Here is a 221,204-nt window from a genome sequence, read left to right as displayed (position 1 = left end):
GACCTTTCAAGGTCCCTTCCAGTTCTAGGAGATTGGTATATCTCCAATTATATTATATATTATATTATATTAGTGTTGGGGAGGATGGAGGAGTGTGAATGGACGAGGGAGGGGGTCTGGTGCTGCTGGACAGGCAGTAGGGGAGGGGTTCTGGAGCAGGGGGACAGGAGGGAGTATTGGGGAGGGGAATGGAGTCTGGACCAGGGAAGGAATGGGGTCAGCAGTGGGAAGGGGAAGGAGTGAAGGAGAGATGGGGAGGAGAGGGGAGGGGGCTCTAGAATGGGGGCAGTGCTTCCCAGCCTCAGGTGGAGAAGTTGCAGGGGATGGGGGGGAAACCAGGGAAGTGTCGCTGTTTGCAAAAGACTAAATCAATCCTGGTCTGTTTATGCTGACATTGTAGTTGATATCAATGGTTGATGTCAGTGTGAAGGTCTCCAGAAGTTCTGAACAGTACCAGAAGTTCTGGGTGTGAGAGGGAACCACACTGCATGAGTTAGCTCAGTGGCTGTGAAGCTATTTCCCAGCGAGTCCTTCATCTGTCAGAGGAACTGAACCAGGAGGGGAGAGTTAAGGGTTAGGGTTGGGCAATGGATGGCAGTTCCCATCTCAGGGGTGAGGGGAGGGAAGCACAGTCTTCAGCTGAGCAGCCAGGGGGAGGCATGCAGTTTGGGTGCATTAAATGGTGACTTTTCAGCCTGCGATTCTCACTCCCACTCTGGCAGTGGAGTAGAGGGGAGTTGAACAGTTCAAAGAAAGACTGAGAAACAAGACCAGGTGGTTTTTATAGTCTCATGTTTTTTGATCTGTGGCCCTTGAGCAATACTGCTCTCCATCGGAGCTTCTTCTTCCCACCTGCCCCAGCCAGAGAGGTGCCATCCCTGTGTGGGCCCTGCAGTTTCAGGCCAAGAGAATCTCATGGGGATTCAGATAAATCGACTGGTCACAGGATTGAGCTAAACCGCAATGGCCTCTCTTGGACTGAAATCGGTGCAACCACACAGACACTAGCGCCACAGGCCCCAAACCTCAGAAAAGGAAAGTGGGTACCTACACATTTCTCTCTTCCACTGGTCTCCATAGGAGCTGGAACTAGGGGTGCTGGGGTTTCCATCATATACAGGGTTTACAGTTTGGCTAAATGCTCTCAGCACCCCCACTATACAAATTGTTCCAGCCATCCCCCGCTGGACTCTTCCCGCCCACCTCCCCGGAGCTCTTCCTCCCTTCTCTTTACTCCTTTCTACCTGGCCTCTCTGCCCTGCATGTACAGGCTGCTCCTTCCCCAGATGAGCAGCCGACTCTGCCCCCACTCCCTGCCATTGGCTTTTTCCCCAGTAGCTCTGAGTTCCACCCCCTGCCCCCAGTTGTCTCTAGAGTGTTTGCATCCCTGGAGGTTGTGGAGAGGCAAAGCTGGCTAAGGAGAGGTCACTGGGATATTGGCTGGGAGAACTGGTCCCCAGGACAGGGTGTGAAGAGCCAGGACTGTCCCTGTGATTGGGAGCAAGTATGGGCATCATTATAAAGCCCATGAGTTACGGCTACATGCCGAGTGCCACTGTGACTCCTGGAACAGACTGAATGAGCCAGGGCACCATGTTTATGAAGCCTTCATGGAGCTTAGAGAACAGTGCAGTTCACACCAGTATGTGCCAGACCATCCTGCTCCTTCAATGCCAAGCAAATACAAAACACTTCTTTTCTTGCAATCCACAGGGAAGGTTATTCAGGTGCCGCTCTGTTCAATCCAATCCCAAAGGAAACCCCTTGGGCCTGGTCTGGACTAGGAAAAAGGGGCTTTTTTTCAATTGAGTAAATTCAGTGACGTTCACTTGTAGCAGGACCAAAGGCTGTAACACTGCTCTAGCTAAGTGCACACACAGTTCTGTTTCCCTGCACACAGTAGAAACTAACAACAGCCAGCAGTTTCCTTGCTCAGAAATCCCCAGCCTGCCCCTCCAGTGAGCTCCAACTGGCTTTGTTTTTTTGCTTCCTTCCTTCCAGGATCCCAGTCACAGCTCCTTCTACTGGCTTCTCCCTCCAACCAACATAGTTTGATGCCAGTATCCTGGCCCCTGCATTGGCAACAAGGGAAACCCCAGCTTAACTCTACCCTGACCATGTGCCCAGTGCCTCTTTCAGTAGCCCTCACTGTCTGTAGCTGTTTTAACTACATAAAGGATCTTTATTGCTCCATCTGTTGAGCCTAAAAGAGAGTGCTTTGCCCAGCCATTGGCTTTTATGAGGTCGGTGATTGTCTTTGGATTGAAGACTCTCTGATGGCAGCCATCAGTCCCCCTCTGGATAACCAGGGCCGGATTTCCAGTTAGGCACAGTAGGCACGTGTCTAGGGGCACTGGCGTTGTAGTGGTACCGAAGATTGCCAAGTATGTGATTTTCTAGCTGTCAGTTGCCAGGTTTTTTTAGCAGTTGCAATTTGTGGTATTTTGGGCTATTTTATTGTCCTACTGCTGCTGCCCACACTGCTCAGGAGTTCTTGAGAGGGAAGGAGCCTCCTGATCTGCCCCGCTCCCTGCCAAGATGCCCCACAAGCCCCTTGTCTCACACCGTGCCCCATCCTCTTAGATGACATTTGCAGTGTGTGCAGAATTCTTGTCTGAGGGAAGCAGAATTTTTTTTCTGCAGAAAATGTGCTGCAGTTCTACCTTTTTCCCCACCTGAGGCCACTGTGGCACCAGAACAGTGTGAGCTGGCTGAGGCTGACTGGTCCATTGGGCAGCAGCAAACACCTAGCAGGCGGGAGGTGGGTGCATTTTTTCCTCAAGTGAAAAGTCACAGCAGCCTTCTTGGAGCTCAGTTAGGAGGCAGAGTGGGCCACACAGGTCTGCTGGGGGTCACAGGGCCACATGGGGATACTGGAGGGGGGCTCCAGGCAGGGCCACATGGGGAGGGGAGGGGACACTGAAGATAATGTGCCTAGGGGTGCGTAAGATTTAAATCCAGCCCTGAGGATAAAAATCACATTTTCATACTGAACCTATCTTATATTCCCACTAATTCTGTGGCCCCACTTGGAATAATGACCCAAACGCAGCACTCTGAACCCTGAGGAAGTTCAGATCTGGGGCTCAGAGTGAAACTCGCAGCTTTGGTCTGTCCCTGATATTTTATCACTTGTTTGCCTGGACCCCACATAATTGTACAAATTTGTTTTTCCGCACAATTTAAATAGGCCAATAATTGTGAAATATGATCTTCTGGCAAAGACGGACCTGGCCTCTACACGGGGCTCAGGGAGGAGAACTCGGGCACTGAGGGAAAGGAAAAAGCAGCTACATGGTGATACCCCTATATTGTATATTCCCCAGTATCACTCTGTCTGCATCATGAGAAACATACTCAAATTTCCCATAGAAAATAAAAACTTTCTAGAGGATGATGCACATCAGTCCAACAAAAATACACTGAGCTGAACATGTGCTTGGCATCATTATAGGACCCGCTCCACAAATAACTGCGTAGTCATTTATCCCTCACCAGGTGTCACTATAGAATTCTCTGCTTTTTGGTCATGTACAGTGAAGGGTTAAAATCCATGTGCATTTTATATAACAACCTGGCATATGGATTGTGCCAGCCCTTTTCCAGACCAAAAGTCCAGAGTTTGGTCAAGAGACTAGAGGCCTAGCAAATAGAGATTAGCTAAGAGAAGCAGAATAAACAAAAGATAACCTTGCTTTGCCAAAATAAGCCTAGTCAGCAAATTGCCAGGTGTTGGAGCTGAGAACTAAATAATTGTGTCTTATTCAGAGTTGTAAATTGAACAAAGAAGCCCTGTTTCTGTCGTTAGTTTCTTTTGTAGGGAGATGTTGTTCCCACATATCCAACCTTGAGTTTCTGAAAGGTTGGCACATGTCAGTATAAGATATGGCCTCCTCCCACCTCCCTTTCCCAGGGACCAATGCCTGTCTTAAAACACAAACGAGACAAGCTTTATTGCCATATATTTTCACTGATTCTTTGCTTTAATCCCTAGGGCTGTACCTGTTGGACAATGAAAGGAGTTGCTTCATTCCTATGGACCCCAAATTGAATTCAATTTATATATATATATATTATACTAATACATTTTAGCAAAGTATTAATTAAATGTTAACTTGCTAACTTGAGACAATGGGCGGAGACATTATGTAACCTGTTAAGCATTGGCTAATGTGCTATCTTGTCTTGCTGCAAAACCTATCTGGGGGTGTGGAACTGCCTACCCCATCACTTTCCCCCACCCATGGAAAATCTATATATTCTATTGTAATCAATTGATTGACAGTGTCTCTGAGCCTAATAAGCAAGGTGACACTCCGCCAGCGCTGTGCGCGTTTGATCTCTACACGGTGTGAATTTATTTTCCTTCATACAGCTCTGTCATGGGCTCTAACCCCAGCACATTATATATGAACTTCTTGGAATCTGAAATATAAACTCCAAGGAACCTGATGGACAGTCAGTTTGCTCAGGATTTTCTGGGTTCCAGCCCCCTAATCACTGCACCGTTACTGAGCTGTCTGTGAAATATACATTAGGGCAGGTTTTTCTCTAAGACAATAATTTTGACTGACATTTCTGATTATCAGCTTCAGAGTCAGTTTCTCAGGCTGGTGCAGCAGCACATCGCGTCCCATGAACCAGCTACTGCAGAGCAGTTCTCTGCCCTGCCAGTCACATGAATCATTTTCATCCTGTTAACCCCAGCCCAACAGCTTCCAATCGTGGTATCATTTGAACTGTATCAGGGCCCACCTTAGATTGGAACCTTATTTTTAATCAGTTTTGGAGTCTTTGGGCCAGATCCACTCCTTGAATTGCACCAGCACATGCTGCCGTAACCCATAGTCTGCCCCCGCCCCCCAATGGTGTTAAGTCTGTCTGGAACTGGGACCCAGCTTGGCAAAAAGCCTGCAACATCCTCTGCACTGGAGGAATGAGAGCAGCCCTGAAACGAGGCAGGGGCAGCCTTGAGGGAATTAAACCAATGTGGCTGTGCGATGCACTGATATAGCACCTCTGCCATGCAGCTTGTGCTGGTCGAACTTCTCTAGACTCCAGCTAGGATTCAAAGCTTCTCTGATCCAGCAGAAACCCTGGGGGAGGGAGGCAGGACTCCTGCAGGATAAATCTTCCTTCTGACAGAGCTTCCAGTACCCCTGTGGGCACAGGGCATTGCACACTGCACCCCAACACACACACACACACACACACACACACACACACACACACACACCTGTGTGGGAGGAATCAACTCTGGGTTTATTTGGCTAAAGCCTGCTCACCTCAAACTTGCAGCACTTCTACTGGCTTCAGTGAGTGAATGGGGGAGTGAGGAGCCAGGACTTGGCCCTTTGAAGCTGTTGGATTCTGGACCAAACAGACATTTCTGTTAGATCCCAAATGATTGATGTATTTGTTTGGATTTAAAATACTAAGGCTCTAGGCACACTGATAACAAACTCAAATCGCAGCAACATTAAGTGACCATTTCAACAGGAACTCAGCCAGCCAGACACCTACAGAAACTACTTCCCAGCCATTTCTCATTATGCGTCTCATGGCGTCAGTCCTTCCCACCCTCTCCCCAAACAAATGTATTTTGCAGTGTGCCCAGAAGGTCACCTAATTTTGCCTAATTTGACCCAAAGGGGTGAGCAAGTTCCAGCATCCTGGAGCCCTCACAAAGAGCATGCTGCCAGCTACTCCTCTCCTTTATAAAAGGGGAAGCCAGCTCGGGCACCACTTCTGATGACATCTGTGGTAGTACAGCACGGGGAGAGAGGTGATCCCTTAAGGAGGCTGGTCCCAGGCCACTTAGGTCTTTATAAATCATCACCAACACCTTAACCTCCACCCAGAGCTGGGCAGCCAGTGCAGACTCTGCAACACGGCTGTAACATGCTCCCAGCGAGATGCCCTGCTCAGTGAGTGCGTTGCTGCCATTTGTACCAGCTTCGTTTTCTGAAAGGTTTTAAGATGCAGCCGCACATACAGGTCACTGAAATAGTCCAATCTCAAGGTAACAAAAGCCTCGGTAACAGTGGTAAGGACCAATCCTGAAAGGAAAAGTCACAACCTCCAAGCCAGACATGGATTACTAAAAGCTGACTGTAAAAGTTACCTTCCTAGTTCCAGTTAACCCAGCTCCCCTGGTGAAACACAGAGGAGACTTACCTGCTACATCCTCAACTGTGAAGAGAAGAAGCCACAGCACCGGAGTAGAGAGATGTCCCTTCATTGCCAGCCTGACTCGCTGTTTCCTCCTCTCACTGCACTGGCTACACCTAAGCACCTGCCAGGGCTCCTCTGTGTCTGACAAGTGACAACAAAGCAGTGGAAGGGAAATATATAGATTCAGAGGCTGGCATCAGCTGCGCGAAGGAACCAATAGCAAACCCACCTGCCTTTTTAGTTATTATCAGAGGTTTTATCTGTGACTTTATGCAGCTAAAACATCCAATAAAACTCAAAAGCAACAAACATCACCATATATGTGTTATATCTTTGGGGGCAGCCCGTTTAGGAAGAAATCACTTGAGGCCAGACAGCTAACAAAACTACCATTTATTTACAGACACAGAGCTCACCTAACCGGCCAAAGCTGTCTGAGCTATCCCCTAATAATCTAACTCAGTTACCATAGGAACAAAAACCTTGACAACCAAATACACAACATATTCCTCCCCCCATAATAAGAACATCCCCTAACTAAAACACACATTAGACTAGAGAAGGAGGGTAGACTGCCTCCATTCCCGGCTAAACCCTGGGGATTATTTTGCCCCATAACTGTGGGTTCGCCCTAGCTAAAGATCCAGCCGATGAGGAGGCCTTCTGTCTCTAGGTGGATTATGGCGAACTTCTGGTGTTGTTGCACCCGAAAGTACCATGGGCTCAGGGTCCGCAGTACGAACAGGTGAGGAGGTGGTATCAGCTCGTGCTGGGCAAAGGGGTATCTCAGTCACCAGCAGTAATGGAGGAGAACAGCCAGGAACAGGTGATTCGTGATTCGGTGTCTCACCAGAAGAGGTGAAGTCAGGCCACTCAACTGCAGATGTGTCCTGAGGACTGGCATGACCTGGCAACAGTTGATCTACATGTCACCATCAGGTAAGATTCTCTGCAGTCCAGACTGTGTAGGAAACAGGTCCTGTTTGTGGATGATTGTGGCAGGGACCAATTTAGCTCCGGAAGTATAATTCCGATCCAAAACTGGCTGTCCCGAGCTAAAGGTTTGGTCTTTTGCTCTGGGGCCTCATCTGATGACTTGATATTGCTGCTGACGTTGCACAATTTGTCGGGGTTCAGAACGTTTCAGCAGATCAAAGCAAGTGTGCAACTATTGTCCCATCATTAGAAAGGCAGGGGATGCCTGGGTCGTAGCATGAGGTGTGTTTCTGTAGGAAAGTAAGAAGGTATCCAGACGCTTTTGAATGGAGTGTTGTCCCCTTGCTGATTTCAAAGCGTGTTTCATTGTCTGAACAAATCTTTCAGCTAATCCATTGGTGGATGGATGATATGGTGCTGACGTTATGTGGTGTATCCCATTTGCCTTCATAACATTTTGAAACTCCTGAGAGATGAACTGCAGTCCGTTGTCGCTCACAAGTTGTTCTGGCAGACCGAAACGACTAAAGAGTCCTCCTAGTTTTGGATAGTACTCTCTGCAGTAGTGGACTGCATTATAGAGACTTCTGGCCATTTAGAATGGGCATCTACTGCCACCAAAAACATACTTCCTTGAAGGGGGCCAGCGAAGTCAATGTGAATACGTTGCCACGGGTTTTCAGGCCAGTCCCATGGGTGCAGGGGTGCCCACTGGGGTGCATTCTTCACACCCTGACATGACATACAAGCTTTTGCCTTCTCTTCAATAGCACTGTCCAATCCAGGCCACCAAAAATAGCTTCGTGCAATTTCCTTCATGCGCACTATTCCACAGTGACCGGAATGTAGCAGTTCTAACGTCTGTGATCTCAGTGGTGGTGGAATAATGACACGTCTCCCCCACAACAAACAACCAGATTGGACCGATAACTCCGTCCTCCTGGACATGTAGGTAACAAGGTCGGGTGAGACCGGAGAGGTTTGTCGAGATTTTCCATGCATTGTCCATAACTTGGGACAATACTGGCTCACCGCGAGTTGCCTTCTTTATCTGAGTAGCAGTGATGGGTGTATTCTCTACCTGTTCAAAGTAGAAGATTTCCTTTTGGGCACTATCCTGATGTTTGACCGGCAAAGGCAACCTTGCGAGGCCATCTGCATTGCCGTGCAGAGTGGATTTCCGATATTTTATGTCATATGTGTGTGCTGAAAGTAACAATGCCCAACGTTGCATACGACTAGCAGCTAATGGGGGAATGCCTGTGTAGGGTCCAAAAATTGACGTCAGAAGTCGATGGTCTGTGAGAAGAGTAAACTTCCGCCCAAACAGGTACTGATGAAACTTCTGAATTCCAAAAACAATGCCTAATGCCTCACGTTCGATTTGGGAGTAGTTTCTGCTTTGCTTAGAGTGCGTGAAGCAAAGGCAATAGGTCACTTTTCTCCCGAAGGCATAATGTGTGACACAACTGCTCCTACTCCATAAGGGGAGGCATCACAGGCCAATTGTAGGGGTAAGGATGGATCAAAGTGCGTTAGAACTTCAGAATTTAGCAATGCATCCTTAGCTTTGTTAAATGTAACATCATAGGCTTCAGTCCACTTCCAGGCCTTGTTCTGCCCAAGGAGCTCATGTAGTGGTTTTAGCAGTGTGGCTAACTGTGAGATGAATTTTCCATAATAGTTCAGTAGTCCTAGAAACGAGCGCAGCTGGCTTACATTTCGAGGTGAGGGAGCCTCCACAATAGCTTTAACTTTTGCAGGGGCCTTATGAAGACCCGAAGCATCAATGATGTGTCCCAAATATTCAACAGAGGGCTGGAAGAATTCACACTTGTCTTTGCGAACTCGTAGGCCATACTCTTCCAGTCTTTGTAGGGTAGCCTCTATATTCTTTAAGTGATCCTCTTCATTCCTTTCAGTGACCAGGATATCATCCAGATAGCACTGAACTCCTGACAAGCCACACAAGATCTGGTCCATAGCCCTCTGGAACAGGGTGGGAGCAGACGTTATTCCGAAGGGTAGGCGACAGTATCGATAAAGCCCCTTATAAGTCACAATAGTCAACAGGTCTTCGGACTTTTCATCGACGTGCATCTGTAAATATGCTTGACTCAGATCAATCTTACTGAACTTTTGTCCCCCAGCCAGGCCTGCAAAGAGGTCATTGATGCGGGGAAGCGGGTATTGCTCTGCACACAACACTGGGTTGACAGTGACTTTAAAATCACCACAAATCTGGAGAGAGCCATCTTTCTTCACTATTGGAACGATAGGAATGGCCCATGGGCCATGGGTAACTGGTATTAGGACTCCATTGGTGAGCAGGTGCTCCAGATCTGCTTCAACTTTTGGCCTGATGGCATATGGCACAGTTCGGGCTTTCAGATATTTTGGTGGACTGTCAGGTTTAATGTTCAATGTCACAGTGATTCCCTTCATACTTTCCAGATCCTTTCCAAAAACAGCAGCATGTTTCCTTAGTATAGGGGTTAGACTGGTTTCTTCTTTAGTCATCTGATGCACTTCTGCCCAGTTCAGCTGAATCTTCCCAAGCCAAGACCTACCCATTAAGGCTGGGTAATTACCTCTCACCACAAACAGTGGCAGTTTAGCAGCCTGTCCATTGAGCTCCACCTTAACATCAATAGTGTCCAACATGGGCACAGCTTCTCCCGTATACGTCTTCAGAACAGTTTTTGTTGCCTTAAGCGGAAGATGCTGTAGCTTTTCTTTATGCACAGTCTCGGAGACCAGCGAGACGGCTGCACCAGTGTCCAGTACCATGCCTATAGGATTGCCATCCAACAACGGGGTTACCCAGTATTCATGTGAGCCCACTGCCAAAGACAAAACATTCAGTGGCACTTCCTCTTGCGATGAGGTGTCACCTTGATCATCCTGGGTCTGCTCTAGGGTATGCAAGGTTCCTCTTTTTGTCAGCAAGACCACAGGTCTCTTTTTCTTTTGTTTACAGGCACACTCAATGTGTCCCTTTTTGCCACAGTGTCGACACACCAGGTCCTTACACCAGCATTCTGATGCCTGGTGACCCGGCTTACCACAGCGGTAACATTCTTGACTCTGCACAGTTTTGTGCGTCGGTTCTTGTGACACTTTTTGCACCCTAGGGATGCACCGATGTATTGCGCCACCCTGTAGCCAGTTCCATGGAGACAGCAATATCAACAGCCTTCTGTAATGTAAGCTGAGCCTCTGTCAGTAGGCACTTCCATATAGCTTCACTGTACAGGCCATACACTAACCTGTCACACAGGGCATCATTTAACATCTCCTTAAATTCACAGTGTTCTGCTAGCTTTTTTAAAATTGCTACAAATTGTACAACTGTTTCATCTTCTTTTTGGTCTCTTTTGTGGAACCTATATCTTTCAGCAATTACCAGTGGTTTTGGAGAAAAATGAGACTCCAGGATTTCCACAATGTCACTGTAAGATTTAGTCTGAGGCTTAACAGGGTGTAGTAAGCTGCATAGCAGGGAGTAGGTTTTAGCCCCTACAACACTTAAGAATATTGGCACCTTCTTCTCTTCTGTAATGTCATTTGCAATAACAAAAAGCTCAAAACGCTCAGTATACACAAGCCATTGCACTATATTCTCATCAAAAAGTTCCAGTGGCCCGGTCAGAGTAGCCATGATTTCAGTTTCATTTTCACAGTCAGTGCAAACAAGCAGTTTTTTTGTTTGTTTGTTCTTTACCTTGAGTTCTACTTCCTTCTGTTACTGGAGCAGCACCGGAATCCCATCTTCCGTCTCCACTTGTTATATCCTTGGGGGCAGCCGGTTTAGGAAGAAATCACTTAAGGCCAGAGAGCAGACAGCTAACAAAACTACCATTTATTTACAGACACAGAGCTCACCTAACCGGCCAAAGCTGGCTGGGCTATCCCCTAATAATCTAACTCAGTTGCCATAGGAACAAAAACCATGACAACCAAATACACAACAGTATCAGTGATGAGCCCCCTCCTGAGGTCAGGTTTACCACAGCCTCAGATCATCGGGTAACCCCCATCTCTGGTGTGGGAAGAAAAACTGCTGTACAAACTGTATGTATCCATGCTGTTCCTCACTCTCATAGATTCTATATTGTATTAAATATGAATTGGGAGACATAAAAGGCTGGTTATTTTATAAACTAGGAAAGAAATCCCTTGTGCCCGAGGTGATCCTTACAAGTCAAACTCCCAGTATAGGACATACCCAATTGTAGACAAGGACAAGTTACTAGAACCAGGTTGTTTCACTCAGATGAGCTGCTGTACAAGAGGAATTACCCAGCACCACCTGTAATACTGATAGTTCTAGTAATAGACCTTGGGATTTCCTGCCTAGACCATGATCCTTAGTGGCAGAGGCAGCTCTTAGGGCTTCCTGAGTAGGCCATGACCCTCTCTTGCAGTAGCAAGATGCCCTGCACACATCATGCCCATCAGTGCTGTCAGTAGGGGGAGGGCTCCTTGGAAACAAATTTACTTGATTTATGGGACAGAGACAATTAAAGGAACAGGCACAAGGCAAGGGGCATATAGCACAGAACAATGACTGGCTGACACCACACCTACCCTAAAGAGAACTGTTACAAATACTTGGGTTACGGGAAATGTCTTTAACTCTTTAACTCTGCATTTTATCTTTGCATTTTCTCCCATGCTGTGCTTTCTGTATGGAGAAAACTCCCTGAGAAACTCCGTGCAGCCAACATCTGATCCTCCTTCGAATCCCTCCTTGAGACTCCACTTTGAAGTGATTCCAGAAAAACACTTGACAGCGACTAGCTTGGCAGATGAGGAGGTGTGGCTGTGCCTCTTCCCCTTCCTTCCCTCTCCTTATTTTTAACCAACCTCCCTGCCCCAATCCCGCCATTCTCCCTCTTTCGTCTCTTCTGCTACTTAAACAAACAGTAATGACAAAACAGGAAATTGCACCAATCATCATCAAATCAATTTGCTTCTATGTTATTTCTCCTATATCCAATCCCACATCTGTTCTTGAGCTTCTTCAGCTTTATGGAGCTGGGAGTGTGTCTGTATCTGTGACCTGAATGGGCCTTTGTGTGCTACACTAATATAAATGTAATAACAATTTGATTATTAATAATAATAATTAATCCATCTCCTGCTTCTTTAGCAGGGAGTTTAAAGAAGAAAGAAGCAGGCTGCACTAGTTAAAAAAACACCATCCTTGCTTAGAGGGGAAGTGAAGGCTGCTATACAAATTAATATATATGTCATAGGTTTCACCCCCGCTCTGAACTTTAGGGTACAGATGTGGGGACCTGCATGAGAATCCCTAAGCTTAATTACCAGTTTAGATCAGGATGCTGCCACCACCAAATCATTTAAACAACCATTTATGAGTCATTTGGGAACTCTGTTTTCCCCAGAAAATCTCTCCCTCCCAAGTACTATAACCCTTTCCTGGGTAGCCTTGAGAGACTTCTCTACCAATTTCCTGGTGAACACCGATCCAAACCCCTTTGATCTTAAAACAAGGAAAAATCAATCAGGTTTTAAAGAAAAGACTTTTAATTAAAGAAAAAGAAAGATGAAATGAAAACCTCTGGGAGATTAGCATGCAAGATATTCTCAAAGACAACAGATTTAAAAAAAAAACAGATTTCTCTCTGGGCATAAAAACTTAAAAGTAAACAAAAGAAAAAGCCCTTTTATGCAACATGAAGTCACAAAAGGAAATAAACATAAGCTAATTTATTCCTTTTCTAATACTCACTACCCTGGTTGATTCCTGCAGGGGCGGCTCGAGACATTTCGCCGCCCCAAGCACGGCAGCACGCTGCGGGGGGTGCTCTGCCGGTCGTCGGTCCCGTGGCTCCGGTGGACTTCCCGCAGGCATGCCTGCGGAGGGTCCGCTGGTCCCGCGGCTTCGATGGACCTCCCGCAGGCGTGCCTGCGGAGGGTCCGCTGGTTCCGCGGCTTCAGTGGAGCCGTGGGACCAGCGGACCCTCCGCAGGCACACCTGCGGGAGGTCCACCGGAGCCCTGCCTGCCGCCCTCCCAGCAACCGGCAGAGCGCCCCCCGCGGCATGTCGCCCCTAGCACGCACTTGGTGTGCTGGGGCCTGAAGCCGCCCCTGGATTCCTGGATCTTTTCACTCCAGCACAGAACTTAATGAATAGAACAAAGGAAAAACTTCCCTCCTTCCTCTTGAAAAATCTTGTCCCCACCATTGGTTCCTCTGGTCAGGTGTCAGCTAGGCTAGGTGAACTTCTTAACCCTTTACTGTCTGTTTATGACAATATATATAGTGGAAAACTGGTTATGTGAGGAGCATGAACAGTCAGGAATTGTAGAAAATTGGTAAGGGAAGCAAAGGCTTACAAGGAGAACTCCATAGCCAGCAGAATTAAGGACAATTAGATGGAATATGTAAAGTACACTAGTAACAAAAATAATCATAAAAATGGTATCAGTCCATTACTATATGGAAATGCTATACTTATCAGTAGCAATGCAGAGAAAACAGAAGTGTTCATAATATATTTTTATTCTATATTTGGGACAAAGTCAGATGATGTAGTCATATCACATGAGGATAAGGATGATGAAGAAACCCAAGAGAATGTTAAACAGCAGCTACTGTTAGACATTTTAAAATCAGCAGGTCTGGATATTAGTTTTCAGTAACTATGGGAATACGGGGGAAGCCCAAAAGACTTGAAGAAAGCTAATGTGTTGTCAATACATAAAAAGGGTTAAACAGCATGACCTAGGTAATTATAGGCCTGTGAGACTGACATTGATTCCAGGCAAAATAATATAACTTCTGATATGGGACTCATTTAATACAGAATTAAATGAGTGTAATATAATTAATTCCAATCAATGTGGGTTTATGGAAAATGCCCATTCCACCCCCATTCCACCTCTCCCCCACCCCACCCCCAGCAACCCCATACGACATTTGCTCCTTTCTCTCCCCTCCGCCTCCTGCGGCTCCAAGACCGGAGAAACTCTGCCTTGAGGACACAGAAAGGACTGAGAGCTCCCCCAGCCCTGAGGCAGTGGCAGGAAGCTAGAGCTCTTTTTGTGTCATTCTTTTCCAATGGTCTTAATACATAAATGTGGTTTCTCTATGTTACAAATCCCCACAAATCCCCTAGAAACACATTGTTTCCAGCTTTTGTGGTGTTCTCGTATAGCCCAAACTACATAGAATATCAGGGTTGGAAGGGACCTCAGGAGGTCATCTAGTCCAACCCCCTGCTCAAAGCAGGACTAATTCCCAACTAAATCATCCCAGCCTGACCTTAAAAACCTCTAAGGAAGGAGATTCCACCACCTCCCTAGGAAACCCATTCCAGTGCTTCACCACCCTCCTACTGAAAAAGTTTTTTCTAATATCCAACCTAAACCTCCCACACTGGAACTTGAGACCATTGCTCCTTGTTCTATCATCTGCTAACACAGATCAAATGTATATTTCCTTTGGTACCTGATTGCTGATGCAATGGTACTTTAAATTGCATATTACAAACTATTGTTAAACCCTATAACCTTTCATTAAGCTGTCATGCAAACTCCTTTCGTGCATAGGCTATCATAGCTACTAACACACCAACTAGGCCTCAATTTATTGTCAAGCCTTCATTAGTCGTTACACAGATTCTTATGTAAACCTACTTGCATTACAGCTCTAATAGCCTTTATTTTACTATCTTAAAGCATTTTAATATGCCTTAATATGTGATATATTAAATAATCTTGCACATTCAGATTAGGTTGGGGTAACAGGTCAATAGACGTCTCAAAATGTAACTGAAAACTGGGATTTATCATAGAGTGGGTGTGTTTCCAGTGGGGTCCCTCAGGGATCAGTTCTTGGCTTAAGTTATTTAGCCTTTTTTATCAATGACCTGGGAAAATACAAAGTCATCACTGATAAAGTTTGAGGATGGCAAAAGACTGTGGGAGTAGTAAACAATGAAAAGTAGGAGTAATTGATACAGAATGATCTGGATCACTTGGTAAGCTGTACACAAAAAAGAATGTGTGTTTTATTATTGCCAAATCTAGGAACAAAGAATATAAATCACATTTATAGGCTGGGGGAACTTATCCTGGGCAGCAGTGACTCTGAGAAAGATTTGGGGCTCATGGTGGATAATCAGCGGAACATGATCGCCCAGTGTGATGCGGTAGCCAAAAGAATTAGTGCAATCCTTGGATGTATAAAGAGGAGAATATTTAGTAAGAGCAGGGTGGTTATATTACTTCTGTAGTTGGCACTGGTTCTACCGGTACTGAAGAAACTGCATCTAATTCTGATGCCCAATTTTGAAAAAGGATTATTGAAGTGAAGGTTGGGAGATGACTTGATCACAATCTATGAGACCCTACATGAAGAATAAAACTCTGATAAGGGGCTCTTAAATTTTGCAGAGAAAGGTAAAAAAGGATCCAGTGGCTGGAAATTGAAGGTAGGTAAATTCAGTCTAGGAAAAAGGCACTATTTTTAATAGTGAGGATAATTAACTATTGGAGCAACCTTCAAAGGTCTGTGATGAATTCTCCATCATAAGCCATTTTAAAATCAAGATTGGATGTTTTTCTAAACATTATTCTCTATTCGAACAGAAATTACTTCAGGGGAGAACTGCGGCCTGTGTTAGATTAGTGAGGATAGATAATCATAATGGTCCTTTCTGGCCTTACAATCTATGAATCTATGTGCTGTGGGTCAGCCATCATCCCACATTATTACTGGAGTCACACACAGAGCCATCCTGAGCCATGAAAGTGTGCCCAGAAGCAGTGACCCTGTTTACAGGGACACAGGAAACAAGCAAATCTAAATAGTAGAGCTGGGGGACAGGTGGTTTTCCCATCCTGCAAATTTTCAAAATATCAAATGTAGATCCCATCCAAATTTGGGACTGTAGACAGGCACTGTCCCAGGGCAACTCTTCATGGTCTGCAGTGGCCCTTCAGTTTCCCATTAGGTTCCCAAAAATCATCCACTCACAGCAAGAAGTCTTCAAAGCAATAGTCCTTCTCTCTTGGGGTCTCATATATTCAACCTAATTCAGCTTCCCCAAAGTGAGGCCCTCATGTCAGGGTTTCCACAGTCTGCTTTCTGGGACTGAGTGGTTTATATCCTCTCCGGCCTGTAATTTTACCCCTTTAGATCAGGGTTTCATGGCCCTCCTTCTAGGGGCTGTGAGCTAGCTGAGTTATTTTGCTTTCGGCTCCCAAAAGCTCCTCCTTGTCTGAGCTTGGAGCTTCCAGTTGATTCACCTGCCCAGTCTACTAGCAATCAGCCTGAACCCTTATCATCACTGGGGCTTTATCCAGGCAAGCAAAAGAAAGGAGGGGTGCCTTGTGTCTCCATGTCCTAGCAATGCCAGGTGACAGGGATGAGGAGATGTGATGCTGGGAGAGGGGCCTGTAGTGCAGTGATGGGGCACGTGCTGGGGGAACATGATGCAGTAAGGTTAGTAGTATATACCCCAATAGCATTCATCACCATGCATTTTTAACAGGTTTCCCTGCCCATTTAGGGCTTATGTCCCACCCTCTATTCCTGTTTCCGTTGGTGTCTAGGTTTGGTGCCATTGGCCATTTTGAAAACAAAATTTGATTATTTTTTATGTTTGAATAGGGGAAGTGTTGCATGCTTGTGCTTTGATACATCTGGTTTTTTGTTTAGAGAAAAATGTTGAAAAAATAGAGTGAGAGCTTAAAGATTTAAAAAGAAAGCTTTGGTAAGGTTTAGAGGAAAAAAGGAAAGAAAGGTTATTAAAGAGAAGAAAAATTGTTTGGTTAGGTTTAGTAAGGAGAGATGATTTTAAAGGCCTAATTTGGCATGTTATTAAAGAATAAAATTTGTTTGATACATGTAAAAGGCATATTAAATATAAGGGTAGGTTAAGAAAAGAGCATTTAAAAACATTTAATAATATTGAAAAATAGGTTTAAAAGAATACACATGGCAAAAAAGGGAATTTACTAAAGCAGAGCCTGTTTAGTAAGCACATGATAAAAATATAAGGGTTGGTTAATAAAAAATAACCTTTAAAATATTAAATATAAGGGTAGGTTAAGAAAAGAGCATTTAAAAAGAGTTAAATAAAAGAGAAACATATAAAGATAGGTTAAAAGAGAGAACAGAGCAAAAAAAGAGAAAAGAGAACCCCATTGCAAAAGGCAAAGATAGACAATACATGGTTGAGTTAGAGAGAGAGATTTTACCCTTGCGGCTGCTCTTGGGGAAAGAGGCAGCTTCCCAGGTTCACAACGCCTCAGGCTAGTTATCACTGGACCAATCTTCGGGAGGAAGAGCAACGTCAGCCCTAAACTATTGGCTAAGAATATTGTGTGGCCTGGTTAAAGTAAGGAGGAGCTTCTACATAAATGGGTCTGATGATTAAAGATGGTTGCACCTAGAAGGCCCTGGGCAACACTGGCAGTCAAGACTCTCATGAAGAGACATTATACGTTCGCTGCTATGGGTCCTGAAGAAACAAACACACTGTTGGGGCAAACAATATTTGAGACGGGTCATGGGAGATGGGAAACAGGGATAGCAAATGATGCTTGTACCCGCAGGAACAACGAGATGGAGAAACATGAGGCCAGACTGCTGGGCCAAGATTTGTTTGAGACTCCGGACCCCAGCAGGGAGAACCCAAATGATTCAAACAAAGGGCTGTATGGAGATGAGGCAAAGGTACATTTTATGTAAGAATGTTCAAGGGATGGTTTTGCAGGGACCCAGTCACCGGTACTCGGTTGGCTAGAGCCTTTTGGATCAAGCCTGCACAGAGACATATTTCATTTGTTGTTGTCTGTTTTTAAAAGCTTCATGCAGAAGGGATCTTTTGACACACAGTGTAAAAGGTTTTAAAATCATGTTATGAAAAAGTATAAAGATGCCTTACATGTGTGTATTTCTTACTGTAAATTTTTCAGCAGATGAGCGATGGCTCTTCAGAGGACTTGGAGGTTCTCAGGGTTCCTTCCCCACTGTGAACTCTGGGGTACAGATGTGGTGACCCACATGAAAGACCCCTACGCTTATTTTTACCAGCTTAGGTTAAAACTTCCCCAAGGCACAAATTCCTTCCTTGCCTTAGTATCGCTGCCACCACCAAGTGATTTAAACAAACATTCAAGAAGGGCCACTTGGAGCCCTACCTTCCCCACATATCCCCCCATACCCCTACACCCCCTTTCTGGGGAGGCTTGAGAATTATATCCTCACCAATTGGTACAGGTGAACACAGACCCAAACCCTTGGATCTTAAGAACAATGAAAAATCAATTGGGTTCTTAAAAAAAGAATTTTAATTAAAGAAAAGGTAAAAGAATCACCTCTGTAAAATCAGGATGGTATGTAGTTTACAGAATAACAAAAGACTCAAAAACACAGAAAGAACAGGAACACTAACATTCCACACAAAGATGGACTACAAGCCATCAGGAACAGTATCTCCAATAATATCCTGGCTAACCTGGTGGCTGAACTTTGTGATTTTGTCTTCACCCACAACTATTTCACATTTGGGGACAATATATATCTTCAAGTCAGTGGCACTGCTATGGGTACCCGCATGGCCCCTCAGTATGCCAACATCTTTATGGCTGACTTAGAACAACACTTCCTTAACTCTCGTTCCCTAACGCCCCTACTCTACTTGCACTACATTGATGACATCTTCATCATCTGGACTCATGGAAAAGAAGCCCTCGAGGAATTCCACCGTGATTTTAACAATTTCCATCCCACCATCAACCTTAGCCTAGACCAATCCACACAAGCGGTCCATTTCCTAGACACTACTGTGCTAATAAACGATGGTCACATAAATACCACCCTATACCGGAAACCCACTGACCACTATACTTACATGCCTCCAGCTTCCATCCCGGACACACCACACGATCCATTGTCTACAGCCAAGCTCTAAGATACAACCGTATTTGCTCCAATCCCTAAGACAGAGATAAACACCTACAAGATCTCTATCAAGCATTCTTAAACCTACAATACCCACCTGCTAAAGTGGAAAAACAGATTGACAGAGCCAGAAGAGTACCCAGAAACCACCTACTACAGGACAGGCCTGAAAAAGAAAATAACAGAACACCACTAGCCATCACCTACAGCCCCCAACTAAAACCTCTCCAGCGCATCATCAAAGATTTACAACCTATCCTTAAAGATGATCCCTCACTCTCACAGATCTTGGGAGACAGGCCAGTCCTCGCTTATAGACAGCCTCCCAACCTGAAGCAAATACTCACCAGCAACCGCACACCATACAACATAAACACTAACCCAGGAACCTATCCTTGCAACAAAGCCGGATGCCAGCTCTGTCCACATATCCATTCAAGTGACACCATCATAGGACCTAATCACATCAGACACGCCATCAGGGACTCGTACACATGCACATCTACCAATGTGATATATGCCATCATGTGCCAGCAATGCCCCTCTGCCGTGTACATTGGCCAAACCGGACAGTCTCTACGCAAAAGAATAAATGGACACAAATCTGACATCAGGAATCATAACATTCAAAAACCAGTGGGAGAACACTTCAACCTCTCTAACCACTCAGTGACAGACTTGAAGGTGGCAATTTTGCAACAAAAAAACTTCAAAAACAGACTCCAAAGAGAAACTGCTGAACTTGAATTAATATGCAAACTAGATACTATTAACTGTGGCCTAAACAAAGACTGGGAATGGTTGGGTCATTACACCAATCGAATCTATTTCCCTATGTTAAGTTCTCCTCACACCTTCTATGGGCCATCTTAATTATCACTTCAAAAAGTTTGTTTTCCTCCTGCTGAAGATAGCTCATCGCAATTGATTAGACTCTGCCTGTTGGTATGCATACTTCCACCTTTTCATGTTCTCTGTATGTATAAATATCCCCTGTCTGTGTGTTCCATTCTATGCATCCGAAGAAGTGAGCTGCAGCTCACGAAAGCTCATGCTAAAATAAATTTGTTAGTCTTTAAGGTGCCACAAGTACTCCTGTTCTTTTTGCGGATACAGACTAACACGGCTGCTACTCTGAAACCTGTCAAAAACACAGAAGATTTCACTTGTAGGCAAAACTTTAAAGTTACAAAAACAGGGATAAACCTCCCTCTTAGCACAGGGAAAATTCACCAGCTAAAACAAAAGATAATCTAACACATTTCTTTTCTGCTATGACTTACTATTTCTGCAAGATTAGACCTAGCTATAGCTTAGGGAGATGTATTTTCCCCTGCCCTGTTTCCAGGTTAGTTCTGATAGACCCAGACAAAAAACCTTCCCCCACAGATTTGAAAGTATCTTCTCCCCTTATTGGTTCTTTTGGTCAGGTGCCACCCAGGTTATCTGAGTTTATTAACACTTTAAAGGTAAAAGAAGGATTAACCTTTTACAGGGTAAATAGGGATTTTATGCTACCATTAGCTGTATATTTATGGCAGAGGTTCTGGGCACTGAGAGCTCCAAAGGGCTGAGTGGATTGGGCCCGATCTGTTTTTGCCTAGTCCCAAAACCAGATGCTCAACAGAATGTCGAAACAGAGGGGGATGCTTATTCTATAGGCTTTTACTATCTAAAGTTGAGGGAGAAATTCAGTATTAAGTCTGTGCGAGTTTTAACCGTAAAACCATGATGCGTGCAATTGTGCGAGCGGTTGTGCACGGAATCATCAAGCACTGCCTGAGAGAGAAACAAAATGAGTATTGAACTGGATGTATTATAGACGTCCCCGGTCAGAGGCATCACGACTGTGTGTACTGGTCTTTAGATGATGTGAACTGTAAAATTAAAGAAATTAGAGGTAGTTTGTGTATGGAGAGTGTGTTAAATATCATCATCACGTTGGGATACGCGCTGCAGTTCCTCTGTTTAACCCAGGAACATTTAGCTCTAGGGACAGAATTGGTGGACAAAGTGACAGAGATTGAGGACCCAATTAGCTTTTTAGATGAAAACACCAAACCAACAGATAAATGTTTAATGCGAAATGATGAACGTCTTCTTCATTCAGCAAATTACAAAATCTTGCTAAGAAAAAACATTAAAAGTTAGAGCGTGTTTTGGGAACAAAACAGGGTGTGACGGTGCTGCCCGTGGGAGCCAGCTGAGGTCACTCAATCAGGGTGAACTGCAAACCAAACGGGGCAGACAAACCCCAAATGCTGGTGGTTATTCCAATACTTAGATTTACCAACCAGCACAAAACAGCTTCTACAGTACCTCACTGGTCACTTAGAAGTCCAAACCCCGCAGTTCCCTTAAAGTGCCCAGCCTCAGGCCTCCGGCCAGACACACCTGTCAGATATGATGATGATTCCTGAGAATCTTACTTCATCATATAAAAGAAAAGGTTCTTCCAATCCCAAAGGATCAGCCACATACCCAGGTTCAATTATAACTTAGATCTTACCCAAAATACACGCTATAGCCAATTCTTATTAACTAAGCTAAAATTTATTAACAAAGAAAAGAGCGAGAGTGTTGGTTAAAAGATTAATCTACAGACAGACTTGAATTCAAGTCTAGAGGTTCAGATACACAGCTGAGATGAGCTTGTAGTTGCCAAAAGTCCTTTTAGAAATAGCCCATAGGTTATAGTCCAATTTCCATATTCAGGGTGGCTCCAGTCAATGACTGGGGATCTCAATCCTTATGGCTTAAGGTTTCCCCCTCTTGAAACCCAAAGCAGATCTGAGATGAAGAAGGAATCATGTCCCAGGGTTCTTATACATTTCCAGCAGCCTTTCGGCCTGAGAAAACAATAGGTTTAACTCCTTCTCCCAAATATCCTGGCAATTAGCACAGAGTAATTTATCCATTAAACAGTTCAGATACAGGTTAGCATAACCTTCAAAGAGACACATAGACAATAATACTATTTCACTCAAGTATCATCATAAATGTTAATATTCCTTTTTTTTTTATCTTTGAATTAAAACTATAGCAACAGACAAGACTTGGTTGCTGACATCACAAGACCTGAGCAAACATCTCCCCTTCTACCTCTAACAATGCAGACTTGCATTTCAAAGCTCTAGTCATTTACATAACTTCCTAACCCATCCTCAAGGTTCACCCATGGGTCAGGTCAGTCTATGAGTTAATTAACTCTTTCTGGCCCTTTCACCTTTCAGTGAGATATTATATCACAGTCATAACGTCACACCCCCAACACAAAATTGATGCAGGAAGGGATGACACAGACATCACTGAGTGCATCCTAATGAGTCCCCATTCGGGACAATGCATCAGCTACAATATTTTCCTTCCCTCTTATGTGGATTATATCCATTTCATATTCTTGAAGGGCTAAACTCCAGCGCAGCAACCTGGAGTTGGTACCTTTGGCCTTGTGCAGCCAGACCAAAGGGGCATGATCACTCAACACAGTGAATTTTTGGTTGTACAAATAGGGCTTAAGCTGCTTGACAGCCCAGACAATGGCATAACATTCCTTCTCAATGGTAGTGTAATTTTGCTCAGTGGGGGACAATTTTTTACTTAAGTACGCCACGGGATGTCTTTTACCCTCCGCCCCCTCTTGCATTAGCACTGCCCCCAGCCCAATATTGGAAGCATCTGTACATAGCAAAAAAGGCTTTTTGAAATCTGGGCTGACTAAAACAGGCTCTTTGGCCAAAGCACTTTTTATGCTTTGAAATCCCTGCTCACAGGCCTCCGTCCACTGCACCCGGTCTGGTTTGTCCTTTTTCGTCAGGTCTGTGATGGGAGCTACAATGTCACCGAATCCCTGAACAAACCTCCTGTAATAGTTGGCCAGACCAATGAACGATTGGACCTGTTTCTTAGTTCTAGGGACAGGCCAGTTCTTAATGGCCTCCACCTTCAAAGGCTCAGGGCGCAGTCACCCATTGCCCACCCTGTGCCCCAGGTAGGTCACCTCAGCAGCTCCCATTCTGCATTTAGACACCTTAACAGTTAGATTGGCCTCCCTGAGCCGGTGCAGCACAACCCCTATGTGGTTAAGGTGATCTTGCCATGAACTGCTGAATATGGCCAGGTCGTCTATATAGGCCTTGGCAAAAGACTCTAATCCCCGTAGGACCTCATTTATAAGTCTCATGAAAGTAGACCCTGAATTACGCATCCCAAAGGGCAACACTTTGAACTCATACAGGCCAGATTCCACTATGAAAGCGGATTTTTCTTGTGCATCAGCATCTAGGGGAATTTGCCAGTACCCCCTAGTCAGATCCAGGGTGCTTATAAACTTGCCCCCCCCCCAGTGTATCTAACAGATCCTCTATTCTGGGTGTGGGGTAAGGGTCAGGCTGAGTGATAGCATTTAGCTTCCGGTAATCCACACAAAATCTCATGGTTTTATCCTTTTTTGGCACCATCACAATGGGAGAGGCCCAGGGACTCATGGATTGGGTAATTACCCCCATTGTCAGCATGCTTTTTACCTCTTCCTGGATCTGCCTTTGCATCTCTCCCTTGGCCCTGTAAGCTCTGCTGGGAGCTGGGCGGGGACCCACCGTCTGAATGGAGTGTGTCATCCTATCAGTGAGCCCTGGCCTGTTGGAGAATGTTCGCTTGTGGTGTTTTAACAACATTAGCAGCTCCTTCCTTCGAGGGTGGGATTAACCCTCCCCCATCTCAATGCTCTCGAGAGGCGTCTCCTCCTGGCTTTCAGCAACCATGTCGATCAAAGGGACAGACACTGCCTCTTCCTCAGGACAACAGAACATGTTCACATTTACCTCCCTTGTATGGTAAGCCTTCATTCTGTTCACGTGCACTGTTTGCATATTTCCCCGGCCATGGGGTTTGTTCACATCATAGGTAACCTCATTAATCCTTTCCACTACCTCCATGGGTCCGGTCCAAACATCCTTCATTTTGTTCCTCCGGACAGGATCTAGCACCAACACCATGTCCCCTATTTCAAACGCTCTCGCCTGAGCATCTCTGTCATACCAGACTTTCTGAGTATCCTGGCTCTCTTTCAGATTCTGCTTAACCAACTTCATCACCTCTTGCAAACTCTCCTTGAACTGAGCCACATATTCAGCCACTGGCTGCTCTGTCTCCTCCACATTACCTTCCCATGAGTCACGGACCAAATCTAGGGGTCCCCGGACCTGCCTCCCATAGAGCAATTCAAAGGGAGCAAACCCTGTAGACTCTTGGGGCACACTCCTGCATGCATACAATAGATACGGCAGCAGAACATCCCAGTTATTCTGGCGTCTATCCATGTACATTTTCAACATAGACTTCAGGGTTCCATTGAACCTTTCCACTAGGCCATTAGTCTGGGGGTGGTAGGGAGCAGCTTTCAGGTGCTTTACCCCACATAACTCCCACAACTGCCTGAAAACCACAGACATGAAGTTAGACCCCCGGTCAGACAGTATTTCCTTGGGAAAACCCACTCTGCTAAAAATAGAGAACAAAGCCACTGCCACTGTCTCAGCCTCAATATTAGCCAAGGCTACAGCCTCAGGATATCTGGTAGCAAAATCTACCAACACCAGGATGTATTTCTTCCCATTTCTGGAAGGTTTGGGGAATGGCCCCACAATATCCACAGCCACCCTGGCAAAGCCTCCCCAATAATGGGCAGAGGCTGGAGGGGCACCTTGCTAGGCCCCCTTAACCCCTTACGCTTCTGGCACAGTTCACAGCTCCTGCAGTAATCTCTCACCGACCCAAAAAGGTGAGGCCAGTAGAAATTTTGCTCTAGTCTGTTACACGTTTTGCCTACACCCAGATGTCCTGCAAAAGGACCATCATGAGCCAACTTCAACAAATCATTGCGGTAACTCTCAGGTAACACAAGCTGTTTGCGAACTGCTGCTTGGGAATTCTTCCTTCCCCTAGGAGGTTCCCTATACAACAGCCCATCCTGCATAAAAAACCTGCCTCTCTCTTTACTAACTGGGATCTGACTCTGAGCATCATTCCTGGCTTTCTCTAATGACACATCACTCTGTTGAGCCACAATGAATTTACTCTGGGTTTCGTTTAAATTCAGGACCATCTCTGATATTTCAGACAAACCCTCGCCTGATCCATCTTGAGAGACACTCTCTGTCTGTTCGCCATCCCCCTCACTGCAGTCAGTCAGGGTATCTGCCACAGACCCACAGTTTCTCTGTGACCTGGTCACCACATTAACTTGGCCAGGCACCCCCAGTATGTTATTTCCTACCAAAACATCAGCTGGAATCAAATCCCGGACAGCAGCCTTCACATCCCCTTTAAAGCCATCCCACTCAAGGTGGATTCTAGCCATTGGCAGGTCCACGGAGTACTCAGATAGGGCCACTATCGTCACATACTCCCCTGGCAACATGTCCTCTGGCTTCACCAGATGTCCCTTGACTATAGTTACATCCGAGCCAGTGTCTCGCCACCCCATGCATTCAGCACCATTGACCTTTGCCTCCTTAATAAATCTCTCACTTCCTTGCCAAGCCTCAGTCCTGACATAACTGGTGAGCTCATCACCTCCTCCCAGACCACTGGAGATGATGGGGTTGGCATTAGCCACTGCTCTGCTTGCACCTGGACTTAAGGTGGAGCTGTTGGGACTTGGTTCAGCCTGGGAGCTCAGGGTAATGGAGTTGGCATTTACTGTGGCTTTTGGGGTTGCTGGCTTTGGGCTGCTCTTTAGGGTCGGGCAATCTGGTCTTATGTGGCCAAGCATACCACAGTGATAGCATTTAACCGGTTTATTCTTGGGGTGAGAGTTCCCACCCTCTGGGCCCCTGTGAGCAACCTTATAAGAGTCAGGGCCCGGTTTACCTTTAAATCCTTCCCTCCTCTTGAACTGGGGAGAATGGTGATTAGTTTTCCCCGGGGGTTTACACCCTTCTCGAGCCCTGTTTTGGGTATGGGCATCCGCAATCTCTGCCACCCGTAGGACTGACTCAGGGTCCCTATCACACACAGCTGCTCTCACATAGTCAGGCACAATGTCTAAGAACTGTTCCAAAGTTACTAAATCCAGCAGCTTTTCAAAACTCCCATGTGCCTTTGCTCCCATAACCCATTTTTTAACAAAACCCATCAGCTTATGAGCACATTCCACAAAAGTACAATCATTAGACATCTTAAACTTTCTAAACTTAACTCTGTAAGAATCAGGAGTCATCTTGAACCGCCTTAACACAGAATCTTTAAACCGCCCATAATCCAAGGCTTCTTGTTCCCCCAATTCATTAAATACCTCCCTGGCTTTTCCAGTCAGTCTGGTCAGCAGGACAGGCATTCGCTGATCATCGGGGATCTGGTACAGATTGCAGAGGCGTTCAAAGGTACCCAGAAACTCCTCTATATCCTCAGTATCGTTGTAGATGGGACACATCCTTTCCCAGCTTTTCTCCCGGTGGTGGGTAAGTGGAGTACCCGGGGGTGATGACTTTTTCTGATCTTCCATTACTTGGAGCCGGCGTTTAACTGTCTCCTGTTCCATCTTGTGCGTCTCCTGTTCCATTTTGTGAGTCTCCTGTTGCCTCTGTCGAGCTTTCTCCTCAGCAGCCAGCAGCTCCAGCCGCCCCTTACTTTCTTCTCTCTCAGCAGGCTCTCTTTCTAATTCAGCTATTTGTTGTCTTTCCAGCAATCGAAGATCTGCTAGTTTCTGTTCATGCTCCAGTTGCAGTTCATTTGCTGCTTTATTCATTCTAATTGTTTCTGCAGTTTCTGTAGCCTCAGGTAAGGGCCGTGCTCCTGCCTCCTGATCACTGGCCATTAACAGATCTCTCAGTTCTTGATTTGTAGCTTTCTTTCTAAAGCTTATCCCCTTTCCTGAACACAAATCTTCCAGGGCTTTTTTGTCAAGACCCTCATATGCTCTTTGCTCATCCATTGCAACTGCTCTTTAACCAACCAAACTCTCAATACCACAATTCCAATTTGGATAGCGTGGGGTACTGACCCAAAGCTTAATTGACCTGGTTCTGTGGATCCTTGCACGACTACGCCACTGTGACGGTGCTGCCCGTGGGAGCCAGCTGAGGTCACTCAATCAGGGTGAACTGCAAACCAAACGGGGCAGACAAACCCCAAATGCTGGTGGTTATTCCAATACTTAGATTTACCAACCAGCACAAAACAGCTTCTACAGTACCTCACTGGTCACTTAGAAGTCCAAACCCCGCAGTTCCCTTAAAGTGCTCAGCCTCAGGCCTCCGGCCAGACACACCTGTCAGATATGATGATGATTCCTGAGAATCTTACTTCATCATATAAAAGAAAAGGTTCTTCCAATCCCAAAGGATCAGCCACATACCCAGGTTCAATTATAACTTAGATCTTACCCAAAATACACGCTATAGCCAATTCTTATTAACTAAGCTAAAATTTATTAACAAAGAAAAGAGCGAGAGTGTTGGTTAAAAGATTAATCTACAGACAGACTTGAATTCAAGTCTAGAGGTTCAGATACACAGCTGAGATGAGCTTGTAGTTGCCAAAAGTCCTTTTAGAAATAGTCCATAGGACTTGTTGTAAAATAAAATGTCAGTTGAAAATAACAGTGTGAACGGGGTTTTTATGAAATTCAAGGGGCATGGGGTTTGTCAAAAGGGAAGTTACCCAGAGGTGGCCTTCCCTTCTCTCTTGGTTTGTTTAATTTCAGCCTCTCCCTGTGGTGAGCCCTGGAAACTGCACAATTCATCTGGAAAGAAAAACTTTCACTCAGGGGAAGACTTTCAGAAACAATTTAATATGAAAAAGGCACTCAGACAAGCTGATGAAACTATAGGCATAAACAAGCAGGACACTTCCATCCCCTCCAAACAATGGAAACTTATACAAAGAAAGCTTATGAACCTTTTCCCGCTCACTCTTGTATTTCCTGAAACTTCACACAAATCCTGTAAAAACACCTGTTTTCTCTGTCAACCAGGAAGGGACTTTCTCTGGGCATCATTTCTGAGAGAAAGAGGCAAAGTGTTTACATCATCACAGGGTTATTTTGTTCAATCAAATTGTTATGACATTGATCTCCCAGAGTCACCATGTCCCACATCATCATAACCTGTGTCTCCAGGAGGCAGGGACGGGGTTTCCTTCTCCACCCCAAAGACAACTTCACTCCTTAGCGAGTGCCGACTCCAACTTGAAAACACCAAGGGAGACACATACAGTCAGTGGATCCATTCTATGGTTATGTGCGGCCGCAGAGCAAGGTGGAGTGCACTTTACAGCAGTGGTTCTCAAACTTATTTGATTGTTGCCTCTTTCTTTGTATCCATAGAAATTGATACCTCCCCTCCCTGCCACACAAGTACATGTACCGATTTAAAAAAAATCAACATCCAACTCTCACTAAATAGGAAAAGCAGTAGGACATTGAATCAAAAGGAGCCATTTAAGTATATAGCTCTCCAGCCACCCAGCTCAAAGGCAGCACTGCCACCAGCAGCAACAGAGAAATGAGAGTGGCAACACCAGACCATGACTCATGTACTTCTGCGCTGCTGCCGGTGGCAGTGCTGCCTTCAAAACTGGGCACCCGGACAGAGCCACCACTCTCTGCTCTGGCTTCTCACGCTGCCCCAGACTAGATTCTGTGCTGCCCAGTTTGAGAACCTCTGCTCCACAGTACGGACTGGGAATCATTCCCCCTTCAGTCTTGGGTTTATGACAAGTTTTAATCCATCATTAAATTAAATATACATAGTCTGGAAATTAAAATCTTTGGTTTCCAGGCCAGGTAAAGTTGACAAGTGCCAGCTGTAGCTACCTGTCACTTCATGTACAAAACCCAAGCACTTACTAGCCAGGAGCACTTAGTTAAGAACATTATAACTTTCACTCTGCCTAGCAGTGAACATTAGCATGTTATTCTTATCAAGTACTAATCAATGCACATTTCATCACCACTGCACCTCCTCTGGGGTGGCTGATGGTGTCTCTGCTCATGACACAAGGCGAAAAGAGGGGAGATATTGGCCAAGGACAATGGGCAAAGCCCATCCCAGATTTTACAGGATGTGTCGTGGGCTCTTTAAACCTAGTGCAGCAGTAACAGGACTTGGGTGTATAGGATTCTGACCAAAAGATACACACACAGTGAACTGGTGAGAATTGAGCACATCCAGGGCGTGGCAGCCACACAAGGATTGGAACCTAGAGGCAGAAAGATCCCAGGTATCTTCCTGGTTTGACCACAAAGTACCACCCAGCAGGGACCCTGCTGTTCCTCTCCCCATGGCAGGTACTGAAGCCTCTGCTTTGAGGGAATGGAGAGATGAGAGAAAGAGAGCTTGTCTCACAGGTGCTGGGTTGGCCAGGGCTGTTCCCTTGCTGCGTACCCCACATTTTCAGCTATCCCACTCTGCAGAGACACTGTGAAGCGCAAACAGATCTCTACTCACCTGTCTGTGAATCCTTGTCACTCGCCCCAGTGCCTTCCTCATCATTCTGCCCCAAACCAGGGTCACCTTCAGGGTCAGACACTTCTCTGGCATCATCATAACCATCCCCTTTGACATCTCCAGGCAGGGCAGGGGCATCTGATGTGAAGATGTGAAGTAATTAAGAGAATATTCACAGTGAAGACAGAATTAAACTACAAACTGCAGATGCACCAGCCTCACTGGTCCCTGGGGATCTCTCAGCACTTCCACCCTCAGGGAGCCCCCCTATGGAACCCTCAGATTGAGGGGTTTCACATATCACATTGATCTGATACATTTCAGTAGCTGGTTGAGAGGATCCTAGAGCTCCCAGATGATGAGGGGAAGGGGGAGCTGTAGAAAGAGTCTAGTCCAGAGAGATTGCTCCACAAGGCATTTAGTTACAATAATTACAAATGTAAATGACTTGGAATTGTCCAGAGTATGTCTCTGGCTTCCTAAACTTGACATTATTTTTAAAATGTCTTTTCAATGCTTTCTCCTCATAAAGTTTACCCCATAAACAGCCATCAGTCTCCGATGTACTGATGCCAGCAGGAGCTGAGCCAGCTAATAAGGGTGGGACATGGGCCCTTGGGTGTAAAATCTCTATGTCCCGCCCATCCCCCTGTCACAGAGTGTCTGACACAGATGTATATAAGCTGCAATAGCCGCATGCCAGGAAAGGCTGGCAGGGAACATTGCTGCTATGTAAAGGTCTCTGCTTCGATGCGTTGTCTTTACAGATAGTGAGTAACCCTAGTGCTCATGGCAGTGAGGGTCATAGGTCAGTGACCTGAGCCAAGTACTGTGTGGGCAGCTCCTGAGCAAACTGCTCCTTCAGTCCCTGCAATGTTCCTCTGTCATGACCTAGGATCTCACACACTTCCCTACCCCGGACCTCCACACAGCTCTTGTAATGCACCTGCTCAGCGCCCCCAGCATTACGCCAATAGACAATACTGGTGGATATTGATTTTCTTAACAAACCACTATTGTTCCTACTGGGAAATACAATTAGTTTTTCATCTGGGTGATGTTGCTTCCAGAAGGCGGATTCACTGCTCACCTCGGCCGTCTGGAATCTGGGGGACGTCGTTCAAGGCAGGCTCCTCCACGTCATCGTAATCCAGCTGAGACGCCCCTGGAGACGCTCTCTCTGGAACAGTAAACACCACACTCAGCCCCTGGCACCAGCAGCTTCTCTTCAGCGCAGGTGGCCCTTACAACTAGAGCTGTTTATCATGGCATGTGAAGGGGAAGTCGCAGGGGGCCCATGGTCGTCAGAAGGGCACAAGTCAGAGAACTACAGTGAAACAGGAGTCCCAGAAATAATTAGGAGCCAATCATGTCCCTGCAGAATCCAACAGCAGCTCTTGTATGTGTTTCAGTGGGAGCAGGATCTGGGCTTGTGCTGAGATAAAAGGTTGGGACACAGGCGCTGCCAGGTCAGAGCCAGCCTGTGTGAATCCAGCTGATCTCTGCAGACAGGTTTGAATTTTCCTGTTACCCTGGGGAGGGGGAACCTCCCCTCTGCAGGAATTAAAGCTCCTTCTGGGAGTCACTGTTCTGATCCTTTGTGAGCTCCTGCTCTCCACTAGCCTCTCAGGCAGCCCAGGGCTCAGCTTGGCAGCGCTTCAGCTTCTCAGCAGAACTGGCTCATCTGCTCAGTGTCTCCTCCCTCAGCCACAGCCTAAACTCCCAAAGAGCCCACATTCATGGACTTCCTTGAGAGCAGCTGGGGTAGAAATGCCACCCCATTTATAATTAGAGATGGGGTTAGGCCAGGAAGTTCAGATCCAGGATTTTGCTTAAGCCTGTTATAGTGCCAGCCCCAAAACCGAGATCCAGAGCTGGGGTCACAATCTGCAAATCTCCTCTCCCACAAAGTTCTGCTGGGTTTGGATCAATGAGTTGGGCTTAGCCCACCTGTAATTATAACACAGGACAATCTTCCTCTCTCTTTCGGGGGTGACAGACGAGTCCTGCTGGGCACTGACGCCTTCAACCCAAAGAGACTGACCTCATCTGGGGAGGTCACTGGGAGCCACTCACAGGGATCTGTGCTCAGCAAATGGACACACATTTCTATCCTGAGATTCTGACAGAAATCCTGTTCAATGGGATAGACCCGACTGTGTAAAATGGGAACTGTGTGAGGGGAAATGGCTGCGATTGCAGAAAGTGTCATAGAAATTCTGTTCTCTGCCCAGATTTGGGTCTCTCGGCCTGAGTCTGCCCCTCCCCCGTTACCTTGTTCTGATCCAAGATCATTTTCCCCCTCATCGTTTTCCCCCTCGCTGTCCCCGGTGTAATACTGCAGCTTCGTCACTGAGTCATCTGAATAGGAGACTGGAGAGACAAGAACCAGAAACTAATCACAGGAGAACAGCAGAACTGTGGGACTGGGAACACCTCTGCAGCCTGATGCAGGATTTCCAGTTTCAATCTATTCCTCCTTCCAGAGAAGATGCTGGATCACAGTGACACTTGAGTGGTGAGAGGCTGACACAAACTTCCCAAGAGAAATCTCCATGTTACTGCGGTAAATGTGACTGAGAGGATGATACAGTCTGACCTGAAATATACTGGGGTGAATGAAGGGCACGTTTCTGGCTGCTGGTCCAGGGAAGTTCCACAATGGTTCTGGCCTCCTCAGCCACAGAGGGGACTCCTCCTTCTTAAGATTAAATACCCACCTCCCCCATGAATCAGTCGATCAGCTCTCCATGGTGTTTCCAGATTAAGACAAGAAAGACCCAGAGCAGAGTCTGTGATTCACTGTAACCATCTTGGCAGTGGTGCTGGGAGATGCCTTGAGCATGTTCCCAAAGCCCCACCACAGCACAGCCCTTGGGCAGGATGTTCCTATCAGACATTGAGACAAAATGGCACAAAGGATAACAGGGCCGGGACTCAAAGCCATGAGGCTCTCCTGGGTTGATCTCTCTGCTCTGGGGCAGGAGGGAGCTGATTCAGCAGACCAGTGGCTGTGGTGGGAGGGGCGCACAGACCATCCCCTGCTCCAATGCTCCAGGGCAGTTTTCAAATGATAGTTTAGCCTGGCCCCAGAGAGTTGCTTTCCTGACCCCTCTCTGGTTACACTCCAAGGCTACAGGATGGGCAGAGTGACATTAACTGTCCCTAGAATTGGGACACTCAGTGTATGGTGGGAAGGAAGCCCATCTACCTCAGTCTACCTGAGTAACTGCTGGTCTCACCACAGACCCAGCTCCCACAGCTAAGGCTTGGCAAAAATGCACAGATAGTTTGGTTCTCTGGCCATTGGGGAAAAAAAGAAAAAAAAATGAGTTGAGCCAAAAATGACTTTTTTTTGGACATTTTTGGCAAATGGAAAAGTAAAAAAAAAGTTTAATGTTGAATGAAACCATTTGGTGTTTTTTTAGACTTTAGTTACTTTTTTTTGTTTGTCTTTATAGATAAAATTAAAGGAAATTTTTAATGGAAAAGTAATATCAACTTGAAAAAACGAAATGTTTTCTTTCGAAAGTGTTGAAATGAAATTAATTGTTCTGTGTGTATTTGGAGCAATTGGTGAAATTGACATGAATCTGTGAAATTTTTCAGTGTCTCTGAATCTGCATTTTTCACCCAAACATTTTGTAATGAAGACTTGTGCCCAGCGCCAATGACAAGCTCACAGGGCTGAAGCTGCTGTGATTTAAGTCTGGGTCAGGGCCTCAGATGGAAAGGGCATTAGATAGCTGCTCCCTGTTAAGAGTGAGACCCACAGACCTGAGCGACTGAACTTCTCCTGCTTCTCTCTCATCAGGTTATAATCGATCTCCTCATACACGGCCTCTGAGATGGGATACATGGGTCTTCTGGAGCCTGAAAACAAAGGGCAGGGTTTGCTCAGGGTCATTGAAACCAGAGAAGGGAAACACTATGGGATCATCCAGTCCCTCCTCCTGCGTCCAGTGCGAGGCTGAACCCTACAGCACATTCCCAGTGCTGGAATTGAAATGAGCCAGGGGACAGGGTTTCTTTCCACAACAGCCCTTTGATGATGGTTCCCAGGGCTAGTTCGCTGTCAGGAAGCTTCCTCACATTCATCTTAAATGTTCCCTTTTTAATCTCATCCCATTATTCCGGGCTATTCCCCTTTGGAGCAGCTTAAACAATTCTTCCCCCACAGTGGTGGTTATCTGCAAAATGATAACACTTTTTTCCCCATAGAGTTTAAGGCCAGAAGGGACCATTAGAACATCACATCTGACCTCCTGTGTAACACGGGCCACTGCATTTCACCCAGATACCCCCAGGTTTGAGCCCAAAGATGCACTTAGACTAAAGCATTTCAGTCCTCAACAGAATAAACTATTGTGTCCAACAGACGGAAAGAAGGAGCGACTAAGGTACCACCAATGTCCCAGGCCCCTGCAATGGCAGGGAACTGACTAGGTCAGAGATGCCTAGATAATCCTGGCAGGTGATTCATGCTCCATGGTTCAGAGGAAGATGAAAATCATTCAGGTTCCCTTTTTGCCAATCTGACCTGGGGGAAAATTCCTTCCTGACCCCAATTCTGACAATTGGTTTGACCCTGAGCATGTGGAAAAGCCAAACCAGCCAGATATCTTAGGGAGAGGTTTCTCTGTACCACCTCAGAGGACTGGTCCAGCCCATCCAGTGTCATATCTCCATCTGTAGCTAATGTCTAATGCTTCAGAAGAGGGCAAGAAATGAAACAAGGCAAAACAAAACACAAATATGGGGGCTTCTCAGAATTTCTTCCTGCCCCTGCGGGCAACTGGCTGAAGCCCTGAACTATGAGATCTGATTATAGTCATTGTCTTACTACAAAGTTGTGAATGTTACCCATATGTTGATGGCAATCCTGTTCTCCATCTTCTTTTCAAGGAGCTGGTAGCTAATGTTTGTACAGTGTTTTATAGAAGTAAAATCCTCTACAAGTGCCAGCTTTCAGTACAATATAGTATAATGCTCCTTTCCCGCACTTCTCCTTCCTAAGATTGTCTTTTCTACTGGACCACTCTCTTCACAACTATATACCACAGCTCTATTTTTATAAACCTTTTTTCCCCTGACAATATTTCCAATTTCTCTAGGTCCCTTTTCCATGATGTCTCTCTTCGTGATATTCAGAACCCATCCCTGTGACAGATACTGCAACCCCAGGCAGTATCATTGGGAATCACTGTAATAAATCTGTGAATGGTTTATGTTATACTGCATGTGGGAGGGTTACCACAGCTCCTTCAGGAAGAAAAAACTGTGTGAGTGTGTGTGTGTGTGTGTGGGGGGGGTGATTAAGGTGAAACACTGAGATTGTAAACAACTCCAGAAAGGTAACAGCCTTCAGGGTGGTTTACACAGACTGGTTCAAACTGGGTTACCAGAGACCAAGAGAGAAAGAAAGATTTCTGATATGAAAGGCTGAGTTTAAACAGACTCAGGGCCTTCATTTTGATTCAGAAAATGGGCAGGACCTTCTGTCCACGGGGATCCCAACACTGAACAGTTGTAGGGACGTTGGTCTACCAGGCTGCCCATGAGGAAGACAGGTGAATTCTGACATGTTGAACAAGTGTGGAGGAATTTTTATTGTTTTTAATGTTTTCTCTTTGATGCTTTTATCCTACTAACAAGGTGCAGTCTGCTGAGAGAGAGCTGGGTGGTGACTTGTAACTGCTGGCAATGCACTGCTCATAGCCCTTGGAGAGAACGCACAGAATGGGGGCTGGCCTGTGGGCAGACTGGTTTGCTGCGGGTATCACAGTGGAAGGCTGTGGGCTGTGCAACATTAAAAATCCCTGGCCACAAGGAGGTGGGACAGGGGGTTCCTACCCAGAGACAGGTGACAGCTAGAGGCCTAAGTAAGTGTAACAGGATCAAACCTGGGACCTCTGGAGCTTAGTGCATGAGCCTCTACGGCATGAGATAAAAGCCAACTGGCTATTAGCTAAGGCTGTAGAGCAAACTCAATTAACTCTCTCTAAGTGGTCTCGGTTCTACTAGATGGGACAGAACACCACACCCAGGATGTGTGTGGGTTACATAGGCACTCCTGTAGTGGATCACCGGAGGAGGGGATACAGATGCAGCTTATCTGAAACTGTAAAGTTCCCTAGCTAGTATCATCTCTAGATTCCATGGCTGGGCTGTTCCACTGCCGGATAGTTAAGAAATATTAAACGAGAGAGTAGTTACCAGGCACCCTTGGCCACCCCACCCAGCCCAGTATCATCCCTCACCCTGACACCCTGCAGCCCACTGCTATTGCAGAAGCATTTCACACAGTGACACCAATCAGCACCCACCTCTGCGCTGTGCCCTGGCACTTTGTACCTGAGCCCCCAGGATGATTAAGACCAGGCAGAGCAGGGCCCCCAGGATAATGCAGACGACCATGGGCACCGTGACTCTCCCACTGTCGGTCGGAGGGCGTTGCGTGGGAGCTGGATGTAAATGAACATGCAACAGGGAGAGATTATCCTGTGAGAGTCGGGGGAGCCCTGGGGAGCTCCCCAGTCACTCATTGCACGGCCCAGGACAGCAGAGTAATGGGCTGGGACACAGTCTGTGTGCCACGGGGGCAGGTCACTGGCGGCTGTTTAAATCAGCTGCCCTGTCAGTTGGAGCCAGAAGACAAGAATTGTGTTGCTCAGTACAGCCTGCAGCTCCCACCCAGGTGTCATTCGCCCCTAGATGTCACAGGCCATGGAAAGGAGCTCCTTCCCTCAGGCTGCAGCTTGCAGCTCCTCCTCTGTGACCAAGCACCAGGGAAATTTAACCCTTGATGGGAGGAGAGGGATGCTTTACCTGAAGTATTCAGAGAATCTGTCCTCTCTGCCAGTCCTGCAAAGGGAAAGGGAGGAGAGTTGGAGCCTGGGGCAAGGGGGAGGTGATATGTTTGTTCCCAGGGGGAACCTCACCACTGAGAGTCCCTGATTGTCTCCAGCTGTCACCTCCACAAATTTCCTCACAGCAGCACAGGGCCTGTTTGTTAGTGATTTAGGGCCCAAGTCCCGTCTGCTCTGTGCAGCAATCATAGAATCATAGAATCTCAGGGTTGGAAGGGACCTCAGGAGGTCATCTAGTCCAACCCCCTGCTCAAAGCAGGACCAAACCCAACTAAATCAACCCAGCCAGGGCTTTGTCAAGCCTGACCTTAAAAACCTCTAAGGAAGGAGATTCCACCACCTCCCTAGGTAACCCATTCCAGTGCTTCACCACCCTACTAGTGAAAAATTTTTTCCTAATGTCCAACCTAAGAACATGAGGACTCTAGTAACAAACCAGCACACTGGGGCCTCTGAGGGATGCAGGGGTTATGTGGGCTGATGCCTGAGCCAATCTGTCCCCACAAATGTCCCACCCAACAGCATCCATGATGCTACTTTACACAGGAGATGGGAGGGCCTGGTCTGTGACCAAATGGGGGTGGGCATTCAGCAAACAGGGTCTGAGGTGGTTTTACTTTTTTTCCTATACAGAGACAATGTTGAGGTGAATGCACTGCATTTGTGTGCGATGTGGGAGTAGAACTTATCTGTATCTTGACCCAGACTTGTGGGGGATTCTAGTCTTGACCCAAACTGCACAGCCTGGGCCCATCTCTGATTGTTCATTCCAAAAAGGTTAATAACCACAGAGCTGCCTAATGACGGTCTCTAGGGAGAGGCTTTTCTTCGCTCTCACACTAACTTAGCTCACTGTGTAACACTGATCTCTTTTATAATTAATTGATTAACTTGCATATTTACTGTTAATCAGACAAATGCTTATACCTATAAAACAGCATGAAAATACCTTTGTATCTTGTGTTGAGAATTTACACCTGCCTACACTGAGATGTGAACAACAACAAGTTCTGTCTTAACCCTTCAATTAATTGAACACATCAAATACATGTGTGTGTGCACGCGCACATGTAGATAATTTCGGAATTACCAGTGCAAGAAATATGGGTCTCTTCTGCTCGGATATCACATGAGTTTGGATCCCAGGGCTTTGACAGGCACTGCCAGAGGGAGCTGTGCTGTTCACTGCATGCAACGTGGTCCAGCCACGTGGGACCAGAACCTGCTCCATATTCAAAGTCTCTTGCAATCTGCCCTCCATCCCCACAGTTCAGCTGTTTGCAGACAATTGCTGCAGTGACTCCAGGCATCTGATTGGAGCAAACACTGCCCCACGTCCCATTGTAGAAAACCTCCAGCCGCCCAGCACAGTCACTGTCGCTCACCAGCCTCAGATCTGTGAATTCTAGAAGGAAAGGCACAAAAAGGGAATTTAAATAGTCTGATTCTGAAATAAACTGGGGTGTGAAGAGTGAAATCCCAGCGACTGATAACGATCCTGTGCATCATTCTGCTAGAGGAACTGCTGGAGAACCACTCCAAGAATGAGAGACTCTTTTAGACACCACAGGCCCCTTAGAAATACAGTGGACATCTCTGGAAGGCCACCATTTACAAGCAACTACCTACAGATTGCAATAGAATAAGACTGGAAAGGATTGTGACATTAGCAGGCCATATGCCAGCTCTTGCCCAGGCTGCAGGCATTAGCTAAGAACTGAGGATCTCATAGCTGGAGACCGGGTCAGGTCACCTGTGTGTTAGTTTTGCTCAGAACAGGTATTAGTCCTGTAAAAATGTATTTAATGTTTAGACTCTATGAAATGGTTGTTAGTTGCTGCAGGCATTAATCTCACTTGTAATGTCTGTGGTCCATGCTACCAGAAAATATGTAAATTTTGTTTTGTAACTGAAAATGTTTGCTCTGAACTTGTGAACTCAGGCACAGGAATCATCCCTCATCTCCATTCCCAAGAACTATCAAAATCAGATAGGCCATCAAGGATCATCACAATATACAGGATTGGTTAATGGCCTTATCACACCCATGGAGCAGCACATGCAGAAGGCCTCGTCCGATCGCTTTGAAGGCTGGAGGAGGGAAATAAAAATCGTAGATGTGAAGATTTTTCATCTTTTTGGCTGTTTGAACTACGACAGGACTAGAGACACCAAACTGAAGCCAGAGACTCCAAGGGGTTACCCCTAAGTCAGCGCTGAAGGATATTCGGAATTGACAGATCACTACAACTCTGTCCCTCCTAGGATGTAAATGGTAACTCATTTATGTGTAGATGATTGCTTGCTTTAACCTGTAAAATAACCCTTTTATTTCTTTTTCCTAGTTAATAAACCCGTGTATAGTTTACTCCATCTCTCTGCCTTAGCCCTGAGCCCCCTCCTATACCCTGAGCCCCTCATCTCTGGCCCCACCCCAGAGCCTGCACCCCCAGCCAGAGCCCTCTCCCCGCGCACTGCCACCCTCTGCCCCAGCCCTGAGCTGCCTCCCACACTCCGAACCCCTCAGTCCCAACCCCACCACACATCACCTCTATACTGATGCACATAACAAAATTTATTCCGCACATGGATGTAAAAAATTAGAGAGAACATTGGTCCGGGAGTTCATATCTGTTACTGTCTTGGTGAAATCTACTTGTAGAACACACCACCAGTTTAGGGTACTGCCTTGTTTCTCCTCATTCGCCTGGAGGTGGGCACTCAGAGCTGTGAGCCACTCCAAGCAGTGTGACAGGGATCATGAGATCAAATAATTTGATCTTCTGTAAAATAGCTGCATAGAGTCTAATAACTTGAGTTTGATTTAAGCAGAGCTTCCAGAAAGGCATCCGGTCTAGACAGAAAGACTTCAAGAGATGCAAAATGCACCATTTCCCTAGTAGTTTGTTCTGATAGTTAATCACCCTCCCTGTTAAAAACCTGGGCCTTATTTCTGATGTTGATTTGTCTGCTTTCAGACATTGTCTCTTGTTCTGCCTTTCTGCATTAGATTAAAGAGCCCTTTTGTAAGTGTTATGTTTTCCTTGTGATGGAATTTATGCACTGTAATCTTACCTCTTGATCATTTTGATAAGCTAAACAGATTCAGTATCTTAAATCTGTCACCGTAAGGCTTTTATTCATGCTCTCAGATCACATTTGTGGCTCTTCTCTGCTCCCTCTCCAATTTTTCTGGACATCAGAACTGAACAAAGTATTCCAGTATTTGTCTCACCAGGGCCATATACAACAGTAAAATTTAGTCCCCACTCCTACTCACTACTCTACTCTTTATATTTCCAAGGTTCGCATTAGCCCGTTTTGCCACAACATGGCACTGGGAGCTCATGTCCAGTTATTTCTCCACTGGGACCCTACATCTTTTTCAGTCACTGGTTTCCATGGTACTGTCTCCTTCAGATACCTGAGATGCAGCATTCTAACATTAGGGAAATCTTGCAATATCTCCAGTATCTCTGGGTGGGAGCTGAGGACTTTCTAATGGTGACCCTGGTAGGTAGTTACACAAGGGAAACGGGGGGCAGAGATAGTCAGGAAAAGTATCATTCTCAGCAAACTCCTTAAACATCTGCCCTCTCCATTAAATCCCCTGGTAACCAGGCTCACAAAAGTATTCCCAGAACAGACCTGAGCAGAGAACTCCCGCGTCCTCTTTGTGTCTGCAGTTGTGCTGGCCCCAGCCCCTGGAAGGACACGACCAGAGATCGGATTCATTCCCAGAGCAGTTCACGTCATCCAGCCAGATCTGCCCGGATCCTTCCCCATAATGAGCAGAGACAGTTGCATTGATGGCGTGTCCACATCCCAGTTGTTTGCAAATGACACTGGAGTCTGACAGATCCCAGGAATCATCACAGACTGTCCCCCAGCTGCCATGGTAATAAATCTCCACTCTCCCGGCGCAGCGACCTGTCCCATTCACCAGTCTGATCCGCCTGCTCCCTGCAGGGATAGATCCCAACTGTTAACATGTATTTTCCTACTGAACAGAAAATGTTTGTGAGATTTGGAAATGAATCACCTGAGCAAATGACACCGACGTCTTCAGCAATTCCTGCCTGGGCTATCTCAGACGTGGAGTTGTCACAAAGAATCAGATGAGTCTCATTTCCTGCACACTGGACACTTCTCAGCCCCACAGGGCCTAATTGTTGCTCAGACTTAGGAGGGTTATAAGGTTTCTCAGCGACTCCACACTGGAGCTCCCTGCACACCACGCTGGCATCGTTCATGTCCCACCGGTCATCCAGCACTCTGCTCCACACACCATAGAGGGAAATCTCAACTCTCCCGTCGCACCGGCTCTCTCCATTCAGCAGTCTGAGTGATTCAGAACGACCTGGGCTCAGGAGAGATGGGAAATAGACTGAATAACACTCCCTGTTATACGCTAGAAATAATACAGAGTGTGCATGAAATTATGGACTGTTTCTCAATAAGAAGGTATAAGCCAGTGATCAGAGTGTGACACAGTGTTAAAGGGAACAACCTCTGTCAGAGGACACTTATTCTTTTGAATCTATAAGTGGAAAGTGCTTTAAGGATTGTAACACTCTGAGATTGACAGAAGGGCTTGCTAGCAGCCCCTGTAAATGAGTGAGTGAGGGAATTCCTGCAGGTTACAGATTGGGAAAATAGTGTCTGTCTGTGGTGGTGGAATGGCTGCTGAGGTTCGTAGTCACTTTATCCAGGCTTAAATGCCTGGAAGCCAATGAATGGTGTCTGCATAAGCACTTAGCAGGTGGGTCATGAATGATATAGGCAAGTTTGCCTTGAGAGAGTTTGGCCAATGGAAGAGCAGTGTTCATGGTGGGTAGGAACAGATTATTGTTGGTAAATTCCCTTAGTTCCCTCTGATCTTTGCTCAGTCGGTGGCAACTTTCTTGACTCACATTGCTCCAGTGCAGGAGCTCCTAGTGTGAGATAGTTCCCGGCACTGGTGGTTCTGACTGGAGCTGTCCCCTGAAGTGCGGTGTCATCTCTGAGCCCAACGTGAGATTCCAGCTGCTGAGTTCACACCACACTAAGCAGGTTGTGTGTGGAGCAGGTAAGGGGACGTGCTCTGTTGGTGAATATTGTGACTTCCTTGGGATGTGAATCTCAGTCTTTGCGTGTGTCTCAGAATTAGTGAGTCCGACAGCAAAGTGGTAAGTTAGGAATTACTCACTGAGTTCAGACACAGGTGGAGCCAGAAGAGACTGACAGTGTTAAAAGACAACAGCAGAGTCAGTGCAGGGTGCACCCACGGGCTGTGTCAGGTACAGCATGTGCTAGTATTGCAACCTGACGGGTGCAGTGTGTGTGCACTGGATCCAAACAGTAGTAGCCAAAAAACATTTCAAGGCTAAGAGTGAAATCCTGGCCCCACTGAAGGCGATGGTAAAACCTCCATTGACTTCAACAGATCCAGGAGTTCGCCCTAAGACTGGAACAGGAGAATGCCTGCGTGCAGCTAGTGTAGTGCAGGGGTATAGCCACAGGTGGGCCGTGGCCCACCCAGTTAGCATCCACGGCCACCCATATCAGGGCCAAAGCCTTCCAAATCCACAGGCTGGGATTCCCAACCCCGGCTTGGTGTCCGTCAGCCTGGCCACATCTCTCTCCTCCCAGCACCATGCGCTGCTTCCCTGGTCTCTGACCCCAGCGCTAGCCCCGCGGGGGGTGTGCCTTGTGGGAGCAGGGTTGGTTGAAATCCAAGGCTAGTACTGGGGCTGGAGACCAGGGCAGCAGCTCCTGCCGTATGCAAGAAAGGGACGTGGCTGGGCTGACAGACACCGAGCCAGGGTCAGGAAGAATGGGTGGAGCTCGAGTCCCAGCAGGACCCCCCTTCTCCAAAAGGATGCACTTAGGGTGACCAGATGTCCTGCTCTTATAGGGATAGTCCTGATACTTGGGGTTTTTTCTTATATAGGTGCCTATTACCTCCCACAACCTGTCCAATTTTTTACATTTGCTATCTGGTTACCCTAGGCACGTCCCGCAGCCTGTGTATCCTGGGCAGCTTCAGCTTTGGGTGCCCGGTGTGTGGTAAGAGCTGGCTGGAAGGAGTGGAGGGAGGCAATCCCCCCTCCCTCTTGCCTCCTCCCCAAGGCACTGGATCCCTCCTGCATCCCGCCCTCTGCCGTTCCCATCACTACCCACCTTCCGAAAGCTGAGGCCCACCCAGGTTTCCTGTCCTAGCTGTGCCACTAGTGTAGTGTGAGGGTAGAGAGTAGATTTGGAGCTTTCCGAGAAGACTCAAGGATATAACTGGGTACCACAGCCCCTCAGGAGGGTCAGATGGGATCACAGCAGATGGAGCTCGTACGGAAGGGACCAGGAGTTTTTCCTTAGAAGGGATTCTCTTTCCAGCAAGTGTAGGGAGAAATCAGCATCTTCATGTGCTGAGGAGTTCCCTCCGAGAACCAGGGCATGGGCTGGGTAGGTAATTAGGAGAGGCAGGGCAGGGCTGCAGGGAATTCAGTTAGGAATGCAGGGAGCAGCCTCTGTGAGAAGCAGGAGAACTGCGAGGTGAATTGCCCCCAAGGTACAAAGGTATCAGCTGTAAAGAGCAGAGTAGACGTCTGTTGAGAGTGCTGGGCAGGGCCTTATAGGCTTAGTCATGGTGTGTAACGGCACCAGTGACTCTGGGCTCTGTGGGAGACAGTCCTGGAAGCTACGTGTCCATTATTAGGAAGAAGGTTCAAACCCAGGGCTTCTGCAGTAGGTTTCTCTGTAAGGACCCCAGCTCCAGCCAGTGAAGAAGCCCTGTGGAGACCTAGTACATGGATGAGAAGATGGGGCAGAGAGGGGAGCTGAAACTTTATTCAGCAGGAGGGGTTCCCTTTGGTGAGGGGAGAAGCAGATGATCCCAATGGCCTCTTTGAGTCTTAAAAGAATGTAGAGTCCCCTGTAGAGAATGAGCAGGGCTGTGCAGGAAGAACTAGGATGATCTTGTTAAGAGCAGTGACCGTCATTCAGTAGAGCTCAGTTCTGTTCCTGCCTCTGCCACAGACTTTACAGGTGGTGCTGAACAGGTCTCTGAAGCCAATTTTTATGGGGTCTGATTAGCAGAAGTACTGAGCACTCACAACTGTCGCTAGGGTGAAGACAAGATGTGGCTGCTCAGCTCCTCTGCAGTCAGGCAGTTTGGTCGGGTGGAACCAGCACAGGGCTGCAAGTGAAAACACTTTGTTTTATCCTGTCTCTGCTGCTGACTCACTGGGTGGCCTTGGGCAATTCACTTTGCTTTTCTCTCTCAGTTTCACCATTTGTAAAATGGAGCTAATAATAATACATGTAATGTACTTACCCACCTCCTTCCCTGGAGTTTGGTGAGGGTTTATTAATGTCTGGACAGTACTTTGAACACATAAAACTGCAGAAATGGTGAGTACTATGAAGAATCAAGCCCTGAGGGTCTCAGGTTGCTGCCCACTCACCCCAAGTTTAGAATTTTGTCTTTAATCATTGTATGTAAAATTTTCAAAAGCAGCTAAATGATGTAGGAGCCTAAGTGCCATTTTCAGAAGTGACTCAGGCAGCAAGAGGGAGAAGTCTGCATGGTTCTTGGGCTCCTACGTTACTGGAGAAAATGGGATTTAAATCTATAAATCACTTCAGCATTTTTTAAAATGTTATTCTTGTGCTTCTAAGTGCCTAAGAGTCACTTTTGAAATGGGCATCATAACAGTCTGCTATCTCTTGGGGTGTAATGAAGACAAATTCATTAATGTTGTGATGATTCTCATACTATGGTGATGAGCACTATAGAAAAGCCCATGAAGAAATTAATAATTCTGTATTTAGGGCAGTGTTTGTATGGTATGTAGAATGAATAAGGCCCTGGATCACATGTTGAATGATGAGGATAAAAAGATATATTCAACAGCTCCTCCATCCCCTGAGCATCATCCTCCCAGAGCACTGAAGGAAGCAGGAGCTGGGGGTAGGTGAGAATAATAATATGTGTGTATGCAATTAGAGTGTATCATAATGTATATGCAGAAGGGAGGGTGGGGGGCTGAATTAACATTACATAGGTAACCTTAGCTCTGGTATTTTCTAATTCTTGTACCTTTGGCTTTGACTAAATAAACTAAATAATGTGGTTTAATATTTTATTTTTTTAAATAAAATGTAAATATTAGAGCGGGTCAAGAACACAATTTTTTTCCTGTAATGTATATCGAATGCAGTATTTCATTTTTTAAACACATCTGTGATTCTGGAATGTGGAAATAGAGTCTAAACAAAAATTTTCATTCCAACTAAAATGTTGATTCATTTCAACTTTTGGAAAATTAAACATTCATTTCCCTTTCCAGTTTTTGGATTTACAGGTTTGCCACTTCCTCCCCACTTCTATTTTTTCATCTTTTCTTCCATTGTAAAAAGATTTAAAAAAAGTAAAAAAGTAAGAACGCAGGGGGGAAAAGTCTTTTGAGTTTTTTCAATTGGAAAGGTGTGGAAAAAGTAAAAAAAAAAAAAAAAAGCTTAGTGAGTGAAAGCACTACTTTCTCTGTGGTGTGCTACCAAAAATACCTGCAGGAACTCATATGAGAAAAGGGAAATGGTGATTTTCAGCAGTTTATAATCAGCCACACCTGGAAGGAATCTCACTGCACTAAAAGAGGGCATCTCCCTGGCCCCAGCACTGACCCCTTCCCAAATTGCAAAGGCTGCAGCAATCAAAGAAGGTGCTGGAGCTTCTCAAGAAGGTGCAGAGAATATTTTATAATAGAAAGTGTGAAGCAACCTTCATACTGTGAGTCACTACCAGCTCCCCCTCTAATTACTATTGGAGAAGGCTGAGGACAATCAGTTGGTGACATTTATGTAACCCACAGGACAAAGTGCTGCCCATGCTCCTCCACTGACCTCTGTAAGGACAGAGTTGTTGATGTTTTTAGTGGAGAATCCAGGGCTTTCCCAGGTCACAACTATCCTTTTGTCATGATATTATTTACTTTAATTTTATCTTTAATACATTTACTATTACTAGACGTGCTTTAGGATCTAGCACCTCCTCCCCTTGCTGTGCCCTGAGGTTCCCCTGCTCTGGGGGCAGTGTCACACACACTGAGGGGCAGGTGTCCTTAATCCAGCATCTCTTCTGCACTTACCTGAGCAAATCACACTGGCATCATTGTCGTGTGAGCACTGAGAGGCCCCCAAGGCAGTAACAGGGCAATGGCCCAAATGGGTTTCAGTCCCTTTACAGTGAAATCTGTCTGTCCAGGCAGAGCCAGTTCCCTTCCCAAAAAACCCTCCACCTGGAGTCGATACAGCGAACCCACAGTCGAGCTGATGACAGAGAACGTTGGCGTCTGGTAAATCCCAGCGTGAGTCACAGAGGGTTCCCCAGGCACCAAGAACCTGGATCTCTACCCTCCCTGAGCACGCTGTGCTGCCGTTCACAAGCTGGAAACCTGTGAGTCCTGGGGAGAAGGAAGAAGCGGTTTAGAGAGGGAGCATTTAAGATATTTTATATTAAATAATAAAGAAAAGGAAAGTCAGGGGGGGATTGAACCATTCCCACTATATTGGATTGTTTAGGTTTTACAAGAAGCTGGTAGCAGCTCTATTATACCAGCTCCTTACAGAGTGAGATCATTTATTGCTGCACACTGCTCTAGAATACACAACACTGGGATTTTAGATACATTGTGCCAAATTCTTACGTGAGCATATGACATTTGTATGTGAGCATGTCTGATTCTCGTGTGATACCCTGGGACAGTACACGTGGTGTGACTCATTCCCTACACACTGGAATTCCTCAGTCCAGATTGGTCCATGTCCTTTTCCAAAGGGAGCTCCTCCTGGGATAGATAGAGCTGTTCCACACTGTAGTCCATTACAGATAACACTGGCAGCTTTGAGATCAAAGTGTGCATCACAGATTGTAGCCCAGTTGTCTCCATGTCTTACTTCCACACGTCCTGAGCAGGCACTATCCCCCCCAACCAGCTGGAGCTCAACGTGTCCTAGAAAGCCAATGAAGGATGAAAATGACAAAGGAGCCTTAGGGAGTTAGGTGTTCCACTGCCCTGTAACTTTGGCCAAAAGCCCGTCCTGCTGCAGTGGGGCAGTGCAGGCAGCAAATAGAAATTAAAAAAAAAAGTACAAAAAATGGAAAGAGGGGAATTCAATGGTAATCAATATACATTAGAAGTTGTGAAATTGATAAGGGACGCTAAAGCTATCAGGGAAAAAATCCATGTTTGGCAGGGCTATGAACAATAATGAGAATTTTAAAAAATATATTAGGAGCAAAAACAAACAAACAAATCCTAACAAAGGTGTAGGCCCATTACAAATGGAAATGGTAAAATAGTTTATAATGATGCAAATATAGCAGAGGTGTTCAATAAACATTTCTGGTTTGGATAGAAGCAGGATGTGTATTCATACTATGTGAAGAGGGTGAACCACTCTGCAGTCCATTGGTAACTAAGGAGGATGTTAAACAGTATCTACTGGGGATAAACTTTTTTAAAAATCAGCAGGCCTGAATAGCTTGTCAAATCTTGGAATAAATAGAAATGTAGGACTGGAAGGAACCTCACAAAGTCAGCTAGTCCATCCCCCCACACCAGGGACAGCTCCAGGCACCAGCGCAGCAAGCACATGCTGGGGGCAGCAAGTCACGGGGGCAGGCTGCCAGTCGCTGTGAGGGCAGCAGTCAGTCCGCCTTCGGCAGCATGCCTGCGGGAGGTTCCGCCGGTATTTCGGCGGCGGGTACACTGAAGGCGCGGGACTGGTGGACCTCCCGCAGAAACGACGCCAAATCCATGTGACCGAGGAAACATGTCTGACTGCTGTGCTTGGGACAGCAAAAAACAGAGCTCCACACCACGACAGGTTTAAGTATACCTAGTCCATCCCTGATAGATGTTAGTCTAACTTGTTCTTAAAAGTCACCAATGTTGGGGATTCTACTTCATTATCCTTATAGTTAGAAGGTTTTTCCTAATATCTGACCTGATTCTCCCTTGCTACAATCGAAGTGGATTACTTCTTGTCCTACCCATCATAGACAGAGAGCCCAAATAGGACTCAGTGCTCCAGCTGAGATCTCACCAGTGCTGAGTACAGCAGGACAATTGCCTCCTCTGTCTTACATAGGACAATTCTGTTAATAAAAACCAGAATGACATTTCCTGTTTTCAAAACAGCATCACCCATTTCAGTCTCTGATCCAATATAACCCCAGAACATTTTCTGCAGAACTGCTGCCTAGTCAGTTATTCCCCATTTTGGATTTTTTGCATTTGATTTTTCCTTCCTAAATCTAGTACTTTGTACTTGTCTTTACTGAATTTTAATTTACTGATTTCAAATCAATTCTCCAATGTATCAAGGTCATTATGAATTCTAAAACTCTCACCCAAAGAGCTTGTGACCCCTCCCAGGTCTGTATCATCCACACATCTTATAAGTTTATTCTCTACTTCATCATCCAAACCATTAATAAAAATATTGAATAGTACCAGACCCAGGAGAGTGATATTATTTATGTATCCATAGGAACACAGTGACAGGATGGTTTAATGGGTGAGCCCCAGCTGCTGCTGTCTGCTGCAGTGACCAGAGCTTGGGAGCTGCGGCCACTCTGGCACTGGCTGTTGCAGAGATGTTACTGCTCTGGTGCCTCCGGGGGATGTTGTTGCCGCCTCCCTGTTGGGGCTGCTGCTGCCAAGGGGACACCACATGCTGGGCTCCCGCATCCTCCTCCTATTCCTGTATCTCCTTCCCTTCCCCATCCCATCCCCCTGTCCCCTGCCCCATCCCCCTCTCCCAGTGTCCTCTGCCCCCCCTGCAGGCACTCACCCTTCTACAGGAAATGGGCAGGCACTAGGACCCAGGAAGCAGTGTCCAGCTGCAGAGGTAGCAACCCAGAGCAGCTACTCTCTGCCTTAGGAGAAGTGACTCCATCCCGCCCGCTCTGCTCCCTGCACCGACCCCGCATCCCCCTCCCATGCCTTGCCTCTGCCAATGTCCCCCTGCACCTTCCCAAACCATGCCCATGCTGTCTATCCTGTGCACTGAATGAGGCAGGGGTCTCATGGAGTCCCAGTTTCCCCCCTGTTCTCTGTGCTGTCCCACTCCTCCGGGACGCTCATCTATTCTGTTTCTCACTCTTACTCTTGCCTTGAGTTGTCCTGTTTGCCCCCAGCCCCAGTTTCCCTCCCTGGATGTCTCATACAGTCTCAGGGTTTTTCTCTACACACACTTAGTTTGTGGCAAACAGGTGTAAGTTTACCTCACACGAGCCTGCTGCACACTGAGTGTCTGTGTGGAGCCTGCTGCTGTGCACTAACATTTCCCTAGTGCTTGGAAATGGGATAGATCAAAGCACACAAGTTACATTGCTCGGGATGAGGTGGGGGGGTGTTTTCACTCCCTGAGCGATGTAACTTACATCAACTTAAGAAGTAGTGTAGACAATGCCTCAGTGAGCAGCCACACCATCCTCGTGGACATTTGGTGCATGGCAGGACAGTGCTTATTCCAGTTTCTTTGCCCAGTTAGTCTTAGACTCACCCAACACCCTGGTTCCTGATCTGATCTGTTTTTCCTCACCCACCTCCAGTTCCTCCCCACTGGTTCCCAGTCTCACACTCCTCACTCAGTCAGTCCCAGTTTCCCCAGCTCCCAATCTCCTTGTTCAGCAAGTCACAGTCTCTCCCCACCCACTCCCTCTCCTAATCGCCCTGCCTAGCCAGTCTGAGCCTCTTTCCCCCTCCTCCCAGTCCCAGTCTCCTTGCCCAGCCAGTCCCCATCTCCCGCTTTCTCTCCCGGTCCCAGTTTCTCTCCATCCACCAGACTCCAGGCTCAGAATATTCCCCCTGCATCCTTATCCTCATCTACTTTCCCCTCTCGCTCTGGTCTGTGTTCAATTCCGGTAGCTTCCTCCCCACACTGCCTCAGCCCAATAGGTGGAAACAGTCTCCCTCATCTCAGTTCTAGTGCCTCGTGCCTCGCTGGCCCATAGCAGCCAGGAGCATAATTTCAGCATAATTGTATTTGTTACACATCTTGCCACTGCTGCAACCCAGGGACCGTCACCTTGTTGCAGTGAAGGGGCTTGTGTGCTCCAATGATTCTCAGAGCTATGCTGTCAGGAGCTTCATATTTCTTCACATTTGGTATAATGAGAAGATTCCAGAAGACTTGAGAAATGCCAACATTGTTATCATCTTTAAAAAAGGAGATAAGTTGGAGTGTGGAAATTATTGTGGCATTGCCTTGCTATCTACAGCAGGGGAAACTCTCGCCCTTATTCTCTTAAATCGATTACTTCCCCTTGCTGAGGAAATATTGCCAGACTCTCAGTGTGGTTTTAGACCATCTTCATTGCCAACCAGTATGATCTTCATTGCCCACCAAATCCAGGAAAAGTCTTGGGAGCAAAATCAGGACCTGTACATGGCCTTCATCGATTTGACAAAGACCTTTCACTTTGTCAATCGTGAAGCCCTGTGGATGGTGCTGGCCATAATTGGCTGCCTTCCAAAGTTTATTAACGGAGTTCACATTCAATACAGAAAGGATGAGCGGCTTATTAATCTTTGATATTTCCGCTTTAAGTCTAAGGTCCTCAGGGCGTCCACTACTGACCTTCATATGACATTACATATGGATCCTGAGACGACTCAGGAATCCGATCTTGGAACCACAGATCTGCCCGCAGTAGGCACAGACCTGATGACTGTGTCATCATCACACACACTGAGAATGCCCTTCAGTCCACACTGCATTTTTTTGCACAAGCTTACCGACGCCTATGACTCTCACTCAATATCAAGAAAACTAAACTAAAGTGCTCCATCAGCCTGCTTCAGGCCTTGCACATGACCCACCAGAAATCACCATCAAGGGACAGACCTTGGAGAGAGTTGAGGACTTCTGTTACCTCAGTAGCCAACTTTCTCAAAATACAAAAATTCACAGTGAGATCCAGCACAGGATCCATTGCGCAAGTGCTTCCTTTGGGAAACTGCTCTGTCACATTTTCACTGTGACATACGGAAGGACACTAAGATACAAATCTATGAGACAATTGTTATTTCTACACTTCTTTACAGATGCAAAACCTGGGTGACCTATCAACAGCACCTCAAGAGTCTGGAGAATACCACCAATGATGCCTCCAGAAGATCCTTTGCAGCAAGTAGGAAGATGGCTGCACTAACACCAGCATACTCATTGAAGCTAATGTCACCAACATTGAAGCAATGATCCACACTCATCAAATCCGCTGGCCTGGACATTGTGTGTGGATGCCAGACTCTCACCTCCCAAAAGAAGCCTTCTACCCTTAGCTCAACCATGGTCAGAGATCCCGTAGTAGTCAGAGGAAATCCTACAAAGACGCATTGAAAGTGTATCTCAAGAAAAATCATGTGGACATCACAAGCTGGGAGGAGCAAGGAACCAACTGATCTCAATGATGCCACATTCTCCAACAGGCAGTGGCCTACTTTGTGGAGAAGTGCCTTGCCCTTGAAGTTGAAAAGAGAGAGAGAAGGAAGAAAAGAAAAAGAACTTTCTCCCAGCAGGCAGCTGACCCATCAGGAAACGTCTGTACCTACTGCGGGCAGATCTGTGGTTCCAAGATCGGATTCCTGAGTCGTCTCAGGATCCATATGTAAATCTGTGGTAGAGATCATCCTCGAATGGAGGGATTGCCGATGATGGTGATGCTGCTGCTGCAACCAATGAGGCTGGGGCCTTCAGACAAACGCCTCTTTCACTGTGCATCCCTGATTTACTCCCTGGGCACCTTCCAGCCTGTGCAATGACTGAGTTGGAACCTTGGCGGAGGAGAAAGTTTTGATGAAGTTTGGTATGAATCCAACCAGAAATGAAAAGTGAAAGCTGGATGAGAAGGGGTTGAGAGAGACAAGGTGGGTGAGGTAATATCTTTTATTGGACCAACTCCTGTTGGTGAAAGAGACAAGTTTCTGAGCTTGCACACAGCTCTTCTCTGTCAGATCAAAAGTTTGTTCCTCTCCAGCAGAAATGGGTCCAATAGAAGATATTACCTCACCCACCCTGTCTCTCTCATATCCTGGGACTAACACAGCTACAACAACACTGCAGATAAGAAGGTGACTGTCACTTTTTATAAAGTTTTCTAGTATTCTGTCAGGACAGCATCTCTCAAAAATTGCTTGGTGCAGAAACCTCACAGCTCCCGTATGGGTTTGTTCTCAGTGATACCTAGTTCACAGGGCAGTTTGTAGATGACTGGCTGTTTATTTATGGAATAATTCTGAATGGGCCCAATCCTGAGTCCTTTATCCTGCTTCTACTCAGTCTGTACAAACCAAACTCACATGACAGTCAATAGCTGCCTGCCTGAGTAAGGAACCCTGGGTTTGGCCTTAGGAGCTGGCCCTGAACCTCTATCCAGGGAAGACGGGGATTAGTGACAAGAATGAACATAACTATAAGGGCCATGAAAAGACTCATCCTCCTCTCCAACCATGTGGAACTACCCTGCCAGCACGGCAGGGGTTAAAGGGAGCCTTTGGGCCCAGCTAGCCCCACCCCGCTCCTTGCAGCCAATGCCAGGCCTGGGGGTGAGAAAAGGAGAGAGCCTGGCTCAGTTCAGGGCTGACTGGGGAAGAGGCAGGAGTAACTGCCTCCCTACCTGAGGGGAAGGGTCACTAGCCTGCCAGCTGAGGCAGCCACCAGGGAGTAAGCGCTGTCTCCCCAGCCAAGAGGGACTGTGGAGGAGACTAGGAGCCTCCGGCAACTGAGGTAACTGAGTCCCTAAAGCCCAGAGACATTGTGGGGTTCAGTCTCTCCAAACTTACAGCTGCCCCATGTGAAGGAGCCTGGGATGAGAGGGCATCCAAGATCCATGATAGGGCACTATGGGGTACAAGCCACCCAGCGAACGGTACTAGAGGGGCCATGCCCCAAACAAAAGTGACAGTGGTAGGAAGTAGCCTGGAGAAGTGGATTTAGATCCCTGCTGGAGGCCTCCCCTATTCAGGGGTAGATGCATGCAGGACCCTGTGCTGGGACCTGGTAGAGAGCAAGGGCCTGGGTTTCCCTACCCCACTGCCTAAAAGACTGAGGCAAATTGACCTTGAAAACAAGAGGCTGGAGGTCAGGGGAACCAAACACTAGGCAGCCCAGCCCTTCAAGCGCCCTATTAAAAATGCAAACTTTATTCCCACTGCAAACGTGCAGCTCCAGCTGAGATGCAGCAGCAGTTTTACAGAAAGGTGCACAGAAGGGACTTTTGCTCTGATACCCCTTGGTTCTTGTGCAGCTCCCTCCTGGTGAGGCTCAGAGGAGAGGGACTCCCTGCTGTGCACGTGCTAGATGTGCAGCACAAGGAATTGCAGTTGTTATTACCAGGTTAGGGAATTTACATCGGTGAAGGTCAATCTGTTTTCCTGAGTGTTTCAAAGTCCTGACAATGAATTTATGTAAAGTTCCCGCCCAACCCAGCTTTTTTATTTTTTAAAAATACAAAGAAATTGCATACAAACCCTCCCCCCATGTGAAGAGCATATCCATGTTTGTCATTGAAACACTCAAAATCCAGGAAAGGACTAAGATTAAACACTACAAAAACTACCCTTAGATCCCATTGCCAGGGGAGCTGCTAAAAAACTTTTGGAACTATACAAAAATATTCAATCAACCTCATGAAGAAACTTGCACAAATACAGACAGATATCATCTTCCTTTCCAAATGCAAACGGATGGACATCATACCTAATGGACTAAAGGTAAAAAATCCACTGCTATCTACATACTACACAGACCACAGTGAGAGATTATGCCATACTCTATCAAAGAAACTGAGGAATCACCTGATCAGCATCCTATACAGCAAACAGGAAAACATCAAAAAAGAGCTCTCCAACCTGGAGACTCTTATCTATAACCAAACTTCCATACAAATGGACTTCACTAAAATAAGACAGGAGATCTACATTACTCACTTCACCTCTCTACAAAGGAAAAAGGACTGTAAGCTGTCTAAACTCCTACCTGCCACATGGGGCCACAACCGTGGTACTCCTAACCCACCCAGCAATATCGTCAATCTATCCAACCACACACTCAGCCCAGAAGAACAGTCTGTCCTATCTCGGGGACTCTCCTTCTGCCCTGCCACCCCCACCAACATGATACAGTTCTGCGGCGATCTGGAAGCCTACTTTCGCCGACTCCGACTCAAAGAATACTTTCAGGACAACACTGAACAGCGCACTGATACAAAGTTACCCTCCCACCAACAGCACAAAAAGAAGAACTCCACATGGACTCCTCCTGAGGGTCGAAATGACAGTCTGGACCTATACATTGATTGCTTCCGCCGACGTGCACAGGCAGAGATTGTGGAAAAACAACATTGCTTGCCTCACAACCTAAGTCGTGCAGAACGCAATGCCATCCACAGCCTCAGAAACCATCCTGACATTATAATCAAAGAGGCTGATAAAGGAGGTGCTGTTGTCATCATGAACAGGTCTGACTACCAAAAGGAGGCCACCAGACAACTCTCCAATACCAAATTTTACAGGCTACTTCCCTCAGATCCCACTGAGGAATACACTAAGAAACTGCACCATCCACTCAGGACACTCCCTACACTAACACCAGAACAAATCAACATACCCTTAGAGCCCCGGCCAGGGTTATTCTATCTACTACCCAAGATCCACAAACCCGGAAATCCTGGACGCCCCATCATCTCGGGCATTGGAACTCTCACTGAAGGACTGTCTGGATATGTAAACTCTCTGCTCAGACCCTATGCTACCAGCACTCCCAGCTATCTCTGTGACACTACTGATTTCCTGAGGAAACTACAATGCATTGGTGACCTTCCAGAAAACACCATCCTAGCCACCATGGATGTAGAGGCTCTCTACACAAACATCCCACACACTGATGGAATACAAGCTGTCAGGAACAGTATCCCTGATGATGCCACAGCACAACTGGTTGCTGAGCTCTGTGCCTTTATCCTCACACACAACTATTTCAAATTTGATGATAATATATATCTCCAGATCAGTGGCACCGCTATGGGCACCCACATGGCCCCAGAATATGCCAATATTTTTATGGCCGACCTGGAACAACGCTTCCTCAGCTCCCGTCCACTCACACCCCTTCTCTACCTACGCTACATTGATGACATCTTCATCATCTGGACCCATGGGAAGGAGACTCTGGAAAAATTCCACCACGATTTCAACAGCTTCCACCCTTCCCTCAACCTCAGCCTGGACCAATCTAAACGGGAGGTCCACTTCCTAGACACCACGGTGCAAATAAGTGGTGGTCACATTAACACCACCCTATACTGAAAACCTACCGACCGCTATGCCTACCTTCATGCCTCCAGCTTCCATCCCGGGCACACCACAAGATCCATTGTCTACAGCCAAGCACTGAGGTACAACCGTATCTGCTCTAACCCCGCAGACAGAGACCAACACCTAGAAAATCTCCACCAAGCATTCTCAAAACTACAGTACCCGCACGAGGAAATAAGGAAACAGATCAACAGAGCCAGACGTGTACCCAGAAGCCTCCTACTGCAAGACAAACCCAAGAAAGAAACCAACAGGACTCCACTGGCCATCACATACAGTCCCCAGCTAAAGCCCCTCCAACGCATCATCAGGGATCTACAACTCATCCTGGACAATGATCCCACACTTTCACAGGCCTTGGGTGGCAGGCCAGTCCTCGCCCACAGACAACCTGCCAACCTGAAGCATATTCTCACCAGTAACGGCACACTGCACCATAGTAACTCTAGCTCAGGAACCAATCCATGCAACAAACCTCGATGCCAACTCTGCCCACATATCTACACCAGCAACACCATCACAGGACCTAACCAGATCAGCCACACCATCACCGGTTCATTCACCTGCACATCCACCAATGTAATATATGCCATCATATGCCAGCAATGGCCTTCTGCTATGTACATCGGCCAAACTGGACAGTCTCTAAGGAAAAGGATAAATGGACACAAATCAGATATTAGGAATGGCAATATACAAAAACCCTGTAGGAGAACACTTCAACCTCCCTGGCCACACAATAGCAGATCTTAAGATGGCCATCCTCCAGCAAAAAAACTTTAGGACCAGAGTTCTAAGAGAAACTGCTGAGCTTCAGTTCATTTGCAAATTTGACACCATCAGTTTAGGATTAAACAAAGACTGTGAATGACTTGCCAACTACAGAACCAGTTTCTCCTCCCTTGGTTTTCACACCTCAGCTGCTAGAACAGGGCCTCATCCTCCCTGATTGATCTAACCTCGTTATCTCTAGCTTGCTTCTTGCTTGCTTATATTTACCTGCTCCTGGAAATTTCCACTCTTGCATCCGATGAAGTGGGTATTCACCCACGAAAGCTAATGCTGCAAAACGTCTGTTAGTCTATAAGGTGCCACAGGATTCTTTGCTGCTTTTAAAAATATTCTACTCTTCCTTGTGCTATATTCAGAGGAAGATATTATTCCTACTAAATGTTAACATGAGAGGGGTTAAAAATAAACCTTATCGTGGGTCTATAGCTCTAATGTTAACTATTGAGTGACAATAAATGCCTCCATAATATGATATGCCTGTGCTGTGTAGTGTTAAGGTATATTTTTGGTGGAGATCTTTATGCTACGTTAGATCTACAGGTTAGCAGAAATTGTGAAATTTTCTATTACTGGTTGGTCCAAAATGTGAGAAGTAACAGAGCAGACCAGGGAGTGCTTGCAGCTAAATCTAATTCTGGCCAAGCTCGGAGAATCCGCCCATTCCTTGGTACCTATGAGGCTACATAAATGCCCCACCCTCTGTGCCTCTGCGGTTGGCTGTCTGGGTCTGGATTTTGGCATGAGTGTAACATTTTCAAAAGTGCCTCAGCGACTTAGGCGCTTAAGTGATTGTAACGTTCAGACTCACCCCTGCGGCGCCTCCTGCTGGTGACTCCGGGGAATTAGCTTGGTTTCTAGCACGGAGCACCCTCTGCAGGCCAGTGATCCGCCTGTTCTCTGGCCCCGTGTCCCTTCCTGGACCCCAGTGCCCTTTTACATGGGGTGCTGTCCCCCCAGCAGTAACCTCTTTCTCTCAGGGTCTCCCCTCCCCAGGGAACCCCCACCCTCTATCCCCACCTTGCCTCAGTATATGGCTACTGCCAGTCATTGTCTAGCCCCACGTCCTGGGGCAGACTGCAGTATCATCCTACTCATCACTGGTAAGGAGGGTTTGGACCTGCTGCTTTGGCCTACCCCTGGGCTGCCTCTGCAACCCCCAGTACCTATTAGCCTTCTGCTGGGCAACAGCCTGGGGCTTTCCAGGCTGGAGCTCCCCAGCTCCTCTGCCTTTCCCCAGCCCTGCTCCACTCAGGCACCCGGTCTAGCTCCCTGCAGCCAGGCCCATCTCCCTCTATAGCTAGAGAGAGACTGTCTCGGCTTCTGGCTTCCCTGGCCTTCTTATAAGGCCCTGTGGCTCAAGTTGGGGCATGGCCCCAGCTGCCGCCACTTCCCCAATCAGCCCAGCCTAAAGGCTGCTTTCTCCAGCCACAGCCCCTTCCCAGGGCTGTTTTTAACCCCTTCAGGGCAGGAGCAGGGGTCCACCCTGCTACACAGACATTTTCCTTTTCCATTTTCTCTCCTATCTGCATTTTTAGAGGAAAGGAAGGACGTGGCACTGAAAACAACTGGAGATGAGATAATGAAAACTCTTCACAGTCACACAGGGGGCTCCTCAGTGGCCAGTGGCATGAACAGTAATAACTACAGCTCAGTAATAACAATAATGACAGGACTTGCTCTGGCTTTTGTTCATTTCTCATTAGGGTCATAGGTACATAACACCCGGTGGGTACAAGCCCTTTTGTCTCAGGGAATTTGCCTTTCAGGAAAGAGGTGATGGATTCTTACCTGAACAGGTCACTCCAGCATCCCAGGCATGATAACAGTTATGCGCACCCCATCCCCTGTTTCCACAGTGCCAGAGGGCAGACTCGGTACCATCACAGGCAACTCTATCCAGCCAAATTTTTCCAGATCCTGCTCCAAAATGAGCATTATGATGGACACTGACAGCAGCTCCACATCTCAACTGCTTACAGACATCCCCAGCATCTGCCATGTCCCAGTGATAACTACACACTGTCCCCCACTGATCCTGGTGTTTAACATCCACTCTCCCGGCACAGGGGCTGCCTCCATTCACCAGCCTCAGCTCATCAGCACCTGCAAAGAGAGACACAGAGCAGGGTCAGAGCGAGCAGGGAGCCCCCTCCCCAGCGTTATCACAGCAGAGTCCGCGGCCGGCAGCAGGGGATCCGTGCCCAGAACCAGGAGAATGGGACATACCCAGAGCTGCCTCATGGCGCCACCTTCTCGCATCTCAGGGCCTCACACTCAGGGCTGTCAATGCTGAAGCTCTCGCCATTTTATCCCCACTCTGGCAATTTGGGGTGTTTTTACCTGTCTCGTGAGAACATGATGAAAGGCGCCAACTCACGGAGTTTCCCTTATACCAAATGTCGCCATCTCCTGTCACTGACACTGGGGCTGAATCCAGCGAGATGTCACCATCTCCCTACAGTCTGTCGGCATGTGGGAGTGAGACCACCCTGAATAAAGTTGGCTGCCACCTCCCACTGTTTTCAATGAGACTGAAGCCCACAGGGAACGTGGCTTCCCCTGAATGGCTGAGGGGACTGGACAGGACCCAGGGACTATGATGGGCAGCAGAGACCCTGTGCAAGGAGGAGGAGGAGAGTGAAGGGAGAAGGGAGAAGCCAGCAAGATGTCGAGGAGAGAGTCTGTAGTGGGGTTACAGAGAGGTGGGGAGAGAATGAGAAGAGAGGGGAAGGAAGAGAGCAGGGATCTGAAATTTGGGCAGGAAGGAGGAGTGGAGATAGAGCACAGAGTGGTCTGAAGGGAGAGCAGGGATCATGAGGCTGGAGGGGGTTATTGAGCAGGGGGCAGGAGGAGAAGAATGGGGTTTAGAGAAGGGGCTCTGCGTGGAGAGAGGAGGGGGTCTGGAGTGGGGTAAAGTCAGAAGTGAGGAGGGGGTGAGGAATTGGGCAGGAGGGAGAGAGGGGAAGGGAGAGAGCAGAGATGGGGCAGAAGGAGACATGAGGAGAAGAGGGGGCTCTAAAAAGGGCAGGAGGAGGTAGGGTTGGGGAAAGGTGATCTTGTGTAGGGGCAGGAGGGAGGGGTCTGAAGCAGGGCAGCAAGAGGGTGAGGAGGGGTGTGGAGCAGAGGATGGGAGGGAAGGGAGGTAGCCTGGAGCAGGAGGAGATAAGGGAGGATTTGGGAGGATGGAGGAATCGGGATGGAGTGGGGGTGGGTCTGGTGCTGGTGGACAGGAGGTAGGGGAGGGGGTTCTGGAGCAGGGAGACATGAGTATTGGGGAGGAGGAGGGGGTCAGGAGTGGGGGGGCAGGAGGAAAGGAGAGATGGGGAGGAAGGTGAAGGGGATTCTAGAAAAGTTTCATGGGGGGTGTGGGGTGGAGAAAGCCAAGGAAGTGTTGCTGTTTGCAAAAGGCTAAACCAAACCTGTCATGTTACAGTGATATAATTTCTGTGAATGGTTAATGTCAGGTCAGAGTGAAGGTCTCCAGTGTCTCTATCTGTAACTCACCCTGAACAGTAACAGAAGTTCTGTGTCTGAGTGGGAACCACGCTGCATGAATTAGCTCAGTGCCTGTCAAGCTATTTCCCAGTCACCCCTTCATCTGTCAGAGGAACTGAACCAGGAAGGGAGAGCGAATTCAGTGCTGGGCAATAGACGGCAGTTCCTGTCTCAGGGGTGAGGGGAGGGTAAGCGCAGTCTCCAGCTGAGCAGCCAGGGGAGTCATGCAGTTTGGGTGCATTAAATGGTGACTTTTCAGCCTGCGATTCTCACCTCCACCCTGGCAGAGTAGAGGGGACTTCTACAGTCCATAGACAGACTGAGTAACTCGTAATTTTTGTTCTGTGGAATTTGGCATTACAGCCTTGTGCTCCCTACCAGAGCATCATCTCCCCACTTGCCCCACACATTTCCCTCTTCCACTGGTTTCTTCCCGCCCTCCTCCCCTGGGCTCTTCACCCTCCTCTTCTCCCCTTTCTACCTGGCCTCTCTGCCCTGCATGTACAGGCTGCTCCTTCCCCAGATGAAAAGCAGACTCTGCCCCCACTCACTGCCATTGGCTTTTCTCCCAGTAGCTCTGAGTTCCACCCCCTGCCCCCAGTTGTCTCTAGAGTTTTTGTATCTCTGGGGGTTGTGGTGAGGCAAAGCTGGATGCTTGAAGAAAGGCAGTTCACAGGGAATGTGAGGAGGGGCCACTACCTGTCACACAGTCCTGGGATATTGGCTGGGAGAACTGGCCCCCAGGACAGTCTGTGAAGAGCCAGGACTGTCCCTGTCACTGGGAGCAAGAACGGGCATCATTACAATGCCCATGAGTTCCGGTTCCATAGAGAGTTCCACTGTAGGGTGATCAGATAGCAACTATGAAAAATTGGGACAAGGGGTGGGGGGTAATATGAGCCCATATAAAATAAAGCCCCAAATATCGGGACTTTCCCTATAAAATCAGGACATCTGTTCACTCTATTCCACTGTGACCCCTGGAACAGGCTGGCTGAAGCAGTGGATGGCTGAGCCAGGGACAGCTGTTTATGGAACCTCCATGGAGCTCAGAGAACAGAGCAGTTCACACCCGTACGTGCCCAGACCATGCTGCTCCTTTAATGCCGAGCAAATACAAAACGCTACTTTGCTGCAATCCACAAGGGCATTTATTCAGGTACGGCTCACTTCAGTGCTGTCCCACAGGCAACCCATGGGGCCTAGTCTGCACTAAGAAAAAAGGGGCTTTTTTTCAGTGGGGTTAACTCAGTGATGTTCTTGCGTGGCAGGACCCAAGGCTGTAACGCTGCTCTAGCTAAGTGCTCACACAATTCTGTTTCCTGGCACACAGTAGAAACTAACAACAGCCGGCAGTTTCCTTGCTCAGAAATCACCCAGCCTGCCCCTCCAGAGAGCTCCAACTGGCTTTGTTTCTTTTCTACTTCCAAGATCCCAGTCACAACTCCTTCTACTGGCTTCTCCCTCCAACAGACACAGTCTGATGCCAGTATCCTGGCCTCTGCATTGGCAACAAGGGAAACCCCTGGCTTAGCTCTACCCTGCCCATGTGCCTTTGACAGTAGCCCCCACTATCTGCAGCTGTTTTTATTACATAAAGGATCTTGATTGCACCATCTCTTGAGCCTAAAAGAGAGGTCTTGTCCCAGCCATTGGCTTTCATGAGGTCTGTGACTGTCTTAGGATCAAAGACCCCCCCCATGGCAGCCATCAGCACCTTTCAGGATAACAATCATATTTATATTGTACCTATCACATCCTGGCTCCCCTTCTGTGGCCCAGCTTGGAATAATGACCCCACCCAGCACTCTGAATGTTGGGGAAGTTCAGATCTGGGTCTAGGAGTGAAACCTGCGGCTTTGGTCCATCCTTGATATTTTCTCATTTGTTTGCCTGGACCCCACATCATTTTACAAATTTGTTTTCCTGCACAATGTAAAGAGGTTAATAATTATGATGCCATCCCTCAAATAACTGGAAAGTATTTTATGCTCCCCACGTCACTGTGTCTGCATCATGTGAAGCAGTCAAATTTTCCATAGAAAATAAGAAATATTCAGGGGATGATAAACATTTGCTCATAAATCCAACAAAAATACACTGAGCCGAACATGTGCTTGGCATCGCTATGTGACACCATCCCAGAATTGTGCAGTAATTTATCCCTCACGTGGTAATAATTGTCCATCCACTGTAATGTCAGTCTGATCACTAGAAGTGACCACAGAATTATCTGCTTTTCGGTCATGAACAGCTGTGACATGGGCTCTAACCCCAGCACATTATATTTGAACTTGTTGGGCATTTGAAATATAAACTCCAAGTAAACAGATAGTCACAACCTCCTAGCCAGGGACCGATGATAAAAAGCTGACTGTAAAAGTTACCACTCTAGTTCCAGTTAACCAAACTCCCCCGGTGAAACACAGAGGAGACTTACCTGCAATGTCCTGAATTGTAAGGAGAAGCAGCCACAATACCGAAGTGGAGAGATGTCCCTTCATTGCCAGATTGATTTGCCGTCCCTTCCTCACACTGCACTGACTGCACCTAAGCACCTGCCAGGGCTCCTCTGTGTCTGACAAGTGATAACAAAGCAGTGGAAGGGAAATATATAGATTCAGAGGCTGGCATCAGCTACAGGAAGGAACCAATAGCAAACCCATCTGACTTTTTAGTTATTATCAGTGGTTTTATCTGTGACTTTATGTAGCTAAAACGTCCAATAAAACTTGAAAGCAGCAAACATCGCCATATATGAGTGATGAGCCCCTTCCTGACGTCAGGTTTACCACATCCTCAGATTATCAGGTAATCCCCAATCTCCGGAGCTGGAAGGAAAAGTTCTGTACAAACTATCCGTACTGTTTCTCGCCCAGATAGATTCTATATCTTATTAAACATAAATTGGGAGACATTAGAGGCTGTTTTTTTTATAAACTAGGAAAGAAATCCCCTGTGCCAAAGGTGATCATTACAAGACCAATTCCCAGAATAGGACATGTCCAATTGTAGACAAGGACAACTCACTAGAACCAGGTTGTGTCACTCAGATCAGCTTTATAGTAGAATTACTCAGCAGCATCTGAAATATTGAAAGTTCTTGTACTAATAGATCTTGGGGCAGAGGTGAAAGTGGGCCGGTATGACGTACTGGTAAAAAATGGCTGCCAGTACCAGCCCGTATGCATCCAACATTACCACCCTACTCCCCTGCCCCCAGGCTGCCGACATGGGGTGCAAAAGGGGCAGGTGCACTGGGGCCAGTGATTTAATTTTAAATCACCACAGGAGCCCTGGGCGGCACAGATCAGGGAGTGCAGATAGACTGGCTGGGGGAGGCTGACCCCAGCCCTGCCCCTTCCATCCAAGGCCCTGCCCCTTCCAGAGGCCCGGAACTGGGCCCCTGTACTGTTAAGTACTTAATGTTACTTTCACCCTGGCCTTGGGGTTTCCTTAGACCATGATTCTTAGTGGTAGAGGCAGAGCTTATGGCTTCCTGAGTAGGCCATGACCCTCTCTTGCAGTAGCAGGATGTCCTGCACACACCATGCCCATCAGTGCTGTCAGCAGGAGGAGGGCTCCTTGGAAACAAGTTTACTTGATTCATGTGACAGAGATAATTCAAGGAACAGGCACAAGGCATGGGGCATATAGCACAGAACAATGACTGGCTGGCACCACACCTAGCTCCTGCTCTTCCTCAAGAGAACTGTTACAAGTACTTGGATTAAGGGAAACAACTTTAACTCTTCACCTTTGCATTTTCTCCCATGCTGCCCTTTCTGCATGGAGAAAACTCCCTGAGAAAATCTGTGCAACCAACACCTGATCCTCCTTCGAATCTCTCCTTGAGACTCTGTTCTGTTGTGATTCCGGAAAAACACTTGACAGTGAGTGACTAGCTTTGCAGGGGAGGAGGTGCGGCTGTGCCTCTTCCCTTTCCTTGCCTCTCCTTATTTTTACCAAACTCCCCACCCCAATCCTGCCATTCCCTCTCACTCTCCCCTCCCACTACTTAAACAAACAGTAATGACAAAACAGGAAATTGCACCAAAATAGTGTAAGGGCTCTACTGTCAATCAAACATTAGCTCTGCCCCTTGGCCCCTGCCCACCTGTCAAGTGAAGTCCCACCCCTAGGGATATTACTTCCAGGGTTAAGCCGGACACATGACCAGAAGCAAGGTGTGTCATGTGATCCCTCTAAGAACTCCTCCCACCGACCTATACCAATCTGTATGGGTTTTGCCCCCTTAGGACCACCCTGAGAGGCAGTTTGACCAATAGGGGGGAGCTCCAGGGCGGGGTGACCCATTCGGATGTGGATCATGTGACTCCTCTTAGAACTCCTCCCACCACCCTCTACCAATCAGGAGGGGTTTCAGCTGCTGGGGACCACTCCCGAGAGGATATTTGACCAATCAGGGGAGTTCTGGGGTGGGGTGACCCATCCGGAAGTGGTTCGTGTGACCCCTCTAAGAACTCCCCCCAATTACCTCTACCAACTGGGATGGGCTTCGGCCACAGAGGACTGCCCCGAGAAGATATTTGACCAAAATAGGGCAGGTTCTCAGGTGGGATGAACCTCCCAAAGAGGGTCATGTGACCCCTCTAAGAACTCCTCCCACCACTCTCTGCCAATTAGAGCACAGCACCACTACCCCATAAGTCCTAGCTCCGTGCAGAAGAGGCCATCTCTTACCAAGAATGCATGTTTTAGAACTCGTGGAAATGCTGAGAGGAAACATAGACTCCTTCATCCCCCCGTGAAAACTTCAGACTTTGTTTCAGCCCCAAGGGCCTTCAACCATCCCCAGAGAAAGCTCTACATCAATGACAGTTCCGAGGAGCTGTTAATGCATACATCGGAACCCGACCCTGAAACCCAGCTGTTCATGAGACACCCCAATGAGTGTGCTGGCCTCTCGTCATCCACCCCTGTGGAGGAGGAAGGAGAATGCAGTGCGGGGGAGTCACCGGCAGACAAAGTGAACAGAAAAGAAGTCGCTCAGGTAAATGAACAATTTAGAAGTAACATTAGATATGTAGAAGCAGCAAAGAATCCTGTGGCACCTTATAGACTAACAGACGTTTTGCAGCATGAGCTTTCGTGGGTGAATACCCACTTCTTTGGATGCAACCGAAGATATGTGTGTGTGTGTGTGTGTGTGTGTGTGTAATGGGGTTAGGAAACCCGGTTGTGTAAATCTAAAAACAAGCAATTGGAACTTATGCTTGTTTCTTTTCTGAAAATCTCTCAACAGCTCGATGATGCCTTTCTAGAGGACCTGGAGGCCCTGGACATTATTTCATCAAACAGCGAAGATGAACCGGGCCTGCCTTGTTTTTGCTCAATGCTGATACAAATTGTTGAAGAGGACTCCAGGGATTATGGGATGAGGAGTTTAGGAGGAGTTTTGGCATGGAACTAACTGAGCCAGTGCCGCATCGTGAGCATAAAAAAGTTATGTAGATGATTGTACGTGTTGCTGTTCATGCTGTCCTTAAACACTGTCCTAGGGAAAAGCTTTTTGAAGATTGTGAAGGCTGTGTCATAGATGCGCCAGGCCAGTGGCACCATGACTGTGTGACTTGGACTTCAATGGAACATCGGGTTTTGTTTTCAAGGAGCTGTATTTCTTTTAAATAAAAAAAAAACTGGTTTGTGAGAATCTCGCTCTTGTGTCTTTGTGTAAAAGAGACCCATTCGCAGCAAAAAGCTGAAATGTATCTTGTAGAATCTTGAGTGGGGGGGAAACCCTAAAAATGTGTTTACAATTAAAAAAATAACACAGATGGTTCAAACATGTGTTTGAGTACAATAGAACTGACCAACCATGTTGAACTGAATGGTTTTAACCACACCCCCACTGAATAGCCAGGGTGACTGACATTACCCACTCTTGTTGCCATCAGGGTTAATCATATTCGTGATTAGTAATTAAATTTGACAGGTGTACATCCACAGTAAGAGAGGTGGGTGGGTGAGGATGGTGAGCTCTGATTAAAATGAAATGACATAAAACCTCAGGAGGTCACAGACGCTATTGGACAGTTTAAATATAACCCAGGAGTTGGTTGAACGCTATGGGTCACTCTTTCTAGCAACTCAAAGTCATTAAAATAATATAGTTACAAAAATAAACAAGGGTCTAACCCAAAACTGAAATGTTTCAAGGGTTCACAAACTTCCACCATATTTTAGAACAAGCTTTTGACTCTGGCTGGACTCTTGACTCTGGTCTCTGGCTATGACTTTGGTGTGACTCTTCTTGGCTCCAGATTTTGGTTATGAACCCCGGCTCAGTATTCTCCTTGCCTTTCTCTAGCCTCGCTCCAGGCCCTCCACCCACCCGCTCCACATCATTGCCTCCTCCTCCTCCTGATCTTCCCCAAACCCTCCGATTTCGACTACATGGATTCAACCTTTGCGTGTATATGGACTTTGGCTCGTACTTCTGACCACCTGGTTTCGACCTCTGGCCTGGACATGGACACTGGCTCCAGTTCTGCCTGGACATACTCAACAGCTGGCAGTAGTAGAAAGGCCCCACCATTAATCAAACCCTAACCCCGCCCCATGACCCCTTAGTCCCTCCCACCTGTCACTGGAAGTCCCGCCCCATGGGGATATTACATTGTGGTCAAAGTAGCCACATGACTGGAAGCAAGGTGTGTCATGTGACCCCTCTAAGAACTCCTCCCACCACCCTCTACCAATCAGGATGGGTTTTGTCCCAAAAGGACCACCCCAAGAGGATATTTGACCAATCAGGGCAAGTTCTGGAGTGGGAGGGTGACCCGTCCCGACGTGGGTCTTGTGACCCCTCTAAGAACTCCTCTCACTGCCCTCGACCAATTAGGATCAGTTTTGTCCTGACAGGACCACTCCAAGAGGAGATTCTGACTAATCAGGGTGAGTTATGGGGCAGGGTGACCCGTCTGGGAGTGGGCCATATCACCCCACTAAGAACTCCTCCTAGGGCCCTCTGCCAATCAGAGTGCAGCACCATCACCTCATAAGTCCCAGTCCTGGACAGACGAGGCCATCTCTTACCAAGGACACATGTTTTAGAAATCATGGGAAGGCTGCTGAGAGGAAACCTGGACTCCTTCACCACCCCCATGAGAACTTTGGACTCTGTCTTCGCCCTGACGGTCTTTGACCATCCGTGGAGAAAGCGCTACATCAGCGACAGTCCCGAGGAGGAGGAGGGAGCAACCGAGGGGAGCCCTTTGGCCCAGCCATTGATGGATATGCCGGAACCCGAACCCAAAACCCAACTGCTTGTGAGACACCCCAATGAGCATGGCGGTCTCTCTTTGTCCACCCCCTTAGAAGTGGAATGTGATTGCGGCTCGGGGGAGTCACCGGCGCACAAGGTGAACACAGGTAATGGAATGGTTAAGTCAGGGGTGAAAGTAACTTACAGGACTTACCAGTCCTGCCGGAGTCCTGAGGGGTCATGGCCTCAACTGGAAGAGGAGGGGCCTCTCAAGATTTAAAGGTCCTGGAGCATCAGCTGTGGCTGGGAGCCCCAGGGCTTTTAAATCAAGCCGGGGCTCAGAGGCAAATTAAAGGACCGGCCGCCAGAGCTGCAGGGGGGATTTAAAGGACTCAGGGCTCCCTGCAGCCGCCAGAGTTCTGAGCCCTTTAATTTCCGGTCCCAACCCGGCTGCCGGAGCTGCAGTGGGGGGGAGGGCAGATTTAAAGGGCTCTGGGCTCCACGTAGCCGTGGGAGCTCCGGGCCCTTTAAATCCATGCCTGAACCCAGCTGCCAGAGCTCTGGGGGGAATTTAAAGGGTTCAGGGCTCCGTGGTGGCCAGACCCCCTGGTCCTTTAATTTGCCTCTGAGCCCCGGCTTGATTTAAAAGCCCTGGGGCTCCCAGCCACAGCTGATGCTCCAGGACCTTTAAATCTTGAGAGGCCCCTCCTCTTCCAGTTGAGGCCATGACCCCTCAGGACTCCGGCAGGACTGGTAAGTCCTGTAAGTTACTTTCACCCCTGACTTAACCATTCCATTACCTGTGTTCACCTTGTGCGCCGGTGACTCCCCCGAGCCTCAATCGCACTCCACCTCTAAGGGGGTGGACAAAAAGAGGCCACCATGCTCATTGGAGTGTCTCACAAGCAGTTGGGTTTTGGCTTCATTAGTGGCTGGGCTGAAGGGCTCCCCTCGGTCGCTCCCTCCTCCTCCTTGGGACTGTCGCTGATGTAGCACTTTCTCCGCGGATGGTCAAAGATCCCCGGGGCTAAAACAAAGTGCAAAATTCTCACAAGGGTGGTGAAGGAGTCCATGTTTCCTCTCAGCAACCTTTCCACAATTTCTAAAACATGTGTCCTTGGTAAGAGATGGCCTCGTCTGTCTGGTGCTGGGACTTATGGGGTAATGGTGCTGCACTCTGATTGGCAGAGGGCCTTGGGAGAAGTTCTTAGTGGGGTCATACAGCCCACTTCGGGACGGGTCACTCTGCCTCAGAATTCTCCCTGATTGGTCAAAATCTCCTCTTAGGGCAGTCCTATCGGGTCAAAACCCATCCTAATTGGTAGATGATGGTGGGTGGAGTTCTTAGAGGGGTCACACGACCCACTTCTGGACGGGTCACCCCACCTCGGAACTCACCCTGAATGGTCAAATCTCCTCTCAGGGTGGTCCTTCTGGGATGAAACCCATCCTGATTGGTAGAGAGTTGTGGGAGGAGTTATTAGAGGGGTACACGACCCACTTCCGAACCTGTCACCCCCACACCGGAAGTCAAATCTCCTCTCGAGATAGTCCTTTCGGGACAAAACGCATCCTGATTCATAGACAGTGGTGGGAGGAGTTCTTAGAGGGGTCACATGACACACCTTGCTTCCAGTCATGTGGCCGCCTTGACCCCGGAATTAAAACCCTCCATGGGGCAGGACTTCCAGTGACAGGTGGGAGGGACTGAGGTTCTATGATTCTATGACTAAGGGGGTCAACGGGTAGGGCTTGAGAGGGTCAAGAGCAGGGGTTAGGGTTTGATTGATGGTGGCGTTTCTGATAAATACCAAGATTACATGGATACCTTAGAAAGAAATGTGGACTCGTTACCTCTGGACCGGACTATGACTGCCCTATTGATCTACCACCTTGGTTGAAAGTTGCTTTCCCCTGTATTTACGCATTGTTGGGACCAGAATTAGTAGCTCTCCCTGCGTACAGTCATGAAAACCGGTACTAAGAGCAGGCCCTTTTTGGGAAGAAGAAATGTGGGACTCTGCTACGCCTCTCTTTAGACAATCAGCTCCTGAACAAAGTGATCATTTGAAACCATTACCCTCTGCTGTGAATCCCACAATTGTCAGTTCACAGGAAATCTGCAAAGGTTTTCATCAAACTTCATCTGCAAGGATTTCCAATCTAACACTCGTTTGGGCAAGGGACAAATGGAAGACAGATATCAAAACACACTATGGACATTTTAACAGTCTGATATGCTATTTGAGCTAACTAACGGTCCCCTGACCTTGCAACACTTCATCAATGATGTATTTGGGGACCGTGTCATCTATTCGGGTGACATAGGTCTCTTTTTGGAGAACCCAGAGCTGCACGCGCAGCACATCCGAACCTGGAGAGGTTTCGGCAGCATGGTCTCAACAGAGAATTGAAAAAGCGGAACCTCCAGCCAATTCTCACAGAGTTTTTGGGGTACATCCTCTCCCCAGAAGATGTTATGATTGATCCAAATAAGGTGGAAGCCATTCATAAATGGGGCGAAGTTGGAAGTCCTCAAGAAGTGCAGCACTTCCTAGACTTCACTCATCCTGCGAAATCGAGATGTGATGGCTCTCAGTGATGCTTAGATGGAAAACCACACACCCCACACAGAGGTTGGAACCACCCACTCCCAGGTTGTCCTGAGGAGCCATGATTTCTCCAGGAGCTGGGTAAAGGGCACCGGGATCAGTCTGTCAAAGGTAGGGGAGGATCGTGTGAGGAGAGGGTCTAAGAGAGGAGGACCGTGGGCTAGGCCGTGTATTTGGGCTTGGCAGGGATCAAGAGAAGGGACTGGGCTATTAGAGGGCAATGCGAGGTGCGAGGGGGGTCGGAGATGGGGGCAAGGCCTGAAAAGTTCATTTGCTTTAGACCAACTGTGCCAGAGAATCACTGGTTGAAATGACTGAAAGCTCTGACCTGGGGCTGGCCAAAATCCTCCTCCTCAGATGGGAACATCCCAAAAGTCTGCAGAAGCTCAGCCTCTGAGGTGAACGTTGTGGCCCTAACCTCTCTCTGGTCTGTACCTCACAGGATTCCAGCCGGCTGTTCCAATCCAGGAGGAAAACTGAGCCACCGAAGTCTCCCAGCACCTGGGCAGTGAAGTGCCACTTAAACCCGCTGTGATGCACAGACCTTGCCCTGGCTGTCTGCACAGGGCTGAATTTCACCCCTTCAGAGTGTAAGGAAATAATTGGCTGAAGGCCTTTTTCTTTTTGGACGTCTGTCTAGTGGGAAAGAACCATGGGGATTTGTAACCTGTTTCGCTCCCATGCCTGGTGCTTCAATGACGCAGAGAAGTGCTGAATCCTTGGTTGATTTCCCCACCTTTTAATCTACTCTCTTCTTCTCTTTTAACAGGTATTCTAAGGACACCCATGCATTATATGGGCATTCTTGGGGGTGCAGATTGCATCAGACCTGCACCTGAATAAATATTAGGGAATGAAAGTTCTGCAGCCAAATTCTCAGAAACCTTCCTCTTCCATGTAGGATAAGGATTTTGTTTTGAATTTATTTTTTTAAAAAGTGCTGAGCAGATGCTACCCTGTAAGAAGAGGAAACAGAAGCAAAAACTGAAAAACTGTTACTAAAACCAATGAACAGCTGCAGAGAGTGGAGACCCGGCAAAGCAAACAAATGAATACTGTGAGTAAATAACCTGAAAGCAAATGGGGAAGAAAACCTCATCTGGATAATTGTGGCTCTTGGGGCAAAAATTGGGTTCCTGGTACTTAGCCTGGCTGAGATCATCCCTTTTCCCTGGATCCCAGACCTGGGATTCAAATGTCATTCTCTGTGTGGTTTCCTTATTTTATTCCTAGGAAAAGGATCCCTAAAGGAGGTGTAAGGATCCTGGACTCTATTGTCTGCCAGAAGCTTCAGCCACCTTCACAGGTAGAAGTCACTGTCTTTCCTACAATGCCGCTAGTGCTCTTTCTGCTGTCCAGGTCTCCTCCCTCCAGCAAGACAGAGACACCCCTTAACTCCCTGATTTCCTGCCATTCAAGTGGCTGAGGGTTTGCATTGCCCCGACCCCCACCATCAGAGACTTTTCCTATGGGAGTCTCCCTAGAGCAGGGGAGAAATCTGTTCTTCCATTAGAACCAGTCTGCTCAGTAAATCCACCCACACTGACCTCATCTCAGCTGCCTTGTTTATCTGAGATTAGTGATATCTTTGGAAAACCTTTAGCGTGTCAGGGTGTCAGGTGGAGCAGGGGATACAGGAGCACCAGCAGATTCCCCTGAAGACCACCACCCTGTCTTTCTCTGGTCAGATTAGAGCTTGCCGTCCATTGCGGAGGTGAAGACCGGATGGGAGCTGCTGGATTGACCTTGATGTGCCATGTCCTTGTGTGGATGAAGGACCTACATCTCAGGGATGGCCAGCAGCAGATGTAACACATGTGTCCAGGAATGGGCTAAATAACTTACATTGAGAGGTAAGTAAAATCGTGGCCACATATAGACATCACAGGAATTGACCCAGGGTCCTTCAGCACAAGCCCCTCTCACTCACTGTCAACAAATCCAGCTCAACCCACTAGACCACACCACATTCCAGAGTCACAGAACCCAGGAGCCCTGATTCTCAGACCCAGACCTCACATCACAAAGCCAAACCTCCTCCTATTATGGGTTCTGTAGAAGGGACCATTGGCAAAAACCCCTCTACATTCCCCTTGTCAGAGACTGCAGCAAGGGTGACAAGTGAATGAGATGAGATCTCCCCTGTGGGAATCCGAGGGGCTGCACATTTGGGGTTTCACAGGGACGACCTCTGGCAGCCATTGACAAAGTGTTCCTGGGAGGAGATTTTCCATCTTTAACAAAGGGTTTCTGTTCCCCCAGATCTCAGCCGCTCAGCAGAATGCAGGAGAGCCGAGTGCTGATGGGCTAGAGGAGTCCCAGGAGTCGCTGTGCAGCAGGGGCAGGGTCTGCAGTCACCATGGGCCACACCCTGTGCTCCGGACAACCCAGGCTGTTTCCCTGGATTGCAAAGGGGACTTTAGCTTGGGGAATCGGTGCAGGTGCCTGTGTCCACTGCTGGGATGTTTTTCTGAGGCTCCTCAATGGTCCATGAAGCACCATGCAAGCAAGGGGAGAATGGACATTAGAGAGCGAGGCTGGGACCTCTGCATAGCTGCTGCAGTCAAACATCCACAGCCAGAAGAGAGACGATGGGAAACGCACTTCAATGGCTGGCCACAGCCACAGCAGCTGTCTCAGAAAGCTCTGCTCATGCTCTAGCCAACAGAGGCAGGACAAAGAGCCACACAGTGAGAGCCTGGGTTGCAATTAGCAAATCGTGTTTTTTTCAGTGGATTATGCTGCCCTGACCATCTGTTTCCTGCAATGTGCACATCCAGCCTCCCTGGATGACATCAAGAGGAGTTAGGTTCTCTGTGTCCATAGGACAGAGCTGGCCTTACCATGAGGCGAACTGAGGCGGCTGCCTCAGGTGCCAGACAGTGGGAGGATGCAGCTAGGACCCAAAGTGTAGAAAATTGTGTTTGGTGCTAATGCATATGTATTCTCTCTTCTCTAGATGCAGAGAGATGGTGGAGTGCTGTGCTGGAGGAAGGAGGGCACAAGAGACATAACAGGCAGGCAGGAGAAAAGGGGAGAGAGAATAACAGAAAGCAGTAGGAGCTGCAGGGAGAGAGAGGAGGAGGAGCCTCTTATGTACCTCTCAAGCACCCCCAGGAGCCTGGACTGATTAACACCAGCTCGTCATGGAGCTTCCTGTTTCCTGCTGCTTCCCTGAACCCGCTTGAGGAGAACAGGCAGTCAACTGAAGTAGTAGGAGCCGAGTAGGCCCTTAAGACGCTGATATCTTCCCTCACTCAGGCCCTGCTACCAGCCTGCTTATTTGTCCCCTTCAATTGAGTATTGAGAGCCACTCTAGCTGGCACAGAACAGCAGTCATGAGTGAAAGAAGAAAACACCCCTCTGGGGCAGCATTTAGAAAAAGCAAGCAAGCAAAGGAAGCTTTTCTGTCTAAGCAGGAAGGAGCTCTCCTGAGATACAGAGACACAAATGTTCACGGTGAGCCTTCCAGCCCCAGTGAGGATGAGAGTGGTGAGGAGATGCCTGATCTTCCAGTTAGTCAGAGTGCAGGTGACCTGGCAGCTACTGCAGCATCCTTATCTCCATCTCAAATAGATGTAACCATGCACATTCCTGAAGAAAAGTGTAGCTCAGAGAAGAGTTTGGTGGAGGTGCAACAAATAGCTGCTGCTGAGTTTAGTTCCTTAAATCTAGATGATCCAGGACTGTGGACGCACTTGAGCAGTAGTCTGAGGGACTTCCTTGTATTGCCTGGGCCACAGCAAGTGAAAAACTTCATGTTCCCCAAAGACAATGAAAATAGAAGTTTCCATCCAACATATTCCTGGTGTGAAATCCTCAATGGTGACAAAGTGGAGAGGCCATGGCTTAGATACTCAAAAACCCAGAATGCTGCATACTGTTTTTGTTGCAAACTCTTCCAGTCTAATGTTCCAGCCACATTGCGTTCTACAGGAACAACGGACTGGAAAAATCTGGCTAGAAATGGGGCATGCCATGAGAAGGCAGCAAATCACCAGAGAGCATTCTATAGGTGAAAAGAGCTTGAGATGAGACTAAGGTTAAAGTCCACCATAGATGATGAGCATCAAGAGAAGATTGCATCAGAGTTCTGAAAAGGCTCTTTGCCATTGTGAGAGGGCTTGCTACCCAAAACCTAGCACTGCGTGGCACTTCAGATCAGCTGCATGTGCCAAACAATGGAAACTTCTGCATAGAACATCCTCACCACACAAGTTCCCCAACCCACCACCCTTTCTTTAATCATAATAATCATTCATAATAAATAAATGACTATTCATCAAAAGAAAGAAAGAACGTCCTAGTTCTTACATCTTCTGCTTTCTTTGTACGTGTCAGTCTTCCTTAGATCATAGGTGCTTTGTATCAGGGAGTGTCCTTACTTTCTCTGTCTTGTGAAGTGCACACTAGTGACACTGACCGGATAAATAATGGAGACATCACACACACACACACAAATAACCAAGCCCTTTGTCATGAAGACTGTTCTCCTCAGTAAAGCAAGCTATACATATTAGGAAATACACAGAGGACTAAAAGGCTGCAAAGTGAAGCACTCTCAAGTTAGGAAATACCAGAATGAGCATTGTCTGTGCAACGTTAACTCTGCAAGAAATGAGGCAGGGATCCTACAGGCAACAGATTCCTTCAATACACAGCCCCAGAGCAGAAAACCCTGTGTGCCGAATAAGGAAGGGGTCCTGTGGAAAAAAAATACTATGGGATCATGTCATTAAAGTCTGCATCATCCTGCAAATGCACAAGAGGACTTAATTGAGGGTGCCAAGGCAACACTTCTTTGGACATTTGCTAACCTGAGAATGCTTCACTTCGTAACCTTTTCATCCTGTTTAAAAACCTTGACTTTGTATTTCCTAATGATTTTATTGATGAAAGCAAATGAGAGTAACGTTAAATGAAGGTTTTTTTGTTTGTTAATTTCCTTTGTTTTTTTAATAGAAATAAAATCTTTTATCTCTGTGCTGTGTAACGGGGTGACCCCTCGCTCCAGCCTGGAAGTTGTTGGAAAAGCCCTGCAGAAGGCTGGGGCTGGGCAAGGTAAAACCCTGGCTGACTGGGGGAAGTGGCTGCAGCTGGGGCCACGCCCCAAACTGAGCAACAGGGCCTTATATGAAGGCCAGGGAAGCCAGAAGGATCAGTCTCTCTCTGCTTGTAGAGGGAGAAGGGCCTGGCTGCAGGGAGCTAGAGACAGGGTACCTGAGTGGAGCAGGGCTGGGGACAGGCGGAGGAGCTGGGGAGCTCCAGCCTGGAAAGCCCTAGGCTGCGGCCTAGCACAAGGCCAAAGGGTCCTGGGGGTTGCAGAGGGCAGCCCAGGGTAGGCCAAGGCAGCAGGTCCAAATCCTCCTTGCCAGTGCTGAGTGACTGGTACTGCAGTCTGCCCCATGGCGTGGGGGCTAGGCGATGACTGGCAGTAGCCTGATACTGAGACGAGGTGGGAATAGTGGGTGGGGGTTCATCGGGGAGGGGAGACCTTGAGACTGAGAGGTTACTGCCAGGGGCAGCACCCCTGCTAAAGGGGCACCGGGTCCAGGGAGGGGCACGGGGGCCAGAGGACAGGTGGATCACTGGCCTTCAGAGGGCGTGCCAGAGCTGGAATGAGCTAATTCCCAGAAGTCACCAGCAGGAGGCGCCGCGGGGGTGAGTCCGCACCTCTACAAGCTGTTTAAACAATGAAGCTCTTACTCGTGCGTTGGTTCAGTCTATATTTTATTGCCATTGTTATCTTGGTGAAAATCCCCATTTCACCACTCAGTGCTGTGCTGATCAGAGTATTGAAAGTCATTAAATTAAACTGCATTAAAACAAAACTCATTTTATGCAACTTCAGGGTCAGTGAAAGTTCTCAGCTATAACCCTGAATGTGCAAGAAGCAGATAAACAATATCCAAGAAAAAGAGCTGGAATTTTGCATCTTGTTTTCACCTAGGCTTTACTGAGGACAGTAGCAAACACCTGCCCTTTGCGAAGGAACACAGCACCATACCGCAGCACAAACCCCACTGAGCACAGCAGGGGCTGTCCTGGTTATCCAGCTCTGGCCCTGTTTCATTACAAACTTCCTGTCTGTGATGATGTTCTGGTAACAAGGGGGCAACCAGTTGTCAAAGGTAGCTGTTGCCAGGGCAGCCAGGGTGCTAGTCATTCTTCCCACGTATGAAAATGAACCGGAGGGAGGGAGTGTTGAGTGGTGGGTTATCTCTGATATCACAATGCTACTGCTCAGGCAGCACCAGTGGGCAGCAAATGTGTGGTGTGTACGTGTGTTTTTTGGGGGGGGACAGGCTTTCCCACTGCTCCTGTTTTCACACATTTCCTACAGAAGCCAACAACATAACTATCCAGAATACACATTAATGATGATTCCACCCGCATGGTAATTAGTCACTGAAATTTGATTCAAATCCCACATGGCATGTTTAGAAACAAGGGTTCCAAAAAAGGAGAGGCCTTGTAAAACAGAAAATTTTGATGCTCTGGTGTATTTGTGGCTGTGTTAAAATTGAATACTGTGACTTTAAATTTTGGGCAGGTTTCCTGGGCGTGCTTGCATGCTCGGGAGCTCAGTAGGGCAGCACACAATCGGGACGTAGCAGCAGCCAGTCAGCAGGTACCCAGTGAGTTGTGCCTCTCTGTTATAGGCAGTAGCCTATGTTCTCTCCCTCTGATTTTTGGGTTCTTACGTGTTATTGTTCTGGCTCCTAAGAAACAAATTAGTGAGACATTGCGAACGTCTAGCAAGAGTATTTTGTTTTCTCTAACTTGTCTGCTTGTATGCCACAAAACATGAAAGGCACAATCTCATCAAAAATAAAATAAACTTATGAAGCCAAATGTCCTTTTGAAACAAAAAAATGGAATCATTTCATTCTGGTAACGTTGATCTTACTGAAGCACTTCACTTTTCCTTTCCCTTTCACGGGGAGGAGCCTAAATTAAGTTTCCCTACAACCATGATTGTAATAGTGACGCAAAGCGTCACTAGAAGCCAAGCAGCTTGGAAAGAATGGGATGATCACAATTCAGTAGAACCTTGTTTATCTGACCCTCCATTATCCGGTTCTCCGTATTAACCCAACAACCAGCGCACACAGGTCCAGAAGTGGGCAATCTCTCCTATGGTCCCTAGATGGTGCTACAGCCTGGCACGTTCCCATTCATCTGATTATCTGACGTTTTGGTTAACCAATCTGGTCCTGGTCCCAATTCGATGGGATAAAGGGGGTTCTGCTCTCCTTTTGAGTGATCACTTGATGCAGGGGATCTGCTGCTGGTGTTATTCCTCATGGAAAAGTACAAATTGCAAAACTGATTGGAGGGCCTTCTGAGATGGTAGGGAGGGGTCATGCTGTTACCTGCAATGTACACAGGCCGCGCAGCAGGGACGCACCTCGGACTGTGCATATAAACAGATTAAAAGTGCATCACAACAGTGAAGCCGTTGTCAAGATGATATTCTGTGCAGAGGATTGTAAGACAGCCCCTGTTCCTGATCTGAGGCCTGAATGGCATAGGGATATCCCACTCGAGAGCATTGAGGTGTGTGAAGAGGTACGATAAGTGAAAAGACAGTGGTCATGGCTGTGCTGCAAAGTCACTGGCAGGTATTATCAAACAGGCCAGGCCAGGCTCACAAAAGTTGCCTAAGATGAACACTGTGGGATCACAACCTGCACCCAGCAAAGCATCCCACAGAACTAGTACATTTGGCAGCAAATTGTGACAAAGTTCCTCCTATACTCTGGTGGGTCCTGCACTTATTGGCAGATTTTGCTCACCTCAGTGTGATCTTCCCCACAGTCTGGCTCAACTCCTCCTGTGTCTGATCAGGAGTTGGGAGGTTTGGGGGGAACCTGGGCCTGCCCTCTACTCTGGGTTCCAGCCCAGGGCCCTGTGGATTGCAGCTGTCTATAGTGCCTCTTGTAACAGCTGCATGACAGCTACAACTCCCTGGGCTACTTCCCCATGGCCTCCTCCAACATCTTCTTTATCCTCACCACAGGACCTTCCTCTTGGTGTCTGATCACGCTTGTACTCCTTAGTCCTCCAGCAGCACACCCTCTCACTCTATAATAATAATAATTGGAGATATACCAATCTCCTAGAGCTGGAAGGGACTGTCATTGAGTCCAGCCCCCTACCTTCACTAGGCAGGACCAATTTTTGCCCCAGATCCCTAAGTGGCCCCCTCAAGGATTGAACTCATAATCCTGGGTTTAGCAGGCCAATGGTCAAACCACTGAGCTATACCTCCCCCCTCAACTCTTGATGCCTCAGGCTCCCTGCTCCTCACGTGCACTTCCTCTCCTCTGGCTCCCCCTTCCTGACTGGAGTGAGCTCCTTTTTAAATCCAGGAGCCCTGATTAGCCTGCCTTGATTGGCTGCAGGTATTCTAATCAGCCTGTCTGCCTTAATTGGTTCTAGCAGGTTCCTGATTACTCTAGTGCAGCCCCTGCTCTGGTCACTCAGGGAACAGAAAACTACTCATCCAGTGACCAGTATATTTGCCGTCTACCAGACTCCTGGACCCCACTGGCCTGGGTCTGTCACATATCCCTCCCCCCTGCTCAACACTAAGGGGTTGGGCAGCTTAGGATACCAGACAGTGCACACGTAACAAGCCATCAGCATTGCTGAGACGGCTCTCTGCTCTGTTTTGCACACGGAACTGGAAAGGTTGGAGGGATAAGAACCACCAGGTCACCCTTCTGTTCTTCTCCTTGTTCCGCTGCATCCATTGAAGAGGGTCATGGTCAGTCACGAGGACAAATCTGCGCCCGAGCAAGTGGTAGCGCAATGCTTCCATGGCCCATTTTACGGTGAGGCACTCTCTCTCCACCACTGCATATTTTTGTTCCCTCGGAAGGAGTTTCCTACTGAGGTAGAGAATTGGGTGTTCCTCCTCCCTGACCATCTGTGATAGAACGGCCCCCAACCCTACTTCCGATGCATCTGTCTGCAGGATAAATTCCTCGGTGAAATCAGGGGCTATCAGTATGGGGTTACTGCAGAGGACAGTCCTTAGGTCTGTGAATGCTTCCTCTGATGCGTCAGACCATCTCACCAGATCAGGTCCATGGGCTTTCACTAGGTCTGTCAGGGGGCTTGCCCTTGTGGCAAAGTGGGGGATAAATCATCGGTAATACCCCACTACACCTAGGAATGCCTGGACTTGTTTCTTGCAACGTGGTTGGGGCCAATTTTGGATGGCCTCCAACTTGTTCACTTGGGTTTTACCAGACCTTTTCCCACAATGTAGCCAAGATATTTGGCCTCTGTAAACCCTACAGCGCACTTGGCAGGGTTTGCCGTAAGGCCAGCTCGCCTGAAGGTATCTAGGACTGCCTCCACCTTCTCTAGGTGGGTTTTCCAGTCTGGGGTATGAATGACCACATCGCATCGTCCAAGTAGGCAGCAGCATAACTGTTATGCGGGCATAATAGCTTGTCCATGAGGTGCTGGAAAGTAGCTGGGGCCCCATGTAGTCCAAAAGGGAGGACAATATATTGAAAAAGACCCTCTGGTGTAGAGAACTCAGTCTTTTCCTTTGCGTCTTCTGCAAGGGGAATCTGCCAGTACCCCTTTGTCAAGTATAGAGTAGTCAAGTACCGGGCATTACCCAGACGGTCCACTAGCTCATCTATGCAAGGTATGGGGTACGTGTCAAACTGGGATACTTCGTTTAGTCGCCGGAAGTCATTGCAAAACATTGTCGTGCCATCAGGTTTAGGCACCAGCGTGATTGGGCTGGACCACTGACTGTGGGATTCTTCGATGATCCCCAACTCCAGCATTTTTTTTTACTTCTGCTTTTATTTCCTTCCTTTTGGCCGCTGGCACCCGATAGGGCCTCAGTGTTATTCTGGCCCCAGGCTTCATGATGATGTGGTGATATGTCTTGGTTGTTCGACCCGGTTTTGTCGAGAACACATCTTGTTTCCAGAAGATCATCTCAGACACCTCATTCTTCTGGCCTGGTGTTAAATCGGGAGACACTTTCACCTGTTTGGAAGGTTTGTTTTCCTGGGTTAGGTCTTTTTTGAGAGGGTTATGCACGCCTCTTGTGCATGCCAGGGTTTCAGAAGGTTGATGTGATAAATCTGTTCTTGTTTTCGGCGTCCTGGCTGCTGCACCTTGTAGGTTACTTCCCTGATGGGTTCAACCACCTCATAGGGCCCCTGCCATTGGACCAGCAGCTTGCTTTCTGCCGTGGGTACCAACACCATCACCCGATCCCCTGGTTGGAACTGTCGGATTTTTGCCTGGTAATTGTAATAGGTTCTCTGGGCCTCCTGTGCCTTTTCCAAATGTTCCTGTACAATAGAGGTGGCCCGGACTATCTGTTCTTGCATCTGTATTACATGTTCTATTATGTTTCTCCCCTCATTGGGTTCCTCTTCCCAAATCTCTTTGGCGGTATCTAGTATGCCACGGGGGGTGACACCCGTATAATAACTCAAAGGGGGAAAACCCAGTTGAGGCCTGAGGTACCTCCCGGATAGCAAACATAAGGTAGGGCAGTAGGGTGTCCCAATCCTTCCCATCCTGACTTACCACCTTCCTTATCATAGCCTTGAGGGTTCAGTTAAACCTTTCTACCAACCCATCAGTCTGCGGATGGTAGACTGAAGTTCTCAGGGTATGTATATGGAGCAGCGTGCAGAGGTCCTTCATTAGCTTTGACATAAATGGGGTTCCTTGGTCTGTTAATATCTCCTATGGTAGCCCCACTCGGGCAAAGATCCCCACCAGCTCTTTGGCTATTGTTTTAGAGGCTGTGTTCCACAGGGGGACAGCTTCTGGGTAGCGAGTAGCATAGTCCAAAACAACAAGTATATATTGGTGGCCCCGAGCCATCTTCTCCAGGGGTCCCACTAGGTCCATGGCTATTCGCTCAAAGGGGACTGCTATTATGGTAAGGGGTACTAAAGGTGCCCTCAGGTGGGGATGGGGACTGTACATCAGAAGCAGGAAGCCTGCTAAACAACCAGTGGGGCCCCTTGATGATCAAAATATAAAAGGAGCGCTTAAAGACGATAAAGTCATTGCGGAGAAACGAAGTGGATTCTTTGCTTCAGTCTTCACGGCTGAGGATGTTAGGGAGATTCCCAAACCTGAGCTGGCTTTTGTAGGTGACAAATCTGAGGAACTGTCACAGATTGAAGTGTCACTAGAGGAGGTTTTGGAATTAATTGATAAACTCAACATTAACAAGTCACCGGGATCAGATGGCATTCACGCAAGAGTTCTGAAAGAACTCAAATGTGAAGTTGCGGAACTATTAACTAAGGTTTGTAACCTGTCCTTTAAATCGGCTTCGGTACCCAATGACTGGAAGTTAGCTAAGGTAACGCCAATATTTAAAAAGGGCTCTAGGGGTGATCCTGGCAATTACAAACCGGTAAGTCTAATGTAGGTACCGGGCAAATTAGTTGAAACAATAGTAAAGAATAAAATTGTCAGACACATAGATAAACATAAACTCTTGAGCAATAGTCAACATGGTTTCTGTAAAGGGAAATCGTGTCTTACTGATCTATTAGAATTCTTTGAAGGGGTCAACAAACATGTGGACAAGGGAGATCCGGTGGACATAGTGTACTTAGATTTCCAGAAAGCCTTTGACAAGGTCCCTCACCAAAGGCTCTTACGTAAATTAAGCTGTCATGGGATAAAAGGGAAGGTCCTTTCATGGATTGAGAACTGGTTAAAGGACAGGGAACAAAGGGTAGGAATTAATGATAAATTCTCAGAATGGAGAAGTGTAACTAGTGGTGTTCCCCAAGGGTCAGTCCTCGGACCAATCCTATTCAATTTATTCATAAATGATCTGGAGAAAGGGGTAAACAGTGAGGTGGCCAAGTTTGCAGATGATACTAAACTTCTCAAGATAGTTAAGACCAAAGCAGATTGTGAAGAACTTCAAAAAGATCTCACAAAACTAAGTGATTGGGCAACAAAATGGCAAATGAAATTTAATGTGGATAAATGTAAAGTAATGCACATTGGAAAAAATAACCCCAACTATACATACAACATGATGGGGGCTAACTTAGCTACAACGAGTCAGGAAAAAGATCTTGGCGTCATCGTGGATAGTTCTCTGAAGATGTCCACGCAGTGTGCAGAGGCGGTCAAAAAAGCAAATAGGATGTTAGGAATCATTAAAAAGGGGATAGAGAATAAGACTGAGAATATATTATTGCCCTTATATAAATCCATGGTACGCCCACATCTCGAATACTGTGTACAGATGTGGTCTCCTCACCTCAAAAAAGATATTCTAGCACTAGAAAAGGTTCAGAAAAGGGCAACTAAAATGATTAGGGGTTTAGAGAGGGTTCCATACGAGGAAAGATTAAAGAGGCTAGGACTCTTCAGCTTGGAAAAGAGAAGACTAAGGGGGGACATGATAGAGGTATATAAAATCATGAGTGATGTTGAGAAAGTGGATAAGGAAAAGTTATTTACTTATTCCCATAATACAAGAACTAGGGGTCACCAAATGAAATTAATAGGCAGCAGGTTTAAAACAAATAAAAGGAAGTTCTTCTTCACGCAGCGCACTGTCAACTTGTGGAACTCCTTACCTGAGGAGGTTGTGAAGGCTAGGACTATAACAATGTTTAAAAGGGGACTGGATAAATTCATGGTGGCTAAGTCCATAAATGGCTATTAGCCAGAATGGGTAAGAATGGTGTCCCTAGCCTCTGTTTGTCAGAGGATGGAGATGGATGGCAGGAGAGAGATCACTTGATCATTGCCTGTTAGATTCACTCCCTCTGGGGCACCTGGCATTGGCCACTGTCGGTAGACAGATACTGGGCTAGATGGACCTTTGGTCTGACCTGGTACGGCCTCTCTTATGTTCTTATGTTCTTACTGTGCAGCTGACACTCTGGGCAGGATGCACAGTACCTCCGCACTTCTTCATGTACTCCAGGCCAAAAGAACCATCCTAGGACTCGTGCCAGGGTCTTCTCTACCCCCAAGTGCCCCCCAAAAAGATGACTATAAGCAAGACTTAATACAGCATTCTGGTGTTTTTGAGGTACTAGGATCCGCTGTACCTCCTGCCCCTGTACTGGTGCAACCCAGTATAAGAGATTCTTCTTCATTATGAAGTAGGTTCCTGGTCCCTGGGTTTTCCCTTCAACAGGGACCCCATCTATTTCAGTCACCTCCTTTCTAATGTTGTCGTACCTTGGGTCTTCAGCCTGGGCCCGTCCAAAATTTCCTCTTCCAGGGCTAATCTGCCCAAGATCTAGGGGCCCAGTCTCTTTTGCCTCTACTGGTTCAGAAGCGTTAGTGTGGGGGTCAGATTCGGGTGCTTCTCTCTCCTGGGTGGCCTCCTTTTCAGCTGCTCGGGTCCGCCTACCTATGAGAGCGACCCTCTGGCTTTGAGTCAGTATTCGGGTTCCCAAGGCCTTAGCTGCCCTCCTTTCCCTTTTCAACTTACTACCCTGTCTGGGAATGGAAAATAAATCTGGGGATATTTCAGAAAAGACTGGGGTTGACAGTCTACTGTGGATGCCTGACTAACTTCAGGGTTCCCCTCTTTCTCCAATCCTCCTACTGAGAGTAAGTTTCAAAACCCTGGGAAGTCCCTGACTATGAGCACCGGGTATGGGAGTTTAGGGACTACACCTGCAGCTACCTCAGTAGTGTTCCCCTGAATCTCGATTTTTACTGGGAATAGTGGGGTAATAACCAACTGTCCCATGGACGCATGTTATCCCCGTACGCTTAGCCCGCAGCAGCTGACTACGCTTCACGAGCTTCCCCGAGACAAGTGTGATAGCACTCCCCAAATCAACCAGTGCTGTGGTCTCTACCCCATTTAGCTTTACTGGTCTGGTATACATATGTGGGGTTAGTGAGACCCCCACAAGGTGGATTAGGGAGCATGGGTCTGCCCAGTTCCCCAGGTTACACTGCATCAGCTCCTCAGCATTGGGACACTGTGCAGCTATATGTCCCCACTCCCCGCAGGCAAAACATCTGTATGGGGCCCTAGGCATTCCCCAGTCTCTTGGTTTGGGCTGTCTAACATCACGATCCTCTTCTCCCTCAGTGCTCCCACTCTTTGTGGCTTCTGGTGGGCCTTCAGCCCCTCTCTTTTTCCACCTGGGCCCTCCTGGTGGCCCAGTCACCCAAGCTATAGGGCTTGGTGCTGCTAGTTTAACCCAGGGTGCCTCTTCCTTAACTGGTCGGGTCATCTCCCTCGCCGTCCTTCACCTCTCTACCAGTGCAACAACCTCATCATAGGTGGAGGGTTCGTTCTGGCTTACCCAGGCACGAAGGTCTGGCGGCAGTCCCCTCATGTATTGGTCAATGACCAGAACCTCTAGTATCTCTTCCAGACACCGGGATTCCGTTCGCAACCACTTTCATGCGAGATGGATGAGGTCATACAATTGGGACCGCGGGGTTTTGTTTTCCTGGTACCTCCACTCGTGATACCACTGGGTCCGCACTGCAGTTGTTACCCCAGATCTGGCCAGGATCTCTGCTTTCAGCTGGGGGTAGTCTGCTGCAGCCTCTTCAGGCAGATCATAGTAGGCCTTCAGGGCCTCCCCATACAGGAATGGGGCAAGGATGCCAGACCACTGATCTTGAGGCCAGGCCTCCCGTAGTGCTGCCCTCTCAAAGGCCAGAAGGTATGCCTCTACATCATCCTCCCACGTCATTTTCTGCAGCCAATGGCTGGCCCGTATGATCTGCGTCCCAGTATGGCCACAGTTCAGCTCTGTAAGGGTCTTTACCTGGTTTACCAGTACCCGCAATATAGCTCGGTCTTGAGAAGCCTGGTCCATTAGCAGGCGATTAGTCTCTTGCTGCAGCCGCACTGCCTCCTGTGGGGCAGCTGCCTGGACATGGGTAGCCTCCTGCTGGGCCGTCGTAGCTTGTATCAATGCCTGCACTAAGTCATCCATTGTGGTGAAAAAAATAGACCCTCTCCTTTTTTTTTTATCACCCTCCTTCTTCTGCCGCGCTTTGCACACCAAATCCCACACCAGACACCAGTTGTGACAAAGTTCCTTCTCTACTCTGGTGGGTCCTGCACTTATTGGCAGATTTTGCTCACCTCAGTGTGATCTTCCCCACAGTCTGGCTCAACTCCTCCTGTGTCTGATCAGGAGTTGGGAGGTTTGGGGGGACCCTGGGCCCACCCTCTACTCTGGGTTCCAGCCCAGGGCCCTGTGGATTGCAGCTGTCTGTAGTCCCTCCTGTACCACCTGCATGACAGCTACAACTCCCTGGGCTACTTCCCCATGGCCTCCTCCAAACACCTTCTTTATCCTCACCACAGGACCTTCCTCCTGGTGTCTGATAACGCTTGTACTCCTTAGTCTTCCAGCAGCACACCTTCTCACTCTCAGCTCCTTGCGCCTCTTGCTCCCAGCTCCTCACGCGCACTTCCTCTCCTCTGGCTCCCCCTCCCTGACTGGAGTGAGCTCCTTTTAAAATCCAGGTGTCCTGATTAGCTTGCCTTGATTGGCTGCAGGTGTTCTAATCAGCCTGTCTGCCTTAATTGGTTCTAGCAGGTTCCTGATTACTTTAGTGCAGCCCCTGCTCTGGTCACTCAGGGAAGAGAAAACTACTCATCACGTGACCAGTATATTTGCCCTCTACCAGACTCCTGTAGCCCACTGGCCTGGGTCTGTCACAAAGTTCATAATGAGATGACAAGCCTGCTGTACAGGGAATAATTAAAGAGTCAAACAGTCCCTGGGTTGAGGAGGTCGTTTTCCTGATGTTTACAGACAGCTCCTCCTGAGTGTGGAGGGCAGAATGGGAGGAAGCACGAAGGGGCTTGTTTAAAGATTTAACAAGGTAGTGATGTAACTGCGAACACTGTTTGCCCTTAGCCCAGGGGTGGGCAAACTGCCCCGTCTGCAGGCACCGCCCTTGGAGCTCCCATTGGCTGTGGTTCCCAGCCAATGGGAGTTGCAGGGGCGGTGCTTGGGACACGGGCAGCGTGTGGGGCCTCCTGGATTTCCCTATGCATAGAAGCTGGATTGGGGATGTGCTGCTGCTTCTGCAAGCCACAGGGAGACATGGCACTCGCGTTTTTGTCGCTCTTATCTGGACTCTCTGCAATTGGTCCACATCTTTCCTGAAAAGTGGTGCCCAGAACTGGACAGAAGACTCCAGTTGAGGCCTAATCAGCACGGAGTAGAGCAGAAGAATCATTTCTTGTGTCTTGCTTACAACACTCCTTCTCTTACCTCCATATTACAAGTGACAAACAGAGGCAAAGGAACTAAACCCAGGTGTTTTAAAGATATTTAGGCCACATAAATCCCATTGATTTCAATGGGAATTAGGAACTGAAATCCCTTTAAAAAATCGGGCCCAAAGTGATTTGCTCAAGATCACAAAGGAAGTCTGCAGTGGGGGAGGAATTTAAACTCAGACCCTTTAAGTCTTAGGCAAGTGCAATAAGCTCTGGCATCCTTCCTTTCTCATGTGTGTGTCTAATGACGTTTTTCTGTCTATCTAACCCCAGACATAACCATGCCTCTGTCTATCTATCTCCATAGCAAAACATCCATCTGTCTAGTGTCTACCTCTCTGTCCCTGAACAGAACCATCTGTCTGACTATCTATCTATAAAAAACACCTCTCCATGTGCACCTCCCTTTATTTAATTGTACAGTGATTTGGGGGGGAGGGGGCTGTGGGAACTGAGATAATAGCAGTGACAAATGGAAATAATTATAGTCTGAGCATCTCCTCTTTATATCATCTGCTAAGCTAACCAGTGTAGTTCAAAAGGTAGTGGAACAAGCAGGGGGAGATGTCTATATTGGAGAAATCACATATCAGTGCATAAAGGAGAAGCTGTAACACAGTTACTGGACACTGTTTTTCAAGGGAAATGGTGCCTTCCTTCATTATCGGGCTCAAGTTCCATTTCCATATTGTTTTCTCCTGTAAATCACATGATGATGGAAATTTCTGCACAATGACTTAATGAGCGAGAACTAGCTCATATCTGCACTCCAGTACTGATCAGAAAAACCAATCCCCATATTTACATACAGCGAGGAATAATTTTCTGGTGTATTGTCCTCCTCAGAACGTCCTTCACCTCCTTGTTCCTCAAACTGTAGATCAGGGGGTTCATCATGGGGATCACAAAGGTATAGGACATGGCCACCATTTTCTCCCAGTCCACTCAGTTGCCAGATGAGGGTCATAAATATGTAAAGATCAGGGTCCCATATAAGAAGGAAATGACAGTCAGGTGGGAGGCACAAGTGGAGAAGGCTTTGTGCCTTCCTGCCGTGGAGTGGATCCTCAGGATGGCAAAGATGATGTAAATGAAGGAGATGAGGATGGTGAAAACGGTGCCTATTGTTTCTATGGCTGAAAAGAGGAAATGCACTCACTTATTGATGCAAAAGTCAGAGCAGGAGATTTCTTGGAGTGGGTGAATATCGCAGAAGAAATGATTGAGGACAGTGAAGTGGCCGAAGGACAGACTGAATACAGTTCACGTATGCACAGTGGCATTGACACAGGCGCATAGGGAAGAGCCAGCCACCAGCTGGAAGCAGACTCTCTTGGACAGGATGACATAATAAAGCAATGGGTTGCAAATGGCCACAAAGCGATCGTAGGCCTTCACAGCCAGGAGGCAAAGTTCATTGTTGGCACAGAAGGAGAAGAGGAAAACTGAACCACACACCCAGGGAAAGAAATGTCTTTACTCGTCACTAGGAAACTGAGCATCGCCTTGGGAGCAATCACAGAGGAGGAGACAACGTCTAAGAGTGACAAGTTGCTGAGGAAAAAGTACATGGAGCTGTGGAGTTGGGAGTCAACGCTAATCAGCACAATCACCCAGACATTCCCCAGCAGCGTGCAGAAATAAATGGCAAAGAAGAACACAAAGAGGATGTTTTGCAGCTTTAGACTGTCAGTTATTCCCTAGAATATGAAGCCAGTCACGCTGGTGCAGTTCCCTGGAGCCATTTCTCCTGTCACTGTGCTCTGTGGCAAAGAAGAGGCAGAGGAGGGGATAGAAGCAATGGGTACCACAACAATAAATCTGATGTACAATGGAGACTCGTGTTATCTCTTAAGAGATGCTGAAACAATGCAAATTCAATTTAGTCAAAAATTCCAAAGCCCAAAGGAACCATTCTGATTATCTAGACCAGTGGATTTTTTTCTCATTTGTGAATGAATCCAAAATTTTGAATGGAGGTGGAAATTGTAGACATAATCTGTGGACCCCTAGGAATCCATGGACCGCAGGTTGAAAAGCAGTGTTCTATGATAACAACAACCTTTGGAGGACACCTTAGATATAGTCTGTGGATCCCAAGGTGTTCGCAGACGATAAATTCAACACCCCCAATCTAGTCTAATTGCTTGTATAACACAGGTCATAATATTTTCCCACTATTTTTCCTTGTAAATTAGAGCATATCTTTTAAAAAATCATCCAATCTTGAATTAAAAATTGTCCGTAAACTGAGCATCCAGCACGACCCTAGGTAAATCATCACCCCCTGTTAATAGAGGCTTTTTATGTTGAGCTGGTCAAAATTACCACCTATCCCCTTGGAAATTTTTGAGGTTTTATGGATAAAACCCCAAATCCAAACAATTTTGGTGCTGGTCTATTTTGGCTGAAATCTGAAGTATTTTGGTTTTGAAATGGAGCAACTGGGAGATGTAGTCGAACCAACAAGACTGGCCTATAAAGGAGAATGGAAGCCTGAGGAACTTCAGCTAGACAGATCAACATGTGGACTGCTCAGTGTTGAAGGTGTTTGAGAGCAGGTCAGAGAAACATCCATCGGGATGTTTACTTGGTGTTACTTGGTCTTGCCCCAGCATGGGGAGCCTGACTTGACTCCATGAGATCCCTTCCACCCTACATTGCTAGGACTCCCAAATAAAAATATTTGTATTGATTATTATTATTTTATTTAATTTGTTGTAAAAATGCTGACATTTCCATGGAAAAGTTCAATGCAAAAGCGATTTGTTTGTTTTTGTGGGAGGAGGGCAATTTTCATCTATTTCCTAGGAATGTAGTGTTTCCACTTACTGTAGGGAGTCTGATCCAAAATAGATTGACACCAAGTGGAGTTTTTCCATTGATTTCAGTGCACTTTGGGTCAGGCTGTTTGTTAATATCAGATTTAATCATCTTTCCAGCTAGCAGAGTGAGTAGCAAGGCAAGGTAACACTCAGTGTATTTGAACCTTCTGCACTCCCCAAAGGAGGAGATCTTCAAGGCAAAGAGATTAGTAAAGTTCCTAACTAATTATATATTTATATGAACTCAAAGAGGAGAAAACACTTCCTCTTTTACTGAACTATTCAGTAGGAGATTTTGAATGCACTGAAATCGGGAAATTGAAAGCAGGGTCTAAAATCCTAAGATGTTTGTGACAGCTTAACCTGCCTTTAACTGATGAGTAGAAACAACATCTCTAACAAAATGGCATGACCAGTCCACTGGCCAGCTCAGTCAATGCAAAATACAGCCAGACCCACCCAACCATCTCTCTACGTGGGCTCCTACCCGAAATCTCTTTAAAGGTAAAGTTATGGAGCCAGATCCTGAGCTGGTATAAACTGGAATAGCTGGTGGACTTTTCATTCGAACACTTTAATACTTTGAGATCATTTTGGGTTAAAGTCTTGCAACTAAAAACTAAAAACACGGTAAACAATATATTTGCATGAATATTCAGTCATTTCCCTGAGATATGCATCTTCTGCACAAACTGGTCTTCTTTGGCTGCTTTTTATTACAGTTCCAAGTTTTTTTCAGATTTGCCCATCTATGGTTATGAACAAGGTCACCAGTAACAAAGTTCTTGCATTTCTCCATGAGACTAAGAAACACCAAAGATAGGAATTAAAATTTCCACATGGAAATGGAAGCATAAAGTCGCACTCATCTGGAAGCCCCATTTTCTAGTAATGTGGCTATTTTGGTACTAGATTTCTACAATTCTTTACCTTATCAATGTGAAAAATTAAAATGCATGTGCACGCGCACGCACACACAGACGTTTCAATTGTCCTGTTTGGACTAATCAAGTTTCACCATAATAGGAAACCACCAGAAAACATCAAGGAGAAAAAAAACATTATATTAAACAGACTATTGAAAAATAAAGGATTTTTTCCACAAAATGGAATATTAATATATTATTATATCCGTTATCATTTACAGGTTTCAGAACTGATCCTAAAACATCATCAACTCTTACCTTGTTGTAACAACACAATATCCAGAACACTTTCAAATGCCGTGTTCCCTCCTAACTGTGATGTAATGTGGGATAGAAAATAAATTAATTCAAGAATCATTTTCAGGTAGAAAGAGCCAAAATTGCTAGTAAAGTGAAAACATCTCATCTCTAAGTGAATCCCACTTACACTGTAGCTATTTCGAGAAAGTGAACTGAATGAAAATGGCAGAGAAAAAGAATTACTTTAAAAAGAAGGAGGTGAGTGTTTTGGAATTTCCAAAGGCTGCTTGCTTCAAAGCAATTGACAATTGCAAATGTGTGTGTTTTTTCCCCAAATCAGCATTTTAGAAATGCCAACCACAAACAATGCAAAGTCAGCAATTGCAAATATAACTTACTTCTTATGAAACTAAAAGGCCAGGTGTCACCACAGCCACCTGATCTATGGCGGGGGGGTGCTTAGAGTGGTAGATTTAAGCCTCATATTAGTACTCTAGCACCTTTCCATAACTAAACCAGGAGCTATGCTATTTATAATGTCAATTAAACCACAAACTAGGAATAAACTCTGATTATGTTCAATAACCAACATTCTTGTTGAAATCAGTAAGATTATGTTAACAATGTTTCACTTTATATTAACTGATGTGGAGGCCAAGAATTAATTAATATAGGTTTGAAGGGATCTTAATGTATGTTAGAAGTTAATGTGACCCTGCACATCTCTCTATGTGGTACAGAGAGAATTGTGTGAAAAGTCATTACGACCTTGTGAATTGCAGTCTTGTTTTCTGTTCTAGTATTGCAAACAAATAAAATAGCGAATAGGCTTATGTATAAACAAATGCAAATGTTTATCTTCAACGTCTCCAAGTATGCTAATCATTGTCTGCTAAAAAGGTATAAAAATTGTTATGATTGTTTACTAATTGAGAGAGATCTGTCCAGAACAAGGGGCAACCCAGTTCCTGACACTCTCTCCTTCTTGTGTTCACTAGAGTATTATAATAAAGTATTTGTTTTTGCTGCACCTAAACATAAAAGCAAGAACTAAGTTTTTCTTCGACAATTTGGGGACTCGTCCGGGATGGCAACGCCCACGGACACACAAACGGCTGCTACGAATCGTTCCCCTTCGAACCCCATGGCGCCACAATAAAGGTAAAAAACCTTTTAAAATCTCGTTTGGGGTATCAAAAAAGAACTGTCTGTAAAAAACGTCTGTCTCTGCTGGGCTCACGCCATCTAAACTTATTAACTGTGCAGCAAAATCAAATGCAAAGTAATATTAAAAAAAGGCCCCAATAAGGTTAGTTTATAGCAGTACTAAAAACTGCTAAGTTGGCCAACAAGTACATGCATAAGGTAATGCATAAGGTAATGCATGAGGTAATGCATAGGTAAATGCATTAAAATGCACCAGTGCTAAGGGGTTTTGTTTTACCGCCTCAAAAAAGGTTGTCATACCGCCTCATAGTATTGGTCCAGACCAAATAACAATGCATCTTAGTTAAAAAAATAAAAAAAAATTAAAAAAAATAAAAAAGTTAAAAAAAAGTTAAAAAAAAAAATAAAAGGCCTTGGTATGTGTATGTGTGTATACCTGTATGAGTGTTTGTTGCTGGAAGATGCCCAGATTGCCCTGTGAAGCGATTGCTAATAATCAGGAGTAGTCTAACGCAAGCCCAGTAACTAGTGGATCTTTAGGAGATCCGACCCACGGTGGGCTGACTCAGCTTGGCATAGTCCGGCGAGGAAGCTGCCTGGGTCTAGGAGTGTGTGAACCCATCTTCCCTCCCCTTTCCCTTCTGTGTGGGCTACTGACAATCTGATGGTCTCCCTGTAAGCAATTGTTTTTAAAAAAAAACACGATTGTTTTTTAAAAAAAAAAATACATTCGTTCTGCAAATACCTCCAAAGTCCAAAAATTCCTAACTAAAAAAAACATTATAAACTAGCCCTAGTAAAAAAAACGCAGCATCATTTATTGGCAAAAAAAAAAAACTGTAAAAAGCGTGCTTGGGCATGTGGGGTTAAATGGTAGCTTAGCTTTCTTCCAAGGGCAGGGCTCTGTGCTTATAAACAAGTACCCTAAAAATGTACTGCCCTCCCTAATTGGCTTTCAAATAATAACTACCAAAAGCATCTTGCTACCACAAAGGTTACCCCCACTAGCCCCTCAACCCTGGCCATCACTTCTGTAATTTATCCAAATATAAACAAAATTGTATATTCTAATAAAATTCGTTGGCCCAGACCTTCCCATCTTAGTAATTTATTAGAATATTACTCAAAAAGCCTATTTTTTAAAGTTCACCAAACTTCATATAAAAAAACCTTTAAATAAAAAACAAATAAATCAATAAAAATAAAAATCCATAATATTACTGCACATCAGCCCCAAAATTTTATAAATAAAATTAATAAATTCCATAATAAAATAAATATAATAGTTATTCCTAAAATTTGTGCTATGTTCCCTAAAAAAGGCCCTTATTGTTATTTAATTACTCAATTAGTAAATAATCAAACAACTACCCAAAAAGTTTGTTCTGCTACTAAAAATTTTACCTGTATTAAAACCATTCCAATAACTAATAATATAACCTGTACTTTATTGCAATACACTCCCTCTTATGCTATTAATATTAATACCTCTCAAAAATATTTAAAGGTCTACAACCAGCAAATATAGTATAAACCTACGCTAAAAAAAATGTGCCAAAATATCAGTGGACTATACTTAACACTACACTAAAAACTGTAAAGTTTACATTGCCTTTATCTAGTTTTCAAATCACCTCTACATATCCAAATTGTTCACAAAAGGCTGCCATTAAATTAGCACAACAAAAGGCCTGAGTTATTTCCTCTAAAAAAAAAAAAAAATCTAGCCGGATCCTTGTGAAATAAGGCCAATTCTGCGGCTGCTGTTTAAAATATTTTTAAAACCCAAAAACATAATAAAAAATTAGGCCAATTAAAAAAGGCCACCGGCCTAATTTCTAAAGCACAGCTAACACAAGTACAAACTAAAATAAGTAAATTACATGTCATTTCCGCCCTTAGTTCTCTAACCCAAAATTTATTAAAAAAAATAATACTAAATATCAGTAAAGCTAAAAAGGCATTGCAATAAAATCCAGCATGTTCGGAAATTCAGAATTTCCTAAATAACCAGCTAATGGCCATTCAAAATAATCTAATGCACCAAGCTTGGCCCACTGCCCTTACAAACACGTCAAAAATACCATCTAATCTATAGCCATAAAAACATACTTAAAAACTTTCTAAATAAAAGTGTAAACATTCACAGTGCTCCTTCCAAGCATATAAACCGGTTAAGGGGGTGTGGGCTCCCACATACCGAATCCTGCCGGGTCCATAAAAAAAATGCATGTAGAATTAAGTAATTCACCGAAATATCTAGGAAGTAAGGCCACCTAATTCTCCTAATCGCTTTTTAGTTAGTGCTCCTAAGCTTACAACTAATATTTAAATAAAATTAAAAAATTTATAAACATTTTAGCCGTTAAAACCACCACAGCTTCTGTATATACAAAAACTAAAGCCAAAAAAAGTTATCACTGTTTATAACCATATTTGCTAAAAAAGTAGTAGTCAAAAAACTACCCTTACAAAACACCCACTTTTTCAGGCTAATAATAGCTGTGTATACGTTAATACCACCACGTTACACAATATACATATTAATCTTACCACTGCTGCAGGCAATCATATCATTTACTGGCCTGCAAATAAAATATTACATATAGCTCTTAAATTTCAAGTATATTTTAATTAAACTAAAGTAGTACCTAATCAGTTTCAAAATTTGCTTTCCTTGTTGCCAAAAGTTCGCAAAATTTCTGCATTGCAAAAACAAATTCACATGCTTCAAAATATATATCATGCTAAACAAAATGCCTTTCATACAGCTTATAAAGTATCTACTTTATGTACTAAGTTTAATATATTATGCTTTATTACCAAAACTGTACAACAACCCCATTATTTTATTCCTATAAAAATGTTATTGTTTGTAGTGTTGTTAATTAATATAAAATTATGTTATTGTTATTGTTGTTATAATAAACGTAATAATAATAATAATACTTTTCATGTTCATACTAATCATTCATTGTCATTACATCCCATAAAAACCCCTAATGTTGCCATGTCTCCTGTAAACTCTAAAATCCATAATTTAATGCAAATTAAAATTTAAAGTATTTGTTGTACTAAAAGTACAAAAGGGGGGAGTGTGGAGGCCAAGAATTAATTAATATAGGTTTAAAGGGATCTTAATGTATGTTAAAAGTTAATGTGACCCTGCATGCTATGTAGTACAAAGAGAATTGTGTGAAGAGTCATTACGACCTTGTAAATTGCAGTCTTGTTTTCTGTTCTAGTATTGCAAACAAATAAAATAGCGAATAGGCTTATGTATAAACAAATGCAAATGTTTATCTTCAACGTCTCCAAGTATGCTAATCACTGTCTGCTAGAAAGGTATAAAAATTGTTATGATTGTTTACTAATTGAGAGAGATCCGTTCAGGACAAAGGGCAACCCAGTTCCTGACACTCTCTCCCTCTTGTGTTCACTAGAGTATTATAATAAAGTATTTGTTTTTGCTGCACCTAAACATAAAAGTAAGAACTGAGTTTTTCTTCGACACTGAGGAGATATGAATGAAGAGCAATGTTAAGCAGCAAGAGCTGAATTAAAACGATGGGTGAGACCCTCATGCCTGCTCTGGCTTCTTGCACAGCCGAAAACTGGAGTTCTGCAGTGCGGAAGCAGAGGCAGCAAGTGAGTTTGGAAAAGCTTCCTCCTCCAAAGGAAAGGACCCTAATGAATACTAAGTAAAATATCTCTCTCTCTCCCATGCTCACATGCAATATCTTATCATCCTGTATAACCTACGGCTACAAATCTCTATAATTTACCATGAGTGAGTGGAGACAGTGGCAGGACCAGCCTGTCCTTCTCAGAAGATAGTTCTTTAGCAGAGTCATAAAGCAGCTTCCTAGAGAATACCCACTGATCTCCACCTAAAGGGCCACAATGAATTGCAGGTCAAACAGCATCAAGAAAGATGGTTCCCTTGGAAGCTAGGTGGGTCCAGATGTTCCTGTTCCTTTTCCCACTTCAAACTAAGAAGAAAACTCAACTATGCAAGAGAGATTTCATTCCATTATCGGTGTGTATCCATCCCGAACCCATGAGACCTTCCATGGGAGCAGAGAATGGTGCACTGGGGAAGCCCATTCCATACTGTACTGTCTTTTTTCACAATCTTCTCTCTCCAGGGCTGTCGACTGGGAATATTTCATCAGCACAAAATCCACTCTGGGAAATTTTAAATGAAAATGTTTGATATGCAAATAAATGAAGCACATTTTTAGAAAAAAAAAGCCCTCCATTAAACAAGATTCTTTGAAACCAAGGGGTCTTGCCCCAGCATGAGGAGCCTGACTTGACTACATGAGGTCCCTTCCACCCTACATTTTCATCTTCATATGCACAGCGTGTGAAATCTTTTAACTCAGTACAGCACAATGGACCAAACACTCAGTTGGTATCAATCACCGTAGCTCTGCTGATGCTGATGGATCTGTGACAACTTATGCCAGGTGATGCGCTATCCTGATAGTCCCAAACTCTGACATGCAGCATTCAGGATAGTTTAGGATAGTTTAGGCAGTTGGTCCTATTTCACTGCAAGTTATTTTGTGAGAGAAAATGAAGACAACATTTTGGGATCAAAAGCATCAGCACTTTGAGAACAGAAAAACAATCTTTTCTGTTGGTTGACAGAATGGATTTTGGAGATCTCCTTCAGTATTAGAACTGAAAGAAAAATAGACCACTCACCTTAGTCTTTGCCCCATAATGTTAAAACTTGTTGCAAGAGAGAGATCTCTCTTTCTTGAACTCAAATGGATTGTGTAAGGGGTAATTGGAGGTGGGGTTTATTTGTTCTGCCAACACGAGAGGACAGAATTCATAGAATAGCAGGGTTGGAAGGGACCTCAGGAGGTATCTAGGCCAACCCCCTGCTCAAAGAAGGACCCATCCCCAGACAGAATTTTACTTCCATTCCCTAGATGGCCTCCTCAAAGATTGAACTCACAAAACTAGGTTAAGCAGGCTAATGCTCAAACCACTAAGCTATCCCTCCTGAATTCTAGGTCAGGCACAAGCGGGGTGAGTGTGTCGTTAAAATACCAGTTGCCTCTCCCGGCAGCAGGAGGTAGTTAGACACCAATATATGGTCTTCAAATATTGTTCAAGTTCTTAGACATGTTGATGCTTCTCTTTGTCTTTCCCTCTGTTTCATGCAGTTCATGTGTCTGAAAATCCCCTCTAGCAAGAAGCATGTCCAATCACAAATACACTTAGAGGAGCACGGTAAGATTTTAATCAATATCTGCCAGGATTAGAGCTGTGAAGTCGGTTTCTTTCAGAGCAGCAGGACTAGACGTCTATGTCACACAGCCAAAGGGCAGGGAGCATTCTGCTGCTCAGCGCTGAGCGAAAAGGAACATTTGCAGCAGCAGCATGAGAGGGTCCAGGAATCCAGTAAAAAGTCAGGAAATGCACCTGCACATGCCCGTCCGATTCAGATCTTAATTGGGCATTGTCAAGGGCCCTCAGCAAAGAGCCTGTCATGACACATGCCATTTTGCTGAGCCCTGGCGGGATCCTTATCAGGCAGGATAACAAGGGTGATGCTGCAGCTGGGAACAGGGAAGATCCTACCAATGTCCCTAAAGGCCAGGATGTGACCTCACATTAGATCAGGAGGACCAGTTTGGAGATGATAGCAGTGAAAACTCTGCAGAGGGGGATGTGCCTGGCCAGAGACCGGAAGTCCAGGTGGTTACTGCAACTCTCTAACCCCTCCCTCCCATTGTTTTCTAGAGAAATTGGACTTTCAACACTGAGGATTTGGTAGGTTATGGCCAAATAATTTACTGCCATGGATATTACACCCTGCATTGATGAGTGTGTGTCTGTGGGGTAGTGCAGATGCCACAACATTTGCATGGCCTCATCTCCCTTCCCCTTCCCTCCACCAGCCTCTGCTGGGCACAATGCAAAGTGGATGCAGAGCACTGGGGGAAAAGGTTTCAGAAAAGCCAGCTTTGCTGTTCATCCAAGAGTTCAGAGTATGGGCTTTACGGCTTGTGCTGAAGCCCACAGTCTGTAGCAAGTTCACAACTAGAAATCAGTGCCCCTCTGTCCGTTTCACTGCAGGCAGGCAGGTGGGGGTGGAGGGGTTCAAACACGGCTTGGATCAATGCTGCTAACAGGGGAGTTTGAGTGGGAGTTGTTTACAGGGGGAGGCGGAAGGGGGCGGCGCCGTGCTTCCCGTGTTCCCCAGGTAAGAATGCAGAGCGAGGCCGAGACAGCAGCAGCCATGAGCCAAGCAGCAGAGGATACACCGAGGATGATAGCATGCAGCAGCTGTGGTATGTACCTGGTCCTAGTGGGGGAGCCAGAACAGTACTATGTATGCATGAAGTGCCGCTGGAGGAAAAGATCCAGGGTCTAGAGTTGCAGGTAGAAACCCTGGTAGAGCATAGAAGGGGGTTTGAGCAGCTGATGGAGCAATGGCAAGCAGTGACTGAAGGGGAATGCCCAGAGGTACAGGAGGAAGCAGGGGCTAAGGCCAGTGAGGGGGGACTGCCAGACGAGGAATATGGGCGGTGGAAGCATGTGACCATGAGAAGCAGGCAGGGGAAAAGGAGAGCCAGTGAAGGAGAAATAGAGCTAAGGAACAGGTTTCAAGGTTTGGAGAATGAGGAAGGGGTACAGCAGGTGGAAGCTGACGGTGGGAGGGCAAGGAAAAAGAGAAGAGCGGCTAGTCCGATAGAAAGAGGGGAGGAGTCCATGGAGGCAGCACCAAGTTTGGGCCCAGGGAGGATACAGGATGGCTTAAGGGGAACCACAAGGGATGATAGGAATGGAAGGAGCTTGCAACCAGGGGGGACGGAGGATAGGTTAGAGGACCGCACTGTCCCCAGGCAAAGGCAGGTCTATCTGATTGGGGATTCCATACTGAGAAGGTTGGACAGGCCTGTGACCAGGGCCGATCCGGAGAACAGAAGGGTGTGCTGTCTACCGGGCGCTAAAATACGGGATGTGGACCTGTAGTTGAAAAGGATCCTGAGAGGAGCAGGTAAGAACCCTTTGATCATCCTTCATGTAGGAACGAATGACACGGCTAGATTCTCACTAGAGAGAATCAAGGGAGACTATGCCAGGTTGGGTAAGACGCTCAAGGAAATTGAGGCTCAGGTGATCTTCAGTGGGATTCTACCTGTCCCTAGGGAAGGGCGCCAAAGGGGTGACAGGATCATGGCGATAAATAGTTGGCTGAGGGAGTGGCATTACAAGGAGGGCTTTGGGATGTATGGGCACTGGGAGGCTTTCGGGGACAGAGAACTGTTCTCACGGGATGGGCTCCACCTAAGTAGGCAAGGAAGTAGAATTCTAGGAGGGAGTCTGGTTCATCTGATTAAAAGAGCTTTAAACTAGACATTGGGGGGAGACGGTTGGGAGAGGTCAAGGTACTCTCCATGCCAAATTTATATGTTGAGAGTGAGAACAACAGTATAACAACAGATATAGCCAGAGGGGGATGGTTGGGTATAAGGAAGAGGGGGCGGGGACGGATACTAGACCGACAGGTCATACTGGTAGTACTGTGTCCCTACCAAGTTGGGTGAAAAGGGTGAGAGGAGCCAAACAGCAAAAATTAGGATGTTTGTTCACCAATGTGAGAAGCTTAGGTAACAAAATGGAGGAACTAGAGCCCCTGGTCCGAGAATTGAAACCGGATATCGTAGGAATAACCGAAACATGGTGGAACGGTAGCCATGACTGGAGTACAGGTATGGAAGGGTATGTGCTGTTTAGGAAAGACCGATACAAAGGTAAAGGTGGGGGAGTAGCATTGTATGTCAATAATGAGGTGAAAAGTAACGAAATAACTAGCAATGCAATTGATAATACGGAGTCTGTTTGGGCAATGGTCACATTGGGGAAGAAAACTACTAGAGTGTCCCCTGGGATAGTGATTGAGGTGTGCTATAGACCGCCGGGATCTAGCCTGGATATGGATAGAGAGCTCTTTAATGTTTTTAAGGAGGTAAATACTAATAGGAACTGTATGATCATGGGAGATTTTAACTTCCCGGATATAGATTGGGAAACAAATGCTAGTAATAATAATAGGGCTCAGCTTTTCCTAGACGTGATAGCTGATGAATTCCTTCATCAAGTAGTTGCTGAACCGACGAGGGGGAATGCCATTTTAGATCTGATTTTGGTAAGTAACGAGGACCTTGTTGAGGAAATAGTTGTAGGGGACAACCTTGGCTCGAGTGATCATGAGCTAATTCGTTTCAAAATAAATGGAAGGATAAACAAAATTGCATCTGAGACTAAGGTTTACGATTTCAAAAGGGCTAACTTTACTAAATTGAGGCGACTAGTTAGGGAAGTGGATTGGACTAACATATTTAGGGATCTAAAGGCGGATGATGCCTGGGGTTATTTCAGGTTGAAGTTGCAGGAGCTGTCAGAGGCATGTATCCCGAGAAAGGGAAAACGGTTCGTAGGTAGCAGTTTTAGACCGAGCTGGATGAGCAAGCGTCTTAGAGGAGTGATTAAGAAAAAACAGAAAGCGTACAAGGAGTGGAAAATGGGAGGGATCAGCAAAGAAATCTACCTTATTGAGGTCAGAGGGTGTAGGGAAGCAGTGAGAAAGGCAAAGAGCCGGGTGGAGATGGACCTAGCAATAGCAAAAGGTTTTTTAGCCATATAAATAGGAAGAAAACCAAGAAGGAAGAAGTGGGACTGCTTAAAACTTTAAACGGACTGGAGATTAGGGATAATCTTGGCATGGCACAATATCTGAACGAATATTTTGCCTCGGTCTTTAATGAGGCTAATGAAGGGCTAAGGAATAGTGATAGAGGGACTGATGGGAATGAAGATATGGGGGTAGACATTATGGTATCTGAGGTGGAAGCCAAACTTGAACAGCTTAACAGAAGTAAATCGGGGGGCCCGGATAATCTTCATCCTAGAATATTAAGGGAATTGGCGAGTGAAATTGCAAGCCTGTTAGCGATGATTTTCAATAAATCTCTAAACTTGGGGGTTGTGCCGTTTGACTGGAGATTAGCTAATATAGTTCCTATATACAAGAAGGGGAAAAAAAGTGACCCGGGTAACTACAGGCCTGTTAGTTTAACATCTGTAGTATGTAAAGTCATGGAAAAAATATTAAAGGAGAGAGTAGTTACGGACCTTGAGGCTGATGGCAACTGGGACAAATTACAGCATGGTTTTACGAAAGATAGATCGTGCCAAACCAACCTGATCTCCTTCTTTGAGAAAGTAACAGATTTTTTTAGACAAGGGAAATGCGGTGGATCTAATATATCTTGATTTCAGTAAGGTGTTTGATACGGTACCGCATGAGGAATTACTGGTTAAATTGGAAAAGATGGGGATCGAAATGAAAATCCAGAGGTGGATAAGGAGCTGGTTTAAGGGGAGACTGCAGAGGGTCGTATTGAAGGGTGATCTGTCGGGTTGGAGGGGGGTTACCAGTGGAGTTCCTCAAGGTTCGGTTTTGGGTCCGATTTTATTCAATCTATTTATCGCTGACCTCGGAACCAAAAGTAGGAGTGGGCTGATAAAGTTTGCGGATGACACAAAGTTGTGAGGTATTGCCAATTCGGAAAAGGATCGGGATATCCTCCAGGGAGATTTGGATGACCTTGTAAACTGGAGTATTAGTAACAGGATGAAATACAATAGAGAGAAGTGTAAGGTTATGCATTTAGGGATGACTAACAAGAATTTTAGTTATAAGCTGGGGACGCACCAGTTGGAAGTAACGGAGGAGGAGAAGGTCCTAGGAGTCCTGGTTGATTGTAGGATGACTATGAGTAGGCAATGTGATGTGGCTGCTAAAAAAGCTAATGCGGTCTTGGGATGCATTAGGCGAGATATTTCTAGTAGAGATAAGGAGGTGCTAGTCCCATTATATAAGGCGTTGGTGAGACCTCATTTGGAGTATTGTGTGCAGTTTTGGTCTCCCATGTTTAAGAAGGATGAATTCAAACTGGAACGGGTACAAAGAAGGGCCACTAGAATGATCCGAGGAATGGAAAGCCTGTCGTATGAAAGGAGACTTGAGGAGCTCGGTTTGTTTTCCTTAACCAAAAGAAGGATAAGAGGAGATATGATTGCACTCTTTAAATATATCAGAGGGATAAATACCAGGGAAGGAGAGGAATTATTTCAGCTCAGTGCTAATGTGGACACGAGGACAAACGGATATAAATTGTCAGTCAGGAAATTTAGGCTTGAAATTAGACGAAGGTTTCTAACCATCAGAGGAGTGCAATTCTGGAACAGCCTACCGAGGGAAACAGTGGGGGCGAAGGACCTCCATGACTTTAAGATTAAGCTAGATAAGTTTATGGAGGGGATGGTATGATAGGATAATGGGTTTAGTCAATAGGTCAATAACGTGCCACAATGGTAATTAGTACAAAGGGTCAATGATAGGATATTGTTAGCCTTTTTCCAGAGGGTCTGGCTGGAGAGTCTTGCCCGCATGCTCGGGGTTCAGCTGATCGCCATATTTGGGGTCGGGAAGGAATTTTCCTCCAGGGTAGATTGGCAGTGGCCCTGGAGGTTTTTCGCTTTCCTCCGAAGCATGGGGCAGGGGTCGCTTGCTGGTGGATTATCTGCTACTAGAAGTCTTTAAATCATGATTTGGAGCATTCAGCAGCAGAGTCAAGGGAGAGAATTATTTCAGGAGTGGGTGGATCGGCTTATGTGGCCTGCATCTTGCAGGAGGTCAGACTAGATGATCATAATGGTCCCTTCTGATCTTGAATTCTATGATTCTATGATTCTCTCCATCCTAGCTCAGGCTTTGGTTGGTTTCCTTCATTTCCCCCCAGTCCTGGTAGCTTATTCTGGGAAGTTTCTCAGGCAGCAGGAATTCTCCATGGCCTTTCAGGAGAACGGGGAGTGCAAACCTGCGCGGGCCTCCATAACAGCCAGGTCCCTAACAAATTCAGGGCTCACTTTGACTAGTTTACAAACCCTCTGGGCTTGAAATTGACCAACATCACCATTTCGATGTTTCCACCTGACATTTCATGGTATTGTAACCATGGGGGTCCTGACCAAACTGGGAGAATGGGGGAGTTCAGAGGTTGTTGGGGGGGGGGTCACAGCATTGTCACCCTCACTTGTGTGCTGCCTTCAGACCTGGGCTCCAAGGGCAGCAGCCAGCAACCTTTCTGAAGCTAGAGGAGGTTCCCAGATGTGCAGGTGGGTCCCTGCTGTTGGCAGCACCTCAGCTCCTATCTACTACTTGGGAGCACCTCAGCTCCTACCATTTTCGGGGCATCCAGAGAAATGGACCCCTGAGCCCCAGAAGGAACTGCAAGGGAAGCCCCGAGCCCCCGCTGCAGAGGCCGGGCAGAAGCCCTGAGCCCAGGCACCCAGAGGGCTGGCAGGAGTGGGGAGGGGCATGAAAGTCCTGAGCCCAGTGCCCCAGCACTGGCTGACCCCATGGGGGGCCAGAAGCTCTGAGTCCGGGCACCCAGAGACGTGACTGGAGCAGAAGCTGCCAAGACCAAAGCCCTGAGCCCAACACTGGGCCGATGCAGCGCACTCACTTCTGCATTGCCTCTGCAGGTGCATCTGATGTCCCCACAGAGAGGAAGTCCTGTCCCCAGCCAGGCAGAGAAACAGCTAGGAGGCCCCTACTGGGTTCTCCTGGCTGGGGGGGCTCCCAGCAGGATGGGGAGAGGTGGAGTCTTGGTTTCCTGGTGTCTTCACATCCCAACTGCCTGTCATTCTGGAAGGTGCCTTTTAGAGAAATACAAGTAATTGGGCTTCATATGGTGCAAAGTGTGTGAAATTTCATAGCCTGTGAAATAGAGGCCAGATTAGGAGATCAAATTGTTTCATAACCTCTATGAAAAGTTCACTGTGGGGTGAGGAACAGACTCTGCTGTTTTACTGGGTATCCTGCTTGCTCCCCAGAATCAATAATGAGCAAGTGGGGAGATCTGGGGTGCAGCTCAAACATCCAGCTGGGCTGGGCAGGGGCAGACATCAGGCCTGCCAGGGAAAGGTGGGTGTGGCAGTGACTTCACAAAGGCCTTTGGCAGGAACTCAGCCTATTGGGCAAAGATGATGAGGTGTCTGTGACCTCACAGAGCTCCCTTGACAACAGCCAGGCAGGACAGGGATGCGGGGCAGGGGGAACCTCGGAGAGCCCTGTAGCCTTGCTGCAGCAAGCCTCCATCTCGCGGTCTCTCACTGAGGACCAAGAGACATTGGTGTGCAGGAGATTCAGTGTGTGTGTTTGTCATTCCCGTTTGGATTTTTTTCAAAGACATTGTCATCTGTGTAGAAGGTAAGAAAAATATAGGCTCTAGATATAGATAGAAGATAGGGGACTCTATCCTAGCAGATTCAAAGGCATCACCACCCTCCTAGTGAAAAAGTTTTTCCTAATATCCAAGCCTTCCACACTGCAACTTGAGAGCATTGCTCCTTGTTCTGTCATCCGCCAGCTCTAAGATTTCATGAGAATCAATCTTTCATTCGGAAAATAATTCAAAAATGCAAATACAAAAATCTTGGATGAAATCAACCCATCCTGATCTTTAGTGTCTGGGAGTGTAGGCCTTGGGGGCCAGACTGAGACCCTCATGGGCTAGTAACACCCAGGAAGCCAGTAAAATAATTCCAATTCTCTTAGCATCCAAGCCTCCCTAATCCAAGGAACACCTGAGGGCTGCGGGAGACAGAGGGGTGCTGAGAAGGTCTAACTCATGACTGAAAATACAGAGATGTATTATTGGCTTTGGATGGGGGACAAGGAGCAAATCCGTCAGTCACTACAACAGATCACACTCGGAAACAGGGAGACTGGGAATCGAGTCCTGCTGGCACTTCCCAGCTCTGGCTTTCTGGAGGAGGAGGAAGACACCAACTCCCCTAGCTGACCCTGAGGCACCTTCTGGGCCCAAATGGAGGTGGCCCCGGTACAGCTATGGAGTGTCCCAGGAGTGTTCCGCTAGTGGCATTGTATTGTTTTCACAGCCAGTTTCGATCTCTGGTTTTTACCCCTTGCCCTGCTGGTAGGGCATTGTGCAGCACCCGTTGCAGGCCACCTGGGTGCAGGAGATCGAGGAGGGTGAAGGGAGGAGCAACCCTGAGCATCTGCCATCCAGCTCCATCCGATCTAGAGCAAGTAAGTGGAGTTCTCCAGAGCCATCCCCAGTGTGGTGGGAATATCCCACCACTAGGACTCCCAGCCCATCCCTTGTCAGGGTTTGTTCCCCAGGTTGAGGGTTCCTGTGCCCTGGGGTGGGATGTGTCGGGAGGAGAAATTGCCTCAGCAGAACGGAGGTGGGAGGGGAATAGGCAGGCTCGTTAATGAGAGGCTGCTTTGAAGGCAGACTCATGGCTGCTCCCCACTCAGTTCCAGGATGGAGCGAATAAGGCGGATGCTCAGAAGGAAGGCCGGGCAGGTGGCTCCAGAGCCAGCAGTAAACATCAGCGAGCCTTCCCAGGAGGAGAGCGGCCCCTCTGTCCCTGCGGGTGGGGAAGAGGCTTGTGGCCAGGGGAAAGAGAGGAGCTGCGTCGCATGCTGGAGGAGGAGGAAGACACCAGCTCCCCTAGCTGACCCTGAGGCACCTTCTGGGCCAAAATGGAAGTGGCCCCGGGTTCAGCTATGGAGGAGAGAGCCAGGAGAGGGCAGGAGCCGGGGAAGGCAGCTCTGGGGCTTCCTTCGCAGGAAGCCAAGGAGCCAGGAGCTGTGCCCCAGGGCCCAGCAGGAGCTGTCCACCACCATGGCAACTGAAGAGCCCTGCGCCAGCCCGACCCTGGCCCCTGACGAGCCTCCCGCCAGTACCACCCTGGCCACCAAGAAGCCTCCCGCCAGCCCCACCCTGGCCCCCGAGGAGCCTCCTGCCAGCCCCACCCTGGCTACTGCGGAGCCTCCCGCCAGCCCCACCCTGGCCATTGAGGAGCCTCCTGCCAGCCCAGAGCAGGAGTTGAGTGACTGCGCGACAAACACCAGCAGCTCTGCATACTCCTGCGGGGCCAGCAGCTCCTCCGTGGGGTCTGGCAACCCTGAGTTTAAAGGCTCCCTCTTTGGAGGTCAGGGGAGACCCAGGGGAAAGGGAGGAGGACTGGGGCGGTGGGGGACTGGCAACACCCTGTGCCCATCGGCTCGGCAAGGCGTCAGGACTGACCCATGTGAGCCCCCTAAAACCAGTGGGGGTGGCACAGCCACGCCCCATGGCCGGGGATGCTGGGCGGAGTCGGGGAGCTCCAGCCTCCCCTGATCATGTTGAGGGCAGGGGTTGACTGCCATGGGGCCCTGAGGCTGATGGGGCTGCGGGCGTCTCTGGGAGGAGCAGGGTGGGGCACTCAATGCCATGGGGCTCCTTGTATGTATGTATGTTCGTCCATCGTTTTCGAAGAAGACCTTGACATCTAGCAGGTTGTGAGCTGTCCACAGTGCGTCCGCAGGTGGCTGATAAGGCCAATACGGGCACGAAATGTTCTACCACATGTCGGGCAGACATGTGTGGGCACCACTGTTACAACATTTACAGCTCTGGCTTTACGGAGCGCTCGCTTCTCTTGTGCTATAGTTATCCTTCTGGCTTCAGTTGTCTGGCAGCCTTGATGGATCAGCGTACGCCATGTCGATCGGTCTTGTGCCAGAGTTTCCCAGGAGGTGATGTCAATATCCAGGGACTTAAGAGAAGCTTTCAGCGTGTCTTTGTATCGCTTCTTTTGTCCCCCGTGCGATCGCTTTCCTTGAGACAGCTCACCATAAAAGAGCTGTTTGGGGATGCGGTGGTCTGGCATCCTTACAACATGGCCTGCCCAGCGTGTCTGGGCTTTCATAAGCAGAGTGTAAACTGATGGCAGGCCTGCTCTGGAGAGGACTTCTGTATTTGGCACCTTATCCTGCCACCGGATCCTCAGAAGTCTGCGGAGGCAAGTCATGTGGAAGTGGTTCAGTTGCCTAGCGTGCCTCCTGTATACAGTCCAAGTCTCACTGGCATACATCAGGGTAATTAGCACTACTGCTCAGTAGACTTTAAGCTTTGTAGCAAGGCTTATTCCACAGCGGTCCCACACGTTGGTCAACAGTCTGCCAAATGCAGAACTTGCCTTAGCGATTCTGCAGTTGACCTCGATGTCAATTGTCACTGCGTGAGAAAGGGTGCTGCCAAGGTAGGTAAATTGGTCCACTGCTTGCAGCTTTTGTCCCTTCACTATGATGGTGGGCTCTTGGTGTTGGACTTTCGGAGCTGGCTGGTGCATCACTTCGGTTTTCTTTATGTTGATGAGGAGGCCGAAGTTATCGCATGCTGCTGCGAATTTATCCATGCTAGCTTGCATTTCCTGCTCTGATCCAGCATTCAGGGCACAATCGTCAGCAAAAAGAAGGTCTCTTAGCACAGTCTCCTCTATTTTGGTGACAGCCTGGAGTCTTCGCAGGTTGAACAGTTTCCCATCAGTCCTGTATCTCAGGCTGATTCCCAAGGAACTGTTCTGAAAGGCATCTGACAGCATAGCTGAAAACATTATGCTGAACAGGGTCGGTGCCAAAACACACCCCTGCTTGACGCCGTTTGTGACGGGAAAGGCCTCTGAAGCTTTTCCGTCGTCCAGAACACGAGCCGTCATGCCGTCGTGGAACTGACGTACCATCAGGATGAATCTGTCAGGGCACCCAAACTTCGACATGATGCGCCACAGACCTTCGCGACTGACAGTGTCAAAAGCCTTGGTAAGATCCACGAAGATGGTATACAGTTCACGATTCTGCTCTTGACACTTCTCTTGGAGCTGTCGAACTGCGAAGATCATGTCCACAGTGCCCCGCTCTTTGCGGAAGCCGCACTGTGTCTCGGGTAGTAAACCCTGTTCCAGGTGGTCAATCAGGCGATTCAGCAACACTCGTGCAAGGATCTTACCTGCGCTAGAAAGCAGTGATATTCCTCTATGATTATCACAGACTTTTCGATTTCCTTTTCTCTTGTAGAGATGTACGATGGACGCATCTTTCAATTCCTGAGGAATGGACCCTTGATTCCAGAAGGACTGGAACAGCTGAGTGAGTTTGTCAACAAGCATTGCACCACCATCCTTATAGATTTCCGCTGGAATCGCATCAGATCCTGAGGCCTTGCCACTAGACGGCTGACTGATGGCCTGTAGGGTTTCAGTCTCTGATGGTGGAACGTCCGGGCTGTAATTAATATCCGCCTGGGGCATTCTGTCAATCACCTCATTATTGATGGAAGATGGGCGGTTCAGTACGGATTGGAAATGCTCAGCCCAACGCTGTAGAATCAGAGTCTTCTCAGTAATGAGAGTTACACCATCTAAGTCCAGTAGAGGGGAACTGCCTGAAGGCCGAGGTCCGTACAAGGATCTAAGGGCTTCGTAGAACCATTTGGCATCGTTTCTATCAGCAAACTTCTGGATTTCATCTGCTTTGGCACTCAACCAGGAGCCCTGCATCTTACGAAGCTTGCTCTGTACGGTCCTGCGAATGTTGTTGAAGGCATTTTTCTTAGCTGTTGACGACGGGTCATTCTGATGAGCATGGTGAAGGCGGTGCTTTTCAGCAAGTAAAGCCTTGATCTCTTCGTCATTTTCATCAAACCAGTCCTGCTGTTTCCTGTGTGAGGGTCCAAGAACCTTTAGTGCAGAAAAGTGCACAATATTTCGGAAGCGTTCCCAGTTCCTCTCAACGTTTTCCTCTAATTGCAGCTCTGAGAGTTGGTTGTCGAGATCTTCTACTAGTGAAGCTGCTGTTCTGGGGTTCCTCAGTTTACTAACGTTGATCTTTTTCATCACAGCTTTATTTCCCTGCGGACGTCTCTTTGGCTTGATGTGAAGGCTTAATTTAGAGATGATAAGTCTATGATCAGTCCAACAGTCAGCACTCGGCATTGCCTTAGTCACCCTTACATCCTGTCTATCTTTCCTCCGCACGATGACATAATCAATGAGATGCCAGTGCTTGGAACGTGGGTGCATCCAGGACGTCTTTTTGCGAGTGGGCAGGCGGAAGATGGTATTGGTGATGATCAGATCATGAGCCGCACATGTCTTCAATAGTAGTAGGCCATTGCTGTTGCATTTGCCGATTCCATTTTTTCCAATGACACCATCCCAGGCAGAGTGATCAGATCCTACTCTCGCGTTAAAATCGCCAAGTAGAATCAGCCTGTCGGTGCGCTTCACGGATGAAAGTAGGGCATCGAGATCTTCATAAAACTTGTCCTTTACTTCATCCGGATTCGTCATTGTGGGTGCGAAAGCGCTGATTAGTATAACTCACTTTCCTCTTGGTAGTGGAAGATGCAGTGTCATGAGTCGATCGTTCACGCCCTTGGGAAGACTGGCAAGTTTGCGGACAAGATGATTCTTAACCGCAAAGCCAACTCCAGAGTCACGACGTTTGTCACTGCTATGTCCACACCAGAAGAATGTGTAACCACCTCCTGTTTCTGTGAGCTGACCTTCGTTGGCTAGACGAGTTTCACACAGGGCCGCAATATCGATGTTAAATCTTGCGAGCTCTCTGGCGACCAGAGCTGTTCTTCTTTCTGGTCGATCTGCTGAGGGGTTGTCTTGAAGCATGCGTACATTCCATGTACCAATAATGAGTGGTGTCACCTTGCATTTTGTTGTTTGAAATTTTGTTATTCGACCGCATAAGATGGGATCCCCTCCAGCCGCGGTAAGCTGGTCAGGGTTCTATGAAGCAAACAATGTTTAGGGCACCTTTTCTAGCCCCTTCCTCTTACTACGGAGGTGAGCAGTGCAGTCCTAAAGAGGGATGCTCAGTCACTCAGGTAGACGCCGAATCTAGCTGTTGCTTCGGTCAGCAAGAAGACGACCATTAGACCTGAGCCGCCTGTGTGCAGGTCCGTGGCTACAGCTCCCAGTGTATCCACACCTGCTGCTTCGTCGCTTGCCCATCGCCACAGGACTTTAAAGTTTATGGGAATTGGAGGGATGTCAAGACTTGCGCGTGAATTGGATTAAAGTGAGGGAGAGGTGCACATAGTCAGCCTCACTCTCTCTTCCCAGATTCCCATCTTGCTCCAATGGCAGGACAAAAGTCGAGACGGTTGGAGATGGGCTGGGTGCAGTGGTTGACCAGGGCGTCTTTCGCGTCTTGCCGTGCTCTTAGCGCACCACGTCGCTTGCAGAAACCGCCTTCATGACCATTGGTCCTATTCCAAAAGGTCTCATCCGCTCAATCCGCCGGAGTCTGTCTTCACATGCTCGGGATAGACAAGGCCCTATCTCACCAAAGGTCTATGCCCAACGGCTACCCTCAACCTGGTTTAGCCAGCCTGTCAAAGCTGTTGCCCGGGGTGTGGCCGCTGCGCATGCTACAGCTACTAGGAGCGACAGATGAGAGCTGAGTGACAGGTGGGGACCAAAGGTGGACGAGCTGCCCTGAAAGGACACGACATGCCCCTACACCAGAGGTGCTACCCCTCCCTGGACACCCCATACACCCCATGGGGCTCCTTACAGAGAAAGGGGAAACATGGAACCTTCTCTGTCCACTGCATCCCCCCAGCAGCAGAAGGGATAAAACTTTCTCCTTCCCTCCCTGGTGCAGAGACCCCCAGTGCCCAGGTGTCGTGGGCTGAGGAGGAGGAAGAGGAGGACTGCGTTGAGGAGGAGGAGGAGGAGCAGGATTTGTCCCCTGAGGAAGATACCATCATGGTGATCCAGCAGCAACTCCAGGGCAGCGCTGAGGTACAAAAATCCCCCAGCTGCGCTGCCACCAAGTCTGTCCTGCTCCTTGTTCCATCCCCACCCAGGCAGGGGGTCTTGTACCAGAGAATCCCTCACCCCCAATGGGGGGACACATCTCCTCTGTTATCTGGCACCCCAAAGTGGGGACATTTGTCTCACACAGGCCAAGGTCCCCGCAAACACTGTCCAAGTTACAACACCAGTCTGTGCAGGGCGACACTGGTTTCGGGAAGCGGGCGGCTTTCCCTGTCCAACCCCATGGAGGTCCTGAGCCCTAGAGCTCGTTGGGTCTGGGGTCCAGGGCATGTGCCTTGATCCTGATGTGCTGTTCATGGATCAGGGGTTCAGAGGGGATTGCGTTACCCCTCCGTGGCTGATCCCAGCCTTCCCTCCTCTCCTCATTCTCTGATCTCCTGCCTGGACTCTCCCGGGGATCCTACCTCCCACCCATTGCAGTTCGGCTGGTCCATACTCTGCTGGGTACCAGGCCCTGCACAGACAACTGCTAAGTGCAAGGATTGATGAGGCAGCAGGCATCTGGCCATGAACTCTTGCTAAGTGTCCCTGGAGTGATGTGAATGGGAGAGGCCAGGATGTGCCTTTTGAGTCTTGCCAGGGCTCCTGGAGAATCCCCCTAATTGTCCCCTGACTGGTGTAGCCCCATGTCCCATAACTGACAGGTGATCCCTCTTCTGGCAGGCTCTGCACAACCGCTATTCGTGGAGCCTGGACACCATCCTCAGGGGCCGGCTGACAGAGACCCCCACCATGGAGAAGCTGCAGCACCTCCTGGAGGTGAGTGGAATGGGACGGTCTGGGGTGGAATTGCCCCTGAACCCTGTGGGAGGGCAGCAAAGGAGAGACTAGAAGAGCCACGGTTCCATTGTGTCCTCCCTGCTTGGACCCAGCCGGCCACACGTTCCCAGAGCTGCCAGTGCAGGGGGAAGGAGCTGGGACTGTCAGCCAGAGCTCTGCACGGTTGCATTGAGCACTAACAGTGAGCACTAGGCCTGGCGGGGGCCTGTGAGACTGAAACCTCTGTGAGATACAGGACATGAGCCTCAGAGAAAAGTCACTGGCTCCTCTCTAGGGAGACCCTGAGATACAGGAGGAGCCTCAGGGAATCAGCTCTTCTGTCCTAGGGACACTGCAGTTCCTGGAGGGATTGTCCTCACGGCCGTTCCATCCATCCTACCAAGGCCTTTGCAGCTGGGGTCTGGGGTCCAGGGCATGTGCCTTGATCCTGACGTGCTGTTCATGGATCAGGAGTTCAGAGCAAATACACCAGCCCCACGACTGACCATTGTCCCAGCCTGGAGAGACAAGGAGCTTGTGCGCAGCAGCGACCAGTGCTTGGCTACTCCACCCTGAGCACAAAGTCTCAGCCCCTTGGGGAGGGGGAGAAGCTCGTTTGTAGAGCATGTACGCCTGCCCGCTGACCCTCCCCTGCCTCCTTCTCCCGCAGCACATCCATCTCTCTCTCCAGTCAAAAAACACCCAGGAGAGAGCCAGGGCTGTATAGACCAGCACAGCCCTGCTCCTGTTTGCCACCTCCCTGCCTGGATTTGACGTAAGTGACCTCTGACCCCAGCATCCTGCAGATTCAAGTTCCTCATCCCCTGGCTAATTGGTCCCCCCTGGGTCTGTAAGGGACTGCGTTCCATAGGCCGCTGGCTGGCAGGGTCGTGCCTGGCCTCAGGGCCCTTGTTATTCTGGAGCAGCGAGGCAGCAAGTGCTCAGCGAGGGCCCTTGCCCTGCTCCCTTTGCTCCGAGCTCCCTTGGGGGCAGAGAGGAAGAGGGCTCTCGCTCCTCTCCCCCAGCGCCTCCTACAAGGGGTGGGAGCAGAGCTCTGGCCCAGGGGAGCTGGGGAGCTGAAGGGAGAATGTTGATGGATTCCCCTCTCCTCCTCCTTCCACCAGAGCTCCTCCGACTTCCCCACGGCAGGCGACTTTGTGCTGCAGCTGGGTCTCTATGTATGTCACCCGCCAACGACATCAGCTGGCAAGCCAGGGGTGGGATATATTAGCTGCAGAGGCTCCTGCTCCAAAAGAGGGATAAGAAACCCAGCTGGGCAATGGGACCCCATGGAAACGAGTCTCTCGGAGACTAGCTCCAGCTGGCCATTGGGACGCCTATAGAACTAAGGCCTCTGTATTTAGACCCACTGTAGCGGGGAAGAGGAACCCCAATAGAAACAAGGCAAACAAGGCCCTTCCTTTGAGACTCCCTCTGCTGGGCAATGGGACCCTACAGAAAGAAGCCCCCTTCTCTGACACCGATCCCCCCTTAGATGATGACTCTTTCTCTTCCCCTCTCTCCGAATTAGGGAGATGAGTGTGAATGTGCCAGGGAAATTGGCTGCTTTATCTCAGAGCCCGGCTCTGTCCCCCAGCCCAGGGAAATCAGCCCACCCATGGGGCAGCCAGCTTGTGACAGGACAAGAACGGAGCTTTTGAGACACGTGGAGGGAAAAAGCCCATCATGAGGGCAGGGGAGGAGCAGGGACCACAGGGGATAAACACAAAGCTTGTAGGTAGAATGTCACCAGTCGGGTAGCCAGGGCCAGATCCTGACTTCAGTGGGTGTGGGGGGTTCTCAGTATTAGACACCACCATTAACAGGCACCAACTCCCAAAGCACAATGACTGTAAGGGTCACATTATTACTGTGATGGCTGAAACAAATCTCCCTTCTGGTACTAAACTGCCTGGTATGGACCCTGCGATTCCATATGGCCGTGGATGCCATGAGGAGCCTGGCCAGTGTGCACCCAGAAGGAAACAGACACTGAAAGCGGAAGGCCAAACCTCCCCAACGGGTGTGTCTTTCTCCCCCAGGGCTCAACACCAGAGAGGCACCAGACCTGTGGTGCCAGGACGGGCTCCAGGACCCTGAGCGCCTGGGGTATAGAAACCTGGCCAGGGTGGGATAGGTAAGGACTCTCTGCTGGTGCATTGCAGCAGCTCAGGTGTGGAGCTGTCTCCCCCTGCAGTGAGTGTGTCCTGGACACAGGGCAAGAGCCTGCTATTTATTTCCAGCAGAGTATGTGAGGCTCATGGAAATGTCAATGGGGTGAGGAGTGGGAATTAACCAGATCTAAAAGATCCCTAACCTCTAGCAGGTGAGCTGCAGGAGCTATCGCTGCTGGGAGCAGTAGAGTGTCCTTTGTTGTCTGTGTGAGATGGGTTTCAGAGTACGGAGATACATTTCCAGCATCTCATGACACCTGCGTCCTGCTCCAGAAGGAGCTATTTGAGGCCTCAGTGCCTGTAGCCTCTCACTGAAGGGGGTTCTTGGTCCATGGGACCCCAAAGGTTGGCTGCCCCAGGACTCTTATCCACCTTGTGAGACACTAGACGGATTTGTAGTCTGGTTCTGGACAATTGCAAGGGCTCTAGTGCTGTTGGCTTTAGGTCTTTGGAAAGACCTTCACAGAAGACCAAAGAAAAACTTTCCTCCAGGCGGCGCTTCTGGCCATACACGACCCTCAGCTCTGTGTCAGCCAAGCTGGGCTGGTGCTCACATATTCCATCCTAGGTGAAGCCGGCCAGCTGATAGGGGACAAGGTAACCAAAGAGGGATGAACTGGGGAGGGACCCTCAGGGCCTTTCACCTCCAGGCCATTGAAAATCACTCCCATCCCATCCCCATGCGCTGACCAGGGAGCAAGGAGAGGATGAACCCAGGCAGGTGCCATTGGTAGGTGCCAGCTTGTCCCCTGAGCAGCTCAAAGCAGGGCAGACCCAGCTCCCAGCAAGGCTATTTCCTAACAGGTGTCACATCAACACGACACACTGCCATTGCTCATGCTAGGGGCTGCCAACTCCCCTAGCCACCTCTGTGAGCCTTTTCTACCCCTCAGGGCCTCAGGCCAGTTCCTAGTGCTCTGGGAGAACTGGAGAAGTCAGTCAGCAGAGGCTGCTTAAGTGCCCCATTCACCAGAGCTACTGTCCATGGCATCATGTTAAGGACTGGGGGATCCCTTGGGGAAAGGTGTCCACTTCCTTTCATCCCACGGCACTACTGCCCAAAGCCTCCCAACCATTCAGCTGGAGGGGGCGAGGGTGGCTGAGGGGATTCTGGGGAGTGGAGCTGGATTCCCGCTGGGTTGGGAGGTAGAACAGCTCTCACATGGGAGGACTGAGAGGACTGAGGCCAGGAGTTCATTTCACAATGGTGGGAAAGGGGTTGGAAGTCAGAAGAGAAGAGACAAGATTTTGTCTCGGAGGTTGGGTGGGGGAATCCGTCCCTCAGACATGGGGAGGGTTGGGGAGAAAATTTTTCTGGCTCCCAGTGCCATTAATACCCTTCATTCTCGTGGGTGTCCGAGTCTCTGATTGATCCTTGTTCCCTTGCAGCGGGAGGACATTACATCGAAGGTCATGGCCCAGCTATTTAACATCAGGCGCTTGCGCCAGGTGCCCAAAGCACTGCAGGGGCTGTGCTCCGTGGGACAGCCTTGAAGGGGCCCCCCTTTGCATGACCAGAAGCTCCCACTCCCTGCCACAGGTACTACTCTGTCTCACTTTGCCTGGGGAGAAGGGCTAGGGTAAGTGGCCATAGAGCCCACAGCACTGAGAGAAACAAAGGCCGAGCACCTCACTCTCATCACCATGCCCCACCCTGACCCCTGGAGCTGGGGCCAGGCCAGATACTGGTTCAGAAGAATCAGGCTGTCCAGGCTGTGGGGCTGGCCCAGAAATGAGAGCATCCACAGAACCAGGGATTATGCTCAATAGCATTGCAGTCTGGGAGGGGTGGCCTGACATGGAGCCCCTCACCTGTCGTCACTGCTCAGACTTTTCCATGGCCCGTGTCACCCTGATGCAGCAAATGTCTGACCACCCCCTACCTGGGGCACAGTCCACCCACCTGGTATCTGAGTTTCATTCCTTCCCAGCCAGGAATGAAATTCCCCCTTAACACTCTGGGTCAGGGAAGGATCCTCCCCATCTGGCAGGTGGGAACTGAGATGTAGAGGAAGGGCTGTGGTCCTTGTCACACAATCCTGGGTGTAGATCTGGGAAGTGGACTGGGTCCCAGCCTAGAGCCTTTCCCCCAGGGGCACCTTCACTTTCTGCCCTTTATTCTCCCCTCCGGCTAGAGGGTCGGTGAGTGTGAAATGAACAGGGAGGGTGATGGCATCCTGGCACATAGCCTGGATGGGAGCTCCCCTTGGCTTGGACCCCAGGATCAGAGACATCTTTGTCATCCTGCTGTCCTTCTGTTATTGCTAGGAAGGGAGTCCCCCGGTGAGGGGTCTCTAGGACTCAAGTAAGTCATCCTCGTTCCTGTCTGCATGTACCCCCTGCCCTGCCCTCCAGTTTCTTCATCCTCCACCCACCCTCTCCAGCATTGCCTCCTCCTTCTGATCTTCTCCAACCCCTCGGATTTTGATTATCCTGATTTGACCTTCGACCTGTATCTGGACTTCACTTGGCATGGACTTGGCTGATCTTTGGTCTGACCATGGGGCTTTGACCTCTGACTTGGACTTGGACCTTGGTTCTGGTTCTGCCTGGACATACTCAACCATTCTTGACTCGGCCACTTGGCAGTAGTATAAGGACCCTACCATCAATCAAATGCTAACCCCGTCCCATGACCGCTTAGTCCTTCTTACCTGTCACCAGAAGTCCCGCCCCATTGGAGTATTATTTCCAGGGTCAAGTTGGCCGCATGACCGGAAGCAAAGTGTGTCCTGTGACCCCTCTAAGAACTCCCCCCACTACCCTCTACCAATTAGGATGGGTTTTGCCCTGGTAGGACCACCCCAAGAGGAGATTTTGACCAATCAGGGTGAGTTCCGGGTGACCCGTCCAGAAGTGGGCCGTATGACTCCACTAAGAACTCCTCCCAAAACCCTCTGCAGCAGCATTACCCCATAAGTCCCAGTGCCACACAGAGGAGGCCATCTCTTACCAAGGACATGTGTTTTAGAAATTGTGGAAAGGCTGCTGAGAGGAAACATGGACTCCTTCACCACCCCCGTGAGAACTTCAGAGTTTGTCTTAGTACCCAAGGGTCTTTGATAAACACATCTCATTCTTTAGGTACATGTCTGCTAGGAACAGAGCGTGTCTGGGTGATGGCCCTGACTAAGTCGAGCATGTTAGAACCATTAACCACAGAGTCTTTGTTCACAAAAGCCCCTTTATCATTCCATGAAGAGATATTTTTATCCTGGCCCAGCTTATTTAGCAATACTAATGCATTTTTCTTATAACGCTTATTCACATTATCCAACACCTCCTGAGCAACAGAGTCTGAGGTCTTTGGTGTTTCTGGGGGTTTAGCAGTTACATTCTGTTCCTGTTCTGGTAGAAACAGACTGATTTTCACTTTATCCGCATCGCTCTGCTTCATGTACATTAGGTACCTTTGAAGCATGACACTGTAAAGTTTAGCCTTTTAGTATTTGGCTAAGTCAGTTCTTTGAAGAACAGACTCATTTCAGCATCCAGTAAGCGTGTTGCGGTCATTTGTTAGGCCCCTTGAGGATACAGAGTTCACCAGTGTTCTGAACAAAGTGTCATATTTTTCCCAATTCTTTTCAGAATGCCATTCTTTTAGCCCCCCCGAGGATAAGCATCCATCAGTTTTCTGAATGAAGCATCAAACTCTTCCCAAACACTAGAATATAGAATAGAGGGGAGCTGTGATGAGCTTATGGTTTTGGGAGACTGGTTTGTCAGTCTGTAGATGAGTGGACCCACCCCTGCGGCACCTCGTGTTGGTGACTTCTGGGAAATAGCTCATTCCAGCTCCAGAGCGCCCTCTGAAGGTGGGTGATCTGTCTGTCCTCTGGCCCCCGTGTCCCTCCCTGGACCCCGGTGCCCTTTTACCTGGGATGCTGCCCCCTGGCAGTAACCCCTCAGTCCTAGGGTCTCCTCTCCCTGGAGAACCCCCACCCATTATTCTCACCTCACCTCAGTATCAGGCTACTGCCAGTCATCATCTAGCCCCCATGCCCTGGGGCAGACTGCAGTATCAGCCTACTCATCACTGGCAAGGAGGGTTTGGACCTGCTGTCTTGGCCTACCCCTGGGCTGCCCTTTGCAACCTCCGGTACCCCTTGGCCTTCTGCTAGGCCACAGCCTGGGGCTTTCCAGGCTGGAGCGCCCCAGCTCCTCAGCCCGTCCCCAGCCCTACTCCACTCATGTACTCTGTCTCTAGCTCTCTACCACCAGGCCCTTCTCTCTCTGAATGAAGAGAGAGTTCTTCTGGGCCTCTGGCTCACAGCCTTTTATAGGGACCAGCTGGGCCTGATTGGGGTGTGGCCCAGCTGCAGCCACTTCCCAATCAGCCCAGCTTAGCAGCAACCAGCCACAACCTTCCCCCAGGGCTGTTTTAAGCATGCTTTGGGTTTGTGAATGTGTGTGGTTCTGCACATGTTCAGAGCCCCTAGAGCACATGCTCCGGGTTTGTGAATGTGTGTGTTTTTGTGCATGTTCAGAAGACCTAGCGTCCGTGCTCTGGGTTTGTGAAGGTGGGCGTTTTCGCTCACAGTTTTCTCAGGGTTTGGTGTGGCAGTGGCCGCTGAGGAACTGGAGTTGTGGTTGTTTTTTACCAGAGTCTTGTCTTGCCCTTGGGTTTGACGTATATGAGGTTTGAACTGCCCGGATGCTTCATCTGCATTCTTGTGCTGTTTTGCCTTGTTAAAAGTCTCAAAGCAGAGACGGCCCTGGTTCGTTGGCAGTTCTGGAGGAGGTGTCCTTGTAGCTCTGACTACAGCATTGTCAGAAAACTGCCTATGGGGGGGAGGGGGAACCATTTTACAAAACTGAACTTTATCATCTTTCTCACCCACACCTATGTATTTACTTAAAATACAAAACCTCATAGAGCAACCAAACCAATAAGCAAAATATATTTACTGGGCTTCATCCATCCATGAGTCACTGATGCTGGTGAATTTTCTTTTGCAGCTGTCTCTTTCCTTTTTCTTTGGAGCTTGTTTGCCCTCTGGTCTAAGGATCTCTCATGTTTTGACCATACTGTGGAGCAAACAACATTATTATAAAACACAGGACACTGTCTTGTAAACTTAAAAACTAAATATTCATTAGGGTGTTTTTCTATTTAAAAAGTCATAGCTTTAAAACAAATAATTCATTTCAGGCTGTACAACACACGTTTTGAGTTTATTTCTACCACTTAAAACAAAAAACAACAAACAAACAAACAAAAAACTCACAAACATTTATTTAAAATACATCTCATTTTGTAGAATAAAAAAACAAACTGCTTTTAAAATCCATTTTAAACCACTTTTGCACAGTAATAAACCCTGTTGCTTTAAAACAAACCAAGTACTTAAAAAAACCCTACACCTGTGCCTTGCACAGACCTCTCTCACACACAAACCAGCAGCTTTATAAACACAGCAAACCAAGTTTGCCTCCATATACCTTTCAATAACCCTCCCATACATTTAAAAGCCAGTTGCAAAAAAGTTCCCTTTCACTTTGGGATAAAGCACGGGTCTCAAACTCAAATGACCACGAGGGCCACATGAGGACTAGTACATTGGCCCGAGGGCTGCATTACTGACACCTTCCCCCCACCGTCCTTGGCCCTGTCCCCACTCCACCACTTCCATGAGGCCTCGCCTCTGCCCTGCCTCTTCCCACCCCTTCCCTGCCCCCATTCCAACCCCTTCCCCAAAATCTCCACCCCAACCCCACCCCCTCCGTGCCCGCAGGGGGTGCAGGGTGTGTGTGGGGTGCAGCAGGGGGCTCAGGGCAGGGGGTCAGGGTGCAGGGTATGGCAGGAGGCTCAGGGAAAGGGGTTGGGGTGCAGGAGAGGTGTGGGGTGCAGCAGGGGTCTCAGGGCAGGAGGTCAGGTGCAAGGTACGGCACGAGGCTCAGGGAAGGGGGTTGGGGTGCAGGAGGGGTGCAGCAGGGAGCTCAGGGCAGGGGGTTGGTTGCAGGGTACGGCAGGCAGCTCAGGGAAGGTGGTTGGGGTGCAGGAGGGGTGCAGCAGGGGGCTCAGGACGGGGTCAGGGTGCAGGATACGGCAGGGTGTCAGGGTGCGGCAGGGGACTCAGGGCAGTGGGTTGGGGTGCATGAGGGGTGTGGCAGGGAGTAGGGGTGCAGGGGTGGCAAGGGGCTCAGGGCGGGGGGGTTCAACTGCAGGAGGGGCTCGGGGGGCGGGCTCTGGCCCGGCACACACTGGGGGGCAGGGCAGGCTCCTTGCCTGCCTGCCCTGCCCTGCCCTGCCCCCGTGCCGCTCCGGGAAGCAGCTGGAATGTGGGGGAGGAGAGGAGCAGGCACTGCCCCCAGCATTTCCCATTGGCAGGGAACTGAGACTTCTGGGGGCGGGGGGGGGGGGACCTGCCAATGGGAGCTGCTGGGGGTGGTGCCTGAAGCAAGATCAACACACACCCCTGCGCCTCTCCTACCCCAGGTTCTTTCCTCTTCCCGCAGCGCCTGCCCTGCCCCCGGTGCACGCTGGGCCAGAGCCGCTCTAGGTAAATGCTGGGGGAGGGCAGGGGGGCTTTGAGGAGCTTGCGGGCAGCAGAAAATAACCCGCATTATTTGAGACCCCTGCACTAGAGCATGTGCAATCTCTGCACTGATTTGATATCATCAGCTGTTGCCCTGAATTGATCAATTAATAGAAAAATAAAACTCAGGTCTTGGCGGGTAAACATTACTTCACCTCTAAGAGGGAGCAACGTCTAGTGGTTAAAGCACCTGACTTTGAGTTAGGGAATGTTGGTTCGAGTCTTGGCACTGCCATTCACTTGCTGTGTGACTGTGCAGGTCACTTAGCATGTGTGTCTCAGATGACCATGCTTTTAAAGGGAAAAAACTGGCACATGTTCATGGGGACATCTTTTAGCGCTGCAAAGAGTCAGGCAAAAGGAAACTTTTATTTTTAAGTGTGCTGGTGTCACCACTGTCAGCTTCTGACCCAGGGAGACCTGCATATTTTGGAGTGGAGGATTTTTTCCAATACTTTAGTGTTCTGCATTGATTGTGAAACATTGAACAAGTGTCATCAACAGTCGCTCAGAGCAAAGGAACAGCTTTGATAGCGTTTACTTTCATTCAAGTTCTCTTCATTCCAGACATTGTTCATTACCCTGAAAGGTCATTCCACGGGCTGTTTGTTCTCAATAAACAGTGCAAATGCTACTCAGCCAGCAATACATCTTGAACAAGCATCGTGTAGCTATAAAAAAACAAATATTTTGGCTAATGAAATGAAAAAACAAAAACAAACCAGGATATTTCAGTTACCCTGGGGCATCATAAGAAAAACCAAGACTATCGTGATTGAAATAGGTTGTATGGTCACTTTATAGTTACCTCACATGTAAACGGAGGATATTTACCTCCACTTTATAGAGCTGTTGTGAGCAGGGGCGGCTCTAGACACCAGCGCGCCAAGCAGGCGCTTGGGGCGGCCATTTCCCGGGGGGCGGCATTTGGCTCCGGTGGAGCTCCCGCCGGCATGCCTGCGGCAGGTCCACGGGCCGGGAACAGCGGACCTGCCGCAGGCATGACTGCGGCGGGTCCCGTCTTCCGCGGCTCGGTTGAGCTCCCGCAGGCATGACTGCAGCAGGTCCGCTCGTCCCGGGCTCCGGTGGACCTGCCGCAGGCATGCCGGCAGGAGCTCAACCGGAGCCGCGGGAAGAGGGAACCCGCCGCGGGACCGGGGAAGGGCGGCGCAGCGCTCCGCGCTGCTTGGGGCAGCCCGATTTCTAGAACCGCCCCTGGTTGTGAGGCTATGCTCATTAATATCTGAATTGCTTTGATAGCCTCAGATGAAAGGCTCTCTGAAGTATTGTTTTAAAGTGGTTATTTTGACAGTAGCTTGGTAATCTGAAATGAGCCTCCTGAACTAGTGCTGCTAATTCTCCCTCCACTTTCTAAAACTCACGGAGGTACAGTGAGACAAAGATGTTCCTTCTTGTTTCCCATATTTCCAGAACTGTGCTCCATTGCAGGAGAAAATGACCTAAAATGCTTCTGAAATTATATTTTCTATGTGATTTCCCAGCCCAGCAGAGTGGAAAGCATAGAATAAGTGGAAACAGAAAACTGGTCACTTATCTGAAACAGAAGCTAATCACTTATTTACTGCAAGTGAGGACCGACTAAAAACTGAGATCTCTGAAATGTGTTGCTGGATTGTTGGCTGTTTTTTCAGTATGAACCCAGTTCTAGTGGTATGACCACTGTATTTCAGTCAGACTGGAACTGCTACAGAACTGAAATCCATGTGCTGTTTACATGGTGCAAGGAAAATCTTTGACAAAAATATGTATTTCTGTTCTTGCAACAATGCTGATTCTTATAAAGCGCACACACTAAATCCTCTCTCCTAATCATGCCATTTGAAAAACCTGCATTTTCTCTTTGCTTACAGGCAGCTGTGGTCATGGTGGAATTGTGAATATCAGCCAGCCCTATGTTGTACAGCTGAACTGGAGAGGATTTTCCTTCACATATGGTTCCTGGGTAGGGATTACTCTCTTCGGACTCTGCAGAAGGACCTATACTGGGCTGCACCTTTGAACACGGATGGGAGACTCTTAGAATATTACAGACTTCATAATTCCTATGATGATTTGCTGCTATTAAAAATGCTAGAGAGTTAAAAATTCAATATGGGGAAGGCAGTGGCACCACCGTTGACAATAACTTCATGTATTAGAATGTATCTAAATCAAGAGATATGGGCAAGCTCGATTAAAACACAAACACATTGGCTGTGAGGAAAACTCTGCCGAATGCTACTTATGGTAACCGTTTCTCTTATGCTGGTGTTGAGTGGCAAGATATGGACTTTGCTGTGGATGAAAGTGGATTGTGGGTATTTATTCAACTGAGGACAACACAGGGAACATTATGATTAGCAAACTCAATGAGACCACATTTGATGTGCTCCATACTTGGAATACAAGGCAGTACAAGCCGTCCATTTCCAGCGCTTTCATCATATGTGGTATTCTATATGCCACAAGACCTGTCCACACTCAGAAAGAGGAAATATTTTACACATACGACACAAACACTGAACAGGAAGGTAAAATTAGCATAATTATGGATAAAATGTTAGAAACAATTCAAAGTATCAACTATAACCCCTCAGACCGAGTCCTGTACGTTTACAATGATGGCTACCTTGTTAAATACAATCTTATTTTTCAACCTGTGTTACACTGATATGAATATACACAACAACTAGAGATCACAGAAAGTCCGATTTTTATATCCCTCTGGACAATGTGGATGTTAAATGAGGGCCTATTCCTACCAAGAGTAGCTCCTGGAGATAAGGCTTCTTACCATGAGCTGTCCCACTGAAGGATAATAAGCTCTATGCCTGGTAACAATTGGGTGCAAGATTAGGTTCATAGCTTTTTAACTGGTGTTTAGCTACAATGGCAACAGGAGCACTAGAAATGCCTCTGCTATAAACATAGATTAAATAGATGACTTAGTGACGGACAGAACATGTATCATGATAGATTGCTCACATACTGATGTGCATTTGGAGGAAAGTCTATATTTGGATAACACATGAAAACTGAACTGTTTTGTTGTCATTGCTCAAAGTATGCAAGGCCATAAATATCATATTAAGCATTGGCCTCAAATAATTACTAAAAGATTAAAATTAGAGGAGAATTAGGACTTGATCTTTAAAGAGCAGCCATTGGTTAAGATGAACTGTGGAAACAGTTGCCTTGGCTCCTTCTTGCAACCCATCAATGTATTTTAGATGGCAGGGCTCCAATGCATTACTTTCCTAAAGCTGCACTTCATGAAAAAAACATATTAACTATTTTTTGACGGTTTCATTTTCTTAGCACTGTGTCCTGGGGGCCTGACCCAAAGCCCAATGAAAGCAGTCCCTTGGTATATGGCATATGCTGCAGTAGAACATAAGCTATGCCATCCTACATGCTCCATTTAGTCCTGGAGTCCATTTAGTCTGCAATTTACTGTGATCTCCATTAGCACCTTTCAAAAACCCTCTGAAAACAAGGAGCCAAATTAATTGCCAGTATAATTCCATTGGCATCAATTACCTTACATCGGGGGTGAATCTGGCACGTGATCTATCAGTTACAGAATACTGAAGTTGGGACAAAGTCATATGCTCTTTATTTTTAAAATGCCACTTACAAGATTTTTATCAATATCTGTACTGTAATCATGTCACAAATGAGATGTACAGTTATGAAAATGCAGTAAATGTTTGCTGGTTTTCTTTTATCAATGCTATCTTTGTCTTCTTATAATCTGGATCAGTAGAAGTGAATGATTAATTGTTGTTTAATAAAGTGTTATAAAAATCCAAACCCTATAGTTGTTTGTCATTGCACAACAGCTGGGAAACGTTGGGATGCAGCAAGAAGCCAGCTTGAGCAAATGATATTGGAAACAGAAATCATATTCCTTTGGGCTTAGAGTGTTTAAGAGTTCCTGGAACAACACAAAGGTGTGAATCAGTATGTCAGTAACTAGAGGAGGGACTTTATTTCCACTCATTGAAATATGTTCCCCAGTTAGATTAACATTTTCCACCAAGATGAGATGTTACTTGAGAAGTCTGAGGCTGATGACACATTTTTAAGTCAGATGCTGCCACTTACCAGGTATCTGCATCTGTTTCCTGAAAGTGTGTGAACTGAATGTGAAAGCCAGCCATCACTGGTGCAGTAATCTGATCCATGAGCATGGGCCTTTAAAGAATTCACAATAGTTCAGCTGAGGGTTTGTTTAACTATAAAAAGCTAAAAGACAGCAGAGCATTTCTTGCTTCACATATTTTGGGGTGGCATCCCATTAATTCCCAAGGGTTGCCCTATTCACAGGCATAAAAGGCCACTCTATATGGCATCACAGTTTAAGGAGCAAAATCCACTGTGGCGCTAGATCCACAAAGAGGACTTCGGTTCAGTGTTGCAACACCTAACTTTAGGTATTTAGTGGAATCTTCAGCCCTGACTCAGGTACACAAGCTCCCTATAAATGGATGTCGAGCGTTGAGCACCTAAGAATGGGCTTCACAGAAGCTGAGTGGGAGGCTGCTGAAGCTAGCCAGTAGCAAATGTTGAGTAGAGAGTTGGGCTTCAGTCCACTTAATGCTACTTGGGAGTCACAGCTGTGAACCCTCCCCTGGAATTAGGTGTTTAACCCAGGTCAGCCCTGTCTGAAGGGGGGAAAAGATAAGGCAACTTGGAGGTTGTGATACCCTTTTATACACAGTATTTAAAGCATTCAGCCTGGCTGTGGGAGACCAGGATTCAAATCCCACCTCTTCTTGTCTCAGAGCAAACATTTGAACCCAGGTTTTTCACTGCTCAAGTGACAATGCTAAGCACTGAGCTACAGGGAGAGTTGGAGGAGGGGCTTTCTTAATCTCATCTGATGAAACTGCTTCACTTTGTATGAAATACTTAAATAGTCAGTGGGCCAAAAAGCCGTCAGAATGACTCTATAGCAGAGGGATCACAGTATCTAGTTTACAGACCCCAGTTCTAGTCCTCCACCAAGGACTGTTTAAACCTGGACCACTACACAATTCTAAGCTGTTACTGCATCATATTAGTGTCACTGTGAGAAATCTTGTGATTAGCAACAAACTTGCTAGTATCAGGCAGGGCCAAACCAGTTGACTTTGTTTTGTGGGAGGTTCCTATTTACCAAACAGGCTGTGCAATGTCAGCTCATTCTGTATCTAATATCAGAAAGACTAAAGCAAAGGGCAAGTCTAGCCGATTTTGTGCATTTCCCACTTGCAATTTTTGAGTGTCACATCAGCTGGACAGCTCCATGCCTTTCTGTACTCCCCAAAGAGAGAGTGCCTCTTCACAGTCATGGAAGTGCCTAATTTGGGGTAGGTCCCAAATGGCCTCATACTGTAAATGAGTTTCTGATATGGTACTCGCCAATTTACAAAGAGGAGCACAGTGTCCCCAGTCCCTGCACAGGCTTGCCAAATTGAACAGCAAAGCAATGGGAAAGCAAGAGCCTTCCATTGAAGCAAATGAAAAAACTTTCTTTTTCTTCAATGGAAGTGAGACTGCAATGAACCGACACCTGGACACAAATTCAGTTGTTTGGAAATCCATTCCTGACCTGATTCCTCTCCACAGTCTTGCATTTTGGCCTGTCTCTCTATCATCTCCTTGTGGATAGTTTACTGTTTATTTCATTGTAACTTGGTTAAAATTGAGCTCCTTTCATTCCTCTGGAGATTCCACTGCATTCTCAGTCACCATTGACAGTGCTACCATCCTTCCTGTCACTCAGACTCATCATGAGTCTTCTCTGACTCTTCACCGTCTCTACAGCCATGCAGCCAAGCTGTATCAAAGCCTTGCCACTTCCTCCTCCCTCATATTTCCATTATCAGGCCTATTCCCTCAGTCTACATGACTAAAATTCTCTCCGGTGCTTATCTGCGTCCTCTCGGACCTTCCTGACACCCACCTCACTCTCCTGTCCAGTCAAAATGATGTTGCAAAGTCACCTTTTTGACCTGTCACAGTGACAATGTCAGTCCCCTTCTCGAGTCCCATAGAATACATCATATACAAGTTTTTTGTTCCTCATTTATGGGCCTTTCACAATCTAAACCTTCCCCACTTGTCTACTCTTGTATCCAACCCTGCCTCTTCTGCTCTGCCAATGCTGTCAGCCCCTATCATCCATTAGTTCACCTGTCACACAAGCACCTTCCCATTTTCTTCCATTCTGACTCTTATGCAGGGTCACTCCCTCTAAACTAATCCATAAATCCATTACACTGTGCTCCTCCAAATAGCTTCTTAAGACCAACTTCTTCCAGACGCCTGTGGTAAGTAGCAAACTGATTACAGCTAAGCAGATGTCTCCAGCAGGAACTTCTGATATTTATCTTACTTAATTATATTAAAGACATGAACCAACTCAAAACTGTCCATCCGTGCACATAGTTGGCCACTGTAAACTCGTAATCTTGTTACTTTTACCCTCATTATTTATCCCTCATTCTTTTCAATTGTTGTTACAATTACTTGTTGCGTCTTAGCTTCAATTTTGATGTATGTTCTTCTAGGGAGGAACTGCCTTTTCGCTCTGCATTAGAACAGCATCAAGCACCAATTGTGGCCTCTAGGTACTTCTGGGATACAAACAGTAAATAATAGCCTGCCTGAAATTTTTTTGTGCATCTGTATTTTTGTCTGAAATTTCATGTGTGCAGCTATATAGATTGAATAGAAATTGGCTTTGAAAAGTAGGCAAACAATATGCTTCCAGACAACTATGTAAACATTCTGTTGGAAACAGTGTTTCAACAGGTATGTGCACATAATGATATTAAATTTCATGAATTCATCCCTAAATGTATAAGGTGTAAGAGATGGGGATCTCTTTCTCCTGTAGATATTACATTGTTTTTGTGATTGAATATTAGTGCTCCTGAAAGTTAGAGACTAACAACACTAGTCTGAGGCAATCACAGAGCACAAAGCCATTGGGCAGTCTTGTGCACTATTGGTGGGACTCAGTCATAAAAACAACATATAACGTATCTCTTGAGAATACACTGAAAATCATGAATTGCAGTGTCTGCTGAATATTCTTTAGGAATTCTGTTCCTATTTGTTCTTAGTCTGTTTTCAAACTCTAACAAATACAGTAGTTCTAGTGTTAATTACTTAACATTCTTTAGTTAATTATTTGCCAGTGTAATGCCCTTGGAGTTCAGAGAGCATGGCCCCTGTCATAAACACACAGCTAAGGGTAGCATAAAATCCCTCTTTACCTGTAAAGGGTGAAGAAGCTCAAATAATCTGGCTGGCACCTGACCAAAAGGACCAATGTGGGGAGAAGATACTTTCAAATCTGTGGGGAAGATTTTTAGTTTTTGTTATTTTTGTGTGTTCTCTCTGGGTCAGCAAGGAACCAGGACAGGGGAAATACATCTCCTAAAGCCATATCTGAACTAAACATCTAAGATTACAAATTATAAGTAACTGGAAGGAAATGCATTGGATTATCTTTTGTTTTAGCTTGTGAATTTTCCCTAGGTTAAGAGGGAGGTTTACTCCTGATTTTTATTTATTTATTTATTTTACAGCTTTAAAGTTTTGCCTAGAGGGGAATCCTCTGTGTTTTGAATCTGATTACCCTGTAAAATTACCTTCCATCCTGATTTTACAGAGGTGCTTCTTTTACTTTTTCTTTATAATAAAATTCATCTTTTAAGAACCTGATTGGTTTTTAGTGTCCTAAAAACCCAAGGGCTGGTCTGTGCCCACTTTGTTAACCTATTTGGTTGGTATATTATTCTCAAGCCTCCCCAGGAAAGGGGGTGAAGGGGCTTGGGGGGATTTGGGGGGAACAGGAACTCCAAGTGGTTCTTTTCCTTGAATCTTTGTCTAACTCACTTGGTGTTGGCAGCGCTACTGTTCCAAGGACAAGGAAGAATTTGTGCCTTGGGGGAGTTTTTAACCTAAGCTGGTAGAGATAAGCTTAGGGGATCTTTCATGCAGGTCCCCACATCTGTACCCTATAGTTCAGAGTGGGGAGGGAACCCTGATAGCCCCTTTAAAACCTTGTTCTGAAGCAGAAGTGCATGTTGCTTCAGGGGCTTGGGGAGTGGGAGAGCGACAGGGCGGGTATGTCTGTAGCTCCAGACAAGACGGCTACACCGAGCAGGCCCTTGTGTAAAGCAGCAGCAGAGAACTAGCCTGGAGCCTCGGAGGGACAAAGCGGCTGACTGGGGCCACCCAAGGACTGGAGCCAGGAGGAGCACTGTGTCGGGCAGGAGTCACCTGAGAAGGACAAACCAGAGCCTGACCCAGAGCTGTATGGGGCTGTGAGTACTGGGGCTTGTGACTTTGCATTGGGAATAAAGAGGGAGGCTGTAGCTAGTTAACTGAGGAGGTTGTTGCTCTGTGAGGACATCGTGGGGGTTTGCTGGGGAAACTTTACTGGCACCGAAGACTCACTGCCAGACTGGAACCTTGCCCAGGACTCCTTGCTCAGTGTCTGCCCCTTTCAGACTGTGGTACCACTGGGGCCTTGTGCTGGATGTAACCCTGTTTTACTGCTCCTCCTATCTTCCCCCCTGTTGTTTTTCTCCATTCATCCCTCTGTGGTGAAGTATTTCCCTTTCCTATATTCCTTGTACTATTCTGGTGTGTGTGTGTTTACTCCAGGGGATGTGGGACAGGTATCCCTGGGTTGGAAGGGACACATCTGTAGATGCTTGTATGCCATACATTTCATGAGCACAGGCATATACCTGCACGGTTCACCCCTGTCACTGATGCCTGCCCTTTTTGCAGTATGAGGAAAACCCTGGTGCATGTTTTTTGGAGTGTGCCAGGTTGCAGCCCCTTTTCCAGAACTTTCTCCTAAGGTTCTGACCACACTTCCTCCCCCCACACTTTTTGATTTATGCACACCCAGTCCATATCCTCATGAAATCACTAGACCTCCTCGTGAACCATCTCCTGGCACTGGCCAAGGTGGCCATCTATAATGCCAGGAAGAGCATGCTGGATGAGGGGGTGCTCTGTGACTGTGGGGGCTACTTCCATTCCTCCCTCAGTTCACCTGTCCAGGCAGAGTTCCTCCAGGTGGTGTCCCCTGGCTGCCTAGATACCTTCGAGGAGCAGTATCACTGTCTGAGTTTCCCTGCTTGGTGTCCCCTTCCAGATCCCTGATTTTGTACCTGTGACCCTCACTCCTGACCCTGTTATTCATTAGTTGTCCTCTGTAATTATTTGAAACCTGGGTCCAGTAGCTCGTCCCCTTAGGCTGGGGGATGGGCCTTCAGACATGGGCAGGCTTGCACCTGCCTGCCTCCTGAATTTCAGTAGGTGCAGGCCTTCTTGGAGTCCTCATCATTGTGCCAGAGGCTGTTCCTGGCAGGAACCACCAGGATTGGAGACCTTCTGGACTACAACCAGGGGGACTGGGTGGATTCCTGGGTGCTAGATCAGTGCATGGGGCTCTCCACCCCTCATACCCCTTGACACGTACTCTCAGAGGAGAAGACAGCCTTACCAGCCATCTCTTGGGCTTTCCCAGATTGGGTCCTGCAGGAAGGTGCTCCCCGCCCACCCCTTGCCCCTGGCCTTCCAGACCTTTACATCGGGCCCCTGCCAAGCGAGTCCCACCCCCCCGCCCTGGCTGCCTCACCCCTGCAATCTGAGCCAGCTGCATGATCTGCAGCCAGTTCATTTCTGAGCAACGCCAAGCAACTAGATGACCTCCTGAGGTCCCTTCCAACCCTGAGATTCTATGATTCTATGAAACATCTGTACACACTTGTGCTCCACACATTTCATTTCCTCACCCTTGTGTCCTGCCCCTGTACTAAGTGGCGGGCCCTTCTGCCATCTCTTGCGGGTGAGGAACCCCATTGGGCCAGCCTGTATTCCACCTTGGTCCCATGACCACCAGGGATATCAGCTGGTGGCTCCTTCATGGAGACATGAACATGGGCATGTACTTGGCACGGTTCACCCCCATCCCCAACACCTGCCCCTTCTGCGACATGAGGGAGACCCTGGCACACATTTATTTTGAGTGTGCCATATTGCAGCACCTCAGCTGGCTCCTAAAGAACCTTCTCCTAAGGCTCTGCCTCCACTTTTCCATGCACCTCCTGATTTATGCACAGCCTGTCCATGGCCCCATGAAGTCATGAGATTCCCCTGGTCTACCTCCTCCTGGCATTGACCAAAATGTCCATCTATAAAACCAGGAGGAGCATGCTGGATGGGAAGGGGCTCCGTGACTGTGGGACCTATTTCTGTTCCTCCCTCTGATCACGTGTCTAGGCAGCTGTCCTCTGAGCCACATCAGGCTCAGGCTCCCAGATACCTTGGAGGAGCAGTGGGTGCTATCTGGGGTTCTTGCTTTGTGTCCACCTCTAGCTCCCGGTTTATGACCCTATGATCTCACTCCGGACTCTGTTTTCTTATTAGGTTGTCCCTGAAATCACTTGGGCCCCGGGTTAAGTCGCTCATCCCCTTAGGGTGGGGAATGGGCCTTCAGATGTCAGATGTGGGTGGGCTTGTGCCTGCTCTTCTCCCAGAACTGGCGAGGTGCAGGCCTTTGTTTGAGTTCCCATCAGTGTGCTGGAGGTTGGTCCTGGCAGGTATCACCAGAATCAGAGATCTCCTGGAATATGACCAGAGGGACTGGGTGGATCCCCTGGCATTCGGCCAGCACATGGGGCTTTCCGCCTCTCAAACCCCATGGCACGTACTCCAGAAGGTGAGGGCTGCCTTACTGCCCACCTCTCGGGTCTTCCTTGAGCAAGTCTTGTGGGAGGGTGCTCCCAGCCTGCTTCTCACCCCTTACTTTCTAGACCTTTTCATTGGTCCCCTGCCCCTCGAGGCCCCCTGCCCCCCCAGCCTCCCTCTGCATAACCCGAATAGGCTGTGTGACTTGCAGCAGGTTCATTTTTTAACCTTGCCTAGGGAACAGCTGTACATGCTTGTGCTCCATATTTTCATTTCCGCACCCTCGTGTCTCTCCCTGGATGGGGAGGTGCTCTGAGACTGTGGGCCTATTTCCACTCCTCCCTTCAATTACATATCCAGGCAGAGTTTCTCTGGGCCATGTTTGCTGGCTCCCTAGACACCTTCGAGGAGCAATGGGTGCTGTCTGGGGTTCTCTGCTCAGTGTCCCCTTCTGGATCCCTGCTTTTGAAACTGTAACCTGTTTTCCCTGTTTTCTCATTACTTCTCCTCTGTATTTGCTTGAGCCTGTGATCAGTAGCTCATCCCCTTAGACTGGGAGAGGGGTCTTCAGCTGTGGGCAGGGATGCACCCGCCCACCCCGGGATTCCCAATAGTTCTAGGCCTTTGTTTCTGACTGTGGGGAGCATAACATGAAGAACATGAACAAGTGACCTCGTTTTCAGACTTGCTCCTTTTGCTTCTGTAAGTGCCTAGATTTCAAAAAATTCAGCCTAAGTGTCTTGGCCAAGGTCAGCTGCATGGTTTGTGGCAGTCAGGGGCAGAGCCCACATCTCATGACACTTTTAGTTACAAGACCATTCTTCTCATTGGTACATTCCAATTAAATCCACGTTCTCTGGAATGCTGACTGCTTTGGTGGAAGAGGTCACCCTGTCTCTGGCTGTTGCTAAACTTGTCTTACCAAAGATGACTTTCCCTTGAGGCTCAGAAATACTACTGAAGAGCATGTTTTTACCTTTGGAATAAGCCACATTCCACTACGGTGTCAGCCATTTCCAAATATACATTTCAGGGTCGGGGGGCAGGAGACCTGAAAGCTCATCGTACCTTCAGCCTCGCCAAGCTTGATCTTGATTACACCAGTTTTTCACAAAGGTAAAACTCAATTTATTTCAGCAGAGTTAGTCCAATTTTACACCTCCATAGGTGACAGAAGAATCAGGCCCAGTACATTTGCTGCCCACTCATCCTGCTTTTGTCCATGGCTGCGGTTATAAAGAAAGCAGTTTTGTTCAAAAATGGAAAAAAATGGATAGATTTTTCTCCCCACCCTGCAAGTTTCTTTGGTTCATGCAACCTCCAGGACCTGAAGTTTATCACAGACCAAGGGGAAAAAATTGTGATTCTCTTTTAAAGTATGAGGCGCTCATCCCCCTATGAGAGCACTTTTACTTACAGTGAAACTACCTGGGGAGCATTTATACATTGTATATATATACTGTGATGGGGCAAGGCCAGATGGCTACAGTAAAGTACTGAGGAACAGGTATGTTAGCCCCAGGCTAAACAAATCCCTAGCACTGTGGTAACCAAATGACAGTTGCTCCAGGTTAATCAAGGCACCTGGGGCCAAGTAAGATCTTTCTAGAAGGCAGTGGAGATAGCTACATTGATTAGAACACCTGCAGCCAATCATGGCAGGCTAATCAGGGCACCTGGTTTAAAAAGGGAGCTCACTCCAGTCAGGGGAGGAGGAGCCAGAGGAAAGAAGTGTGTGTGAGGAGCTGGGAGCAAGAGGCACAAGGAGCTGAGACTGAGACTGAGAGGGTGTGCTGCTGGAGGACTGAGGAATCAATCAAGCATTATCAGACACCAGCAGGAAGGTCCAGTGGTGAGGATAAAAAGGTGTTTGGAGGAGGCCATGGGGAAGTAGCCCAGGGAGTTGTAGCTGTCATGCAGCTGTTACAAGAGGCACTATAGACAGCTGCAATCCACAGGGCCCTGGGCTGGAACCCGGAGTAGAGGGTGGGCCCGGGTTCCCCCCAAACCTCACTATTCCTGATCAGACACAGGAGGAGTTGACCCAGACTGGGGGTTCCACCAGAGGGGAAGATCACTGAGGTGAGCAAATCTGCCAAGAAGCGCAGGACCCACCAAGGTAGAAGAGGAACTTTGTCACAATACACACACACACATATATATAAGAATATGTGATTTTACATGTATATAATGCTACAATTGACAGGTATGAGCCCGATATAGACAGACTTAGGCCTGGTCTACACTATGCGTTTAAACCGATTTTAGGAGCGTTATACCGATTTAACGCCGCACCCGTCCACACTATGAGGCCCTTTATATCGATATAAAGGGCTCTTTAAATCGGTTTCTGTACTCCTCCCCAACGAGAGGAGTAGCGCTAATATCGGTATTATCATATCGGATTAGGGTTACTGTGGCCACAAATCGACAGTATTAGCCTCCAGGCGGTATCCCACAGTGCACCACTGTGACTGCTCTGGACAGCAATCTGAACTCGGATGCAGTGGCCAGGTAGACAGGAAAAGTCCCACGAACTTTTGAATATCATTTCCTGTTTGCCCAGCGTGGAGCTCCGATCAGCATGGGTGGCGATGCAGTCCCAAATCCAAAAAGAGCTCCAGCATGGACCGTACGGGAGATACTGGATATGATTGCTGTATGGGGAGACAAATCTGTTCTATCAGAGCTCCGTTACAGAAGACGAAATGTCAAAACATTTGAAAAAAATCTCCAGGCTATGATACAGAGTCCACAGCACAGTGCTGCTTGACAAGCGTAACAGAAAGCCAAAGAATCAAATGGACGGTCATGGAGGGAGGGAGGAGGTACTGAGGACTCCAGCTATCCCACAGTCCACAGAAGTCTCTGAAAAGCATTTACATTCTTGGCTGAGCTCCCAATGCCTCTAGGGTCAAACTCATTGTCCAGGGTGATGCTGGGTATAGCTCGTCAATGTAACCCCCCCTTCCCCCCCGTGAAACAAAAGGGAAAAAAATAGTTTCTCGCCTTTTTTCAAGGTCACTCTATGTCTACTGCATGCTGCTGGTAGATGGGGTACTGGAGAGCTAAACAGCAGCATCCTCTTCTCTCCCTGGTGGCAGATGGTACTGTACAAAAGGACTGGTATCCGTTCTTGTCATCAGCCCGTGAGTGCTCCTGGCTGGCCTCGGTGAGGTTGGCCGGAGGCGCCTGGGTAAAAATAGGAATGACTCATAGTCATTCCCAGCAGATGGTACAGAACGGCTGGTAACCGTCTTCATCATAGCAACTGGGGGCTGAGCTCCATCAGCCCCCGTCCTTCATGTGTAAACAAAAGATTCTGTACTGCCTGGACTATCATAGCAGCTGGAGGCTGTCTCACCCTCATTTTATCTCAGTAACAAGTCACTGTTTCTTATTCCTGAATTCTTTATTACTTCATCACACAAATGGGGGGACACTGCAACGGTAGCCCTGGAAGGTTGGGGGAGGAGGGAAGCAACAGGTGGGGTTGTTGCAGGGGCACCCCCTATGAATGGCATGCAGCTCATCATTTTTGCGGGATCTGACATGGAGCGGCTGTGCTCTCTTATTCTCTGATATACTGGTTCTCTAGAATCAGAGAGGTAGCCGTGTTAGTCTGGTTCTGTAAAAGCAGCAAAGAATCCTGTGGCACCTTATAGACTAACAGACGTTTTACAAGTCTTGCATCCGACGAAGTGGGCATTCACCCACGAAAGGTCATGCTGCAAAACGTCTGTTAGTCTATAAGGTGCCACAGGATTCTTTGCTGCTTTTACTGGGTCTCTAGTACACTTGCCCCATATTCTAGGCAGGACTGATTCTATTTTTAGATACCATAAAGGAGGGATTGACTTGGGGAGTCATTCCCATTTTTGTCTTTGTGCCCCCGGCCAACCTCAGCCAGAGGCACCCATGACAGCAGCAGACAGTACAGAACGACAGATAACCATCATCTCATTGCCAATTTACAATGGCAGCAGACAGTACAGAATGACTGATAACCGTCTCTGCTATCATGCAAAAGCAAATGAATGCTGCTGTGTAGTGCTGCAGTATTGCCTCTGTCAGCGGCATCCAGTACACATACAGTGACAGTGTCTTAAAGCAAAACAGGCTCCATGGTTGCCATGCTATGGCATCTGCCAGGGCAATCCAGGGAAAAAGGGCGCAAAATGATTGTCTGCCGTTGCTTTCCCGGAGGAAGGAATGACTGACGACATTTACCCAGAACCACCCACGACAATGATTTTTGCCCCATCAGGCACTGGGATCTCAACCCAGAATTCTAAGGGGCGGGGGAGACTGCGGGAACTATGGGATAGCTACGGAATAGCTACCCACAGTGCAACACTCCAGAAATCGATGCTGGCCTCGGACCATGGACACACACCGCCGAATTAATGTGCTTAATGTAGCTGTGTGCACTCGACTTTATACAATCTGTTTTACAAAACCGGTTTATGTAAAATCGGAATAATCCCGTAGTGTAGATGTACCCTTAAACAGCAATAGCTATTGCACCAGCTGTATTTAAATTACAGGTTGGTGAAGTTGCAGATTTGCTTCAACCAAAAAATGTAGCAATTTGTTGCCAAACAGCAAATTGTGTTGATTTCAGCAAATTGTTCAGTCACCTACAAATAAACTGGCAATGATCAAATGCTTTGTTTGTCTAATGTCAAAGTGAAACATTTTGATTTTGGGTGATAAGTTCACCAGAGAATTTAGGCAAAATTCACAAAACCCCAGAGGTTGGGGTTGCCCTCCATACACCCATAACCCACTGATTAGGATACTCACTTAGTAGTAGTGACACCTGGGATCAACTCTCTGCTCCCAGAGCAGGGATTTGAATGTGGGTCTCCTATATTCCAGGTGAGGGCCCCAAACCCCAGACTATTAGCTAGGCAGGGATAGTGCTCTGTCAGTCTCACCTCTAGAAGCTGATCCACTGTGTATAAACATGTCTATATTCCTTGGGCCAGAGATATAGAGTAAAAAAAGAAAAAAAGACTGGACTTTGTAAGCAGATGGTAGGGCACTCACTTAGGAGGAGGGATCCTGAGTTCCAGTCCTTATGCCAATGAATACGTAACTATTCATTTGCCAACAGTTCCTAACAAAAAAACCCAGCAAGCATTATTTTTGGTCCAACTTCAACTGAATTTTTGTTTATTTTCAGGAAGGGCCAGCAAACCAGAAAAAACAGTTATTCACCCAGTTTTAATTTAAATCTATACAGAAACCTGTATACATCACCACTTGGTTACAGGAAAATAATGGGTTATGTAGTCTGAGGGCCTTGTTCTCCTCTCACACAGATGAGAATCAGGAGTAATTTCACTGAAGTCAATAGAAAGAGCCTGGTGTTGTAAATTGGGGGTGCTCCATTGACTTCCATGCAGTTACTCCTGATTTACACCTGTGTACATGAAAGGAGAATCGGGCTCACAATGCAGATGACTAGAGCTGTGCAGAAAAAGGTCATTCCATTTCCCAGAAGATTTTGATATTTTGTGGTTTGGTTTCTATACGATTTGGAATGAAAACCCAATGTTTTGAAATTCTCTATGAAAGGGAAAGCCCCTGGATCCTTGACTCAGGGACAGTCTGCCTGATTGGCAGTCCCAAAGCTGCAGACCTGGAAGCTGCAGGGTCCCCGGTTCAGGGGTAGTCTGTATGGGTGGCTGCCACAGAGCTGCAGATCCTGGAACCCCTGGAAGCTCAGGCTACAATGAGCCATGAGACTGGGAACTTGGTAGATGGTGTTTCTGGAACTTCCATGGTCCCAGCTCCCTGTCAGCCCACCAGGTGAGCTGCTGGGGAGCCAGACGGGTGAGCTGGCAGGAACCGTCTCTGCAGAATGTTTCAGTTTTGACAAAGCAGCCTGGCTAAATGGAAAAGCCTTCCACCAGGGAATTTCTGATCAGCTCTGTGTGAGACCCTGTGATGGGGTTCTGACAGGTTCCCCCGGGGTGCCACCTGGAACTGGGGTACCACCGAGCCCCCTGACGCACCAGCCTGGACTCCCTCTCACACTGTGCTGCTGTGACAACGTGCAAAGTCCTCCAGCCTGCACTTTCACCAGCATTAATACAGGTAGGAGCACACAGGCAGGCTCTCTAACCCCCAGCTTCCCAGCCTAGGACCCCAGAGCAGTACCCTCCTGCCCTGATCAAATCTGGCCAGTGTATGGGTTTAATACCCTGGTCCGCCTCTCCCTCAATGTGAAGAGGACTATGCAGACTTGTGGTAACCAAGCTGAAATTCTCCCCAGACACCTTAGTTAAACGCACACTGGTTTGGATTAAAACATAAAATAAGTTTAAGAACTACAAAAAGATACATTTACAGTGACTATAAGTGATAGCAAACAGATCAAAGCAGATTACCCGGTAAATAAACAGAAATGCAAACTAAGCTTTACATATTAGCTAGGTAGGATCAGGGCCGTCTTTTGCTATTCTAGGGCCGTATGCAGCACCCCCCCCCATGGGGGGTATTGCATGGGACCTCAACTCTCTGCAGGGGTTGGGGGCCTGGCTTAGGAGGTATGGGGGAAACACCCCCCAGCACTCATTGGCAGCGCGGCTGGGGCTGGGTTGTTGCACTTCCTGCTGCTGGTGAGTGTAGGTGTGGCCCTGCTGCAGTCCTCAGGGAAGTGGGGGCGGAGCAGGGGCGGGAAGAGGTGGGGACTGAGGCTTTGGGGAAGGGGACAGTGGGGGTGGGGCTGGGGTGGAGAAGGGGCAGGAAGAGGTGGGACAGGGGCTGAAGCAGCATGTGGTGCCCCAAATTTCCTGGTGCCCTATGCAGCTGTATACTTTGCGTATGGGTAGGGACTGCCCTGGGTAGGATATGAATTAGCAAATTCTCACCCTGAGTGATAAACAGGCTGGCAGATTCTTAGGGCACAAGCTGCCTTTGCTTTGCAGATGGGTTTCTCAGATTTTCATACACAGGCTAGAAATCTCTTTAGCCTGGGACCATCACTTCTCCCAGTTCAGTCTTTGTTCCTTAGATGCTTCCAGGTGTCTTGTTGTAGGGAGAGTGAGGTCCCATCATAATTTCATTTCCCCCTTTTATATCTTCTTCCCACTTGCTGGAAAGCTCTTTTGCTGTGACCTGGGTCAAACAGTTCCCATTGTGTACTGCTATCACTGAGAGTTTTCTATTGTACACAGTTCCTGGGGTAACCCTTGTGCTTGTGTGCATTTCCTCAATAAGCCATTAACATTGTTTGGCCTTGTTACTGTTGTACCTGAAAGGCTGCTTGTGGGTTTTTTCAACCTCACAACATGTTTCAGTAACACATTCGTAGCTGAAGTTCATATACATTGATAGCACATACAATTCAATGAGATATTAATGACTCGCAGGTCAAGACTTTTAGAATGATACCTCACAAAGCATACTTTGTGCAAAACATATCCTAATTATATGACATTGCTGAATAATAGGGTTCCAAGGTGTCACACCTCCCTCCTTAGTTTACTGCAGGAGTGTTAGTCACTGACTAATGTGAGGGCTGTGCGCCCAGTGCTCTCTTTAGGTTTTGGCCATACAACTTCTAAGCAGTACCAACATTGTAGTGTCACTCACAGGTGTTCTTGAAAAGTTCTGTGTTCCTTTTTTTTTTTTTTGGTTCCCTGAAAACATTTTTGTGTGGAGTGTTGTTAACATAATGCAGATATCATTATCTTTTAGAATGCAGGGGTCTTGGCATTTAGCCACCAGTGCCATAAGGTAGCGTGCCTCAGTTTCCCCTTCCACACAGAAAAGTAGGTTTGTTATGCTTACCCTGCTGTGCCAAGCTCTAGGCCTGCTTACAGGTATTAGCTGAGAAGCAATATTTTTATAGGGCTTCCCTGACACCACTCCTAGCATATTTAAAAGCTTTCCCTAAAGTTATGCATGTTACAGCTTTTCAAAGGATTTACCATCAGTACCAAATTCTTTGTTATAATGTTTACCATTAACAAGAAACTTTGCATCATGAGAATTAACAGTACCAGCAAATCTTTTATTACAGGTAGGCGTTCTCCAAGTATTTTCATCACACCACATGTTTGGTTTAGACAGTCTGGTTTGTCTAATACTCACTGAGTTTTTCATTTCCTCCCTGACCCATAGCATGTGTTCAAATGCTGGTCTTTTTTCCCCTTTAGTGTTTTGCCCATTTCCCCCTTCAGTTTATGTAGCTCTTTGAGATTTTGGAGAGGTAAGGATGTGAGGGGACCTTGCATGGTGGCCAGCCCCCTGTGGGGCTGTGTTTCAAACCCAGGGCTTTGCTTGTACACAATCCATTCCCCCGAGGTTTCCTTGTGATTTTCATACCCAGCACTGGAACTTTCCCCACCTCTTTTTCCTAGAGGGCTTTGATCTTCCAACAGCTTTTCCTTAGCTGTTTGCTGTATCTTCATAGAATCATAGAATCATAGAATCCCAGGGTTGGAAGGGACCTCAGGAGGTCATCTAGTCCAACTCCCTGCTCAAAGCAGGACCAAACCCAACTAAATCATCCCAGCCAGGGCTTTGTCAAGCCTGACCTTAAAAACCTCTAAGGAAGGAGATTCCACTACCTCCCTAGGTAACCCATTCCAGTTCTTCACCACCCTACTAGTGAAAAAGTTTTTCCTAATATCCAACCTAAACCTCCCCCTCTGCAACTTGAGACCATTACTCCTTGTTCTGTCATCTTCTACCATTGAGAACAGTCTAGATCCATCCTCTTTGGAACCCCCTTTCAGGTAGTTGAAAGCAGCTATCAAATCCCCCCTCATTCTTCTCTTCTGCAGACTAAACAATCCCAGTTCCCTCAGCCTCTCCTCATAAGTCATGTGCTCCAGCCCCCTAATCATTTTTGTTGCCCTCCGCTGGACTCTCCAATTTATCCACATCCTTCTTGTAGTGTGGGGCCCAAAACTGGACACAGTACTCCAAATGAGGCCTCACCAGTGCTGAGTAGAGGGGAATGATCACATCCCTTGATCTGCTGGAAATGCCCCTACTTATACAACCCAAAATGCCATTAGCCTTCTTGGCAACAAGGGCACACTGTTGACTCATATTCAGCTTTTCGTCCACCGTAACCCCTAGGTCCTTTTCTGCAGAACTGCTACCCAGCCATTCGGTCCCTAGTCTGTAGCAGTGCATGGGATTCTTCCGTCCTAAGTGCAGGACTCTGCACTTGTCCTTGTTGAACCTCATCATATTTCTTTTGGCCCAATCCTCTAATTTGTCTAGGTCCCTCTGTATCCTATCCCTACCCTCCAGCGTATCAAACACTCCTCCCAGTTTAGTGTCATCTGCAAACTTGCTAAGGGTGCAGTCCACACCATCCTCCAGATCGTTAATGAAGATATTGAACAAAACCGGCCCCAGCACCGACCCTTGGGGCACTCCACTTGATACCGGCTGCCAACTAGACATGGAACCATTGATCACTACCTGTTGAGCCCGACCATCTAGCCAGTTTTCTATCCACCTTACCGTCCATTCATCCAGCCCAGACTTCTTTAACTTGCTGGCAAGAATACTGTGGGATTACTCACCCAGGAAATTGCTTCCTCCTCCCCTTTCACAGGTGGGTCATTAGCATTTTCACTGACACTCAAGTCTTTAATAGGTTTCCCATCCTGTCTTAAAAAGACATACTTAGTTTTCACAAGTACACCAGGAACAGCATTTTGCAAAAGCGGGACATGGATTGGGCTCCCCTCTGTCACCCATCTCTCTATCTGCAAGAGGTCAGCTGAATGGCTGCTCCTCTCCAGGAGGACATTTACACAGTTCCCTCTTAAAACCCGAGTCACGGGTTGGGTGCCTGGGAGCACAGACACTGACCCAGCAAATCTCTCTTGGGCACCCCCATCCCCACCCTCCTGTAATCAGTTAGGAGACATTCCTGTACTTCCACCAATTCGTTCTCAGTTTCCTCCTTTGGGCACCCCTCTGAGACATACACCCCTGTGCTCTCTACAGTGGGATCTTTCCCCTGTTCAGCTGTGAAGGGCTCACAGCTAAGAGCTGGAACAGTCTTTCACTGGCAAGTGCTACACCCTCCTCCCTCTCTGAGCTGGGTTTGCCTCCAGCAACAGAGTCCATGCAACCCTCACCCACCTCAGTGGTCTCTAGGATTCCATCACCCTCCTCTGGGCTTCCCTCTAGGACACATCTCCCTGTGTCCCCTAGAGCGAGGTCTGTCCCTCGCTTAACTACAACTGCTGGCAGCCAGCATCCTGGACAGTTTCCTCACTGACAGGGAACACACTCCCCTCCCAGAGGAGACACTGTCTTTAGCTAGTGGGCAGGAGCTGGTCTCAACCACATCCACTCATGGAAACATACTGCTTCCCACTGCTGCAGAGGAATTAAAGAGACACTCCCCCATTCCTTCAGCAGTTCCTGGGACTTCACCCTTTCCCACTGGGGTTCCAGCATAAAATTTCTCCTTGAAAGTCCAAGCTACAGGGAAGAAATCATTCCTCAGTAACAAAGCGATCGGGTTAACATTTACTACCACCACAGAGAGTACAGTTCCCAAATCCTCACTTTCTATGTGCACTTTAGCCAAAGGCACAAGGATTTTGTGACCTCCTTCTAAACACAGAAATATCTACCCCTGTGTCTTCCCACCCCAGGTGTTCTCTGCCATTAATCCTCACAGCCTTTATGTGCTTCATGTCTGGCAGGGCAGAGGCTACTTTTACAAACCCTGTATGATAAGTGGCAATTGCAAGAGGTGCCTCTGTGCTCAGGGTAGCAGCATTCCCATGAGTTGCTTGCTGCCTGTTTCTGCCCCTCCCCCATCCCCAGCACAGGACATTTATTCCTCAGGTGCTCAGTGGAATTACAGTGAAAGCACCTTCTGGGATCCTCTGTTTTTACAGAAGATTTGGAATTTGAGCATCTAGCCTCCCAGCCACCCTCTTTCTTCCCAGAGGTAAAAGGGAACCCTGCTTCCCTGCAAGTTTAAACCCCTCTGTGCTTTGTTTGCAATAGATTCTTGAGTTTGCTCAAATTGATCAGCTACAGTAGCCAGTTCTTCCACAGTTTTCACCTTTTAGTCCCATAAACACTGTTTCATATCATCTTTACATATACACAGGAAATGTTACTGAGCAATAAGGTCACATATTCCCTCAAAGCTTGTAACACCTTCTCCTTTTACCCACTTATCCATCAAATCTTTCATCTGGTTTACATATACCACATTACTCATCCCAACACCCCTCTTATAGCTTCTAAATTTTACTCTAGATGTTTCAGGTATAAACTGAATCTGTTTCAAAACCATTTCTTTGAATTTACCATAATACGAAGCATTCTCAATTGGCATCTTATTGACTATATCCAGAGCTGTACCAGTCAACTTGGCAACCAAAGTGAGCATCTTTTGGTCCTTGGGAATCTGGTGAAATACACACAGCATCTCAAAGGTGATGACAAATTCAGCAATGTCCCCTATCTCACTGTATGTAGGACACAGCTGTTCCCATTTGTGGATTTTTGGAGAGGTGGGACTCACTGAAGCATGGAGGCTCTGCTTCTCTAGCAAGTCCAGCTGGTACTTTCTCTCTCTTTTCCGGATGACTGGAAAAAAGGCGAATGTAGTGTCCATCTTTTAAAAAGGGAAGGAGGAGGATCCGGGGAACTACAGGCCAGTCAGCCTCACCTCAGTCCCTCAAAAAATCATGGAGCAGGTCCTCAAGGAATCAATTTTGAAGCACTTTGAGGAGAGGAAAGTGATTAGGAACAGTCAGCCTGGAATCACAATGGGTAAGTCATGCCTGACTAACCTAATTGCCTATATGATGAAATAATTGGCTCTGTGGATGAGGGGAAATCAGTGGACATGTTATTCCTTGACTTTAACAAAGCTTTTGAAATGGTCTCCCACAGTATTCTTGCCAGCAAGTTAAAGAACTATGGGTTGGATGAATGGACTATAAGGTGGATAGAAAGCCGGCTAGATCATCGGGCTCAGCCGGTAGTGATCAATGGCTCCATGTCTAGTTGGCAGCTGGTATCAACCGAAGTGCCCCAAGGATTTGTCTTGGGCCAGTTTTGTTCAGTATCTCCATTAATGATCTGCAGGATGGTGTGGATTGCACCCTCAGCAAGTTTGCAGATGCCACTAAACTGAGAGGAGTGGTAGATACACTGGAGGGTAGGGATAGGATACAGAGGGACCTAGACAAATTAGAGGATTGGTCCAAAAGAAATCTGATGATGTTCAACAAGGACAAATGTAGAGTTCTTCACTTAGGAAGGAAGAATCCCATTCACTGTTACAGACTAGGGATCGAATGGCTGGGCAGCAGTTCTGCAGAAAAAGACCTAGGGGTTATGGTAGATGAGAAGCTGGATATGAGTCAAAAGTGTGTCCTTGTTGCTAAGAAGGCTAATGACATTTTGGGCTGTATAAGTAGGAGCATTGTCAGCAGATCAAGGGACGTGATCATTTCACTATATTCAATATTGGTGAGGCCTCATCTGGAGTACTGTGTCCAGTTTTGGGCCCCACACTACAAGAAAGATGTGGAAAAATTGGAAAGAGTCCAGCAGAGGGCAACGAAAATGATTGGGGCTGGAGCACATGAGTTATGAAGAGAGGCTGAGGGAACTGGGATTGTTTAGTCTGCAGAGGGGAAGAGTGAGGGGGGATTTGATAGCTGCTTTCAACTACCTGAAAGGGGGTTCCAAAGAAGATGGATCTAGACTGTTCTCAGTGGTAGAAGATGACAGAACAAGGAGTAATGGTCTCAAGTTGCAGAGGGGGAGGTTTAGGTTGGACATTAGGAAAAACTTTTTCACTAGTAGGGTGGTGAAGAACTGGAATGGGTTACCTAGGGAGGTGGTGGAATCTCCTTCCTTAGAGGTTTTTAAGGTCAGGCTTGACAAAGCCCTGGCTGGGATGATTTAGTTGGGGATTAGGTCCTGCTTTGAGCAGGGGGTTGGACTAGATGACCTCCTGAGGTCCCTTCCAACGCTGATAGTCTATTATTCCTTTTCATATAATCATAGATCATTAGGGTTAGAAGGGAACCTCAAGGGATCATAGTCCAACCCCCTGCTCAAAACAGGACCCATTCCCAAATGGACCCCCCTCAAGGATTGAACTCACAACGCTGGGTTTAGCAAGCCAATGCTCAAACCACTGAGCTATCCCTCCCCCTTTCTCTAGTTCTTTGGGTTGTTGTTCCATGGCTCTTCGGTGTGCAGCTTCTTGTCCGGCATTCTCTGTCTCAATTTCCAGTTGTTTTAATTCCATAAGTTTCATGTTTTCTTTCTCCCTCTTTTCCGCCTGCAATTTGCACAGCTGCAGCTTCTTACTAGTTTCCCTTTCATTCATTTTCCTGCTTTTCTGTCCCTACTTCTTGTGTCCAAAATAAGGAAACAGAAAATAACAAACTGGTAACCTCTTTGACTGATTTCCAGCCACCTCACTTAAATCTCACTTAAAATCACCTCCAGTGTATGAAGTGCAAATCTCACTCAGAACAAAGGATTTACCATCAGTACCAAATTCTTTGTTATAATGTTTACCATTAGCAACAAACTTTGCATCATGAGAATCAAAAATACCAGCAAATCTTTTATTACAGGTGTAGTAGGAAGCGAGCCTAAGACATAAGCCCTTGTATCAGAGGCCTGGTTTGAGGCCTGAGGCCTCGGCTAAAGTAGTAGTCAAAGCTTTACTCATATAAAGCAAAGACAAGCTGTGAGCAAGAGTCAGGAGCTGCTCACAGAATCTGCCAAGAAAAAGGTCTGATATTGCAGAAATAAAAATGCCAGGCACAGAGTACTCATGCAAACACATCCCAATATCAAGTGGTAGCAGAACATCCTGATATCAAGGATAGTATAAAAACATTTCGCAAGGATAACAGGAACTCACTGACTCCTCCTAAAAGATAAGGTCAGGATTGCAGTACATAATAAAGATGTTTTAATCAAACCAACATGTACAAGGTGATGGGTAGCAACAAGCCACATCAGGCGGCAGTAACTAAGTATGCCAGAGGCAGTACATAACTGGTTTGTAATAGGGTATAGAAATGTATCTCACAGGGAGTATCTTTGTCTAGCTTAGGGAGGAATGGAAAGTCCCGCCATTCACTGATCTGGTCCATTGTTACAGGCATACATGTATTAGTGATCCGGTAGAGTCTGTGGGATACTAGTACCGTGCTTGGTCAACAATAAACCTGGCTGGGTGCCTTCGTCCCTTAACGGAACTTGTGATCTTGTGGCCAGTTTTGTTCAATATCTTTATTAATGATCTGCAAGATGGAGATGGATTGCACCCACAGCAAGTTCACAGATGACACTAAGCAGAGGGGAGAGGTAGCTATGCTGCAGGGTAGAGATAGGGTCCAGAGTGACCTAGACAAATTGGAGGATTAGGCCAAAAGAAATATGATGATGTTCAACAAGGACAAGTGCAGAGTCCTGCACTAGAGATGGAAGAATCCCATGCACCTCTGCAAGCTGGGGACCGACTGGCTAAGCAGCACTTCTGCAGAAAAGGATCTGTGGATTACAGTGGATGAGAAGCTGTATATGAGTCAGCAGTGTGCCCTTGTTGCCAAGAAGGCTAACGGCATATTGGGCTGCATTAGTAGGGGCATTGCCAGCAGATCTGGGGAAGTGATTATTCCCTTCTATTCGGCACTGGTGAGGCCACATCTCGAGTACTGTGTCCAGTTTTGGGCCCCCACTACAGAAAGGATGTGGACAAATTGGAGACAGTCCAGTGGAGGGCAATGAAAATGATCAGGGGCTTGGGACACACGACTTATGAGGAGAGGCTGAGGGAACTGGGCTTGTTTAGTCTGCAGAAGGGAAGAGTGAGGGGGGATTTGATAGCAGCCTTCAACTAGCTGAAGGGGGGTTCCAAAAAGGTTGGAGCTCAGCTGTTTTCAGTGGTGGCAGATGACAGAACAAGGAGTAATGGTCTCAAGTTGCAGTGAGGGAGGTTTAGGTTGGCTATTAAGAAACACTATTTCACTAGGAGGGTGGTGAAGCACTGAAATAGGCAACCTAGGGAGGTGGTGAAGTCTCCATCCTTAGAGGTTTTTAAGGCCGGCTTGACAAAGCCCTGGCTGGGATGATTTTGTTGGTGTTAGTCCAGCTTTGAGTAGAGGGTTGAACTAGATGCCCTCCTGAGTTCTCTTGCTACCCTAATCTTCTATGATTCTATGATCATTGGACAGTTTGCTCAAGGTCTGTCATGGCAGCTGTCTGCACAGGGGTGGGGCGGCACACGGAGGGGACAAACAGATGCAACCAAACATAGATCAATCTCTAACCACACCAGTGACCCATAACCGTTGGTCTGGTAAGTAAGCGAGCTGTCCTCTGTAGGAATTGCAATCTAACAGAAAACCATGAGCTACGGAACTCCCTTATTCCCTCAATGCAAATACCCACAGAGTTTGATGAAATTTGAACCCACTGAATTGCCAGCAAGGGGTGGCAGAACATATGAATTTAAAAAAGAAAGTGGGGAAACATGGGCAGATGTGTCATTCTGGGGGGAGTGCTCCTCTTTTTGCCTGTGAGTGACGTGACCCCCTGGATGGACTGGCCAAACCCAGGAACATTTTCCAGGATTCCTTCAGCCTGAAAGAAGAGAGGAGCCTTCATCCACTCCCTCTATAAGGCTCCAATCCCAGGCCCTAGGCAGCGTCAGCAGCCTGGGTTCCCTGCCAAAGCACAAGCACCCACAATGGGCCCACTTCCTCTCCCTGTGGTCATTTCCTTTGTCCCACAAATCTGTCTGGAGGACACAACCCTTGGAACAGGTGGGCACAGCCTCTCAGCCCTGGTCTACACTACAAGTTTAGGTCGAATTTAACAGTGTTAGATCAATTTAACCCTACATCCGTCCAAATGATGAAGCCATTTTTGTCAACTTAAAGGGCTCTTAAAATCGATTTCTGTACTCCTCCCTGACGAGGGGATTAGCTCTGTAATCGACCTTACTGGGTTGAATTTGGTGTAGTGTGGATGCAATTTGATGGTATTGGCCTCCGGGAGTTTTGTGTTCCATTGTGACCGCTCGGGACAGTGCTTTCAACTCAGATGCACTGGCCAGGTAGACAGAAAAAGCCCCGGGAACTTTTGAATTTCATTTCCTGTTTGACCAGCATGGTAAGCTGATCAGCACAGGTGACCATGCAGAGCTCATCAGCACAGGTGACCATGGATATTTAGGTTGGACATTAGGAAAAACTTTTTCACTCAGGGAGTGGTGAAGCACTGGAATGGGTTACCTAGGGAGGTGGTGGAATCTCCTTCCTTAGAGGTTTTTAAGGTCAGGCTTGACAAAGCCCGGGCTGGGATGATTTAGTTGGGAATTGGTCCTGCTTTGAGCAGGGGGTTGGACTAGAGGACCTCCTGAGGTCCCTTCCAACCCTGATATTCTATGAGTCTATGGAGTCCCAGAATCGCAAAAGAGCTCCAGCATGGACCGAATGGGAGGTACCAGATCTGATTGCTGTTTGCGGAGAGGAATCTGTGCTATCAGAACTCCGTTCCAAAAGATGAAATGCCCAAATATTTGAAAAAATCTCCAAGGGCATGAAGGACAGAGGTTATAACAGGAACCCACAGCAGTGCCGTGTGAAATGTAAGGAGCTCAGGCAAGTCTATCAAAGAACCAGAGAGGCAAACAGATGCTCCAGGTCAGAGTCCCAGACATGCCGCTTCTATGATGAGCTGCATGCAATTCTAGGGGGTGCCCTAGAAACCTGTGTGTGGACTCCGTCAATGGATTCTCATGCCACAGGGATGCCGATTTTGGAGATGAGGAAGATGATGATAAAAAGGAGGTTGAAGATAGCATACAGCAAGCAAATGGAGAAACCGTTTTCCCCGACAGCCAGGAACTCTTTATCAACCTGGAGCCAGTACCCTCCCAACCCACCCAAGGCAGGCTCACAGACCTTGAAGGCGGAGAAGGAACCTCTGGTGAGTGTACCTTTGTAAATATAATACATGGTTTAAAAGCAAGCGTGTTTAATGATTAATTTGCCCTGAAGTCCTGGAATACATTTGGGGTCAGAATAGTTACTAGAAAAGTCTGTAAACATAGAATCATAGAATCATAGAATTCAAGATCAGAAGGGACCATTATGATCATCTAGTCTGACCTCCTGCAAGATGCAGGCCACATAAGCCGCTCCACCCACTCCTTTAGCAAGCAACCCCTGCCCCATGCTTCGGAGGAAGGCGAAAAACCTCCAGGGCCACTGCCAATCTTCCCTGGAGGAAAATTCCTTCCCGACCCCAAATATGGTGGTCAGCTGAACCCCGAGCATGCGGGCAAGACTCTCCAGCCATACCCTCTTGAAAAAGGTTATATCATATCATTGACCCATTGTACTATTTACTTCAGTGTGGCACTTAATTGACCTATTGACTAAGCCCGTTATCCTATCATACCATCTCCTCCATAAACTTATCTAGCTTAATCTTAAAGTCATGGAGGTCCTTCGCCCCCACTGTTTCCCTCGGTAGGCTGTTCCAGTATTGCACTCCCCTGATGGTTAGAAACCTTCGTCTAATTTCAAGCCTGAATTTCCTGACTGACAATTTATATCCGTTTGTCCTCGTCCTGTATGGGGATGGAACAGAAATCCTCTACGGACATCTCAGTGAAGCTCTCCTGGATGTACTCCCAAAGCCTTTGCAAAAGGTTTTTGGGGAGAGCAGCCTTATTTCATCCTCCATGGTAGGACACTTTACCATGCCAGGCCAGTAGCATGTAGTCTAGCATCACTGCATAACAAAGCATGGCAGCGTATGGTCCCAGAGTTTGCTGACATTCAAGTAACGTCCGTTCTTTATCTCTCTGTGTTATCCTCAGGAGAGTGATATCATTCATGGTCACCTGGTTGAAATAGGGGAATTTTATTATGGAGACATTCACAGGTTCCTGCTGAGCTGTTTGCCTGCGTCTGAACAGAAATCATCCCTGCTGTTAGCCACGCGGTGGAGGGAGGGGTGAAGAATTGGGTGTGTGTGGTGTGGGGTAGTTGGGTTTGTGCTGCACGTTAACCTGAAAACCACAGCTCCTCTTTTTAAATGGCCAACCCAATATGTGCTTGGTATGGGAAATTAGGGCACTGCTGTTTGAAACCATTCCCACATGTTATGAAGGTTAAAGAAGCCAAAAGACTGTGGCTTACTGTGTATGCCTGTGTCATAGGTCTCCCCCCCACTTAGAGCTGTTGGGTTCCAAAATGGGGACCTGCATGGACTCCCCTAAACTAAAATCCTAGTTTAGATCTGGTAAAAGCTGCCACCACCCAATAATGTACGTGTATTGGGACACAGTCCTTCCCCAAAATCCTTGGGGATCCCAAGAGCCCCAAATCCATGGAGTTCTTACACCTAGGAGAAATAAACCATTCCCCCCTGCTTCCTCCCCCCTCCCTTTTCCTAGGAGAGATACCGGGATCCACTACAGAGGGATGCCTTCCTCCTCCCTCCTCCCCTTTCCCTGAGAATTCACTCAAGGAAAGATCAACCAAGTCCTAACAGAAAAGATTTATTAAAGAATTAAAAAAAAAAACTATCTCTGTAATACCAAGATGGAACAATACACAGAGTCTAAACTTATCAATCTCTGGAGAGAATTCCCCCTCCCTTTTTTCTCAGTAAAAGCAATAACAGTACAGAATTAAAGAAATTCTATAGCAAAACACAGAATTGCAAATACAGAAATAAAAGTATATGAATACTAGTTCCTTGCAAATACTCACTAGCTTGAATAGAAGAATTTATTGCAGAAACCTGGGAGGACTTGATTAAGATGTCTGGACTCCCTTAACTCCCAAGAGAGACTCTCTAAAAAAACAAAGAACAGAAAAAAAAACTTCCCTCCACAGGGATTTGAAAATATCTTGTCCCTGATTGGTCCTCTGGTCAGGTGTTCACAGGTACTGCTTGTTAACCCTTTACAGGTAGAAAAAAAACCTTAACCCTTAACTAACTGTTTATGACAGCCTGCAAGCCAAATTCTGTTGCCTGCCAGCAGTGTGTCTGTGATCTCTCACACCAAATTGGCAGGCCCTAATATAAGAGGCAAAATGTAACCTTGTAAAGAAAGCAACATGCTATGTAATGTTAACAGCTTAGTTCACCATGAAAGAGTCTACCCATTGTTCTCTAAAATGTGTCTTTTTAAATACTACTCTCCCTTTTTTTCCTCCCGCAGCTGCAAATGTTTCAATGTTCCCCCATCATCTCCATCCCAGAGGTTAGCGCAGATAAGAAGGTGAAAAAAACACACTCACAATGAAATGTTCTCTGAGCTCATGCAGTCATCCCACACTGAAAGAGCCCAGCAGAATGCATGGAGACAGACAATGTCAGAGTGCAGGAAAGCACGAGAGGACATGTGGAGGGAGCAAGAGGAGAGGTGGTGTCAGTGTGATGAGAGGAGGCAGGATGCAATGCTGAGGCTACTGGAGGATCAAACTCATATGCTCCGGCGTATGGTTGAGGTACAGGAAAGGCAGCAGGCGCACAGACTGCCGCTGCAGCCCCTGTGTAACCAACCGCCTTCCTCCCCAAGTTCCATAGCCTCCTCACCCAGACACTCAAGATCATGGTGGGGGGGGGGCCTCCAGGCACCCAACCACTCCACCCCAGAGTACTGCCCAAGCAACAGAAATCTGGCATTCAATAAGGTAGAAGTGCAGTGTGGCCTTGTCCTTCCCTCTTCCCCTCCTCCACCACCCCACCCAGTCCTTCTCTCCTCCCCCACTCCTCCCGGGCTATCTTCCCATTTGTGTGACAAATTAATAAAGAATGCATGAATTTGAAACAATGACTTTATTGCCTCTGCAAGAGGTGATCAAACGGGGGAGGGGAGGGCGGTTTGCTTACAGGGAAGTAGAATGAATCAAGAAGGTGGGTTTTCATAAAGGAGAAACAAACAGAACTTTCACACCGTAGCCTGGGCAGTCATGAAACTGGTTTTCAAAGCTTCTCTGATGCACAGCGCACCTTGCTGTGCTCTTCTAACTGCCCTGATGTCTTGCTGCACGTAATCAGTGGCCAGGCGATTTGCCTCAACCTTCCACCCTGCCATAAACGTCTCCCCCTTGCTCTCACAGATATTGTGGCGCACACAGCAAGCAGTAAAGCGATGAAAATGTTGGTTTTGCTGAGGTCTAACTGAGTCAGTAAACTGCACCAGCGTGCTTTTAAACGTCCAAAGGCACATCCTACAACCTTTCTGCACTTGCTCAGCCTATAGTTGAACAGCTCTTGACTACTGTCCAGAATGCCTGTGTATGGCTTCATGAGCCATGGCATTAAGGGGTAGGCTGGGACCACAAGGATAACTATAGGCATTTGAACATCCCCAATGGTTATTTTCTGGTCTGGAAAGTAAGTCCCTTGCTCCAGCCGTTCACACAGACCGGAGTTCCTAAAGTTGCGAGCGTCATGTACCTTTCCCGGCCATTCCATGTTGATGTTGGTGAAACATCCCTTGTGATCCACCAGTGCTTGCAGCACCATTGAAAAGTACCCCTTGCAGTTTAGGTACTGGCAGCCTTTGTGCTCCGGTTCCAAGATAGGGATATGTGTTCCGTCTATTGCCCCACCACAGTTAGGGAATCCCATTGCAGTAAAGCCATCCACTATGACCTGCACATTTTCCAGAGTCACTACCCTTGATATCAGCAGCTCTTTGATTGCTTGGCTACTTGGATGACAGCAGCCCCCACAGTAGATTTGCTCACTCCAAATTGATTCATGACTGACCGGTAGCTGTCTGGCATTGTTAGCTTCAACAGGGCTATCGCCACTCGTTTGTGAACTGAGGGCTGTTCTCATCTTGGTATTCTTGCACTTCAGGGCAGGGGAAAGCAAGTCACAAAGTTCCATGAAAGTGCCCTTACGCATGCGAAAGTTTCACAGCCACTGAGAATCATCCCAGACCTGCAACACTATGTGGTCTCACCAGTCTGTGCTTGTTTCCCGGGCCCAGAATCGGCATTCCACGGCATGAACCTGCCCCACTAGCACCATGATGTCCAAATTGCCAGGGCCCGTGCTTTGAGAGAACTCTGTGTCCATGGCCTCATCACTCTCGTCACCGCGCTGCTGTCGCCTCCTCGCCTGCTTTTGAAGTTTCTGGTGCTGCATATACTGCAGGATAATGTGAGTGGTGTTTACAGTGCTCATAACTGCTGTAGTGATCTGAGCGGGCTCCATGCTTGCCGTGGTATGTCGTCTGCACGGGTAACCGAGGAAAAAAGGCGAGAAACGATTGTTTGCTGTTGTTTTATGGAGGAAGGGGGACCTGATGACTTGTACCCAAAACCAGCCACAACAATGTTTTTGCCCCATCAGGCACTGGGAGCTCAACAAAGAATTCCAATGAGCGGTGGAAACTGCGGGAATGTGGGATAGCTACCCAAAGTGCAACGCTCCGAAAGTTGACACTAGCCCCGGTACTGTGGCCGCACTCTGCCGACTTAATGCTTTTAGTGGTGACACACACAATTGACTGTATAAAATTGATTTCTAAAAAATCGACTTCTATAAAGTCGACATACTCTTATCCCCCTTCAGTCTCCTAGGATCACTATGCCATATTAAAAAGACATTAGGAAGATGTGTATTTTTCTCCTTTCAAAAGTAAATTGTTGTATTTCTGTCTCTTTATATGACTCCTGGCCCTGCTGAATGCAGATGATTGGAAGCACCTTCTCTCACCATTTGTATTTCTAATCTATCCTTCTACAGATGAAGTGACCCAACTGAATGCAGGATTTGTGATAAAGGAAAGACAGACATTCCTGTAAAATAGCGATGTCCTCTGGATGCGTTCTGGTATTGATTTCACTGAGGGTTCATCAAGAGAACACTTCTGGCTTTTCCCACTGGTCAGTTCTCAGCTCAGCATCGATTTTCAACTACATTTGTAGATTGTCATGGAAATAAACATGCCACTGTGTGAACATGATCAGTTTTACTGGAGTTTTACGTAACAACTCAGTGACTTGTAACTTGTAGCTTTATTGGTTCAGTGGAAATCCAGATTCTTATTAACCGTCCTCTTGTCATTATTTTCTATAGAATTAATTTTTAGTCCTAGCAGAAATATTTATTCTTTGCATTTATTGCTAATCGGGAAATCTTTTCACAGTTTGTTTAATTTCAGATGTGAATTACTCAGGGATAATTTTTGCATTTATCTCCTTGGATTCAATAAAAGTTTCAAATCTGAATTCACTTCAGGAACAACCATGTTGCTCATCTCTGAATGTCTCTACCTGGTTTCTCACTTTTACCACATGCCTGATGTGTAAACCCACCCAGCTATACCCAGAGGTGGCCTTCCCTTGTCTCTTGGTTTGTTTAATCTCAGCCTCTCCTTGTGGTGAGCCCTGGAAACTGCACAAATCATCTGGCAAGAAAACCATCCACTAAGGGGAAGACTTTCAGAAAGTATTTAATATGAAAAAGTCACAAAGTCAAGCAGAAGAAATTATAGACATAAAAAAGCAAGAAACTTCCACCCCCTCCAAACAATGGGAAATTATACAAAGAAAGCTTATGAACCTTTTCCCACTCACTCTTGTATTTCCTGCAACTTCACACAAATCCTACAAAAATACCTGCTTTGTCTATCTACCAGGCAGAAACTTTCTCTGGGCATCATTTCTGAGAGAAAGAGTTGAAGCGTTTAAATCCTCACGGGGTTATTTTGTCCAGTCAAATTGTTATGATATTGAACCCCCAGAGTCACCATGTCCCACATCATCATAACCTGTGTCTCCAGGAGGCAGGGATGGGGTTTCCTTCTCCATCTCAGAGACAACTTCACTCCTTAGCGAGTGCTGACTCCAACCTGAAAACACCAAGGGGGAGACGTACAGTCAGTGGATCCATTCTATGGTTATGTGCGGCTGCAGAGCAAGGTGGAGTGCATTTTACAGCAGTGGTTCTCAAACTTCTTTGATTGTGGCCCCTTTCCATGTATCCGTAGTAGCTGACACCTCTCCTCCCCACCACACAAGTACATGTACCAATGTTTTAAAAAAAATCAACATGTAACTTTCACTAAATATGAAAAGCAGTAGGGAATTGAGTCAAAAAGAACCATTTAAGTATATAGCTCTCCAGCCACCCAGCTCAAAGGCAGCATTGCTGCCAGCAGCAGCGGAGACGTAACAGCAGCAACACCAGACCATGACATCCTTACTTCTGCGCTGCTGCCGGTGGCAGTGCTGCTGTCAAGGTGTCACCCACACTCTGAACTTTAGTGTACAGATGTGGGGACCTGCATGAGATAACCCCTAAGATTATTTACCAGCTTAGGTTAAAACCTGGTACTCCTCTGCCACCACCAAATGATTTAAACAATAAAAAGGGAAAGGACCATTTGGAGTTTCTCTTCCCCCAAAATATCTCCATCCTAAGTTCCTATAACCCTTCCCTGGGTAGACTGGAGAGATTTCTTCACCAATTTTCTGGTGAACACTAATCCAAAAACCCTTGGATCGTAAAACAAAGAAAAATTAATCAGGTTTTAAAAAGAAAACTTTTAATTAAAGAAAAAGGGTGAACGGGATACCTCTGTGAGATTAGCATGCAAGGAAATCTCACAGCCAACAGATTTAAAACACAGAGGATGTCCCTCTGGCAGGGGCGGCTCTAGACAATTCGCTGCCCCAAGCACGGCGGCATGCCGCGGGGGGCGCTCTACCGGTCGCCGGAGGCGGCAGGCAGGCTGCCTTTGGCAGCATGCCTGCGGAGGGTCTGCTGGTCCCACGGCTCTGGTGGACCTCCCGCAGGCGTGCCTGTGGAGGGTCCGCTGGTCCCGCGACTCCACCGAAGCCGCAGGACCAGTGGACCCTCCGCAGGCATGCCGCCGAAGGCTGCCTGCTTGCTGCCCTCCTGGCGACCGGCAGAGCGCCCCCCGTGGCATGCCGCCCCAAGCACGCGCTTGGCGTGCTGGGGCCTGGAGCCGCCCCTGCCCTCTGGGCAAAAGCATAGTTACACAACTTTGATTCTCCCTCTTATGCAAAAAGAAGTCACAAAAGAAAAGAAAAGAAATCTAAGAGAATTCTTCTCTAATACTCACTACTTTTAAGAAATGTTAGCTGGTGGAATCCTGGATCTTTCCACATCGGCACAAACTTACTGAACAGACAAAAGACTGATTTCCCTCCTCCCTCTTTTTTATATCTTATCTTTTTATTGGTCCTTTTGGTCAGGTGTCAGCTAGGTTATGTGAGCTTCTTAACCCTTTAGATGTAAAAGAAGAGTTAACCCTTAACTGTCTGTTTATGACAGCTGCCTTCAAAACTGGGTACCCGAACAGAGCCACCGCTCTCTGCTCTGGTTTCTCATGCTGCCCCAGAATATATTCTGTGCTGCCCAGTCTAAGAACCTCTGTTCTACAGTACAGATGGGAATCGTTCCCCCTTCAGTCTTGGGTCTATGACAACTTCTAATCTGTCATCTCTATACGTAGTCTGGAGAGTAAAACCTTTGGTTTCCAGACCAGGTAAAGTTGTCAAGTACCAGCTGTAGCTACCTGTCACTCCATGTACAAAACCCAAGCACTTGCCAGCAAGGAGCGCTTGGTTAAGAACATCATAACTTTCACTCTGCCTAGCAATGAACATTAGCACGTTATTCTTATCAAGTACTAATCAATGCACATTTCATCACCACTGCACCTCCTCTGGGATGGCTGATGGTGTCTCTGCTCTTGACACAATGGGGAAGAGAGGAGAGATATTGGCCAAGGACAATGGGCAAAGCCAATTCCAGATTTTACAAAATGTGTAATGGGCTCTTTAACACCGGTGCAGCAGTAACAGGACATCGGTGTATAGGATTCTGCCCAAAAGATACATGCACAGTGAACGGGTGGGAATCGAGCACATCCAGGGCGTTGCAGCAACACAAGATTTGGAACCTAGAGGCAGAAGGATCCCAGGTACCTTGCTGGTTTGACCACGAAGTACCACCCAGCAGGGACCCTGTTGTTCCTCTCTCCATGGCAGGCACTGAAGCCTCTGCTTTGAGGGAATGGAGAGGTGAGGGAAGGAGAGATTGCCTCACAGGCATTGGCTTGGCCAGGGCTGTTCTCTTGCTGCGTACCCCACATTTCCAGCTCTCCCGTTCTTCAAAGACAGTGTGAAGTGCAAAAAGATCTCCACGCACCTGTCTGTGAATCCCTGTTATTCGCTCCAGTGCCTTTCTCATTATTCTGCCCCAAATGAGGGTCACCTTCAGTGTCAGACACTTCTCTGGCATCATCATAACCATCCCCTGGGACATCTCCAGGCACGGCAGGGGCATCTGACGTGAAGATGTGAAGTAATTAAAAGAATATTCACAGTGAAGATAGAAATAAACTACAAGCTGCAGATGCGCCAGCCTCATTGGTCCCTGGGGCTCTCTCAGCCCTTCCACCCTCAGGGATGTAAGACAAGCCCTGCTCTGGAACCCTCAGACTGAGGAGATTTACAGATCAGATTGATCTGATACATTTCAGTACCTGGTTCAGTGGATCCTAGAGCTCCTAGATGATGAGGGGAAGGGGGAGTTCTGGAAAGAGGTGACTGGAATCTAATTCAGAGGGATCGTTCCGCAAAGCATTTGGTTACAATAATTACAAATGTAAATGACTTGGAATTGTCCAGAGTTTGTCTCCGGCTTCCTAAACCTGACATTATTTTTAAAATGTCTTTTCAATGCATTCTCCTGATAAAGTATAAGAAGGGTAGCCATGTTAGTCTGGATTTGTAAAAGCAGCAAAGAGTCCTGTGGCACCTTATAGACTAACAAACGTATTGGAGCATGAGCTTTCGCGGGTGAATACCCACTTCATGGGATGCATGTAGTGGAAATTTCCTGGGGCATATCGGCCCCGGTAAATTTCCACTACATGCATCCGACGAAGTGCCCCTGGAAATTTCCACTACATGCATCCGACAAAGTGCCCCTGGAAATTTCCACTACATGCATCCGAGGAAGTGGGTATTCACCCACAAAAGCTCATGCTCTAATACATCTGTTAGTCTATAAGGTGCCACAGGACTCTTTGCTGCTTTCTCCTGATAAAGTTTACCCCATAAACTGCCATCAGTCTCCAATGTACTAACACCAGTGGGAGCTGAGCCAGTTAATAAGGGTGGGACATGGGCCCTCAGGTGTAAAATCTCTATGTCCCGCCCACCCCCCTGTCACAGTGTGTCTGACACAGCTGTATATAAGCTGCCATAGTTGCATGCCAGGAAAGGCTGGCAGGGAACATTACTGCTATGTAAAGGTCTCTGCTTTGATGTATTATGTTTACAAATAGTGAGTAACCCTAGTGCTCATGGCAGTGTGGGTCACAGGTCAGTGACCTGAGCCAAGTACAGCATGCACAGCTCATGAGCAAACTGCTCCTTCAGTCTCTGCAATGGGCCTGTGTCATGACCTAGGACATCACACGCTTCCCTACCCCTGGGCCTCCACACAGCTCTTGTAATGCACCTGGTCAGCGCCCCCAGCGTTACGTCAATAGACAATACTGGTGGGTGAACTTTGTGGTTTTCTTAACAAACCGCTATTGTTCCTACTGGGAAATACAGTTAGTTTTTCGTCAGGGTGACGTTGCTTCCAAGAGTCGGAGTCACTACTCACCTCGTCCGTCTGGAGTCTGGGGGATGTCGTTCAAGGCAGGCTCCTCCACGTTATCATAATCCAACTGAGACCCCCCTGGGGAAGCTCCCTCTAGAACAGCAAACACCACACTCAGCCCCTGGCACCAGCAGTGTCTCTTCAGCGCAGGTGGTGCTTATAACTAGAGTTGTTTATCATGGCACATGAGAGGGAAGTCGCAGGGGCCCATGGTGAGAGGGCACAAGTCAGAGAATGACAGTAAAACAGGAGTCCCACAAATAACTAGGGGCCAGTCCTGTCCCTGCAGAATCCAACAGCAGCTCTTGTATGTGTTTCAGTGCGAACAGGATCTGGGCTTGTGCTGAGATAACAGGTTAGGACAAGCCTGGCAAGGCCAGAGATGGTCTCTGAATCCAGCTGATCTCCTGTCTCACTGGGGAGGAGAAACCTCCCCGCTGCAGGAATTAAAGCTCCTGCTGGGAGTCACTGTTCTGATCCTTTGTGAGCTCCTGCTCTCCACTAGCCTCTCAGGCAGCCCAGGGCTCAGCTTGGCAGCACTCCAGCTTCTCAGCAGAACTGGCTCATCTGCTCAGTGTCTCCTCCCCCAGCCACAGGCTAAACTCCCAAAGGGCCCAAATTCATGGACTCCCTTGAGAGCAGCTGGGGTAGAAATGCCGCCCTGTTTACAGTTAGAGATGGGCCCAAGCCAGGAAGTTCAGATCCAGGATTTTGCTTTAGCCTGTTATAGTGACAGGTGCCAGCCCCAAAACTGAGATCCAGAGCTGGGGGTCAGAATCTGCAAATTCCCCTCCCCTAAAATTCTGGTGGGTTCAGATCAGTGAGTTGGGCTGAGCCCATCTGTAATTATAACATAGGACAATATTCCCCCCCTCTCTCAGAGATGAGAGAGGAGCCCTGCTGGGCACTGACGCCTTCCACCCAAAGACACTGACCCATCTCCACCAGCTCTTCACCTGGGGAGGTCACTGGGAGCCACTCCCAGGGGTGTGTGCTCAGGAGATGGGCACATGTTCCCATCCTGAGATTCTGGCAGAAATCCTGTTCAATGGGATTAGACCTGACTGTGTAAGATGGGAACCATGTGAGGGGAAATGGCTGCAATTGCAGAAAGTGTCATAGAAATTCTGTTCTCTGCCCAGATTTGGGTCTCTCGGCCTGAGTCTGCCCCTCCCCCATTACCTTGTTCTGATCCAGGATCATTTTCCCCCTCGCTGTCCCCAGTGTAATACTGCAGCTTTGCCACTGAGTCATCTGAATAGGAGACTGGAGAGACGAGAACCAGAAATTCATCAGTGAGAACAGCAGAACTGTGGGACTGGGAACACATTTGGGGCCTGGAGTGGGATTTCTGGTCTCAGTCTATTCCTTCTTCTGCAGAAGATGGTGACTCACAGCAACTCTGAGCAGTGAGAGGCTGACAGACTCCCCAAGAGAGATCTCCATGTCACTCTGGTAAATGTGACTGAGGAGATGCTACAATCTGACCTGAAATATACTGGGGTGAGTGAAGGGCATGTCTCTGGCTGCTGGTCCAGGGAAGTTCCACAATGGTCCTGGCCTTCTCAGCCACAGAGGGGACTCCTCCTTCTTCAGGGAAATACCCACCTCCCCCATGAATCAGTCGATCAGCTCTCTGTGGTGTTTCCAGATTAGGCCAAGAAAGGCCCAGAGCAGAGTCTGTGATTCACTGTAACCATCTTGGCAGTGCTGCTGGGGGATGCCCTGAGCATGTTCCCAGAGCCCCACCACAGCACAGCCCTTGGGAAGGATGTTCCCATCAGACATTGAGACAAAATGGCACAAAGGATAACAGGGCCATGACTCAAACTCATGAGGCTCTCCTGCACTGATCTCTCTGCTCTGGGGCAGGAAGGAACCGACCCAGCAGACCAGTGGCTGTGGTGGGAGGGGGGCACAGAACATCCCCTGCTCCAATGCTCCAGAGAATTTTCAAATAATAGTTTAGCCTGGCCCCAGACAGTCGCTTTCCTGACCCCTCACTGGTTACACTCCAAGGCTGCAGGATGGGCAGAGTGACATTAACTGTCCCTAGAACAGGGACACTCAGTGTATGGTGGGAAGGAAGCCCATCTCCCTCAGTCTACATGAGTAACTGCTGTCTCACCACAGACCCAGCTCCCACAGCTAGAGCTTGGCAAAAATAACAAACACCAAACCCAAAAACAAACAAACAAACAAACAAAAAAAACAGATGGTTTGATTCTCGGCTATTGGGGAGGGGGAAAGCAAAAAACTCAACAGCAAAACCCAACAACATTGTTTTGAGTTGAGCCAAAAATGACTTTTTTTTTCTTTTTTTTGGCAAATTGAAAAGTAAAATGTTCAATGAAACCATTTGGTGTTTTTTTGGACATTAGTCAATTTTTGTTTGTTTGTTTTTATAGATAAAATTAAAGGAAATTTCTAATGGAAAAATACTATCGAATAGAAAAAACAAAATGTTTTCTTTAGAAAGTGTTGAAATGAAATGAATTGTTCTATGTGTATTTGGAACAATTGGGTGAAATTGACAGGAATTTGTGAAATGTTTTGGTGTGTCTGAGCCCGCATTTTGCATCAAACATTTCATAATGAAGACTTTTGCCCGGCGCCAATGAGAAGCTCACAGGGCTAAAGATGCAGTGATTTCACTCTGGGCCAGGGCCTCAGAGGGAAAGGGCATTAAATAGCTGTTCCCTGTTAAGAGTGACAGGTTTCAGAGTGGTAGCCATGTTAGTCTGTATCAGCAAAAAGAACAGGAGTACTTGTGGCATCTGAGAGAGTAACAAATTTATTTGGGCATCTGATGAAGTGGGTTTTAGCCCACAAAAGCTTATGCCCAAATAAATTTGTTAGTCTCTAAGGAGCTACAAGTACTCCTCGTTCTTTTTGTTAAGAGTGAGACACACAGACCTGAGCGACTGAACATCTCCTGCTTCTCTCTCATCAGGTTATAATCAATCTCCTCGTACACGGCCTCAGAGAAGGGATCCAAGGGTCTTCTGGAGCCTGAAAACAAAGGGCAGGGTTTGCACAGGGTCATTGAAACCAGAGATGGGAAACACTATGGGATCATCCAGCCCCTCCTCCTGGGCCCAGTGTGAGCCTGAAGCTACAGCACATTCCCACTGCTGGAATTGAAATGAGCCAGGGGACAGGGTTTCTTTGCACAGCAGCCCTTTGATGATGGTTCCCAGGGCTAGTTCGCTGTCAGGAAGCTTCCTCACATTCATCTTAAATGTTCCCTTTTTAATCTCATCCCATTATTCCAGGCTATTCCCCTTTGGAGCAGCTTAAATAATTCTCCCCCCACGCTGGTGTTTATCTGCAAAATGATGATAACACTTTTTTCCCATCGAGTTTAAGGCCAGACGGGACCATTAGAACATCTAGTCTGATCTCCTGTGTAACACGGGCCACTGCATTTCACCCAGACACCCCTAGGTTTGAGCCCAAAGATGCACTTAGACTAAAGCATTTCAGTCCTCAGAAGAATAAGCTCTTGTGTGCCACAGGCAGAAAACAGGAGTGACTAAGGTACCACCAATGTCCCAGGCCCCAGCAATGGCAGGGAACTGATGAGATGAGAGATGCCTAGATAATGCTGGCAGGTGATTCATGGTCCATGGTTCAGAGGAAAATGAAAATCCCCCAAGGTCCCTTTTTGCCAGTCTGACCTGGGGGAAAATTCCTTCCTGACCCCAAATCTGACAATTGGTGTGACCCTGAGCATGTGGAAAAGACAAACCAGCCAGATATCTTAGAAACAGGTTTCTCTATAACACCTCAGAGGACTGGTCCAGCCCATCCAGCGTCACAGCTCCATCTGTAGTTAATGTCTGATGCTTCAGAGGAGGGCAAGAAACAAAACACAAATATGGGGACTTCCCAGAATTCCTTCCTGACCCCAGTGGGTGACCGGCTGAAGCCCTGAAGCATGAGATCCGACTATGGGCATTGTCTTACTGGAAAGTTGTGAATGTTACATATATGTTGATGGCAATCCCATTCTCCATCTTCTTGCCAAGGAGCTGGTAGCTAATGTTTGTATCGTGTGCTATAAATGTAAAATCCCCTACATGTGCTAGGTTTGAGTATACTACAGTATAATGCTCCTTTCCCGCATTTCTCCCACCTAAGATCATCTTTTCTACTGGATCACTCTCTTCAAAACTATTTACCAGAGCTCGATTTTTATATACTTTTTTCCTGACAATATTTCCAATTTCTCTAGGTGCCTTTTCCATGATGTCTCTCCTTGTGATATTCAGAACCCCTCCCTGGGATAGATTTAGGGTGACCAGATGTCCTGATTTTATAGGGACAGTCCCGATTTTGGGGTCTTTTTCTTATATAGGCTCCTATTACCCCCCACCCCCATCCCGATTTTTCACATTTGCTGTCTGGTCACCCTAGACAGCAAAACCCTGGGGATTGTGCAACCCCAGGCAGGGGTGACTCTAGGCACCAGCGAAGCAAGCAGCTGCTTGGGGCAGCCCATTTGCAGGGGCGGCAGCTGGCAGGGATCCAGCCTGGGAGATGAGAAACAAAAGGGGGCCCTGGGATGTGTAGTTCCTTGGTTAGCTCCCTGCCTATAAAGCTAGCTCTGGAGCAGGGAAAGAACTACATTTCCCAGCATTCCCTTGGCCACTATCAACAGGAAGGGAGGGGGAGGGAGTGTGGTAGCTAAAACTTCATGCTGCAGCTTGCTGTGAATGGAGAGCTCACTGCTAGAGCGGGGTGGCCCTGTGAATGGGGAACAAGTGTGCCCAAGGAGTAGAAGGCTTTGGCCCAGATATCCCCTTCAGAAGACATCCCCAGAGTGGATTAGGGATACTGGTGTGACCTCATCTTGCAGCCCCCAAAGAAGGAATTTGGTGGACTAAATGGACAGTGCACCTCTCTATCTGAATCATAGAATCATAGAATATCAGGGTTGGAAGGGACCTCAGGAGGTCATCTAGTCCAACCCCCTGCTCAAAGCAGGACCAAACCTAACTAAATCATCCCAGCCAGGGCTTTGTCAAGCCTGACCTTAAAAACCTCTAAGGAAGGAGATTCCACCACCTCCCTAGGTAACCCATTCCAGTGCTTCACCACCCTCCTAGTGAAAAAGTTTTTCCTGATATCCAACCTAAACCTCCCACACTGCAACTTGAGACCATTACTCTTCTTCTGTCATCTGTTACCACTGAGAACAGTCTAGATCCATCCTCTTTGGAACCCCCTTTCAGGTAGCTGAAAGCAGCTATCAAATCCCCCCTCATTCTTCTCTTCTGCAGACTAAACAATCCCAGTTCCCTCAGCCTCTACTCATAAGTCATGTGCTCCAGCCCCCTAATAATTTTTGTTGCCCCCCACTGGACTCTTTCCAATTTTTACACATCCTTCTTGTACTGTGGGGCCCAAAACTGGACACAGTACTCCAGATGAGGCCTCACCAATGTCGAATAGAGGGGAATGATCACGTCCCTCGATCTGCTGGCAATGCCCCTACTTATACAGCCCAAAATGCCATTAACCTTCTTGGGAACAAGGGCACACTGTTGACTCATATCCAGCTTCTCATCCATTGTAACTCCTAGGTCCTTTTCTGCAGAACTGCTTCCTAGCCATTCGGTCCCTAGTCTGTAACAGTGAATGGGATTCTTCTGTCCTAAGTGCAGGACTCTGCACTTGTCCTTCTTGAACCTCATCAGGTTTTTTTTGGCCCAGTCCTCTAATTTGTCTACGTCCCTCTGTGTCCTATCCCTACCCTCCAGCGTATCTACCACTCCTCCCAGTTTAATGTCACCTAAAAACTTGCTGAGAGTGCAGTCCACACCATCCTCCAGATCATTAATGAAGATATTGAACAAAACTCGCCCCAGGACCAATCCTTGGGGCACTCTGCTTGAAGGAGCCATTGATAACTACCCGTTGAGACTGATGATCTAGCCAGCTTTCTATCCACTTTATAGTCCATTCATCCAGCCCATATTTCTTGCTGGCAAGAACACTGTGGGAGACAGTATCAAAAGCTTTGCTAAAGTCAAGGAATAGCACATCCACTGCTTTCCCCTCATCCACAGACCCAGTTATCTCCTCATGGAAGCCAATTAGGTTAGTCAGGCATGACTTGCCCTTGCTGAATCCATGCTGACTGTTCCTGATCACTTTCCTCTCCTCTAAGTGCTTCAGAATTGATTCCCTGAGGACTTTTTCCAGGGACTGAGGTGAGACTGACTGGCCTGTAGTTCCCCGGATCCTCCTTCTTCCCTTTTTTAAAGATGGGCACTACAGTAGCTTTTTTCCAGTCATCCAGGACCTCCCCCGTTCACCATGAGTTTTCAAAGATAATGGTCAATGGCTCTGCAGTCACATCCGCCAAATCTTTTAGCACCCTTGGATGCGGCGCATCCCTCCCCATGGACTTGGGCTCGTCCAGTTTTCCTAAATAGCCCCGAAACACTTCTTTCTCCACCGAGGGCTGGTCACCTCCTCCCCATACTGTGCTGCCCAGTGCAGCAGTATGGAAGCGGATTTTGTTTGTGAAGACAGAGGCAAAAAAAACATTGAGTACATTAGCTTTTTCCACATCCCCTGTCACTAGGTTGCCTCCCTCATTCGGTAAGGAGCCCACACTTTCCATGACTTTCTTCTTGTTGCTAACATACCTGAAGAAACCCTTCTTGTTACTCTTAACATCTCTTGCTAGCTGCAACTCCAGGTGTGATTTGGCCTTCCTGATTTCACTCCTGCATGCCCGAGCAATATTTTTATACTCCTCCCTGGTCATTTGTCCAATCTTCAACTTCTTGTAAGCTTCTTTTTTGCGTTTAAGATTAGCAAGGATTTCACTGTTAAGCCAAGCTGGTAGCCTGCCACATTCACTATTCTTTCTACACATCAGGATGTTTTTTTCCTGCAACCTCAATAAGGATTCTTTAAAATACATCCAGCTCTCCTGGACTCCTTTCCCCCTCATGTTATTTCTCCCAGGGGATCCTGCCCATCAATTCCCTGAGGGAGTCAAAGTCTGCTTTTCTGAAGTCCAGGGTCTGTATTCTGCTGCTCTCCTTTCTTCCTTGTGTCAGGATCCTGAACTCAAACATCTCATGGTCACTGCCTCCCAGGTTCCCATCCACTTTTGCTTCCCCTACTAACTCTTCTCTGTTTGTGAGCAGCAGGTCAAGAAGAGCTCTGCCCCTGGTTGGTTCCTCCAGTCAGGGCCGGCTCCAGGGGTTTGGCCGCCCCAAGCAGCCAAAAAAAAAAAAAAGCCGCGATCACAATCGGGAGGTCCTTTGCTCCGAGCGGGAGAGAGGGACCCTCCGCCGAATCCCTGAAAGTACCACCCCACTCCCGAGTTGCCGCCCCAAGCGCCTGCTTGATAAGCTGGTGCCTGGAGCCGGCCCTGCCTCCAGCACTTGGACCAGGAAATTATCCCCTACACTTTCCTAAAACTTCCTGGATTGTCTGTGCACTGCTGTATTGCTCTCCCAGCAGATATCAGGGTGATTAAAATCTCCCATGAGAACCAGGGCCTACGATCTAGTAACTTCTGCTAGTTGCTGGAATAAAACCTTGTCCACCTCATCCCCTTGGTCTGGTGGTCTATAGCAAGCCTAGCACGGGAGATAGAAGCCTATTTTCAACAGCCTTTTTTTTTTTAAGTTTTATTTGTTTAAAGGGAAGACAGGGATATTGTATTGGAAAATTCCCCATATAAACAAAGAGTGGAACAAAAGAATAATAAAGGCACCTTGACTTTTCCTCATTTATGGAGGACAGTCTTATAATATGCATCCAGATATCGTCCAATCACAAGCTGAAAATTGATCCACTTTATTACACTTCTGTAACCATATGGGAACCAATTCTGTCTGTGTTCTGTGCACATATAAAATTCCTGCTGAATGACCTGCCCTGGGAGCAAGTTACCAATGACCCAGGGCTGGGGTGGAAGGAGGGTGCAGGTGGGGATGCGGGGTGGAAAGCCCAAGGCAGGGGTGGCAGGGGTGCAGGTGGAGGGGGCTGGGGCAGCAGGGGGTGTGTATGTAGGGGGGCACTGCTGGGGTGGCAGGGGGGAGCCCAGAGCTGGGGCAGCACGGGGTGTGTGGTGGAGAGCCCAGGGCTGGGATGGCAGGGGGGATGTGGGTCAGGGGGAGAGAGCCCAGGGCTGGGGCTGAAGGGGGGATGTGGGTCGGGGGGGAGAGCCCAGGTCTGGGTTGGCAGGGGGTGTGGTTCGGGGGGGGAGAACCCAGGGCTGGGATAACAGGGTGGTGCTGGTTAGGGGAGGCCCAGGTCTCGGGCAGCAGGGGCTGGCGGGGGGATCCCAGGTCTGGGGTGGGTGGCAGCCAAATTTTTTTTTTGCTTGGGGAGGCAAAAAACCTAGAGCCGGCCCTGACCCCAGGCAGTATCTTTGGGAATCACTGTATTAAATCTATGAATGGTTTATGTTCTACTGCATGTGGGAGGGTTACCACAGCTCCTCCAGGAAGAAAAACTGTGTGTGTGAGAATGGCGGGGGTGGGGGGAGGGTTGATTAAGGTGAACCAATGAGATTGTAACAACTCCAGAAAGGTAACAGCCTTTAGGGTGGTTTACACAGAGTGGTTCAAACTGGGTTACCAGAGACCATGAGACAAAGAAAGATTCCTGATATGAAAGGCTGAGTTTAAACAGACTCAGGGCCTTCATTTTGATTCAGCAAATGGGCAGGGCCTTCTGTCCACGGGGATCCCAACACTGAATAGTTGGAGGGACGTTGGTCTACCAGGCTGTCCATGAGGAAGACGGGTGAATTCTAGTGTGTTCAGCAAGTGTGGAGGAATTTTTATTGTTTTTAAAGAGTTCCTTGTGATACTTTCATCCTACTAACAAGGTGCAGTCTGCTGAGAGAGAGCTGTGTGGTGACTTGTAACTGCTGGCAATACACGGCTCATAGACCTTGGGGAGAACGCACAGCATTGGGGCTGGCCTGTGGGCAGACTGCTTTGCTGGGGGTATCACAGTGGAAGGCAGGGGGCTGTGCAGCATTAAAAACCCCAGGCCACAAAGAGGTGGGACAGGAGGTTCCCACTCAGAGACAGGTGATGGCTGGAAGCCTGAGTAGGCACTTCTGGAGTTGATCACGGGAGGGTGGGGGGATACAGATGTAGCTTTTCTGAAACTGTAAAGGTCCCTAGCTAATATCATCTCCAGATTTCATGGCTGGGCTGTTCCACTAACAAAATATTAAATGAGAGAGGAGTTAGGCACCCTCGGCCACCCCACCCAGCCCGGTATCGCCCCTCACCCTGACACCCTGCAGCCCCCCTGCTATTGCAGAGGCATTTCACACAGTGACACCAAACAGGACCCACCTCTGTGCTGTGCCCTGGCACTTCGCACCTGCGCCCCCAGGATGATTAAGACCAGGCAGAGCAGGGCCCCCAGGATAATGCAGATGACCACAGGCACCGTGACTCTCCCACTGTCAGTCTGAGGGCGGCGCTGGGGAGCTGTATGGAAATGAACATGCACAAGGGAGAGATTATCCTGTGAGAGTCAGGGGGCAGGGAGGGACAGGGAGCTCCCCAGTCACTCATTGCACGGCCCAGGACAGCAGGATAATGGACTGGGACAATCTATGTGCCATGGGGGCAGCTCACAGGCTGCTGTTTAAATCATGGGCCCCTGCTCTGTCAGCTGGAGCCAGCAGAGAGGCATCCTCTGGATCAGCAGCACCTGCAGCTCCCACCCAGGTGTCATTTGCCCTTGGATTTCACAGGCCATGGAAAGGAGCTCCTTCCCTCAGGCTGCAACTTGCAGCTCATCCACTGTCACCCAGCACCAGGGAAATTTAACACTTGATGGGAAGAGGGGGATGCTTTAAGTGGGGTATTTGGAGAATCTGTCCTCTCTGTCAGACCTGCAAAGGGAAAGGGAGGAGAGTTGGAGCCTGGAGTGAGGGGGAGGTGACATGTTTGTTCCCGGGGGGAACCTCACCACTGAGAGTCCCTGGTTGTCTCCAGCTGTCACCTCCACAAGCTCCATCAGAGCAGCACAGGGATGCAGGGGCTATGTGGGCTGATGCCTGAGCCAATCTGACCCCACAAAGGTCCCACCTCACAGCATCCATGATGCTCCTGAACACAGGAGATGGGAGGGCCTGGTCTGGGACCAAAGGGAGGCGGAGGGGGCTGATCCATCCTCCTCCTGAAAATTACAGCATGTAGCAGAAACATCTCCTGTCACTCACCTGAGCAATTCACAGCAGCATCTTCCTTATGACCACAGTTGCTCTCACCCCAGGGCTTGGCAGGACAGTCCCAGAGAGATGACTCTGTCCCTCGGCAATTCAATTTCTCCACCCAGATGGGACCAGTCCCCTCGCCGAATGCAGCCTTGTCCGGGGCAGATACAGCAGATCCACAGCCCAGTAGTTTACACACAACGTTAGCATCCGCCATGTCCCAGGAGTCATCACAAACTGTTCCCCAGGAGCCACGGTACCAAACCTCCACTCTCCCCGAGCATCCGTCCTCTCCTCCCACGACACGTAACTTCTCCTGGTCTGGAAATGCAGAAACCTCACATGTTATTGGGACAGCTGGGAAAGTCCTTAGGGACTAAGGGTGAGACACAGAGAAGCAGAGATACCTGTGCAGCTTGGAGAGTTCGGGCACTCGGTAAAAGGGGTCTGAGTTGATTTTGCTTTTTTTTCTATGGAGAGAAAAAGCTGAGGTGAATGCACTGGGCTGTGTGTGTGACGTGGGAGTAGAATTTATCTGTATTTTAAACCCATAATTTCAGCACTGTATGAACGGAAATGTGAACTCTCGGTCATTTAATACCTAACTAATTTGCTCCAGGCCAACATGCACCCAGACTTGTGGGGGATTCCAGTCTCGACCCAAATTGCACAGCCTGGGCCCATCTCTGTTCATCCCAAAAGGATTAATAACCACAGAGCTGCCTAAAGATGGGCTCTATAGAGAGGCTTTTCTTCGCTCTCACGCTACTATAGCACATTGTATAATTAATTGATTAACTTCCATGTTTGTTGTAAATCAGACAAATGTTTATACTTATAAAACATCATGAAAATATGTTTGTATCTTGTGTTGAGAATTTACATCGGCCTACACTGAGATGTGAACAACAACAAATTGTATCCTAATCCTTCAATTAATTGAACACATCGCGTATAAGTGTGTTTTCACGAGCACATGCAGGTAGTTTCAGAATTACCAGCGCAAGAAATATGGGTCTCTTCTGCTCGGTTATCACAGGACTTTGGATTCCAGGGCTCTGACGGGCACTGCCAGAGGGAGCTGTGCTGATCACTGCATGCAACATGGTCCAGCCATGTGGGACCAGAACCTTCTCCATATTCAAAGTCTCTTTCAATCTGTCCTCCATCCCCACAGTTCAGCTGTTTGCAGACAATTTTTGGGGTGTCTCCAGACATCTGATTGGAGCAAACACTGCCCCACGTCCCATTGTAGAAAACCTCCAACCGCCCAGCACAGTCACTGTTGCTCACCAGCCTCAGATCTGTGAATTCTAGAAGGAAATGCATGAAAAGGGAATTTAAATTGTCTGATTCTGAAAGAACTGGGGTGTGAAGAGTGAAATCCCAGCGATTGCAAACAATCCTGTGCATCATTCTGCAGGATCATCTGCTAGAGAACCACTCCAAGAATGAGAGACTCTTTTACACGTCACAGGCCTCCTAGAAATACAGTGGGCATCTCTGGAAGGCCACCATTTACCAGCAGCTACATACAGATTGTAATAGATTAAGGCCAGAGAGGATTGTGACATTGGCATTAGCTGAGAACTGACAATCTCATAGCTGGAGATCAGGCCAGGTCACCTGTGTGTTAGTTTTGCTCAAAACAGGTATTAGTCTTGTAAGAATGTATTTAGAGTTTAGACTCTATGAAATGGTTGTTAGTTGCTGCAGGCATTAATCTCACTTGTAATGGCTGTGGTCCATGCTACAAGAAAATATGTAAGTTTTGCCTTATAAGTTTGAAAATGTTTGCTCTGAACTTGTGAGCTCAAGTACGGGAATCATCTCCCCATCCATCCCGAAGGATTATCAAAATCAGATGGGCTATCAAGGATCATCACAATATACAGGATTGGTTAATGGCCTTATCACACCCATGGAGCAGCATCTGCAGAAGGCCTCATCCCATCGCTTTGAAGGCTGGAAGAGGGAAATAAAAATAGTAGATGTGATGATTGTCCATCTTTTTTGCTGTTTGAACTGTGACAGGGCTAGAGACACCAAACTGAAGCCAGAGACCCCAAGGGGTTACCCCTGAGTCAGCGCTGAAGGACATTTGGAATTGACAGATCACTACAATTCTGTCCCTCCTAGGATATAAATGGTAACTCATTTGTGTGTAGATGATTACTTGCTTTAACCTGTAAAATAACCCCTTTTTTTCCCCGCCTTAGTCAATAAACCTGTATATAGTTTATTACAGGATTGGCTACAGGCATTGTCTTTGGTGTAAGATCCAGGGTACCAACTGATCTGGGGTAAGTGACTGGTCTCTTGGGACTGGAAGCAACTAGAACGTGGTGTGATTTTTGGTGTGAATGACCAATTATCACCAAGTCCAGTTGTCTGGGAAGATAGATACATGTCTACCCCACTGTAACAGGACCCGATATAACACGGGTTCGCGTATAGCGTGGTAGCAGCGGAGCTCCGGCGGCGCTTTCAAGGGTCCGGGTCTCCAGCTGCTGCGGGGAGCCCAGGGCCCTTTAAATCACCGTTAGAGCCCTACAACCGCTACCCTGAGGCTGCCGCAGCAGGGCTCGCTGGCGATTTAAAAGGCACGGGCTCCCCGCAATGGCCGGAGCCTGGAGCTCTTTAAATCATCACTGGAGCCCTGCCACCGCTAGCCCGATATAACGGGGTTTCAGCTATAACACGGTAGGGATTTTTGGCGCCCCACAACCACGTTATAGCACGGTACAGGTGTGTATTGATCCAGGACTACGTTCCCTCTAAGCTGTGTGGCCACATGGCTGCAGAGAAGAATATCAAGGGCCACGTAGGCATGTAGCCACAGGGGCCTGGATTGGAGAGGTGCCTCTTCCCCAGCCCCGAACCTGCTGCAGCTGGGGACAGGCGCCTCTCCCCTGGCCCCAGCCCTGGATCTGCCACGTCCGGGGAGAGGTTCCTCTCCCCTGATTCCAGATTTGCTGCAGCAGGGAAAGTGATGCCTCTCCCCTGGCCACAGGCTGCTGCAGCAGGCAGGGGTGGCTCCAGGCCCCAGCACGCCAAGCGCATGCTTGGGGCAGCAAGCCACTGGGGGCACTCTGCCGGTCACTGCGAGGGCGGCAGGCAGGGTGCCTTCGGCGGCATGCCTGCGGAGGGTCCGCTGGTCCCGTGGCTTCGGCGGACCTCCCGCAGGCACGCCAAAGCCGCGGGACCAGCGGACCCTCCGCAGACAAGCTGCCGAAGGCAGCCTGCCTGCTGTGCTTGGGGCAGCAAAATGCCTAGAGCCGCCCCTGGCCTCAGGAGAAGGCTTGGGGGAGTCGTCTCTTTCCTCCGCAGCTCCAGGGCAGCCTGCACCCCAAACCATTCATCCATGGCCCCACCTCATAGACCACACCCCCAGCTAGAGCCCTCACCCACCAAGTACTCCAACTCTCTGCCCAGCCCTGATCCCCATCCTGCACCCTGAACACTTAATCTCCAGGCCCACCCCAGAGCCCTCACCCCTAACCAGAGCCCTCAGCCCCCACACTGTAACCCTCTGCCCCAGCCCTGAGCCCCCTCATGACCCCAAGCCCCTCATCCCTGGCCCCACCTCAGAGCCCGCACCCCCAGCCAGAACCCTCACCCTGCACACTGCCACCCTCTGCACTAGCCCTGAGCTGCCTCCCATTCCCTCAACACCTTACCCCCAATCCCGCCACACATCATCTCTATACTGGTGCACATAACAAAATTCATACCACACATGGATGTAAAAAATTAGAGGGAACATTGGTCCAGGAGTTCACATCTGCTACTGTCTTGCTGATATCTACTTGTAGAACACACCACCAGTTTGGGGTATTACCTTGTTTCTCACCATCTGCCCTGAAGTGGGCACTCAGAACCGTGAGCCTCACCAGACAGCATGACAGGGATCATGAGATCAAATAGTTTGACCTTCTGTGAAACAGCTGCATAAAGCCTAATGACTTGAGTATGACAAAAGCAGAACTTCCAGAAAGGCATCCGGTCTAGACAGGAAGACTTCAAGAGATGCAGAATGCACCATTTCCCTGGAAGTTTGTTCTGATTGTTAATCATCCTCCCTGTTAAAAACCTGGGACTTATTTCTGAGGTGAATTTGTCTGGTTTCGGGTTCCAGCTGTCGACTCTTGTTCTGCCTCTCTCTGATAGATTAAAGAGCCCTTTAGTAAGTGGTATGTTCTCCTCATGAAGGAACTTATGCACTGTAATCAAGTCACCTATTGATTGTCTTTATAAGCTAAACAGATTCAGTATCTTAAATCTCTCACTGTAAGTCTTTTATTCAAGCCATCAGATCACTTTTGTGGCTATTCTCTGCTCCCTTTCCAATTTTTGTGGACATCAGAACTGGGCACACTATTCCAGTATCTGTCTCGCCAGTACCAGGTATAACACTAAAATTTAGTCCCCGCTCCTACTCACTACTCTCCTGTTTACACATCCAAGATTTGCATTAGCCCGTTTTGCCACACAGGGCACTGGGACCTCATGTTCAGTTATTTTTCCACTAGGACCCTACAACCTTTTCAGTCACTGCTTTCCATGATACAGTCTCCTTCAGACACCTGAGATGCAGCATTCTAACATTAGGGAAATCTTGCAATATCTCCAGTATCTCTGGGTGGGAGCTGAGGACTTTCTAATGGTGACCCTGGTAGGTAGGTACACAAGGGAAAGGGAGGCAGAAACAGTTAGGGAGAGTCTCATTCTCAGTGATCGCCTTAAACATCTGCCCCCTCCATTAAATCCGCTGGTAACACGGCTCACAAGCGCATTCACAGAACAGACCTGAGCACAGAACTCCTGCGTCCTCTTTGTGTCTGCAGTTGTGCTGGCCCCAGCCCCTGGAAGGACATGACCAGAGATCGGATTCATTCCCAGAACAGTTCACATCATCCAGCCAGATCTGCCCGGATCCTTCCCCATAATGAGCAGAGACAGTTGCATTAATGGCACGTCCACATCCCAGTTGTTTGCAGACGACATTGGAGTCCGGTAGGTCCCAGAAATCATCACAGACTGTCCCCCAGCTGCCATTGTAATAAATCTCCACTCTCCCAGTGCAGTGACCTGTCCCATTCACCAGTCTGATCTGTCTGCTCCCTGCAGGGATAGATCCCAGCTGTTAATATGTATTTTCCTACTGAACAGAAAATGTTTGTGAGATTTGGAAATAAATCACCTGAACAAATGACACCGACATCCTCAGCAATTCCTGCCTGGGTTGTCTCAGATGTTGAGTTGTCACAGAGAGTCAGATGTGTCTCGTTTCCTGCACACTGGACACTTCTCAGCCCCACGGGGCCCGTTCCTTGTTCTGACTTAGGGGGGTTATAAGTTTTCTCAGCGATGCCACACTGGAGCTCCCTGCACACCACACTGGCATCGTTCATGTCCCACTGGTCATCCAGCACTCTGCCCCACACACCATGGAGGGAAATCTCAACTCTCCCATCGCACGGGCTCTCTCCATTCAGCAGCCTGAGTGATTCAGAGCGACCTGGGCTCAGGAGAGATGGGAAACACACTGAAGAACACTCCCTGTTATACCCTAAAAATAATACAGTGTGAAATTATGGACTGTTTCTAAAGAAGAAGGTTTGAGCCAGTGATCAGAGTGTGTCACAGTGTTAAAGGGAACGACCTCTGTCAGAAGACACTTATTCTTTTCACTCTATAAGTGGAAGGTGCTATAAGAATTGTAACACTCTGAGCTTGACAGCTGGGCTTGCTAGCAGCCCCTGTAAATGAATGAGCGAGGGAATTCCTGCAGGTTACTGATTGGGAAAATAGTCTCTGTGTGTGGTGGTGGAATGGCTGCTGAGGTTTGTAGTCCCTTTATCCAGGCTTAAATGCCTGGAAGCCAGTGAATGGTGTCTGCACAAGCACTAAGCAGGTGGGTTGTGAATGATTTAGGCAAGTTTGCTTGGAGGGAGTTTGACCAATGGAAGAGCAGGGTTCATGGTGGTCAGGAACAGGTTATTGTTGGTAAATTATCTTAGTTCTCTCTGATCTTTGCTCAGTAGGTGGCAACTTTCTTGGTTCACCTGGGTCCAGTGCAGGAGCTCCCAGTATGTGATAATTCCCGGCACTGGTGGTTCTGATTGGAGCTGTCCCCTGAAGTGTGGTGTCATCTCTGAGCCCAAAGTGAGATTCCAGCTGATCAATTCACACCACAATAAGCAGGTTTTGTGGGGGGCAGGGATGGAGACATTCTCTATTGATGAATATTGTGACTTCCTTGGGATGTGAATCTCAGTCTTTGAGTGTGTCTCAGAATCAGTGAGTCCTACAGCAAGGTGGTAAGTTAGGAATTACTCAGGGCTGGTCTACACTGGGGGGGGAGGGATCGATCTAAGATACGCAACTTCAGCTACGTGAATAGCGTAGCTGAAGTAGATGTATCTTAGATCGGGTTACCTACCGTCCTCATGGCACGGGATTGACGTCTGTGGCTCCCCCTGTCGACTCCGCTACCACTGTTCGCATTGGTGGAGTTCCGGAGTCGACAGGAGCACGTTCGGGGATCGATATATTGCATCTAGATGAGATGTGATATATCGATCCCTGAGAAATCGATTGCTACCCGCCGATACGGCCGATAGTGAAGACGTACCCTCACTGAGTTCAGACACAGGTGCAGCCAGGAGAGACTGACAATGGTAAAAGACAACAGCAGAATAAGTGCAGGGGACATCCACCATCTCTGTCAGGTACAGTATGTGCTAGTATGGCAACCTGACGGGTGCAGTGTGTGTGCACTGGACTCAAACAGCTCAAGGATCTTGGTAGCCAAATAACATTTCAAGGCTAAGAGTGAAATCCTGACCCCACTGAAGGCAATGGTAAAACCTCCATTGACTTCAACAGAGCCGGCAGTCCGCCCTAAGACTGAAGCAGGAGAATGCCTGTTTGCAGCTAGTGTAGTGCAGGGGTGTAGCCACAGGTGGGCCATGACCCACCCAGTTAGCATCCAGACCCACTCAAATCAGGGCCAAAGCCCCCCGAACCCACAGGCTGGGACTCCTATCCCTGGCTCTGTGTCCACCAGCCTGGCCATGTCTTTCTCCTGCCAGTGCCATGCGCTGCTTCCCTGGTCTCTGACCCCAGTGCTAGCTCCGTGGGAGGTGTGCCTTGTGTGGGCAGGGGTGGTTGAAATCCAGGGCTAGTGCTGGGGCCAGAGACCAGGGCAGCAGCTCCTAGCATCAGCAAGAAAGGGACACGGCTGGGTTGACGCACATGAAGCCAGGGTCAGGAAGGGTGCATGGAGCTCGAGCCCCAGTGGGACCCCTCTTCTCCACAAGGGCACACCTAGGTGACCAGATGTCCCAATTTTATAAGTACAGTCCTAGGGCTTTTTCTTATATAGGTGTCTATTACCTCCCAAAACCTGTCCAATTTTTCACATTTGCTATCTGGTTACCCTAGGCTCACCCCGCAGCCTGTGTGGCCTGGGCAGCCTCAGCTTTGGGTACCTGCTGAGCGGTAAGGGCCGGCTGGAAGGGGTGGAGGGAGGCAATCCCCCTCCCTCCTGCCCCCTCCCTAGGACACCGGATCCCTCCTGCACCCTTCCCTCTGCCCCTCCCATCATTGCCCACCCCCCGAAAGCTGAGGCCCACCCAGGTTTCCTGTCCTAGCTATGCCACTGGTGTAGTGTGAGGGTAGAGAGTAGATTTGGGGCTTTCTGAGAAGGCTCAAGGATATAACTGGGTACCACAGCCCATCAGGAAGGCCAGATGGGATCACAGCAGATGGAGCTTGTACAGAAGGGACCAGGTGCTTTTCCTTAGAAGAGATTCTCCATGCAGCAATTGTAGGGAGAAATCAGCATCCCTATGTGCTGAGGAGTTCCCTCCGAGAACCAGGGTATGGGCTGGGTAGGTAGTTAGGAGAGTCAGGGCAGGGCTGCAGGGAATTCAGTTAGGAATGCAGGTAGCAGCCTCTGTGAGAAGCAGGAGAACTGGGAGGTGAATTGCCCCCAAGGTACAAAGGTATCAGCTGTAAAGAGGAGAGTAGAGGTCTGTTGTGAGTGCTGGGCAGGGCCCTATAGGCTTAGTCATGGTGTGAACCAGTGACTGTGGGCTCTGTGGGAAACAGTCCTGGAAGCTACGTGTCCATTACGAAGAAGGTTGAAATCCCTATGGAGACTCTGTACATGGATTTTAAGATGGGGCAGAGAAGGAGGTTGCAACTTCATTCAGCAGGAGGGATCACTTTGATGAGGGGAGAAGCAGATGATCCCAATGGCCTCTTTGGGTCTTAAAACTCTGCGGATCTATAGACCCAGAAGATGGGCTCCATTTAGCCACAAGGGAACCAGATTGGCTGGCCACTAACATTAAGTTTTCTAGTGAATTATTTTTCCCGTAGGGTCCTGGACACTTTCAGTGTCCAGGATGGATAAATCGCGGTTGTGCAGCATCAGGCTGTTGCCTGTGCGACCTCTGCCTCATTCACTTTAGAAACTGGAAGGCCTATAGAGAATGACCAAGAAGCGCAGGAAGAACTAGGATGCGCTTGTTAAGAGCAGTGACCGTCATTCAATAGAGCTCAGTTCTGTTCCTGCCTCTGCCGCAGACTTCAAAGGTGATGCTGAGCAGGTCTCTTAAGCCAGTTTTTATGGGATGTGATTTGCAGAAGTACTGAGCACTCACAACTGCTGCTAGGGTCAAGACAAGATGTGGCTGCTCAGCTCTTTTGCAGCCAGGCAGTGTGGTCGAGGGGAATGAGCACAGAGCTGCAAGTAAAAACACTGAGTTTTATCCTGTCTCTGCTGCTGACTCACTGGGTGGCCTTGGGCAAGTCACTTTGCTTTTCTCTTTCAGTTTCACCATTTGTAATATGGAGCTAATAATAATACGTACCACCTGCTTCCCTGGAGTTTGGTGAGGGTTTATTAAAATGTAGAGAGTACTTTGAACACACAAAGCTCTGCAGAAATGGTGAGTACTCTGAAGAATGAAGCCCTGAGGGTCTCAGGTTGCTGCCCACTCACCCCAAGTTTAGAATTTTGGCTTTAATATTGTATGTAAAATTTTCAAAAGCAGCTAAATGATGTAGGAGCCTAAGGGCCATTTTCAGGAGTGACTTAGGCAGCAAGAGGGAGAAGTCTGCATGGTTCTTGGGCTCCTACGTTACTGGAGAAAATGGGATTTAAGTCTCTAAGTCACTTAGGCACTTTTGAAAATGTTATTCTTGGGCTTCTAAGTGCCTAAGTCACTTTTGAAATGGGCATCATAAGAATCTGTTATCTCCTGGGGTGTTATGAAGAAAAATTCATTAATGTTTGGCATTCTCATATTACGGTGATAAGCACCATAGAAAAGCCCATGAAGAAGTTAATTCTGTATTCAGTGCAGTGTTTGTATGGTATATAGAGTGAATAAGGCCCTAGATCACACGTTGAATGATGAGGATAAAAATAAATATTCAACAGCTCCCCCATTGCCTGAGCACTATCCTCCCAGTGCACTGAAGGAGGCAGGAGCAGGGTTTAGGTGAGAATAATAGGATGTGTGCATACAGTTAGACTCTATCATAATGCATATGCGCAAGGGAGGATGGGGGACTGAATTAACATTTCATAGGTAACCTTAACTCTGGTATTTTCTAATTATTGTGCCTTTGGCTTTGACTAAATAAACTAAATAATGTGGTTTAATATTTTATTTTTTTAACTAAAATGTAAATATTAGAGTGGGTCAACAATCCAAATTTTTTTCTGTGAAGTATTTTGAATGCAGTATTTCAATTTTTACACAGATCTGAGATACTGGCATGTGGAAATGGAATGCAAATTTTTGTTTAACTAAAATGTTGATTCATTTCAACTTTTGGAAAATGAAACATTCATTTTCCTTTCCAGTTTTTGGATTGACAGGTTTGCCACTTCCTCCCTGCTTCTATTTTTTATCTTTTCTTTCACTGTAAAAAGTTAGAAAAAAGTAAAAAAGTAAGAATGCAGGGGGAAAAGTCTTTTGATTTTTTTCAGTTGGCAAGGTATGAAGAAAGTAATATATATATATAAATATATATATATATATATATATATATATATATATATGCAAAAAAACCCACACAAGTGAGTGAAATCATTTCTTTCTCTGTGGTGTGCTACCAAAATTGCCTGTAGGAACTCATGTGAGAAGAGGGAAATGGTGATTTTCAGCAGTTTGTAATTCAGACAAACCTGGAAGGAATCTCACTGCACTAGGAGAGGGCACCTCCCTGGCTCCAGCACTGACCCCTTCCCAAATTGCAAAGGCTGCAGCAATCAAGGAAGGTGCAAGAGCTTATCAAGAAGGTGCTGAGAATAATTTTATACTAGAAAATGTGAAGCAACCTCCATATTAGGAGTCACAACCAGCTCCCCCTCCAATTACTATTGGAGGAGCCTGGGGACAATGAGTTCATGACATTTATGAAACCCGAAGGACAAAGTGCTGCCCCTGCTCCGCTGCCATGCGTAAAGGATGGAGTTGTTGATGTTTTTAGTGGAGAATCCAGGGCTTTCCCAGCTCACAACTATTCTTTTGTGATAATATTATTTACTTACATTTTATCTTTAATACATTTACTATTATTATATGTGGTTTAGGATCTAGCTCCCCCTCCCCTTGCTGTGCCTTGAGGTTCCCCTGCTCTGGGGTCAGTGTCACACACTGAGGGGCAGGTGTCCTTAATCCAGCATCTCTCCTGCACTTACCTGAGCAAATCACACTGGCATCATTGTTGTGAGAGCACTGAGAAGCTCCCAGGGCAGTAACAGGGCACTGGCTCAAATGGGTTTCAGTCCCTTTACAGTGATATGTGTCTGTCCAGACAGAGCCAGTTCCCTTCCCAAAATACCCTCCTCCTGGAGCCGATACAGCGAACCCACAGTCGAGCTGACGACAGAGAACGTTGGCGTCTGGTAAATCCCAGCGTGAGTCACAGAGGGTTCCCCAGGTACCAAGAACCTGGATCTCCACCCTCCCTGAGCACGCTGTGCTGCCGTTCACCAGCCGGAAACCTGTGTGCCGAAGGGAGAAGGGGTTTAGAGAGGGAGCATTTAAGATATTCTATATTAAGTATTAAAGAAAAGGAAAGTCAGGGGGGATTGAGTCCATTCCCACTATATTGGATTGTTCAGGTTTTACTAGAAGCTGATAGCAGCCCTATTATCCCAGCTCCCTACAGACTTAGATTATTTATTGCTGCACCCTACTTTAGAATACACAACACTGGGATTTTAGAGACATTGTGTCAAATTCTTACGTGAGCATATGACATTTGCATGTGAGCATGTCGGACTCCCGTGTGATACCCTGGGACAGTACACGTGGTGTGACTCATTCCCTACACACTGGAATTCCTCAGTCCAGATTGGTCCATGTCCTTTTCCGAAGTGAGCTCCTCCTGGGATAGATAGAGCTATTCCACACTGTAGTCCATTACAGATAACACTGGCAGCCTTGAGATCAAAGTGTGCATCACAGATTGTAGCCCAGGTGTCTCCATGTCTTACTTCCACACGTCCTGAGCAGGCACTGTCCCCTCCAGCCAGCTGGAGCTCAACGTGGCCTAGAAAGCCAATGAAGGATGAAAATTACAAAGGAGCCTTAGGGAGTTAGGTGTTCCACTGCCCTAGAACTTTGGCCAAAAGCCCGTCCTGGTGCATTGGGGCAGTGCAGGCAGCAATTAGAAATTTTAAAAATAAGTATAAAAAATGGAAAGAGGGGAATTCATAGTAATCAATATACATTAGAAATTATGAAATCGATAAGGGAAGCTAAAGCTATCGGAAAAAAATCCATGTTTGGCTGGGCTATGAACAAGAATGAGAATTTTTAAAAATATATTAGGAGCGAAAACAAACAAACAAATCCTAACAAAGGAGTAGGCCCATTACAAATGGAGATGGTAAAATAGTTTATAATTATGCAAATAAGGCAGAAGTGTTCAATAAATATTTCTGGTTTTGGATAGAAGTACGATGTGTATTCATACTATGTGAAGAGGGTGAACCACTCTGCAGTCCATTGGTAACTAAGGAGGATGTTAAACAGTATCTACTGGGGATAAACTTTTTAAAAAATCAGCAGGCCTGAATAGCTTATCAAATCTTGGAATAAATGGAAATGTAGGACTGGAAGGAACCTCACGAAGTCAGCTAGTCCATCCCCCCACACCAGGGGCAGCTCCAGGCACCAGCGCAGCAAGCGCATGCCGGGGGTGGCAAGCCACAGGGGGCGGGCTGCCAGTTGCTGAGGGCAGTCAGTTCACCTTCGGCAGCATGCCTACGGGAGGTTCCGCCGGTATTTCAGCGCGAGACTGGTGGACACTGATGGAGCAGGACTGGTGGTCCTCCCGCAGAAACGTCGCCGAATCCACATGACCGAGGAAATGTGGCTGACTGCTGTGCTTGGGACAGCAAAAAACATAGAGCCCCACACCATGACAGGTTTAAGTATAGCTAGTCCATCCCTGATAGATATTAGTCTAACTTGTTCTTAAAAGTCACCGATGATGGGGATTCCACTTAATTATCCTTATAGTTAGAAGGTTTTTCCTAATATCTGACTTGACTCTCCCTTGCTACAATCTAAGTGGATTACTTCTTGTCCTATCCATCATAGACAGAGAGCCCAAATAAGACACAGTGCTCCAGCTGAGATCTCACCAGTGCTGAGTACAGCAGGACAATTGCCTCCTCTGTCTTACATATGACAATTCTGTTAATAAAATCCAGAATGACATTTCCTGTTTTCAAAATAGCATCACCCATTTCAGTTTCTGATCCATTTTCTGCAGTACTGCTGCCTAGTCAGTTATTCCTCGTTTTGGATTTTTTGCATTTGATTTTTCCTTCCTAAGTCTAGTACTTTGTACTTGTCTTTACTAAATTTTAATTTACTGATTTCAAACCAATTCTCCAATGTATCAAGGTCATAATGAATTCTAAAACTCTAATCCAAAGAGCTTGTGACCCCTCCCAGGTCTGTATCATCCACACATCTTATAAGTTTATTCTCTACTTCATCATCCAAATCATTAATGAAAATATTGAATAGTACCAGGCCCAGGAGAGTGATATTATTTATGTATCCATAGGAACACAGTGACAGGATGGTTTAATGGGTGAGCCCCTGCTGCAGTGACCAGAGCTTGGGAGCTGCGGCCACTTTGGCACTGGCTGTTGCAGAGATGTTACTGCTCTGGTGCCTCCCAGGGCTGTTGCAGCCGCCTCCCTGCTGGGGCTGTTGCTGCTGAGGGGACACCACATGCTGGGCTCCCACTCCCTCCTCCTATTCCTGTATCTCCTTCCCGTCCCCATCCCATCCCCCTGCCGCTGCCCCGTGCCCCCTGCCATCCCCCTTCCTCTCGCCCCTGTCCCCTGCCCCATCCCCCTCTCCCAGTGTCCTCTGCCTCCCTGCAGGTACACACCTTTCTACAGGTAATGGGAAGGCACTAGGACCCAGGAAGCAGTGTCCAGCTGCAGAGGAAGCAACCGGAGCAGCTACCCTCAACCTCAGGAGAAGTGACTCCATCACGCTCCCTCTGCTCCCTGCACTGACCCTGCATGCCCCCCCCCATGCCTTGCCTCTGCCAATGCCCCCCTGCTCCTTCCCAAACTATGCCCATCCTGTCTATCCTGTGCACTGAATGAGGCAGGGGTCTCATGGAGTCCCAGTTTCCCCCCTGTTCTCTGTGCTGTCCCACCCCTCCGGGACCCTCATCTATTCTGTTTCTCACTCTTACTCTTGCCTTGGGTTGTCCTGTTTGCCCCCAGCCCCAGTTTCCTTCCCTGGATGTCTCATCCAGTCTCAGGGTTTCTCTCTACACACACTTAGCTTGTGGCAAATGGGTGTAAATTTACCTCACACTAGCCTGCTGCACACTGAGTGTCTGTGTGGAGCCTGCTGCTGCGCACTAACATTTCCCTAGTGCTTGGAAATGGGATAGATCAAAGCACACAAGGGAACTGTTAGGGCTTCTCTTTGCTACCACACTAAAACAGTGCCACTGTATCAATGCAGCGGTGCCGATTTAGTGCTTCTGGTGAAGACATGTTATGTCGATGGGAGAGCGCTCTGCTGTCTGCATAATTAGTCCGCCTCATCGAGAGGCATAAGCTCTGCTGATGGGAGAGTGTCTCCCACTGACATAGTGTGATGCAGACACTCCTTTAAGTAAATGTAAGTTACATTGCTCAAGGAAGGGGGGTTGTTTTCATACCACTGAGCGACATAACTTACATCAACTTAAGCAGTAGTGTAGACAAGGCCTCAGTGTGCAGCCAGACTGTCCACATGGACACTTGGTGCCTGGGAGGACAGTGCAGGGGAGATTTACACCCCATCTTCCCACAAACTAAATGTTCATGTAGATCTGCTCTCAGTCTCCCCTACCCCACCCTGGCTGCTTATTCCAGTCTCTTTGCCCAGTTAGTCTTAGACTCCCCCAACACCCTGGTTCCTGATCTGGTCTGTTTTTCCTCACCCACCTCCAGTTCCTCCCCACTGGTTCCCAGTCCCACACTCCTCACTCAGCCAGTGCCAATTTCCCCAGCTCCCAATCTCCTTGATCAGCAAGTCACAGTCTCTCCCCACTCACTCCCTGTCCTAATCGCCCTGCCTAGCCAGTCCGAGTCTCTTTCCCCTTCCTCCTGGTCCCAGGCTCCTTGCCCAGCCAGTCCCCATCTCCCGCTTTCTCTCCCAGTCCCAGTTTTTCTCCATCCACCAGACTCCAGGCTCAGAATATTCCCCCTCCATCCTTGTCCTCATCTAATTTCCCCTCTCACCCTGGTCTGTGTTCAATTCAGGTGGCTTCCTCCCCACACTGCCTCGGCCCAGTAGGTGGAAACAGTCTCCCTCATCTCAGGGTATGTCTTCACTACCCGCCGGATCGGCGGGTAGCAATCGATTTCTATGAGTTCGATATATCGCGTCTCATCTAGACGCGATATATCAAACCCTGAACGCGCTCCGGTCGACTCCGGAACTCCACCGGAGCGAGTGGCGGTAGCGGAGTCGACGGGGGAGCCGCGGACGTCGATCCCGCGCCGTGAGGACGGGTAAGTAATTTGAGCTAAGATATTCATGTAGCTGAAGTTGCGTATCTTAGATCGACCCCCCCAAGTGTAAACCAGGCCTCAGTTCTAGTGCCTTGTGCCACTCTGTTCTAGTGCCTGGTGCCACAGCAGCCAGGAGCATAATTTCAGCATAATTTTATTGGTTATACATCTTGCCACTGCTGCAACCCATCTTCCGGGACCGTCACTTTGTTTCAGTGAAGGGGATTGTGTGCTGCAATGATCCTCAGAGCTATGCTGTCTGGAGCTTCATTTTTCTTCACATTTGGTTTAATGAGAAGATCCCAGAAGACTTGAGAAATGCCAACATTGTTACCATCTTTAAAAAAGGAGATAAGTTGGAGTGTGGAAATTATTGTGGCATTGCCTTGCTATCTACAGCAGGGGAAACTCTCGCCCGTATCCTCTTAAACTGATTACTTCCCATTGCTGAGGAAATATTGCCAGATTCTCAGTGTGGTTTTAGACCATCTTGAGGGACAACCGACATGATCTTCCTTGCCCACCAAATTCAGGAAAAGTCTCGGGAGCAAAATCAGGACCTGTACATGGCCTTCATTGATTTGACAAAGGCCTTCGACTCTGTCAATCGTGAAGCCCTGTGGAAGGTGCTGCCCAGATTTGGCTGCCCTCCAAAATTTATTAATGGAGTTCACATTCAATACAGAATGCATGGGCGGCTTAATAATCTTTGATGTTTCAGCTTTAAGTCTAAGGTCCTCAGGGCATCCATTACTGACCTTCAGTACACTGATGATTGTGTAATCATCACGCACACTGAGAATGCCCTTCGGTCCACACTGGATTTTTTTGCACAAGTTTACCGACACCTATGACTCTCACTCAATATCAAGAAAACTAAACTAAAGGGCTCCATCAGTCTGCTTCAGGCCTTGCACATGACCCACCAGAAATCACCATCAAGGGACAGGCCTTGGAGAGAGCTGAGGACTTCTGTTACCTCAGTAGCCAACTTTCTCAAAATACAAAAATTGACAGTGAGATCCAGCACAGGATCCATTGCGCAACTGCCTCCTTTGGGAAACTAGTCTGGTACATTTTCACAGACCGTGACCTACGGAAGGACACCAAGATCCAGGTCTATGAGACAATTGTTATTCCTACACTCCTTTATAGATGCAAAACCTGGGTGACCTATCAACAGTACCTCAAGAGTATGGAGAGGTACTACCAATGATGCCTCAGAAGGATCCTTTGCATCAAGTGGGAAGATCACTGCAATAACACCAGCATCCTCATTGAAGCTAATGTCACCAGCATTGAAGCAATGATCCACACCCATGAACTCCGCTGGCCTGGACATTGTGTGGAGATGCCAGACTCTCGCCTCCCAAAACAAGCCCTCTACTCTTAGCTCACTCATGGTCAGAGATCTCCTGGTAGTCAGAGGAAATCCTACAAAGACACACTGAAAGTGTATCTCAAGAAAACTCGTTTGGACATCACAAGCTGGGAGGAGCAAGGAACCAACTGATCTCAATGATGCCACATCCTCCACCAGGCAGTGGCCCACTTCGAGGAGAAGTGCCTTGCCCTTAGTGTTGAAAAGAGAAAGAGAAGGAAGGAAAGAAAAAGAACTTTCTCCCATCAGGCAGCTGACTCGTCAGGAAACTTCTGTACCTACTGCGGGCAGATCTATGGTTCTAGGATCGGATTCCTGAGTCGTCTTGGGACCCAAATGTAAATCTGTGGTAGAGATCATCCTCGAATGGAGGGATAGCTGATGATGGCAATGCTGCTGCTGCAACCAATGAGGCTGGGGCCTACAGACAGAAGCCTCTTTCACTGTGCATCCCTGATTCGTTCCTTGGGCACCATCCAGCCTGTGCACTGATTGAGTTGGAACCTTGGCAGAGGAGAAAGTTTTGGCGAAATTTGGTATGAATCCAACCAGAAATGAGAAGTAAAAGCTGGAGGAGAAGGGGTTAAGAGAGACAAGGAGGCTGAGGTAATATCTTTTATGGGACCAACTCTTGGTGAAAGAGACGAGCTTCTGAGCTTGCACAGCTCTTCCCTGTAAGATCAAAAGTTTGTCTCTCTCCAGCAGAAATGGGTCCAATAAAAGATATTACTTCACCCACCCTGTCTCTCTCATAACCTGGTACTAACACGGCTACAACAACACTGCAGATAAGAAGGTGACTGTCACTTTTTGTAAATTTTTCTAGTATTCTGTCAGGACAGCATCTCTCAAAAATCACTTGGTGCAGAAACATCACAGCTCCCGTATGTGTTTGTTCTCAGTGATATCTAGTGCACAGGGCAGTTTGTAGATGGCTGACTGGTTATTTCTGGAATAATTCTTAATGGGCCCAATCCTGAGTCCTTTATCCTGCTTCTAACTCAGTCTGTACAAACCAAACTCACATTATACTCAATAGCTGCCTGCCTGAGTAAGGAACCCTGGATTTGGCCTTAGGAGCTGGCCCTGAACCTCTATCCAGGGAAGACGGGGATTAGTGACAAGAATGAACATAACTATAAGGGGCATGAAAAGACTCATCCTCCTCTCCAACCATGTGGAACTACCCTGCCAGCACAGCAGGGGTTAAAGGAGCCTTTGGGCCCAGCTAACCCCCCTCCTCCCCCACCCCGCTGTACCTGCAGCCAATGCCAGGCCTGGGGGTGAGAAAAGGAGAGAGCTTGGCTCAGTTGAAGGCTGACTGGCGAAGAGGGAGGAGCTATCCGCCTCCCTACCTGAGGGGAAGGGTCACTAGCCTGCCAGCTGAGGCAGCCACCAGGGAGTAAGCACTGTCTCCCCAGCCAAGGGGGACTGTGGAGGAGACTAGGAGCCTCCAGCAACTGAGGTAACTGGGTCCCTAAAGCCCAGAGACATTGTGGGGTTCAGTCTCACCAAACTTACGGCTGCCCCACCTGAAGGAGGCTGGGACGAGAGGGCATCCAAGATCCACGAGAGGCGCTATGGGGTACAAGCCACCCAGTGAACGGGACTAGAGGGGCCATGGCCCAATCAAAAGGGACAGTGGTAAGAAGTAGCCCAGTGCAGGGGATTTAGACTCCCTGCTGGGAGGCCTCCCCTATTCAGGGGTAGATGCAGGCAGGACCCTGGGCTGGGACATGGTAGAGAGCAAGGGCCTGGGTTTCCGTACCCCACTGCCTAAAAGACTGAGGCAAATTGACCTTGAAAACAAGGGGCTGGACGTCAGGGGAACCAATCACTAGGCAGCCCGGCCCTTCAAACGCACTATTACAAACTCAAACTTTATTTCCACTGCAAATGTGCAGCTCCAGCTGAGATGCAGGCCCAGTTTTACAGAAAGGTGCACAGAAGGGACTTTTGCTTTGATACCCCTTTGTTTGTGTGCAGCTCCCTCCTCCTGGTGAGGCTCAGAGGAGAGGGACTCCCTGCTGTGCACTTGCTAGGTGTGCAGCACAAGGCATTGCAGTTGTTATTACCAGGTTAGGGAATTTACACTGGCGAAGGTCGACCTGTTTTCTGCAGAGTTTCAAAGTCCTGACAATGAAGCTCATTTTTGTAAAGTTCCTGCCCAACCCATCTTTTTATTTTGTAAAAATACTAGGAAATTGCAGATAGAAGCACGATCTGGATGAGTTCTCCCCTGACAGCTAGCTGGGATCGGGAAACACTTCAGGAGCAAACTGTATTTACATGAACACACCTCCTCTGCCTAGATATCCAGCAGATAGAGCGGGATGTAAATTACTGGGGTGTAAATTTATCTCACACTAGCCTGCTGCACACTGAGTGTCTGTGTGGACCCTGCTGCTGCGCACTAACATTTCCCTAGTGCTGTGAAACAGGAGTAAATCAAAGCACACTAGGAAATTGTTAGTGCCCGCCAGCATGGATCACATGGACACTCGGTGCATGGCAGGACAGTGCAGGGTAGATTTGCACCCCAGCTTGCCACATACTAAATATTCATGTAGATCTGCTCTCAGTCTCTCCAACCCCACCCTGACTGCTTATTCCAGTCTCGTTGCCCAGTTAGTTTTAGACTCTCCCCACACTCTGGTCCCTGATTCAGTCTGTCCTCACCCACCGCCAGTTCCACCCCACTGGTTCCCAGTCCCAGACTCCTTGTCCAGTCAGTCCCAGTCTCCCCCAGCTCCAAATCTCCTTGCTCAGCAAGTCACAGTCTCTGTCCCCCAACTCTTGTTCTATTTACTCAGCCAAGCCAGTAACAGTCTCCTCCCCTCCCTCCTCCCAGACCCAGTCTCCTGGCCCAGACAGTTCCCATCTCCCCCTTTCTCTCCCAGTCTCAGTTTCTCGCTTCCCACCAGTATCCAGTCTCGGAATGTCCGTCTGTCCCCCGGCCACCCCACAGGCTCCTTGTCCCAAACTACTCTCCTCCTCTCATCCCGGTTTCATTCTTGTCCCTTCTACCTTCAATTCAGGTGGTTTCCTTTCTGCACTGCCTGGGTCCAATAGGGGAAGACAGTCTCCCTGGGACAGAGTGCTGGGGGTGAACAGATGAGCCTGCACTTGGATTGTAATGCTGGCAGACCGGGTGCCAGCTCATGCCAAAGCCCCAGGTCTCATTGAAGGCTTACAAATGCACAGCCTGGCCAATTCACATGTGTATTAGTATTGGTCAATGTGATTATTAAATGTGTTAATGTATAAGAGTGTTTAATCTTCAAGAAAACTAATAGGATGTTATTTGCATTGTTCTCACTTATCTGTATCCCATTATAATGCAATAGCAAACATTTACACTGTGTATAGGCCTGTAACTAAATAACCCATCAAACGAGAAAGAAGCCTTGTGGAATGCAAATTAAGAACTTTCACAGGCAAGTGGTCATTGTGTGTGATGATCGGAGGCAAACACTCTAAATTCATTCCTCACTCTCCGTCATCAAAGGAAGAATCCGTGTGGGTAATGACCCTCTCAGTTTGTTTTCTGTGAGAAGAATCTGTAAGTCTGGATTCAGGGAAAGATCCTTCATCTCTGGACTGTCTGAATTCTAACAGGGTGGAATAAGTGAACAAAAAGATGGAGCTCCCCAGAGTTATTCAGGCCCTGAGAGACTTTTTGGAAACTGGCAGATGACAACATCTATGCTACAATTTTGAATTATAGACCGTGGCCTCTGAGAACTGCGGGCAGCTGTGAAATGTAAACAAACTATCTGGTGGCCCGGCAACTGATTACTCTGATGGGCCACATGTGGCCTGCAGGCCGCAGGTTGCCCACCACCGGTCTAAGGGCACTGTCTGTCACTCGTGGGAAGACTGTTATAGTAATCCAGGCACAGGTGCTGGCTTCCAATTGTCCCGGGGGTGCTCAACTGCCACTCCGCCCCCAGTCCCATCCCCACCCCACCCCTTCCCCAATGCCGCGTCTCTTTCTACCCTTCCTCCGAGCGCACCCCATTCCTGCTCCTCCCCCTCAGTGCCTCCTGGACACTACAGAACAGCTGATTGGGGTGAGTGGGAGGCACAGGGAGGGAGAGGGAAGAGTTAATTGGCGGAGCCACCGGCAGGCAGGAGGCGCTGGGTGGGGGGAACATGACTGCTGGTGGGTGCTGAGCACCCGCTAATTTTTTGCACAGAGTCGGCGCCTATGAATCCAGGAGTTCACATTTGATACTGTCCTGGTGAAATCTAATTATAGAACATACCACCAGTTTGCAGTGTCTGCCCTGTTTTCTGACAATCTGCCCCGAGGAGGCACTCACAGTCATGAGCCCCTCCAGACAGTGTGACACTGATCTCTTAGACATCAGTTAGTCCCCCAAAGAAAGCTGACTGAGGTCACTAGCTAAGAAGTCTCGCGGGCTGGGTGGATAAAGAGCCAAGTAGCCCATCAGCCCGAATCAGATAAAGAAGCACAGGAAGGATGCCCCTGGGGGGAAAGAGAGAGGGGAACAGGGCTAGCTGAGCCCAGTCTCAGAAAGGCTGTAGGGGTGGAAATCTTTCTTCCCTGCAGGTCCTGAGGTGAAGGCCAAAAAACACAGAGGATACTGTGCACTGACTGTTGCATGGGAACTGTAGTGCCATGGTGGAGGGACTCAAAATCAGTGGCACAGTAACTGCACAACTAGTGGAGTCTAGGCTGCGTCTATTGTTGCTAGAGAATTTACATCTGTGAGGGCCAGGCTGTTTTGTGTAGAATTTCAAAGTCCTGGAAATGAAGCTCATTTGAATAAAGTCCTGCTTGTCATCTTTATTTTTTTAACAATGCTAGGAAATTGCATATAACGCCCCCCCGCCTTCACCTCCCCCACGTTAAGAGGATGTTGAGATTTTGCATAGAAACACTCACAATCCAGAGAGGGTTACGATTAAACACTTACCTTTAGCTCCCATTGCCAGGGGAGCTGCCAAAACATTTGAAATTCTAAGAAAAATATTCTACTCTTCCTTGTGCTGTTTGCATAGGAATTTATTGCTCCTACTAACTGTTAAAAAGAGAAGAGTGAAAAATAAAACTTATAATGGACCCGTAGTTGTAACGTTAATTATGGAGTCACAGAAAATTCCTCCATAATACGATATTGTTGTGCGGGGTAAGGCTGAGATATTCTTTTGGCTGAGCCCTCTGTGCTACACCAGATCTACAGGGTATCAGGGAGTCAGGATGATCGACCCATTGCCTGGTCACCCTATGAGGGTGGGAAAGGGGCTCCATGAACACCCTGCCCCCCTGTGCATCTCCTAAGCTACTCTGGCTGGGGGCCTGGGTCTGGATTTTAGCCTAAGGGTAAAAATTTCAGATGTGCCTCAGTGATTTAGGAGCCTACGTGTCATTTTCAAAAGTGACTCAGGGCCAGATTTTAAAGGACATTCAGACACCTAGGAGTGAAGACAGGCAACTACCGGGACTTTCCAAATCTCCTGGGATTTCAGCACCAGGCACATTTGAAAATCCCACTGAGCACCTATCTGCATTTATAGACACCTACATATCTTTTAAAACCTGGCCCTTGGGCACTTAGGAGCCAAAGTCTCATTGAAAATCAAAGCAAATTGGGCACCAAACTCCCATCAGCCTCTTTGGCAATCCCTATGTAAATTTATATGCAATTTTTTAACAGAAGTTAATGGTTATAAACAACCAGACACATTATTTGCAAACATGCAAGCTCACTAATTCAATGATTTTCATTAAATGTTTCTATGACCATGACTACATTTCCCAAATATTTTCCCCAAAAAGTGACAACTGGCAGCCCCAGTCCCAGGGGCCTGTGGGGCAGACAGCACCAGCATCACTACTGCCCTGATGAACGACAGCGTCAACAAGAAATCTTCCACCCTGCAGAGCAGGCAAACTCCTAGCTAGATCAGAGATTCCTCCCACATAAGCCTCTACCCCGGTCATGGGTCCCACAGCTGAGCTAAGACCCTCCATGACCCTGACCCACATTCAGAAAACAAACTGGAAAATGGGAGCCATTCCAAGGGAAAGGAAAGGCCTGACACTGGAGTATCTACAAACAAGAAAATGAAAACACTTCACAGTCACAGAGGGGGGTCCTTAGTGGCCAGCGCCCTACAAACACTGACCCTTCTCCCCAGTCAGAAACAACCCCACACTTGTTACATTGTACAACCCCTTTGCCCCCTCTCACAACCCCTTCGCCTGCACTCACAGGATTCCAGCTAACACTGTCCTTTCACCATCATTAAACACATGGACTGCTTCCATCTCCCACCTCACTGTTGCAATCTCCATGGCAAGAAAATGCCTGTGCTCCACCACTGACACCCTACAGAGCACAGCGCTGAAATGAGGCATATGGGATTCCCCAGGGTACACAGGCACCTCTTCCCTTGGATCAAATGGAGGGGGTTAGACCCAGACATTCTCATATCACAGTCACAGCTCTGCCAAACTGCTCCCACTCATGCCTCCACCATTCAGTACAGCTACACTTAACACAGTTACTGCAGCTGGAGCACATGCAAATAATTTCCAGTGCCAGTGGCTAGTTCCAGCTCCAGAGGGCAGAGTTAAGGCTGTCTTGGCATTTACCATAACTCTCTATTGCCTGGTTTTCAGGGGTTGAGTTTGGACCAACTCGATGTCCTAGCAGGGCAAGAGATACCTCCGGGTAACATGAACTCTGTGTTAATGAAGTTTTTTGTCAGTGAATTTTAACTTAACTCCACAGTCTCTGACATGTGGAGCTGTCTGTCCACAGGCAGTAAGGAGAGTCTGGTCTTCATTGCAATGAATGAACAACAGCCTCCTGTCTCGGGCAGGACTCGTAGAGCACCAGTGATGGTAAATAGGTCACCAGTGTGAGAAATGTTTAACTCTAGCAGTGACTGCAGGGCTATGTGCACACAGAGGGCTCGGATCTCCATAGTGCTGTGTGTAGGCAGCTGCAGTCATGTAAAGCTGGTGTAAAGTGATTCTTTCACATCACTACTAGTGAATTACACCGACTTACCACCTCTGAAGTGATTGTTGCCTGTGTGAAAAAGGTGTAACTACAGCTAGACCAGTTGTGTTCATGAGACAAGAGTCATGCTCCAAAAGAGAATGAGGCTGAACAAAGAAGGGACTGGTTTGCAAAATCTATATAGTGCTTAGTCTCAAGTGCAAGCCTGGGTAGATTTGATTCAAGTGGCTGGAGTATGTGCAAAGCACTGTGATGGGTTTGGTCACAGAGACCCCCTTGGGACTGTCACCTCCTGTGCTGAAATTACCTCTGAGCCTGTTTTCCCTGCTAGCTTGGGACTCCAGAACCCTGCCTTGTTAAGCCAGACACACTAGCCTGCTACAACACAGACCCAGAGACCGGGTCATGCCCCTAAACCTGCAGACTTTAAGTGAAAATGTCCCTGTGGATTAACTGACTCCAGCGCCCAGATACCCAGCGCCCAATGGGCTCCAAACCCCAAATAAATCCATTTTGTTCTGTGTAAAGCTTATACAGGGTAAATTGTTTGCCCTCTATAACACTGATAGAGAGATATGCACAGCTGTTTGCTCCCCCAGGTATTAATCACTTACTCTGAGTTTACTAATAAACAAAAGTGATTTTGTTAAGTATAAAAAGTAGGATAAAAGTGGTTCCAAGTAAAACAGACAGAACAAAGTGGGTTACCAAGCAAAATAATGCAAAAACACACAAAGTCTAAGACTAATACATTAAGAAACTGATTACAGGTAAAATCTCACCCTCAGAGATGGTCCAATAAGCTTCTTTCACAAACTAGACTCCTTCCTAGTCTGGACCCAATCCTTTCCCCTAGTACAGTTCTCGTTAGTTCCAGCAAACATCTTAGGTGGAAAACAGGTTCTCATGGCTGGAACCCTAGGTGGTAAGCAGGGGTGTTTTCACGACTGGCCCCTTTGTCCTGTTCCACCCCCTTTTATAGATTTGGCACAAGGCAGGAATTCTTTGTCTCTCTCTGGGTCCCCACCCTTCCTTCTAAATAGAAAAGTACCAGGTTCAAGATGGATTCCAATATCATGTGTCAAGTTCACATGTCTTGTGAGACCCCAGACTCCATTCTTCCTGGGCTGGCTCACAGGTACACAGGAAGGCTTTCAGATAAATAAACCATTTACAACCAATTGCCTTAGTCAATGGGAGCCATCAAGATTCTAAACCACCATTAATGGCCCACAATTTGCATAATTACAATAGGACCTCAGAGTTATACTTTGTATTTCTAGTTTCAGATACAAGAGTGATACCTTTATACAAATAGAATGACCACACTTAGTAGATTATAAGCTTTGTAATGATACCTTACAAGAGACCTTTTGCATAAAGCCTATTCCAGTTACATCATATTCACAGTCAAAGTATATTTTCATAAGGCATATGAAGTGCAATGTCACAACGTGAAAAGCTGGTATACATGGATCCTACTAGATAACCATATTTAACAAGGCCTTAACCTCTGTGCTGACCTCATTGCTGTTCTCCCCTGGGAAGACAAGTCTGTTTTTATGTTCCCCTCCTGGTACTGTTTGCGTATATAGGATTGCTGCCTGGTGTGTAGACTATGGGTAGGGTCCTACCAATATCAAGGTCCATTTTGGTCAGTTTCACTGTCATAAGATTTTAAAAATCATAAATTTCATGATTTTAGCTATTTAAATCTGAAATATCACGGTGTTGTAATTGTTAGGATCCTGACCCAGAAAGGAACTGTTGGAGGGTTGCAAGGTTATTGTGTGGGGGGGGGGGCGGGGTTGCAGTACTGCTACCCTTATTTCTGTGCTGCTGCTGGTGGCGGCACTGCTTTCAGAGCTGGGCAGCTGGAGAGTGCCAGCTGATAGCCAGGATCCCAGCTCTGAAGGCAGAGTCATGACCAGCAGCAGCGTAGAAGTTAGGATGGCATGGTGTGGTATTGCCACCTTTACTTCTGTGCTGCTTCCTGCAGAGCTAGGTCCTCGGTCAGAAACCACTATTCTCTGGACATCCAGCTCTGAAGGCAGCAGTGCAGAACTAAGGGTGACATGGTATGGTATTGCCACCCTTACTTCTGCGCTGCTGCTGGTGGGACACTGCCTTCAGAGCTGGGCGCCCGGCCAACAGCTGTCGCTCTCCAGCCACCCAGCTCTGAAGGCAGTGCACACGTAAGGGTGGCAATACTGCAATCCCCTTAAAATAACATTGTGACCCCCCCTGCAACTCCTTTTTAGGTCAGGACCCCCAATTTGAGACATGCCCGTCTCCCCTGTGAAATCTGTATCGTATAGGGTAAAAGTACACAAAATACCAGATGTCACCGGGGGAGACCAGATTTTATGGTCCGTGACACGTTTTTCATGGCTGTGAATTTGGTAGATTCCTAACTATGGGAATTGTGTTGTATTTGCCTTGGTGTGATATGGCTAATTGGCCAGGCAGGTTTTGTGGGAGTGCAGGATGTGAAAGCCATGGGGCAGACTTGAGAGGTGGGAGAGAGGGAAAGTGGCAAAGCAGCTGAGCTGATCCCTGACTGGTAAAGTGGGACCTTTCAACAACCAACCAGTGCTTGTCTTGAGGGGGAAGGGTCATTGTGCAGGCTAGTACATGTGAGCATTTCTCTAGGACTGACTTTGGGAAACTTTACAGCAGCTGTGTCTGGGCTGCAGAACTCGCAACTGCGGTGATGAAGTGGGAATTCTGTGGTATATTTTTATGAATGGTAGGCAGGGCAGTGACTTACCTGACTAAGGATTGCTACCCAGTCAGTGCAATAAGGTTACAAAGCTCTATTGGGGCAGAGCTGAAGATGTGTCACTTAACTGTCTAGGGTGGGATGAATGAGACATCACAGGACTAGCTGGAGCCCACCAATATCAATGAAGGATTCTGAAAGACAATGGGAAGCTCAGGGATTGAACAACTGACAACTAACAATGGGAAACTTCAGCAGGCAGAACATGTGAAAACAGCAGAGGTCAGCAGGAGGAGGATAATGGATGGAGCAGTGACAGGAGTCTAGGATAAGAATTAGCCTTTGGAGAGACACGAGAGCTCACCTGGGACTGAGAGACAGAAAAAGTGGAAACCAAGATGGGTCCACAGCAGCATGGCTCATGGGAACCCTGATTTAGCCACAATGGAGGGAGGGATACCTCAGTGATTTGAGCATTGGCCTGCTAAATCCAGGGTTGTGCATTCAGATCTTGAGAAGACCATTTAGGGATGTGGGGCAAAAATCTGTCTGGGGATTGCTCTAGCTTTGAGCAGGGGGTTGGACTAAATGACCTCCTAATGTCCCTTCCAACCATGATAGTCTATGACCATATCTTAATTTTTTGCTCCTTCGCTGTGCTAACCTAAAAACTTCCCAATGGTGTGTTCTAGCTGACCAATAAATCCTGCTGTGCTTTGAAATGGCTGCCAGGTGTCACTGCAGACACTTGCTGAGGTGCATTGGTCCCTGATGAGTGTAAAAGTCTCTAAGCCGGGGTCTATCTCAGTGGGACCAACTGGGCAGAGCATATGGGGTGAAACAGGAGTGCTAGAGCCCAGAGACTCTGTCTTGGAGGCATTGAGGCTACGTGACCTACCCTTAAGAAAGAGTGAGACCTTTGCAAGGTCTGGCAAATTGAAGGGGTTCTTCCCCTTGATTGTTTAAAAGCTGGGACATAACACAGATCCTGTAGATCGGGGATCTACAATGTATGGCACGCGGACCGCCAGGGTAAGCCCCCTAGTAGGCCAGGCCAGTTTGTTTACCTGCTGCATCCGCAGGTTCAGCCAGTTGTGGCTGCCACTGGCCAGGGGCGGCTCTAGGATTTCCGCCACCCCAAGCAGGGCGGCACGCCGCGGGGGCGCTCTAGCGGTCACCGGTCCCGTGGCTGCGGTGGACCTCCCGCAGACGTGCCTGTGGAGGGGCCGCTGGCCCCGCGGCTCTGGTGGACCTCCCGCAGGCATGCCTGCGGGAGGTCCACCGGAGCCGCCTGCCACCCTCCCGCTGGGACGCTGCCCCAGCGCGCGCTTGGCACGCTGGGGTCTGGAGCCGGCCTTGCCACTGGCTGTGGTTTGCCGCTGCAGGCCAATGGGGGCTGCAAGAAGCATGGTGGGATAAGAAATGTGCTGGCCACGGCTTTGTGCAGCCCCCGTTGGCCTGCAGCAGCAAACCCTCGGCCAGTGGGAGCCACAACTGGCTGAACCTGCAGACATGGCAGGTAAACAAACTGGCCCGGCCCGCTAGGGGGCTTACTCTGGTGGGCCGTGTGCCAAATTTTTGCCAATCCCTGCTGTAGATCTGTGACACCTGCCAAGGCCCAGATGTGGTGCCAATGTGTAATATTAAATGAAGGACACACACTGATCATTCCCACATGAAACAAAGTGCTGAGGAATCTTTTCCCCTAGCATAAATGTCTCTGTAACCTCAAGGCAACGATTCCTTCTTTCTGAGGTAAATAATTTTCAATACCTAACGTGAGGGGACACTCAATTTATGTGGTTTATCGGTTGCTTTGGCACCACAAAGAGTTACATCCCTGAAAGGAGGTACACCAACATGGGATGGATGGAGTGAGGGTTTCTCAGACAGGTAGGTTTCCACTTTGCATTTATTCAGCATTTGCCTTGGGAACTGCTTGTGCCTAGTTCCCAGACAGCCAGTCAAGTTCCTTTGTACCCTCTGGATACTCCCCAAATAACAGCGACAGGCCCAGAAGTTCAGGGTTTACAATCCCAGAGTTGCTGCAGCAGAGACAAGAACAGGCCCAGCAGGGAATGGGGGTGTGACTGCAAGGTTACTGCTTTTGGCTCCTCCCACTATGCAAAGGAGCTCCTCTCTGCACTTGTGCATTTCAGGTACAAAAAGTTTGGAAAATAAGGACAGTGCAGCTCAGTCAGTTACAACAGAATCAGCCAAGACATTACAACTACAGGGCTCCCCTTACATGGAAATCTCAGAATCAAGCCCAGAGAGGGAACCTTGGCCCCAGTAGATCCTTGGCTCATGGAGAAAATAGCTTATCATGTAATTAAAGATGGTATCTTAACGCATACGTACAAGTGGGCCAAATAAAGTTGCAAAGGCAACTTCAGTTCTGCCATTTCCTTGTTTTTCACTGCTCAACTTTGCAAACTTAATGTGCCTTACAAGTAAAGCTTTGTGCATAATTTCCTGGGTTTTTAAAAAAGCAAACTGAAAAATCAGAAGTTCTAAGATGCAGAATCATGTTGCCACCCTCTAGATGTCACCCATCTTGGTTTTACCCAGACAGTCTGATTTTGTCCAGGTACCATTTAGGGTTGCCAGGTGCCTGGTTTTCTACTGGAAAGTCCGGTTGAAAAGGGATCTAAATGGCACTTGTACCAAAAGCCTGGTTTCCACAGGGCTGGGGTGGGGGGAACTGGGTCATTAATCTGTGCCAGCCCCTGCTCAGCCAGGGTGGCTTCGTACCTGCAGGCAGGCTCCTTGAGATGATCCAGCGAGTGATGAGGGGAGGGGAGGAGTGAGCGACGGGGGCAAGTCCTTGAGGGAAAGAGGCACAGAAAGGGTAGGGTTTGGGGAAGAGGCACAGAAAGGGTAGGGTTTGGGGAAGAGGCAGAGAAGGGTCTGGGCCTTGAGGAAAGAGGTGGAGCAGGAGCAGGGCCTTGGGGGAAGAGTGGAGAAGGGCATAGCCCTGGGAGGAAGAACCAGGGCAGGGGGTAGAGCCTCAAGGATTCGATTACTAGCTATTAGAAAGATGGCAACCCTGTGACACCGACCTTTGTCATCAGCACAGTTGGAACCTTTAGATCCACCACACAAACCTCTGCCACTGGAGCTAATGGAGTAACTGACAGCAGTAGTAGGTTGTCATCCTCTTTGTGGACCAGCACTAGAGGGGGATCCAAAAATGTTGTTGGAGGGTTTGACAGATATTTGCTGACAGCAGGGGAATGGCAAAACTCAGGGATACTGAGTTCCATTCCAGGCTCCGGAGAGGTGTGTGTTCTAGTAGTGACAGACCCTTCTTCCCCTGTCCCCCCCAAGCCTAACCTCTTCTGCCTCATCCCCTCCAAGCTGTCCCTATCCTGGTCCTGTTTCTTCCCCATCCCATGCGCTGTGTCCCAGCCTGTAAAGGCGCAGGATTCATCCCTGCAGTGCCTCCTGCTGGTTATCTAAGGGAATTAGCTCTTTTCCAGCCTGTGCGCCCTCTGCAGGCCACTGTCCCAATTGTAGCTGGGCCCCATGTCCCTCCCAGATCCCACTGCCCCTTTACCCCTGGGCTATCCCCTGGAAGTACCCCCACCAGTCTCTATGGGTTTCCCCTCTCTGGGAAACCCCCAACCCTCTAATCCTCACGTTGCCTCAGTCTGGGATACTACCAGTCATCACCAAGCCCCTGCTCACTGGTGCACACTGCTGTGCAAAAGCCACTCATCATAGGCAAGGGGGTTCAGACCTGCTGCCTTCTCTGCCTCCCAGTATCTCCATGGGCCTTGGACTAGGCCCTGCAGCCTGGGGAGTTGCCAGCCTGGAGCTCCCCTGCTCCTCTGGCCTTCCCTCAGCCCTGCTTCACTCCTAGTACCCTTTCTACAGGCAGCCAGGCCCTGCTCTCTCCCAGCCTGGAGAGAGACTCTTCTTGGACCACTGCCTCACAGTCTTTTTATAAGAGCCAGATGGGCCCCCATTAAGCCAGCTCAGCTGTGGTTGCTTTCCAATCAGCCCAGCCTTTCCCCTGCCACAGCCCTCTCCCAGGGCTGTTTTAAGCCCTTCATGGCAGGATCAGGGTAACTACCCTGCTACACAGTCCCATTCTTCTTCTCTACCCAGTTCCAGTCTCCACTCCTCAAGCTTCTCTTCCCCAGTCCCAATCTCCTGGACAAGCCAATCCTGGACTTCACCTCTGGCTTCCACAGCCAAGTCCCGGTTTCCCCCCTGTTTTTTGTGCTCTCCCTCCCTTCTGGGGTCCCCAGCTGATCTGTTTCTCACTCTTACCCTTGTGTTGGGTTGTCCTGTCTGCCCCAAGCACCAGTTTCCCTCCTTGGATGCCTCATCCAGTCTGAGGGTTTCTATCTACACACACTTAGTCTGTTTGGGTGGTAAATTTACCCCACACTAGCCTGCTGCACACTGAGTGTCCATGTGAAGCTGCTGCTGCACACTAACATTTCCCTAATGCTGGGAAATGGGATAGATCAAAGCAGATTCGGGAACTGTTAGGGCTTCTCTTTGCTACCACACTAAACCAGTGCCACTGTATCGATGCAGCGGTGCTGATTTATCATGTCTGGTGAAGACGCATTACGTCAATGGGAGAGTGCTCTGCTGTCAACATAATTAGTCCACCCCATTGAGAGGCAGAAGCTCTGCTGGCGGGAGAGCATCTCCCGCTGACATAGTGTGATGCAGACACTGCTTCAAGTCGATGTAAGTTACATTGTTCGGGGGTAGGGGGAGTGAGTTTTCACATCCCTGAGTGATGTAATTTACAGAAACTTAAGCAGTAGTGTAGACAAGGCCTCAGTGTACAGCAACATCATCCACATGGGCACTTGGTGCCTGGCAGGACAGTGCAGGGAAGATTTACACCCCAGCTTGCCACAAACTAAAGGTTCATGTAGATCTGCTCTCAGTCTCCCCCACCCCACCCTGGCTGCTTATTCCAGTTTCATCACCCAGTTACTCTTAGACTCCCCTGACACCCTGGTTCCTGATCTGATCTGTTTTTCCTCACCTGCCTCCAGTTCCTCCCCACTGGTTCCCAGTCCCACACTCCTCATCCAGTCAGTCCCAGTCTCCCCAGCTCCCAATCTCCTTGCTAGGCAAGTCAGAGTCTCTCCCACCCACTCCCTGACCTAATCACCCTGCCTAGCCAATGATATCTAGTGCACAGGGCAGTTTGTAGATGACTGGGTGGTTATTTCTAGAATAACTCTGAATGGGCCCAATCCTGAGTCCTTTATTCTGTTTCTACTCAGTCTGTACAAAGCAAACTCACATTACAGGCAATAGCTGCCTGCCTGAGTAAGGAACCCTAGGAGCTGGCCCTGCACTTCTATCCAGGGAAGACGGGGATTAATGACAAGGATGGACATAACTATAACGGCCATGGAAAGACTCATCCTCCTCTCCAGCCTTCAGCACAGGTATGTGGAACGACCCTGCCAGCATGGCAGGGGTTAAAGGGAGCCTTTGGGCCCAGCTAGCCCCACCCCACTATATCTGCAGCCAATGCCAGGCCTGGGGGGAGAAAAGGAGAGGGCCTGGCTCAGTTGAGGGCTGACTGGCGAAGAGGCAGGAGCGATCCACTTCCCTACCTGAGGGCAAGGGTCACTACCCTGCCAGCCGAGGCAGCCACCAGGGGGTAAGCACTGCCCCACCTGAAGGAGCCGGGGACCACAGAATGAGGCCACCCAAGATCCACGATAGGGCGCTATGGGATACAAGCCACCAGCGAATGGGACTAGAGGGGCCATGCCCCAAACAAAAGGGACAGTGGTAGGAAGTAGCCCAGGGCAGGGGATTTAGATCCTATTCAGGGCAGATGCATGCAGAACCCTGGCCTGGGACCCAGTGGAGAGGGAGGGCCTGGGTTTCCCTACCCCACTGCCTAATATACGTGTAACCCTTCTGCCCCTCTAAGTTGGCAGCAACAAGGGCCGGGTTCAGTATCCAGGGGTTCCGTTTCAATAACGCAATGCAAAACCGGCTCGAGCCCCCACCCAGTGACCTGGGACAATTACCTACCACCCCCCCGGGTGCCTCTAGGAGGCAATACTTCCCCACTCGGAAGCACGAAGTCTGAGTGTAGCAAAATCCTTTTAATAAAGGAGGGAAACAATGCGGCATCACGTTGGAGAGACACCACAAACAGGACTATACACAAACCATAAGCAAAACCCACCTCCAAGTACATTTGGCACTGTCCTTAGGGTCTTAAGTCCAATCACCCCAAAGTCCAACAACCCAAAAGTCTCAGTCTCTGGTCAGTGCCACCCCAGAGTTCAAAAGTTTATCTGCAGAGTTTTAACCCCCCCCCCCAGCTTGGGGGAAAATGGGGGGGGTCACGCACACAGGGTGCTAAGGGACACCTTACGTGGGCCAGGGCCGACTGCCCCGCTTCTCCGTGGAGTTCTGCTGCAGCCTTCACCACGACTGGCTCCACTCCACCAGCTGTGCCGCTCCTTCAGCAGACCCGTGAACCACGTCAGCCGTCCCCGCAAACCGCTCCACACTGCTCACTGTTCCATGGGCTGCTCCAACGTGCTGCAGACTGCTCCGCTCTGCCAGCTGCTTGGTGATAGATCTTCAGGCTCTCCCACTACTTAACACAGCACTCAGTGATCTCAGCTCAGTAAGCTTAGCTCTTTTAGTGATTTCAGCTCTTAGTGATTTCAACTTGTAGTAGGAGAGCCCCAGTGCCACATGGCCCAACGTGAATTCAGGTCAGCAACCTCTAGATGGACTCCTAAAGGATTCAAAATTAGCTCTGCTCTTTAACAATGGAGAGAGGAGGAAGTGCAATTGGTGTTCCAGGCCCTCAAAAGGGGCCCATACCATCAGGTACACACACCAGTCCCCAACCTCTCTCCATTCACTGGGTTTTGGAACCCATGTCCCTTGTCTAGCAAGTACTATTTAATGTAGGTTGAGTCATTTCTGTCATAAAGTAGTCTCATAGTTCCTCATTCACATAATTAAGGTAACAGCCCTTTTTTTCCTTCCTGCCCCAATAACAAAGAAATTGGGGATTCCACAGCTGTGAAAATAACCATCCCATGCTGCTGTGTGTTATGCTAAGTGGAGTGGGTTTACCAATGCAAATGTGCATTCCTGAAATTCCTTTGCCCACTCCTCATAATTTACCACCAGATGTCAGGGTAGGGCTCATCCTGACTCTGCTTACATATGGAGGCAACTTAACCTGGAAAAAAAGGAGCTGGAGGTCAGGCACAGCAACCACTAGGCAGCCCGGCCCTTCAAGTGCCCTGTTACAAACCCAACTTTATTCCCACTGCAAATGTGCAGCTCCAGCTGAGATGCGGGTGCAGTTTTACAGAAAGTTGCACAGAAGGGACTTTTGCTCTGATACCCCTTTATTTGTGTGCAGCTCCCTCCTCCTGGTGAGGCTCAGAGGAGAGGGACTCCCTGCTGTGCACTTGCTAGATGTGCAGCACAAGGCATTGCAGTTGTTATTAAAAGGTTAGGGAATTTACATTGGCGAAGGTCATTCTGTTTTCTTGAGTGTTTTAAAGTCCTGACAATGAATCTTTGTAAAGTTCCCGCCCACCCCAGATATTTTATTTTTAAAAAAATACTAAGAAATTGCATACAACCCCTCCCCCCATGTGAAGAGTGTATTGATGTTTGTCATTGAAACACTCAAAATCCAGGAAAGAGTTGAGATTAAACACTGCCCTGAGCTCCCATTGCCAGGGGAGCTGCTAAAACTTTTGGAACTATGGGAAAATATTCTCTCTTCCTTGTGCTATACTCAGAGGAAGATATTATTCCTACTAAATGTTAAGAAGAGAGAAGTTAAAAATAAAACTTATAATGGGTCTGTAGCTGTTATGTTAACTACTGAGTCACAACAAACGTCTCCATAATATGATATTCCTGTGCTGTGCAGGGTTGAGGTATATATTTGGCTGAGCTCTCTATGCTACGCCAGGTCCACAGAGTATCAGAGATTTTGAAATTTTCTATTACTAGTTGGTCCAAATTGTGAGAAGTAACAGAGCAGATGGGGAGTGCTCTCGGCTAAATCTAATTCTGGCCAAGCTGGGAGAATCTCCCCATTCCTTGGTCACCTTATGAGGGTGGCAAAGGGGCTACATAAATGCCACATCCTCTGTACCTCTGCAGTTGGGTGTCTGGGTCTGGAATTTAGCATGAGTGTAACATTTTCAAAAGTGCTTCAATGACTTAGGAGCCTAAGTGACATTTTCCTTTTTCATTTTCTCTCCTGTCTTTATTTTTAGACCCATTCAGAGGGAAAGGGAAAGGAAAGACGTGGCACTGAAACAACTGGAAATGAGATCATGAAAACGCTTCACAGTCACACAGGGGGCTTCTCAGTGGCCAGTGACATGAACAGTAATTATTACAGCTCAGTAATAGCAATAATGACCAGAGACATGAACAGTAATAACTGACTTTTGTTCATTTCTCGTTAGGGTCACAGGCACACGATGCCCTCTGGGTTCAAGCCCTTTTGTCTCAGGGGATTTGCCTTTCAGGACAGAGGTGGCTGATTCTTACCTGAACAGGTCACTCCAGCATCCTCTCCGTGACCGCAGTTACTCTCACCCCATCCCCTGTTCCTGCAGTGCCAGAGAGCAGGCTCGGTACCATCACAGGCAACGTCATCCAGCCAAATTGGTCCAAGTCCTACTCCAAAATGAGCTTTGACAGGGGCACTGACAGCAGATCCACATCCCAACTGCTTACAAACAACTCCAGCATCTTCCGTGTCCCATTCATCATCACACACCGTCCCCCACTGATCCTGGTGTTTAACCTCCACTCTCCCGGCACAGGGGCTGCCTCCGTCCGCCAGCCTCAGCTCATCAGCACCTTCAAAGAGAGACACAGAGCAGGGTCAGAGCGAGCAGGGAGCCCCCTCCCCAGCGTTATCACAGCAGAGTCTGCACCTGGCAGCAGGGGATCTGTGCCCAGAGCCATGAGAATGGGACATGCCCAGAGCTGCCTCATGGCTCCACCTGATCCCATCTCAGGGCCTCACACTCGGGGCTGTCAGTGCTGCAGCTCTCGCCATTTTATCCTCACTCTGGCAATTTGTGGTATTTTTACCTGTCTCATGAGAACACGATGAAAGGCGCCAACTCACCGAGTTTTCCTTATTCGAAATGGTGCCATCTCCCGTCACTGTCACTGGGGCTGAAGCCAGCGAGATGGCAGGGAGAGGGTCTGCAGTGTGGTAACAGGGAGGCAGGACAGAGGGTCAGAAGAGAGGGGAGGGGACAGGGATCTGAAATTGGGGCAGGAGGGAGGAGTGGAAATGGAGCACAGCAGGGGCGGGTCTAGGGATTTTGCCGCCCCAAGCACGGCAGGCAGGCTGCCTTCGGCGGCTTGCCTGCGGAGGGTCCGCTGGTCCCTTGCAGCGATCGGCAGAGTGCCCCCCACGGTTTGCCGCCCCAAGCACACTTGGCGTGCTGGGGCCTGGAGCTGCCCCTGGAGCACAGGGTGGTCTGGAGGGAGAGCAGGAAGCATGGGGCTGGAGGGGGTTATTGAGCAGTGGCCAGGAGGGGGTCTGAATGGAGAGGTGGAGGGTGGAGGGGGTCTGGAGTGGGGGAGAGGAGTGAGAAGTGAGGAGAGGTGAGGAATTGGGCAGGAGGGAGAGAGTGGAAGGGAGAGAGAACAGAGAGGAGGCAGAAGGAGGCATGGGGAGAAGAGGGGGCTCTAAAAAGGGGGGCAGGAGGAGGTAGGGGTGGGGAAGGGTGATCTTGTGTAAGGGGAGGAGTGAGGGGGCCTGAAGCAGGGCAGCAAGAGGGTGAGTAGGGGAGGGGTGTGGAGCAGAGGATGGGAGGGAGGGGAAGTAGCCTGGAACATGGGTACATGAGGGAGTATTGGGGAGGATGGTGGAGTAACAGAAGTTCTGTGTGTGAGTGGGAACCATGCTGCATTAATTAGCTCAGTGGCTGTCAACTATTTCTCAGTCAGTCCTTCTTCTGTCAGAGGAACTGAACCAGGAGGGGAGAGCGAAGGCAGTGCTGGGCAATGGACAGCAGTTCCTGTCTCAGGGGTGAGGGGAGGGTAAGCGCAGTCTCCAGCTGAGCGGCCAGGGGGAGTCGTGCAGTTTGGGTGCATTAAATGGTGACTTTTCAGCCTGCGATTCTCACCCCCACTCTGGCAGAGGAGTGGGGGAGGGGGTTCTAAAGTCCGTAGACAGACTGAGTAACATGACTGGATGTTTTTTTATAACTTTGTAATTTTTGTTCTGTGGAGCTTGGCATTACAGCTTCGGGCTCCCTACTGGAGCTTCCTCTCCCCACCTGTTCCACACATTTCCCTATTCCACTGGTCTCTTCCCACCCTCCTCTCTTGGGCTCTGCCCCCTCCTCTTCTCCCCTTCCTACCTGGCCTCTCTGCCTTGCATACACAGGCTGTTCCTTCCCCAGATGAGCAGCAGACTCTGCCCCCACTCCCTGCCATTGTCTTTTCTCCCAGTAGCTCTGAGTTCCACCCCAAGCCCAGAGTTGTCTCTAGAGTTTTTTGTATCTCTGGGGGTTGTGGAGAGGCAAAGCTGGCTGCTGGGAGAGAGGCAGTTCACAGGGACTGTGAGGATGGGCCACTGCCTGCCACACAATCCTGGGAGACAAAACTGGCCCCCAGAACAGGATGTGAAGAGCCAGGACTGTCCCTGTGACTGGGAGCAAGAACGGTCATCATTACAATGCCCATGAGTTACGGCTACATAGAGCGTTCCTCTGTAGGGTGACCAGACAGCAAGGGTGAAAAATCAGGACAGGGGGTGGAGGGTAATAGGAGCCTATATACAAAAAAGCCCCAAATATCGGGACTGTCCCTACAAAATCAGGACATCTGGTCACCCTATTCCACTGTGACCCCTGGAACAGGCTGGCTGCAGCAGTGTATGGCTGAGTCAGGGACAGTACGTTTAGGGAGCCTCCATGAAGGTCAGAGAACAGAGCAGTTCACACCAGTATGTGCCCAGACCATCCTGCTCCTTTAATGCCTAGCAAATATAAAACACCACTTTGCTGCAATCCACAGGGGCGTTTATTCAGGTACGTCTCTCTTCAGTGCAGTCCCACAGGCAACCCATGGGACCCAGTCTGCACTAAGAAAAAAGGGGCTTTTTTTCAATGGCGTTAACTGAGTGATGTTCATTCATGGCAGGACCCAAGGCTGTAACACTGTTCTAGCTAAGAAGAGTACCCAGAAGTCACCTACTACAGGACAGGCCCAACAAAGAAAATAACAGAACGCCACTAGCCATCCCCTTCAGCTCCCAACTAAAACCTCTCCAGCACATCATCTACAACCTATCCTGAAGGACGATCCATCACTCTCACAGATCTTGTGAGACAGACCAGTCCTCGCTTACAGACAGCCCCCCAACCTGATACAAATACTCACCAGCAATCGCACACCATACAACACAAACACTAGCCCAGGAACTTATCCTTGTAACAAAGCCTGATGCCAACTCTGTCCACATATCTATTCAAGTGACACCATCATAGGACCTAATCGCATCAGCCACAATATCAGAGGCTCGTTCACCTGTACATCTACCAACGTGATATATGCCATCATGTGCCAGCAATGCCCCTCTGCCATATACATTGGCCAAACCAGACAGTCTCTACGCAAAAGAATAAATGGACACAAATCTGATATCAGGAATCATAACATTCAAAAACCAGTGGCAGAACACTTCAGCCTCTCTAACCACTCTGTGACAGACTTGAAGGTGGCAATTTTGCAACAAAAAAAATTCAAAAACAGACTCCAAAGAGAGACTGCTGAACTCGAATTAATATGCAAATCAGATACAATTAACTTAGGTCTAAACAGAGACTGGGAATGGTTGGGTCATTACACTAATTGAATCTATTTCCCCATGTTAAGTATCTTCACACTTTCTATGGGTCATCTCGAATATCACTTCAAAGGTGTTTTTTTTCTCCTGCTGATGACAGCTCATCTCAATTGATTGACCTCTTACAGTTGGTATGGCTACTTCCACCTTTTCATGTTCTCTGTATGTATAAATATCTTCTTTCTGTGTGTTCCATTCTATGCAGCCAATGAAGTGGGCTGTAGCCCATGAAATCTTATGCTCAGATAAATTTGTTAGTCTCTAAAGTGCCACAAGTACTCCTGTTCTTTTTGCTCTAGCTCAGTGCACACACAGTTCTGTTTCCCTGCACGCAGTAGAAACTAAGAACAGCCGGCAGTTTCCTTGCTCAGAAATCCCCAGCCTGCCCCTCCAGTGAGCTCCAACTGGCTTTGTTTCTTTTCTGCTTTCGGGATCCCGGTTACAACTCCTTCTACTGGCTTCTCCCTCCAACAGACACAGTCTGATGCCAGTATCCTGGCCCCTGCATTGGCAACAGTGGAAACCCCTGGCTTAGCTCTGCACTGCCCTGTTGCATCGCAGGCGTATATGAACAAAGCTCTTCAGTCAGTTTGATTGGCAGCAAAAAGTCCTTTATTTCTCTCCAGCATACATCTTTATACTCTTGAAGCAGGCAAGCAAGCAGTTGCTAATTGGTTAACAAAATTTACACAGCCGCAGCTGTAACCCCATAGGGTAATTATCATCCTAACACCTGTTTGACTTATCATCCTATTTACTGCCTACCAGCAGATAAAAACTAGCCTCGACCTTGAAGTCTAAACACTTCAGCTCTCACATACTTATCTGCCAAGTTCCCACATCTCCCGCCTTTTCTCAAAATAAAAAAATAAAAAAAAGAAAAAAGGCATAAGCAAAACATTCCCAACTCATAACATCATAACACTACAATCTATCACAAACCAAAATTAAAACTTTATAAAGCCAACCTATATAACCATGCAATTCTTAACATAACCCCAACAACACCAAACAAAAACAAAGCACAACAAATAAATGGTGTAAATTCTACAGGATTCCCCCCTTCTCTATAGCACACCAACTTGTGGCAAACTTCTATTACCAAATCATCCCTCAGATGTCAGGCGATCAAACTGACACTGAGGGAGGGGGGGTCCTAGAAAAAACACAACATAAACCACATAAAACGCAAAAGACAATTCTGGCCAGAAAAACAAACAAACAAACAAACAAACATACATAAGACACAGAACATAAATTTAACTCTGTAAACAAATGCATGGTATATCAAATACTAAGCAGCTAACATCCATATTCCTCAATTATCTAAAATACAAAAACAAATATACCCCTACTGGGCAATCAATCATTACTTAAAATACACAAATACCCTTATTAATTTCAGACAAAACAGGGGAATCACTTCATCAATTAAATCATTTACAGTAATACAATTGCATCTTGGCTTACTTCTAAATTCAAAGCTATTCACAGCTTAAGGGTTCTTACTATTAACTTCTACCTTTAAACACAAACAAAAAACATCACCACTTATATGCCCTTAAGCCTAATACAATTTCAATTACATAGCACTATATACATTCTTCAGCTAATACAACAAAATTATTTATAACCAAACAAACACCAAAACTTTACTCTTTAGCAACTTTGCAAAATTCAACTGCTGTTCCCTCTAGCAATCACAGAGTTAACTTTTACTCTGCCTAACATTACTCGCTTGTAGTTAATTACCTTCTCTATCAACTACACCCTCAAGGTTATCAACCAGTTTTCCAAGCTTCTTGTCTGTTGCCCGCCGCCTGGGCCCGATCCTTTTTTCCTCTTCAAGTTCTCTATCTATCGCGTGCCTGCCTGGGCCCGATCCAAAGCACTTTACATAAAGGTATTTTGGGTCACATAAATTCAAAGCCATTCTCCCAAATTACCTAAATTTATGCCTAAATAACACCATAAACTCCCCCCCCTTTGAGAATACTCAACAAACCTTTTGGCTGAGTTTTCTCAAACTTTAAAAACAAAAAACAATTAGGCTCTAAAAAACAGGGGTAGTAATGGGGGGGGGAATACCATTTACAATCCAATTAGGGAGGTCAATACATGCTAAAAAAAAATTCCACAACACAGGGCGCAGCCTGTAAAATAAACCCCAAAATCCAATCAATACCACATTTTTTAGCAGGAGTCCCACATTTTTTCCTGCCAGTGTGCAATTCTTTGCTTCTTTACCAGGGTCAGTTCTCAATGCCCTTTTAGTCAGGAATTTCTAGACATTGGCAATATCAATGATGTGAGTGTTTTTTCTTCTGTTCCACCACCATCGTGGTTCAAGTTCTACGGGGGAAATTATCAGGATATCATCCTATACATTCAGGCAAAGCAAAAATTATTTCAATCAATTAAATCAATCAGGGAGGATCAAACAAACGGGATCCTGGCACAGCTAACAAGCAGTTGTTCTCCAGGGCTCAGGGTGTGTACATCTTGTTGCTTTCTCAGTCATTCCATCCACCATTGCAGCAGTCATCTCTAATACTGACACTGTTGCAGTTTCTTCAGTCCTACTGTTTGCAGCCTCAAATCCTGAATGAGCAGTGGTAATATCTTGGACTAGTTCAGGAAATAGTTTTCCAGGCACTGCTTCTAAAGGCTTTAAAGTTTCAGCTGAGGTTTCCATAGATGTTACAGTTTCTGCAATGATTTGTTCTTCAATTGCTGCAGCTGTAACAGGCACAAATGTTTTTTGAGCCCCAGAGCTTTCAGTACTAAAAATGGGTGAGCCAGTATCTGCCAGCTGCACAGCTAAATTCTCTTGCTCCTCTTCGTCTCCCTTTCTACACACAGGCAGTTCTTGAGGACACATGTCGCTCTGTAGAGGGGCCCCATTTACAACTGCCCCTGGGCATTCTGATACTAGGTTAGATGGCGCATCTCCTACATCATTCTGCATGGGGGCCTCAGCTGCAACCGCTTCAGTGGGCTCTGATTCCAAGGTAAACACAGTATCTTCTACCTCTGTCGTCACAGGTGCCTCAGTTACCCCACTCTGCATTGCATCCCCAATAAAAGCTTCCTGAGTGATCTGCCGCCCATCGGATCCCTGAAGCCGAGCGGTTCGGGTGGGCTTGCGCAAAGTGATGTCCATAGCAAAGGCAGTTTGGGGAGGGCCAGTGGAGCCAAACCCTCGAGACCCGCGGTCAATCGGGGTCGATCGGGGCACACATCCTTTGAAAGGTATTAATTGAGCAAGACGTGTACCAGCAGTTATAGTCACAGGGGGACAGAGGGCACGTACCATTATCCCAATATTCCCCATATAGTCGGCATCAATAAGGCCAGGCAAAACAAAAATACCTTGTTTCGATGTTGTGACGGCCAATCAAAAGGGCACTCAGGCCAAATCCTAATGGACCATCGGTGTTGGAAGGAAGAACTTGAACCTCGTCAGTCTCTAAAACTACATCTGTCGCTGTGGCCAAATCCACTCCGGCACTGCCACGGGTTGCTCCGGGGAGGTGTTCCAGGCAGCCGGGTTGGCGGGTGGAGGCACTTGTGTTGTCGCGCTCCTCCGAGGGGCGCTCCGTGATCCGTTTCCCGGCAGCGGTGTTCCATCCTTCTTGTAACGCGCCCAACAGTCGACGGCGCAATGTCCAAACTTATCACATCGTGTGCAAGCGCCAGTTGCAGCTTCAGGTAACACATCAGAGGCCCGCTGCTCATTTTGCATAGGGCAGTCCCGCCGGAAATGCCCGGGTTTTCCGCAACCAAAACAGGGGCCGGCTGGCCGGGTCGGTTTTCTAGCCCCCCGCTGTCGCCCGAGCAGGGGTTGTAACGCCACGGCCAGTGCAGAGGCCTGTGCCTTAGCATGAATTGCTGCCTTATCCGTCTCCTCAAGCATAGCGGCCCTACCACATGCCTCAATCATTTCCATCAGGGTCGCAGTCTTGGGCAAGGTGGCTAATATACGGCGGCAAGTGGGATTTGCATTCTGGGTTGCAAGATCAAGTCCAACTGCAGTTCTGGCCTCTGGCGTCAGATTAGGAGATCTATCAATAGCCTCTCGAAGGCGATCCAAAAAGGTGGAATACGGTTCCGATGGGCCTTGCATAATTTTAGCGTAGGGAGGGCTCGGCTTTCCCATCTGGGGCACCGCTTTAAAGGCAGCCAAAGCCAGTTCCTGCGACTGCTGCAGGATCCGGGGATCGAGGCGGGCTTGCAAATGCGGGTCAACAAAGCGACCGGCTCCCAAAAACATATCAGCAGTGGCCACGCGCCGAGGATCATCATCCGGTAAATCCAAATTGCGGACAAGAGCCAAGTCAACTCTCTTAGCCCAATCATCTTTCCACAACAATTTCTGTGTAGGTGTAAGAAGCATGTCAGCTAGCTTAATCGCATCGTACGGACACATTGCTTGGCCAGCAAATACCTGTTCAATGATAGACTGTACATACGGATTATCTAGTCCATAAGCCATGATCGATTTCTGTGCCTCACGGATCAACTTCCAGTCCAAAGGGGCCCACCGTCTATGATTAGGGTGTTGAGGGTCTGGCGTAATCACCGGAAAGGCCTCAGGTGTTAGACCTTCAAGGATGGCTTCTCTTAAAACCCCATGCCAGCGCTGTACCGGATCCGGAGGGTCCCCAGTTGGAGGTCCCGGGGCCAGGCGGGGCGGGGGGGCGAGTCGAATGAAAGCACTTGTGAAGATGCGATCGCGATGATCCAGGTGGAAGACCTTCCAATTGGTCCAACTTGTCACATATATGCTGCAGCTGTCGACCCTGGCGCTCCATCTCCTTATAGAAGGCATCAGACTGAGTAAACTGAGTAAACGTAGTCAAATCGGGATATGGGTTCGATGGCACATGTTCCACCCGAGCCCCCTTCGTTCCCCCGCAATCGTGGCACCCCCAGGTCCCGTGGACACGGCATGGCTTTGGAGGGGGTGCATACGGCAAGGCTGTCTCCATAGGCTCGGGTGTATCGGGGGGTAACAGGACCGTAGCAGGATCAATCATGTCGGGGCCGATAGCCACATTGGAGGGTAGCGGGGCCGTAGCAGGGGCAACATCATCCATAGGGTAGGGGTTGGAAGCCAAAGGTATCACCGTGTCCTCACCACCGAAAAACTCTCTGGCTCCAACCGGCAACACAGAAGGCATTCCGGGCGTTGGGCGGCAAAGCTCAGAAAGGGCCGCCTGCACTCCTGCCTCGGCCGTGAGAGTTTCTACTATCTCCTTCGCCTTATTCCATACTGGACTCAGGGAGAAGGCCTCCTTATCGCCCTGAGCCACCGACTTCCAAAGCTCGGAGCCTAGCCGCTCCCAAACAGTTTTATCAAAAATTGTACTTGGTTGAACAGAAAGTCCCCTTCTCCGTCCCCACCGCAGCAGACGGGATAACGTATCAGAGGGGAGCTTCTCTCCCTGCCGCTCCGCGATGCGCATCAGATATTCATGCACCGTCCTTTCTTCCGCTGATGCAGCGGTTCCCATGTTGAATTGATGTTAGCTGCTCACCTCTGGGCTGGGGTGTGCCTCCCTTTTCAGACGCCCTGCGGCTTGCCACTCGACACTGAGCTCAGGTGCGCCCCTCTTTTCGGACGCCCTGCGGCTCCTAGCCGCTCGACACTGAACTCAGGTGCGCCCTTCTCTTCGGACGCCCTGCAGCCGCCGCTCGACACTGAGCTCAGGTGCGCCCCTCTTTTCGGACGCCCTGCGGCTCCTAGCCGCTCGACACTGAGACTCAGGTGCGCCTCCTTTTCCTCCTTTCAGTTCAGGCCACCAACACTATCCTCATTCAATCACGTCGGGGTCACCATTTGTTGCATCGCAGGCGTATATGAGCAAAGCTCTTCAGTCAGTTTGATTGGCAGCAAAAGGTCCTTTATTTCTCTCCAGCATACATCTTTATACTCTTGAAGCAGGCAAGCAAGCAGTTGCTAATTGGTTAACAAAATTTACACAGCCGCAGCTGTAACCCCATAGGGTAATTATCATCCTAACACCTGTTTGACTTATCATCCTATTTACTGCCTACCAGCAGATAAAAACTAGCCTCGACCTTGAAGTCTAAACACTTCAGCTCTCACATACTTATCTGCCAAGTTCCCACACTGCCCATGTGCCCAGTGCCTTTGGCAGTAGCCCCCACTGTCTGCAGCTGTTTTTACTCCATAAAGGATTTTGATTGCTCCATCTGTTGAGCCTAAAAGAGAGTTCTCACCCTGCCATTGGCTTTCATGAGGTCTGTGATTGTCTTAGGATCAAAGTCTCCCCAATGGCAGCCATCAGCACCTTTCAGCTATCAATCACATTTACATACTGCACCTATCATATACTGGAAAAAGTAGCTACATGATGATATTCCCTATATTGTAAACTCCCCCGTGTCACTGTGTCTGTGAAATGTGAAGCAAACTCAGATTTCCCATAGAAAATAAAAACTATCAAAGGGATGATGCACATTTCCTCATCAATCCAACAAAAATACATTGAGCTGAGCATGTGCTTGGCATCACTATATGACGCTATCCCACAAATAACTGGAGAGTATTTTATGCTCCCCCATGTCACTGTGTCTGCATCATGTGAAGCAGTCAAATTTATCATAGAAAATAAGAAATATTCAGGGGATGATAAACATTTGCTCATAAATCCAACCAAAATGCACTGAGCTGAACATGTGCTTGGCATCACACCATCCCACAATCGTGCAGTAATTTATCCCTCACATGGTAATAATTGTCCATCCCCTGCAATGTCAGTCTGAGCACCAGAAGTCACCATAGAATCCTCTGCTTTTCGGTCATGTACAGCTGTGTCATGGGCTCTAATCCCAGCACATTATATCTGAACTTCTTGGGAATCTGAAATATTAACTCCAAGTAACCTGCTAGACGGTTTGGTTTGCTCAGGATTTTCTGGGAATCAGGCCCCTAATCACCACACAGTTACTGAGCTGTCTGTGAAATAAACATTAGGGCAGGTTTTTCTCTAAGACAATAATTTAGACTGACATTTCTGATTATCAACTTCAGGCTAGCGCAGCAGCACATCGGGGTCCCATGAACCAGCTACAGCTCAGCAGTTCATTGCCCTGCCAGTCACATGGATCACTCTCATGCTGTTAACACCAGCCCAACAGGTTCCAGTCACTGTATTATTTTAATCATATCTGGGTCCCACATTCGATTTTAATCCTAGCGCTAATCAGTTTTGGAGTCTCTGGGCCAGATTCATGTCCTAAAATGCACCAGCATATTCTGGTGTACCCCATGGTCTGCCTCTCCCCCCCAACACCCCCCCCATTGCTGTTGAGTCTGCCTTGAGCTTGGACACTGCATGGCAAGGGGCCTGCAGCCCCTCTGTGCTGGAGGAATGAGAGCAGCCCTGAAACTGGGCAGGGGCAGCCTTGGGGGAATGAAACCAATGTGTCCCTGAGAGGCCCTGATACAGAACGTCTGCCATGCAGCTTGTGCTGGTCGGGCTTCTCTAGTCTCCATCTAGGATTCAAAGCTTCTCTGCTCCAGCAGAAACCCTGGGGGAGGGAGACAGGGCTCCTGTAGGATAAATCTTCCTGCTGGCAGAGCTTCCAGTACCCCTATGGGCACAAGGCATTGCAAACTGCACCCCAACACATGCACACACCTCTTCTCTGGGAAGAATCTATTCTGGGTTTATTTGGATAAATACTGCTCACTTCAAAATGACAAAACTTCTACTGGCTTCAGTGAGTGAATGGGGGAGTGAGGAGCCAGGACTTGGCCCTTGGAGCTGTTGGATTCAGGACCAAACAGACATTTCTGTTGGATCCCAAATTATTGATGTATTTATTGGGATTTAAAATACTAAAGCGATGCCCAGCCAAGACTGTTGGCACCCGGATGGCATTGATAACACACTCAAATCCCTGCAGCATGAAGTGACCATTTCAACAGGAACACATCCAGCCAGGCACCTACAGAAACTCCTTCCCACCCATTTCTCATTATGTGACGTTTGGCGTGGGTCCTTCCTACCCCCAAACAAGTATCTTTTGCAGTGTGCCCAAAAGGTCACCAAATCTGAGCAAGTTTCAGAGTCCTGGAGGCCTCACAAAGAACATCCTGTCAGCCACCCCTCTCCTTTATAAGAAGGGGAACCAGGTCAGGTGCCCCTGCTAACCATAGCTGTGGCAGTACGACACGGGGAGAAAGGTGATCCCTCAGGGAGGCTGGTCCCAGGCCATTAAGGACTTTATAAATCCTAACCGACACCTTAATCTCAACCCAGAGCTGGGCAGCCAGTGCAGATCCTGCAGCATGGCTGTAACATGATCCCAGCAAGATGTGCTGATCAGTGAGTCACTGCCAGTTGCACCAGCTTCGTACTCTGAATGGTTCTAAGGTGCAGACCCACATTAGAGTCATTGGAATAGTCCAATCTCCAGGTAACAAAAGCCTCAATAACAGTGGCAAGGTCCAATCCCGAAAGGAAAAGTCACAACCTCTGGTGTTAAAAAGCTGACTTTAAAAGTTACCACCCTAGTTCCAGTTAACCCAGCTCCCCTGGTGAAACACAGAAGAGACTTACCTGCTACGTCCTGAACTGTGAGAAGAAGCCACAGCACCAAAGTGGAGAGATGTCCCTTCATTGCCAGCCTGACTTGCAATGTCCCCTCTCTCTCACTGCACTGGCTGCACCTAAGCACCTGCCAGGGCTCCTCTGTGTCTGACAAGTGATAACAAAGCAGTGGAAGGGACATATATAGATTCAGAGGCTGGCATCAGCTGCGCGAAGGAACCAATAGCAAACCCACCTGCCTTTTTAGTTATTATCTGTGGTTTTATCTGTGACTTTATGCAGCTAAAACATCCAATAAAACTCAAAAGCAACAAACATCACCATATATGAGTGATGAGCCCCTTCCTGACGTCAGGTTTACCACAGCCTCAGATCATCGGGTAACCCCCAATCTCTGGAGCTGGAAGGAAAAGTTCTGTACAAACTGTATTCGTGCTGTTTCTCGTCCCAATAGATTCTATATCATATTGAACATGAATTGGGAGACATTAGAGGCGGGTTATTTTATAAACTAGGAAAGAAATCCCTTGTGCCAAAGGTGATCGCTACAAGACAAACTCCCAGTATTGGACATGCCCAATTGTAAACAAGGACAACTCACTAGAACCAGGTTGTGTCACTCAGATCAGCTTTATAGAAGAATTACTCAGCAGCATCTGAAATATTGACAGTTCTTCTACTTGGATCACGGGTGAAAGTGGGCCGGTATGACGTACTCTTAAAAAGCGGCTACCGGTACCAGCCCGTATGCAGCCACGGCAGCGCTTTAACATCATTGCCCCTTTCCCCCTATCCCCCTAGGCCGCCAACATGGCGGGGCGGGGGGAAGGGGCATCTGCCCTGGGGCTGGCAATTTAAAATTTAAATCACCACAGGAGCTCCGGGCGGCGCAGGCCAGGCAGTACAGATGGGCTGTCTGGGGGAGGCTGAACTCCAGCCCCGTCCCTGCCACCCAGGCCCCGCCCCTTCTGGGGCCCCGGATCCAGACTCTGTACCAGTAAGTGCTTAATGTTAATTTCATCCTGGCCTTCCGGTTTCCTGCCTAGACTATGATTCTTAGTGGTAGAGGCAGAGCTTAGGGCTTCCTGAGTAGGCCATGACCCTCTCTTGCAGTAGCAGGATGTCCTGCACACACCGTGCCCATCAGTGCTGTCAGCAGGAGGAGGGATCCTTGGAAACAAGTTTACTTGATTCATGGGACACGGACAATTCAAGGAACAGGCACAAGGCAAGGGGCATATAGCACAGAACAATGACTGGCTGGCACCACACCTACCTCCTGCTCTTCCTCAAGAGAACTGTTACAAGTACTTGGATTAAGGGGAATTTCTTTAACTCTTTACCTTTGCATTTTCTCCCATGCTGCCTTTTCTGTATGGAGAAAAATCCCTGAGAAAATCTATGCAACCAACACCTGATCCTCCTTCGAATCCCTCCTTGAGACTCTGCTCTGTTATGATTTTGGAAAAACACTTGACAGTGAGTGACTAACTTGGCAGGGGAGGAGGTGTGGCTGTGCCTCTTCTCCTTCCTTCCCTCTCCTTATTTTTGCCAAACTACCCACCTCAATATTGCCATTCCCCTTCATTCTGCCCTCCCACTACTTAAACAAACCATAATGACAAAACAGGAAATTGCACCAAAATAGAGTAAGGGCCCTACTGTCAATCAAAAGTTAGCCCCGCCCCTTGACCCTGGTCCACCTGTCACAGGAAGTCCTGCCCCTGGGGGTATTACTTCTGGGGTCAAGCCAGACACATAACTGGAAGCAAGGTGTGTCATATGACCCCTCTAAAAACTCCTCCCACCTCCCTGTACCAATCAGGATAGGTTTTGCCCCCTTAGGACCACCTTGAGAGGCAATTTGACCAAACGGGGAATTCTGGGGCGGGGTGACCTGTCCAGAAGTGGGTCATGTGACCCCTCTTAGAACTCCTTCCACTGTCCTCTACCAATCAGGAGGGGTTTCAGCTGCTGGGACCCACTCCCATGAGGATATTTGACCAACTGGGGGAGTTCTGGGGTGGGGTGACCTGTCCGCAAGTGGTCCATGTGACCCCTCTAAGAACTTCCCCCAATGCCCTCTATCAATTGGGATGGGTTTTGGCCACAGAGGACGTCCCCTAGAACAGATTTGACCAAAATAGGGCAGGTTCTGGGGCTGGATGAACCACCCAGAAGAGGGTCATGTGACTCCTCTAAGAACTCCTCCCACCACCCTCTGCCAATCAGAGTACAGCACCACTACCCCATAAGTCCCAGCTCCAGGCAGAAGAATCCATCTCTTCCCAAGAATGCATGTTTTAGAACTTGTGGAGATGCTGAGAGGAAACATGGACTCCTTCACCACCCCTGTGAAAACTTCAAACTTTGTTTTAGCCCTGAGGGCCTTCGACCATCCCCGGAGAAAGTGCTACATCATCAACAGTTCCGAGGAGGAGGATGGAGCGGCCGAGGGGAGTCCTTTGGCCCAGCTGTTGATGGCTATGCCCAACCCCAAAACCAACTGCTTGTGAGACACCCCAATGAGTGTGATGGCCTCTCGTTGTCCACCCCTGTGGAGGAGGAAGGCGAACGCAGCTAGAGGGAGTCACTGGTGGACAAGGTGAACAGAAAAGACATTGCTCAGGTAAATGAACAATTTAGAAGTAATGTTAGAGGGTGTGTGTGTGTGTGTGTGTGTGTGTACAATGAGGTGAGGAACTGGGGTTTTGTAAATCTAAAAACAAGCAGTTGGAATTTACATTTGCTTCTTTTCTGAAAATCTCTCAACAGCTCGACGATGCCTTTCTAGAGGCCCTGGAGGCCCTGGACAATGTTGCATCAAACAGCGAAGACGAACTGGGCCCACCTTGTTTTTGCTCAACGCCAATACAAATTTTTGAAGAGGACTCCAAGGATGATGGCTATGAGGAGTTTAGGAGGAGGCTTGGCATGGAACTAACTGAGCCAGTGCCACGTTGTGAGTGTAATGTGGACTACTGCTTATTGCTGTTTATGCTGTCCTTAATCACTGTTCTAGGAAAAGCTTTTCAAAGATTCTGAGGGCTGTGTCATAGATGCACCATGTAACTGTGTAACATGATGACTGTGTAACTTGGACTTCAACGGGTATAAACTGCAAGCTCCAGGGCCTGTGTGCTGAGCTGTATTTGGAAAGCTTATTAAACATTGCTTTTGCCATAGGTGATGCTATGCAATTTCTGTGCTTAACTCAAGAACATTTAGTGCAAGGAGTGACCTTGATAAATGCTGTGCAATTCAGTGGAGACCCTGACCATGTTTTAAAGAAAATGACCAAACCGGAAAATGCTGCTTACAGCGTTATATTGACCGTCTGGTCCACACAAAAAGTTATCGACCCCTGCTTAAGAAAAAGACTATTTGTAAGAAATCTAAAAGGATTAAGTTAGAGGATGATGAAGGGACAAACATGCAATATAAAACTTGGTAGCTGTAAATAAAAAAAATGTATTGAAAAGGGCTTTGTGACTATCTGTGTTTCTGTTAGAAGGTCTCTGTGGCTCTTAAGTGAGCTAAAAGTTTTAATGGAGCATCTTGGTTTGTTTTCAAGGAGCTGTACGTATTTTAAATAAAAAAAATAGTTTGTAAGAACCTAGCTCTTGTGTCTTTGTGTAAAAGAGACCCATTTACAGCAAAAAGATGAAATGTATCTTGTAGAATCTTGTGAGAGGGGAAAAAACTTAAAAATGTGTTTACAATTGAAAAAAAAATAAACAGGGATGGTTCAGACATGTGTTTGAGTACAATAGAGCTGATGCACCATGTTGAACTGAATGTTTTTTACCACACCCCCACTGAATAGCCAGGGCGACTGAGATTACCCACCCTTGTTGCCATCAGGGTTAACTGTATCTGTGATTAGTAATTAAATGTGACTGGTGTACACCCACAGTAAGGGAGGTGGGTGGGTGGGTGAGGATGGTGAGCTCTCATTAATATGAAATGAAATAAAACCTCAGGAGTTCTCAGATGTTATTGAACAGGGGGAGGGATAGCTCAGTGGTTTGAGCATTAGCCTGTTAAACCCATCATTGTGAGTTCAATCCTTAAGGGAATCACTTAATGATCTGGGGCAAAAATTAGTACTTGGTTCTGTTAGTGAAGGCAGCAGACTGGACTCAATGACCTTTCAAGCTTCCTTCCAGTTCTAGGAGATAGGTGTATCTCCAATTATATATAACAGTTTAAATAGAACCCCAGGAGTTGGTTGAACACTATAGATCATTTTTCTAGCAACTCAGTCATTAAAATAATATATTTACAAAAATAAACAAATGTCTAACCCAAAACTGAAATGTTTCAAGGGTTCACAAACCTCCACCATACTTTAGAACAAGCATTTCTCTAAAGACAATCAAAAACTTAAAAGCTCTGGGTATTTGTAGGGTGCTTACTATGGTTGTGACACACCCATTTTATTTCAAAAACAACCTCCAAACTTTAAGCATGAAAGAAATATGTTTAAAAAAACAAACAAACATGCCCCAAGACATTCATTTATATCTGCAAGGGGCCTTCACTTGGGAATGGGGTACAGGAACATTAAGGATGGTTGGATATGGTGATTTACTGGTTTTTCATTGAAACAGGAAAACGTATTTTAACTAAAAGAAAAAAAGATAGCCAAAAGCAGCCCAGACAACTTAATTCCCCCATCCCAGATCACAAAAGGCAATGTTAGGGGAGAGGTGCCTAAAGTCCTTAAGCATCTATTAATTCAGAGTTGTGGTGATTGAATCAACTTGCTAACTACAGATTTTTGAAGTCTGTTTGAAACAAAGAATTAGGATGATATTAAAACCTCAGCTTTTTGAAGACTGTCCCCTTTCAACAGAAACTATCTTGAGTTGAATTGCTGCTGGACTGCAAGAGGAGATATGCTCCCTGTTTTTAACTCTGAAAATATGTATTATATAATGTCATTCTTTGGCTATGCTGTCCTTACTAAATAATGGTACCTCTCTTCATTGCAGGGTGATCTGTTTAGCATGGAACCAATAAATTTAAGCTGCATTTCACCACCAGATCAAGGTGGTAAAAAAGGTTTTTGGTTTTTAACTATAGTTGTGCTTAATACTGTTAAATTTAAAAACTTCAGGTAGTACACAGATTGTATAGGGGTTTGATGCATTTAGGGAATAATACTAACTAAAATTTTTGCTTGTTCTTTAACCCAAAGGCCCAAACGCACAGGGGGAAACAGAAAAGCTATGTGCCAGCCACCCTTTATCCTGTGGTAGAAGGTAACTTTCTACAATTGGCGTTTAAATGCATGCGGGTTTATTGAAAAGTATTTTGTTGCAAAGTGTTGGTTTTAAACTGCTGGGGTTTTCTGGCTACAAACTGATGGTATGGTGTGTTTCAAACTAATGGGTTTCTGTGCAAAATGTGTTTTTAAAATTGATTTTAAAACTTGTTTTTTAGAGCAGTTTGGTATTAAATTCTGCAAAATGAGATGTATTTTTTAAAAAAAAATGTTTGTGGGTTTTTTTTTAATGTGGTAGAAATTAAACTCAAAACCTGTGTTTGTTGTACAGCCAGAAATGGATTATTTTGTTTTAAATCTATGACTTTTTTTAAATAGAAAAACACCCTAATGAGTATTTTATTTTTTAAGTTTACAAGACAGTTTCAGATGTTTTATGATGATAATGTGGTCTGCTCCACAGTATGGTTAAAACATGAGAGTTCCTTAGACCAGAGGAAAAACAAGCTCAAAAGGAAAAGGAAAGAGACAACAGAAAAAGAAAATTCACCGGCATCAGTGACTGATGGATGGATGAAGCCCAGTAAATAGATTTTGCTTATTGGTTTGGTTGTTTTATGAGGTTATATATTTTTAGTAAACACAAAGGTGTGGGTGAGAAAAATGATAACCTTAAGTTTTGTAAAATGTTTCCCCCCCTCATTAGGCACGTGAAGCTCTCCTGAAAATGCTGCAGTCAGAGCTACAGGCACACCTCCACCAGAACTGCCAAAGAACAAGGAATCTGCTTTGAGACCCAGGGCCGGTGCAACCTATTAGGCAACCTAGATGGTCGCCTAGGGCATTAGGATTTGGGGGGTGGCATTTTCTTCGGCAGCGACCGCAGCAGCCGGATCTTTGTCCGACCTGGTTGCCTCCAGCATTTAGGCAGAGGGAGCTGGGCCAGGGGGGGCGAGGGGAGGTCTGCCTGCAGCAAGTAACATCAGCGGGGGGGGTGTGGCACGCAGGGGAACTCCCCGCCCCAGCTCACCCCTGCTCCGCCTCCTCCCTGAGCATGCCATGGCTACTTCACTTCAACTGCCTCCCAGGCTTGCAGTGCCAATCAGCTTAGGCACTGCAAGCCTGGGAGGTGGGAGAAGTGAAGCAGCAATGGCGTGCTCGGGGTGGAGGCGGAGCAGGGGTGATCTGGGGCATGGGAGGGTGCCTCAGGGCAGAGAGGGGGTGGGAAGCTGCCGCGGGGCGGGGACGCCTCAGGCCGGAGTGGGGGATCTGCCGCAGGGGGGAGGGGGGTGACTCAGGGCGGGGGCTCGGGGATGGGAGAGGGCGCAAGGTGGAAGTTTCGCCTAGGGCGCGAAACATCCTTGAACCAGTCCTGTTGAGACCGTTAACAATGCCAAAGCAAACCAGTACAAGAGTGCAGATGAAGCATCAGGGCAGTCCAAACCTCATATATGTCAAACCCAAGGACAAATCAAAAGACTCTGGTAAAAACCAACCACGCAAACACAACTCCAGTTTCTCAGCAGCCACCACCACACCAAGCCCTGAGAAAACTGTGAGCAAAAATGCTCACATTCACAAACTCGGAACACACGCTCTAGGGTGTGAATAAAAAAACAAGGACTGATAAACTATTCTCCCAACACCATAAGCTCTCCCAGAGACTAGCTGATGCTTTTTGCTGAAGGGAGGTGTAGGAGAGTCATGGTCATCCTCGTTAGTCTCTCCTTGTGAGTACCCTGTAGGGAGAGATCCTTAGCTTATGAGCCGCTAGTGTGGACACGGCACCCTCCCTGTGTGTGTGAGTGGAAAATGGGTGAGGGACAGTCTAAACATTCCACCTCACCCCCTAAGGGTACCCCAGCATATTACATGTATGTACATTATGGTCCTAAAACCTGCAGGTATTTAGAGAATTGGAATCTTTACACACGTGAAAATCCATCTAAACAATGCCCATTAGAAGGTACCTTCAATCTAGATAAGATCATACATCTCAGAGGAGCTTTTAATCACCAAAAAAGCCTCTGACACAGTGTGAGCAATTTGTCTAGGAATGGGTTAATTTGAAATTCAGCTTGGCCCAGAGAGAAATAGAAAGTTGCTCTGCGTTCAAGGTCAAGAATCAATGCAGACTATGCTAAGTACAAATAAAAACTGCTTTTGGCCCCAGCTGGCTGTGGAAAAATATAGACAGAGGCAAACCAAAGGCAATACAAGTTACAGAACTGAGATTACATTTGCAAAGCTTAACTGTCCAGTGAGATCCAACAGTGTGCCTTTGCGACCCCGTAGCTGGTGTGGCTTGGTGACACTGGAGAAGCCACAGGCAGCTGACCTGGACTGGAATCTCTGAAAGAGACACCGCAGGAGATTCCAGGGTGTAAAGGAACAGCCCTCCCAAGAGCGGAAGCATGTTGGAAATTCTGGACAAGCTGGATAATCTCCCTTCTACCTATTCCCCTTCTCTGAACATTATACACAGACGTGGCCAGTCTGGACAGGTGTGAGTATTAAAGTGGCTTAAGGCTTGGAGCATTCATATTTTTCCTGAGTGATGTGGGAGCGTTCCCAACACTCTCCATTGTTGTTTTATTATTTTTAATGAAGCTTTAAAATTCAGTTATATGGTGTGTTTTCTTTATCTTCCCCCAACGTCCTGCAGTGTCAGCCTGATCACCTGACATGAGGGATAGATTGGTAACAGAAATTTGTCACAGTTTGGTGAGCAATTGAGAATGGGGGAGCCCTGCAGAATTTACACCATCTATTTGTTTTACCCTTGTTATTTTATGTTTGCTTTGTTTGGTACTGTTGGTGTTATATGTTGAGGATTGCATGATTAAAGGTGTGCCCACTCTCAGCCGCAGTAAGCATGACAACTGGAGAGGGGTTTAGCATTCCTCTCTCCACCCTGGTTGACTGGGAAGGGTGGCAGGTGGATCTACCTCCAGTTGTAGCAGGACTGGGCAATAGAGTAGTTGGAGAAAAGGGAAGAGATGTGTACTTGATAACTAGAATTGAGCAATTACGAGCATAGATCATGAACCAGGCAGCAACTCAAACCTGCGCCCAGGGCAAGTTGCAGGCCTTGAGACAGGACTTCCAGTTAGAAAAGGAAGCCCTGGCTAAGCAAGTACCGGTCCTTCAGGGACTTGTTAAAATTTAACCATTTGTGCTCAGCATATGCCGTAACAGCAGTGTGTTTGCTACAAGAGGAAATTGA

The 221,204-nt window shown here is 47.7% G+C and overlaps 3 protein-coding genes and 1 long non-coding RNA gene across 5 annotated transcripts; 3 read left to right on the top strand and 1 right to left on the bottom strand.

Annotated features, from left to right (window-relative positions):
* The first annotated feature begins 17,526 nt into the window (after window positions 1-17,526).
* Window positions 17,527-30,943, top strand: LOC120394382. Its single transcript, XM_039518614.1, has 2 exons — window positions 17,527-17,823; window positions 30,575-30,943. Exons 1-2 carry the CDS (start codon window positions 17,527-17,529, stop codon window positions 30,941-30,943), a joined length of 666 nt encoding a protein of 221 aa, XP_039374548.1.
* Window positions 30,944-31,384: 441 nt separating this feature from the next.
* LOC120394381 (antigen WC1.1-like) lies at window positions 31,385-212,818 on the bottom strand. Its single transcript, XM_039518613.1, has 13 exons — window positions 212,758-212,818; window positions 200,836-201,150; window positions 177,389-177,694; window positions 176,838-177,143; window positions 171,315-171,632; window positions 170,921-171,235; window positions 167,110-167,424; window positions 166,519-166,581; window positions 166,118-166,432; window positions 165,240-165,377; window positions 158,809-158,904; window positions 31,779-31,877; window positions 31,385-31,527 (listed from the first exon to the last, which is right to left on the bottom strand). Exons 1-13 carry the CDS (start codon window positions 212,816-212,818, stop codon window positions 31,385-31,387), a joined length of 2,790 nt encoding a protein of 929 aa, XP_039374547.1.
* On the top strand, window positions 102,445-104,539 carry LOC120394378 (proline-rich receptor-like protein kinase PERK12). 2 transcript variants are annotated; one of them, XM_039518610.1, is made up of 3 exons: window positions 102,445-102,588; window positions 103,281-103,431; window positions 103,663-104,539. In XM_039518610.1, exon 3 carries the CDS (start codon window positions 103,670-103,672, stop codon window positions 104,528-104,530), a length of 861 nt encoding a protein of 286 aa, XP_039374544.1. In that variant the 5' UTR covers window positions 102,445-102,588; window positions 103,281-103,431; window positions 103,663-103,669; the 3' UTR covers window positions 104,531-104,539. The 2 variants fall into 2 exon arrangements, with proteins under 2 accessions (XP_039374544.1, XP_039374545.1); XM_039518611.1 differs by lacking the exon at window positions 102,445-102,588 and having other exon boundaries at window positions 103,208-103,431.
* Window positions 108,837-122,227, top strand: LOC120394379. Its single transcript, XR_005592268.1, has 6 exons — window positions 108,837-108,995; window positions 109,695-109,790; window positions 110,461-110,565; window positions 111,833-111,927; window positions 113,354-113,504; window positions 120,375-122,227. It is a non-coding gene; the product is annotated as an uncharacterized LOC120394379 (long non-coding RNA).
* Window positions 212,819-221,204: the final 8,386 nt, after the last annotated feature.

This window comes from Mauremys reevesii, unplaced genomic scaffold (genome assembly GCF_016161935.1).
Source record: "Mauremys reevesii isolate NIE-2019 unplaced genomic scaffold, ASM1616193v1 Contig53, whole genome shotgun sequence".
Classification (NCBI taxonomy): Eukaryota; Metazoa; Chordata; order Testudines; family Geoemydidae; genus Mauremys; species Mauremys reevesii.
This window is presented reverse-complemented; position numbering and strand designations above follow the sequence as displayed.

What these genes read in the sequence shown, in the direction of transcription:
- LOC120394382 (XM_039518614.1), top strand. Translation starts at nt 17,527, where the DNA reads ATGGTTGCACCTAGAAGGCCCTGGGCAACACTGGCAGTCAAGACTCTC. An exon ending in TGTATGGAGATGAGGCAAAG is followed by an intron (nt 17,824 to 30,574) that starts GTACATTTTATG and finishes TGTTGCTTCCAG; the next exon opens with AAGGCGGATTCACTGCTCAC.
- LOC120394378 (XM_039518610.1), top strand. Translation starts at nt 103,670, where the DNA reads ATGGAGCGAATAAGGCGGATGCTCAGAAGGAAGGCCGGGCAGGTGGCT.
- LOC120394381 (XM_039518613.1), bottom strand. Translation starts at nt 212,818, where the DNA reads ATGAAGGGACATCTCTCCACTTTGGTGCTGTGGCTTCTTCTCACAGTT. An exon ending in TGCCAGTGTGATTTGCTCAG is followed by an intron (nt 171,633 to 176,837) that starts GTAAGTGCAGGA and finishes TCCTGAGCCCAG; the next exon opens with GTCGCTCTGAATCACTCAGG. An exon ending in GACCCATATTTCTTGCGCTG is followed by an intron (nt 166,582 to 167,109) that starts GTAATTCTGAAA and finishes TTCTCTCCATAG; the next exon opens with AAAAAAAAGCAAAATCAACT.